A 288,358-nucleotide genomic window follows, 5' to 3' on the forward strand; every position below is an offset into this window, starting at 1 on the left:
ACTTTCTCATGTTGAAACCCCTAATCTGTTCCTGTCTAGCTGGACCTGCACGTGGAACTGGTAGCAATTATGAAAATACTACCTTTGAGGTCCTGGACCTTAACTTTCTACCTAGTAACTTAAATATTTTCTCCAGGACCACATGACTACATTTCCCTATGTCATTGATTCCAGTATTCACCATGACTGCTGACTCCTCTCCAGCACTATTTAGCAATCTATCTAGACAGCACATGATGTCTGCAACCTTTGCAGCAGGCAGGCAAGTCACCATGCAGACAAAGGTTCTTTCTCAGACCCTGCCCTTTATATTCCTAATAAATCACCCTCCACCAAAGGCCCACTTTCACCCAACCTCAGAGAGTATCTTTGGCACTATAGGATATTGGTCTGTCATCTGAGGAAAGGGTTCTGTATAAGAAATCTCCTCAGCCTGACATCCTCCAACCTTGAGACCTTCAATCTCTATGACAGCGCATGACTGTTCTAATGGGTCCCTGAAGGTCTTGTCTTCATACTGTCTCTCTCTCCCTCATTTTCTCCAGGTTGACATCCCTAGCCTCAAGGAAAGAGACCTGTTCTCTGAGATCCAAGAGCCCCATGCATCGAGTACACACCCACAATTTCTGCCCAATGGATATGTGCAAATCACGAGATAGCCCTCATTCCCCTAGCAGCTTTCTACCATCATAACCGGTTTGACAGTTTAAAGACATTTTAGGGTTGAAATGGGGTGCTTGCCTGAATCTGTGGAAATGTCCATAGCAAATGTCAGGCTATGGGTGACAGGATATGGTAAACAGATCTCTGTACCATTGCAACAAGAAGTCCAAGCTCTTGGTTAAATGGTTTTATTCAGAAATCCAATCATTTCCATATATATGTCCATAGAATTACTCAGAAGCAGTACACATTCCCTTGACAGGAATAGAAACTTGAAGAAAGTACATCTCTAAATACACAATCATTTCCCCCCTCCCACTTAGACCACAGGTTTGTGTGGGAAATGGTCTGGGAATTTCTTTCAGGGTTTATACATCAGCCTAGACAGGACAAAAGGCATAAGATTAAACTGTAACATTTCAGACAGTGCAAGGTTGCTTCTGGGAGCTTCAAAGGAAGGAGATAAGACAGCTGTGTTCTCAGGATGCTTGAGAAATGAAAGTGATGGTTAGAGCATTTGCAAAATGACATTAAGATACAGCATTAACAATGGTTCACCCCATAGAACAATGACATGGATGTAGGGGTACAGACATTACAGCAGGAAGGAAACTGTAGCACACAACCCTCATGCTGATGTGGAGCTTGTATGGCCTTACTTTGGGAATTCAGACCACAGGAGTTCTCTCCTGCTCCCTCTCGACCTCCCTCGCTGAAGTGACCAGTTAAGCCTTGTTTGGAAACAAGTCCCAGGTTGCAAGCCCTTAGGAGACCTGTGTGCCTCTTACAGAACCAGACCTCTTATGAACTCTGCTTTGCAGATGTGGACTGTAGAGTTAGACAATAGCAGGCATCTGACTAGCCTCTTTCAACGGAAGGACCATGTGATTCTGGAGGACTCACCAAAAGCTAGAAGGAGATTGCAAGATAGATATACCTCAAAAAGCTCAACAACCACACAACCTGAAGCAGACAGTACACACCCCTTTTTGCTTCTTACAAAGAAAGCACCTTTTTCATTGATAGTAATGTACAAATAGATTTTGGGTTAATGTACCTATGAATTTGTGCTATATAATTCGACAATCTAAGAATCACCTACAAATGATTCACCTAACCCTCCCCTGGTAGTCTCATCCCAGGAAAACTGGCAAAGTGCTGAGTGAACCAAGAACCCTTGTGTGGTGCATAATATGCAAGAACTTGCAGGGGGATACCTCACTTACCACTGTATCACCGCCCTGTACCATCTCCTCTTTCCATCCTCCTGGCAGCCCCTAAGTCACCTTTCCCTGTTTCATTCTCTCCTTCCCACCCACCAACATCTTTTATCTTCTCCTCATCTTCAGCTATATTTATAATTTATTTACTTCTTTTTATATTATGCCTTTCTTCATAATGGGGACCAAAGCAGATTACATCATCCTTCTCTCCATTTTAGCTTCACAACAACCCTGTTAGGTAGGTTAGGCTGAGAGAGAGAGTGTCTGCCCCCCCCTCCAAATTAAAAATTGTCATCTGTAAAAACCTGGAAGTAATGTCATACCTCTATAGAAATAAATGGAAATTCTATAGTACCATATTGGTGATTCCTAGAGAGGACTGAAGTGGTGCTGGCCCTCTGTATGAATCACCATAGTGATTCCTGGAGAGGCATTATGTCACATCTGGTTTTCCTGGAAGTGGTGTCATACCGTTGCTGGTAGTCAACCCTCTCTAGCAGGTACCTCACTTAATCTGTATCACCTACCCATGCCATTTCTTCTTTCCTTCCGGCTGGCAGCCTCTGTATCCTCACCTTTCATTGCTTCCTTTTCTCATTCCCTCCCTCCCTCCCACCCACCATGTTTTATATGCTCCTCATTGTCAGCTACATTTTAAATTTATTTACTTTATTTACACGCTTCCTTTCCCTACAATGGTGACTCAAAGCAACTAATATCATCCTCTCCCCCTTCATTTTATTCTTAAAACAGCCATGTGAAGTAAATTAGGCTGAGAATGCGTAACTGCCCAAAGATCACTCTGTGATCTCCCAGGGGAGCGTGGGGATTTGAACCTGGGTCTCCCAGATCCTGGTCTGAAACTCAAACCACTAGACTACATTGGCTTTCATGGGGCAATTGCTTTTGAACAATAGCAAACAGTCAAGCCTAGGTGAGTCAAGCAAGTTGGATGGTAGCAAGTCACTTGTTGGTGGATGGTGGATCTAGCAATGAGTCCTTCCTCAAAGGCCCCAACAGTTTTTGAAAGGGCCCTGCACCTCCCCCTTTCCTGACATAAACCGAGGCTTGAATGCTGGGAATACAGTTGTAGTTGCCTAGCAATGGCCACAAAGGGCATAGGTTTCTTAAAGCTACATGCACTGCTTCTTTTATTTGTGGGGGTTTCAACCCCCTTTTTTTAAAAGTAGTTTTTTCTAAAAAAAACCTAGGATTTTTCTTAGGCATGTAGCAGTATTTGTCTTTTCTATTCATGGCTCCAGTTTCCACTGGTATATATACTATATAGCAGACATATTTACTGAGTATCTGTTAAATATCTTATTTGGACAATCTTTGCTGTTTTGATTCATTCTGTCATTTTTCACACACTATCTGTAATGAAATAGTTTGGACTTCATTTTATTCTCTGTGATTTTCTAATTCCAGCCCCTTGAATCTGAAAACTTCAGATTAAATGGATTTCCTATTATTTACTCCAGAGCTTTTCTTGGTCATGACATAGTTCTTCTAGTGGAGGGTGCTGTGTTTTTTCTCTTACTTGATGTGTTCTGTATGTTGGTGGTAGTATCCTGATGTCAGCATTATTGTGTGCTAGTTGATTGTTTCTAACTGCCTGTCACAAGAGAGTAACTGTTGCATTGTTCTGTGATTGGTGGGTTGTGATGAGTTTGCTATGCACTCTGGTGCAAGGGCATAGACTTTCCAAATTGGGGGAGGGCGAGGCTGGGCTAGGCCAAAGGTGTTGCTATGCTAGGTCTATAAATGACATCGTAGGGAGGGGCCAGTGACATCACAAGAAGTGGTCTCCATTGCTACTATATATGGGGGTGGGGCATGGAAGATTCAGGGAGGGGCTCCCCAGAAATTTGGGAGGCCTGGGCATACTTGGGCATCCCTAACAATGCTCCTGTGCTGGGCCAAACTTAGGAAAAGGTGGGAGTTGGCCAGTGGTTATAGCTGTGTCCTTTTTTTGATATTCACTTTTAGGATAGTCACTTTAAGATCTGCAAATAAATATACCATGTGCATAGGACAAACTAATGGTCACAGATTTAACACTAAGAAAGGCAACACAGAAAAGCCTGCAGGGGAACATTTAATTTTTCCTGGATGTTCATTTACAGGAGTCTTGTTTCTGCCTTATTCAAAAGGGTGACTTAGTACTGATATTTACTAAATTATGGCATCACAGATGCCTTCATTTGGTAAATTCACGGTTGAAGTCTCTGAGCTAGGGCAGAATACAAAACAGTTGTGCGCTCAATTTCTGAGCAATGTACAGAGTTCAGAGTAGTAGCAATTTTCTTTTCACTGCGAACTCATATCTGATAAGTGAGTACAAGCACATTTTCAAATTATATATATATAGTGTGTGTGTGTATATACAAATTATATATTTATTTTTATTTATTTATTTTTTATTTATATTCTGCCCTCCCCACATTTCCAGCAGGCTCAGGGTGGATTACAGATACATAGAGGTTAAAATATATAAAACAATTATTATAAATTAGCAACCATAAAAACATCCAAATTTACACAATTTAAAATACATATAAACATCAACATAGCAGAACAAAGTCCCAACTGACCAAACCTAAATAATCTCCAGAGCATCTTCGCAGTAAAAAGATTTTTAAGCGGGGGTATTGGTGGTAGGGAGGGCCTAATCCACCATCATCTCACCAGGGGAGATGCGCCTAGCACTGCCCATAGGCCTGCTGGAACAGCTCTGTCTTGCAGGCCTGGCGAAAAGATAACAAATCTTGCTTGGCCTTGGTCTCATTAGACAGAGCATTCCACCAGGCTGGGCCAGGGCCTTCTGGTCAATGCCAGGCAGGTCTCCCTGCCTTTAGCAGATGTTTCTCACTGGAGCGGAGAGTCCTCTGGGGTTCATATGGGGACAATCTCGCAGAAACACCAGTCCAAGTCCGCATAAGGCTTTAGAGGTTAATATCAAAACCTTGAACCTGATTCAATACTCCACCGGTAGCCAGTGCACCTGATGCAGTGCCGGCGTTATATGCTCACGCATCGGCGATCCTGTGATGACACACGCCACTGCATTCTGCACCAGCTGTAACTGCCGGATCAGGTTCAGGGGAAGCCCTGCATAGAGCATGTTACAGTAACCTAGAGGTGACTATTGCCTGGACCACTGTAGTCAAGTTGCAGGACGAAAGATAGGGGACGAGCTGCCTGGCCTGTCAAAGATAGAAAAATGAGGACCTGGCAACTGCCGTGATCTGGGCCTCCATTGTCAAGGAGGCATCCAAGATCACCCCCAGGCTCCTGACTCCCCAAATCCGCCCCATCGAGCGCAGGAAACCAGGGTCCCAAATCCATGTTTCCGCGACTCAAGTACAGAATCTCCATTTTCATAGTGTTTAATTTCAGTTGACTTTGGCAGATTCCACACGGCTTACCTGAAGCCGGGACGTTGCGCTACGTTGCGGATCATGCCGGGAAAAACGCGAAATATCGCAAAACTCACGCAAGAAAACACGATATTTCGCATTTTTCCCGGCATGATCCGCAACGTAGCGCAATGTCCCGGCTTCAGGTAAGCCGTGTGGAATCGGCCTTGGTCTCAATCATCCAACCACGGCTTCAAAAGCATACTCCAGGACATCTGGAGCAGATCCAGGCTGGCCGTCCATCAACAGATATAGCTGGGTGTCATCCACATATTAGTGGCACCCAAGCCCAAAACTCTGCACCAACTGGGCGAGGGGGTGCATATAGATGTTAAACAGTAGTGAGGAGAGTATCGCCCCCTGCAGCACACCACATACTAGTGGCTGACGGGACGATAACTTATCTCCTAGCGCCACCCTCTGTCTCCGACCATGAAGAAAGGAGACAAACCACTGTAGTGCTGTCCCTCGAATTCCCACATCGGCGAGGCGGTGGGTCAAAAGATCATAATCGACCATATCGAACTTCACTGAAAGGTATAATAAAATCAGCACCGCTGCTCCACCTCAGTCCAGGTGTCTGCAAAGATTGTCTGTGAGGGCAACCAGCAATGTCTCCACCTCGTGTCCAGGGCGAAACCCAGACTGGAAGGGATCTAGGGCCGAGATTTCCTTCAGGAAATTCTGCAGTTGGTTCTCCGCTGCCCCCTCAATCACCTTACCCAGAAATGGGAGGTTTGAGACCGGGTGGTAAATGAGTGGGTTGGCTGGATCCAACGATTGTTTCTTTTAAAGAGGCCTCACCACAGCCTCCTAAAGTGCTCTGGGAAAAACCCCAGAGCTCAGGGACAAGTTGACAATGGCCTCCAAAGAATCCCATAATCCGTCAACACTGGCTTTCACCAGCCATGACGGACACGGGTCCAGGAGGCATGTGGTAGGCCTCGTTCCCTGCAGAATCCTGTCCACCTCTTCCCCAGAAAGAGGGCTGAAGTGATCAAATATTGCCCCCAAAGATGGCCAAGGGGCCTCTAATTCACATACTGTGTCAACTGTGGCCAGTAAATCATGGTGGAGAGACAAAATTTTATCAGCAAAAAAGCTTGCAAAAGTCTCACAGCTTATGGCCAAATTCAAATTTTGGTGGTCTCTACCTGGAAGGGATACCAATGAACAAACCACATTAAACAATTTAGCCGGGCATGAGCTAGCTGATGCAATGGAGGCTGCATAAAATTCCTTCTTCGCAGCCTTCACTGCCATCTCATAGGATTTCATAAGCAATCGATAAGATGTTCTTGTTTCCTAGTCGTGAGATCGCCGCCACATGTGCTCAAGTCGTCTTAGTTCCCGCTTTCGTTGCCTTAGCTCCTCTGTATACCAGGGAGCTTGGCAGTTACAGGGGCAAAGAGGACGACGGGAAGCAATTTCATCGATGGCTGCGGAGAGCCGGTGCTGCCAGTCCTCCACCAGCTCATCCAATGAAGCGCCATGGAGCATTGGTTCCCACAGAGCATTCTGGAAACCAATTGGATCCATAAGTCTCTGCGGGCGAGTATAAATTTGCTCACCGCCCTTGCAGGGGGGGGGGCATGCTCAGCCGAGCCTCCAGAACCGTGTGGTCTGACCATGGCACAGATTCTACTTTATTCAGAACCACCTCCAATCCCATCCCAAAGATCAGATCTAGCGTGTGGCCTGCTTTGTGTATGGGGGCCAATACAAACTGGGAGAGTCCCAGTGTTGCCATGGCTGACACCAGGTCCGTCACCTGTGCAGATGTGGCATCATCAGCGTGGATGTTTAAGTCCCCCAGTACTATCAACCTGGGGTACTCCAAGGCCCACCCTGCAACCACCTCCAGCAGGCGTGGCAGGGTGCTGGTGCGCTGGGCGGTCAGTACACCAGGCAGACAGCCAAACTTTCCTCAGCACTCCACACCAGTCCCACACAATCAATGGCAGAGATCTCCGGAATGGGAAGTGGCCTGAAGGAGAAATCCTCTCGGATAAGGATTGCCATCCCTCCCCTGACACCCCATTCGTGACTGATGAAGGACCGAGTATCCTGGGGTGGTCAGCTCACCCAAGGTGACTGTCTCATCATCCCTCATCCAGGTCTCGGTCACACATACCAGGTCCATATTAGCTACTGCAAAAGTATCTTGCAGAATTCTGGTCTTATTATTTGTGGACCTGGCATTGCACAACATTAGTGTCAGAAAGTTCCTAGCTTCAACACCAATATATATAAAATTTGTATATATACTCACACTATATTATTTTATTTTGAAATAAATATGCTTATTTTATTTTAAAATAAAATAAAAAAGAATCTTGGACGTAGTCTGAATATTCTGGACTGCACACATTAGATGTTATATTTACGTCCTTGGCAAATATGTGCAAATGTCTGCTGCTGAGACAGGTGTGCCTGGGTTTTGCAGGCAGGGTGTAATCCCTGCAGCTTCTTAACTTTTTGTAATAGCATTTCAAATGTGCGAAAGTGTTTTATAGGTTTTTATCCAAACTACCACCACACAAGTAAGCCACAGTGCAATAATACTATATATGCTTGAAACCAGTTCATGTTAGCTTTAGCTGCCTAGGTGGAAAACAGTTGTCAATACACACCTACTGGCTACTTGATCAACTCTTTAGAGTGTAGACATTTTAAAAAGAATGCTTAACAGGCTTGCTGGGACATTTAATTTACTTTAAAAAGGAACTGGTTCAGCATCCACTTCAGCAAACCTAGAAAATCACAGGCTTGAAGAAGACACAAAATACCTATCTACCAAAAGAATCCCCAAATCCTATAGCAATTCGATAGCTGTAGTTTTGAAAGTACTACTCAACTGTGCTTTTCAATTTCTTCTTTAGTTGGTTGCCCCTTTGAAACTGTACCAGAGCATTTTAGGTAACAGCAAAATGAAGAGCATGAACATGTACAGAGTGCACATTTCTTGCTAATGTTCTCTCTGGGCTGCACACAGGTCAAGAGGAAATTTTCAAAAGGCCTCTGATCTGCATCCCCCCCTTTTGTTAATGCAGATGGGTTTTCTCATCGCTTCAGAGAGACAGCACCCTGGCTGCCATTTCAGGAATTGTCCTTTTCTTCAATAGATACCACCTCACCATTTAAAAATGAAATGGAAATTTAAAACAGAGCTTAGGAGTAGGTGAAGCAACCCCACCTCCCTACCATGGGAAAAAAAAACCTGTTCTCAATCAAGGATATATAGATCCATCCCACACCAAGCAAAAAATAACAGCCTCATCAACAAGCAAGCAAGCAAACAAAGCTATTTCAACAAGGCAAAACAGACCCAGCATTCCATTCTCAGAATATGATGCAATGATAACGTAACTGCAAATTAAAATACTTACTTTCCCCCTATTAAAAGGAACAGAAACTGGCCCTTAACAGAGTACCATCAATTGCAGAGAAAATGTGATGGGTGGTTGTAGAGTGCTGGCTGGTGGGTAAGAGAGAAAATAACAAACTTACACTTGCCTTAGGTTTAGAAAAGAAGTAAGAGTTCTTATACGAATTCCATACTTTGATAGGAAAGTGCAGATATAGATTCCTATTTACCTATCTGATCTAAAGATGGATATGAATGGCAGGTCAAGTCCTGCACCCATGGTGCAAGGAGAGAAAAGATAGTTGTGTGACAAAGGGAGAAAGAGCTGGATGTCACAGGGAGAAAATCCTAATGTTAGCAATCTACACATCAAAGGACAGTAACAGTAAACAGATACCCTAACCTGTTTCTCTTTCTAACTCTCTAGTTCGTCCCCTCTGAAACCTGACGGAAGGAACAGAGTCAAGTTCTCTTCTTCTAACATTCCCCAAATGTAAATCAAAGCCAAACAATATGTTGGGCCCAACAGAGGCACTGCAGTCTGACTGTTGAAAGTGGGTGGAGCCAGCCAGAGCTTTAAGGACTAAGCTACTTTATGTGGGCCATAGCCACAGGTATTTTAAGACAGATGCCAGTCACAGCAGCTAGCAAAACATCAGGAACTACAATGCCAAGACCACAGCCATACAGCCCGGAGAATCTACTACAACTAACGTTCTCCGGCCGTGAAAGCCTTCAACAATATATTCGACAATATAACTACTAACTATTTGTGATCTGCAAAGGTTTTTGGTTGTATCTTTGCACTTTCTAGATTAATAACTTGGGTTTTTGATACCCAGCACATATCAGTCCTTGAATATGTTTGGTGTCTCTTAGAAAAGACAGTATAGTCTCTAGTATTCAGATTTTTGATCCTCCAAGCATCTTCCAATTGTAACATTTACATATAATTAAACACATTTGGAGGAATTGTCGAAGGCTTTCACGGCCGGAGAACGATGGTTGTTGTGGGTTTTCCGGGCTGTATTGCCATGGTCTTGGCATTGTAGTTCCTGACGTTTCGCCAGCAGCTGTGGCTGGCATCTTCAGAGGTGTAGCACCAAAAGACAGAGATCTCTCAGTGTCACAGTGTGGAAAAGATGTTGGCAGGTCATTTGTATCTACTCAGGAGGGGTGGGGTTGAGGAATTACTGATCAGATGGGAAAGCTTATGAAAAAGCATAACCTTCAAGCAGTGTTCAGACCCACTCGAAAAATACAACAGATGCTACGATCAGCAAAAGACAGTAGAGACCCCCTCACCTGTGCAGGAGTATACCGTATATCCTGCAGCTGTGGACAAGTTTACATCGGGACCACAAAGCGTAGCATCCAGACAAGAATAAAAGAACATGAAAGACACTGCAGACTTGGACAACCTGAAAAATCAGCAGTGGCTGAACATAGCCTAACTCAAACAGGGCACAGTATCTTATTCCAGGACACCAAAAGACTGGACAACACTTCCAACTACTTTGTCAGACTGCACAGGGAAGCCATTGAAATTCACAAGCATAAGCAAAACTTCAACAGGAAAGAAGAAACCTTAAGAATGAACAGAGCATGGTTTCCAGTTCTGAAAAACACCAGGCTAGCAAAACTCTCTATACTCAACAATAGCCCTGCAGAGAAGATTAGCACATCAAGCCCCAATCCATATGCAAAAGAACCTCCTCAGGATACAGTGAAGCCTCCCGCCATTAGCATTCCACACCCTGGGAAACTCTTACAGGATGACTCAGCTCAACCCCACCCCTCCTGAGTAGATACAAATGACCTGCCAACATCTTTTCCACACTGTGACACTGAGAGATCTCTGTCTTTTGGTGCTACACCTCTGAAGATGCCAGCCACAGCTGCTGGCGAAACGTCAGGAACTACAATGCCAAGACCACAGCAATACAGCCTGGAAAACCCACAACAACCAACATTTGGAGGAAGTTTGCCTTCGTTGGTTTTTTCCTCCACCTATCTTTTTAAAGATCCATTACTCCATTTATGTCTCTGGGGTTCATTGTCTCTTCTTCTTGAAAATCTAAACTGGACTGGAAAACATTTTCACAAAACTTTTCTCTTGCATTGTTTGGGGTAAATATTGTTGCTAGTGTGTAAATCTTGCCTTCCAGGAGCTTGATTTTCAAAATCGTGTATGTTCCTTCAGAATCTCTTAATTGTTCTGTAACATTTTTTTGTAAATTGTTAATATAAACCGTGATTCCTTTTTTATTATACATTCTTTAAAAACACACAAATACATACTAAGAAACAGGAACAAAGCTGCAAAGAATCATCAAAATTGTAATTTGATTCAACGGGAAGGGTGGGCAGTCCTGTGCTTCAGCTGCCATTGTATAACTGAGTCCCTCATGTGTCCCTGGTTGCCAAGGGGGGGCTAGGCCCCCCCTGGCCAAATCTGGGGGGGGCTTGAGCCCCTCAGCCCCCTCCCCCAAGTTTACACCTATGCTCTGGTCAATTGCTATACTCTCTGCATGTTATAGCATTCTCTTTTCTTTCTCCTCTCTCTGCTGAGCAAGTATAGGATACTTTTAGCACCAGTAAGGCACTGCCATTACTGTCCTGAGGTTTTGGGATAGGGCTTTAATTTTAGGAAGTAAATAGGGCCCAGCTTGACCAGGTCAAAGTACCATCTGTTTTAGCATCTTATTTCCTAGTGTGTGCCTAGCTAGTGTGTGCCTGTAAGTTAATTTTGCGTTGTATAAAGACGTGCCTTCTTTAGTCTGTCCTGAATCTACTGCTAACTGATTTCATTCTTTGACTGTAAATTCTAGTGTTATGAGAGAAGGGGAGGAGGGAGGAGGAGAGAGAGAGAGAGAGAGAGAGAGAGAGAGAGAGAGAGAGAGATTCTTAACCATGTTTGGAGAACAGATGCAAAGTTGTATTGTCGAAGGCTTTCACGGCCGGAGAACGATGGTTGTTGTGGGTTTTCCGGGCTGTATTGCCGTGGTCTTGGCATTGTAGTTCCTGACGTTTCGCCAGCAGCTGTGGCTGGCATCTTCAGAGGTGTAGCACCAAAAGACAGAGATCTCTCAGTGTCACAGAGAGATCACAGAGAGATCACAAAAGACAGAGATCTCTCTGTGACACGGAGAGATCTCTGTCTTTTGGTGCTACACCTCTGAAGATGCCAGCCACAGCTGCTGGCGAAACGTCAGGAACTACAATGCCAAGACCACGGCAATACAGCCCGGAAAACCCACAACAACCATAGATGCAAAGTTGTTTAAAGATGACAATGACTACGTGGATTCAGTTTTCACACAGCAACTTTGCCAACTCCATGATGTATTACAAGTCAAATAAAATATAGTTTCTTTCCAAAATCCCCAGTGGACCTATGGAAAACTGCATCTTTTATTGTTCATTTTACTACTTACCCATAAATGTCAAAATTCTCTACAATTCCATTAGGGCTTGTACAACATTACAAAGGTTGAATTTGGCTTTAAATATTTTATCATTTATCAGAAATAAGTGTGTGTTTTAGAAGTTTGCTGCTTGCATCAGTTCAAGAGAAGCTTGTTCCTTGAAATCCCACACTACAGAACCATAACCTGGAAACACACTTCCCTATGATAATTTCATAATATTGTGCTAATTGTTCTTCCTAAAATAATTTGGTCTTTCCTGAATGCCAATGATCTTGTTTCCTTTTGACATTCCAACAGGTTCCTAGAGGTTGCTGTCTTCTTATCCATTTGTATTCCTTTTTTGTAGTTTCCCATCAGTATGATGATCATTTCAGATGGTCCCCACAATTTAATCACTGGAATTTCTTTCGACTTTTCCAGTATTATAGAATATATAAAATGACTAGAAATCATCATTTATTTTGTGACGAGTTTAACTGCGACCTGCGGTTCATTTGAGACGTTTGCTATGTATGGTATCTAATTAACATTCCAGTCATTCCTTTTGATACTCCAATAACTTCCTTAGTTTCATTTGAAGTTTTTTAAATTGAGAATGTAATAGAACTGAATCCCACCGAAAGCAGCTGATAACCTCTCCTGTGTGTATTTTATTTCTTCTGTTCCTTAATTTCGCCTGACCATTTTATCCTTACACGTCAGTAGTTCACCTCCGCCCCCCCCCCCCGTTCGCCTAAAGGCGTTATTTTCTATTCTACCACAATCGTTGTATTCACCGCTTCCTTCGTATTTGCTGGAGCTCTCTAACTCATTAATCTCTCTCTCTCTCCATCTCTATTTCGATAGTGCGCGAAAAAAACTCTGGAGAAGTTGAGGGCAGTTCTTGTCACTGCAGAAATGCGATCTGACTGTTTCTGCCAGGAAACTGTCATATGCGAGAACTCCAGCGCTAAATCTGGTGGGGAAAGTCCCAATTCTCCGGAACCCGTGAAAGCGGCCAGGCTCGTCCTCTCTTTCCTCTGTGACCCTGAGATGAGTGGAGTAAGCTCTTGATCTGCTCCATAGTCGGGATGAGCGTAGCCACTAGACCCTCTCCTCCTCCTATCAGTATCCAATGGCATGTTCTTATCAAAGCGTTGCAAGCCGCCACCAGTCAGCCAGGGAGGGAGGGAGGCAAGCGCGTCTTGTGGAGGAATGATCACCACCTACTTTCTCCGCCTCCCTTGGCTCTTACGCACTTACACCTCTTCCCTGGCGCAGTCGCTCGCCAGAGGGGAAAAAAACCTTCTCTCGCCGCCTTCGAAGACTCTGGGCAAAACCATCCCCTCGAGAAGGGGGCGGTGGTGCCAGAAACATGTTTGCAGGGCGGGGGGAAAGTTTCCAAAGGAGCCGCTCTCCTGCCTGCCTCCCACTCCCTCCATCCCATCTACACAGCCTATAAGCACCGCTGGCTTAGTCGGGTGTCGGTCTTTAAGCGCACCATGTGGCCGAGGCTGTGAGGGAAGGCACGCGCCCCGCCACCCGACCGGCCGCTGCGTGAGACGCGAGGGGTTTGCGCCTGCCCGACCCTCGGGCAAGCCGCTCGCTCTACATGTCTGCGTGTCTCTCGGAGGAAGGGAGGGAGGAAAAGCAGGCAGGCGCAGGCGCAACGCCCGCCTGTCTGCTTGCTTGCCTGCCTGCAGCCCGGGTTTTCTCAGTGCAGTTGCCGGGGAGTTGATGGCAGCGCCAGAGCGCGCCCTGAGCAGCGCGCCACGGGAACTCGAGCCCAAAATGTGCGGCCAGGAGGGAGGCAGCGGCTGCAGCAGCTCCGGGCGGTCGACACGGGACAGGGACGGGCGTCCTTCGGGGGCCAGTCAGCTCTCCTGACCTGCCTGCCGTCCTCTTCCCCACCCGGCGCTCCCCCCAGAGAATGTCAGCCAAGTCCAAGGGGACCACCTCCTCCTCCGCCACCTCCTCCTCAGGGTCCTCGCCAGCCGAAGGGCCGCCGGCCGCCTCCAAAGCCAAGGTGAAGGAGCAGATCAAGATCATCGTGGACGATCTGGAATTAGTCCTGGGGGACCTGAAGGACGTGGCCAAAGAACTGAAGGAGGTGAGGCAGGGGGATGGCGGGGCGGAGCGGAGCGCGAGGGAGGCAGGAGGGACAGGGCACAGTCCGAGCCGCTCGCGCTCTTCCCGGCCGAGCAACTCTCGAGGATGAAGGAGAGCCGGACTGGACCGGGCAGCCCCAGACTTGTTACACTTTCGACTCTTGCTCGGCCGCCAGAAATCAACTAGTGTCTCCCCTCCTTGGGAGCGCGGGCTGGAGAGACCTGGGCAGCCGCCGCCTTTGCCTCGGAGCGGCGGGCTTTGGGCGCTGCTTGGCTTGCGCTCGCAGCGCTGCTTGGTTTCAGTCCCCCGGGGAGGATGTGAGGGAGACGCAGCGGCGCAGTCGGGGGGTTTCTTTCGCGTGACTAATAACTGAGGAGTCCCACGCCCCAAGCGCCAGGAGGGGTGGCTTGCGTGTCGCGACGGTCGCATCCTGCGTTCCCCATGGCCGCCCACTCCGGAGTTCGGGGGGAGGAGGAGGAGGAGTTGTGGCTTTCTGTCTCTTCGCGTCAAGGACTGTGTGGGCATTTCTCTCTCCTCCATGCAATCTCTTGGCATCCGGATCTAGCATTTAGTCATTGCGTGAGCTAACGGGATGCTTCCTTCTCTGGCAGCAAAGACGCCGCTTCACGACTTGGTTTCTTCCCCCAGTGTGGTTATTTCCAGTCTTTCTTCTGCAGATGTTATTTTTAGGAAGGGGTGAGGTCGCCTATTCGAGACGTCAAACTCACTAAAGTTCCCGTGTTGAACAAGAGAGGGATGTTGCTTGCCGAAAGTGTGTGTGTGTGTGGGGGGGGGGGGGGTTGTGATTGATAAAATTCTACTGGGTAATGAGACCTTTTCGATGCCCCCCTTCCCACTTACTCTATCTAAAGATCTGATCATAAACCACTATGATTCTCAGTCGCTTCCAGACAACACACATGAGTCAGAATCATATTGGGTACAATGCATGGCAGAGTTCATGGCTGACCTGATGCTTTCATCAGCACTGTTATCCATAAACATTTGTCTTTGCTCTTTGATCGAATAGATTGTTACACCATATTTTTTTTTTAAGTCTTGCAGAAGTTCTACATGTAGGATGTAATCTTTGTAGGGTTCTGGAGTCTAGCCTTTTTCTTTTCTTCAAATGGTTTTTACTAGACTGTGTTGTTGTTGCAGCATAATCTTTTGCTAGTTCATTTGGAATTAAACCTCAGAATTTGCTTTGAACCCTGCTCTTGATAATTATGGTAGTGACAGACTATTTGTAGCATTTTTGCAGATGAAGAAATATCTGTTCAGTTTTGTTTACTTTATCTCCTGCTGTAAGGGTTCAACAGTGTCCTATTTTTCTTTGGCTAGCATGCAGTTTTTACTGAACTTGGACCTGGATAACTCCATCAGTAGGGAACTGGGGGCGGGGTGGGGGGAGAAGTAGAGAACTATGAGCCATTCTTTCTTCTTCAGATTAAGTTTGCCGTTAGAACCTTAACATATAACTTGGAGCTTCTGTCTGGATTGGATGGTCTTGAATGGCAAGAGTGAGTCAAGGAGCTTTTCCAGGTATAACTCAATTGCTCAAACAACTAGAGGCATATTGTACAAACGCTACAATCCTAAACACTGTCTCTGGGAAGCAACTCTTTGGGATTTTTTCTGAGTAAACCACATATACATTTGGGTTACAAAGGTATTGGGGATGGGGAATGCAGAAGTAAAACCACAACAGATGGTTCTCACATTTGGAAATATCACTGCTGGGGGAAAAGGGCCCTGGATTTTCTTTATCAGGTTAGAATCATGGAATGAATGTAATACAAAATGTTTGCTTGTTTTGGAAACTAATTTAATATTTCTTTAGCTTGTGGTGTCTGATCTTATAGTTTAACGTGAAAACAGAATGTAATTTCTGTGAAGATTTTCTGAAATATCAAAAATGTTTCTATTCAAATAAGGCAACTTGTCTGTCCAGTAAAATCTTCCTTGATTTTTTTTGTGTGCAGCACAAATGGTGGACAGATGGTTGGATTATGCATTGACATTCCAGTATAAAACATGTGTGCATTGCTTTATAATCTGTGTTATAATACTCCTACCCCTAAACATGTATTTCTCAATTTGACAGATATTGAGCAAGGTTTTTCTTTCTAAGAGACTTAAAAAACAGTTCTTCATGGAGAAAATTGTGTTAACCAAGCTAATAAGTATATCTCAGTGTTTTCACTGTACTTTGTCTTGAAAATATATCAGTAGCTTAATGCACACATTCTTCTGTCTCCAAGTGTTTTTGCTTGATATTTTCCTTTGAATGCTTTTAGTAATCATCAAAGTTGAAATAGGCATTCACTTCTACAACAGTGTATATATTATTTAGAGAGCAGAAAGCGTATCTTATTATGTATCCCATGAATGTGATTTATGTAGTTTCTCTAGGAAGCAAACAGGATTTCTGTAAGTGTAAGTTAAGTTTTGTTATCATTTATTATAACTTGGTTCTGGATAAGCAAACTTTTCCAGGCTGCACCACTGAGACTCTAAAACAACCAGTTGGCTGTATTGGTTTGTGTCTAACTGTGACTAGCTTTCAGTAAAGAAATGAAGCTATAGTGTAAAATCTAGTCAGGATAAGCTGCAGCTTGTAATGACAACATTGAGGATATAAAATAGACATGAAATATAAATAATTGTCTGTTAATATACAGCTTATGCCTTAAGTTACTTGTGAATAATGGTTCTTTCTTTAAATCCTGAAGTCACTGATTTATTAAATAACTCTGCTGTGCTAGCTTGGTCACTATCTTCTTACAGGAAGGGCATGATAGGTGGATTTAACAATCACATTGCTTCAAAAAGTTGGCTCTGGAAGTAAAGAATCACAACCTGCACTATTTATGTCTTTAGTTTCTGTTTTAAAAGATTAGACCAAATATATTCTTATATTTACAGTAACTTTATACTTTATAGTATCTTCATATATTGGCTCTATTATTTACAATTCACCTTCAGAGATTTTCTGGGGGAAGAAAACTCACAGTGTAAACGCCCATGATTAAAAAATGTTCTGTAGATGCTTATGAAATGCTTGTGATGCTTCTGGAATGCCTATATCTAAATAAATATTTTTACTATTTTAGTCTTTGAACAATACCTAACTCTTAATTGTTGATGTGGACATGTAAACTAATGAATGTAAGAAAGATGTTTTCTGTTTGTATTTGATTTGAACGTGATGTTAATCTGGAAAACTGTTTTATTTGTTTTTATTTCATAGAATAATGAAGTTAAGTTTGGTCAAAGCCAAATAGGTGATCAAGTAATCTTTTTGAGACAGCTGTAGAAATAAGTTGGCTTTTTAAAATCAGCTTTTAAATAGTTTACGTATATATGCACTGGTTTTTATATATGATCTTGAAGACGGTTCACTGTAAGTTGCGGACGCTTCTTATTATTTCTGGTCTAATAGACATCAAGAACCTGTGGCTACCCAATTGAGGGTGTGGCCTGAGGGCACATAATACACCAACCTTGTTGAAACTAAGGAGGCATGAGTGTGGTCATTGCATAAGTGTGGTCATTGCCTGGAGGGGAGCCTTCCTAGGTTAGTACCTAATGTAATCTACCTTCAATTCAATCATGGAAGAAAAGCAGAACTGGAAAGAAATATACGGATGCATTTCCATCTATCTTGTGCATACTTATTCCAGCTCAGTGCATTTTTGTATTTCCGTACCAGGTCATCTTTTCTATTGCCTTCCAAATATTACCTTGGTCTATTTTGAGTCCTGCTATTTTGAGCCATCTGCCATGGCTTCAAAAAGATCTGTCATCTCCCATCATGTTGAGACATAGAAGTTTTAAATAGAAAGTTTTTATCAGGAACAGTGTTACTTCTATATTTTGTGGTACATGGTATGCAGTTGGTGCTAAATAAATTTGAAGTAATAATATGATAAGGATTTTATTTATTGCAGTGAAATATGATCATACATTTTCTTAAGATAAAAGAAACAGAAAAAGATAGAAAAGAAACACAAGCAAGTTATACAGAATCATCATAGATTATTGGACTGGGACCTGGGAGAGACAGATCTGAGTTCCTCTCTCTGCCATGGAAGGTCACTGGATAGCCTTAGAGCAGTCACTTTCTTTCAGCTGAACCTACCACACATGGTTGTTGTTGAGAGGTGGCAATAGAGGAGGAAAAACATTGTAAGCTCTTTGGGGAGAAAGTGGTAGCTGGGGAGAAAGTTTATCTAAATAAACACAGTAATGTGTCAAAAAGTTTTGGGTCAGTAGCAGAAAAACTGTTACCTATTGTGTGAGTTTGCTATGATGACAATGGTGGTGGAGAGTGCCCTCAAGTCATAGCAGACTTATGGTGACCCCTAGTGGGGTTTTCATGGCAAGAGACTAACAGGTGGTTTGCCATTGCCTGCCTCTGCAGCCCTGGTCTTTCTTGGAGGTCTCCCATCCAATTACTAACCAAGGCCAACCCTGCTTTGCTTCCAAGATCTGAGGAGATCAGGCTCACCTGGGCTATTCAGGTCAGGGCACTATGATGATAAATAGTCTATCAGACATTCTGATTAGGAAATGAAGTTATCAGTAGTGTGAGCTTTTGGGAAAAAATAATTTGAAACCTTTCCAGAAAAATTTCAGGGTGATCCGATTTTATCTTCTATTTAGTAAACAAAACTGTAGAAGTATTCTATGTTAATGTATGTCTAACAGCAACAAAGATTTGAATTGAAATATTTGATTATGAAAAAAATGAATGTGGTTTAAATGTTATTGTCAAACAAATTAAATTTTATGTGGAATTAAAAATGACAGTGCTTTTAAAAATTAAATATAGTATTCACAGTATGGCAAGTACATCCCTTACATTATTTAAATTTAAGTGGGAACCTGCAAGGATTTATTGGGGGTGAGGACATGGTGCCCTCGTCCACCATATCCTCTTTCCCTTCCCTGTCCCCCATAGCCTTTCCACCTTCTCCTGATTATTTCTTCTTCCCACCCACCTTTGTCTGCCCCCTTGTCCTCACCTTTCCCTCTTACCTCCACAGCCTCTCCCCTATGCCTAGTTATGTGGTGCTGGCTGAGTTGGGTCCAGTTACATGGTGAGGAACCTGTAAGGACTTGAAGGAGGTCGTTCACTTTCCCCTGTATCCCCTTCCTCACACTATTTTCTCTTTCCTTCCTTCTGGTAGTCTCTATATGATCACTTTTTCCTATGTCCTTCTCTCCTTCGAACCTGCGAAACAATTTACTGTTTATCTTCCCCCATCTTCACCTATATTTCTTAATTTACTTTGTTTATATACTGCCTTTCTTCACAATGGGGTTCTAAAGCAGCTTACATTATTCTTCTTACCTCCACATGATCCTCGCAACAACCCTGAGAAGTAGGTTAAGCTGAGAGTGTGTGACTGGGAAAAAGTCACCCTATGAACTTCCATCGCAGAGTAGTGATTTGAACATGGGTCTGACATTACTCTGAAACTCTAACTGCTACACTATGCTGGCTTTTGTGAGGGGATGCTGCTATTGAACAGTTACAAGCAGCCAGGACTGGGTCAGTCAGGCAAGTTATGTGATATCAATTCACCTGGTGGTTGTTTCTGGGTCTTGCTCCAATAAATCCTCCCCTGAAGCCCAAAACAGCCCTGGAAAAGGCTCTGCCCCACCTCACCTTTTATTGACAGAAACCAAGACTGGAATACTGGTTAAATTGCTATGGTTGTCTAGCAACAGCAGCTGAGGGCATCTGGTTAAAGCTACAGATGATCCTTTTATAATCTTTTTTTTTTAAATTCCTCAATGTAGTTTTTTAGATTTCAGAATTTTCTGTAAACCTTGAGCATTTTTCAGGTGTATTGGAAGATATATTTTGTCTGTTCTTGGCTCCAGTCTCTACATTTAAGAATCCTCAGATCAGGGCCACTTGGCTATTAGTATATAAGATACATTGAAGGCCCTGAAAACAGTTAACACATTAATTTTAGCATAGTCAAAAATCTATGAATGATATGCTATGGACATAGTTGTCCACAAGTGAGTTTCAACATAATTTGTCTGTTTAAAAAATATTTTATATTTATATCAGATAGTAAACTCAAACATACACGGAGCATAACTATATCATATGATCATCCAAATCTTAGCTCTACAGTTATCCACTACTTTTATCATCAATAATCATCTGATTCATATATGAATCTAAACACAATACCTAAATCATATTATGTTTCTTTCTATAAATAAACTGCTATCAAGTAAATCAAATTGTCATTAATTATATAGAACTCGCCTATCTATATATTCCTAATTTCCTGTGTGTGTGTTATGTGCTGTCAAATCGCCTCTGATCTATGGTGACTCTATGAAGGAAAGACCTCCAAAATGTCCTATCATTAACAGACTTGCTCAGATCCTGCAAACTGGAGGGCATGGCTTCTTTTATTTAGTCAAACCATCTCATTTCTATTTAAATATTTTTCCATTTATCATCATATTTAATAATAGCTGTTCTTAATTATTCTTAGTTTTCAGCTACATAATTAAAATATTTTCCATTTTTCCTGGAATTATCAGATTGGCCTGTTTTGTATATAAGATATTAATTTTTCCATTGATGCATATTCATATAGCTTGTTCTTCAATTGTGTAAGATCTGGACATTTTTTTGCTTTCCATTTTGCTGCAAATACTACTCTTGCTGTGGTCATCACATATTTAAATAATTTGCTATATATTTTTGTAATATTACTTGGTAAAATATTTAATAACATATTTTGGGGTTCATCAGAAACTTAAATATCTTTTACGTTTCTTGATGTATTTCTGTCCAATAGTTACTTGCTTTCTTACATGTCTACCACATATTATAAAATGTAGCATCCATGTTTTGGCATTTCCAGCACTTTCCATTGTAATCCTTGTTAGCTTTTGCAATGTCCTTAGGAGTAATATGCCATCTAACGAACATTTTATACCAATCTCTTTTAATATTTGGCATTCTGTAGATTTGATTTCTTTGGTTCATAAATTTTCCCACTGGCTCTATACATATCTTTTCTCCATAGTTTTACATTCATTTTTACTTGCTCTGATTCTAGATCATATTGTAGTAGAATTTTATATACTTTTCCTAGTAGGTGTCTTGAATCTCCAATGATTAGTTGTTCGAAAATAGTTTTCTCTCTTAACTGGCCTCCTTCTTTGACTAGTTGATCTTTAAGTTTAGAGACCATTTGATAGTACAGCAACCATGAAATGTTTTTTTCTTTCAGCATTAATTTCTTGCCATGTTTTTATTTTTACTTGTTTGTCATATATTCATAATTTGTATAAGCAGTTTTATTTCTCATAATAATTGTCACAATAGCATTGGTTGGGGATGTTGGTGGTGATGTTTTTGTGGACTTAATCTATTTTTACATGGAAACCATGTTCTTAATAGTCTGTCCCTCAAAATATGAGTGCCATCTTGTCTTTGAATAGTTTTTAATGATTTCTTAATCCATAAATAATTATGAAATCTTTCTTTAGTATCAATTATCTCTAATTATATGTTTCTCCTAGTTAACTCTTTCAGAGAGGTTAATGGGGCACCTCCATTTTATTGTCACTGTCAGTAACATCACTTGTTAGTTCCATTAGTGATTACAGTATCCTTTCCACCACGTAACAGGAGATAGTAAGAATTTTAGCACTGGTTTTGATTTGATTTTCTTAGCCAATTGGATGATTTCAGAACTTGATTTTTTCATTTGGCTTATATATATTTGTGGTTTTATTCCTCCTTCTCCATGTTTAAAAATCAGTAAACATACATGTACCCTTTCACAAAATTCCTTGGAATAAACATTTGAAAATGCCATGCCTGATATTGTATTGGTAACGGCATCCATTCATTGTTACTAATTTTATGAAACAATGAATCTTTAGAAATGGAAAATTTTCTATGGTAAAAATTAAGTAAAATTCCCCTGCCCTGTTATCAGTAATAGAATATTAATATTGTGGCTTTTATGAGGTTCAGTTTCAAAAAAGGTTTGTTAAAAAACATGGGTAAAGTACATCTATGGCATGAGCTGACTTGGAAGAGCTCCGGGAACTAGGGAAGCTTAAAAAAGAGTCATAGTAGGTACTGCTTTTAGAAGGATGGACTCTTAGATATGTGTAAGTAGATAAGGTTAAAAGCATGGGCAAGAAAATAAAGATGAGCTGAGACAAAAGCCACTCTCCCCAGATATGTATTTGAACATTCAAAAGAGGCTTCAAATACAGGAAGTGGAGAGGAAGATCACTATGCCCAATCTATTTTAAATGACCAGCTGAATCTAATATGCATAAGGTTGCCAGGTCCCCCTGGCAACCAGCTAGGGTTGGGAGGTGGCAGAAATGAATGAGTGGGGGGAGGCACGATCCTCATTTCCATGTGATGACATCACTTCTGTCATGATCCAGAAGTGATGGTGTTGTACCAGGGCCAGTTTTTAGCTGTTCCAGGCTAATCCCCTATTTTTGAAAAAAATGGAAATTTGGGAGGGAAATGAATTATATGCAATACTTACTTTTCTATCAAAAATAAACTTCTTTTACTGATTTAACAGCATTTTAACGTATCTTTTATAACAGCAAATAAAGGTGTACTATCTGGCATATTGATGGAATATCTTTCTTTGTTTTCTATAAGAAAAATTACAAGTACACCCAATATTTGAGAGAGATTAGCAAACCATCACACACTACTGTAGCATATGTATCTTAATTTTTGTCATCTGAGAGGTAGAAACAATAAGAACTGAAGGTAGAAAATAATTTATGTAAAAATCAAAATAACGTGCACATCACTAAAAACTATTACGTTGGGGAGAGTAAATGGGACTCCTACTTCCTAAGGCATTATTTTTTAAATATTTAGTGTTAAGGAAAAATTTCTTAAAGGTACTCTGCGTTCAGATTATGTTTCCCAATAGCCATCACCATGAGTAATCAAGACACTAAAAATTGTGATCCATAAAGAATGAGTTTTATTGACATAAAACCCAGATGCAGTGCCATGTTCCAATACATGCATAAACATCAGCCATAGCAAAGAATCTTATATACTCTCCAAAGTTAATTGTTTACAGAAAAGAGATAAAATTGTTATACAAAACTAGATACAAACAATTCTTCAGAATCAAATTCTTCAGGAGACATGGCACCAATACAGGCCTGATTGACAAGATAATAAACTCTCTCTGTAATATAAACATGCTACATGTCTGGTGCCACAAAAGAGTCTTCCCGAGAGGGAGCTTAAAAAGTCGAAACGAGAGATACTGTCCTTGCAATAGGGCTCTCTAACCCAGTGTCAGGAGGAATCTGCTTACATAGGAATAACTTGCCTTCTGTGTGAATAGTCAACTCCAATAAATGCTCTTACATAGGTCTTTTAGAATAGGGGTCATAGAAATTCCCTAACATTTAGTATAATTAAGATTTTAAAATGTATGTGTATGCAAGAACAGTCTGTTATGTAAGCAGTCACCTGCATTTTGAAGTGATGAGACACCAGTTTGAGCATAATTTCACAGTAGGGTTGCCAGCTGCCTGGAGAAAAGGTTTTCTTTAATAGAGGTTTATCTAATGAAGTTATCAATACTTTGGTCACATTATGAGAAGACAAGACTCACAGGACAAGACAATAATGCTAGGAAAGGTGGAAGGCAGTAGGAAAAGAGGAAGACCCAACATGAGATGGACTGACTCAGTAAAGGAAGCCATGGCCTTTGCAAGACATGAACAAGGCTGTCAAACATAGTATGTTTTGGAGAGCATTCATTCAAAGGGTCACTCTAAGTCAGAAATGACTTGGTGGTGTATAACACACACACAAAGGTTAATAGGATGTCATCTACCAGGTGATGCTATTTATTTCCATGCCATGTAAGCTTCAGCAGTCCATTTCCACACAATACGCCTCTGTTAAAGGGGCAAGACATTTTTCTTCATATAGTTGGCATCCCCTCCTCATAAATCTTACATAGGAAGTCCTCACACTGGGGTGGAGAACAAACAGTAGTTAGATTCCACAAAGGGGAATGTATATTTAAGATTATAATTCCTACTGAAATTAAGGTTGCAGTACTGCACACACTTCTGATAATATGCTCCATTGGACTTATTTCTGAGTAAGTATGTACTGGAACATGTTGCATGCCTAATTTCATGCAGTTGAGTGTACATTATCCTTTTTGATGTTTTCTCCATCTTCTACACCTGTTTAAGATTTCAGTCTTCTGATGGCAGTGACCAGTTTTATTGCTTTTGTGTACACTGAGTAATTAAATGGGTCTCTGTGTGATTTCTATCATTTTTTAAATTTTTATTTTACATAATTTTTACCCTACCTTTCTCCCTTACTTCATTTTTACCCTACTGTTCTCCCTAACAGATACATTGGGTATCTGAAGAAGTGAACTGTGACTCTCAAAAGCTTATACCCTACCACAAATTTTGTTAGTCTTATAGGTACTACTGGACTCTCACTCTGTTCTGCTGCTACAGACAGACTAACATGGCTACCAATCTTGATCTCCCTCTCCCCAACAGGTACCAACAGGCAGCCTACATCATTGTCCTATCCTCCATTTGATCCTCATGGCAGCCCTGTGAGGTAGGTTAGGCTGAAATAATGTGACTGGCCCAAGGTCATGCAGTGAGCTTCCATGGCAGAGTAGGGGTTTGGATCTAAGTCTCTCAGAGCCTAGTATGGCATATTTTTTAGTATTCTTGCTCCAGGCTGATCTTGGACATGTCCAGTTTTGGCCTATAAATTTGGGGGAGGGTGGTAAGATGATTTCATGAGGATGCCACATATCAAAATTGGGCCTTATGTAAAATAAATGCCGTCCCTTTATTCGAACTCTGGTATTGGGAAACCAACGGAAAAGAGAGTGAGCAAAGTCCCTTGAATCTACACTGTACTGCTTGGACCTCAGCTCAGGAGAAAATTGGTGCTTCTATTTGTATTGTATGTCTTCTTTAAACGTACATAGTACATGTGAGATGGTTTGATGAGATTGTTAGTGGGAACTGCTTGGCCAGTGGTTTAGCATTCTACATTCTGCCTAGGAACATTATCAGTCTATTACTTAGAACAAAGTTAGGTGTGAAAGTGGGGTAAATACCCAGTTTTTATTCATGTCTTTGTCCCTTCAAATGGAAAATGAATGTGGGGTGTATTTTTTATGTAGGACAAAAGTATGTGGCTGTCATCTCACCATGCTTCTTTGTTTCAAACTTTTTTTCACCCCGTCAGGCTCTGATTCCAGAACTGAACTAAGCTGGCATAAAAACACTTAAAGTAATAGAAAGCAGTGAGTTGGGGAGCAGGTAATCTTAAATTTTTCTCACCCACACATGCTCTGTTTTCTGAAGAAAAATTACCTACTCTCTGAACCCTGATTTCCATTTCGGTAAGGAGACACTTGAATGTCATGTCAAGTTTTGCCCTCAGTTTCAAAGAAATGTTGGTTATAGTGGCTTTGATACTTGGCAAAATTGTACTTCAGATATGCAAGCTTGAGGTTAAAAGGGAATAAAGTGTTAAGAAGTATCAGAGTTCAGGCTTTGTTTCCATTTCTAATACAGAAATTTTCAAGGCTTTTTTCATCAAGAATTTGCCGATAAATGTTATGCATAGTAGAGTTTTGCAGGTGATTGCACTAGAGAATTTTCTGGTTATCGTTATTGCATTGTAAATGCTTTTGTCGGTATCAAATTATTAAAAGTTATTTGAGAAATATTTACATAACTTTAAATAGGCAAAAATGAATGTTCTTCAATTATTATCAAAAGGAAGTGGATACGGTAGCTACTGCCAATAGTTTGTAGAAATCAATCCAAAATGGAGGCTATCTATATTGTATTGTATGCTGGGAAAATAATGGCTAGTACACATAATTATTTTGACTTCCTGCAAGTGTTGCCTACACTGGTAATTTTTTCAGTTGACTGCCTGCCATTAAACTTGTGGTTTCTATGCATCGCTGAATTTTCCATTTCTACCTCAAACTTGCTATATTTTGATTGATTTAGTGAATAATTTTCTATGTCAATCTAGGCTCACTATTCCACTTGAATAAAGATTTTAAATGGGAAATACAGGTGTCAACTGAAGTTGAGGAACAGATAATATGCTGAGTCTCATACGAGAAAACCAGGATATGCAGTTCAGGAGTGTGATCTTATGTGTGCCCCAGTGAATGCACTAGAAAAATAAAAACCTGGGGGAAGACAGCACAGAAAAGGCAGAGTAAGATCCGTCTTCAGTATAAGAGTGAAGAAGTGGGGGGGGGGGGCACAGATTGTTAATTCTCTGCATTTGTAGTTCCAGCTGTTGGTGGAACTCCAGGTTTGTAGATCACACCAGCAATGCAGGGGTATAACTCTGCTTTATTTTAGCTGCACACAAAGCATCAACCAGGCATCTGTTTTGGAAAAAGACCAAATAATGCCCACCTTGCTCTGAAGCAGATAGAGAGCCCTGTGGTGCAGAGTGGTAAGCTGCAGTACTGCAGCCCAAGGTCTGCTCACAAGTCACGACCTGAGTTCAATCCCGGCAGAAGCTGGGTTCAGGTAGCCGGCTCAAGGTTGACTCAGCCTTCCATCCTTCCGAGGTCGGTAAAATGAGTACCCAGTTTCCTGGGGGTAAAGTGTAGATGACTGGGGAAGGCAATGGCAAACCACCCCGTAACAAAAGTCTGCCAAGAAAATGTGGTGGTGCGACGTCCCCCCATGGGTCAGTAATGACTCAGTGCTTGCACAGGGGACTACCTTTACCTTTTTAACCTGCTCTGAAGCATCCCTTGTTTGACTGCCATGTGGCCAATAGGTGCTTAGGCATGTGATTGACTAAAAATTATCAAGATACATTGTAACATGTTGCCTTGTACTATAAACATGTTCTTTTGAACTTAATTGGCAGTATTTGAATTTTGAGCCTAAAATAGGCTGTGCTTTTGCTAATAGAGAAGATATTCCAGGACAGGCATTGGCTAATGTTTAATATAGGTAGAGAAAACAGTTGGAAATGTAAAAACATCATATTATGTTACTTTTGCTGCTATTTCTGTAGTGTGTTCTATTGTACAAAGTACTTTCAGAGATCTTTTGCTTAAACAGATCATAAGCCTGTGCTGCCTCAGTGTGTCAATTTTTGGGTTTTGTTTTGTTGGCGAAAAGTTTTTGTGGGTTAAAGATTCAGCAACCTAGCTTGAGCCTGCAGGCCATACATTGTTTATTTTCAACGTATATGATGCTGGTATTAATGTATGATGTTGTGAATCAGGGCATCTAAGTGATTCTGGAACCCTGGGCAAAAATCCAGGCTGGGGCCCCAGAATCAATGCCACCCAGCTGCTAATCTCCTTGCCAAAAGCCAGCTGCTTGAGGTCCACATTGGGTAGCACAAATAGCAGTAGGGGCCTGCTCTTCTTCTTGTTTTCCTTCTAAAGGATGGGGCCATGAATGGTTGGTCTCCCCTTGTGTGGAGCCTGGAGCGGATACGCACGTTGCCCATTAGCTAAGACTGCCCCTGTTGTGGATATATACGTTAATGTAGGCCTGAGACAGCAACAAGTAATCCAAAGTATATAAACCAAGAGTTGAAACCTAATATTATATACAATATGGTTAGTACTGCAATTACACTTACATGCTACATAGTAAAGCTTTATGGCTTTTAAGATTGCGTGGGCAATTTGATGAGGTTTGCAAAATTCCAAGAATAAGTGCATTTTCAATGTCCATTTTATTTCTTTATATTTGGCTTGAAATTGTGACTTTAGCTGAAATGAAACAATATGAATTACAGTTATAGGGTACATTCTGTATTATTTTCTGAATTGAGTCTTTCAAATGAATTCTGTAATGAATCTTGATTAATTCCAATTAGGAGTTTGCTTGCCATTAGCCTAGTTGTTTGAAATCTACCAGTGAATTGTACGTGCTTGAACAAAATGCTACTAATGAGGTATTTTTGTGTGACCCCGGTAAGCTGTCTTTATTCTCTTAGTCCATCAGTTACAGAGACAGCTTTTGATTCGTTCTGGCCTCTGACCGGTCTCTGAGTTTGGAGATGTTCCTTTCCTCCTTATGTTGAATTTGGGCAGTATTAAAGCTATTCAGTGCTTTACATTATTACAGCTTGCTAGACCTTAAGTCTGTTCCTGGACATTCTATACGTTCTACATTTTTGATAGATGCCCTTTTAGAGATCATTTCAGAATAAAATCATTTATATTCTTTGGTTTATCTGAATTTACACGGTGTGAATACCTTTACTGGCTGTCTAAGGCTATTGAGTAGCGTATCTCTTTGTGGGGGGAGCATTCCCTTTAAAATAGACACATGGAAACTAAGAGTGTCTTTGTCCATTTCAAATCAACACTCTAAGCACTAAACCATGTGGTAGTGAGTGCCCTCACGTCATAGCTGACTTATGGAGACCCCTGGTGTGGTTTTCGTGGCAAGAGACTAACAGAGGTGGTTTGCCATTGCCTGCCTCTGCAACCTTCATCTTTGTTGGAGTTCTCTCATCCAATTACTACCCAAGGCTGACACTGCTTAGCTACTGAGATGTGATGAGATCAGGCCCATCTGGGCTATCCTGGATGGGGCTAAGCATTAAACCATAGAGCTGTATTAAAAGGGCTGTTTTCTTCTTCAGCTTCCTTCTTACAGGCTAACAGCTTTCTGACTGAAGAGAGGTCAGAAGTTTATTTATTTTCCAGGTATCAAGTGAAAACCATGTGTCCTAGTCAATAATCACTCAGTGTTGTCTTTTAATACATTTATTTAAAACCAATCTAATCAATCTTGAAATAGTCAAATATACAAAGATCACAAACATAAAAAGTTCCATATATCAAAGCAGATATGCATACATGTCATCATTTATTATTTTATCTATCTTCTGTTTAAAAGATAAAATACAATTTTAAGAATTTCACAATAGTACTTTCAGAAAGATTGGATAGTCTCATGCAACCCAAGTCTTAGAGATTCAGGGATCTTTTGGGTGTGGCTATCTAATATAGGCTCCATTACCTGGAACAAATTTCTATATCAAATTCCTCTTATTTGTCACTTCCCAATGATATGTCATGAGTTTCTGAGCTATAGAAGAGTTTCTTATGAAATAAATGTAGCAAACTGCACTTTTTCAGAATGAACCTTTTACAGAGTTTGGTGTAGTGGTTAAGAGCAGCAGGACTCTAATCTGAAGAACCTGGTTTGATTCCTTCCTCCTCTGCCTGAAGCCAGCTGAGTGACCTTGGGTCAGTCCCAGCTCCTTCAGAGCTCTCTCAGCCCCACCAACTTCACAGGGTGATTGTTGTGAAGATAATAACACACTTTGTAAACTGCTGTGTGTGGGTGTTAAGTTGTCCCGAAAGACGGTATATAAATTGAATGTTGTTGTTGTTACATTATTCTGAAGATCCAACCATTGTAACTTACCTCTTTCCAAGAATGCAACATCAGGGATGTATCTGTGAAAAACATGTTTTACAAATATGAAAATAAAGCAATTGTCAGACTTGCTTATCTTGTTCAATCAATTTCTGCAACAAGGTCAGTGTCATAGGTAAAATAAACTATCCAAATGTATAGAAATATAAGGTGAGAAGTAAAAAAGATTAGGTGCAGCCCTTTAGCTTTTCATTCCAGATGGTCAGGAACATATTTTTAATAATAGCAACAACAATAACAACAGTATGCTTATATACCTGCTGTTTACCCACTCAGAGAGGTAAACAGTATTATTATTATCCCCACAATACAGCTGGGGAGCTGGTGCTGAAAGGAGTGGTTTACTCAAGGCCACCTGCTGAGCTCATGACAATAGAGGGATTCAAACCAGCAGAGTACTGACTTGTAGCCAACCACTTAACCACTATGCTACTGCAGCTCCTGAAGTTGACAGGAGAATAATGCTTTATCCTCCATTCCACATTGGGGCTATCTGGCCCACTTAGTCCTTTTTTGACAAAGAGCAACCAGTTTGGGTCAGATTCACCTTTTGCGATGGCAGTGCAGAGCCATTAAAATGGCGGGGCCATCATGAAATAATTGTCCGATTGATAGCAATAGTCTCTGACATTAGAGATGGAGCTGTGCTTGGGATTGGTTAGATTTACTAATCTGTCTCACTGAATATACTGTCTTAGGTCAGACTCTATTGCCAAAATATCTGGGAGCTCTGGAGTTTTCTTTGTCCCCCCGTGGAATATCTGTAGATCCCAAGACCAGTGGGATAGTGTGCTTTCCCCTGTATTTTGTCCTCCTTCCTATCCCTTTTGAATCTACCCCCCCTTCCCCTTTTTTTCTAAAATAAACCTTTCTATAAAGGCATTTTTGGCTTCCTTAGTACAATACATTTCTCTGGGACATTTCTCTGAATCTCTGCTGTACGTGCTATCTAGTTTGCTATAGGATATTTTTCAAGGGTTCCACTTTTTTACTTTGTTATTTTGTTAGGACTGAGCTGGAAGGGCCCCTTTTCAGTAGAGCAGTTGAGGTGTTCTCAGGAGGAACCTGAGTGATGGCAAATGATTTCCAGGATGCTTTCCAGGGGAAGCTTGGTCTAAGGTTGCTCCTAGCAAGGAAAGCCACTCTCCCCCCTTTCCTAACCATAACAATTTGATGATAGGTGATGATCAGGAACATATTTTTACTAGTACAAATCTGGGTTAAATCATTTTATCTTTAATATACACTAAACTGTCAGAACTTTAATTTCAGATTAATACTTGGTTGGAAAGAAAGACGAGCATATATGTTTGGTGTGGTTCATGAGCATCATGTAAACTGACAGAATGGTGCACACTGTCACATTTGGGCTAGCTATTTTCTTTTTTAAATATTTGTGTCAGCTGTAGTCAACCTTTTTCGTGCAATACTAGACTACCACAGAGTAAAATATAATGTACAACGGTGAACTAATTAGAGCATGTACAAATTTGATTTTCGAACAATGTAATACTGTGTTGGGAAGAGAACCTCTTAAACTGCATTCATAGAGTGTGGCAGCTGCCAGCATTGAAGCAAAACATGAACAGTAGCATAGTATAAGTATGCTTGGTTCCCTTAGAGCTTGTTGAAAGTTCTGCTTAAGCTCTAAACCTTATTGATGAATAAATAATATGTTCTTGCCAGAGAACCTGATTGAAGATACCTGATTGATCCAGTAACACAAATGTACTTAGGATATGTGAGGTTCATGGCTTTAAGACATAGGCCAGTGCCTCAGCCCTCATGTGGCACAAGGCCTGATTGGTGGGATTAAGTAGGTCAGCCAATCAAAGAGGAGATTTCTCTTGCTACCCCCTTCCTTCAGGCATTCGTTGTGGCAGTCAACCCTCCCTCCCAGAGGGCATCATGGGACTAGGTTGTTTCCTGTTGGGGCTGAACAGGAATTTTGGGGGTCTCAACAAATTGGCAGAAGTGAAACCGGTTTTTCACTTGCTCTGTGATGTCTTTGGTAAAAGGACTTAATTAAATAGGCATGGTTTAAAACACTGGTTAGGCCACAACTAGTTTGGCAAGAATAGGATGAGTTTTTCAGGATATGTTGTGCTAATCGACAAACACTCCTAGGTACCCTGATGATGTGGTATGTGTCCAGAAGAGACCATCACATGCCATGCAGCTAGGTGGCACTGTGAAGAGCACTCAGGTGCTGAATGGCATCTCTTGAACCTGGTAGGTGCCTTGTGGCCCATCAGGTGAGGTGGATGAAGCCGGGCACACAGGAGGGCTGTGCAGGTGATGATAAACAAGGTGGATGAAACTGCCTGCCAAGTTTGGAGTCAGAGTGGTCTTGCCCAGTGGATACCCAAGGAGAATGCCTAGTGGAGCCCTCCCTCAAATAGTAAGCTTATTGTTGACAGAACGTTGACAGAGATCAGCTGTTTAAAGTTACATGTTTAAATAAAGAAACAAACTAGTTGATCCCACATAACTTGTATCTGTGTATTTATTGCCTTGCATCATATTTGGAGTGCTGGGGCAAGGGGGTAATGTAAATGAAAAGATTATATGTGCCTACACACTTTTGCACAGGAGAGGCTTGTGAGAACTATCTCCGAAGCAATGCTTTCCAGGGGTGGGGCATGTGACAGGCTGCATGTTTTAAGGAAGCCTGGAAGGGCTGGTTACACACTCTTTTGCAGGACTGTTAAGAGTTAATCCCTTTAGGAATCAGAATATTGTGAGTAGCATGCTGCTCCAGGGCCTCTGATTGAGTAGCTGAGCTGAGAGAGGAGGATTTTGAGTCCTGGCAGAGAGAGCGATCAGAGTCCTCAGGGAAAGCAGTTCGTGGTCGTTCTTCTGTGCAGTCCATCCTTGGAAAGAGATTCTATAGCTCCATAACTATAGGGGGTGCTCCAATCACCCAGTGCGCATGCGTGGAACCTTCCCGCCGAAATCGCGCTGTCGACCAGTGTGCCCCCCAATGCAGATTTAAAAATTAAGAGGAAATCTTTTTTATGGAAGGGTTGGACAGATAAATGATTTTTACTTTAGATCAATTGATAGACTATGATGATGAGTTGTTATCATTTTCTTTAGTGAGGTCTAGAGATGATTTGCTAGCTGAATGGCAATATTTACAATTGCAATATTTGTTGGTATTAAAATATGGCCCCAAAGCTTTGAATGCTTCAGAATCTCCTCCACATTTGGAAACTCTTGAATCAACACAGAAAACAAAAAACGACACTATTTGTTTATGAATATTTGATATCTGTCAATATGACATGCAGAGTCTCAGAGATGAATGGAATAGTGAGCTAGATCGTACAATTCTGCCCAAGCAATGGGACATGGATTTAAGGCTTATATCTGTTGCATCTATGAATCTTAAGCTGCAACTTATTCAACAAAAATTATGTTTATATATTGGACACCACGGCACCTTTTTAGTAAAAGGTTAAGTTCAGTGTCCAGTTGTTGGCATTGTAACTTACAAGATGCATCTCTTAAGCATATACTTTGGACATGTCCAGTTATTTAACCCTTTTGGTAGGAAGTTATTACTCATATTAACTATATATTAAAATATTCATTTTAGAGGATGTTTATGCACTTTTAAAGTATTTGCCTGTCTCATGGAACCTAACTGATGGTTAATGGAAATGGACTTTACGTGCACATACAGTTACTAAAAGACTTATACTAAAGCATTGGAAAGACAAAAAACCACTCCCCATAACTAATTGGATTGAGGACCCTATAAATTTACCAGCACTTGAACATATTGCATATAGACTACAATTGTGTATAGACTTATTTTTAAATATTTGGAGACCCTTTATAGAAGCTTATGTATAGATTTGCCAGTGTTGTGTTGTCTTCCTTCCTTCCTTCCTTCCTTCCTTCCTTCCTTCCTTCCTTCCTTCCTTCCTTCCTTCCTTCCTTCCTTCCTTCCTTTCACAAATAAATAAAAAATAAAAAATGTAAAGCTGCCACTCTGAGTCAGGCTATTGGCCCATCTATCTCAGTATTGACTTTTCTGACTGGCAGTAGCTCTCAGGCAAAAAAAAAAAAAACGGTATTTCCCAGTACCTGGTATCTGAATGTGTTGGTTATGAGAAGTTGTAAACAGCTGTTCTGGCCTGCACAAAATCTAGAAAAAGAGGGGGGGGGGGAAACTATGTAAAATCATGTAATATATTTTATTGAAGCCATCCCAATATACAGAACCCTTCATTAGGCAGATGTTGCAAAAATGTAAAATACTGAAGTGAGGAAAAAGCAACATTTCCGGGTCCAGATCTTAAGATCTAGTCATAACTGTAGGTGTTAGATTATAGCACTTGCATTTGGGGGAGAAGAACCAAGCAACACAGGGTCATCCTGTTTAAAAAGAGTCCAGCAAGATCCAACTATCACCCCAAACCCAAGCTACAATAACAGTTCTTTACAGGCTGAAACCAGATTTATTGTGGCCAATCCTTCATCTGTCACCTTTCAGATAGTGCCATTACTTTTTGTCTCTAGTGATAAGACCAGCGGCAGCGGGGGACCACCTTGCTCTTAGGCCCCTGCGCTGAGAAGGAGCTATGCCCTGTTAAGGCCCTCAGGGAATATGTCATACTTCGTGGGGATGCCCAAGGGGTCTTATTCCGCCACGAAGATCAAGCCCCTTTGACTAAATATCAATTTTGGGCTGTGACTGAGAGGGCTCTTAAGAAGATGGGCTTGTCAGGGGTCAAATTCGGAACCCACTCCTTCCGGATTGGGGCGGCCTCCACAGCAGCTGCTTTGGGATACCCTCCGCAGGCGATCCAGAGAGTGGGCAGGTCGCGGTCAAGGGCGTTTCGGTCCTATATCCGGCCCCTGTAACAGTTTTAAATGGCGAACTAATTGCTCTTTCCTCAGGTGCCGTGTCGGGCCATGCGAGGAAGAGGATATTGATTTGTGGCCACAGCATGGTGTGGCCACAGCATGGGCAGCTTACCAGGCCAGGAGAACACCGCATGGATCCCAGCTTGGTTTGAGCGCTGTGGCCACAGTGGAGTGGCAGGGCCGACGGGGCCTCAGATGGCCCGGCCTGCTGCCCCTCTTGTTCCAGGACCGAAAGGGTCCTCCACCGCACATTGTGGTCATTCACCTGGGTGGGAATGACCTTGGTTTGATGCAGGGCAAAGCTCTGTCATTGCAGGTAGCTGAGGACCTGAAATTTATAAGCAGCCGATGGTCGGGCGTGCTTATAATGTGGTCAGAGACGCTACAGAGACGGGTTTGGCGGGAAGCCTTAGATCCCAGGGCGATAGAGAGGGCCCGACGTAAGGCTAACCACGCCGTTAAGAGGTCTTTGGGGCAAGGCTTGGGCATTTACCTGCCACACCCCAAAATTAGGGCCGAATTTGCCCACCTCTACAGAGGAGATGGCGTACATATGTCACTGGAGGGCAATGAATTATTCATAGACGACCTGCGGCACGGGCTCCAGTTGGCTTTAGGCCACCTGTGGGGCGCGAGGGTCTAAGCCGAGGCTTGGCCCTTGCGTTGGCAGGAGATTTTGGGAATAGGGTGCGGGATGGTGACCTCAGCCCAGCAGTGGAGCATCCCAGAGAGCGAGATGACCTCAGCCCAGCAGTGGAGCATCCCAGAGAGGAAGAGGACACCCCAGCAGAGGAGGAACACAAGTTAAAGAAACCCAAGACTTTAAACCAAAAACCACAGAAGAGTGAGAAGTGGACTTAACTGGAACTACAGAGACAATAAAACATTCCCTAAGCTGGAGAAAGCTGCACACAACTCTTCTTGAAAAGACAAGAACTCGTTATAAAAGACCTCCCTAGGCACCTTCTTGGCCGCCCGGCCCGGGCGTGCCTGGGTTGCTACTGAACTGAGCCCCCGTTCCCTCTCTAACACTGCTATGCGCTCCATGAGCTCCCTTCTGGTAGGACCGCTGTCCTCATCATCTGAAGACGAAATCACTGGGGTTGGCCTCTTAGGTGCACGCCGTTTAGCCGGATGCTTCCCTTTAGATGGGCCGCCACCCTTCATAGTGGGCCTCCTAACCCACTATGTTATAACAACCAAGGACTGGGTGCAAAGCTTAGACTGCAGTACTGCAGCTTACCACTCCGCACCGCAGGGCACTGCTGTAGCAGTCCCGGCTAGCTCCTGCAGCAACCCAAGCAAGTCACCAGATGGCGCTTATAATCTAATACACCCTGCAAAGCCACAGAGCCGCCACTAGATGGCGCCAATACAGAAAAGTGGCCTCCCGAAAGCCAATCTAAAATGGCCACCTAGAGGAGGCCAAGCAGGGCCCTATCTGGCAGTTTAAGCGCTTTGGGACTTATAGGGGGAAGATGAAAATAACCCCTTGAGTATCCCACTCTACACCCCCCTGTCACACTCTGCACCCCGCCTAAGGCGGATAAAGGCCGCTGCCAACTGGCCAGGGGCTACCTGGAGGGGGGGAAAGGGGGAGAAGCAAAAGAGGGGGAGGAAACTGTGGCCCACCAACCCTCTAGCTACCCCTGCCCCTCGCCTCCCCCAATATCGTGTGTGTGTGTCTTATTTAACAACTACGCCTCTACCAAAGGCGCAGTGGAAAAGCGGCCGCCAACCCAGACGACCGCTTTAAAAGCGGCCCTCCAAAGTGGCCGCTGCAGCCCCGAGCGGCGGCCTTCCCAAAATGGCTGCGGGGCTGCGGCCGTCTTAAAACACAGCCGCCGAAGTCAGAGGTGGCCAGAAGATGCCGCTCCAGGAAAGCGCGGCAGCAAGCAGACCGCTGTCGCCGAGCCCCGCTGCTCAAAGCAGCGCTACCACCGAGCTCCACTGCACAAAGCAGCACGCTGCTGGGCCCGACCAGAAGACGCGGGGAGGAGCAGAGGAGTAAAAACGCTGCTGCTGCCTCCCAGAAAGCGTCCCAATTGCGGCTGGGGAAAAGCGGAGCTGCCAGAAAACGGCTCCTGGCTCCGCCCCCCGGCCAAAGCCCCGTATGCCCGGGAGGAGGGGAGCCTGCCTCCTTCCTCCGGCAGGGCTACAAAGAATGCAAGCAGCCACAGGGTGAGTCATACTGTCACCTTTCAGATAGTGCCATTACTTTTTGTCTCTAGTGATGAGGACAAGATAGACTCCTATGAGTGAAATGTTTATGTAAGATGATTAATGACTCTGAAATGATCAGATGTCCAGATGTAATTGGTTAATTTGGCTTGGTAACATTATTTGAGAATTTCACGCGATCTTACATACGATATTTTGGAAATAGACCACATTATTCTTAATGTAAACTGTAGGCTCTCAGTATTTTATTGGGTACCTTGGGTCTGCTAATGAGATAAAATGTCGGTGTTCCTACATGCCAACTTCTGGCAGTTGCACAGCTGCTAATTATTTTTAATAGAACCAAGAGAAGAGGCCTTTCCCCTCAACATTTATAAATAATTGTTACAGTTTTTTTTCTCAAAAGCTTCTTTAAAACGGTGGGTGAAATTTCAAAAGACTCAAAAGGCCTTTTTATAGAAAAAAAAATCCAAATGTATAGAAATTATGAAATAAATTGGTCCTTATTGCCTCAGGCTACTTTTATGCTTAACAAAGATATATTTCCAATTCTTTAAATAAAAGTGCCTTGTTGCTACAAATAACTTTGTTTTATCAAATTGTCTTGAAATGTGACTGTTAATTTTAGTTACTAGCTTCAGATTTTTTTTTCTCATGGACTATGTTGGTTTTTATATAGTTGAAAAAAGGTTTTACATACATGAAAGAATCATAAATGCAAAGACCTGCAATATGGCATGTTGCACATTCTTTGGCAATTTTGGCAGCCACAATGTCAATCAAGTCCCTGGTGGATTTGAGATTGCCAGAGACTGTGGCAATTTGGGGGCTGGTAAAAGTTATTTGGAACCTGCTGCTGAACCCCTCCCAAAAGTTTCTAGTGGCGTCTCTGTTATGATAGCGGTGAGGAGGGGACTGAATGTCTCCCTCCAGATACGGGTGTATGCCAACCCCAGCCCCCTGCCTTAAATGCTACTTTCCTGGTGTTCAGGGTTGGTCATGGGAAGTATTGAACCAAGGGTTGCCAGATCCCCTAACCCTCCAGGTGGCAGGTTAGATGTCTTTGCTCTTGGGTTGCATGATGACATGACTTCCAGGAAATGATGTCATCGTGCAGGGGCTTGTTCTGCCCCTGGGAGTGCTCCCATGCTCTGCAGCGGGTCGATTTTGGCCTGTTTGGGGCCTAAATTGGCCCGCTGTGAAGCTCTCCTGGGCTCTTGTAGCAGCACTCCCGCATTCCGTAGTGGCCCGAATCAGGCCCGTTTTGGGCCAAAATTGGCCCACTTTGTGACAAGTGACTCCTAGGAGGTGGAAACCTGTTGCAAAAGTTACAGGTTTGGAGGATTTTATAATAGGCTAATTTCTGAATATTATCCAAAGGAAAAAAATGAAAGAACTTTTATCAAACTATAATTCATAGGAAAGAGCAAGAAATCAAATTGGTCACATTTATTTCCAAGATTTATTAAAACGTTTTGTGACCCAATTTGAAAGAAATCTCCTCTGAAAGACTCTGTTGTCAGCAGCTGAACACTAAAGCATCTGGAGGGAAAAAACTACAGCTAAAGCAAAATCTCCTAAAAGCTGAATGCATACATTTCAGAAATATATAAGAAATGACAGTTAACACTTAAATGATTTTTAAAAGTCACAAGTTGTAAATTGTGCAAAATGCATCTTTTGAACCAAATATGCTATTCATTAACATTTTGTGCCTACCTAGGGAAATCCTTTGCTGTTGAATCCTTTAGGATATATACTGTTTTTTTGCATGGGAAATAGGATGAGTACAGTATCTGTAATAGGCATGATACAGACCAATATGCAAATTATCAGAATGTGGGGAATTAGTTAACAAAATGTTATTCAGTGCAATGTGTTTGTCTTGAGGCCTATTATATAATATTTTTCATTTTATTTAAATAGTAAAGAGCCCAGTAGAACCAACTTTATTGTCGCATAAGCTTTCGAGAGCCACAGCTCTCTTTCTCAGATGTATGGAGGGTATGAAGAAACTGGCCAGAGATATATAGGTGATGAGGGGAGCAGGGAGAGGGTGCAGGGAGTGAGGGTCATGTAAATGTAAATGTAAATAAATTATAAGAAGTCATGAAAGAGGTGGAATGCACAATCTAGGCTGGGTGTGACCCCTCCCTTCCGTGGCAGAATCTGAATAGAGTGCCTGAAGGCAGTTACTTTTGATAATGAGATAACCATTCATAGTCTCTGTTCAATCTAAGTCTGACTGAGTCAAATTTACATATAAATTCCAATTCAGCGGCTTCCTGTTGGATTTTGGTTTTGAAATGTTTCTGTTGAACTATGGTGACCTTTAAGTCCTTGATAGAATGTCCTGGTAGATTGAAGTGTTCTCCCACTGGTTTCTGGATGTTGCCATTTTTAATGTCAGATTTGTGTCGATTTATTCTTTTGCGCAGAGGTTGGCTGGTTTGTCCAATGTACAGAGCAGATGGACATTGTTGGCACATGAGGGCATATATCAGATTGGAGGATGAGCAGCTGTAAGAGCCAGAGATAGTGTAGCTGGGTCCTGTAATCGTATTTACTGGGTAGATATGAGGGCAGAGTTGGCAATGGCATCTGGGTCTGTTGCAGGGTCTGGTTCCTGTGTTGGTGACTCTGTTAGCTGGTTCAGTGTTGTTGATTTAGCTTGGTAACTGCTGTTTCATGAGATCAAAGTGTGAGTTATATGTTTGTAGTTATTTATGGATAGACGTGGTGAAATCTAGCAAAACTTTGGGGTGCCACTGCACTTGAGCCTCCTGTTTCATAAACAGGTGGCAGCAATGGCCAGGACAGCTTTTCATCAACTTTGGCTGGTGACTCGGATGCAACCTTTTCTGGGTGTGAAAGATCTTGCTACTGTGGTGCATACCCTAGATTAGTTCACTGCAGTGCTCTCTATATGGTGCTGCCCTTGAAGACTGTTATGAAGCTACAGTTGGTACAGAATGCTGCAGCCAGAGTTTTGAGTGGAATAGATCATAGGGAACATATTGTTCCATCTACAGTAGCTGCCAAATTGCTTTAGGGCCCAATTAGACCTTTATAAAGCCCTATCCAGCCTGGGGTCAGAATAATTGAAGATCTGCCTTCTCCCATATGAACCTACTCATACAGTCTGAAGTCAGCTTTGGAGGTCCTGCTTCAAGTGCCCCTGTCATCTGAGGCCTGATGGGCGGCAAACTGAGAAAGGTCTTTTAGAAGAACCACTATTTTCCAACTCATGTCAAATGTATTTATAACCAGTTCTGACCTCTGCCCAATTTTTAGTGGGTAACAGTGCTGTCATAAACAGAGTTGTATCCTTCTAAATCGATGGGCTTAGAAGGGTATAACTCTGTTTAAGAGTCTATTGTAGATGTTTCCCTGTCCTTGTTCTGAGCAGTATTAATTGCTTATAAAAAAGGGCCTTGTTCTCTTATGTTTTGGCAATTTGGTGGGGATGACCCTTTTGAAGAGATGTGCAGTTCCTGAACATTTTATCCTAATTGAAAGTTAGAGCTAGAAATATGTTAATATATAAAATGTTAAGTTTTATTCGATCTCTTAAATTTAGCAAGCTGAATCGAGTGGGTGGGAGATGGGGGTTGTGACAGAACCCTAAGGTTCTATATGGCTCAAGGGTCCCACCTAAAGCATTCAGGTTGTTGGACCCATGGGGCTTATGTGAGAATAATGCTTTATACTCCATTCCACATTAGGGTTACCTGGCCAACTTAATCCTTTTTTGATAAAGGGCGACTGGTTTGGGCCAGATACTCTTTTTGACATGTTAGTGCAGAGCCATTAAAATGGCAGGACCATCCTGTAATAATGCTCTGTTTGGTGGAAACAGTCTCTGACATCAGAAATAGAGCTTTGCTTGGGATTGATTAGATTTGCTAATCAATCTCATCAATGAGATTGGCTTAGGTCTAGGTCAGATTCCATTGCCCATAAATAGACATGGGCACGAACAGCATTATGAACAGAAAAAACCCACGAACAGCCCAATCTGCTGTTCGCGAGCAAGCTGTTCATGAGGCCCCATCTTAAACGAACAGGTGGTCATTAAAAGCCTTGTCCGTTACCTTCAGCAGCCATTCGGCAAGCCAGACAGTCTGGCGCCTGCTGCAATCAATCCCCTTGGCAACCGGAGGGAGGGAGGGACTGAACTCTGTTTGAACTCCTTCTGGCTTTCCTTTTGGCTTTAACCCTTCAGAGTACTTCTAGCAAAGAGTCCAGTTTTTGCCACTGTGAAGAGAAAATGACAGCCAACAGGGGAGACCCGTGGATCATGCCTTTCCCGGGGTGCAATTTCTCTGAAACTTGGGGGGTCTTCAGAGGACCGTGAGGACTATGTCCCCTGCAAATTTGGTGGGTATTGAACATTGGGAAGGTCAGTTTGTGGGATGTTTAAAGGGCCCTGCTCCTTGCACGTGGCAGGAAAGGGCCCTTTAAAGTATCAGCTGGCAGGCGGCGGGGGGGAATTCCCCCTGCCGTCTGTCAGCTGATAGTTCAAAGGGATCTTTAAAGGGCCAGGTAAGTGGGTTTGAGGGGAGGGGGGGCTAAGTGGGGTTTTTTGGGGGGGTGGGGGTGGTTCTGGCCTCCACAAACAACAAGCAATGAACATGTCCAGGAACAGTCCATGTTTGTCCATGTTTGTTGTTCGTTGTTCGTGGATGGCACTGAACGACGAACAGGGTGTTCGGGTTTTTCCCCCATTCGTGCCCATGTCTACGCATAAATATCTAGGAACTCTGGACTTTTCTTTTTCCCCACTTTGGAACATCTGGAGTCCCCAAGACCAGTGGGCCAGGGGTTAAGGACACCTGCACTATCTTGGTTCTACAGTGAACTCTATATATGCTCTGAGGAACCTTCTGCAACTTCAAAAAAGTGTGCTTAGTTGAGTTAGCTTAACATTATTGTTTTATTTGGTAGACTGTGTGCTGTGTGATAGTGTGCTTTCCCCTGGATTTTGGATTTTGTTCTCCTTCCTACCCCTTTTCAATCCACCCACCCTTTCTCCTTTTTTTCTTATAATAATTCTTCTTTCTATAAAGGCATTTTTGGCTCCCTTGGTACAATCCATTTCTCTGGGATATTTCTTTGACTCTCTTCCCTATGTGCCGGACAATTTGGGCACTACCCAGTTTGCTATAAGAGGTATAAACCCTTTTACTTTGTTATTTTGCTAGGCCTGAGCTGAAAGGGCTGCTTCCCAGCACTTTCCCAGATCAATCTAGCTGTTCTCAGGAGGTACCTGAGTGGTGGCAAGCGACAACCCAGTGGTTTTCCAGGGAAACCTTGGCCTAAGGTTGTTCCCAGCAAGAAAAGCCACTCCCCACCTTTCCTAACTGTAACAGGGGTACAGTCCCTGTTAATTGCTTCTTGAGTGGTAAATAAAAATATTACATTTTGAATTGTTTTCCTTCAAAACTTATACATAATAAAGAAGACAAATAAATATATAATAATGGCAATAATAAAGAGTAAAATTAAGAAAATAAACTGCATACGAATAAAAATTTGGTACATCTCCCTAGTGGATTGATTTAAGAAATTTACACTTCATGAAATAAACCCATAGTTACAGATGAAACATCTTGGCTTGTTTCCATGACCTGGATTTAAAAGTGTCCTTCCACATCCAGAGGTTGTCCTTCTTTCCTGGTAGAGTTGTTTTTGCCATTATGTGAGATGTTCTTCACTTGCCATTATGTGAGATGTTCTTCACTTGAAAGCACATAAAAGTCTCAGAGAGAACTAGAAGCATGTAGGCCTCTGGTATATTCCAGTGAACATTAGTAGGTCAGAGTGGAGCTTGCTGCCATAATTCTGCTCACTCATACACATTCATTCTCCAATTTTAGGCTCTGGTAACTTAACCAAATCAACTTGGGTCTCTGTAAAAAATGCAGGTTTTTAAAGAGTTGGGAACCAGACCCAACTCGGGTTGCTGCAGCCATACAGCAGTAAAAAGTAAATAGTTGTTAAAAAATAAAGGATAGCCCAAGCAGCCTCATAATATCTTGGTGTGGGGAGGAGGGGCTCCTCCCTTCCCCTTCAAGCCATGTCCCTGTGTCACAATAGAATGGGTTTTTTTCCTCTTTGTTTTTACTGCTCCATGTGCACAGAATACTCCATGTGGAGCAGAAAAAAGGGAAAAAAACCCCTCCCCCCTGCTATTTTGACATGGGGAAACAGCTTGATGGAGAAGGAGCCCCTCCTTCCTCTGCAAAGACGTTCTGAGGCCGTTCGGCTCTCCCTTATTTTTTAACAGCCATTCACTGCTTGTGGCTGCAGGGAATTTGAGTTGGGTCTGGGGAATCCAGACCCAAGTCTTTGAAAACATGCATATTTAGCTTGGCCCCTAGTATCATGGATATATTCGGATTTGAACCCAATCCCTTGGTATCCATTCTCTATCTATACTGGCTTTACTACAGTGATACATACATGTCATGTACCTTTCATTCCGCTCTTAAATTAAGATATGCTGAACCTCTAATGGTTCTGTTAAGAAGTGTTCTATGTAAACATTGTACTTAACTTTTTTATTTACATTGTGTGAAATTCTTTGGCAATCTTGCCAATTGACATTCCAAATATTTGGGTCGGGGTTTTTTGTGTGTGCAAAGGACAGAATTGTGTTCTTAATAATAAAAGGCTGTGAGTGGTTTATCTGTATGATGTACACAGTCTGATGTGTCTTAACACAACACAATTTTTCTTGTCAGAAAAAAAGAAGGAAACAAAAAGCAGAATTATGGAAGGTAAGTGCTGAGGAAAAAAATTCTAAACAGAACCAACATGCAGTTTTAAAAATAGCCTCTCTTTGGCCTATGTTTTGGCCTAAGCATGGAAAAAGCTAGATACTAACTGCTTTGCAGTTAATAAATGCTTACCATAGTTTTTTTTCTCCCTACCACCATGGAAATAGAAACTGCAGATTACGTGGTTGAAGCTCATATCTTTCATTTATTTTAAATAAGCAAATTCTGGACCCCAGCTTGATCTCCTGAGCCACCAACTGCCATCTCCTACTGTACTGGCATAATTCTTGCATTCCCCCCTCCATATTCCCCCCCTCCTATGTTCCCTCAACATAGCCTTTGAACTGAAGGGCTACTTTTATGCTGTTCAGACACATTATGAAAACCTAAGAATATATTATACATGAATGCATTAAACCAAGCCCTCATAGCTATATTTAATTTCAGTTGTTGTTGTTGTAACCTGAAAGGATAATATTTGCCCATATAGGACCTGGGAAAGCATACCAAGGCTTATATAGATAGAGAAAACACAATATATTGGGGAAATTACAAGACCATTACCTTGTTTATGTATACATAGAATATGAATGCTAGTTTATTTAAGAGAAGGAGTTAAAAGTCTGGGAAAGCAGATCCAGAGAAGTTAGCTGTGTTAGTCTGTAGTTGCAAAATAGTAAAAAGTCTAGTAGCACATTTAAGACTAACCAACTATATTGAGGCTTAAGCTTTTGAGAACCACAGCTTTCTTCGTCAGATGCATCTTGCATCTGACAAAGAGAGCTGTGGTTCTCAAAAGCTTATCCCTCAATAAAGTTGATTAGTTTTAAGGGTGCGACTAGACTTTTTACTATTTGGGAAAGCAGAGGATCATTTTCTGATGCTTATTCCTTAGGACTTGAAACACAGAAGCTATTCCAAGTCATTGGCCGTGGTTTTCCTGCTTGTTTCTTTCAACTAAGGATCAAGCTTGATATGAAGGTTTTTAAAAACTTGGGACTGGTTTCCCCAGGTCAGTTCTCCACAGCCCCATAACAGCTGGCTGTTAAAAAATAAAAGAGAGTCCAAATGGTCTTGGAATGCCACTGCAGGGGAAGGAAGAACTCCTGCCTTCTTCTCCAAGCTGTTTCCCCATCTCAAAATAGCATGGGGAGGAAGGGTATTTCCCTGTTTTTACTGCCCCATGTGCACAGAATACTCCATGTGGAGCAGCAGAAACAGAGACCCCTCCCCTCTCTCTATTTTGAAAAATGGCTTGAGGAGAGAGGCAGGAGCCCTTCCTCCTCCTGCGGTAGTATTCTGAGGCCATTTGGGTTCTCCTTTATTTTTTTACAGCCATTCCCCACAGTTGCAGTAGAGCTTCAGGGAACCCAAGCTAGGTCTGGGGAGTCTGGGCCGAACTCTTTAAAAACCTGTGCATCTAGCTTGACTCTAAGATGGTGGGTTTTGAAATGTCTTAATGAACATTGAAATGCTTGAGTTTTCAAATTCAACAACTTTTAAACAACATTTTCATTGGGAAGTAGATTGTATATATACAGGATTGTTTGTAGGAAATGCTCATGCATTGGATTCCGATTCCTGACAGTTTCAGCATTTATTTTTATTGAAAGAAGCAAGATTTTAGTTTTGATGGCTGTCAGTAAATATTTGGAAATGAGCAGAAACATTCATCCTTACAGCAGTTATCTCCTTTTTGTTGTGTGTAAGGAGTAGAGGTGAGCATGAACAGCAGTACGGACGAAAAAAACCCACGAACAGCCCAATTGGCTGTTCGCGAACAAGCCGTTCATGAGGCGCCATTGTAAATGAACAAGTGGTTGTCGCAAGCCTAGTTCGTTGCGTTCATCCACTGTTCGGGAAGCCAGACAGTCAGGCACCTTCAATCAATTCCATTGGCAACGGAGGCAGGGACTGCCTGAACTCTGTCTGCACTCCTCCTGTTGCCCTGGAAACCCCAATCAAAGCCCAACTTAGCTTGATAAGCAGGTCGTCCTTCCAAGTGTGGAACTCCAAATTGGTTACAATTGGTTACATGGGAGCAGAGACCAGGAGGGGGGAGGGGGTGTTTTGTAGCCATGGGCACTCTAATCTCATCCCTGCAAACCCTGTTAGGCAATTCTGACTGCCAACCACGGACCTCCTGCTTTTCTCTGTGGGACCTCTGGTTATAAAAGGAAGCGCGCTCCAAGCTCTGGCTTTCAGTTTCAGCAAGCAGTGGAGTGGGAGAGAGCTTCCTTGGTGGGCTCTGGGACTCTGGGAGTCCTGGCAGGTGGGCACATGGGGGGTGCTGCCTCCAAGCGGCCAAATCCCCCACCCCCTAGAGGGGAGACGGCCTGCCACCCCCTCCCTGAACCTGCCAGGGCTGGCAGCTGCTGACCTGACCCACCTAACTTCTGTCCAGAAAGTAGCCTCTGGGAGGCCTGGTGGGCAGCCCAACCCCCCGCCCTCTAGAGGTGAGGCAGCCTGCTACTGCCTCACCAAGCCAGCCAGGTCTGGCGGCCGCCGATGCGACCCACCTTACTTCTGTCTGGAAAGTAGCCTCTGGGAGGCCTGGTGGGCGGGCACATGGGAGGGTGCCACCAGCAAGCATCCAACCCCCCCACCGCCACCCTGAGACTGCCAGGCCCGGCAGCTGCCGATGTAACCCACCTTATTTCTCTCCAGAAAGTAGCCTCTGGGAAGCCTGGGAGGGTGGGCACATATGGGTGCCGCCAGCGAGTGGCTAACCCCCCTGCCCTCTAGAGGAGAAGTGGCCTGCCACCACCTCCCCGAGCCTGCCAGGCCCGGCAGCCGCCGACCTGACCCACCTTCCATCTGAAAAGTAGCCTCTGGGAGGCCTGGTGGGCAGGCACATGGGGGTTGCTGCTGGCCAGCAGCCAACCCCCCACTCCCTAGAGGGGAGGCAGCCCGACACCGCCTCTCCAAGCCTGCCAGGCCTGGTGGCCGCTGATGTAACCCACCTTACTTCCGTACGGAAAGTAGCCTCTGGGAGGCCTGTCGGGTGGGCACATGGGGGGTGCCACCTGCGAGCGGCCAACCCCCCACCCCCTAGAGGGGAGGTGGCCTGCCACCACTTCCCTGAACTCATCAGGCCTGGCGGCCGCCTACACAACCCACATTCCATTCAGAAAGTAGTCTCTGGGAGGCCTGGCAGGTGGGCACATGGGGAGTACCATCAGTGAGCGTCCAAACACCCTGCCCCGTAGAGGGGAGGTGGCCCCCACTGCCTCCCCAAGCCCTGTAGGCCTGGCGACCACCGATGCAACCCACCTTTCTTCCATCCGGAAAGTAGCCTCTGGGAGGCCTGGTGGGCGGGTACATGGGGGTGCTGCCAGTGAGCGGCCAACCCCCCTGCCCCCTAGAGGAGAGGCCCGCCACTGCCTCCCCGAGCCCGCCTGATCCGGTGGCCGCCAACCTGACCCTCCTTACTTCTGTCCAGAAAGTAGCCTCTGGGAGGCCTGGCGGGTGGGCACATGGGGGTTGCCACCGGTGAGCGGCCAACCCCCTCACCCCCTAGAGGGGAGGTGGCTCACCTTCAAGTCCACCGCTTGTACATGAGGCCAAAGTCAACTGGTGGCTCCAATTGTATCGAATGGGAGTTTCCTGGGGTCGTCAGATTTGGGAATGCATAACTCCAAGATCCGTATTGCAATCTTGACCAAACTTGATCGATGGCTGGAGGAGAGCCTGCTGAACACTACCTGTGAAAATTGGTTCTCTAAGTCTGAAAGGGGCCATTCTGGCCCCCACGAACAACGAACACCAAACATGTCCTTTAACGGGGCATGTTCATTACTGTTCCTCTTTCGTTGATGGCAACGAACAACATGTTCCGTTTTTTTGTTTCCCATTTGTGCCCATGTCTAGTAAGGAGCTGCCAAGCAGGTGCAGCTTTAAATTGCCTTTATGACATAGGGTGGAACCTACAGAACTTTTCTGCTGATTAGGGATGTAAAACAAGAAATGTTTGTATTAATGTATATATTATATTAATGTTTATATTAATATAAGGCTTTATTTAGCATTTATATATTGCTACCATTAGCTGAAACAAAATCATTTGTACAGTTTTGTCTATGACAATGTCAATAATCCAAAAAGAAAGGTTTACAGGGCATGGAGATCTCATTCACCTGCCAAGAGGATCCACAAAAACTGCTTACCCTGGTAGTAACAGCCAACATGTTGAGTTATTTGAACTGGTTTCCCTGACATAACTGAAATGGGTAGACAAAGTTTTCATGTTTAGTCATAATAAGCAAGTTCATGAGTATGCATTGTTAGCAAAGGGCAGTCAATGAATAACTCTCACATGGTGGTTTACAGAAACCATTCAGATGGTTCAGCATGATGCCAGCCAAATGAACTGCATTGGGGTGGAAGGATTAAGGGAATATGTGTTGAATAAAGTGATAGATCTCACAGAAAGCAAATGTTTTAGTTGCTTCTTTAGAAAATATGGAGCCTATAAATGCAGTGTTCTGAGAAGATGAAATTACTTGGGGAAAAGTGCCACTTAATTCAATCATGTTCTGATTTATACTTTGAAACACTGGCAAAGAATCATTCCTATAATAAAGTTATAGAATGACAGATGTGATAAATTTTCATTAATGTTGCTTCCTATTAAATGAAAATAAGTTTTCTAGAGTAGTGAACACTGAGTGACTTAAAAATGAAAATCTGGCAAATATCCTAAATTATAAATCTATTTTTGTAATTAACACCTCAGGCTGAGACTAACCATAGTGGTGAAGACAAATGTGATAATTCATTACAGTTATTCATCTCCAGCCAAATTTCTTTAAAGAATCTTCTAAAAATATGGCTGACTGGCTTGTTAGCTGGAAATCATTGTTGGTAAAGGGAGACATGTTTCAGTGTGTCATTAAACTGGTCTGACATTGCTAATCAGATCTCTTAGTAAAAAATGCTATATATTTACTTTGCTTTATCTGTTTTAAGGAAGAAGCTGGAATAAATGAAATAGGGTTTCGTAGCAAAAAAAAAATGGTATCATTCAGATCCAGATACCAGGAGTTCTATAAATATTTGGTATTCCTGAAATCTGGAGTGAGATTCTCTATTCTGATCTGATTTTATTAGAGCATTGTAAACATATTTGGCCATTGTTCCTTATGAGAGAAACTATCTGGGGCAAGGGGGCATTTTTCAAGCAAACTCCATCAAATTTGCAAGGAACCTAGTCCTTCCTGTCCGCTAAAGATCCCTCAAATTTCGGGAAAATTGGATCCTGGAGTCTAATTCTGTGCACCCCTGAACAACCTGCCCACAGCTCCTCTCCAGAAATTTTAATGGGACTTCATTACAGGGACTGTATTATATCAGATTTTTAATGGTTGGCTCTGTTCTATGGACAGTTTTAATGCTGCATGTATAATGGCTTGTTTTTCTTTTTAAAAAAGGCTTGTTTTTTATATTGTAGTTTTTAATTGGAAGCCACTTCAAACAGGACTCCGAAGAGGTGGCATAGAACTATCTATATATATAAAGACAAGAGTCCTAACGGACTCATCAACACCCAGCCCAAACCCCTGGACCTAGAAATGTGAAATTTGGCGAGAACGTTCCTTTCATGATATAGAGGCTCACTAAGAAGGGATTTTAAGAAATTCACCCCCTAAGGCGGTAAAAGGGGAAAAATGTATTTTCCCATAGAGATACAGCTTCCCTGTGTGGCTGGGAGGCTGCTCATCCCCCTCCCCCTCCTACTGCCAACTCAGACACTCTGCCTTCAGGTCATTTACATATGTGGCCTGATTGGTGGAACTCTGTGTTCTGAGGTAAAAATCAGTAAAGGAAACTGCAGACAGTTGAAGAAAGACAGTAAAAGACTCCTGAATAGGGATTTTATATAAAAGTATGGCAGCTGAGTTTTTAAATGTTCATGGGGAGATGGTACATGACCTTTCTAGGAGCCATTTCAATGCGAACCTCTCACGTGAACCTGCCGAAGTGCCCATCACACCACCCCTCCGTCAGTCCAACTCCACCTCACACCTCTTGCAGCAATCACCTCTCACTATTGGCAAGAAGCCTTCTGGCAGACGTCGTGCAAGATACACTGACGCTAAAAAGAGTAAGGAATAGGGGTGTGCACCCCAAAATCTGAAGCAGCGTGCTGCTTTGGATTCGGGTTTCTAAGTTGCTTCGGTATGATCCATAAAGATGTGGTGCATACTGAAGTGACAGAGGAGGGGGAGGCCCACCCCCACCCTTTAACCCCATCCCCTCACCCCCCATCCCACTTACCTAGTCAGGCAGAAGGATGGAAGCAACACTGAGTCCAAGGGAAAGGTGACCATCCCTGGAGGCCTGGACACAGTAGTGATGACACTAGCAGACCTAACAGCCACGATATACCCAGATATCATAACTATCACGGAGAAGTCCATGGACTGGCTGTGTAAACGTGCCATTCTGACCCCCAAGAACAACAAGGCTGCCGTCATTAATGAAACACAACTCACTCAAAATGGAATACAGATCTGTGGACTCAGTGGTGCAAATGTATGATGCGGTCCACTACCCTGTGGAGTTCCTCAACCCTCCTGGCTTACAAGCCCACAAGCTTCTCCTCAAAGTGGGGGCTCCAGTGATGCTGCTCCAGATCCTCAGCCCACCCAAACTCTGCAATGGCACCAGGCTACGAGTGAAAGCCTCCACAGGAACATCACCTAGGCCACATTATTCACCGGCAGTGCTCTGTGGGGGGCGGGGGAGGAGTCAGTGTTCATACCATGCATACCACTCATACCATCAAAAAACCCCTTCAAATTCAAGAGACTGCAGCTCCCCCTCAAGGTCTGCTTTGCTATGACAATTCACAAGTCCCAGGGGCAGACACTGAAGGTGGCAAGAATTGACTTGAGGGTGGACTGCTTCTCAGATGGGCAGTTCTACATGGCCTGCTTCAGAGTGAGCGCACCCAGCAGCCTGGTGATCCTAGCACCTCAAGGGGAAACCACCAATGAAGTCTACAAGAGGTCCTTCAGTAGAAAAAAAAAAGGTTGTACATATTTTTTACTTTATTTTTTGTACTACAATCTTTTCCTTTTAAATCTCTTCAATAAATGTTACATTTCAAAATTCACTTCATCAGTTTCAGCTTCGCTTTATTCAAACACCTTTCTGAAGCTTGGCTACTATGGTATTATACTACAAAACCAACCCCCCCCAACCAAAAATGTTACATACACTTAAATATTATAACTGGATTTAAAGTAGTTAAATACCATAGCGAAGCATGGGCATCAAGCTAGTTCTAAATAAATAAACAAAAAAACAAACTAGTGAGGCAGGTGCTGCCCTGTATAAATCAGCCTTATTCTTCTTCTTGACTGCAGGGCAGTTCACAAGTACCAGGAATGCTATAAGTCAGGAATTCCTCTTAGCAACCGAGGCAAACCACTGGAAGGTGGATGAGGACAGAGGAAGAGATGTTGAGAGAACAGTTTCAAGAGAGTTTTAAAGGAAAGCAAGTTCACTGACTTACTGGCGGACAAAGTTGCAGCTAGGAGTGAGACTTGGAAGGAGGCAAAGAGCCAGGCTGGGGCACAGAGGGAGGAGTGCAGGTATGGGTGAACACCTCCCCTGCAGCCCACAAGACCACCGCCTTTGTCATAGCAGCAGCAATGAGTCGCAATTGGCATAAGGACGCCAATTGAGACTCATTGTAACTATATGGAAATTGACTATCTTAAATGATGCGATTCAATACGTTTAATTTATTTATTATATTAGCTTTTTAGTCTGCCCTCCCCACTAGGCAGGCTTAGGGCGGAGTACAACATTTCAAATGACATAAATACAGTTTAAAACAGATCAAACAGAATACAGATAACATTAAAACAACTTTGCTTGATTATCATTCATGGTGCCCTTGAGGACGTGGCAAACACGAAACAGCGGAACCAAGCCAGCACTGTTGGGTGTCGTGGGCTACATTCGTTGCAGCCCTCTGGATACAGTTCCACCTAGAAGAAAGGAACAGCGTCTTTGACTCTCTTTTTTTTTTTGTAAAATTTTTATTGGGTTAGAACATTAATATTTTTACATTACATTGCATTCAATTATCCCCTAATTTTTCGTTTCTAACCCCCTCCCTTTCCCCCCCTTTTGTTGACTTCCAACAGCTTTCCCACCCTCTGTCCCTTTTCCCTTACTTCTATTAATTTCCTCTATCTAAAACAAATATATATTCTCCATTATATTAAGCAGTACATCTTTAACTCTTTTACTTACTAAACATCCAAACTATACTTCTTTAGATAAACAATTTATCCCATTTTCCAGTTTTGAATATTTCTGTATGTCATAAACCATAAAAATTTCCCACATTTAAATCAAACAATTTGATTTGTTCTCTCTATATTAATCATTTCTTCTTTTTATAGTATTTCTATATAACTCATCACATAGTCAGTCATTTTAACTCTTCTATACATTCAGTTTGGTGCATATAAGTCTTATCAAGTAAAAAAAAATATTGTTAATTACTCAATCCTCATGTTTAAACCGTTAATTATTCTCTATCAATATTCTATCAATTAACCTTTACATATCTATATATATCTCAATCAATTAATTAATCTAACTGCTTATAAATTCACAGTTCTCTTCCTCCCCCGGTAAAGTCACCCCTCTCTTTTATACTTTTATTGTACTTCAGTAGTTCTCAAACTGCCACAGTTTTCCTCCCACCTCCCACTTCTTCTCCAGATATTGTTTCAGCTTCTCCCAGTCTGTGTTAAACTGCCCTGAGTCCAGATCTCTCAGTTTTCTTGTCATCTTGTCCATTTCAGCCATATACAGCAATTTGTAGATCCAATCTTCAATAGTTGGCACTTCTTGTACTTTCCATTTCTGCGCATACAAAAGTCTAGCTGCTGCAGTCATATAAAATATCAACGTCCTATGGTGGGCTGGGATTCCCTCCATTCCCAAGTTTAGCAGCAGGAGTTCTGGGTTCTTATTTATTTGAAACTGTAAAATTTCACTCATTTCTCTTATTATTTCCCCCCAGAACTGCCTAGCTACCTCACACGACCACCACATATGATAGAGGGAGCCCTCATGCTTTCTACATTTCCAGCATTTATTAGAAGTGTTCAAGTTTCCTAGCGCAATCTTCTTTGGTGTCATGTACCAACGATAGATCATTTTGAAAATGTTCTCTTTAATATTAATACATGTCGTTGTCTTCATTGTAGTTTTCCACAAGTATTCCCATGCCTCCATTGTTATTTCTTTATTAAAATTTATAGCCCATTTCACCATTTGTGTTTTAACTGTCTCATCCTCGGTATACCATTTCAACAGTACTTGGTATACCTTGGATATTCTTTTCTTGTCCTCTTTAAAAAGGGTCTGCTCTAGTTCCGAATTCTCTGTTCGTATACCTCCCTTTACAGAGTCCGAGTTATACAAATCTCTGATCTGTCTATACTGGAACCAATCGTAGTTCGGTGATAGTTCCTCTTGCGTCTTTATTCTAAGTTTAGACACTTCAGTTTTAGTTATTTCTTTGTACGTTAAACATTGTTGTTCATTATCAACAGCTCTCGGATCTATCACCTCGTATGGAACCACCCACAAAGGGGTTCCTTCTTGTAGGTAAATTCTGTACTTCTTCCAGATTGTATATAAACTTCTCCTTACAAAATGATGCAGGAACATCGAGTTGACCTTTACTTTGTCATGCCATAGGTATGCGTGCCATCCAAAAATTTTTTTATATCCCTCTAGGGCTAATAGTTTCTTATTCTTTAATGTCATCCACTCTTTTAACCAAACTAGGCAGATTGCATCATGGTAAAGTCTCAGGTTGGGCAGTTGCATTCCGCCTCTTTCCTTTGCATCTTGTAGAACTTTTACTTTCACTCGAGGCTTCTTGCCTGCCCAAACAAAATCTGATATTTTCCTCTGCCATTTTTCAAATTGTTTAGAGTCTCTGATGATTGGTATTGTCTGTAGCAAAAACATTACTCTTGGTAACACATTCATCTTAACTGCTGCAATCCTGCCCAACCATGACAAATTCAGTCTATTCCATTTGATCAAGTCTCTCTCTATCTGAGTCCATAATTTTTCATAATTATTCTTGAACAAATCTATATTTTTTGCAGTCAGCTCAACTCCCAAATATTTCACCTTACTAGTTACTTCACAGTCCGTTGTTTCCATTAACAATTGTTGTTTCTGCTTAGTCATGTTTTTACATAATATCTTTGACTTCTTTTTGTTAATGAAGAAACCTGCCAAGTCACCAAACTCCTTGATCTTGTCTATCACTTTTGGCATGTTCTCCAATGGATCTTCTACAATTAACATTATGTCATCTGCAAATGCTCTAACCTTGTATGAATAGTCCTTTATTTTTATTCCTCGTATTTCCTCGTCTTGTCGTATTTGTATCATCAGAATCTCCAATACTAAAATGAACAACAATGGAGATAACGGGCAACCTTGTCTTGTTCCTTTACTAATCGTCAATTTCTTGGTCAGTTCATCATTCACTACAATTGCTGCAGTCTGGTCTCTATAAATTTCTTTAATTGCTCTGATGAATCTTTCTCCCAATTGTAGCTTTTCCATAGTGGCAAACAAAAAATCCCAGTTTAAATTGTCAAACGCTTTTTCAGCGTCTACAAAGAAGAAACCAACCTCTTTGTCACAACGCTTATCATAATATTCAATAGCATTGATCACTGTCCTTAAATTGTCTCTTATTTGTCTGTCTGGCAAAAAGCCTGCTTGTTCCTCCTCTATGACTTCCGAGAGCCACCCCTTCAGTCTCTCCGCCAATATCTTCGTAAAAATTTTATAATCATTGTTAAGTAGTGATATAGGTCTGTAATTTTTCACGTTAGTCAAATCTTGGCCCTCTTTTGGGATCAATGATATATTCGCTTCGCTCCAAGTGTCTGGAATTCTTTGATCCCTAAAAACTCCGTTCATCACCTCTTTTAGGAATGGTGCCAGTTCGTTGGCCATTGTCTTATAAAATTTAGCCGTAAGTCCATCTGGCCCTGGCGCCTTTCCTAGATTTGCAGATTGTATTGCCTTACTTATTTCCTCATCAGTTACTTCACTATTCAACTTATTTCTCCAAGCTTCCGAGATCTCTGGAAGTTTGGTTTTCTCCAAATATGATGCTATTGATTCTTTGGTTACTTCTTTTTTATTATACAGCTTAGCATAAAATTTATAAAAGGCTCTACTAATGGTAGTCTGCTCCAGGTACGTTTTATTTTCTTCACAGATTTTATTTATTATTTTCTTTTCCCTTTTCTTCTTCAATTGCCATGCCAAATATTTCCCAGGTTTATTAGCACCCTCAAAAGCTTTTTGATTCAGTCTTTTAAGGTTCCACTCCAATTCTTTATTACTCATTGCTGTTAACTGTTCTTGAAGAATTTTAATTTCCTGATGTATTTTCTTTTTCCCTGGTCTCTTTTTTAACTGTATTTCTTTGGCCTTTATTTTCTCCTCAATCTCTTGTCTTTTCTCCTCTTTCTTTTTCCTTGCTCTGCCATTTAAGTCCATTAGTATGCCCCTTACAACCGCCTTGTACGCGTCCCAAACTTTACTGGTTGGTACTTCTTTATTCACGTTATATTGTATAAAAAACTTTGTCTCTCTTCTCAATATTTCCATATTTTCACTTTCCTGTAGCAAGTCCTCATTTATTCTCCAGGCTTTCCTTTTTCTCCTTTTTCCAAATTTCCACATAATTGGATTGTGATCTGAGCCTACCATCGGCATTATTTCTACCTCCTTAGTCCATAACGCTAAGTCCTTTGAGGCCCAGATCATATCAATTCTTGATAATGTAAGATGCCTTGCAGAATAAAAAGTAAACTGTTTGGTTTTAGGATATTCTCTCCTCCATACATCTTCGAGAGTCTCTTGTTGAATCAACTCAAAAAAAAGCTTTGGCAATAGTCCTCTTTTCTTTTGTGCTGTTGTAGTCTTTTTATCTAGTTCCAAATCTGTCACTCCATTAAAATCTCCAGCAAGAATTATCTGGTCATATACAAGATCGTCTAAATGCTTCCTTAAATCCTCAAAGAAGCTTTCCTTTGCACCGTTAGGTGCATAAAGTCCGACTACCAACACTCTCTTTAAATTCCAATTACATTCCACCGCTACAAATCTAGCTTCCACATCTCTCATAACAAATTTTGGCTGCAGCTCCTCTTTTATGTACAACACCACTCCTCTTTTTTCTTGTTAGAGGCCGCTACAAATTCTTTGCCCAATTTTCCAGATTTTAAATATTTTACATCCTGTTTTCTAATATGGGTCTCTTGCAAACAAACAATATCACATTTTTGTTTTAGTAGCCAATGAAAAATATTTTTCCTCTTATTCGGTGAGTTTAGTCCATTTACATTCCAAGATAATACATTACACTCCATATTCATGGTTTTGTTGGTAAGTCTTTTTCATTGTCCTTGATAAATCTCTCCATCTCCCGCTCAGATCTGATGCGTTTTTTTGCCCCTCCAAACTCAAAGGACACTCCTTCCGGTAACTCCCATCTGTATCTGATATTCATGTCCTTCAAAGTTTGAATTAGCACTCTATATTTTTTCCTGTCCAGTAACACTGATCTGGGCAGTTCCTTCATTATGATAATCGTCTTGCCATCAATCTCCAATGGATCTTGAAATTGTTTTGTCACAATCCTCTCTTTCATGTTTCTAGTTGTAAACTGCACAATCACATCCCTTGGTAGTTTCCTCTGGGTTGCAATTCTCGAGTTCACACGGTACGCCACATCTAGGATAGCCACAATTTCCTCCTCCTCCTTCCCCAGGTAATCAGCCAACACCTCAGTCATCTGTTCTTGCGCTGACTTCCCTTCCACTTCTGGCAGACCACGAAAACGAAGCTGCTTCTCCATGTGTTTAGTTTCTGCAACTGACATCCTCCCCTTCACCAGTCTCATCTCTGTTTGTTGCGTTTCTATTAAATTCTCCATCGCGTCTTCTACTGTTTTAACTCTCTGCTGCGTTCCTTGTAATTCACTACTAATCGTTTCCACGCCTTTTTTCACTTCTGACAGCTCCGACTTTACTGTCTGTGTAACTTCTTTGACCTCTTTAATAAGCTCCAATTTCGTGTCCTTAAATTCTTTCATCATGTCTATAAGCTTTTTGTCCAAATTTTCTATTGCCGATTGCCACTCTTTTTTCGACATCGTGGGGCTTGCTTTAGCTCGCTCCCACGAATCTGCTCTCTTCCTTAGCTCCGTGGCGTATGTTTAAACGTTTTCCTTTTTTTCAAATGTCCCAATCTTTGCCAAAATTAATTTTTTGTATCCAAAATGTCGGGCGTCTTTTCTCTATGGTTTCTCTATGTTATTGTAATCCAAGATGGCCTACTTCCTCTTCCGCTGAAGCCGCGACCCTTCCCTTTTCAAAAATGGCGATTCCCTACTTCCTGTCCGTCGGCAAGGGCCGCTTCCCTCCAGCCACTCTATTGTTGTTACGCACTTCCTGTCTCCCGTCTTCCCACAGCAGGTCTCGCGATGGTGTCTTTTTCCCACAGCTCCAAAACCACAGGTATTCAAAACAATAGTCCGATTTTTGCAATAACTTCTTTAAATTTAGTCTCTTTTAAAATACAACTCCTGCCGAGTCTTCACCTCCTTTTCACTAGTCTGTTGCAGTTTAAAAATCTACTTTCTTTCCTCTCTGTTTTTATCAATCTGTCCCGTTTCAAGAGATAGCGATCTTTACCTTCTCTTCAACTTTCTCGGGTTGTAATCGCTGTTTCGATCTTAAATTCTCCTCTCGACTTCCCTCCCCGATCGAAGCTTGGGTATGTAGGTCTTATGCCAGCCGAATTGGCCCCAGAACTGCCGCAGAGATTATAGCCGACCCGTCGCAAGGTGGGACCTCAAGGATTGGGGGGGAGACTCCTTGAGTAGAGCCCCCCCTCATCCGAGATCTAGCTCACCCTAGGGTCTTGAGCGTTCTTTGCCTGCTCCCCGCCTGAGAGCAGTCGGCCGCGGGTTATTTTCACCCCTCCGGCCGGTTAAAACGGCAGTCCGGTCAGCTCCGCAAATGGAGCTGCGTTAGACCTCCATGAATCCCAAACCGGAAGTCAGCGTCTTTGACTCTCTTGATTATTCCTAGCAACTACGAACTTCTCGTACTTACCTTTTAGACGTCTTCCTCTTTGAACTTTATGTTCTGTTTGTACAGTGTACAGGTGCCCATGGTTTCACTGGTATTGTGCACCAGGTTTTGTATTTATATTTGACTCTTACTTGACTCTTGTTGATTTTTTTTATTGTACCTGGAAAGTTTATACTCCATTATATTATTTTTGATACACCTCGTGATACAATTTGTGTCTGATTTTTCCTACTCATGTGTTCTCACCTTGTTTGTTATAGCAGCAGCAGAGGCATCAGATTGACTGCTTTTCATAAGTAGCCAGGGTGGTATCTGGCCATCTGCAGGTGCTGGGGTGGGCATCTGAACAGAGGCCAGTTGCCTGGGTGGCCTTCAAGACGTTCAGCAACTTCTTGGAGTGGATACAGTAGCTGCAGCTCCCCCCCGTCACACATTACTTGGATGATTTTCTGTTTGTAAGGCCAGCAGTGAGCACTCTGTGCGCCAATAAGTTATGGGCATTTCAGGAAATTACTGGGGATGTGGGGGTGCATTTGGCACCTGAGAAAACAAAATTGACGTAGCCCATAGGAGCCAAAAAGGGCATTTTGAAGGAGTTTCACTCCTTGCTGGGCCATTTGAACACATTCAGGGTAGTCACCGCTGGGAGAGCTTTCTGAGCCTGCTTGGTCAGGCAACTGCTGAGGCTGTGCCCCCCACCACTACGTTTGGATTACCAAAGGGATGAAGGCAGACATATGGGTGTGGCATGGTTTCCTGACCGACTTCAATGGCACCTCTTTGTAGCGAGAAAGGCAGTGGCTGCCTTTCAGGTGTGCTTCAGTGCTTCAGGAGGCATCGAGTTTGGAGTGTACCTGAACGGGAGGTGGTGTTCCCAGTGATGGCCAGCTTCACAGCAGGGCACTGGGATCAACAGGGATCTTACGTTCTTGATGTTCTTCCCAGTTTGGTTGCAGTAGTTCTATGGCAGGACTTGTTCCAGAACAAGAAGTTACAGTTTTGGTGTGACAACTGAGCTGTGGTGTGGATAGTGAACTGGCAATTGTGATCTGAGAGGGTCATCCGCCTTGTCCGGAGATACGTCTTGGTCTGCTTCAGTGCTAACATTGTGGTTGCAGCTCGTTATATTGCAAGGGGAGGTAACAACAACATGAATGCCTTGTCTCATTTCCTGGAGGAGAGATTCTGGACTTTGGCACCTGGAGCTGGGAGTTACCCTGATGCTTTCCCAGAGAAGCTGCGGGAGTTTGGGATCATGCAGGGAGTATTGAACTCAATGGTTCCATCCACCAGATAAATGGATTTGGTGGCAGTCTCATCATTCATGGTGTTTCTCAGCAGGTCAAAGGGGAGCAAAGCCTCACCAGGTTTAGAGAAAGCAGTGTTGGAGTATCTGGCCTGTCCTCACAGAAAACGGTGTGCGATCCAGCAGAGTGCTGACAGTGAGTGATATGACAGAGGTAGGGGCTCCAGGCTTGAGTTAGGTGCTCAAAAAACTGGACAGCTGGGGTGGGGGCCTTGGTCTGGCCGTACTGTACGGCCAGGGGGCATCCTGTCCAGAAGAAGCAATATTGGCCTTCCTACCTATCTGCCCGCGCACCCCAGGCCCATTGCTCGTGCACCCTGATGGAGCATCTCTTACCAGGTTCCAATTCATCTCTGAAATGAGGGTGAGGTTGAAGGCTGCTGGATTCCCCTCAAGGCAGTTCCTTTAGGAGCAGAGCAGCCATCTGTGTGGAAGCAGCCATTTGTGGGGAAGAAGCAGGGTTGCCTGCATCTTGCATACAATCCATCAGGTGCTGGACCTCAAGAGTGTACAAAGGATACATACGGAGCAGGTCCGGTACTAGTGCTTCTTTGCCTAGTTGCAGGCAAGGTAGTTTTCAGTGGCAGACTGGCTGGCAAGCAGATACAGTTGCGGAGGGGGAAATATGTCTGGAGGATTGGGAATGCATTGCTTGCATGTGGAGCACTGCCCTAGGTGGTTGCAGCTTGATTGCCCACGGCTACTTGTGCCGGTTGCCCTGAAAGGGGCCAGGATGGCGTTTTTCCTTATAGGGTCAGATTGGTCAGGGTCCCTGGGGATTTTTTTACCTTTCTCTGGGTATCAGGGCTAGGGGACCACCTGTAGCCCAAATTAGTTGCACCTGTTGAAGGATTGGCAGGAGTTGAGCCCCGTGGGCCTCTTCTTGTGGTGGTTTTGAGGCATTGGGCTGGATCCACTGGGGTGAGTGGTGTGGAACAGGATGCTCACCCCACCTATTTTGGTCCCCTGAAAGAGTACATGCCTTGGTTGGTTATTGCAGGCTTTGCCCTGGGTGGCAGGGGCTGTGTGACCATGCCAGGATGGTTGTACATCACCTGCTATCCTGCGGTGCCCAGCAGACATGCTGAGGAAGGTAGCATCGAATGACAAAGGGCCACTCAGTGCAGTGGATCCATTGCCATATGCCTTGCCAGTGCTTCAGTGGCTGTAATCAATCAAGTTGTGGCTCATTAAATCCAATTATGCTGTGTGTGGTGTATTCTTTGCTGGGACACCAGCCTCACCTTTGTCCATACATGCAAATAGATTTACATGTTAAAGGAAACATTGAAACCTGTTGTCGTTAATCTTCATATTGTTTTCTGGTGTTCTATGTATTTATGCTACTCAAAAGGACAGAAAGTTGGTATAGTAGAAGGTGACTCTCTCAGATTTTCAAGTGGTGCTAAATCTGCCATCTTATTATATGTCTTGTTTTGTTCCATTAAAGAACCAAGAGGAAAGTGAAAAAATATCTGTGCTTGAACTTCATTCCCATACATTCATTACAGCTTGTATTTAGTAAAATAGCCAACTGAGCTGATAGAAAAACTATTGAAGATTATATATTGTTGTTTGTATGGCTTTTTGTCAGCAGGAAAAGAGAAAGAAAAATTTAAAGAGTCAGAATTTCTGGTCTTACTAGGCAATTGTCCAAGTTTTCCACATTGGATGAATGCTCAGACATGGACTCATTCACATTGCTTAATTTCCTTGGCTTGGATCATAATAACACAGAAAAATAGAGATGAAAGGAAATTTTATCTTTTCACTGTCCAGAGAAAGATGTCTGAATAAAACTAGGCACATAATTACCACTACTTGTGAGAACTTCCAATGAAGAACAGAGATTCTCTTGCAGATTTAAGCAATGTTTTTGCATCTTATGCTCTTTAGCCCATGTTTTAGCAGGGATGGATTGGCCACTTTATTGCACAAAATCCTGGTGATGGCCTGGATTGCTCCTCCCCCCTTCTCTGTGATGCCCAGCTTTGCCCTGTGTCAGCCTACATATGATGCAGCTGGAAAGGAGCACAGGAGTACCTCCTCTGCCTCCAGTCCACTCTTGCCCTTCATCAGGAGATGGAGACAGGAGGGTGTGTGATGGTGGGAAGGGCAGGGCCCTTTTCCAGGCCTGTTTTGTCCTTCCAGCCTGCTAATGTGTGTGAGTTTGCATGAATAATAATTTCTATGTCTGTAATTCTTCAGTCTGCTTATGACAGTAAGATGTGGAGTGCCTTCTGCTAGGAACTGATCTGTAACGTGCCATTCCCACAGTGCAGTGCCATGTGACAGAGTCCATAGTCCCCTTTATGCCTTCCTATCATAGTCCCCTTTATTCCTTCCTATCCTTCCTTTTGCTTGTAGTAGTTTATGTGTGGGGCACTTGGAGGAATATAATACTCCTGGATAGAGATGGGCACGATCCAAAAAATTTTAACGATCCAGCGGATTGTGGATTGGCGCAGACGATAATCCCGAATTAACGATCCGCGCCGATCATCTCCCGTTCCTGAGCCGTGGATCATGGATTGTGGATCGTGGAGGCAAAAGCGGAGGGGCGCCCCACTGTTCCCAGCGATACAGGAACGGTGGGTGATGCCGGCGGCATCTGTGTTTGTGTTTGGCCATCTGTGTTTGGCCATCAGAGCTGCCTATCAGGGTTTGCAGGGATGAGATTGGAGTGCCCATAGCTACCCCCTCCCTCCCCTGCTTAAGATGTTTATAATGCAGTGTTTCATGAACTTTTAAAAATGTCTTGATTAAACAATTATAAGTATTTTCATTGTAATGAAACACAGCATCAGGAGGCTGCTGTTGTTCAGCAAATGAGAAGTGGGGAGGTTAACCCATTACTTTCCAGCTGTTACTCTGATCAAAGTTTTCCTGAAGCTTCTTTTGTCCCCTGCAGGAGAAAAGACAGGAGTCGCCATACATTTTTCCTATAGAAAGAAAGCAGTTCATGCAGTAGTGTTGTCAACTTCCAGGTGGGACCTGGAGATCTCTCAGAACTACTGTCATCTCCAAATGACAGAGATCCATCCCCTGGAGAAAATAGTAGCTTTGGAGGGTGAACTCTATGGCATTAATACTCCCCTGAAATCCCTCCCGCCCCCTTCCCCCTCCCTCCCCTGGGTGTCTTCTCCCAACTTGTGACTGCTTTGCTGCTCCATGGTTGGAAGGAAGCCCTGCTGATCAAGGAAAGCTGGGCTTCCATTCGGGTTTCCAGGGCGACAGAAGGAGGGCAAACAGAGCTCAGGCTTTCCCCTGGCTCCGTTTCCAGGAGAATAGGTTGCTGGCGCCTGAGTGTCCGGATCCCCAATCCGAGCCCGAACACAATGATCCAGGCCTCTCCTGATCGCTGGATCATTGGCCGTGGCCGATCACAATCTGCCGGGTCACGATTGCGCGATCGCCATTATCGTGGGTTTTTTTCGATCGTAATGTGGATCGTGCCCATCTCTACTCCTGGATATTATTGATAAAGTGCAGGAGAACCTTGAGCTTATGTGACTGGCCTGCCATCTTGTGTCGTAGTGTGCCTGACACACTAGTGCCAGGGAAAATTAAACTGCCCAGTAATGTCTTCTCCAGGAAATATATAGTACTCTAAATCTTTGTGGTGTTTTTTCAGGCTGGTACAGACCTTGATGAAAAGTCATGTTTTACTTCTAAGTCTTGCATATTTACCAATAGAATTTGGTAAATAAGTGATCTTCCCCCTTTTTTCCTTTGGTGAAAATTGTGCTTGTACGCAAGCATCCCTAAGCAGCTTGATTTAAGCTGCTTAGGGTATACCTTGATATTATAAACATTTCACATATCATCTAGATATGTGCTATAGTTGCAGAAGGTGAATTAAGTGATACCGTATTACTTTGTAATTAACAGGATTGCAATAAATGTTCATGTTAATAGTTTACACAGTGTATGGCTGTTAAAACTTTCATATTCTTTATTTTGTACCTGCCAGTATATTTCTTTCACATTCAACTTGATCTTAGTATTCAAAAGAATAATTGTTGAACCATTCATCTTCATGCTTGCTTTGGTTGTTGTAAAATAAAAAAAATAAACCAACAAACTTGTATGACAGAATTTTTAAAAATATTATCCTCATTGTGAGTGAATGACAGAAGATTACTGTCATCCTGTCTAAAGATGAAATAGATTAGAGGAAAAAATATTCATACATGAAATTCTTTATGTCTCAGCAAAGTCAAGGCAGGAGAATGTATAAAGCCACCCTTTCAAGTGACAGAGCTTAGAACTAAGTTGGAAATTCTAGACTTGGAACTTGAAGTGTTAGTCAATGCTGAGAGTGAAGAGAGAGATATTTTCTAAAATACATTCATTCCCTACCAGAATGTATGTTTTCAAGTTTCAGAATACTCACACTTGGGCTGCTTCTACATGGATGTTTTCCATTTTTCTTTAGGATCTACGTATTGTTTCCCCCTAACCTACACTTGTGTTTTCCCCATGTTTTGCGTGATCTTTCCCAAATGTGGTTGGGTACTATCTTTCTGGAAATACTTTAGTCAAAATGTGTTTGTATGTTGTGTAGATAGGAAGATGTTCATTTTTTGAGGTCTTGCTCACATCGGCATAGTTTTCCTTACCTCAGTCCCTCAGCAGCCACCATCCCCAGGATTTTTTAAAAAATCAGCAAATGATATATCGCTATGGTGTTATGTGGTATTATATGGTCTTATGATATCTCTACTAGCCCCTGTAGCCAGCTTTCATGTTTTTTAAAAAAGCAAGTTGCCTTTACAGAAATATGTCTTTCTCTCCTAAAGTTGCCAAGGTCTCAGAGACCAAACTGGGTGGTGGGTGGTGGCAAGGGCCTATAGGCAGGGAGCTGTGGCATACTTCATTTTCCTGCTTGATGCAGGACCTGCAGGTTGCTCTGATACCAGATTAATTAAAAATCACTTGTTTGAAGGAAATTTTTAATGTATCTGGCTTCAGTACTATCCGTAGCTTCCCCATTATGCTGGAAAATTACGTCATTTTCAGTGTGACTGAAGACAGATTCATTAAAAATCCTGTTTGGAGGTGATTTTTAATTAATCTAGCTTTTTTTGGCAGGCAAGTCTGCAGGCGGGTGTTTATGAGAGAGAAGTCATTTAGTATAGTTAGTCATTGGTCAGTGAAAGTGTTTCATTTGCTTTTACTCTTTGTTTTGTTTTTGTTACTTATTTGTCTAAATTCTTAATGAGGACATAAAGCTGCTATATGTGAAGATGGCTGGTGGCAGATAGTGAAGCCTTGTACATTGTGTTGTAGTTTTATTTTTTATTTTTATTTTTACTCAGTTTTTAGTTTATTTTAATTTGGAGAGTTTTTAAAAGAAATTAACATTAATTGGAATCAATTAGGCACATCAATTGTTAATTAATTAGTTACCAGTATATCTATCAGGAGGACTTTGTATCATTCCTGTGCCGCACCCTAGAGTATGAGAGACCTCTACTGGCATTTGCTTTGGCTTGGTTTGAACCTCTCAGGCCGCTAAGCATAAGATGTGATATTGATTTCATGAAAGAAGTAGCAGATATTCAGAGGTGGATATCTGATAAAGAAAACAGGCAGAAGGAAGACATATGGCTGAAAAAAGCCTTTCCATATGTGATATTCAATTAATAAAGTCACATACTACTCTTGTGCCAATTAAACATTTACTGCTTTTTGAGCTTAAACAATTAGCAAGTAGAATGCATTTGTAATCTTGACAAGCAATTTGCATATTAAGATATTGTGCTTTTTGTATAATTCCCTCTTAAACAATGTTTAAAATGTTTGGAATATTGTTCATAAGAAGTTAAACATTCATTTTTAATTAAAAAAATAAAGCTATTCTTGATGAATTTCTATATTCAACTACCAGGCACAACAGCTTTTGAATATGCAAGAGAATCCATGGGTTTGAATTCAATAATTAAAAGCAGCATTTTAATCTAGTTGTCAGTAACATCTTTGTTTTGGGGCCTTGACAGTTCAGTCTGCAGCCTTGTATCTTGACGCATTTGTTAGCTTTAATTTAGACTTAGTTGTCACTGAGGTAGTAAACTCATGTTCTAATTTTGCCTTTTCAAACTGAAGGTGGGTTTCAGATTCCTGCATGCTGTCCTGTGCAAAAACAAAACAAACTACCAGTCTTCATAGAAACAGCGTTTCTATGCTACTTTCCTCCTGAAGAAGGAATATTGAAGGAATTTACTGAGTACAAAGCAGGCCTTTATGCATCCCCATCTGCAGTTTGAAGTATACAGTCCAGTAACAATTTGCCATTCAGTGAGAGACAAGCTATATCCATGTACTGATGGTCCCAGTCTTTTTAAAACTTTTAATAGCTGCAGGGCTCCCAAACTGGACTAGAGCAATGGTGTCTAACGAAGGGGCTTAACTCTACTTTATTATACTGTCTCAGTCATTGTTCTCATGATCCTAACAAACTGTTTGCTGTATAGGGAGAGATCATACAGGGGTCCACAGAACAACTAAAACTGTTGGGTTGCTGATAAAAATATATGAAAATATTACTGTAGAGGATAGTTATGTCCTGTTCCATGTGTCATAGCCCAATCCAACCACCACCCCATGTTTGCTATTTGATGCTTCAAAATACCGGTTCATGGATCTCCTGTCATCAAGTTTAGCCTGACCCTGTACACTGAGCTTAGAGTAAGATTTTTAGACTGTGTTCAATTGATTTTGACCAGAGTGATAAAGTATAAAGTATGAAAAATAGAAATCACAAATGTAGTAGTATATGGTAGAAAACTTATTTATCTTTATTTCAGATAATTCAATGACCCAATGATGTTGGAGTGGTCAGAGTATTAGGGCCTGTCAATTCATTTAGATATTGAGTTAATAGCAACCTAGAACAATTTCTTCATTGATGGATTGACTTACACACGATATGATATTGTCCGGTAATTGTGGACAATTAGTTGCATTTAAACATTAAACATATCTTTGAAAATGTGTATATAGACTCCCTATCTGCTGCTCAAAGGAGCTTGAAAGGAAAAGGTAAAAAGAAAAAAATGTATATGTATACAGCAGTTTGAATACAGAATATAGACCTGCATGCCTCATGTTTGGGCTCCTGAACACCTGTGCAGACCTGACTCACTAAGACAGATCTATACTTAAAACTACTACAGCTGCACTTTCAATTTTGATGCTTCCCTGTAGGCAGATGCTAATTCCTCCAGCCAGATTCTCTAAGATAAATAACAGAACCCATTATGGGCTTTAAAATGGGTTTAGACCTCTTTAAAACATGCAACTTGAATATGATAATGTGGTTTAAAAGAGAAACAATATCAATTGTTCATCTGTGGTCTTCCTGTGCAGTCCCACTCAGAACCACTAGGGGGCGCCCCTGCCTCCTAACGCGCATGCGCGACCATCTTTCCCGCTGAAAAACAGCTCCTAAGAGGCGGGGCGCCCCTGACGTACCCTCAGTTCCTCTTTTGCTGCTGACTTGAGAGGTTCTTGGCTAGCTCTGCTCTTCGAAATAGCATTCGTCGTGTTTCTGGAAGATGTCAGAAAGCTTTATTCAAGCGATGTTCGATGTGTGATCGAAAAATGACAAAATCGGATGGTCATTCTCAATGCCTATACTGTTTGGGCGAGACCCACAACCCACAGGCTTGTAAGTACTGCTGCACCTTCACACCGAAGGCCAGGGCAGAAAGATCGGGTACACTTCAAGCTTATCTATGGCGGTGTGCGATGGCGGTAACAGATCCACCTGCGTTGGGCAAATCTCCCGTGCCAGAAAAATCCGCCACTCCGACTTCAAAATCTGCGGAGAAATCGCTGCATTTCCATAAGTCTCCTGCTCATACCGACCTGAGACCGCCGACCTCAGTTGTCATGGACTGACCACCCAAGCAGGGTGGTTCAAGTCCAAACCTTAAGGCCAAAGTCAAAGGGGAGTTCCAAGAGCGAAAGCCAAGTCAAACCGGTGGTCAGAGCACGAGATAAAGCCAGGAGTGAGTCCAGAGTCCAAGAGCGAGGTCAAGCACAGTCTGAGGTCAGTCACCGATAGTGTCAGGTCCAAAAGCAGGCACGGGCAAGGTTCACAGAACATGGAGTGGTTGCAGGCAATAGACATGGTGCTTCCACACCCGGCAGTTCCTCCAGACTGGCTCTTATAGCCAGGCGTGGTGTTCAGCCAGCTGCTGGGGCTCCATCCTGACGCAACTCATCGTCACTCTCCAGCAGCTGGCGTTGGCTCAAGAGGCGAGCACTGCGCCGTCTCTCCTGCAGTTCCAGTCTCTGGCGCTGCCTGTGGCGTTCCTTGGGCGTGGGTGAACCTGGGGGGGTGGAGGCTCTTGGCTGCGCTGCACCTGTAGAAGTCCCTGGCTGAGCTTCCCCTGTGGTATTGGAGCTAGAGGGTGCTGGTGTCTCAGCTGCTGGCTGCAAGCTCTGATCAGCCAGCAGGTGTTGCTCCTGATTGCTGGCTTCTGCTGAATCAGGGCTAGGGCTGGCTACACAGGGCTCCTCTTCTCCTGAGGAGTCCTGGCTGGCTACATGAGGCTCCTCTCCTCCAGAGGAGACCTCACTCTCAGACTGGGCCATGACGCCGGCCGTGTTGGCGTGTAGTTCCTCAGATCCGATCGCCACCACCTCATCAGATCCGATCTCGAGGTCGAGGACTGCGTCGGAACCGTCAGGCTCCAGGTCAGGAGATCGACCTGGGAGGGAGGCTTCTGTAACCCATTCGGAGCCAAAACCCCCCCGGAGCAGTTCACAGTCAGACCAACAAAGCGTGTCGCAAAGATCTTCGGATCCGAGGCCCTCAGATCCGCCGGGAATGACTCTGGAGAAGAAAAAGAAAAAGAAGAAGCACCGTTCCTCGAATTCGGACAAGCAGGTACTCGAGAGTGTCATCACTCCCCAACGAGATGCTTCGGAGGCAGGACCGCCTGCTAAAGATTATTGAGGCTCGGGAGATGCAGCCTTCCCGAGGAGAACCCTGGCGTCTGAGAGGTCCCGGGAATCGGATGTAATTATGGTAGAAAAACCCCCGACTCCATCAGGTGTACCTCGCTCACCCTCTCGAGATTCGTGGTCCTCGCGCTCCTCTCAAACGGACAGAGGTCAATCAAGATGGCGCCATTCAGACAGATACAGCCCATACTCTGCTAGACACCGTTACTATGAAGAGAGATCTTAGGTTCCGATCATGGTTCCAGGAGACGATCTCGCTCGCCTTCGATGCGTGCCTTTTCCCCAGGGGGATCCAGGCGGACTCCTGTTTTCTCAGATACCGAGTTTGATGCTTATACTCCCTTTGAGAGGTCTTATGGTTCTCCTCCCTCGGATTCACCAGAGGGAGTTATTGGCCCTTCGGAGGAAGCTTCCCCGACGGAAGATGTTCGCGCCTACAACGAGCTTCTCCAAAGGATGGCAAGTGCGCTGGAAATTGAGGTAGCTTCTTCGGAGCCACGATCCAAAGATAAGATTCTGAAGCATATGTATTCCGGATCGACTCCGACAATTGCCTTCCTTATGATCGAAGGGTTTGTGGAGCTCCTGTCAGGGTTAAACCTGAAACCTGCCTCTACTCCTGCTACAAACAAAAAGATTGAAAATCTTTATAGAGTCAAGGATGAACAATGTCCATTCTTACCCCTTCATCCGCCTCCCTCCTCTCTTGTCACGGAGGACATGCAGTCGAAACCCAAGCAAGGATCCCTTTTGGTTCCGGTGGATAAAGATAGTAGGAAGATTGACTCTTTAGCAAGAAAGGTCTATGCCTTGACAGCATTTGGTATAAAAATTGCTAACTATGCGGCGATGATGGCCGCTTACCAGTTGTTGTTATGGACAAAAGTAGCAACGTTTGTCCCCCAGCTTCCTGAGGACCAAAGAGTCTTCCTTAGAGTCATCCAGGAAGAGGTTGTGCGTTTGTCCCGCCATCAGATTACTGTTAGTAGAAATATGGCCGATTCATCTGCCAGAGCACTTCTATCTGCACTCGTGCTCTGTAGGTTTGCTTGGTTGAGAACCACTGCTCTACCTGTAGACTCGAGGGCCAAAGTAGAAGACCTTCCCTTCGAGGGACAGAACCTGTTCTCTGACAGAACGGATGAATATCTTTCCAAGAAATGGAAAGACAGGTTGACGGCTCGATCCTATGTTGTTCTACATCAACATCAGCCTAATCGCGCTCAATATAGATCGTATACTAAGAATAGTCAGCAGCGCTATCACCCTTACTATGGGTATGGGTTCCAATCTCAATGCTGCTACCAAAGCCCGCAATCTACCTTCCAGAGGAGGAGGCAGGGCAACAAGAGTAGACAGGGTAATCAAAGCCAATCCAAGGAACCGGGACATTCCCAAAAACAGCTCTGACAATTACAGGGACCTGATCCCTATTTTGGGGACAGGCTCTCTCTTTTCTTTTCAGAATGGAATACCATTACTTCAGATGTGTGCGTGTTACAGTTGGTTAAAGTTGGTTATAAAATTGAGTTTGTTCAGTGGCCTGGTCTCCGGCTCCCTGTTTTTTCCTCTCATACACCTCAGTCTGGGGTAGTTTCTGAGTTGTCAGCCTTACTAAGTAAAGGGGCTATTGAAGAGGTGACCCCTTCTGCTTCCCCCCTTGGTTTCTACTCGAACCTTTTTGTGGTAGACAAGAAGGATGGGGGTCTACGCCCTATCCTGGATCTCAGGGGGTTGAATAAGTTTATAAAGACCCAAAAGTTCAAGATGACTACCTTGCAGACAGTCTTGAATTTATTACCTTTTGACTCCTGGTTTGGAGTTTTAGATCTTAAAGACGCATATTTCCACGTTTCTATTTTTCCTGAACATAGGAAATTTCTGCGTTTTACCTATGGTACTAGGATCTTTCAGTACCGTGTGCTCCCATTTGGGTTATCTACTGCTCCTAGGGTGTTTACCAAGTGTGTGGCAGTAGTGATTGCCTTCCTTAGAACTCAGGGGTGTTGCATTTTTCCCTATCTTGATGACTGGTTGATTGTTGGCCAATCAGAGGAGGATGTCACTAATCAGGTGTCTATTACCTTGGATACCTGTCTGAAATTGGGGTTATTCGTGAACCAAAAGAAATCTAAACTTGTTCCCTCTAAAGTGATTCAGTTCATTGGGGCCGTTATTGATGGGTCCCTAAATATGGGTTTCTTGCCCTCGGATAGGCTTGCAAGATTAAGGCTCTTATTAAAAAATTTAAGAGATGCAGGTTCCAACCAGTTAAGCTTATTCAGATTCTTCTGGGTTATATGGCTGCCACTACGGCTGTGATCGCCCTAGCTAGGCTTAGGATGAGACCTTTACAATTTTGGTTTTCTAGAGCCTTTTTCCCTGAAAAAGATTCCCAAGGAAAGAAATTGAGCATCCCTCGCAGGGTCATCTTATCCTTGGATTGGTGGTTACTGGACTCCAACCTGTTTGGGGGGATTGGCTTTGTTTATAGACAACCAAATGTTTCGGTTACTACGGATGCATCTACCCTGGGATGTGGGGCCCATTGTGAGGGCTTGTATGCCCACGGAATGTGGAAGGAGTCGGAATGCACCCAACACATTAACCTCCTTGAGTTACGGGCAGTTTATTATGCCTTGATTTCCTTTTCTGATCTAGTACAGAATAAAACAGTCCAAGTCCTTACAGATAACACCACCACAATGTTTTATTTGAATAAGCAAGGGGGTACTATGTCTCCAGCCTTATGCGAGGAGACGATGAAGATCTGGAAGTGGGCCATTGATCATGCGGTTTGGCTAGTGGCGGTCCATATACCGGGTGTTGATAATGTAACAGCTGACCACCTTAGTAGATTGGGGGGCGATACCCATGAATGGTCTCTTCACGATAAGTATTTAAATCCTGTCTTTTCAGAATGGGGGACCCCAGACTTAGACCTTTTCGCCACAGAGGAAAACTGCAAGATTCCCGACTACTGCTCCAGAGGAGGCGTCGGCCTCGAGTCACTTGGGGAAGCATTTCAGTTAACCTGGTTTGGTCGTCTTCATTACATGTTTCCCCCGTTTCCCCTGTTAGCCAGTATACTCTCCAAGATCCAGATGGACAAAACTTCAGCCATTTTGATAACCCCTTACTGGCCGAGACAGCCGTGGTTCCATGCTCTTCTGAGACTCCACTGTCGGATGCACCAGTTCCTGGAACAACCAGATCTTCTGTCCTTTTGTGGGATGCTCCATCACAGAGTGCATACACTCAGACTGACGGCATGGCTGATTCTGCAGGACGGGCCTTCTCTGAGGGAGTAATGCATGTGCTTCAGAATGCACGTTCCTTATCCACACAGCAGTCGTATTCCTTGAAATGGAACAAATTTTCAGAATGGTGTGAGGGTAGGGGGCTAGACCCGTTGACTTCCCCTCTCTCCGAGGTTTTGGACTTTTTATGGTGATTAAAACAATCTGGGTTGTTGAACGCCTCTGTTAAGGTTTACTTAGCTGCAGTTTCTGCTTTCCACTTCTCAGTGGATCGGAAGACAGTTTTTTCTCACTACACGTCTAAATTGTTTTTGAAGGGGCTAAACAATTTATTTGCCCCAGTAAGGGTGTTGGTACCTCAATGGTCTCTTCCCCTAGTGTTGACCAAACTTATGTCCAAACCTTTTGAACCCTTAGCTACCTGCCCCTTGAATTTCCTTTCATTTGGTTGCCGTCACATCTGCCAGGAGGGTAGGTGAATTAGCGGCTCTGTCGTGTGATCCCCCCTATTTGAGTATCCACCCTGATAAAGTGGTCCTCAGGACAAAGGTAGAATTTTTACCTAAAGTGGTGTCCAAATTTCATTTATCGCAAGACATTTCTTTACCTGTATTTTTCAAGGATCATTCATCAGATGCTGAAAGGTCCCTTCATGCCTTAGATGTTCGTAGGGCTCTCTTGTTTTATCTGGATAGGGTGAAGCCCTTTAGGAAGGATTCTCACCTGTTTGCTTTGCGGGCCCAAAAAAGGGGATGGGAGCCAATCCTCAGACTGTGGCTCGGTGGGTGGTGCAAGCTATTTTGTTAAGTTACAAATTTGCGAACTTACCTTGTCCATTGGAGATACATGCTCACGCCACTAGGTCACAAGCAGCTTCAGCAGCACTCCTGAGAGGTGTCCCTCTACAAGACATCTGTAAGGCGGCGACCTGGGCGTCTGCGGATACTTTTGTTAGGCACTATGCCCTAGATGTGCTGGACAGGAAGGAGACGAGGAGGCATGGCGGTCCTACAATCAATCTTCCTGCGATGAGACATTTATACTTACCACCCAGGTATTTAGCTATGTAATCTCCCATGTGGGACTGCATGGGAAGACCGCAGATGAAAAACAGTGTTTCATACCTGTAACTGTTGTTCATCTGGGTCTTCTGTGCAGGCACACATACCCTCCCTCCTTCCCCGCTAAATCTCTTGGTACTTACCTTGCAGTCGGCGGTGAAAGAGGACTGAGGGTATGTCGGGGGTGTCCCACCTCTTAGGAGTCGTTTTTCGGCGGGAAAGACGGCCGCGCATGCGCGTTAGGAGGCAGGGGTGCCCCCTAGTGGTTCTGAGCTGTAAAAATCTCCGAAGTCGGCAGGCCTGCACGTGCGCAGTCCCATGTGTGCCTGCACGGAAGACCTAGATGAACAACAGTTACAGGTATGAAACACTGTTTTTTCTCTTTATATCTCTTTTTCAGACCGTTTTCTTTTTTCCTAAATAGGATTTGTGATGGGCATTTCTCATCTGTTCTATTTTTTTTGGATTTGGCAACAATATATGCAGCAACATACATTTTGTTGTTAATATTTATAAGTCATCTGGACAGAAAACATCATCTGTATGGTTTCTTGTCACAAAGGGTAACCATTCTTAGGTCTGTAGTTAAAAGGGAAGTCTTCTTAATTAATATAAATAGAGTGTACTGTTTCACTAACCAGTTGTCATACTATATTTTTAGAAAAGTGTAATGTGTGTCCTAAAATAAATATAACTGTGGGAGGTGTAGTTGTTTTTTTTAAAAAAATTGGTGTGGGTAGGTGTAGAGACAAAATCCAGAGACACTGGATGTGTGTCAGAAGAATGTGAAACAAATGGCGCTGGAAGGTTCAAAATAGATCTCTGAGATGAAAGGATAAGACAGAGGATGACTTGTAATCTGTCAACTGAAATAATAAGAACAAAATCTATGTGCTCTTACTAACTCAAATGGTCAGAAAAGCCAAACTTTAATGTGAGAGATATCTCAGTATGTGGTCTTTTAAGCTAGGTAAGAAATGTGGACATTCTATAATTTCCTTCGGTTTTTCCTTCCAGGTGGTACTGAGTCATTACAAATTAAATGAGAATATATTTTTTAAAAATCTAATTTCTTTGAAAGATATTAAATCTTGTTTCTTTCAGTGTATCTTAGAGAAGAACCTAAATTTTCCATTTTGCAATTTATGGAGTTAATTGCTTGCGTGATTTGATAATCAATTAAATAATTTTTGAAATGTTACCATTACGTTGCAATATACCCACTAGTAAACTATCTAATCAACCATATTGTGTGAGTCATAAACTGTTAGAGTTGAAGGGACTTTGAAAAGCATCTATTCCAACTTCATTTTCATGTGTGAATATGTACTGGAGCATTTCTGACAGACGGCCATCCAAGCAAGGCCTCCAATGAAGGAAACATAACCACCCGCCATGACATTCTGTTCTGCTATTGATCATCTCTTACAGTTCATCTTTTAACATTTTATGTAAATCTACTTGTCATTTCAGTACAATACTTCTGTCTTTTGGAGCAAGAGAGATCAACTATGTTCCATCTTCTAGGTTACTGCCGTCATGTATTTCATAAAAGCATAGAATCATAGAATTAGAAGGGATCTTACAGACCATCTAGTCCAACCCACTGCCCAATGCAGGAACAGCCTAAAGCATCACCAGCAAGTATTTGTCCAGCCACTCCTTGAAGAGTACCAGTAAGGGGGACCCCACCACATCCCTAGACAGCCGATTTCACTGCTGAATTACTTTGAACATGAAGAAGTTTTTCCTAACGTCCAGCTGGTACCTTTGTTCCTGTAGTTTAAATCCATTGTTTCGAATCCTGTCTTCTGTTGCCAACAGGAACAGCTCCCTTCCCTCCTCTAAGTGACAGCCTTTTAAATGTTTAAAGAGAATAATGATGTCTCCCCTCAACCTCCTCTTCTCCAAATTGAACATTCCTAGGTCCCTCAGTCTTTATTCACAGGACTTGGTCTCCAGCCCCCAATCATCCTAGTTGCTCTCCTCTGCACCCGTTACAGTTTTTTCAGGTGAAGCCTCCAGGACTGCACACAATACTCCAGGTGGGACCTGACCAACTCGGTATATAATGGGATAATATCTTGTGACCAAGGTTTTGCCTTTGTTAATACACCCCAAGATTGTGTTTGTTTTTTGCTGCTGCATCACATTGAGAGCTCATATTTAGCTTCCTATTCACCCATATCTCAAGATCTTGAGATCATACACACTGCTTCCCAGAAGTGCATCCCTCATCCAGTATGCATGCTTTCTATTTTTGTTACACAAGTGGAGAATCTGGCACTTACCCATGTTAAATTGTATGTTATTCTAATCTGTCCACTTTTCCAGTGTGGTCACGATCTTGTTGAACTCTATCCCTGTTTTGAAGGGTGTTAGCTACTCCTTCCTGTTTGGTGTCATCTGCAAATTTAATGAGTAATCCCTTCACACCCTCATTCAGATAATTTATAAAAATATTGAAAAGCACTGGGCCCAGGACCGAGCCCTGTGGCACTCCACTGGACGCCTCCCTCCAATCAGATGTGATTTGAAGCAAGCAATCACATTTCCCCTTAATATTCTCTTCTTTAAGCTAAACATGCATAACACTTTCAACTTTTCTCCATAGGTTTTGGTTTGCAGACCACTCATCATAATTGATTTTTATTTTTTCTCAGTCTCAGATCATATGTTCTTCCAGTCCTTTTGAGGTACACCCTTTTTCTTGTCAACACTCCCTCATTCTGATAGCTCAGGCTGTTGGCCAAGAAACCCAAGCCTTCCCAATAACACCATCTGTGTAGCAGCTATTCTTCTCTATTATTTTGCTTTCTTTTCCAACGCTGTGAACTTCAACAGGAAGGAGTAGTGGAAACATCCCTTGTGTGTCTCCAAATTCTTCACTACCCAACCCAGAGCCTAATAAGCCCTCTGTACATGACCCACCCACATTGACTGTATGGAGAGCTGGAGTGAAATGGCCCCTCCCCATCGTCATGTGATCACTAGCACTTACACATGGAGGAAGTGTTCGGGCATACACTCATTCCCATGTTTTAGTGTTTGCAAAGAAGCACCCTCAATCATGGGAAGGGAATGTATGCATTGACACTTTCTTCCTGCATAGATGCCGTACTCACGAGCTAGCAGTCACACAATGGTGATGGAATGGGTCAGAGTATGTTTCTCTCTGTTTTCTCTCTGTAGACATTCAGTTAACATGCAGAGGGTTATGTGCAGAGGCAGCTGACTTCTTCAGATATCCATTCAGTTCTTCTGGATGTGGCATTTGTTCCCTCATTGATCTGTAGCAGCAGATAAAGGTCAAAGGATTCATTGAATTACTATCATACCTGAAATGCAGCCTTCATGAAGACAACCCATCTCCCTAGATAGCTCGTCTGGTCAGTACACAGCTTTTTCCATTCCTCTCAGTAGCGTATCATCGACTCCCCCTCCCCAAACACCCCGTCCATTCTTGAGGGGGGATGAAACTGAGCAATACTCAGTGGTGTTTGCATCTCATTTCTTCTTTAGAGAATCCTATTGCATGGAAAGATCCTGGTATCAGTTGCATGGTTTCAGTGAGACAGTCTCCTGATTTTCCTGCTTCTGCTTGTTACATTCTCTTCCTACTGTGTTGGCTGTTCTTTCATGAATTTGTCTTGCTGCACATTTGAAAACCTTTAATCTTCCATTATTAGCTGGAGTGTAGACAGATATTCCTTGAGTCCTTTCACCTGTTCAAGCAGAGACATGAACTTGCATTGGCTGCAGGTACAATTTATGTTGTCTTCAGGCAGTAAAACAAACATGGCATATTTCCTGTCTGGTACAATTTCTGATGCCTAGAAGCCTAAAAAATTAGATTTGGGTGTCTCTGTTTAATTCTATGTCAGTTCAGCTAAGAGTTGGTTGTAAAAAAATACAAAACACTTTGTGTGCCACTTTGGGTTGTTTCCCCTAGTAGAAGCAGGCAGAATGTTAAATTCTTAATGAGAGAGAACCACAATTTTCTCCACAGTGACCAAGCAATGAAGGGAAAAGGGCAGAAATACTTCTGTAATATATTCCCTACAATCTGCTCCATAAGGCTAGGGTAAATAGGATTATGGTTTAAAGAATATTTGCCTATGCTGTCTTGTGGGATAAGAAGTTATGGGATAGAAAAAATTCAGGCAATGAGGAAAGGTTTATTCCAAACTACCAAGCTCATACAACCATTTGTACAATAGCACTGCACTAGATGGAAGAATCTCTGTTCAGCACTATCAGAATGCTGTTCTGCTGGCAGAGACTGAAGACAACCATGGACTGTCTAGTGGTGCCTTATCCCACTCCCCTGTGGTAAATCTAATGGTATCTCTCACTGAATACCAGAAAATAGATGGCATTCTCTCTACTCTGTCTTCACTCCCTTCCCTTTAATAAGTAGATGGCTGTAATATTGTCTCCCTCAACAATATAACAGTGTGATTCCATCCAAAACAAATACATTCTTTTCTAGACTTCTAGTCTTGGTGTTATTTGGATTTAGCTTCCATCTGTTGTCCCTCATTCATATACTGAGATGTACATATATTGGAATGCCAATATTTATTTTATTTAAACAATATTTATTGTTTATGGCTTAGTTTCCTTGGCATGAATAATTAAGGTAATATTTAAAATGTATTAGACTGTTGATGGTTTGCATAAGGGTCTTAATGCAAGCATGAGCATCTTTTAAAACACGTAAGGAAAAGTAGACCAGTGGATTGAATTCTACCAGTTCCTTGTTCTGGGATCAAGGAATCCTAAGGTCAAAGGCACTTAGCACTCTGGAATGGAATGTGATTCTTGCTGTTATTTTGAAGAAAACTGTGCTTTTCACACCTGAAAATAAAGGAGATTTCTGACCTGCACTCTTGCTGTGACTGCTTTGTCTGATCTAAAATTAATTTAACCCTAGAAGTCTACTTACTGTCCAATGATGGTAAGTTACATAGGTCAATTCTTAGGCTGGCTAGCACAGGTTTAATGAAGCAGATAACTGCTGATTACCAATATTTCTTCATTATGTTATTCTTTGTGATAGTATCATTCACTATGGCATGTTAAATAATCATCAAGCAATATATTTCAGATTAGTATCACTTTTTTGTTGTGTTTAAAACATCACCTCTAAGGTCTTTGCTCTCTCCATCACTTTACTGTTCAGTATGGTGAGTTCCAGTAGTTTTGCTTATTTTTCTCAGTAGGCTACGATAGGAATTTAAGTATGTGCCCTTTCACAGCATGATGCTACATCCGAACTGTGAGGCTTCTCCCTCACTGCCACCCCCACCTGATGGCCTGCCATCCTACCAGCTCTCCAGGCAGGTGTCCTCTGGCCTCAGACAGGCAGGGAAGGGGGTTGCACCACCTTGTCCTTCTCTTGCCCTGGGAATAACAGCACATTCCAGCTTCCTCTCCCTACAAAATCCTCCTCAGCCTTCACAGGAACTTGAATGTAAAGGCCTCCCCTTGCCCCACCTCCTTCGCTCTGCTTCCAATCTCCACCCAGTCTCCCTGACTGGCCCTGCTTCTAGCCTATCTGATAGGAGGGCTGGGCAGACCCTGCAGTCTCCTGGTCCCACCCACTTCATCCCAGCCAAGGGCAGGGCATTTGGTCTGCTCTCTGCTTGGCTTTCCCTTGCTGCTTCTGAACCCTCCCCAGTGACTCCCCTGGCAGCTTGGGGCCTGTGCCTGTCTGGCTGGTGCTGATGGCAATCTCCTGCAGGCCTGGATGAGGGGGAGCTGTCTGGGCAACTGCAGGAGAAGGGTGAATCTGGAGTGGCTGCAGGCTGTTCCCCAGAGTTGAGCCTGGGCATTGGCTGTGACTGGCCTAAGGGTGAGGGAGGCCTGGGGGACTGTAGAGGCTACTGCAGCTGAGGTACTGCCAGAGGCTGCACTGCAGGGCCTGAAGATGGGCTCTACTGCTGCAGGGCTGGTGGGAGGGGTAGACAGAAGGAGAGCAGCGCCAGACACTAACTAGCTCTTTGATCTTGAGTTTATTTATTTAGGTCATTCTTATCCTTTCCTTTGTCCAAGGAGCTCACATTTAAACAGTGTATATTATTTATCATTTAAATTTGGGTTGTGGCTGTTAATTATACCAAGAATTAATGACAACTATAATAGAGTGTCCAGGGCTGCTGCTTATTAAAAGAGGATTCTTTTTTGGGATTCTGTATGTAATTTCTCAGGGCACAGATAAAGCTCATTGGGTTATAGAAGAGAGGCAACTGTTACCCAGTAGGGCTGGTAGGTCAGAGAACAGCAAACAGTTGGCTGAGCCAGAACAAATTGATTTTGTCCCCAGCCTTCTCTTTAAGAACTATAAAAATACTCAAGTGCAATGATCAGTTTCTTAACAGATAACATGCAAACGAACTCAAGAATTGTCTCTTACCTTGACTCAATAGGCTCGTGTGCTGTCTAGACATGGGCACGAATTGAAATACAAATCAAATTTCGTGACAAATCAGGCCAATTTGTGTAACATGAAAACACGTTTTGTGGGGCCACGCTTTTCACGTTTTGTGGGGCCGATTCGTGAATGCTTCGTGATGTCAGACAGGCTAGCGCTGATCCATTGATTCCCTAGGCAACATAGGTCCTGAATGTCTGCATACCTTTTATTGCTGCGGAATCCCCAATCTTAGCCCACATAACCTTGATAGGCAGCTCTCCCTGCCAGTCAGAGATCTCCTATTCTGTTCTATGAGAGCAACAAGCAAGGGGGAGATGGGCCTTCTGTAGCTGTGAGAACACCAATCTCATCCTTCCAAACCCTGTTAGGTCTGTCTGCCAAGCAGAGAGCTCCTGTTTTGCTCTATGTGAGCGTTTCTATATAAGGCACAGCTCTGTGCCTCCTGCTTTCAGTTCCAGTAGACAGAGGGAGAGGGAAGAGCTGTTACAAGGATTTGGAGAGAGAGTAGATTTGGGAGCTTTTGGATTTGCTGCTGCTTCCAAAGAGACTGAAAAGACTCTCTTATTTTCTGCTCTTGTCCATTCTGGGAAGGTTGTTGGGTGAGGGTGCCTTTGAAGTCTTCCTGCCAGTTTAGCATCTCTGCATATGAACAAGGCTCTTGTAGGGCCTTGGGATCTGACAAATCACAAACCTAACAAATTGTTGTGTGATACAGGACAATTTCGTGAAAGTTCATGGTTTGTGGAACATGGAACGTGTTGCACCACGAAATTCAGGGTTCATTTTTTCTCCATTTCATGCCCATCTCTAGTGCTGTCATACTTGATTCTCTTATGGGGAAAATGGTGCGACTTCCATCACTCCTTCCAACAAGCTTATTCTCAGTTGAGATTATTCCAGAGAAAGAGCAGACCTAGGGATAGACTAGCAACATGGGCACATATCTAGATTCTACATGCTCCACCAGCTCTCATCTGTGAGCACAGAAAAGTAGATGTGGCCAATGTTTTTTTTAAAACTGGAGATTTTTTTTTAAATTTATTAAAATACTTCACATTAAAATTATGCAATATAGATGGGTTACAAACAAATATACCTGTTCATATATTTGTATGTGCCCTGACCTGGTTAGCCCACGCAAGTCTGCTCTTCACAGAATCACAGAGTTGGAAGGGAACATATATACCTTCTAGTCCAATCCCCTGCCCAATGCAGGATGAGCCTAAAGCATCCTTGACAAATATTCATCTAGCCTCTTCTTGAAAACTGCCAGTGAAGGGGAGCTCACCACCTCCCTAGGCAGCTGATTCCACCTTTGAACTACTCTGACCATGAAAAAGTTTTTCCTAATATCCAGCTGGTACCTTTCTGCATGTAATTTAAGCTTGTTGCTTCAAGTCCTATCCTCTGCTGCCAAACTGGAACAGCTCCGTGCCCTCCTCCAAATGACAGCCTTTCAAATATTTAAAGAGAGCAATCATGTCCCCCCCTCAATCTTCTCTAAACTAAACATTCCCAAGGCCCTCAGCCTTTCCTCATAGGGCTCAGTCTCCAGACCCCTGATCATTCTCGTCACTCTCTTCGACACCCTCTCAATTTTGTCCACATCCTTTTTGAAGTGAGGCCTCCAGAACTGCGCACAGTACTCCAGGTGCAGCCTGACCAAGGCAGTATAGAGAGGGACTATGACCTCCTGTGATTTCAATGCAATGGCCCTTTTGATATAGCCCAAGATTGAGTTTGCCTTCTTTGCCACCGCATCACACTGACTGCTCATATTTAGTTTACAGTCCACTCTTCAAGATCTCTTTCGCATACACTACTACTCAGAAGTGTATCCCCCATGCTGTATTTGTGCTTCACATTTTTGTTTCCCATATGTAATACTGTGCACTTACCTATGTTGAATTGCATCCTGTTCACAACCGCCCACTTCTCCAGAATATTCAGGTATTGTTGAATTTTAACTCCCTCTTCTTGGATGTTTGCCTCTCCTCCCAATTTGGTATCATCAGCAAATGTAATGAGTAGCCCGTTTGCTCCTTCATCCAGATCATTGGATCTGATTGGATCATGATCTGAGATCTTGTCAGATCTCAGAAGCTAAGAAGGGTTAGCCTTGGTTAGTAATTGGATGGGAGACCTCCAACAAAGACAAGGGTTGCAGAGCTAGGCAATGGTAAACCACCTCTGTTAATCTCTTGCCATGAAAATTCACCAGCAGTTGTAGTCAGCTATGATTTGATAACACTCTCCACCACCAACATATTAGTTTGTAACCCATTTAAATTGCATAATTTTATTGTGAAGATATAAAAAACATCCCCCTTTTTAAAAACAAAAATTCAAACATCAATATAAGAAAGATTACTATCAAATAGAAGAACCTAGCCAAATGAAATGATGTTGATGGACGGCTCTCTATTCTGTGTTTTGGGATGTGGACTGATGACTTCTCCTCCTGTCTTCTTTTTTCCTTCTTAACTATCTCATGTAGGTGAAGTTAGTCCAACATGCTTTCTGATTTTCAAACAGTTTGATTGTCTAACAATTAAAATATAGAATTTCTATGGATGACATTGCCAACACATTGAGTCTGTCTTTGGACGTAATGTTTCTCAAGAAAATGTTTATTCTTTTCAGAGCAGAGAGTAGTCACTGGAGTGGTCACTGTGATTCTCAATAACTTCACTTGTTTCTGCAAAACATGTTTTTAGGTTCTTGTCCAGAAGTGTGTTTAGGAATCCTGAAGAATCCTTGATGTGGTGGAATGCTTGCCTCTTGCATGAGATGGAAAGCCCTGTCTTTGGCTTGTCTTTCTTTAACATTAGGTAGGCCTCTGTGGTTTCCTCCTGGGCTCATCCTGGGAACTTCTAATTATGTTCTTTGAACATGCTACTGTGTAACACTATTGCACTTTCCAGATGTTCAATGAATTCAAATAGCTCTTTGGCCTGTGAAATTATGATATCATAAACTTCTACTGGAAGTTGATTTAGGGGTTTCTTTCTTTTGCTTCTAGGTAGCTGAGATTTTTCACGTAGCTCAGAGAATGAGACTTGAATAGAATCTCTGACTGCGTTGATACTTCTAACAAAATTAGAGACAGCTGCCCTAATTGCTACAGAATCTTTGGCTCTTCTCTGAAGTTCACTATAGAGAATATCCATGATTGGCATTCTGTGGAACGGGGGGAGGGGAGTAAAGGAATTCCCCATCTTCTTTCAAGAGTTGAATGAATCACTTGGCCTCACAGACAGCACTCTGATCAAATTTCCAGGTTATTTCCTTAAGTAATTCTTTGAATTCCTGTTTCATCGGAGATACCACATTCACTGTTCGTATTTCCAGCATGTCTGAGATTACTTTGGGAGTTGTCTCTTCACAAGAGCTTCCAGAACTTCAGAGTTTTTTACTGAATGGGCAAAGAATGTTGGAAACCCAGAAATGTCTGCAAAGAACACCCTCACATCCTTGATTTGGGATGCCTTTTGTTGCATCATCAAATTCAACTGGTGAACATCAAATTCAACAATGAGCATAGTGGTCTTTTGGATAGATGTCCTGGTTCCTCTTTTGGACTCCTCCATGCTGTCCACATATCACACTTGTTCCATCATAACTCTGAGTGATGAATTTCTGCTTGTCAACAGAGAATGCTTCCTCCATATGATGACATAAAATGGTGGCAATTGTCTCAGCACAAGAATCTGTCAACTGGATCAATGCATAGAAGCATCCCACTGTTGAGCCTTCCTCACTGATTAGTGGAAAATCAATACAGACTGATAGTGCATTGACACATCTGTGGTATTTGTCTTCAGCTTCAATGGCCATGAATTGTGTACTTTTCAACTCCTGTCTAATATAATTCCTGAACATGGTAAGCGTGCAGTCAAGCAGTTCATTCTGAATTGTTTCTGAAAGACCTTTAAATAGTGTGGCACTGTGCAAGTGAAGTTCCATGGCAGGATCTGTTGAACAAACAGATTCACCAGGGTTCTGAATATTTTTGGATTTATTAAATCTTCAGTCTCATCATGGCCACAGGGCACCAGTTTAAATGCACCGCAGAATCTTTCGCAACCTATTCTTTTTGAAAGTATGTACCTGTTCTTCTTTAGCTTCTGGTTATGCTTTCTGACATGTATGTGATAGCCTGTGTCCATTTGTTCAGAAAGTTAATATTGCCTAACATTGCCACTTCAGACAACTGCCCATAAGAACCGCACATTCCTCTTTTGGGGGGGGGGGGGTCTTTTCAATCAGATGCTTCATGTCACTCTTTCTAGTCTTGCCCCTTCTCAGCCATGTCTTCCCAAATAGAGACAGCCAGAACAATAAATTTTTGAGGTACATACACAAATACTGGTAGGAGCAGCATCTTTGAAAATGAGGGGAAAGAAGCCCTTTTTTCTTGCTGTCTTTGTTCGCTTCAGCATATTATATGTAACTTGATGGGAATTTTTCTAAAGGTTTGTTTTTCTAGGTTACCTGAAAATTTTGAGTTTATATTTCAGCCAAGCTAATGGAAAGTTGGCCCTGACCTGGATAATCTAGGTGAGCCTGATCTAGTCAGATCTCAGAAGCTAAGCAGGGTTGGCCTTGGTTAGTAATTGGATGGGAGACCTCCAAAGAAGACCAGGGTTGCAGAGTCAGGCAATGGTAAACCACTTATGTTAGTTTCTTGTCATGAAAACCCCAGCAGGGGTTGCTATAGTAAGTCAACTCTGACTGAGGGCGCTCTCCACTACTAATAGAAAGTTGATTTAAAACAGGAATTCTGATTGTGTCTTACTTCAGTGTCCCTAGACGGGGAGAAATTATTATGATTTTGTGCACTGCAGTGTTTTAGAAAAATACTTTGTTTTCAACAGGTCTATGGAATTAGTGTACTTTACATGTCTGTGATGCCTCTGTTAATGAAAAAAGGTTGCTGTAAACCAGTATCACTCATTCTGTGTCTTGTGGAGAGCCACATTTGCAATAACCATCAATCAAAAGAGCCACATGTCTACTGTATGCCCAGGCACCACTCCACCAAACACGCAGTATGAGGAATATTAAATATACAGCTGTAACCCGTTAAATTACCAAATTATTTCTGGACATGTAGGGTTGTCTCTCCCCATCACGGTTGAATCGTAGCCAGCTCTTGTGTATCTGGAGTGAGGGAAATGGCTTTCCTTTCTACTTTCCTGCTCTTTCCTCAGCATGAAACATAGCAGGTCAGATGAAATAATAATGTTGCTATGGTGTCCATAATCTTACCCAGCCCTGCCCCAAAAGTTATATATATTATGTTAAAAATGAAAATAAATTCTATAGCAACTGAGTTACAAATTTAGATGTTTAGGTACACTAGATTATTACAGATGAAAAATGGACCTAGGTTAAGCCAGCTTTTTTTTTAAAGTGAAATATATTAGTTTAAAAAAATGCATTTTAATAGAGGTTTGTCTTTCTCTGTATATCACATTTTTAATCCTGGTTTTCCTCCAGAAGGTTGAGGTGGCATACATGATTCTCTTCTACCTCATTTTGTCCTTATTATCGCTTTAAGGTAGGTTGGTGACTGGCCCATAGTGAACATCGAATCACCCTGGTGCGCAGGGTGATTTGAAGTTCCCAATTCAGATTTGATGTTCCCAATTCAGTTTACCTGAATCAGGAAAAAGATTCAGAATAAAGAGAATTCCAAAGTGGCAAGATGCTGTGGAATTACCGAATCGGTATGATTCAGGTATGCTGCAGAAAGATTCGGCCATTATTTTCAATAGGGAACATGCTCCCAACTTTCTGGGAGCCTGAGGGGGGGCATTTTCAAACCAAACTTGGTGGGGACCTTCTCCTAACTCTCCTATAATGATCCCCTAAGTTTCAGAGCAATTGGACTTTAGGGGCCCATGTTATGCCCCCTCAAAAGGTGACTCTAACCTCCTCCATTCTCCATTATTCCCTATGGGGAAAACAAGGGGGATTTCTAGGTCACTTGGGGTGGCATATTGCAAGCAAAATGCACCCAGTTTTCAGGGGACCTGATCCTACCTGTCCTCCTACCCTCTTTCAAATTTCAAGGAGATTGCACTTAGGGGGGACATTTTATAGCCTCCTAAAGAAGGTGCCCCCATCCTCCTCCACTCTCCATTATTCTCTAGGGGGAAAAACAAGGGGGCTTTCTAGGTGGCTTGGGGTGGCATTTTGCAAGCACATTGCACCCAATTTTCAGGGGACCTGCTCCTACCTGTCCACCCACCCTCCTCCAAGTTTCAGGGAGATTTCATTGGGGGGGGTATTTTATGGCCTCCCAAATGTGGTTCTCCCACACAGCAGACTCCCACACATCAGAAACACATGGATTGTGGCTGCCAATGATCACAGCAGCCACAGTCTGGCTATACCACACACCCCAAACAGCCTATCAGACCATACTCCCCCCCCCCCAAAAACTAACCACCCCTGCAGTAACTGGCCATCCACTCTCCATTGTTCCCTATGATGGGAAATTTTAAACTGTCTTTCCCAGGGTTAATTATCCACAGGCCAGGGGTGCCACAGTGGAGGGCACACTCCTGAGTGCAAGCTCGCACCTGGGAAAGCACACCTGAACCACAGACACACACCCCTAAATTCCTCACCACCCCCATTGCTGGCTGGCCAGCCACTCTCCATTGTTCCCTATGGTGGGATCTTACCTTCACACCAGAGAATAACACACACACACACACTGAATTAAGTTCAATTTTTTTTATTTTGTAGCTTTTAGTTACAGCATTAAAGGCACATGATGACACTAGTATCACATCACAAAGTCTCCTAGACAGTACCACAGCTATCCTCACACCAGAGAATCACAAAGACACACACATTGAATCACTTGCAAAAACATTTTATTTCTTGGCTTTAAGTTACACAGCATGGAAGGCACATCACAACACATCACAATAGTCTCCTAGACAGTACCACAGCTACCCTCACACCAGAGAATCACAAACACACACAGTTGCTTACAAAAACATTTTGTTTCTTGGAGTTTCTGGCCTGAAGGTGGGAGACATTTGATTTCTTGGCTTTAAGTTACACAGCATGGAAGGCACATCACAACAGTTAGGAGAAGGTCCCCACCAAGTTTGGTGTGATTTGGAAAAAAAATGCACCCCCCCCCCCCAGGCTACTGGAAAGTCAGGAGCATGTTCCCTCTGTTTTCCCAACCTCTAACTGCTTCACTCCCCTTGTAAATCTTGAAGAGGATACTAATTGTGTGCTTGAGAGGGGAGATATCTGTGCTTGCTAACAACAGAAGCCACAATATGAGACTGATAGACTCCATGCAACTAACAGCAAAAACTGTGGAATCTATTTTTGAAAGATTACTACTATTGGAAGATAAAATTGATCAACTTACACAACACACTCAGAAGCTGCTGCCATTAATCAAAACTAACACAGATTTGGTCGGGGCCATTACTGGAGAACGGCCTCCTCCCCACACAAAAGGGAGTCCCTTAAAATACAAAAAGCCTCAGCATTTTCAAATCGAGAAGGCTCCATTTCAGTTAAAGCTGCAGCCCTGTAAAGTCTGCCTAACTGCTTGCAATTACAAAGGCCAGACATTATCTTGGCATTAAGTAAGACAGGCCAGTTTTCATTTAAGGGCTCTTCTACATGAGAGTTAACTAGCAATAAATTTAATATTGGTTGAGCCACTTAACAATCCATACCAGGCTCAAAGAGTTCTTCTCGCATTTGGCAGCCCCCGAATTCCAAGCCTACTGCTTCGCTGGAAGGAATTTTTGCACACTAAAAGGATTTTCCATGCTAGGGTTTTCAATAACTTGATCATAAACTCTCCGCTACCATGCTGGCAAAAAGATCACTCCCAGATGGAGGCTGAGAGCTTTACTCCAGATCCAGTGTCAGACATCGTGCAGAGTGACTCTTCCTCACACCTGAGAATGGCCCCAGCCCATTCCTCTCTTGAGAATTAAATTGAAGAAGAATTACTCAATTTGTTCTTGGCCCATCCGCCTTCTGAACAGCTGGCGATCACCACCAGATTGGGAGTGTTAAGAGACAAGCTTCTCAGAACCAAACCAATACAGCAAGAGCAAAAGCCCTCTCCAGCGGCCAATGAGCCCAATGTGCTTGAAAACTGCTTAGAGATGGCAACTCTCCTGGCTCCCCTCATGCCAATAGTGGTGGATCTACAGAATCCAGACAGCTTCTCTATAATTTCTCGACAAGAAAATCCTGTAAAGAACAATGCCGGTGTCCACAAGAATTCTAATGTGGGGGAGCAGTCTACTCTGGAGAAATTTCCAACATGTAACAATAACTGTGTTCTTCTGGACACTGCTGGGGAGCTAAATAATATCACAGCTGCTGATTGACAATTAAAGCTCCTATCTTGGAACTTGGGGGGCTGGTGCAATAAGTTATATGACCCAGATTTTAAAACTTTTTTACATTATTTTTTTTACATTATTTACCGACCAGTTTCCAACCTTCCGTTTTTGGGGAAGGTGATTGAGCGGGCGGCAGAGAAGCAACTGCAGAATTTCCTGAAGGAGACCTCAGCCCTAGACCCCTTCCAGTCTGGTTTCCGCCCGGGACATGGGGTCGAGACATTGTTGGTCGCCCTCACAGACGATCTCCGCAGACATCTGGATCAGGGCGGATCAGCACTGCTGATTTTGCTGGATCTGTCAGCAGCGTTTGATACGGTCGATCATGAGCTTTTGACCCACCGCCTTGCCGATGTGGGGATTCAGGGGACAGCACTGCAGTGGCTGGTCTCCTTTCTCCACGATCGGGGACAGAGGGTGGCGCTCGGGGAGAGGGTGTCATCTCGTAGGCCACTGGTTTGTGGTGTGCCACAGGGAGCGATACTCTCTCCATTATTATTTAATATCTATATGCGCCCCCCTCGCCCAGCTGGTGCGGAGTTTCGGGCTTGGGTGTCACCAATACGCGGATGACACCCAGCTTTATCTGTTGTTGGACGGGCAGCCTGGATCGGCCCCTGATGCCCTGGAGCGTGCTTTTGAGGCTGTGGCTGGTTGGTTGAGACAAAGTCGGCTGAAATTGAATCCCACGAAGACGGAGGTCCTGTATGTGGGTCGTGGGGAGATGGCTTTGGGACCCCAGCTTCCTACACTTGATGGGGCAGCACTTACACTGGCCCCGAGGGTTAGGAGCCTGGGGGTGATTCTGGATTCCTCCTTGAAGATGGAGGACCAGATCACTGCAGTTGCCAGGTCTTCCTTTTATTATCTTCGGCAGGCCAGGCAGCTTGCCCCTTATTTGTCTCCCCGTGACATGACTACAGTGGTCCAAGCAATGGTCACCTCTAGGTTGGATTACTGTAACGCGCTCTACGCTGGGCTTCCCATGGGCCTGATCCGGCGGTTACAGCTGGTACAGAATGCAGCAGCGCGGGTCATTGCTGGAGCACCGGTGTGGGAGCATATTACACCGGTGCTACGCCAGCTGCATTGGCTGCCAGTGGAGTACCGAATCAGGTTCAAGGTTTTGGTGTTAACCTACAAAGCCCTACGCGGACTGGGACCGACGTATCTGAGGGACCGTCTCTCACCATATGAGCCCCGGAGGACTCTCCGCTCTGGCGGAAAACATCTTTTAAGTGTCCCTGGCCCTAGGGAGGCCCGCCTGGCGTCGACCAGGGCCAGGGCCTTTTCAGTCCTGGCCCCGACCTGGTGGAATGCTCTGTCTTGCGAGACAAGGGCCCGGCAAGATTTGCTTGGATTTTGCCGGGCCTGTAAGACAGAGCTATTCCGCCAGGCATATGGCTAACGCCGGGCAGTGCCGCCCCCCTCGTGAAGGGGGGGTTAAACCATCACCCCTATGCAAACACAGAGGCATGTATGAACCACTGGGCAGCATGAATTGTTATATTTAATGTTTTTAAATGTTTTTAAATGTATTATTTAATGTTTTTAAATGTTTTTAAACATGTTTGTATTTGTTATCCGCCCTGAGCCTGCGAAAGCGGGGAGGGCGGAATATAAATATAATAAATTAAATTAAATTAAATTATCATGGCATTCTTTGTCTGCAGGAAACCTGGATCCAGAATTCTGATCTCCCCATTGTGCAGGGCTACAGGGTCTATTCTGTGCCTGCAATTAAAGTACACTGAAAGGGACGGGGAAGTGGGGGTTTGGCTATTTTGATCTCTGTGGACCTAAACACGCCTTCTCTCCCCTCCCCTCTCCTAAGAAAGTGCAGGAAGCTTGATTTCCCTTCAGAACTTTGCTGGCTATTTGCAAATGCAAATGCAAACAGCCAGCAAAGGGCTGCTGCTGGCTGTCCTGAAGCTTTCTGAAGCGACCCGAATCTCTTCGGAAAGCTTTGCTTCAGTATTTCTGAATCAGGGCCAGCATGCAGGCCCCAATTCAGAAATTCCGAATCTTTCCGAATCGAGCCCAATTTGGGTTAAAAACCCAAATCAGATTCCTGAAGCGCACATCCCTATAGTGAACTTCATGATGGATTGCATTGTCTCTCCAGTCCCTGATACTTTAACCACTACACATATCAGGAATTGCTCACAGCACGTCATTATTTAACACAAAGTTGCAGCCCACAGATTTCCACACAATGCCGCTTCTGCAGGATTAGGGATCACATGATCCCAGAACACATGGCACCCGAAGATAGGGGCATACAGTCCCCCTCCCTCACAGCTGTTTTTGCTGCCAAGAACGGCATAGGAAGGAAGGCCTTCTTTTCTCCTCACAGTGTTTCGAGCAGTACAGAGTGACTGAGCTGTTTTTTGAAATGAGTCCCCATGTGTACATGTGACTGTTCCTCAACTCATAACACACATATAGTATTGTTTGGACCTGAGTCTGTTGAAATCAAGATTGTTTAGGTTTATACTGTGAATCATGGTTTCCCCATGTATTGTATCATTTGGCCCTTAGCTGCTACTCCCATGTGCTGTAATCTTACTAGAAACATTTGGTGGCACCAGGATATGGTATAGAATTCAAAGATGTTGAGATAAGATTTTTCTTTAAAAAAAAAAATCTGTACAGAACATTTTAACAGAAGACATGTTTATTTGCAACTGTTGTAAAACATAGGATTGAAAGCTGCTTATAGCACTTGTAATTTATTTTAACTGTATTTTTCAGAAGTTGAGTAGTAAACATTCCATAGAAGGATTACATAAAGTAATCTTGCGTACTTTACTTTGTAAGCAGAACATTAAAAATACCATCTCCATCTTCTAGCCAAAAATCCTCTGTGTCATATTTTATAGGAAGTGCAAAGACCTTAACCAGTTTTCCAGCACAGAAAGTCTAATGACTCCAGAAATAAAAACAATTCAGTTTGGACTGAAGGGCATCCCCCAAACAACTTCATATAATCCATTTATCCTTTTGCTGAATATGCAGTAATTGCTAAAGGCACATTTCTGGGTAAAAAAATCTATTAAGCTTTCATTACTGCATAAGCTAAGGGGAAGATGGTTTCTCTGGGATATCTTGCATAATATGAAAAACTTGGACTGTTGAAAGGATTGCACTTTGTAATGAAAGTACATTTTAGCAAAAATATTACTCTAACACAGTGGTAAAGCAGAAGCCATCTCGAGTACCTGCAAGGTAGAAAAATGGCTAATAAATATTTTAAATAAATAAATACCCACTCTGCAGCTCACAGAAAGCCACAGGAAGAAAATTGATTCATTTGAAATGTGGTGCTCGAGGAGAGTTTTGCAGATACCAATGGACAGCCAAAAAGACAAATAAGTGGGTACTAGATCAAATCAAGCATGAATTCTCCCTAAAAGCTAAAATGACAAAACCGAGGCTATCGTACTTTGGTCCCATTACGAGAAGACAAGATTTTCTGGAAAAGTCAATAACGTTAGGAAAAGTGGAAAGCAGTAGGAAAAGAAGGAGACCTAAAATGAGATGGCTTGGCTCAGTAAAAGAATCCACATCCTCCAGTTTGCAGGATCTCAGCAAGTCTGTTAAGGACATTTTGGAAGTCTTTCATTCATAGGGTCGTCATTGGTCAGAGGTGACTTGACGGCACATAACACACACACACTAGCAGATAGAACATGAATTTGGTTTTGTTTTTCTGGTGGTATAGCCATTCTTAGTATTCATGCCATGGTGCTCTAGGGAAGGATGATGAAACCATATACAATTTTCTTTTGAAGATTTGTAGAAATAGCAGTACTTGAAAATGGAAGTGGTTAATATCCAGTACTGCATATTTTATTGCTTCTGTTGACTGTCCTTGTGGGTTGGAATGCTTTCTTTGGAAAGAAGACAACAGCTCCGCAGCAGGACTACATAATAAGTATTGCATTTTAAGTGATATCGCTGTCTACGACAAAGCAGGGGTGTTGTTGTTCTTCAGTTTTTAAAAGCATCCATCTCGGTTTTATAATACACGTGAATAGATTTGCATGTGTAGATGGTATATGTTATAAAGTAATACAGATGAGGTGTTATAAGGTAATACTGAAACATTCTTGCCTGCATATATACATGTTATCATTATCTGGTTATTAATACAGATATATTGATTCCTATATACTGTTCCTATATACTGTTTTCACTAGCTTCTATGACCTATAATCATTCATATCTACATTTAATTGCTATCTGGCTCTTTTATGTTGAGGGTAACTAATAATTTATTATCAAATATCCTAGTCCTGCTCAAATATGAGATATAGCAGAGATGAATTGTTCCATTTGTTTGAAAAATTTTCTGTAGTATACAATCAGAAAATGATAATAGTGCTTGTAATGAAATTCACTTATTCAATTCATTTCTTTTTGAGTTAAAACATCTTGGTTTATGGTTTAGGCTTTTTAGACTTTTTCCCTTTTAGGAGATTGGGCTGGTTGGTCCAGTCTATTCCAGCCAGATGAGAGGCCTTGAGCCACAGGTGCAAACTTGAAACAGATCTCAAGGACAAAGCTTCACAGAGACTGATACCTGCATCCTAGCTTGTTAGCACACAGCCTTATGTGGGTGGGGTGATGAGTTCTTCCCCCCTCCCTTACCTGTGAGGACGGGCCACAGCTTTGTCTGTTGACAGATACTTTTTTGGCCCTTCTGATTGGCCAAGAGTTTATGCCAGGTGCAGGCAGTTGGTCTTGAAAAGAGTTCTTTCTTCAGTCTCTTAGTATCAGGGAAGAACCAGGGAACAAGCAGGGAAGAGGGAAAAGAAGGGCACCTGTTCCTGCTGTTGCTCCTGTTCCTGAATGCTACATAACTAGTGGATCCCAGTGTTAACTACCTTAGTGCTTTGGACTTCTGGACTTAAGAGCTAAAGCTCCCTTTTGGAATTTGAAACATGCTGAAGGTAACATCTGGAACAAGTTCAGGGACTTCTAGTGAATATAGCTTAACATAAATAATCTAGTAGCACCTTTAAGACTAACCAACTTTATTGTAGCATAAGCTTTCGAGAATCACAGTTCTCCCATTGGTCCAGGAGTGGGTCAGTCAGACTCGTGGGAAGTAGCTCCTCCTCTGGTGCAGGGTCGGATTGGCTTTGCAATTCCAGGTAGGAGGGGCTCTTCCCTGGACCTCCAGTTTTTTCCGGCCCTGCTCTTGCAGGGTTGTGTTTTGGCTTGCTTGTATAGAGCACAGCAATTTCAAAAAAAAGAAGAAGAAGAAGAAGACAACGACGACATAGGGGACGGGGGGGGCAAGGGAAAAGGGAAGGGAATTTCCCTCCTAACTTGCGCTCTCCCCCCCCCCCGGATCGAGCCGCAGGGAGCGGCTAGAAAACGGCACCAAAAGCGGCGCGCGAAGAAAGCCGCGGGCGCATGGACGCTGCAGAAGGCCGGGGAAACTGCAAGCGGCCGCGGCGACGGTGTAGACCAGTGCGTCCAGCAGCGTTTTTTGCTGGCTCGGCCCGGAAAGCAACCTTGGGTCTCCAGGTGCACGGGCAGCAGCGCTGACAGAGGCACTCCCAGGACTTCGGCAAAGGTAGGGAGCTACGTGCCTGGTGGGGGCCGGAGCGGAATAAGGCGCAACCAGCGTGGCTATAGCCCCTGGAGCCTGCCTAGAGAAGGTGAAACGGGGGTGCTAGGTGGTCTCCCCCCGTCTTCTTTTTGGGTTTTTTTCTCTTCTCTAAGGGCTAGCCCCCCCCTCCTTCCCCCGTGACCTTGATTGATCTCCCTCTCATCAGCCGCCATTTTGTGTTCTCCCCTAGGCGGTAAGATTTTGGCGGGAATGGCCACCAAGGCAGGGCAGAGCGAAGAGGGGACAGCAGAGGGACCCTTAAGCAGCCTGGAGTCTCCTAGCTCACCCTTTTCCCCTCAATCAGAGCAAGGTCCCAGTGGAATGAACCAGGAGAGCAATGTGGATCTAAAAGACCAGGAGACGAAAGCAAGTATGCTAACCTGGATGAGGGGTGAAATGAGAAAGGAACTCAGAGCAGTAGTGCAGGAGTTCAGGGCTCAGCACGTCTCAAAAGGGACGTCAAAAGGGAGCCAGAGGCTCCCTTAGTCATCAAAAGGGAGCCAGAGGCACTCTTCACACAAGGGCAAGAGACATGCGAAACCCGCTTCCCTTCACAGGTCCAAGAGGAGGAGGAAGGAGAAGGAATGGGCAGAGGAATCATCCAGCCAGTCTGGAGACATTGATTCAGACTCTGAAGCATCGGGTCTAGAAACAAACTCCGATGAAGAACTATCAGAGGAAGAGGAAGACTCTGTGACCTCGACACAGCTCAGGCTGTTCCCACAGGATCTATACTCTAGATTATTGCCAAAGGTCCTGAGGACGCTGGAAATCGCCCAGAAGGAAGTGGGGAAAGAGGATGCAGACCAATCCTACCCACAGGGCAGTGAAAAGGTTCTCCCCAAAGTAGGACAGTCGCAGACGGGGGTGCCATTGCCAGCTATGTTTCACAGCATCCTTAAGGCAGAATGGGATAACCCCGCTAAACCAAAGGCCTTACAGTCAGTGTTCAATAAATTCTATAGACTGGGACCAGATGCAACAAGAAAGAGCAAGTTACCTGCAGTGGACGACCCAATTTCCAGCCTGGCCACCACATCAGTACTACCTATGGATGCAGAGGGCATGCCTAAAGATCCATCCGATAAAAAGATTGAGCAGGCACTACGCAGGAACTTCGAAGCGTCTGCAGCATCATTGAGAGCCTCCGCCACGGGTTCACTGTTTGCCAGAGCAGCGTTCACTTGGGCGTCAGAACTAGCGGATGCAGGCAAGGAGATACCACGGAAATTCAGGAATGTGGTCAAGAAATTAGCTCTGTCCACGGCCTTCATGGCAGATTCCTCAATGGACTCTTTCCAGATGATCTCGAGGGCCATGGGCTTCAACGTGACAGCAAGACGCAACACGTGGCTCAGGAACTGGGACGTGGACCCACCGGCACGCAACAAGGTGGCGGCAATACCCTTCTCAGGGACAAAGTTGTTTGGAGAGACACTGGATAAATTTATATATTTGTATATATTTATATATGTAAATTTGACTCAGTCAAGCTGGGATTGAATAGAGACTATGAATGGTTATCTCATTATCAGAAGTAACTGACTTCCCTAACAGAAGCAAACTGATCACCATATCGGAAGCTCCTGTTTGCATCTACTCCGCCCTCCCCTCTCCACCTATATATCTGACCAGTTTCTTCTTGCCCTCCATGCATCTGACGAAGAGAACTGTGATTCTCGAAAGCTTATGCTACAATAAAGTTGGTTAGTCTTAAAGGTGCTACTGGACTCTTTTTGATTTTGCTACTACAGACTAACACGGCTAACTCCTCTGCATAAATAGTCTGTTGTTGTTTTGTGCTTCTCTACATAATTTACGGTTTATTTTGTTTGCTTTTGCAGTTTTTTTTTAAAATCCATTTCTTAATTTGGTGTGGAGTTATTAAGAGGTGTGGCTTCAATCCAAATCTAGTTTGTCACATGCTACCCTGTTAGTTTTTTTCTGGACTCAACCTGCCAAGTGCCTACCTTGCAGAGCTGACTTCCTGTTTAAAACCTGGTAGTATTGTGACCTTGCCTCTCAGTTTCACAGCTGAAGGTTTAGTTAAGAGAGGCTGGTGGTGGCTTTCTACCCTGGTAGTGAGGCTTCACTTGCCAGTCCTTTTGGAATGTTGCCTTTTGACCCCAGCAGGTGACCAGCAGTCCCCCTGGGGACCCAGGCAGATGTGCCAGAAACCGCTACAGTAGTTTAGGATATGTGAAGAATGCTGGTAATAGCAATCTGGTTCCCAGCCTGGAAATACATTAAACAAGATCTGAAAACAATCCAAATAATAATTAAGAGTTTAATAACACCTCTGATATAGTTAAACATATATTGTATGTTTTTGCATACAGTGACCTATTTCAAAATTTTGTGTCCTGTTTTCGCAGCTCTTTTTTTAAAAAGATAGGATAAGCTTCCATTGTCTTTTGTTAATTATAAAAATGCCATATCAACACAAGACCATTTACTCTGTTTCTTGTCAGAATTCTATTGTGAGAATTTAGCAGTACAGTTTCCTGCTATTATTGGCACAAAGTAAGTAGATGGGAAGATTTTTTGATTTCCTGCACAATTATATAGAGGTTTTAAAAAAAATCGTTTAGCCAGTCTATTTAACTATCTGCTTGGAATTTGCAGTTGCTGCCTCTTGAATTTTCTCATCATTTTACTGTTTGCAGATTACATATATCCTTCCCTAATTTCAACTTTATGAGGACGTTTAGAAGTCAGGCTGCTGATGACAGCAGCAGTATCCAAAACTGAAGCAATGCAGGAAATATTTCATAGAAGATTTTGGGGATTCGCTGCTAAACATTGCCCTAGGGAAGCTACAATGGAGAAAGCAAACCAGATGAAATATCCATCTCCTTCCTCTTCTGTCCATCGTGTGTCTGCTGATACAAACAATTCCATTGGTACAGTAGTAATGCCTGCATTGTTCTCTCCTCTCACTGCAACCTCCTCTCCGCAGACCATGTGGCTTTTTGTCAATACAAGTGCACCAACTCCAACATCAGTATTTAACATTTGGGGGAATTCTAGGGGTTCATTGGGTAGGGTGGAGGCAAAAACACATGGAGTACTTGTAATCCAAGCCAATGTTTTGTTGCAGTGATACCCGTTGAGCTGAACTTGATTGTATGTGTTGACTGCCAATTGACTGGAAGCATGAGACTTCTACCTTCTTACTGTGTTGTGTTATGTGCAGTTGACTAAATACCCTAATCTATGGTTTTGGGGTGATGTCTTGGCTAGAGCTACCTGCTTACCTTCAAATCTGAACAGAGTTTTAATGTGGGTCTCATTTATTCTAACGCAACACCAGGCCTGGTCTATCACACTGGATACTTTCAGAATCACAATAAACCATAATTTGTTAAAATGTGATTTGTGCAACAGTCTTATTAGTCTACTAGATACAAATCATGATTTGTGTATAACCCCCAGATTATCTGTTTCTTGCCTCTCATCAGGGAGGGGAGCTTCCTATACTGCTGGTTCTTAGCTAAGTAGCTTCTGGGGGCAGTAGTACTCAACAAACCAATTTATGAACCCAGAAATCTTAGCACACCACAATTCACAGCAGATGCAGGTTACATCACCCCCCTCCTTGCTGTTGTCATCCTGCTCTTTTTTTAAAAAATGGTGTTCCAGTGTGATCATCTACAATGAAAAGGCTAATTGGCTTCCTACTGCTTAGGTGAAAGGGAGAGAGTGCTTTAGGAACTTTTTAAATGCTTATTGAGAAAGCAACATTGGCTGCTTGTATTATTGTAATATAGGGCCAGACTAGACATTTTGGCATCCACAGGTTTGATCTGTGAGTGTTGCTGCCATTTTAGAGGTGATTGGGCCATTTATAAATGCTATGAGGGCCTGATTGGGCCCACAGCACAGCAGGATAAGGCACTCTTGACCCCATCCTGCACCATTTCAAGTTCTGAAACATTCTGTTTCTAACCTGTTAACGTCATAACATCTAGTTTGTCCCATGGTAACAGTGCAAAAATGTTGCCACAAACAATCTCAATTATGTTGGTGTCAGCAATGACACCAAGGTATTTCACTGTGAAAATGAAGAGGTGGGGCAAGAAATAAGTTTTCCCTTTAGTTCATACATAAGGTGTATCTTCCCTTTGGGACATGTGAAAAAGATCATCCCAAAAATGCCATGCCAGGGAAAAAAAATGTTTTTCATTTTTTAAAAAGAGTTTTTAGCAGGGAAAAATGAGCTGGTCATAGTTTGTGCAGGAATGAAAGATGTCATGTGAAAACAACCAAAAAAGTTTATGACTGGATGTATTGTCGAAGGCTTTCACGGCCGGAGAACGATGGTTGTTGTGGGTTTTCCGGGCTGTATTGCCGTGGTCTTGGCATTGTAGTTCCTGACGTTTTGCCAGCAGCTGTGGCTGGCATCTTCAGAGGTGTAGCACCAAAAGACAGAGATCTCTCAGTGTCACAGTGTGGAAAAGATGTTGGCAGGTCATTTGAAAAAGATGTTGGCAGGTCATTTGGAAAACACCAGGCTAACAAAACACTCTATACTCAACAATAGCCCTGCAGAGAAGATTAGCACATCAAGCCCCAATCCATATGCAAAAGAACCTCCTCAGGATACAGTGAAGCCTCCCGCCATTAGCATTCCACACCCTGGGAAACTCTTACAGGATGACTCAGCTCAACCCCACCCCTCCTGAGTAGACACAAATGACCTGCCAACTTCTTTTCCACACTGTGACACTGAGAGATCTCTGTCTTTTGGTGCTACACCTCTGAAGATGCCAGCCACAGCTGCTGGCGAAACGTCAGGAACTACAATGCCAAGACCACGGCAATACAGCCCGGAAAACCCAGAACAACCATTTATGACTGGAGTTGGTAAAATGGAAAAAACCTCGATGCTGTTAATTAATATACAAGAAATAGTGTAACTCGGTGGTTGTTGATTTATATAGACCTTTTTTCCCCTGTAACATTACTACTCTGCTCAATACAGCATAAAAAGTCACTATGCATTAATCTTAGTATCAAAATTACATATTTCATTTTCAAGAAGAGACTTTTTTAACAAAGAAAGTAGGATGGGTCACAGACATTATCGGCAGTCAGATTGATAGTATAAATCACAGCCTTTAATTATTAAAATAAAAATTAAAAAAGCAAAAAAGAATGTAAGAAATTCCAAAGTAGAAAAGTTGATACTTGCCATGTTGGTCCATAGCAAAGTCCAAAAACAAAAGCTATGAAATATGTCTTATTAATCTCCATAGCAGTTTTGTCCAAAAATACTGTATCCATTCAGATCATCCAACATTGTACAAAGCACACAGATAAGGGATTGGATCCAGTGGTAATTTCTTCTGGTGGAAGTGCATTTCTGCAAGAGGAATGGGACTTTCCTACTACAATCTGAAATATTCCTTGAAATGCTTCTCTTGCAGAACAGGGGATCCTTTAAAAATTATGATGGGCAAATTGGGGATTTGCAATGGAAGGGAGAATTTGGGGAAAGATCCCCCCTTTTTTAGTAGAAAAGTACCACAAGTAGAAAATAACCAGCCTAAGATCATGGCTGGACAGTTTTTCTCTTCCTCTTGATTTTTATGTTTTAACACCTAGCCTGTGTTTTAAGACCTAGCCAGAATTCTGGAGGACTCAAAAGTTTGCAAAATGTCTTATTGTAGTTGATCTTAATAAAATGTATTGCATAAGTTGGAGACAGTTTTTTTATGTCTAGGTGGAGTGGCCTCCTAGACTAGAATCCTAGAGAAGGAAGACAAGAGGAGGGACTGTACATCCTTTTCTACTGTTAAACTAAAAAAAAGCTTAAGAAAGTCTTCCCATTCTCCCCATCCAACTTTCTCCTTGGCTTTTGCTGAATTACCTGGTTTTATTTTGTTTTTTGCAGTATGGTGCCAATAATGTGTTAGCAATTTGTTGCCTTTCCATCCAGATTGGTTCATATTGCTGTGCATATGCCACAGTGTGTATATTATTTTTCTTCCAGTTTATTGACATGCACCAGTGCATATGCACAATGATTAAATGACTAAAAAGAATATTGATGTGGTTGCAGAAAAAAAATCAAGATGGATTTTTGTGCTGTGATTTAATTGGTGAGGAAATCTGTGCATGCTCAAATTCAGAGTCATTATTAAATATTTTCCAAATTAATCCAGAATATAGATGGACTGGAATGTGGGACAGAATGTAACAAAAGCAAAATGGAGAATGTCCCTGCATTCTTATTCTTCATATGTTACATATTTCCTTATTGGTAACAGAAACCAAGCTCTGCTCCGCTCATGCATTCATCACATTATATCCCACCATTACTTCTAAGAACTCAGAGTTGGTCACATGACGGGCAGAGGAGATTATTTTTTTTCATAACAGTCCTGTTAGGTAGTCTTAGCTGAAAGGCAGTGACTGGCCTAAGGTCCTCCAATGTACTTCATGGCATAATGCAGAATTGAGTTTAGGGCTGCTTTCACACAGAGGTGAGGAACGTCATCCTACTGTGCAAACAGTAGCAAGTGGGATTGAGGCTCACAGGGATATAGGGTTGTCAGGTCCCCTTATCCTCCTGGTGGGACCGGGTAGTCACCTCCCAAACATCCTTGTGCATGCAAAATGTGTGTGCACTCCAAACACAGTGCAATGACATCACTTCTGGGAATGATGTCATCGTGCAAGCCCTGGGAGCACTTCTGTGCTTTGCACTGGGCCAATTTTTAAAGAACTGGCCTGTTTGGGCCAAAAAACCAGATCGCTCTTGAAGCCTGTACAATGATGTCACTCCTGGAAGTGATGGTGTTCCCCTGCCGGCCTGTTTCCCTGCCTTTTCCCCTTGCCGGCCAGATGAGTGGTAGTGATGTACAGAGGCTGGGAACAGAGGATCAAGCAGATTGATGGCTTTTTTGTTTAGAAGTACTGCTAATCCCTGACTGCCTCATGACTGATTAACTCAAGTTTGTGGTGAAGTGTGAAAGATATTGAAGCAGACACAGAAAGTAAGAGAGGGTTTTGGGGGAAAACAAGGTTCAGGAATTGCTGAACACAAAATGTTCCAAGTTTGGCAGCCTGTCTAGTCCATATGGAAGATGAGCATGAAATACATTTTGTAAACACTGATTTAAGATTACTTGAAGAAGCAGTGCTTGGTATAATATTTATTATCCATAAAACATGTTTGTTTTCCATACTTCTTAATATTCCCATTTTTCTTCCTTATTTACTATCCTGTCACACTGTTTGCTTCTGTCACACAGCGATTAAATATAGATTCCTTAGTTAACAGCCATTCCACTTATAATGGGACCTCTTTCTACAGTATGTATTTTAGTTCTGTTAATATTTGTCCCAGTCTACAAATATTTGGTTTCCTCAAATTGCAGTCTTTCTTGAATACAGAAGTGTTTCTTAAAATACGCTAACAAAATGAAGTCTAGATCTGGGAAGCTTTGGTTCGGATTGGTACAACAGACTCTTTGGAAAAGAGTGTGGAAAAGAGGGAAAGAAATTTAAGAAGAGAAGGAAATGTTTTATTTTAATACAGCATGTTTTAAAAGATCTGGCTGGGAAGACTAAACTAGGGAGCTGGGTGGAATGAAAGACGAGGAAAATGATAGAATGCTGAAATCAGTGATCTTCCTAGCAGGCTGCATCCTAGCCAAACCAAATGGGGCAACTCCGGAAACAGAAACCTAAGCACACAAATTACTCCGGAGAAATACTACAATTCTTATAATAAATTTTAAAGAATTTTTTATGAATTTTAAAGTGCAAGGTGCAAAGTGCTAATAGTGTGCAAGCTCAAGTATTTACAAAAATAGTAGTAAGTCACTTTTGATTCCAAAATATCAATAAGCCAGCATAGTCAATAAATACAGCACAGTCAATAAATACAATTAATAAGCCATAGTATAAGAGTCTAACTGGTGAAGAGTCATATAAAAGTAAATATTCCTTCAATTTAACAGCAGATGTTATTTTCATAGAAGCGGCCATCAATCAGATTGAGAAGAATAGAGCTGAATGTTTCTTCAAACAGTCAGCCGACGGACTTTTGCCAGCATTGGTTGTTGTGGATTTTCCGGGCTGTATTGCTGTGGTCTTGGCATTGTAGTTCCTGACGTTTCGCTAGCAGCTGTGACTGGCATCTTCAGAGGTGTAGCACCAAAAGACAGGGATCTCTCAGTGTTTTGGCATAGCTGTACTTCAATTTTTTTTTACTAATAATGAAGGGGAAGAGGACAAAAAGATGGAGATAGCAAGACGGGACTGAGGTGCAGGGAAGACAGAAGTTGGGTGGTGGAAGGGAGTAGAAAGGAAAAGCATGGACAGACAGTAGAGGACTTGAAGAAACAATGGAGCGGCCTGGCAGCTGAGGAGGAAGCCATTCTTCTTTCCAAACAGATCCCTCTTTCCTGACATGATGCTTTATTAGACCCGGCTTTTAGTCCAGCCTTTAGTTTGCTTCTGTGTTCAGTATCACTGTTACAGTAGGATGTGATGAAGCCTGCACTATTGTTTACTGAAATGTAATAATTGAGGATGTTGGAGGATAGAAAACAGTCATAGCTCTAGGGATGTGGTCTAAAGCGCAATCTCTGCTTAGTAGACTTTGCAAGCCTGAAAAAATGTGTCATAAAAACTGTGATCTTTCTGAAGTAACAGAAATGTGGGTTCGTAGCCAAATAAATTAGTTACAAACTGTGCTTCCTAATCATGTCTCACGGCTATTGCTCCCTGCTTGTGTCTGTACAGGATAGTGATATATATTAAGCACTGATCTGTAAACAGTACATTTGGGCTACAGTTGTATTTCTTGGTTAAAACTCAGCAGGCAAATGATAACCAGTTAATATAGAGATTAACATTCTGAGCACCCTATCAACTCTACTAATTGCACTATTGATGATGAGGAAAGCTTGAAGATCAGAAATGGAAAAGGACAGCAAATGCTTTGAACACATGCACTGCGCCTTTCCTCCCAATTGATCGAGTAACTAAATGTTTTAGTAGATGCAGTTACCATAACCAGAAGCACCTATGTGGTAAGCCTATGAAATCCTTTTATCAACGTACATATATTATGGATGTGAAAATAACTCTGTGTGTGTGTGTGTGTGTGTGTGTGTGTGTGTGTGTGATTTTTCAGGAATCACACTCTTCCCCTCTTCCACAAAGGTAAACTTTGTTGATACCACATTGCATCGTTAGCAGAAAAAGGGGGCAGATTAATTTCTGCTAAATCTCATTCCACAGTTCAGCCTCCCCTGCCAATCTACATAGCTTCATGTTCTATAGGGTTACATGACCAGCAGTGGCATTTTGGGGGAGGCTCAGGAGGCTACTGGGGTAGTAGGAAGTTGATGACAATAGCTGCCTTCAATATTGCTATGTTGACATTAATTTTGGTCTTACTCATATATTTGTATTTTGTGCACTTTTTGAATTGTCATCTTAAATTTAGTTCCCTCTTACCTCTGTTCTAAGCAGTAATTGCTAAGAAACACAACATTATTAGCCAAATCATATTTACTATCTTCTGCTCATAAATTAAGCTTCAGGAAATTGATTGCTGACCCATGCATACCAGGCCAAAACAAAAACTCACAGCAGAGAGTAACTGTCCTCCAAACTAATCTTATGCATTTTTACTGATCTAATCATACCTGACATCTTTGTGTCCGTAAATAAAAGACTATTTCTCAAATAATGAAAAGGGTAACTAAAATAAAAACGGAGACAACATTTTTTAAAAATGAGATAATCAGGTTCCATGGCAGTATAAAGGCACAATGCAAATCCCATCTATTCAAATACCATTTTATTCAATGAGGTGTACTCCCAGAAGAATGGTTTTAGGATTGCTGCCTTAGAAAGCAGTCCTAAGCAGTGTTATACCTTACTATGCCCATTGAAATCAACTTTGCTTGGGGCTGAAGTGTTAGTCATGTTAACCCCCATGGGTCAGTAATGACTGGGTGCTTGCACAGGGGACCGACTACCTTTACCTAATCACTTAACATGACTAACTGCTGTTTCCACCGAGGATTGCTATTCTTCTGTTGCTAATGTGAAGTTCCTATTTTACTTTTCATTGATGAAGCTGTTCTCCTATCAAGAACAACTTCAGGACTGTCCTCTCTGACAAAAGGCGTTTGTCTCTTATTGTCTAGAAGAAAGCCTGATAACTATCAAAAAGTCTTTGGTAAAATATTTCAGGCACACCATAAGTGGCAAATTCATGGTAACAACATCGGAGAGGCAACAAATATCATCTGTCATTTCTTGTATACATCTGGGTCTCAATATATTCTAGCTATTGTTAAACTCTTCAACACCACAAAGGTGGCCACACAAAGTTTATATGAGGCGGGTATTTGGATTGATAAAATAGGGGAGTCCTTTGATTCAGTTCTCCTTAAATTCCTACGTTCCATCTCTGGAATTCCAAATTGTGTAGCAGAGGTGGACTTCTGAGCTGAACTGGAACAATAAGCTCTTGACGCTCAGACTTGAAGGTTAAAATCATACACTCTGACTTCCAAGAGAGCTACCTCAGCTTGATTAGAGAGGACTCTTTGTTTCCCATTGGGATACGTTTGTAGAGCAATGACTTCAGCTCCTTAATCATTCCTTGGGCTCCCTCCATTCAGTCATGAAACAGGAAGCCATGAGCCTGATTAAGAACTGTTTATTTAGGTGTGACTATAACAGCATAATTTATAGAACAGGACGTTTTCTCTACTGAGTTTGTTGATACTCTTCCACCTGGTCAGCTTCCTGACTATTGCTCATATTTGACTGTTCCTCGGTTTTGCAAGAATGGTATCATAGGGTACCATATTCTGTGAGAGTATGCAGCTGTGATATAGTGTGGATACTATATCATGAGGCCAGGAATCATTTAATTTTATCTTTGCTCCAAAATATAGATCATATAGAGTATTAGAAGATAATGGTAGACCCATCACTCTTTTCATTGCAAAATTGTATGAACTTGTGATTGATTTTTGCAGCCATTTAAATATGGGCTAGTTTTTATATTTTAGTGATATATTAAAACTAATAAGTTATAAAGCAGTATGAGGTATAGAGAGAGACTTAATCACTTAATTGTTAAAAGGGTTGCCAGGTCCCTCTAGGATCCCAGCAGAAAGTGGGGGGCCTGGCACCTACCTGCTCTGTTATCCTTGACCCCGGGCCCGCGCGATGGCATCACTTGATCCTGGAAGTTATCAAAATGTGATAAATTTTAGAATATAACTTGATCAGTAATATGTTTTTGCACACATCAGTTAAAGTAAACAATTTATTCTGCTGTAGGATCAGAGTCCAGTGGCACCCTAGAGACCAAAAAGATTTTCAATATAAGCTTTCAACAGTCAAGGCTCCCTTCTTCAGATATCATATCATTAACCTTTCTCCTAATGTGCCCTGAGTACAAGACATGCTGCTTGGCTAGGCAGAATGGATTCCAAACCAACTGGAGTCGTAAAATTACTGGAATGTGAGTCATAGGTAATCCCAATGGGAAACAAGAGTCTTCTCTAATCTAGCTGAAGTAGCCCTCTAGGAAGTCAGAGTGTATGATTTTAACATTAATGGAAAAAATCTTCATTCTGGGAAGTGACATCATGCGAGCTGCGGCAGCCATGGGAGCGCTCCTGCGCTCTGCAGGCGGGGCAAATTCAGCCTGATCCAGCCCAAACTGTGCTCTGCAGCAGCCTGATCTGGGCTGATTCGGGCCTGAATCAGTCCAGAACAAGCTGCTGCAGAGCGCGAGAGCACTCCCCTGCTCTGCAGGGGCCCAATCCAGCCTGATTCAGGCCTGGATCAAGCCGGATCAGGCCCGTGGTAGTGCACCATGCCACCCAGGAGTGCACCCCTGAGAGGCCCATGCCTTCCCCGCCGGCCAGGTAAGTGGGGGTAGAGGGTAGGAGTGGGGGATCTCCCACCCCAAGCAGGGGACTGGCAACCCTAATTGTTAACTGTTATAATGAAAACATATCCCTTTGTTGTATTGTCGAAGGCTTTCACGGCCGGAGAACGATGGTTGTTGTGGGTTTTCCGGGCTGTATTGCCGTGGTCTTGGCATTGTAGTTCCTGACGTTTCGCCAGCAGCTGTGGCTGGCATCTTCAGAGGTGTAGCACCAAAAGACAGAGATCTCTCAGTGTCACAGTGTGGAAAAGATGTTGGCAGGTCATTTATATCTACTCAGGAGGGGTGGGGTTGAGCTGAGTCATCCTGTAAGAGTTTCCCAGGGTGTGGAATGCTAATGGCGGGAGGCTTCACTGTATCCTGAGGAGGTTCTTTTGCATATGGATTGGTGCTTGATGTGCTAATCTTCTCTGCAGGGCTATTGTCGGGTGTAGAGTGTTTTGTTAGCCTGGTGTTTTTCAGAACTGGAAACCATGCTCCAGTTTCGCCAGCTGCTGGCGAAACGTCAGGAACTACAATGCCAAGACCACGGCAATACAGCCCGGAAAATCCACAACAACCATATCCCTTTGTTCTTTCAGGTAAGTAAATTTATCAGTCCAGCTGAATGATAGTGCTATATCGGCTGTTAAGAGTCCAATGTTATAATGCTTGCTTGCTTGAACCGCAGAGTATCCCAATTAACACATTCTTAAGCTACCTAAAATTTGTTGTGGAATGAAAATATGATTGTAAATTGCCTAGATTACTTACTGGTAAGACAAGATATAAGCTGAATAACTTATTGCAAGTATCACATTGTATATTGCAAGTAATAATATTTCTACTCTATGTTCAGAGCTGCTGGCACTAATTCAGGCTCAAGGACAAAAGATTTCCCTGCACCGCCCAGACCAAATCCAAATATCATCTGAAAACCAGCTGCATGGCTTGCTGTGAGCCCTCAAAATGTTGTCACCCTAGATCTCTCTGTCAGCAGACCTCTATGCATTTTTCTGAGAAGTCATTGATGGAAAAAATGTTTTTAAAGGTTTTTAAAAATTTATTTTATTTGGATTTCTATTCCGCCCTCCCCACGAAGGGCTCAGGGCGGATTACAACATATTAAAACACATCAATTTATACAATTAAAAACCTCGAATAGATTGATAAAAAACATAGTATATTATAACATATTTCACATATAAAAATATAAAAATATATATTCGTATATATATTTAGATAGCGGCAATCGATAGCAGCAGATACAACTTGACATGATATGGGACAGAGGAAATCCAGAGATATCTTAATCATTGTAAAATTTTGAAGTTTATGATAAATGTTGTGACAGAGAGCACTGAAAATCAACATTTAATTTGATTATTTGTTTGAACAGTTGATAGAAAGTTTCTTGCTTCTTACATTAACTATGCAGTTGATTTAATATGTATTAGGATCAGGACAATCTGTTCTTCTTAAAATGCTTTGTGAACATTAACATCTGACACTTGAATATGAGCTTTACAGACCATGAGAAAAACTATACTAAATACAAGTCTAAGGAGGATCTTTCCTTTCAACAGAAATGAATACTAAATAAGATTAATGCTAGTCAAAGTTATTAATATGTTTTCTAATTTCAGTATTGCTTTCCCTTTTATAGAAGACTTCTCTTTGAGAATTCTCTATGAGAATTTTTTTCCTCTGATGTGTAAGTGGAATAAACATTTAGGAGCAAACATCACCAAATTATTTCTCAAAAGGATCATGGAGAGGAGGAAGCAGGTCATTGGTCCTGTAAGTTATTCATTCCCAAATGAGATCCCTCCACTTTATCAGGAGGACTGCTAACTGCTGCAGTGTTCTTCTGGCAGGAGATCGATATTTGAAAGAATCACATCCACACCTCAGCTCTCCATCTGGACTCTCAAAAGAATTATGAATACAATATGTAGAAGTTGCCAAGCTACTAGTTTTTCTAAAGAACTATGCAATAAAATCAGAGGAGAAAAGTTCATGTCTTAAGATGAAGGTAGTCGTTATTAGACATGGGCATTTACAGCATTATGAAAAGAAAAAAAACCACGAACAACCCATTCATCTGTTCACGAACAAGCCGTTCGTGAGGTCCCATTCTAAATGAACAAGTGGTCGTTGCAAACCTTGTTCGTTGCCTTCATCAGCCGTTCGTCAAACCAGACAGTCTGGCACTTGCAATCAATTCCCTTGGCAACCGGAGGCAGGGACTGAACTCTGTCTGAACTCCTTCTGGCTTTCCTTCTGGCTTTAACCCTTCAAAGTACTTCCAGCAGAGAGTCCCGTTTTTGCCACTGTGAAGAGAAAATGACAGCAAAGGGGGGGGACCAATGCATCATACTTTTCCTGGGGTGCAATCTCTCTGAAGCTTGGGGGGTCTTTGGAGGACAATGAGGACTGTGTCCCCTGCAAATTTGGTGGGTATTGAACATTGGGAAGGTCAGTTTATGGGGTGTTTAAAGGGCCCCGCCCCTTGCACGTGGCAGGAAAGGGCCCTTTAAACTATCAGCTGGCCGGTGGCGGAGGGGGATCCCCCCTGCCACCTGTCAGCTGATAGTTTAAAGGGATCTTTAAAGGGCCACAAACAACTAAAATGTTTGTGAACAGGGTCATGTTCGTTACTGTTCGTTGTTCGTGGATGGCAACGAACAACGAACAGCTTGTTCTGGGTTTTTTTCCCATTTGTGCCCATGTCTAGTCATTATCCTGTTAGTCTACCTGTGAATATTTGCCATCGTCAGAGTTCTAGCTTAGGATTTTTATTTTATTTTTTATTTACATTATTTGTAGTCTGCCTTTCTCACTGAGACTCAAGGGAAATTACACAGTGTTAATATCATCCATGGCTGGAACATTAAACAATAAATAATGTATTGATCATAGAACTGAAAAACCAGAAATTCAAATACAGGACTAAAACAATGCTGAAACAAAGCTTAAACAATCTGACATGACGTATTAAACAATCTAGAAACTACCCTGTAGGAGCATACCTACAGCAACAGACAGCACGCAGTAGTATAGTCTATAGTCCCTATCTCTTTAACTGATTATTTCGCTGAACTGTTTCATTACAGGATAGCCCTATTGTCTGTGTAAAAAAGCTTTCCTGAGTAATTCAGTTTTGCATGATTTACGGAAAGTTAGGAGAGTGGGAGCCTTCTTCAGGCAGGCCATCCACAACAAAGAATGCACATGTACAGGCAGATGTTTATTTTGCCGATTTGCAAGGTGGCATCTACAGAAGGCCCTGTTTAGATTATCAAAGCTGCTGTGGCAGAGCATAGGGAGAGAGGTGATTCTGTAGATAAGAGCAACCAAGGCCATCAAGAGCTTTGTATGAAGAAAATGTGTATGAAGAAAATGAAAAGAAAATGTATATCTTCCTAATGGAAATGAAAGAAAATGATGGGGTGGAGAAATGTAAAAGACTATGGATACAGAATTTAGGTAATGATATTGACCAAGTACAGTGGAATAAGATATGGAAAGTAAATGTTAAAATAACTAAATCTGCTGTGTTTAAAGAGAATTTATATAAGATGTTCCATAGATGGTATCTAACGCCAGTTAGACTGGCTAAAATGTTTAAAAATATGTCAAATAAGTGTTGGAAATGTAAAGAAGGTATAGGGACATTTTTCCACATGTGGTGGTCCTACAAAGAAGTGCATAGATATTGGATAATGGTACATAAGTTATTACAAAATATCTTACAGATAACAATTCCTTTGAAACCAGAATTTTTTCTATTAAACTGTATGTCGGATATAAAGAGAGAGCAAGAACACTTAGTGATCCATATAGTAACAGCGGCTAGAATCTTATTAGCAACCTATTGGAAACAACAAAGAATCCCCCAGCAAGAAGAATTAATAACAAAGGTAATGGAGACGGCGGAAATGGATAAATTAACATTGTTAATGAAAGGGCAAATGGAAGAAGTCTTCTCTGTACCATGGGATCCCTTCTACAAATGGATGACGATTAACTATAATTGGTAAACATAAATATGATACTAATATTAACTGTATAATGACATAATAGAACTCACAATTGATGTAATAAGATGGAATATAAGAGAAAGAAATAGATAATAGATATCGACAAGTAAAATGATAACTTTATCATGTTTGTATATATATGTGTTGGAAAACAATAAAAAATATTATTTAAAAAAAGAGCTTTGTATGTAATAGCCAAAACCTTGAATTGAGTCCCGTAACTGATGGGTAGCCAGTGGAGTGACTGCAGAATGGGAGTAACATGAATTCTACACCTAGCTACATCTAGCTCCTAATAATAATAAGCTGCTAGTATGCTTCTACTTGATAAATTGTGGGCAGCTAGTCAGCCATGCCTATGACTAACATTCCAGTAATTTTCCGAATCCAGTCGGGTTGGAATCCATTCTGCCTACCGAGACAGCATGTCTTGTGCTCAGGGAACATTAGGAGAAGGGTTTATGATATAATATTGGAAGAAGGGAGCCTGGACTGTTGAAAGCTTATACCCTGAAAATCTTATTGGTCTCTAAAGTGCCACTGGATGCTGATCTTACAGCAGAATAAATTGTTTACTTTAATTGATGCATGCAAAAAGTCCAGGGTCTACAGCCCAGCCCCCGGACTAACCTGGAGAGGAGGACAGGAGACCCCCCGGGAGACAGTGGCCCAGCTGCCTCAGCAGACAGCCAGAACCAGATCCAGCTGGCCACAGGGGGGAAGGGAAGAGACACCCAAGCCTCAGAAGGTAAGAAGGGGCAGGTGGAGGCCAGCCAACCCCACCCTTCAGTGGGAGTCCAGGGGACCAGGTAGGGAGACTGGGGGGCAACCCAGAGGGGGCTAGAGCAGAAGGAGAGGGCCAAGACAGTGGGAACAGGCAGCCACCAGCGGGCCAAGCTGAAGCCTTACCAGACAGGGAAGAGAAGCAGCCTCAGCAGATCAGAGCCATGCCCCAGCCTGCAGCCCAGCTGGAAAGCAGTAACCTAGCCCAGGGGATGCTAGAAGCTAAGCAGCTCCAGGTGGGGCTGCCTGAGGCATTCTGTGGGAGGAGATGGAGAGCCCACCAGGGAGGCTCAGCTGTGCCTACCTTCAGCTGTCAGCTCAGCCAGGGAGTCTGGGCAGCCCGCCAACAAGGCACAGGTGGACTGGCCCAGTGCTTCCAGCCAAACGAGCACAGGTGCAGCTGCCTAGGCCAGCTAGGGCCATGAGTGGAAGGCAGCAGGAAGGCGTGGTTGGCAGGTGGAGCCTGGCTAGGCTGAAGGGATAAAAGGGAAGCCCACCCACAGGGCAGGATGGGTTGAGTAGGAGCAATGGAGTGGAGTTGGAGCGGAGGCAAGGAGGAGAGTCAATGAAGGAGGAGATGGTGGAGATCAAAGGAGGTAACTGGCACAGGTTGAGCAGGCCAGCAAGTGGACTGAGAGGGAGTCTGGGTGAGGTATACCACCCTTCCTTCCACAGAGCAGGGTCCTGCAGCATCCCTGGCCCCACTTTGATGTCAGGGCCGGTCAGACGGGTGCCCTGCCCAGCGGCGGCCACCACAAGCCCTGACACAAAAACATATTACTGATCAAGTTGTGTTCTAAAATTTATCACATTTTGATAACTCCCAGGACCAAGTCTTACATGTTATTCCTTTATCTTTGAATATTTTGAATTGCAAATTGTTGTGAGAGAGATGGTATAAATGCAAAATCAGGCACAGTCCAACCAATGTTGAGCATTCGTAAAATCCATTGATTTCATTCAAAGAATATTGGAGCATATACTTCATTTTGCATTGAAATTAATGGAATGAACTTTCCCAGGAATGAGCACACAGTTACCAATGTATGCTGCCTGTTTAATACGCCAGCTTCATTCTGAGCACTGCTAAGGGTTTCTTATTCTGTAAGAAGTCTGGGCTTGGAGAATGGCAGTTCCAGTGTTCTTTTTGTCATTAGTAAGACTTTCAGTCATTTGTCATAGTTGGTGGCATTATTGTATTTCATTCTTCATGAATACTTCTGTCAAATACCAATTGAATTTTTGTCATCTTATCTGCGTAATTAATTGCCTTGGCTGCTGTTATGGATCCTTTGCTCTTATCCATTTCAAAGCTAATAGTTCACTTCGGGTTTGACCTGCAAATGTGAGTGCTCATTTTGTTTTAATCTTCCCTTTCCCCTTTGCTCTGATAGCTGTCTTGACATTCAGGGATGTATGGAGAGGCAGAATGAGAGCTAGATCTCTAGAGAGATGATTAGCTTTACCTTTTGTTTCTGTGATATTAATTCATGCTTCTCAGGTAGAACAGTTAGGTTAAAGTCATTCATCTGCAAAGTTTTCCAGCAAGAAGGAGCACAGCTGTTTTCAGGCATACAAGAGCTTCCCTTCAATATTTTCAAAGCAGTGTTACTACTTCAGCTGGAAGCACAACTTGAAAGCTGGGCTTTTAATGAACAAATCTCTGTGAGTGGTTGACAGAATTAAACTTAGCTCTGTTAGTCTTTTGTATCCTGCTTGATTTTGGACACCTGGAACCTTCTTAAAGAAACATCGCTGTGTTGCTTTGGTACGGATCTACTTAATTCCTGATGCTACATAATTTGAATAGTTCTGTTTTGTTCATCCCCAAACAGTTTGGGGAGAACAAGTGTGATGTAGTGCTTAGACTAGTATCTGGTAGTCCCAGGTTTGAGTCCTTGCTCTGCCATGGAGGCTTGCTGGGTGACTTTGAGCCAGTCACACACACTCAGCCTAACCTACCTCACAGGGTTGTTGTGATGATAAAATGGAGGTGAAGAGAATGGTTTAAGCTGCTTTGGGTCTTCATTGGAGAGAAAAGTAAGGTATAAATGAATGAATAAATAAACTAACACTTGGAATAGGTACTTTCAGTAATGTGTGTTCTGACCTTGAGAGTTCACTTGAGTTCCTGACAGAAGCACATACTGTCAGTGTTTTGAACACAGTGACATATGATACAGAATGAGATTGTAAAAGAAATGCTAAAAAAATAGTCATAATACAAAGCAACTTACAATCTTCTCCTCCTCCTCGGTTTTATCCTCACAACACCACTGAGGTGATACTGAGAGAGAGAGTGACTGGCTAAAGTCACCCTTGAGCTTCTGTAAGGTGATTTGAACTCAGTTTTTCTAGATCCTAATATGACACTCTAATCATTACATCAGACTTACTAAATAATCATAATCTATTTATATACCTCCCTTCAGGACAACTTAATGCCACACTCAGAGCGATTTACAAAGTGTGCTATTATTATCCTCATAAAAATCACCCTGTGAGGAGGGTGAGGCTGAGAGAGCTCTGAGAGAGCTGCGACTGATCCAAGGTCACCCAGCTGGCTTCAGTGGAGCAGTGGGAAATCAAACCCCGTTCTCCAAATTAGATTCCTGCTGCTCTTAACCACTATACAAAACTGGCTCCCTGTTAAAGCAAATGTGTGAGGGATGGGTGGGTGGTGGGTCGGCAGAACACTTTTTAAAATAATAACTTTTTTAAAAAAGGGAGCAAATAAACACTTCTCCAAAAAACATGCCAACCCAAAAATGTAAAATTATTTTAAGAATGTTTCACTCCTTCCAACACCCACCTTCCCCCAGAAGCTTGGCTTCTACCTGGAATCCCTGTTGTAATTTACCAATGTCTGGCTTTGTACCTCCATGGGAAAAAAGGCAACGGGAAGGGGAAGTGCAGGACGTACATCACTGGAAGCCTTATCTAGAGCAGGAAGCCTTATCTAGGGAAGCCTTATCTCACCAGCTATCTGGTGAGATTGCTGCCAGTGACCTTCTTTCTACAGCTGATGCTGACAGAACTCTCAATTTTACATGTGGCTGTTCCATGCACTTCACTTCCAAAGCCACACAGCGGGAATGACATTGCACCAAACCATGAGTCATTTTAGAACCCTATGGGATATAAAAGGTCAGGGATCCCCAGTCCTACTTTTATCTAAAGAAAGGAGCTTTGACTCTCAAAAACTTATACCCTGGAAGTCTTATTGGTCTCTAAGGTGCTACTGGACTTGAATCTTGCTGTGCTACTGTAGACCAACACAGCTACCCACCTGAAACTTTGAGAAAAGAACAATCTTATTCAGAGTGTTCATGAAGGCAGCTTGTAATCAGTGATTCAAGAGGGGTTAACCCATTACTGTTCCTGAGGCATTTTCATTGGACACCCCTTCTGCAATTGGCCGCTGTGCTGGGAATAGAATATGGAGTATTTGCCAATTGGCCGCTGTGCGGATGAAACTGTGGAGTCCTGGCTAATTAGTAACATTTGTGTAGTGCTTTAGAGCATTCATAGCACTTCATGCTCATCATTGCAGTAGTTCTTTTCACCATGTAAAGTAGATCAGTATTTTTATCCCCTTGTTGTACATGTGAGAGTGTCAGAGGAGTAAAGACTGAGAGAAGTAGTTGTAGTGGTTTCTATTGTATTTGTGGTGAAGATGAGATAGAACTTTTGGGAGTTCACCTCATTCACTATACTACTCCAGTACTCTACTTTAGGAAGAGTGGAGGAGATGCAGTCCCATCATTGATGCATTTACCTGCTCAATTTCTCTCTCTTTTTTTTTTAATGAAATTTTTATTGGAATTAGAATCATTTAATTTCACATTACAATCATTTCCCGTTTCCCAATTTCTAACCCCCTCCCTTTCCCCCCTTTTTTGTAGACTTCCAACAGTTTTCCAACCCTTTGTCCCTTTTCCCTTACTCATTTTAAATTCATCTATCTAACAAACATATATTTTCCCTTTAATCTAAGCAATAATTCTTTAACTATTTTTGACACTCTGTACCCTGTCTTTAAGTCCCTTCTTCCGTATTAGACAAACAATTTGTCCCTTTTTTCATAATTTCATAATTTCCTGGTTTCAAATATTTCTATAAACCATATATCATATAGACCATATAATCCATACATTCATATAAGTCAACCAATTTAACTTATATTCTGTATATTACTTTTTCTATATATCTTGTCTTCATTCTACTTTAGTTATATTTAATTATATTATTAATTCCCTCTTTCATTAATTATACATCTATATAACTATCATCAAAAGTTATCAATCAATTTGATACATATATTTCTTCAGGTAGACTTATTCAGTTTAACATGTTAGACGTTTATACCAAAACCAACATTAATTAGTCGGTCCTTATAGTTAGTTATTTTCTATCCATATTCTATATATTTTTCTATATAACAATCTAACAAGATAACTGCTTAGACATTTTCATTTCTCTCTCTACCCTCCGGTAAAGTCACCCCCCTCTACATTTTGTCATGTTTCAATAGTTCTCAAACTGCCACAGTTCTCCTCCCACCTCCCATTTCTTCAACACATATTGCTTCAGCTTCTCCCAATCTGTGTTAAACTGTCCTGAGTCCAGATTTCTCAGTTTTCTTGTCATTTTGTCCATTTCAGCCATATACAGCAATTTGTAAGTCCAGTCCTCAATAGTTGGCACTTCTTGTACTTTCCATTTTTGCGCATACAAAAGTCTGGCCGCTGCTGTCATGTAAAATAGCAATGTTCTATATTGAGCTGGAATGTTCTCCATTCCCAGGTTCAGTAGCAGGAGTTCTGGATTCTTATTGATTTGAAATTGTAGAATCTCACTTATTACTTTTATTATTTCTCCCCAGTACTGCCTAGCTACCTCACACGTCCACCACATATGGTACAGAGAGCCCTCATGTTTTTTACATTTCCAGCATTTATTAGAAATGTTCGAATTCCCTAGCGCAATCTTCTTTGGTGTCATGTACCAACGATAGATCATTTTGTAAATGTTCTCTTTAATATTAGTACACGTTGTAGTCTTCATTGTGTTTTTCCACAAGTGTTCCCATGCCTCCATTGTTATTTCTTTGTTAAAATTTATGGCCCACTTCACCATTTGTACTTTGACTATTTCATCTTCAGTATACCATTTCAACAGTACTTGATATACCTTGGAAATTTCCTTCTTATCCTCTTTTAAAAGTGTCTGCTCTAGTTCCGAGTTCTCTGTTCTTATGCCTCCCTTTGCACAGTCTGAATTGTAAAGATCTCTGATCTGCCTATACTGAAACCAATCATAGTTAGGTGATAACTCGTCCTGTGTCTTTATTTTAAGTTTGGAAGATTCTATTCGGGTTATCTCCTTATATGTTAAACACTGTTGCTCAGTATCGACAGCTCTCGGATCTATTACTTCATATGGAACCACCCACATGGGGGTTCCTTCTTGTAGAAAGTCTCTGTACTTCTTCCAAGTTGCAAATAGGCTTTTCCGTATGTAATGATGTAAGAACATAGAGTTCACTTTTACTTTATCGTACCATAGGTATGCATGCCATCCAAATATTTTTTTATATCCCTCTAGGGCCAATAATTTCTTATTCTTCAGCATCATCCAGTCTTTCAGCCACACTAGGCAGATTGCATCATAGTAAAGTCTTAGATTGGGCAGTTGCATTCCGCCTCTTTCCTTTGCATCTTGTAAAACTTTCATTTTCACTCGAGGCTTCTTGCCTGCCCAAACAAAGTCTGATATTTTCCTCTGCCATTTTTCAAACTGCTTAGAGTCTCGGATAATTGGTATTGTCTGTAACAAAAACATTACTCTTGGTAACACGTTCATCTTAACTGCTGCAATCCTTCCCAGCCATGACAAATTCAATCTATTCCATTTGATCAAATCTTGCTCAATCTGAGTCCATAATTTTTCATAGTTGTTTTTGAATAGATCTATATTCTTTGCAGTCAGTTCAACTCCCAAATATTTCACCTTAGTTGTTACTTCACAGTCCGTTATTTCCATTAACAGTTGTTGTTTTTGCTTAGTCATATTTTTACATAATATCTTTGACTTCTTTTTATTAATATAAAACCCTGCCAAATCTCCGAACTCCTTGATCTTCTCTATCACTTTTGGCATATTCTCCATTGGGTCTTCCACAATTAACATTATATCATCCGCAAATGCTCTGACCTTATAAGAAAAGTCTTTTATTTTTATTCCACGGATTTCTTCATCTTGTCGTATTTGTATCATCAGTATCTCCAATACCAAAATGAATAACAGCGGAGACAACGGGCAACCTTGTCTTGTTCCTTTACTTATAGTCAATTTCTTAGTAGTCTCATCATTCACCACAATTGCTGCATTCTGGTCTCTGTAGATTTCTTTAACTGCTCTTATGAATCTTTCTCCCATTTGTAGCTTTTCCATAGTGGCAAACATAAAGTCCCAGTTCAAATTGTCAAAAGCTTTTTCAGCATCAACAAAGAAGAAACCAACCTCTTTATCACAACGCTTATCATAATACTCAATAGCATTGATCACTGTCCTTAAATTATCTCTGATTTGTCTACCAGGTAAAAAACCTGCTTGTTCCTCCTCAATGACTTCCGAAAGCCATCCCTTCACTCTCTCTGCCAGTATCTTCGCAAAAATTTTATAGTCATTGTTAAGTAAGGATATGGGTCTGTAATTTTTCACATTAGTCAGATCTTGGCCCTCTTTGGGGATCAATGAAATGTTAGCTTCCTTCCAGGTATCTGGAATCCGTTGATCCTTTAATACTCCATTGATCACTTCTTTTAGGAATGGTACCAGTTCATTGGCCATTGTCTTATAAAATTTAGCTGTAAGTCCGTCTGGCCCTGGCGCCTTTCCCAAATTTGTTGATTGTATTGCCATTTTTATTTCCTCATCCGTTACTTCGTTGTTCAATCTGTCTCTCCACGCTTCCGAGATTGCTGGGAGCTTCATTTTCTCCAAATATGTCGCTATTGATTCTTTATTCACCTCTTTCTTATTGTACAATTTAGCATAAAATTTATAAAAGGCTCTACTAATGGATGTCTGTTCCAAATACGTTTTGTTATCTTCACATATTTTATTTATTGTTTTCTTCTCCTTTCTCTTTTTCAATTGCCATGCCAAATATTTCGCAGGTTTATTTGCCCCTTCAAACCCTTTTTGGTTCAGTCTTTTAAGATTCCACTCCAATTCTTTATTATTCATTGCTGTCAGCTGTTCTTGTAATATTTTAATATCCTGATAAATTTTCTTTTTCCCTGGTCTTTTCTTTAACTGTATTTCTTTGGCTTTTATTTTCTCCATAATCTCCTGTCTCTTCTCCTCTTTCTTTTTTCTGACTCTTCCATTTAAGTCCATTAGTATGCCCCTAATTACCACCTTGTAAGTGTCCCAAACCTTATTGGTTGGTACTTCTTTATTCATGTTGTATTGTATGAAGAACTTTGTCTCTCTTCTCAGCATCTCCATATTCTCTCCCTCTTGAAGTAAGTCCTCATTTATTCTCCATCCTTTCCTTTTGCTCTTTCTCCCCAATTTCCACATAATTGGATTATGATCCGAGCCTACCATCGGCATTATTTCCACTTCCTTAGTCCATAACGCTAAGTCTTTTGTGGCCCAGATCATATCAATTCTCGATAGTGTAAAGTGTCTTGCGGAGTAGAACGTAAATTGTCTGCTTTTCGGGTTTTGTTTTCTCCATACGTCTTCTAAGGTTTCCTGTTGTATCAATTCAAAAAACAGCTTTGGTAACAGTCCTCTCTTCTTTTGTGCAGTTGATGATTTTTTGTCTAATTCCAAATTTGTCACTCCATTGAAGTCTCCAGCAAGTATTATCTGATCATATGAAAGTTCATCTAGTTGCTTCCTTAAATCCTCAAAAAAGCTTTCTTTTGCTCCATTAGGTGCATAAATTCCAACTACCAGCACTCTCTTTAAATTCCATACGCATTCCACTGCTATAAATCTGGCTTCCACATCTTTCATTACAAACTTTGGCTGCAGCTCCTCTTTAATATAAAGCACTACTCCTCTTTTTTTCTTATTAGAGGCCGCTGCAAAATCATTGCCCAATTTTTTTGATTTTAAATACTTTACATCTTGTTTTCGAATATGGGTCTCTTGCAAACATACAATATCACATTTTTGTTTTAATAGCCAGTGAAAAATGCTTTTTCTCTTATTCGGTGAATTAAGTCCATTTACATTCCAAGATAAAACTTTACACTCCATAATCATATTCTTGTTGCTGGTAAGTCCTTTTCATTGTCTCTTATAAATCGCTCCATCTCTCGTTCAGATCTGATGCGTTTTTTGGCCCCTCCAAATTCAAAGGACACTCCTTCTGGTAATTCCCATCTGTATCTGATTTTCATGTCCTTCAAAATCTGGATTAGCGCCTTATATTTTTTCCGGTCCAATAACACCGATCTGGGTAATTCCTTCATAATGATAATCGTCTTGCCATCAATCTCCAATGGATCTTGAAACTGTTTAGTCACAATCTTCTCTTTCATATTTCGGGTCGTAAATTGCACAATCACATCTCTTGGTAATTTCCTCTGGGTTGCAATTCTTGAATTTACACGATATACCACGTCCAGGATAGCCACAACTTCCTCCTCCTCCTTCCCCAGGTATTCAGCTAACACCTCAGTCATCTGTTCTTGCGCTGTCTTTCCTTCCACTTCCGGCAAGCCGCGAAATCTTAGCTGCTTCTCCATGTGTTTACTTTCCGCAACCGCCATTCTCCCCCTCATCAGCCTCATCTCTGTTTGTTGCGTGTCAGCCAAATTCTCCACCGCGCCTTCTACTGCTTTAACTCTCTGCTGCGTTCCTTGCAGTTCATTTTGCATTGTTTCCATACCTTTCTTTACTTCTGACAGCTCACTTTTCACTGTCTGTTTAACCTCTTTAATCAGCTCCGGTTTCATGTCCTTAAGTTCTTTAATCACTTCTAAAAGTTTTTTGTCTAAGTTCTCTATTGCCGATTGCCACTCTTTTTTCGACATCGTGGGGCTTGCCTTAGCTCGCTCCCACGAGTCCGCCCTCTTCCTTAACTCCGTGGCGTAAAGTTTAGTGTCTTTTTGATTTTTAATTTAAATGTCTCAGTCTTTTTGCAAAGAAAAAACTTTTAAAAAGTCCAAAATGTCGGGCGACTTTTCTCTATGGTTCCTCTATGGTTTTTGTAATCCAAAATGGCTTACTTCCTCTTCCGCTGAAGCCGCGGCTTTTCCCCTTTCAAAAATGGCGATTCCCTTCTTCCTGCCCTCCGGCAGGGGCCGCTTCTCTCCAGCAACTCTATTGTTATTACGTACTTCCTGTCTCCCGACTTCCCACAGTACCTCTCGCGATGGTAAAATTTTCTCACAGCTCCATAACCGCAAGTATTCAAAACAATAGTCCAGATTCTTTAATAACTTCTTTAAACTTAGTCTTTTTTCTATTTCGACTCTTGCCGAGTCTTCTCCTCCTTATAATTAGCCTGTTGCAGTTTTAAAATCTACTTTTAATCTTCTTTACTTTTAACAATCTGTCCCGTATCAGAAGATAGTGATCTTTACCTTCCCATTCACTTTCCGTGGGTTGTAATCGCTGTTTCAATCTTCGTTTCTCCTCCACTCCTCTTTCCCCTGTTGAAGCTTGGGTACGTAGGTCTTATGCCAACCGCATTGGCCCCGATACTGCCGCAGAGATCACAGCCGACCTGTCACAGGGTGGGACCTCAAGGGTCGTGAGGGGGCCCGTCGCGTAGAGCCCCCCCTCGCCCGAGATCAACGCGCCCTGAGGTCTTGAGCGTTCTTTGCCTGCTCTCCGCCTGAGAGCAGTCGGCCGCGGGCTATTTTGCCCCCGCCGGCCGCTTAAAACGGCAGTCCGGTCAGCTCCGCAGTTGGAGCTGCGTCAGACCTCCATAAATCCCAAACCGGAAGTCCTACCTGCTCAATTTCTCTATGTGATCTGATTAGACCTTCAGGTATACAAAGCAAGCTGCTCTCTTCTCTTGCAACCCCAGCCGGAAGAAAGAGACAGACACAGGCTTGGAATAAAGGGCCATTTATTAAATTGACCATAAGATAAAGCACGGCAAGAGCTAACTAAGTAGTACAGGTCAAGCCCTGGGGTCAGCTCCCTGACCACCGCCTTGCCTGTCTGGGTGAGCCCCAATGCCCCGGGTGTAGGCCATCTCACGAATAACTGCAACTCGGCCATCTAGGCCATGGGATCCCCACTCAAGCACCTGTTGTGCCCCAGCCGTCTAGCATGAGGTTAGGCCTTGTGCCAGGGGATCCCCTCAGGCGTCTGCCCCCCCGACGGTAGCCGCCACAAGCATACCGCCCTAATGGCAAACCCTGTTACCCAACCTTGGGGAATGCCACAGGGGCTCACCGGCCCGCACCCTATTCCCAAAATCTCCTGCCACTGCAAGGGTCAAGCCTCTGTTTAGACCCTCGCGCCCCACAAGTGGCCTAGAGCCACCAGAAGCCCTTGCCGCAGGTCATCTAGGAATATATCATTGCCCTCAGGTGACAGATGGACACCATCTCCTCTGTAGAGGTGGGCAAATTCGGCCCTAATCTTGGGGTGTGGCAGATAAATTCCCAAGCCTTGCCCCGAAGACCTCTTAATGGCGTGGTTGGCCTTGCGTCGGGCCCTCTCTATTGCCCTGGGATCTAAGGCCTCCCGCCAAACCTGTCGTTGTACCGTCTCAGACCATACTATAAGCACGCCCGGCCATCAGCTGCTTACATATCTCAGGTCCTCAGCTACCTGCATCGACAGGGCCTTGCCCTGTACCAGCCCAAGGTCATTACCACCCAGGTGAATGACCGCAATGTGCGGGGGATGCTCCGTCTGTCCCCTAAACAGGAGGGACAGCAGGCCAGGCCATCTGAGGCCACGCCAGCCCTGCCACTCCATCGTGGCCACAGCGCTCAAACCCAGCTTGCTCTTGGCTCTTGGCTTGTTTGGCCGCCCAGAATACCATGCTGTAGCCACAAATCAGGATTCTCTTCCTCGCTTGGCCCGTCATGGCACCTGAGGAAAGAGCAATTAGTTCGCCATTTAAAACTGATGCAGGGGCCGAACATAGGACCGAAACGCCCTTGACCGCCACCTGCCCACTCTCTGAATCGCCTGCTGAGGGTACCCCATAGCAGCTGCTGTGGAGGCCGCACCAATCCGGAAGGAGTGGGTTCCGAATTTGACCCCCGACAAGCCCATTGACTTAAGCGCCCTCTCTGTCACAGCCCAAAATTGATATTTAGTCAAAGGGGCTTGATCTTCGTGGCGAAATAAGACCCCCTGGTCATCCCCACGAAGCGTGACATACTCCCTGGGGGCCTTAACAGGGCACAGCTCCTGCTCAGCACAGGGGCCGAAAAGCAAGGTGGCCCCCCGCTGTCGCTGGTCTGTCTTGGACCTTCTAATCCCAATGGAGACTTTGTCCCCGACAAATTTAATGTCTTGGGTGGTTAAGGCCTGGCCAGACGCGTCCGTATGCGATGAGGCCACCAGCTCACTGACTCGCAGGCCCCCAAAAATGCTGCTAAGGCAGCAGCGTGAAAAAGCTTCCGTTCAAACACGGACGAGCAGACTTCTGTCCACGTGGACCCCAGCCCCCTCAGCACTGATGGGGAGATGGACTGCCTCGGGTCACTTGGCGTTTTAATTTCCCTGGCCCAGTCTTCCAGCACCTTTCGAATCCTGAAGACACCTGTGAACTCAGGTAAGCCACGTGCTTTGCTGGCAAAGGCTAAAGCGGCCAGCTGACCCCTGATGGACTTCACAGCAAGGCCCCGCCCCCGCTGCACTACACAAAAGTGCATCAGATGCTCAGGCAGGATGGGCCACGACTGCTGAAGCCCCGCCAATGCCCTAAACTGGTAAAGCTGCCCTACCATACGGTCATAGGCCCTGCGTGTACTGGGGGCAATGGACAGCTGGATTGCTCTATTTCTGCCGTCCAAGTTCCCATAGCTCCTGGGGCATCCTCGCTGGTTGCCTGTCGGCCCAGGGGGGCAAGCTGCCAGAATCGTTCCATCTGTTGGCGAGACAAAGCATCTGCCACACCATTATTAACACCTGGAACGTGTCTGGCCCTAAACAAAATGTTCATCTGCAAACATTTCAATGTAAAGGCCCTTACCAGCCTCATTACCCTGGGGGATCTAGATGCCATGGTGTTGACCACATGCACTACAGCCAAGTTGTCGCACCAAAAGTGGACAGCTTAGTTTGCCAAATGTGATCCCCAAGGCCACACGGCCACTAACAAGGGAAAGAACTCCAAAAACGTAAGGTCTCTGGACAATCCCTGGGCTACCCAATCTGCAGGCCATTGGTCAGCACACCAATGCCCCCTGAAAAAGACTCCAAAGCCAGTAGACCCGGAGGCATCCGAGGTGACCTGGAGTTCTGCTTCTAACAGCAGATCCTCCCTCCAGAAGGTCACCCCATTAAAGGAGGCATGGAATTCCTTCCACACTAATAAATCCTCCCGCATACCTTTGGTAATTCGCAAGCGATGATGGGGCAACCGCAAGTTCCCCATAGCATCACACAGCCACCTGAGGTAAGCCCTCCCATGTGCAACTGCCTTACAGGCAAAGTTTAAATGGCCTACTAATTGCTGCAACTCAAGGAGAGATACCTTGTCTCTGCTCAAGCAGTCCTCCAACCTGGCTCTAACACCTTCTCCAGTGGCAACCTCAAGGTCTGTTGAACCATGTCCAGTTCAATGCCTAAAAACGTCAGGCCCGGCACTGGTCTCTCAGTCTTCTCATGAGCCAGGGGAACCCCTAGTTCCTCAGCGAGCTCCATGAAGCCTGCCAGTAGCCTGGCACACTGCCCAGTGCCAGCAGGCCCAGACACCATGAAGTCATCGGTGTCCGGGCAGGCACAGTGGCAACGCAGCTCCCATTCCAAAAAGGAACTGAAGCGCTTGAAAGCAGAGCAAGATATGGAACACCCCATGGGAAGGGCCCTGTCCATATAAAACTTGCCCTCAAATGCAAAACCCAGAAGATCAAAGTCTTCTCGGTGAACAGGGAGCAGGCGAAAGGCGGACTTGATATCGCACTTTGCCATTTCAGCTCCCACCCCACACCAGCGCACCACCTTGACCGCTTGGTCAAAGGAAGTGTAGTGCACCGTCAGGGATGACATCTTTCACCGATCCCCCTTTGGGGAAAGACAGGTGGTGAATGAGGCAAAACTCTCCCAGCGCCTTTTTTGGCACCACCCCCAAAGGAGAGACCCTCAGGGACGGGACAGGAGGGGCATCAAAGGGGCCTAAGACCCTGCCTTCAGCACACTCCTTTAAAATCTTGTGGCGGACCACATCTTCCATGTCAGCCACTGACCTAAGGTTGGCTGCCATGAAAGGTGTCCTGGGACCCTGAAAAGGGATCCTAAAAGCAAACTTAAAACCTAAACGCAAATACTCAGTGTCCACGCGCCTTGGGTATGCTTGAAGCAACCGCTCAAGTACCCTCAACCTTACCGGACTGGGCCCCTTTACCAGGCCCCTGCTGCTGACCCCCGCCACCCCCAAAACGCTTTCCACCCTGACCTCCCTGTCATCCCCTGGGACAGGCAGAATGTGCTTGTGGTCCAGTGCAGTTAGGGCACTCGTGCCTAAATTTGCACGCCCTTCTATTGCACACACCCCTGGATGTAAAGTCCCAACAGAGCAGCCATGATTGAACCTGCTGCCCCGCGGGGGTGCGGGAACCTGAACCCTGAGTGGGCCGAATAATCGTATGACCGCTATCAGTCCTGTCCCCAATGGTGGACTTAGAGGGGGCCATAATCTGTACCCAAAGTTGGATAAGTATTTGGTCCCAGGGGAGGCCCCGGGTCAAAGCCTCACACATGCGGAACTCTTCATCATAACGAAGCCAAGCCAGCCCCTCAAAATCAGTATACCACCTATATATTATGTTCATGTATTGAAAAAGGGGGGGCCCTGTGTGGCTGTGCCCTGGCCAGGACCCCAGCATAAACCAAGAACCCAGGCAACCAATGAACCCAGGTCCTGTCAATCCACCGGCGGCGTATCTTTTCCTTGTCCCTATCATCAAGATCGTCCTTATCCTTCTTCTCCAGTTCCCTGAAGAGAAGGGTAAAGACGTCCACGTACTCGCCACTTATTATTTTCTCCCGAGTGGCCTGCGTCAGATGATTGCCTAATGGCAAAGCAGTATCCCCAGGGGGCAATGCCCTGTAAGGGACCATGCCATATCCCTGGGCTGCGTAAGGGGCTAACCCAGGCTGATTAACATACCCTAAGGCCATCCGGCCACCCCAAGCAGGAAAGATTGCCCGTCCCAACCGGCTGCACTGCCCGCAGAAGGCAGGACTGAAGCCTGCTGCTGGTGCAATGTGCCACCGGCTTGGTTATGCCACACCAATGGGCCTGCAGCAGGCCAACCCTGCAATGGGTAAGCGTTCACAACGGAAGGGGCAGAAACACCAGAGGCAGCAACTTGCCCCCAGGGCCAAGCGGTGCTCTGCTGGGGCAGGGGATCCTTACCCTCGGGTATAGGTGGTTCCACCACGATGGCGACTTGCCTACTGTCAGCCTGCCAGTCCTGTCCACCATCAGCTGCGCCCTCCATCGAGGTCAGATGTTCCAGAGCTCCACCACCATCGCCTGCCGTCACACCCAATATTTGCTCGAGGGCAGAAAGGCGAGAAGCAAAATCCTTGTTAAAACCCACCTTAGCAACCCGCGTGGCTCCCCTGCGCGGCTAAGTGGGCGCCATGGCAGACACTGTGCCCCCTTTTGCCCTCTCGAGATCCAGAAGGCGCTCCATAAGTTCCTGCATGCTTGGGCCTTCATCCTCATCCGAGGACGACAAAGCTGGAGATGGGTTCCTTGGTGCTGGCCTTTTAGCAGGCTGCTTTCCCTTGGACGGATCCCCTCCCTTCTAGGGCGGCATAATTGTTATCCACGCATAGCCCACCGTTAATACGTAATAATATAGGAGACTGTTCACCGCCTAACCACTCTATCAGGCACAACACCCACCCTGCAAGGTAGGACAGCCCAATGAAATTGTAAAATAGCCTGATCAGGAACAGTACTCCAAATCCCCCACTAGATGGCCCCCAGGTCCCTTACCAACAAGGCCCAGCAGGCACAATAATGCGATGGCTCCACTAGGTGGCAGTAGACTCCCCAAAGAAGCCACTAGGCTTCACAAAATGGCCACCAGGCTACCCCAAAATGGCTCACATGCAGCCACCAAATGGCCCCAAAGCTAGCCCAATGTAGGCTCTTGGCCCCCAACCCTTTGATCACGAATGGCCCTGTGGGAACCAGGAGCAGGGCAAACAACCAAGGCCAGGCCACCGCAGGCTAAATTGGAAGGAGGGGGGGGCAGTTGTCCTATGGGGGAGGGGATAACAAGATGACAACCCAGGCAACCAATGCGAATGGGGGGGCAACTCCCCCAACTCCCCTGGGCCTCCCCCAGCCACTCCCCAACCCTCAAGAGTAGTCTTGCTTTAACAGTGCAGCAGGAAAAAGCGCAGACGCGCGCTGCTGGCAAAATGGCCCTGACGGCTGCCAAACTCTGCTGAGGCAGCAGCGAGGGCCGGGGATACGCACCCACAAAAGGCGGCTCCCGAAGCAGGCCGCTTCCGCAGCTGCCAAAAATGGCCCTGCCAACGTCCTCGGGCCGACCGCCGGTCCAGTACTGTCAGCTGTGGCCGAGGCGGAGGCCCACCAGGCTCCTTCTCCGATGCTCGGAAGAGGCACAGGAGAAACCCTCCAGCCTCTCCGAGCATTCTTCACAACTGTGGCTGGGATAGCGGAGCCGATGCACAACGGCTTCCAGCTCCGCCCCCAGCTAAGCCCCGGATGCCCGGGAAGGGAGCCTGTCTCCCTCACCGGGCGGGGCTGCAAAGAGGCGGCTCCCAGTCTGAGCGGCGTTCTGCCGCGGCTGGGAGAGCCGTCTTCTCTCTTCTCCCCTCCCCTCCTCTCCACCAGTCTAATGAAGCTAGAAGCCAAAGCTAGTCCTTATTTTTTCTGTATGTTTCTGCATTGGGCTTTCCTCTAGTTTGGGATGCACATATGTATTCAGTGCGACACTGTACACTGTATACTATAAGTACAGAGGATCAACCACTGGATAAGACAATCTATGTAGTGATCAAGTGTTATCATGTTAAGTCTTGTATGACATTTTGCTGCCTTTTTCAGGGTTTTCTTTGCTGCTGTTTGAGAGCTACCTTTATCAGTTAGAAATTTACCAGAGAGCACTGGGTTTGTTTGTTTTTAAAGCATAAACAATTTATAAGATGAAACCTTAATTAGAATAGTGATTATAACGAGAAAAATGATTAACAGTGTGTAAAAACTACACACACAATTTCACAGCTGTTATATAAATCTTTTATGGAATTAGTATCATCATTAAATTTATGAAACATACTTTAAATCAAGATTTCAATTCTACCTTGATTGGATCAGTCTGAAATAAATATTCTTAAGGACTGCATCACAGTTATGCACATTTATGCACACTTGTGTAAGAGCCATTTGCAGTGCTGTTTCTCGGGGAGATGAACGGTGTAATGCAGTGAGCACATTGTTAAACCCATTGATTTCAATGGGTTTAGACTGAAGTAACTATGCAGAGCTTAGATGTTCTCTACCCAAACAGAGACAGAGTTAGCAGTAGGTGTTCTCTACTCTATCCAATATAAAGGCCAGCTGTGTTCATGGACTTTCCACAAGTGGGAGGAGGGGTTGCACATTTTTTTATTTTACCCTGGTTAAATTACACTTATGAATGCCAGGTCCAGGTTGGGAAATTCCTGGAAATTTGGGGGGGGGGTTGGGGGAGAGGAGTATAATGCCATAGAGTTCACCCTTCAAAGCAGCCATTTTCTCCAGGGGAGACTGGAGAATGGGAGTAAGATAAATGCTGCCTGGAGATCAGTTGTAATTCCGAGAGATCTCCAGCTACCACCTTGAGGCTGGCATCCCTAAATGCAGTCTGAATTGATACTTTCATTGAGTAAACTCCACAACTCCAATATCTCCTTCTTGGGCTAACATCCATTAATTCAAACCAATTGTTTATGTACATTTGGTACTTTTACTCTCTGCTTCAAAGTGTTAAATGGTTACTAACACACAAGAGGACTTGTTCAGATATACCAGGACTGCTAAGGTCTGGGGAAGGGTTTTGTCAAACACTTCTTGGAAATATATAATATTTATTGGCTCACCCTTACCCACATCCTTGCTTGTATTCTTGACGAACTCTTTGTCTGTCTCTCTTTCATTAGTTTGAGATTTAACATTTTATTTACTTTATGCTGTTTCATCAAGAAATATAAGGCCTAACATTAAATAGTCTTTTGCATGAAACAGTTGTGATTATTGAGTCATTCGACCAAGAATGAAGAGGAAGAAACAAGGTTTAAAACTGATTCAATTGTATTTGTAGTTTATTGAATAAAGTTGTATTGATGACAAAATCTTATTGATGCCCTTAATTGTATTTCTATCTTTGTAAGCATGCTAACCATAGTTGCTCACTAATAGATGTTGATGTAATTGTTTATGTTTCTTTTATAACATCATAATCTAAGATGTTCATTTTCTCTGTTCTTTGAAGAACATATTGCATAGCTTTGAAGCTCTGTGATACAGCAAATAATTGAGACCTCAGTTTTCAAAGCATGGTAATGCAAATAAACATGAAGTTTTCAAAAGCCTAGATTGCCTTTATGCTTGTACTTTATGTATTTGAATGCTGATTATGCATGGGACTGAGCAATAGGTAACATGTAATGTCCTCTTTAATATCACTTGCATGGTTACTTAGGTCCATCATAGTGATGGACCCAGGAAACTATGAATGCTGATGTCTTGAATAGTACTGTTAGTTGCAAGTAAGTATATTCAGATCTTTATTAATTCATCTAGTTCTGGGCAACAGTGAAAAGCGTTATGAAAAAAAATTAATTTTCTTCTGTTAATGCAAGCCAAGGAAGTGATTCTTGCTGTTCTGAAGCTCACCTAGTTGTAAATGCCATAGACAAATAGTTGTAACATACTTTTACTGCTTTTAAAAGCAGTAGGCATAATTTTAAAATATGTGCTTGTTGGAGTTTTACTGCCAAAAATTGTATGGTACAAAAGGTAATATTCAAAACCATAAAGAGAAAAACAGTAGTGGGGGAAGGGGGAATTATATTGAAGTTTAATTAAATGGGTGTGTGTGTTTTATTCACTGTTTTAATTAAACCTTTGCTGAAATCAAAGGCAGAGCAGCACAAATGGAACCCTCGAGGTCTGTCAAGCTAGGCTCTTGTCTTTGAGTTAATGAACAATCAGATTTCACTTGTTAAGTCATTAAATGGTGCTCTTTAAATGTCCTCTGGACTCAACACTGGTACTATTTTATTTATTTTTGTGGTGAATGGAATGTATTTGTTCATTCAACTTGAAGCAAGATATATTTCCTTATTTTCTTCTCTCACCTCGTTGAGTGCCCCAAATAAAAGGAAGAAATGTACGGACTGAAACAATACAACTCTTTGTGGAGGAGGGAGTCAAATAATTTCCCAATCTTAGTCTTTCATCAGAAAGCAAGTGGGCAATACATTCATTATAAACCATGTAAGATTCCCCCAAATTATGTGCTGAGTGAATTAGCATAACTCTATTCTACAGCAAAGGCAGGCTCAAGTCTTAGATGAGAAATGTATTCTTCTTCATTTTGGTGCTCTGGTACCTTAAGCTTATTTCTTGTTTTTTCCCCTTTAAAAATAGCATCTCGTTCTTCCTAAAAAGGACACAAAACATCATTTATCTCCCTCAGCCTTTCAGCAAACACCCTGAGAGGTGGTTTAGTATAAGAGACTGTGACAGGTCCAATGAGGTTCCATGGCAGAGTGGGAATTTAAACTCAGTTGTCCCTCCCAAATTCTAGCTCAACACTTTCACCATTATACCATGTTGGCTCTTAAGCTGATACAACTGATACTGAAATTCATTGTGCTGGTGTTAAAAATGAAATGATATCTTTAGACTATGGCAAGCATTTAAACCAACTGTTATTTCCTTTATGTCTGGTCTTTAATTGAGGTTCTTCCCACTGGCATAAATTTTCTAGGTCTGTGCCAGAGGAAACCTGGGTGTTTAGTTCCCTTTTGTAACAAACATATACCTGCAACCCATACAGAGGAAAGCAGCTGCTAGAGAGACTTGCAAAAGAAAAGTAATGGGCAAAAAGCTTAAACAACTATGGACTGCTTCTCTAACATAGATATTTTAGTGCGGATACTGTACTTCAGTGGCTATATTTTTACTTTACTGGCCGCTTCCAGAAGGTGGGGGGGGGGACTGCTGCTTAGCACCATGGCATTTCTGCTATAGGGTGCTGCAGGGTTCTGTCTTGTCCTCCATGCTGTTCAACAGCTCCATGCTATTTAGCAGCTACTGCTGGGAAAGATCATCGGGTTGGAGCAAAGTGCCACCTATATGTGGATGACACCCATCTGTATTTCTTTTTAATAGCAGAGTTGGATGGGTCTGTAGAAGTCCTGAAAAGGTTCCTAGAGATGGTAATGAGGTATAGAAGGGTCAACAAACTGAAGTTGAATCTAGCTTGAGATGCTGTTGGTCAGTGGAGAAACTGCTTGAGGAATGAGGAGTCAGCCTGTCCTAGAGGGGGTTCATAGTTTAGGGGTACTTCTGGAACCTTGCCTACAGTTTGAGGCACAGATGTTCTCAGTGGCGCATAGTGCCTTTTATCAGCTTTGGCTAATATGCCAGCCATTTCTCAAAAAGTGAGATTGGCCATAATGATTGATTGATTGATTTGATTTTTAGCCCGCCCTCCCTGCAAGCGGGCTCAGGGTAGATTACAGTAATATAAATGGTACAAAAATAAAACATTTAAATACATTTACAACCAGAACAGCAATACAAATATAATTCCCCCCTCCATTCATCCCAACCACAGTATAATTGAGAGGGGAGTGGGGGGCACAGCTGATGTCTGTCAGACTATGGAATCCCAGTTATCTAGAGTTCGTCTCCCCCCTTCTGCAAGAACCACAAGGTCTCTTGGTTTCAAAAGGTTTATTGGAAGATTATGCTCAGGATACAGGGGTCCATGATCCAAGGACTTGAGGCCCTTAGCTGAACCAAAGCTTTGTTGAGAATGACACATAAAATGAAAGTAACAACACTTCAAACACCCCTTCCCAGCCTCCCCCCTTAGTCCTGTCTAGAAGGCCTGGGAAGGCGAGGACATCAAGGTCGGCCAGGCTGATAAGAATTCTTCGTTCCCATGGATATAGGCGGCCTGGGTAGCACCTGGGCCTGGAGGGAGAGAGCTAAATAACTACAGATTATAACAGGAGAACATGGCGTAGCTGTGGCTTGAGAACTGACATTCACACAATGTCCTCATTGTAACTTCACATGTAAGGGGGGGCAGATGGTTTTATACCCCCCCCCTGGTGGGAGACCAGTATGGAGGAATTTCTAAACAGCTTAAGACTGGCCTCAGTCGTATGCCTGGTGGACTATGTCTTCTAGGCCCGCCAAAAGGATATAAGGTCTTAGCGGGCCTGGGTGTTCTCCGACAGAGTTCCACCAGGTTGGGGCCAGGGCTGAAAAAGCCCTGGTCCTGGTCAAGGCCAGCCAAGCCTCCCTGGGGCCAGGGACTGCCAGTAGATTTTTATTTGCCAATCTCAGTGCTCATGTTCTGTTTACATCCAGATTGGATTACTGTAATGCCCTTTACATGGGGCTGCTCTTGAAAATAGTCTGGAAACATCAACTCATCCAAAATCTAGCAGCCCAGCTACGGTTGCCAGTCCTCTGCTGGGTGCAGGGGAATCCCCTTCTCCCATCCTCCACTTCCCACTCCAGTTTACCTGGTTGGCGGGGGAAAAGGCGGGGAAATGCTGCTCCTAGGCGGCACGGCATGCTCCTACACACTGCAGTGGGCCGATTTCTGAATGAAACAGGCCCACTTCAGCCTGAAATGGGCCAAAATCAGCCCTCTGCAGGGCACAGGAGCACTATAGGACCTGTTATTCTTCCCTGGCAGCACTTCCGCAGCCTGCTGCAGAGCATGGGAGCCCTCCAAGGGGCTGCACATGGTCTCTGCGATGATGTCACTGCCTAGAAGTGATATTATCGTGTAGCCCTGGGAACACATGCGTGAGGTTGTCTGTTCGATGGATGCCAGGTCTCCCACCTCCTGCTTGGAGGGTAAATGGACCTAGCAATCCTAAGCCCGGCTATTGTCATGCCATTATACAGGGATTGTATCATGCTAATACTGAAAGATCTGCCTTTGCTGCCTATTTCCAGTCCCCATTTGAAATTCTGGTTCTTACCTTTAAAGCCCTAAATGGCTTGGGGCCAGGGTATCTGAAGGACTGCATGCATCCTCTCATACTCTGCACATCCCCCCTCCCAGTTAAAATCTGCCTCACAAACCCTGTTCTTTGTGCCTCTGTATCCAGAGGTGAAGCAAAAAAAGACAGCTTTTTCAATTGTGCTACCTTGTCTGTGGTATGCCCTGAAAAGACAGCATGAAATGTTTCTAAATAAATAAATAATAATTTCCCTCAATCACAATGCTGCTTCACTTAAAAGAAAAGTCACATTTCATGTTAGATAAAAACAAAATTTTCTGTATATCATTTTTGCTAACAATATAGGACAATGGATTGGATCCAGCAGAAAATTTCCATTTTTGCTTGAGTTCTCATTAGAGATGGACACAAACTACATTACGAACCTCAAAAGCCCACAAAAATGGTGATCGCACGATCGTGACCCGGCGGTTCGTGCTTGTCCACGGCCAACGAACCAGCGGTCGGGAGAGGTCTGGTTCTTTGCATTAGGGCGCAGTTCGGGAATCCAGACACGCAGGGACCAGCAATCTATTCCCCTGGCAATGGAGCCAGGGGAATGCCTGAGCTGTCTGCCCTCCTTCTGTCACCCTGGAAACCCGAATGGAAGCCCAGCTTTCCTTGATCAGCAGGGCTTCCTTCAAACCATGGAGCTGCAAAGCAGTTACAAGTTGGGAGAAGACACCCAGGGGAGGAAGGGGGAAGGGGGTGTTCTGTAGCCATGGGCACACAAATCTCATTCCTGCAAACCCTGATAGGCAGCTCTGACGGCCAAACACAGACCTCCTGCGTTGCTGAATAGGTTTCACTTTTTGCGAGCAGTGGAGTGGGACAGAGCTCTTGCTTGCCACTTGCTAGCCTTTGGGGAGAGAGACTGAGAGTACAATTGAGCTTGGCTTTGGTGGATAGGGATCTATCTCCTCTGGTTCCAGGGCTGCTGCCATGCCCTGGGGCCAAGCTCAGTGGGCACCTCAACTGAGGGCTCACACAGTGTTATTAGTTCCTGTTCTGTTCAGATCTGTGGGCGTGGTGGGCTAGTGCTCTAGTCCCTCCTTCCCTCTGGTGCCAGGGCTGCTGCCAGGCCCTGGGGCCAAGCTCGGTGGGTACCTTGGCTGAGGGCTCACATTATTATTAATCAGTGCCTGATCTGTTCAGGTTGTCAGGGCTTGCCACAGCTGCCGCTGGGCTTGGCACTGGGCAGTCTGCCCCTGACGTCACAGGGGGGCCAGGGATTCTGCAGGACCCTACTCTGTGTAAGGAGGGGCGGTATACCTCACCCTGACTCCCTCTCAATCCACTCGCTGGCCTGCTCAACCTGGCCTGCTTACCCCCTGCCTCTTCCACCATCTCTTCCTCCCAAGACTCTCCTTTGAACCTCCACTCTCCTTCTTGCCTTTTCCTTGGCTTCTCTCCACTCTGCTCCATCACTCCTACTCAAACCCACCACCTCAGGGCTCTTCACAGCCACCCTTTATAGGGTTTCCTTTCTCCACCCCGCCCTCCTTCCAGGCTTGTTCCCTCTCCTGACTGGGCCCAGCTGTGCATTCCTCCAGGTGTTTCCCTCCAACCACTAATCCCTCCTGGGCTCTTTTGCCTTGCTGGCAGGGTGGGGTTGAGTGCGAGCCATCCCCAGCTGAGGGCTCCTTGGCCTTGCTCACGAGGAGCTGCCCCAGCCAGCCCCTGTGCTATTGAGCTTGCCTGGCCTTGCTCATGAGGAGCTGCCCCAGCCAGCCTCTGTGCTATTGGGTTTGCCTGGCCTTGCTCACAAGGAGCTGCCCCAGCCAGCCTCTGAGCTACTGAGCTTGCCTGGCCCTGCTCACGAGGAGCTGCCTTAGCCAGCTTCTGCGCTGCCTGCTCAGCAATGCTGGGCGGGGTTACCCATCTCCTCCCCCAGAATGCCTGTGGCAGCCCCCCCTGGAGAGGCTTGGCTTCTAGCAACTCCTGAGCCAGGCTGCTGTCTTCTAGCCATGGTGTGACTCTGGGCTGCAGCGGCGGCGGCCTCTCCCTGCCAGGTAAGGGCTCTGCTTGGGTTGCTGCTGCTTCTGCTGGACCCACCTTCTCCCTGCTGTGGCCCTTTCCCTCCGGCCTGCTTAGCCCCCTCTCTTCCCCCTGGAGGGTGAGGCTGGCTGGTTTCTCCTTGCCCCCTCCACCCCTCTGAGGTACTGGCCTTTTGCCCCTTCCCCATGGAGTAGGTAGGTTCTGGCCCTGGTTGCCGGCTTGGGGGGTGGAGTTGCTGCCACCCTTTTGTCCCCTGCTGTTCCCTCTTGTCAAGTCTGGGGGCTGGGGCTCAGACCCTGGACACAGGTCTGTGGGAGTGGTGGGCTAGGGCTCTAGTCCCTCCCTCCCTCTGGTGCCAGGGCTGCTGCCAGGCCCTGTGGCCAGCCTTGGTGGGTACCTCGGCTGAGGGCTCACACTACCATTAATGAGTGCCTGATCTGGTCATGTCTGTGGGAGCGGTGGGCTAGGGCTCTAGTCCCTCCATCCCTCTGGTACCAGGGCTGCTGCCAGGCCCTGTAGCCAAGCCCGGTGAGTACCTCGGCGAAGGGCTTACATTATTATTAATCAGTGCTTGATCTGGTCAGGTCTGTGGGAGTGGTGGGCTAGAGCTCTAGTCCCTCCCTCCCTCTGGTGCCAGGGCTGCTGCCAGGCCCTGGGGCCTAGCTAGGTGGGCACCTGGGCTGAGGGCTCACCAAATGATTCGTATTATTATCACAATCCTATTCATTTTAATTATGATTCTTATTATTACTATTATTATTCTTAGTCACTGTACCTGTTCTGCCCAGGCATCTTGGTGTGCTGGGCTATGGCTGTAGCCCCAGCCTCTGGTTCCAGTGTTGCTGCCAGGCCCTGGGGCCAAGTTCAGTGGGCACCTCAACTGAGGGCTCACACAGTGTTATTAGTGCCTGTTCTGTTCAGATCTGTGGGCGTGGTGGGCTAGTGCTCTAGTCCCTCCTTCCCTCTGGTGCCAGGGCTGCTGCCAGGCCCTGTTGCCAAGCTTGGTGGGCACCTTGGCTGAAGGCTCACATTGATTATTATCAATCAGTGCCTGATCGGGTCAGGTCTGTGGGAGTGGTGGGCTAGGGCTCTAGTCCCTCTTTCCCTCTGGTGCCAGGGATGCTGCCAGGCCCTGTTGCCAAGCTTGGTGTGCACCTCGGCTGAGGGCTCACATTAATGATTATTAATCAGTGCCTGATTCAGGTCTGTGGGAGTGGTGGGCTAGGGCTTTAGTTTCTCCCTCCCTCTGGTGCCAGGGCTGGTGCCAGGGCTGCTGCCAGGCCCTGGGGCCAAGCTCGGTGGGTACCTCGGCTGAGGGCTCACATTATTATTAATCAGTGCCTGATTTGTTCAGGTCTGTGGGACTGGTGGGCTAGGGCTCTAGTCCCTCCCTCCATCTGGTGCCAGGGCTGCTACCAGGCCCTGGGGCCAAGCACAGTGGGCACCGTGGCGGAGGGCACAAAAAGTCATCTCCTTTCCTGTCCTCCTTCATTCTAGTTTGGTGGCACAATGAGTCTTCCTCTTGTGTTGGCTGCCAAGGGTGGTTGTGGGGTGAAGTGCGATGGCAGTCCTCCTGGTTCACTTGTGGAAAGCAGTTTTGGGTGTGGCTCGGGGGCAGCAGGGGGTCCTCCCTCTCCCCCCAATTCACCCATGTGGGCTGTGGAGGCCTAAGAGGTCTTTGTGCAGGGGGGAGAGAATCTCTCTCAACATTTTGAGGAGGGGTGGGTGGGTGATGGATCCCTGGAGGAACGGTATGTGTGTTATGAAAGATCCCTCCCGTCCCCATCCCAAACTCTCGATGGTGTCCCCTCCCGCAGTCCACCCCTCACCCCGTCCATGTCCAGCCCTGCAGCGCAGCCTGTAACCGTTCGTCCTCCTTCCCCTGGGACAGTTAGCGGTCGGTGTTACAACGCCTCCGTATGGAGGCACTTTCAGGCCCTTCCTGATGACCCCTGTGTGGTGCGGTGCCATGCCCGTGATGTCCTGGTGCGCAGGGGCAAAAACCCAAAGCACCTGTCTTCGACGGCCCTGACTCGGCACCTGAAGAGGCAACACCCGAGCCTGTCTCCCTCCTCACCCAGTGAAACATCCATTGGGGGGAGAAAGGGGGCCATCCGCCCTTCTGAGCAGGGTCAGGGCGAGGATCACTTTGCCCTGAGGGTGATGCTGGTGAGAGGAGAGCACTCCGGCAGGCCACGCTGGCGGAGGTTTTACCCTCAGGGTCTGGGACAGCGCCGCTTACAACCTCGAGGCTGATGGCTCAGGAGGTGGCTGCCACTGCACTGTTCCTCGGGAAACTTCGGGTGAGGATCCGCGGTGGCTGGGGGATCAGTCCCCCAGTCCGAATGACACGTCCTCTCCCTCTCATGCCTGGAATGCCAGCACGCTCCTCTTTGGCCTGGCAGTGGCAGGGGGATCTTCCTACTTACCCCCCCCCCACATGACAGGTCCTCTCCCTCCCATCCTTTCCTGCAAGGCAGGAAGGTGGGTGATGCTGCTAATGGAAGCCTTCTTTGGGCACTTGTGCAGCAGCTCAGGAACTGTTGCACATATAGTTCAGCCGCATGGTGCCCCCATCCATCGCAAACGCAGAGCCCTCTGAGCAGGGGGGAATGGGTCGCTTGCCTGATGTCCTTCCTGCAAAGGCAGGAAGGTGGCTGATGTCAGCTGCTGCCGCTGCTGTCCCATTTCTGTCTCCCACTCTCAGGACCCACTCTGACCCGTCCAAACAATGCCTCCTGTCCTGCCCATCCCCTACTTTCTGCAAAGGCAGGACGGCGGATCAGGTCACCCTCTGCTTCACTGCTCCCTCCTTGGTTACACAGCTTGATTGCGCTCGCACAGCCGATTGTATTGTGTACGGATACAGTCGGTTGACAATGTGGCAGCACTCCTGTCAATGGGACTGACGGTACCTCTTTCAGCTGGGTGCATATGTGTCCCGCAACTCCTGTCCTTTCCTTCAAGGCAAGAAGGTGGGTACTGTCGGCTGACTCCGTCGCACTGTTCCTCAGTGGGACCCTCGCGTGAGGACCCGCGGATGTTTGGGGATATTCCCTCTCCCTCTCCTCATGATGACATGTTCTCTCCCTCCCATCTTTTCCGGCAAGGCAGGAAGGTGTGAACTGTTGGCTGCCTCCACCACACTGTTCCTTGGTGGGACCCTCGGGTGAGGACCTGCGGATGCTGGGGGATATTCCCCCTCCTCTTCTTCATGATGACAAGTCCTCTCCCATCCACTCCGGGAATACCGGTGCACTCCTTTTCGGCCTGGCGGGTGGGCACATGGGTGGTGCCGCCAGCGAGCGGCCAGACCCCCTGCCCCCTGAGCGGAGGCAGCTCTTCGCTGTCTCCCTGTGCCCGCCAGGCCCGGTGGCCGCCCCCAGTACACACCTTCCGGCCTGTACCAGGAATACCAGCGTGCTCCTTTTCAGCCTGATGGGCGGGCACATGGGGGGTGCCGCTGGTGAGCATATAATTAGGTGGTGGTGGCCTTATTGAAGGTATTGGGAATCAGAGGAAGAACGGAAAGCCCCCCCCCATCTATAACACTGTGTATGTACCAAATCAAGATTAAATTTAGAAATCATATAAGGTAAATTGGAGGATGAGGTAGAACAGAAAATGGGAAAACTAGTACATGGGATAACAACAGCAGGGAAACACCAGTTTATACTATTTTCAGTTTATTGACTAATAATGTCTACATGCCTGAATATTTCCTGATAAAGGGAAAACAGCTATCAATGGAGGGGGTTAATAAAATATTTATAGAAAATATAAATACTCATGCCACCCATCTTCCCGCCCACTCCCTGTAATAGCTCAAGAAAAAAGAAAACCTTTACTCCTAGCATTGTAGTTAAGTAAAGGTTCTTAGTGCCTAAACCCAGGAAAGAATGTTAAGAATTTCATTGCAGAGAACCTTAATATGTTTTTTGTTTAAATTCAGGTTGTGGAAGCTAGATTATGTATACTTGAATATATTTTAATGTGCAAAATAAGTAGCTATGCATTGCATCTGCATATTAAAGTACAGAATTGTTTATTTATTTAAAACATTTATTAGCTGCCTTTCTAACTTACAGTACTCAAGATGGCTTGCAACACATCATATATAAAATGTATTAAAAATCATAATTTAAAATTACAATTTAAGACTAGTCAGGCCCCACCGTGAGTATTGTTTGCAGTTCTGGAGACCTCACTTAAAAAAGGATGTGAACAAATTGGGACGAGTGCAGAGGAGAACAACCAGGATGATGAGGGACCTGGAGTCCAAGCCCTGTGAGCAAAGACTGAGGGACCTAGGAATGTTCCGTTTGGAGAAGAGGAGGCTGAGGGGAGACATGATTGCTTTCTTTAAGTATTTAAAAGGCTGTCACTTAGAGGAGAGAAGGGAGTTGTTCCTGTTGGCAAAAGAGGATAGAACTTGAAACAATGGGTTTAAACTACCAGAGGGAAAGTACTGGCTGGATGTTAGGAAAAACTTCTCTACGTTAGGAGTAATTCAGCAATGGAATCAGCTGCCTAGGGCTTTGGTGGATATCCCCTCATTGGCAGTCTTCAAGGAGTGGCTGGATGCTTTAGGCTGTTCCTGCATTGGGCAGGGTGTCGGACTAGATGATCTGTTAGGTCCCTTCCAACTCTATAACTCAATGATTCTGTGACAGGCAATTGAACGTACATCTATTAAGAAATAACATATATTATCAAAGTGAATGAGCTATCCTCTTTCTTTTATTGTCCGAAACCTTTATCACAGTTTGCATTTGGTTTTCATGCAGGTGGTTGACCAGATTGATACACTAACTTCTGACCTACAGTTGGAGGATGAGATGACTGACAGTTCCAAAACTGACACATTGAACAGCAGCTCAAGTAGCACAACAGCATCGAGTTTGGAAAAAGTCAAGGTGCGAACCAATGCACCTCTCATCAAACCCCCAACCCATCAATCTGCCATTCTGACAGTATTAAGGAAGCCCAATCCACCACCACCTCCTCCACGGTTGACTCCTGTGAAGTGTGAAGACCCTCAAAAGCCAGTTATCCCTGCCAATCCTGTAAAAACTAATGGGACTCTACTGCGAAATGGAGGTTTACCAGGAGGACCAAATAAAATTCCAAATGGAGATGTATGTTGTATACCTAATAGTAACTTGGACAAAGTTTCAATGCAACCTCTGATGCATAGACCTGAAAAAGACAGGTGTCCTCAGTCTGGAACAAGGGAACGAGTACGATTTAATGAAAAGGTGCAGTACCATGGCTATTGTGCTGACTGTGATGTTCGGTATAATATTAAAAACAGGGAGGTTCACTTGCACAGTGAATCTGTTCATATGCTGGGAAAGCTTCCTCACCAATGTCCTCCTTTACCACCACCACCTCCCCCAATTCCTCCTTTTCCACTAGAAAATGGAGGAATGGGAATAAGCCCCAGTAGTAGCTTTCCCCCTCTCAGACCGGCAACTGTGCCTCCACAAACTGCACCAAAACCCCAGAAGACCATCTTGAGGAAATCGACCACTACAACAGTGTGATGTATTCCACTTGGAAAACTGTTTGTTTTTCTTATGTATAACCATAAAAAGGTAATGAGCACTTTCTACTCGAGCAATAAAAAGCCCAATATGTTACACCTTTTCTTCTGCAAAGTGGCATAAATATGACATGGTAAGTACAAAGAGAATTGTTCATTCATGTTTGGTGCATATACTACATAATTTCATTGTTGAAAACTCATGTAATGGCTCTGTTGCAGGTCATCAATCATATAAATTACTAGAGTGAAACATCTTTATTTATAGTTTAAAAAATCACCTTGAAAACTGTATATGTGTAATAGCAATTAATGGTGAAGTTAAATCTTGTTTGGAGAATATGTTAACTTGTACTGCAGAATTACTTTTTATAGTAGATGAATCTCTTAAGATTCATTTTCTAGGAGTTAAATATGAGATTTATGTAGAACAATTTGAAACTAGAAAGGTCATGTACTTTAGGAAGATAAGGAATCATGGAGAAATGTATCCGTCATCTTTGCCAGGTCCTTCCCTCCTAGGCAAGCTTCACAGCAGACTATAAAGAGACGTGCAGGGCTTTCTCCTCAGTAGCAGCTCAGACAAACTGTGAGGGAGGCAAAGTCATCTCCTCATAGCATGCCTAAGTACTTACTGAGGGGGAAGCAAGCTAGCAGAGATGGTAGGCTCTTTATTCCCTTCCCTAGCATCTCTCTCTCATCCATCCTGGCACATTACAATGAGAAGGGCTGACAAAAAAGAAGAGGGTGAGCATAAAACAGCCCCCTCTTCCCTACAGCATATATGAGGCCAACATACTGCAAATACTAATAATTACTTTTTGTGTGTGAAGGGGGTCATCTTCCTTTCAAGTAAAAATGAGAAGTTATTCCATTTTGTTTATCTGGTTTCAGTGATAACAGTGACATTATCCTAGGACATAAAAGGCAAACGGTGTTCCCGATGACTCACTTCTTATCCCCACGCATGCGCAGTACACGAGGATAAGAAGAGAGCCGGGATGCAAAACGGTTTGCCTCCCCTCTGCCTCCTCGGGGCTTCCAGAGGCCTGGAAAGGCCCAGCACAGCTGTGAGAAGGCCAGGCTCCATGGTGGCAGATCTTCCTGCTGTCTCAGGGCTTTCAGAGGCCCAGGAAGACCCGGGCCAGCAACAGGAAGACCCAGTGCCACGACACTGAACCTTCCCGCAGCCAAGGAGCCTGCCGACAACAACCCTGCCGCCGAGGAGCCTACTGTGGCATGGGGCTGCCTGGCCTACTGTGGTGCGGGGCAATGCTGCCCAGCAGCCCGCTATGGGGCCCACTGCCCGGTTTGCTGCGATACCAGGCTGTCCAGTCCAGCGGCCTGCGGCAATGCGGGGCTACACGGACCACTGTAGTGCGGGACTGCCCAGCCTGTTGTGGCACGGGGTTGCCTGGCGGCCTGCTGTGGCTCAGGGCTGCCCAGCTCGCTGCGGTGCCAGGAAGCCCGTTGCAGTGCAGCCCGGCCCGGCCCATTGCAGCCTGGCCTGGCCTGGCCCAGCGGCAAGCTGCAATGCAGGGCTGCCCAGCCCATTGCGGCACTGGGCAGCCCAGCCTGTTACAGTGTGGTGTGGCCCAGCCCATTGCAGTGCAAGCCAGCCCATTGTTGTGCAGCCCGGCCTGTTGCAGCACTGCTTGGCCTGTTGCGGTGCACTGGAATGCACAGCTGCCCAGACCACACCATCCCATTGTGGTACAGCCTGGCCTGTAGCGGCATGGCCCCAGCCCATTACGGTGCGGTCCAACCTGGCCCAGCCTGGCAACACAGGTTTGGCTCGGCCTGGCACCTGCTGCTAAACCCATTGTATTACGTTCCAATGGGCTCTTGTGCTAGTTACTGAAATAAATGTGGACTTTGAAATTGCTGCACACTGTATTTTGTCATGTGTATTATAGATAGTGCAACCAAGGCAGAGTTACACCTTCCTCTGCTCATTAACATTTTGTACTTGGCCACACCTCCACCCTTTTGTAGTGGTGTTCACTAACCTTTCTTGAAACTGCCTTGGTACCTGTAGACTCCAAAATCTTGTGGCCCCAGAATTAGAGGATAATTGCATTTCCACTGAGAGAGATGGTGTAGGAGCTGCTATGTCAGCCCCTTCTGAAAAGTGTCACAAAATTATTTATTTGGCAATTATAGGATCATCTGTTACGTCTTCAGTGTTTTAATTTCTCTTTGTACAAAGTGATACTGTGTGTTGACAGCCTTAAGTATTTTTCAGAGGACATGGGTTAGTTGCTTAAATTCTTGAAAAGAGCTTTGGAGATTGAAAACATTGTTTAGAAACAAAATGTTAGGAAAAAATTCTCCCCTCCCTTCCTTTTGGGAAGCGAGGTATCTTGCATTTAAAAGCAGATGCAATGTTTGTTTAAACTATGATGTTTATAAGGATGAGTGATCAATCATTCAAGAAAGTGTTTTTATTATATATTTTTGTTTATAGTGTGCTCGCAATTTTTAAGGACCTATGCAAATTATTTTGAAATTGTTAAATATATTTTAGCTCCATTATAAAAGAAACAACCATAGGTTCATCTGTGAACTTCAGTGCAGTCCCACATTGAGACCGTGCTTGTGCAGGCCAGCCGCTTGTAACAGGATTCTGTAGCTTTAAGGTTTTTGAGAGGGCGACCCTTCCTCTTTGGATCACAGGCTGGCCCAGCTTCCTGCCAAAATGGTCACATGATCCAGAGGAGTTGCTCCCTTTTTCTCGGTTCGTTTTTCACCACTCCAAAGAGCAGACATCTCTGTAGCACTTCTGTTTGTTGCTCCTTTGATAAATTTCTTACCTCATTAAAAAAAATGCTTTTTGTTTTCTTTTTTCTTTTTTTTCTAGCTCTCACTCACATTGGAGGAGGGCTGTGTATTCCCCCCCCCTTAATTTTCTTATTGTTTGGGAGAACTTTCTGTCTTGTTTTTTTCCTGTCTTTGGCATTAAATAGGGTCAGCAAGGTTTTATTTAAGAAATGCAAGGAGTGTGGCATGGAAATGACAAAGACTGATGGCCACGCCATGTGTTTTCTGAGTCTCAGAGAGGGGCAAGTCATTGAAGGATGTAAGCACTGCCATGTGTTTACACCTAAAGTGAGAAGAGATTGAGCCACGCACCTTAAGGCAATGTTAAGAGAAAAGGCTATGTTTAGCACCACAAATTCAGCAGTAAAGAAATCTGCCCTGGCAGAGTGCTGAGCCTCAGTGGCCTGGTCATCTTTGGATCTGGCTTTATCAAAATTGGATCCAACATCTGCTAAACAGTCTTCGGACTCAATGGCCTCCTCATGGAGCCAACTATGGCACCATTCCCAATCTTGAGAATCTTCACTTCCACTCTGAGCCTCTTTGGACCTGGCAGCTGCCAAAAAAGCTCCATTGGCCTTGAGGATCTGGAATTTGGCTTCCCAGTTCTGTGAGCGGCATGGGAGAGTTCTTCGGATCCTCCCCTGCAAAGGACAAGAACAAAATAAAGCATTCAAGAGGGGAGGATTGATCTATAACTGTTGAACTTGCCAAGCCATTGGATTCAACTCAACTTTAGGATCCGATTGTAGTCCTGGATGCTACTCCTCTATCCACCAAACATTCCTCTTTCCCTTCTTCAGAGTCAGGAGATGAGGTGGCCCTTGCACCAGTGAAGGCATGTACTCACCATTCTTGCTATTTCAATCTAATGCAGCATTATCGACACTTGGATCTGATGCTTTTGGTATTCTACACTATGATTTTACCCTCACTACAGATGCTTATTTAGAAGGATGAGGGGGTGCATTGTAATGAAGTTGTTGCTAATGGTCTATGGTCTTTGGAGAACAAATCTTAACATATCAGTGTTTTGGAGTTATGCGCAGTATGTTACTCCCTTAACTCTTTGTCAGATATGTTGCCCAACAAACAGGTTAAGATGCTGACAGACAATAATAGTGCTGCCTATTATGTAAACAAACAAGGTGGCACAGCTTCCAAAACCCTCTGTATGGAGGCTGTTCATATTCAGGAATGGGCCATCACTCACAGTATCACTGTACATACTCTACATATTGCTAGTTCCAACAATTTGAAGGCTGACTAGCTCAGCAGATTGGGCAGTTCTCATCATGAGTGGTCCATTACAGAAAAATATATTCAACAAATTTTCATCCAGTGGATTTTTCCAGACATAGATCTCTTTGCCACTCACAACACTAAAGAACCTCTATTCTACTCATGGGGGAAACAGACGAGGGCTCAATAGGGGATGCTTTTCAGATACCTTTGACAGCATGGTTGCTTCAGCATAAGGGCTAGAATTTTCAGAGGAAGTAGCGCATCCTCCTTCATGCTCTGAGACCTTCTGCTAGATAGCCCTATGCCTTGAAGTGGGGTAAATTTGTACATTGGGCAAGCACAAAGGGCATTTCCCTAGGCACTTATTCGTTAGCTACTAGTTTTGATTATTTGGTGTGTTTGCAAATCTCAGGGTTGGCCTCCTCTTCTGCTGCTATTACAGTGTTTCATACTGAGATAGTTGGAAAATATATTTTTCTCACTACTTGTTCCAATTGTTTTGCAGGGATTGTATAACTTGTATCCACCTAGAGTTCCTATTGTGCCGCAGTGGTCCCTCTCCCTTGTCTTAGCACAGCTAAGATTAAACCCATTTGAGTCCATGGTTTTCCAACATTGTTGTCTGCTAAAATGGCCTTCCTGATAGTGATCACATCTGCTAGGAGGGAGAGTAATGTATAGACCTTAAATATAGAAGCCCCTTTTCTGAAACTTTACCCTGAAAAGGTAGTGATACGTACAAGTTTTCAGCTCCTGCATAAGGTTGTGTCTAGATTCCATGTCTCCCAAGACCAAAACCAGTGGGGTTTTTTATCCAACCCCTCTTCACCATGAGAACAAACTCTGTGCAGACTGGATGTGAGAAGAGCTATTTTGTTTCATTTGGACAGAATAAAACCGTTTAGGAAAGATACTGCATTCTTTGTTTGTTATGCTGGTCCTAATAAGGGCAAAGCTGCCTCTTCTTAGACCATTTCTAGATAGATTGTCACTGCCATTAAAGCTTCGTATGCTTCCACTGATGTCCCTTGTCCATTTGATATCCATGCTCACTCCTCAAGGGCTCGAGCTGCTTGCTCTTCTTTCGTACAAGGTGCCCCGTTGTCGACATTTGTCATGCAGCAACTTGGTCTTCAGCTGACACCTTTGTCAAGCATTACGCAGTTAATGACAATGCTAGAAAAGAAGCTGCAGTTGTGCAAACTGTACTTCAGTCTCTCTTTGCATGAGAGCATCACCTCACCACCATGGTGAGTAGCTTGCTAGTCTCCCTATGTGAGACTGCACTGAAGACCACAGATGAAAACAGGGTTGCACTTACCCATAACTGTTGTTCATTGAGTGGTCTTCTGTGCAGGCACACCTTCCTTCCTTCCTGCCCCATTGTGAGTTCTCTTTTGCCCTTTTGGCTGGGGATTTTCAGCAGCTAAGAAGAACTTAGAGAAAGGGGGGTGAGTCCTCTGGATCGCTTGACCATTTTGGCAGGAAGCCAGGCCATCCTGTGATCCGATGGAGGAGGGGTCATCCCCTCAGAAGCCTTAAAGGTAAAGAATCCTGTTCCGAGTGGCCAGTCTCTGCAACCACAGTCACAATGTGTGCCTGCACAGAAGACCTAGATGAACAAGTAAGTGCAAGTTACAAGTGCAGTTACAAGTAAGTGCAATCCTGTTTTTTATTTGAAAGTGAAGTGTCTGGGGGGGGATATGTCCAGCCTTAAAAGATTAATTTTAAAAAGCGTAAATAATTTAATTGTGGCAGCAATGTTAAATAGGAAATATTATTGTAGTGAACACTTTAATGGCTTCATCATTAAATGTTCATTTTTTTCATAGTATATAGTAGCATTATTTTAGCACTAAAATAAAATTCAGACAAAATTACAGTTATGGTCAAAATAACTGAAGTTCCTATATTTTTCCAGTCTAGGCCAAACTGCAGGTTTGGGTGTGTGACTTTGATCAGGAAATTAACAAATCTTTGATGAAGGACATTGTTGCTATGTTTTTATATTAAAAGAAAATGTTGGACAATCCTGTCACAACATTGTCTTAAGCTAGTTTGGTGTAGTGGTTAAGAGCACAGGACTCTAATCTGGAGAACCAGGTTTGATTCCCCACTCCTCTACTTGAAGCCAGCTGGGTGACCTTGGGTCAGTCACAGCTTCTCAGAGCTCTCTCAGCCCCACCCACCTCACACGGTGATTGTTGTGGGGATAATGATAACATACTTTGTAAACCACTCTCAGTGGGTGTTACATCATCCTGAAGGGCAGTATATAAATTGAATGTTGTTTGTTGTTGTTGTTATTAAGGACTTTCAGTTGATAAGTCCAAGTTTTAAAAACAGCACAAATTGAAATCTGTTTTCACGGCCAAGATAGTACAGGGGGCGTATTTTTGGCAGATTGATGTAACACACCCTTATACATTGGAAACCAAGCCTCAGGTTGGTTTGTGATTGGGTTTTGAGAACCTGGGGAGATAATTAAGAGCTTGTTATGGAATAATTATCTAATTTGGTACATTTTTTCTATAGAGTTCAACAATAAATGAAGAGCATTGTGTGAATGCAGTCCTGGGTCTATTGCAATATTTGTATTTTATCACACAATAGTAGAGGTAAATTTTGATTTAGTATTTTACCTAAAATAATTCTAGCACTTAATAATAGATTATGGCCATTTCCACACGGCTTACCTTCTTCCAAAAACTTCTGAAAAACAGCGTCTTTGCGCGCGAAATCGCACCAGGAAGATGCTGTTATTGCGCAAAATCGCACAAGAAGACGCTGTTATTGTGGAACACCGCGTCTTTCATGATTGGTTTCTATATGTGTGGGTGTGTTTGATTATAAATTGTTTACAATTGTTTTAGCAAGTTTTAGCATATACATGTAGTCTGCCATTCAGGCCTTATGTTTTAAACTTGCTTTTAATCTACATTTGTGTACATTTATAATAAATACTTTCTAATATATATTTTTAGGTTGTCACTTAACCCCTCTATTTTGTTCCCCTGCTTGTTTGGGTTGAGTTTGTGGGTACTTTCCCCCACACCCCTTCTTTTCTTCCTTGTTGCTGTATATTGGGGGCTGCATTGGTTGAGTGCTCTTGTTACTGAATTTGAGATTATGGCACAACGAAAATTCAGTGTGTTCAGCTGTTCAGATGAACATATAGCTTCCTTACTGAACAAACCTAATTTTTAAAATTCTGTTAAGGACATGGGGAATTCTCATGCATGGGAAGATGTTAAAAAAATTTCCTTTAATAAAATGAAAATAGGAACCCATGCAGGAGCACTGAGGGATTATTGTAAAAACAAAATAATCCCAAAAGGATTACGTATGAATAAGGCTCTGGGAATGTTCCCTGAGAATGAGATATTTAGGGAAAAGTGGATTGCCATCCTAAATAAATGCTACATGGACTTAATAGTTCTCCTGACAGAAACAGCTGAGGTAGAAGTTGTGAAACTAGATAAAGATATTGCACAATTGAAGGAACAAATTAAAGTAGATTTGACTGAGAGGGAGGTTGAGGAATGTTTGCGATCCTTGGACAGTAGTATTAATAAACATTTTTTGGAACTTAAAGAGAATAAATTTAAGAAATTTCAGAGCAATCTTAGAGACTATGAAGAGGGAAGAGTTTATGATTGGCCATTGCGGAGAAAGTGTTTACAGGATAGGAAACCAGTCTCTTTTGATACCACCTTCAACTCTAGTTTGGATTTGGACAAAAGTAACCACTGTGGGAATGATGTAGGATCTACACGTAATTAACCCCCTCAAGACAATTTTAGACAGTCTACTATTAAAAGGGATGAGAATTTTTTAGGCCTGAACAGAGATTTAAGATCAGGCAAGGGGTACAAACCCCAGGAGTCCAGACTAAAATACCAGAAAAAAAACTTTGAGAACCCGCAGGTAGTTAACCTCTCCAAAGCACAATTCACAGAAGTGGAATTCCAGGTCTTGAGAAAAGGGCTGTCGTTTATTCCCAAACCCCCACGCAATTCTTTCCAACAATTAGTGGAGGTGCATAGTCTATTTAGGAAGATAAGGCTGGCTGACTTTTTAAAAGATAATACTGAGACTAGGAACGGGGATTTTGAGGCTGAAAATTTAAAACCTATATCTACATTTAATCCATCTACTAAGAACCCTAGGATACTAGTCTTTCAGGAGTTGGTGCTAGAGGAATTAAGTAAACTTGAACAAAAGGATATACCTGTGTGGCATAACTTAAATAAACTAGAAAGCCAGGCATTAAAGCAGCTTTGCCGAAGGAGAGATGTTTTCAAACCAGCAGATAAGGGAGGAGCAGTGGTAATTTGGAACAGAGAGGATTAGATTGTGGAGGCTTACAGACAGCTCAATAATACAGCTCGCTACATGAGGACTAGAAGGAACCCCACAGAACTGATTAAGAAAGAAATTTAAACATTTTGGAGGAGGGCCTTGCAGAAGGTTATATAGCTAAATCCACATATGACTACCTCCGGACATCAGAGGAGATAGTGCCACAATTTTATCTCTTACCTAAAATTCACAAAGGCACCCTTCCAGTCCCAGGACGACCAATAGTTTCAGGTTGTGGCTCTGTGTTGGAACCCCTGGCCCAATGTTTAGATATCTTTCTTAAACCCTTTATGCAGAACACAAGCTCATATTTAAAAGATACTATGGATTTTCTAAATCATATCAGTAACATACAATTATAGACAGAAGAGGTGTTTTTTGTTACCTTGGATGTGGTCTCTTTATATACTAATATTCCACAAGATGAGGCCCTGGATGTCTTCTGGGAGGTATTGGATAGGAGAAACCTGAGATCCAATCCTCCCACCTCCATTCCGTGTCATATAGCTGAGTTATGTTTGAAGAATAATTCCTGTCCAGTGCCTAGAAAGAGAGTTTTGGCTCTGTTGAAAAATGAGAACTGTGTTGAACTAATATCTGAAAACCTAAGTTTGAAAGGGGAACTCTTGTGAAAAAAACATTGTTACTGTAACCAAAGGAGTGAACAAAATATCTCACACTATCAAGGTCTAAGAATAAGAAACTAAGCTTAAAGAATTTATTTTACCTGCTGAGAGTTATTCTGTCTCTAGTGCCATTTCATATAAAGAAAAAGAGGGCTTCTGCTTCTCCCCTACCAAGTTTCTGGGCTGGGCTAAAAAGCCAAAAATATAACTGCTTCTCAGGGTGGGACAAACAGAACTTTAAACTGTAAACAGAGACATGCTACTTGAGGCTGCTTAGCCACAGCGAAAAAACTTTGATTTTGGCAGGAAAATCTGCCTCAGTGCAGGGGAGTGATGGGGAGTAGACATGTCACAAATCGAAATACGAATCAAATTTTGTGATGAATCCGGCCGATTCGTGTTTTGTGAAACGTGTTTTGTGGGCTCGCGGTTTTCATGAAATTCATGGATTTTGGGTCCAACTTGTGAACAATTCATGATGCCAGACAGGCTGGTGCCAATCCATTGATTCTCTAGGCAACATAGGCCCAAAATGTCTGCAGACCTTTTGTTGCCATTGGAAACCCCAATCTTAGCCCACATAACCTTGATAGGCAGTTTTCCTTGCCAACTGGAGAGCTTCCATTCTGCCCTATACAGCGAGGAGCACAGGATTAATCCCCTAGGCAACTGAGATGGGTCTTCTGTAGCCACGGGAACACCCATCTCATTTCTCCAAACCCTGTTAGGCATGTCTGTCTGCCAACCACTATTCTACTCTATGTGAGCATTTGTTATGTAAGATACCTCTCTCTGCCTTGTGCTTTTAGTTCCAGTAGACAGAGAGAGACAGAGAGGATCTGTTGCTGGGATTTGGAGCAAGAAGAGAGTGGAGTTGGGAGCTTTTGGCTGGATTTGTTGCTGCTTCAAAAGAGACTGAAAGGCCTCTTTCTTATTTTCCTCATTTGTCCTTGCTGGGAAGATCTTTGGGTGAGGGTGCCTTTTTTCCTCCACTCCACCCTAGTCTCAGGCATTTGCCTGGCTCTGGGGCCTAGCTTGATTGAGGCCTCTCTTATTTTTTCTTTGCTTTTCTTTGTTTCTTCTTAATTCTTTCTCTGCTCTTTTGAGGGCTCACACTCTTGTTGTTTTCTTTGGTTTTATTTTGTGCACCTCTCCAACTTGGGCAGGTGTCTGTGTGGTAGTTTTGGGGCCCTCCCCCCAAGCCCAGTCTCAGGACCACTGCCAGGCTCTGGGGCCCAGTTTTGTGGGTTTCTGTCAGCATTTTGCAATCTAGGCCAAGCTGGGAGGGTGGGTGGAAGAGAGCCTGCTGAAGTCTCCCTGCGAGTCTGGCATCGTTGGGTACGAAGAGGGGCATGAAGTGCCCCAGATTCTGATGAATCATGAAACTAACAAATCGCATCGCAAAATGTGACAATTTTGTGGAAATTCGTGTTTCATGATTCATGGAATGTGACGAAACATGAAACTCTCATTTTGGTTTTTTTTCCCATTTCATGCCTATCTCTAATGAGGAGTCTTTAATATCTTTGTCCCTAGTGTAGCATTTCTCTAAGATGTTTCTTATGTCATAGCCCTTTCATCTGGGTAGAAAGCCCTCCTAAATAATTCAGTTTTGCATAGTTCGCAGAAAGCGTGGGAGCTTTCCTGACCTCCTCAGCTTTCCTGACCTTCTCAGGCAGGCCATTCCATAGGGAGAGGGCCAGAGAAAGCACATGTGCGATCAGCTGTTGATTTTGCCCAACTGAATGGTGGTATCTGTAGAAGTCTCTGTTCAAATGAGTAAAGCTGCTGTGGTTGAACATAGGGAGAGAACAGTAGCACAGATATGAGGGGCCAAAGCCATGAAGGGCTTTGGATGTGATAGTCGTGACCTTAAAGTGAGCCAGGTAACTGATGGGAACTCAGTGGAGTGACTGCAAAATGGGAGTGATATGTATGCTCCATATAATTCCCAAGAATTATATGGAGCATACATTCTCTATGCATTCTGCACCAGCTGGAGTATCTGAATCGACTTGGAGAGGAGTCCTATATAGAAGGCATTACAATAATCTAGTCTTCATGTTACTATGGCATTAATCCAGGTGGCCAGTTCAACTGTGGAAAAGTAGGGCCCTATCTTCCAGGCAAGTATGAGTTGTGAATAGGCCTTTTTGGCAGCTGCATTTATTTGCTTCTCTAGCAGCAAAGCTGGGTTTAGTATAACCTCTAGGCTCTTAACTGAATCAGCCAGGGTCAACAGCTTAGTGTCCTTCAAGATCTCTGCTTTACCAACCAGCATCACTTCCATCTTGTCTGAGTTCAATTTCAATTCTTTTGCTTTTAGCCTATCAACGACTGCTGTCAAGGAGTGACTTGGTATCTCTACTGCATCACCAGGCAATTTGGATAATGAGATACAGATATAGTTTGGCCCTCAGCATTATATACATATGCACTGCAGCATAATTTTTAAAAATAGTTCTGTTCTTCCTCTTTGATGAAAAAGTTTCACAGTTGTGTGATGCATATAAAATTATAATGCCTTCTCTTACTTGACTTTATTAGGACGAGTCAAATTGACCCCAAACACTGTGTAAACGTTCAAGCCCACCATTGACAGAAGGAGAGAAAGCCATTGCAACCCCAGCTGGAAGGAAGAGACAGACACAGGCTTGGATTAAAAGGGCCGTTTATTAAAATGACCATAAACATAAAGCATGGCAAGAGCTAACTAAGTGGTACAGGTCAAGCCACGGGATCAGCCCACTGATCACTGCCACTGACCAGCGCGCGAAGTGACTGACGCCGGGGGAAAGCAGAGCCGCCCAAAAACGGCTCATGGCTCCACTCCCCCCAGCTAAGCCCCGGATGCCCGGGAAGGGAGCCTGCCTCCATTCCACCGGGCGGGGCAGCAAATGGCGGCTCCAAGCCAGAGCGGCTTTATGCCACAGCTGGGAGAGCCGAATTCTCTCAGGCCATGGTGTAAAGGTCTGATATTGCTGCCTTCCTCAGTTAGATGTCAGTATGCTATAAGCTTAATTTTTATTACTGATGTTTAGGGTTACAACTTATTCTTCAGGAAGCAGCATTCAGTCAATCTCGATTTTTTGTTCTTTCACTGAAATTCAGAAGCCACCCAAAGTCCATCCCAAATCCTCCTAAATCTCATTGTCTTATCTCTGCCTCACCTTTAAACCTATCTTGCTATTTTTTCATTGGTTTCCATGACAGAAAGCAAAAGGCACTGTGCTTGCTGAAGAGCTAATGAAAATCATTCCATGCATTGGAGAAAGGGGCATTTACCCAATACACTAATCTGATAAAAAGGGAATATGAGATGACAGATATATAGAGTGGAGACAAGTGCTTATTTTTTAAAATTTCAGTGCTTATTTTTTAAAATTCATGGCAGTAATATATATATATATATATATATATATATATATATATATATATATATACTAAAGATTTGATGTAAATATCATTTTTAACAATAAATATTGTATGCAGTCAAAACCAAGGGCACGAGCCAGTCACATTTATGGACCTTTAAATCCCATTAATTTAATGGGGGGAAACATAAGAGCTTATTTAAGTTATCCATTTGCATCAATATTGTTTAAGCAACTTTAAATTTGACCAAATTGTAAGGATTCATACTGAATCTGTCAAATTTACTTCCCCTCCAAAATTTTACATAAGCTCCTAAGTTTACCTAGCATCATCATCAAATTAAAGAATATTTTGTTTTAAATACAGTCAACTTAATATGGGTGGAATAATTACAGTATTGGCAACAACTTGAAGATATACAACAGGGTAGTAACATGAGGTTAAGTACATCATTTAGAACACATTAAATCTGAAAAAAATAATGTTTCTGTTTATGAAGTTGTTCATGAGCTGTGACCTACACTTATTATCTATTGGAGTTTTCAATTTTCAGAAGCAAATATACAATTTTATAATTTAATATAGGGACCACAGGGTTGTAGCTATGTAAGTGCACAATGATGTAGTTCATAAAAATTGCAGTAACATTTTTTTCATGGTGTATCAGAGAGTGATGGAGTGCCTTTAGGTTGATTCAGAGTTGGTTCACTGTTTACAAGCTGTCTCAGCAGGTGCTTGGAAAAAAGCTTGTCTGTCCCCTCAGTTCATAAATTTGCTCTGATTATGCGTGTTGCACATTACGAATCAGGTTTCTTCTACCAGCATCCATATAGTCCTGTGTAAGGATTTCGGGTCTGTTCAGAAGCAGCTATGGAATATTTCAGAGCTACAGGCAAGGAAGTGGCAGCCAAAACCACCAAGGTTAAAATCTATGTACATACCTTGTTAGAGGAGAAATTTTATGTATGTATGTATTTATTTATTTATTTTATTTAACTTCTATTCTGCCCTCCCCACAAGCAGGCTCAGGGTGGAGCACATCATTTAAACAAAATAAACATAGTTTCACAAAGTATCCATAAAATTTCATTTAAAAGTATTATAAATTCCCAATCAATTTATAACAATAAAAATAGGTTCCCATGATGTACACATAGAAATACACATATGAATTCCATTATTTATATGATGCGCTAGTTGGGACTTGTGTTTGATATGTTTAATGACACAGAAAAAATGATCATATTCCTCTTGATTATACTTTTAACAAAATGCTTCTGGAAATTTCAGACTTGGGAATTACATTGACAGACAAAGACTGACCTTTTCCTTCTGCAAACTTATTTGCATGGCAGCAGTCTTGAGAGCATGTTTGGCTAAACATACATGGAAGTTGCACCTTATATTTAGCAAGCTGCACCATTTCAAATGCCAAATGATTTTGGTTATATCCCAGTTGACGGATGTAATCTTGCACCAAGACTGACTTTTCTTGATTGAATGGAACTGACCATGTCTCCTAGCCTTTCTTCATTGACTGCTTTCCATTTCAAAATGATTTGCCATGTTTAACAGATTGCTATTAGTTAAAGAAAAAATAACCTAAATGCTAAAGCTCTTCTTACCACAACATAGGATACCAATACAATCAATATAAAAGTATATTTATATGCAAAATATTTTGAATTGTTCCATGTTTATTTTACCCTGTTAGAATCAGAGACTGTCCTTTTCAGAAGATAAACTTCTTGGCACAAAATAAAGTAATGCAAACAGATTCTTTGATTCCAAATATTTACATTTAAAATAGTTAGCAAAAAATGAGGTTGATGTTATTTTCAGAAGTATATGGTCTCATTAATCTCCATGGGACAAGCAAGAGAAGAGCTATACCTCACCATATAGAAATATCCAGAAGGGATTAGTGGATTTCAGTAACTTAGATTTGTGCACTTTTTGGCTCTAAAACTTGGTCCATGGCTTTAGAAAGGCTTTTATAAATGCCACAGCAACTAATTGGAGCCCAAAAGTATTTCTGTGCTATCAGAAGCATTCCTGTCCAATCTCATATCTCAGAAGTGTACACTTCTGGGCTCTGTGAAGCGATTCAGACACTTACAGAACTACTTTTATGTGGCAGAATTGAATCTCAGACTCAAACTTGTTTGGTCTCCTCATGGAAAGTCCCTTGGAATGAGATTAAATACAATAAGCAGTCTGAGCAAATGGGAACTGATATTTGACAGATTGTGAAATCTGATCTAATTAGATTTTGTAATAGTCCCTAGCTCTTAATGGAATTAGATTCTTTTTTTTAAAACCTGGTATAAAAAGTCAGTGCTTACACTTAAAAGCTCTTAGAACTGAATTATGGCAATTTTTCAAACAAAGACTGTGTGACAAAAGTTTTAGATAATGTTTCCAGGCTGCATACATTTACCAAAAATCAATAGACTTAAATTATTAGTTAGTATGCACGTTTATCCAGGATATATATGAATTGCAAAATGGAAAACTTGAATAAAATTAATATTTCAATCATTTATATCAGCTTGTGTAAATCAATTACATTAAGTATACTGCTACTTTTGTAATATATGAAACTGTTTCTGAAACTGTTAAACCAAAAGACAGAATACTGTGATACTGTAAAGAAACTATGTATTATAATGCTTATTAACATTTTTCATTGACAGTAGTGTCTGTTAACAGATGTATAATTTTGATCAAAATGCTATGATAGGAGGGTTGAATACATTATATATAAATTTTGTAGTCATAGCATGTCAACAAATTCTAACTTCAATGTTGCAGAAAACAAGAAATGTTGGGAGGGGAAACCCAGACTTGTGTGTTTCTAGTTTGGTGTAATGGCTAAGAGTGATGGGACTCTAATCTGGAGAACCAGGTTTGATTCTCCACTCTTCCACTTGAAGCCAACTGGGTGACCTTGGGTCAGTAACAGCTCTCCCAGAGCTCTCTCAGCTCCACCCACCTTGCAGGCTGATTGTTGTGGGAATAATAATAATAACATACTCTGTATACCGCTGAGTGTGAATTAAGTTGTCCTGAAGGGTGATATATAAATTGAATGTGGTTGTTGTTACTATTATTGCCCTTTAATGGAAATATAAATGTGGACACACATCTAAACATGGATGTTATTTGTTCTATTACATAGAAACCCTGTTCAGATAACTGAAATACATACACTGAATGCTGGAGGTAGGGTGAACAGGATTGTAATAGCAAGGTCCCATGTTTAACCCATATAAATTCATTAGACTGTTTGCTTTGTTTATGTATGTGTATAAAGTCTAGAGCCCTGAAAAACACATAATCAGAAAAAATGGGGAAAAGCAGGGGATTGTATCCAGACAAAATTTTCCACAACTGTCTTCAGAGTGAGACTTATCTTGCGGAGGCCCATAGGGTGCAATCTTATCCTCCTTGTTATTCAACCTTTGTGTAAAGCCTTTAGAAGAAATATTTTGTAGCTATAGAATAGGATGTCATCAATATGTGGATGACACCCAGCACTATATATCTCTATTCAAGTCTCTCGGTGATTCAGTCTTAATTTTTTCAAGGTTTTAAATCGCTGCCTGACAGCTGTCGTCAATTGGCTGAAAGCAAATAAATTGAAACTTAACCCAGTTACCGGGCTCAAGCCAAGATTTTGACTATCGCGTACAATGCCCTTCATGGCCTTGGTCATTCATATCTATGGCACCACTTGTCTCCCTATGCTCTACTACGATAGCTTTGAACAGGGCTTTCTTCATTTGCCACTCTGCAAATGGGCAAAAGCAGCAGCTGCTCATACATGCACTTTCTTTGTGGCGGATCCAACATTGTGGAATAGCCTCCAGAGGATGTCAGGAAAGCTCCCACTCTCCTGACTCTGCAAACTGCAAACCTGAATTATTCAGGAGGGCTTTCCTACACAGGTAAGAGCATTGTGCTGTAAGAAAATGGTTCAAACTGTAAACTGTACTACTGTGGTTGGTGTGGATTTTCCGGGCTGTATAGCCGTGGTCTTGGCATTGTAGTTCTGGACATTTCACCAGCAGCTGTGACTGGCATCTTCAGAGGTGTAGCACCAAAAGACAGAGATCTCTCACTGTCACAGTGTGGAGAAGATGTTGGCAGGTAATTTATATCTACTCAGGAAGGTGGGTTTGAGCTGAGTCATCCTGTAAGAGTTTCCCAGGGTGTAGAATGCTAATGCAGGGAGGCTTCATTGTATCCTGAGGAGGTTCTTTTGCATATGGATTGGTGCTTGATATGCTAATCTTCTCTGCAGGGCTATTGTCGGGTATAGAGTATTTTGTTAGCCTGGTGTTTTTCAGGACTGGAAACCATGCTCTAGTCATTCTTAAAGTCTCTTCTTTCCTGTTGAAATTGTGCTTATGCTTATGAATTTCAATGGCTTCCCTGTGCAATCTGACAAAGTAGTTGGAAGTGTCCAGTATTTTAGTGTCCTGGAATAGGATACTGTGTCCTGTTTGAGTTAGGCTATGTTCAGCCACTGCTGATTTTTCAGGATGGCCAAGTCTGCAGTGTCTTTCATGTTCTTTTATTCTTGTCTGGATGCTACGCTGTGTGGTCCCGATGTAAACTTGTCCACAGCTGCAGGGTATGCAGTATACTCCTGCAGAGGTGAGGGGGTCTCTACTGTCTTTTGCTGAACGTAGCATCTGTTGTATTTTTCTGGTGGGTCTGAATACTGTTTGTAAGTTGTGCTTTTTCATAAGCTTTCCCATCTGATCAGTGATTCCTTTGATATATGGCAAAAACACTTTTCCTGTAGGAGACTGTTTTTCCTTAGTTGTTTGATTTATCCTTGGTTTAATCGCTCTTCTGATTTCATTTCTGGAGTAGCCGTTTGCTTGAAGTGCATGGTTTAGTTGATTAGTTTCCTCGTTGTGTACTACTGTGCACTGTTACTGAAAGGATGTCAAATTGCTTATATTTGTTTCAACTCTGTATCAGATTTCTGAAATCTATACTCTTGTATTGTTTTTTGAATGTCCAGGCTGTTGATTGTTTTGAATTATATTTTATTTTATCTTATTACACTTACGTGTTCATAGGAACCAGTAGTCACTGATATATCTATAGTTCTGTTCTATATTGAACTTATTTTTTTATTTATTGCAGTATTTATAGTCCACCTTTCTCCATGAGATTCAAGGTGGATTACACAGTGTAAGTTAATATGATCAACTGCTGGGTCATTCAGTAAACAATACAATAGAGTAAGGATTTCTGAAATTTGAAAAGAAGCAGAAGTCCGATACAGACATCAAAGCCATGTTTAGTGAAATGTGAATGCAATCATTGCTGTCAACAATTTGAGCAATTACAAACTGTGATTAGAATTTTCTGTCCAGCCTAGCAAGCTGCTCAAATTTTCTCTGGGCATCTTAACATAGCCACAGAGTTTATTAAAGCAGCTATTTAAATCCACAAATGAATTTGATCTCACCCTGATATTTCCATATATGAATGAGTGATAATTTCTTACTTTCAGTGGCTGGGGAAAAACGAGGAAGAAAAATAGCATGATTAAAACTCCTACCTCTCCTTTAGGTAAAAATAGGAAAATGTTATGAATGTCAGAATTTGCTCCAGTGTAAGCTATGCCACTTATTTCCAGAGAGAAAAACTGAGAAAAGTGAATAGCAAATGGAAATGTATGGGGGAAAATAACTTTTAAAAACTTTAAAAGCAAACTTTTTATTTATAGGACAGGCACAAACATAACCATTCATCTAGTTCCCTAAAACTTTTCCTGGCTGTGTATGTCAGAAGTGGACTGGGAAGTTAAAGCACATCATACTCATGCTCCACTTCAGACCAGTGAAGCAAGGTGAATCAGCTAAGTAGCATTAACAATGAGCATTAGCTTGCCTGTTGCTTTGTCCTAAAAACAGATGGGATGCATCAGTTAGTGAGATGACATTATCACTGCTGCTGAAAGATTGAGCCAAGTGGCCGCTAAGGTGCTGGTAAGTTACTAGGGCTTTGCTGTGCTTACTTCTGGCTTCAGTGGCCCTTGGAGCAGTTGCCCACTGGTAAATATCCAGTGGGATAAATGGCCAGTATGCCCATGGTGTATGTTATTGAATTGTGGTAGTTAAAGCACATTGAACTTCAGTTACAGAGCCTACCTAAGACACTACATGATTTTGAACATGGCATCCATCCTGACAACTCCAATTCAGTATGTCCCGGTCAGGTGTTTCATCCATCTCTTCTCCTTAAGCAGTAACAAGCTGCCTTGTCCATTTGTATGAGCATGCATGCTTTTTTCAGTCCAGTTGATTGTACTTTAGGAAAATTCATGCATCAAGAGAGCTGATGTGGAAGGAAAAATAAGACATGTTGAAGGAAGGAAGATGCATGGAAGACTAACAATTTGATTTCAATGGGCTTAGATTGAAGTAAGTCTTCTTAGGACTGCACTGTAAGAGTTGCTGGCTGAGATTACTGTGGCTAAATGGAAAAGTATTGATGAGCTAGAGCAAGGCTTGGAGGTTTTGTGTTAAACGTGCCCTTTTCATTCTGGTGGTTTCCATACATTGAGCTTTTGAATACTTTGATTGCTTATATTGATTATTTATTTGTTCCTCTATGTGTTTTTAAACAATGCATACATAGAATGTATCAGTGCAATCTTAAAACCACTTTCCTTGAAGTAAGCCCCATTTATTTTATATTGATTTACTTACTTATATTTATAGACCGCCTTTCTTACTAAGACTAAAAGTAGATTGCACAGTATAAGTCAATACAATCAATATGATGCTCCCGTTCTTCCCCAGCCCAAACTGAGTCCCGTCCGTCAGACCCGACCACCCCGGTTCGGAGTTCTTCAGAACCAACTACACTTAACTCATCGGATCTGATCCCTTCAGACTCGAGACCGATGTCTGAACCACCTGTGACCACATCGCATCCTCCTCAATCCAGACAGGATGGTTCCGCTACATCAAAGATGTTGAAACCAAGGACTCCTCAGAGTGGAGCTGCATCAGATCATTGGAGTCGACATAGTGAGTCGTCAACCCAAAGACCTTTGGTCCCGAAAGAGTCCTCAGAACCATCTGACTCTAAGCTGGAGAAGAAAAAGAAGCGTCAATCCTCCAAAAATGATAAACAGGTTTTGGAGAGAGTTATATCCCCGCAACAATCAGTGGAACAGCGGATCGAAGCTGTATCTGAGCCACCCGAAAAGAGGCATCGTGGCTCTGGGGATCAAGTGTCTTCTCGTAGCACTCCCCAATCTAAAGGTCCTATGGAGGAGGACATTATACTGGTTGAAAAGCCCCTGACACCGTCGGGGAAATCCAGATCACCCTTCCATGACTCTTGGTTTTCCCGTTCTTCCCATCACGAGAGGGGCCGCTCAAGGAAGAGAGGGAGCCCGCATTATCAGGAGAGAGAGCACCCTTACTCCAGTCCCCAGAGGGCTCTACCTCAAGGCGATATTACAGAAGAGGTTCTTATTTCTGTGATCGCAGAACCAGAGGTCGCTGGTTCAGTGTGTGCTTCAGTGTGTGCTTACTCTTATGCTGGGTCCAGAAGGACCCCTGGGTTTTCTGATACTGAGTATGATGAGTGCCCCTGTTATGAGAGGTCTTACAAATCCCCACCTTCAGATACACCTGACGGCGCAATCGGACCTTCGGGGGAAGCACCCCCAACAGACAATTTCCGCGTTTACAACAAGCTACTTCAGCGTATGGCAAAGGCGCTTGAGATTGACATGGCATCCTCGGAACCACACTCAAATGACAAGATACTGAAACACATATACTTGGGTTCGACCCCCACTGTTGCCTTTCTGGTAATTGAAGGCTTTGTGGAGGTGTTGACAGGCTTAAACCTTAAGCCAGCTTCCACCCCTGCCACCAATAAGAAAGTGGAGCATCTCTATAGAGTCAAAGATGACTTGTGCCCTTTCCTGTCTCTACATCTTCCCCCATCCTCCCTAGTGACAGAGGACATGCAGGCGAAACCAAAACAGGGATCCCTGTCAGTTCCCTCAGACAAGGAGAGCAGGAAAATTGATTCTATGGGCAGGAAGGTTTATGCTTCTGGGGCTTTTAGTATCAAAATTGCCAATTATGCAGCGATGATGGCTGCTTATCAGTTACTGCTGTGGAAGAAAGTAGCAACGTTTGTTCCACAATTGCCTGAAGACCAGAGGATATTTCTTTGGGTCATTCAAGAGGAAGCAGTCCGTTTATCCCGCCATCAGATCAGTGTGGGCAGGAATATGGCAGATACCTCAGCCAGGTCTCTACTTTCACCGCTTGTCATCCGCAGATCTGGTTGAGAACGACTGCTCTACCAGCAAACACCAGGAGCAAGGTTGAAGACCTCCCTTTTGATGGACAGACCCTTTTCTCGGAGAGGATGGATGACTACCTATCAAAGAAGCACATAGATAGACTTACTGCACGTTCATATGGCGTGCTTCAGCAACATCCAACTGCTAACCAGCCTCAATGCAGATCTTTCACTAGAGGCCGCCAGCACTGTTTTCACCCCTTTCATGGGTATGGTTACCAGCCTCAGAGGCAGTATCAAAGCCCACAATCATCCTTTTTGAGGAGGAGGCAGAGCAATAAGAATAAGCAGGGAGCTCACCAGCAGCAGACCAAAGAACTTGCACACTCTCAAAAGCAATTCTGACAATTACAGGAACCTGACCTGCTGTTTGGGGACAGGCTGTCTTCCTTTTTATCTGAGTGGTGCCGCATTACTTCTGATGTTTGGGTTTTGAAAATCATTAAAATCAGTTTTAAAGTTGATATTTTCCGGTGGCCTGGTCTCCGATTCCCTACTTTCTCCTCCCAGAGTACTCAACCTGGGGTGGTATCTGAGCTATCAGCTTTATTAGTGAAAGGGGCAATTGAGGAGACAATTTGTCCATTTCAGCCATCTCAAGTATTTTTTCGACCAGGTTTTCTTGTGTTGGGATAGTTGTCATTTTCCAAAGTCTCGCATATGCAATCCTAGCTGTTGTAATTGTATTCAACGTCAAATGCTTTTGCTCTTTATTGACCAGGACCGATATGTGGTTTAATAAAAAAAGTTCTGGTTTCAAAGGTAGTGGAGTCTTGAGTATCTGTTGTAACATTGTATGTACCATCTTCCAAAGCTCCACTGCTTTTTTACATGTCCACCACATATGATAGTAGGATCCTGGTGTCTTCTCACACTTCCAGCAGTTATTTGACATATTTAAGCAGGATTTAGCTAACCTAATTGGGGTTAAGTGCCACCTATAAAACATTTTATATACATTTTCTTTCAGTGAGGCTGATTTTGTCATCTTTAAATTACTTTTCCACATTTGTGACCATTGCTCTAAATCTATTGTATGTCCCACATTCTCAGCCCATTTTATCATAGTATCCTTGACCTCTTCCCCCTGTAATTTTGCCTTTATAAGTATAGCATATATTTTATCATTTTAACATTAGTACCACATAGTATCACATCAATATTTTCATCCTTTTCGTAAAAACCCACTGTTTTATCTTTTTTATATCTGGATTCCAGTTGTGCCTGGCCCCACCATCCCAACTCAATGTCTAGCTCTGCCATTTCTTTTGGATTTTTTAATAGCCTAGCTGGTTTCAGTAAGATTTTGTAGGTAGGAATTTTTCCCTCTTTTTTCAATGAAGGATATGTAAAAGCTTCAGTTGTGGAAACCCACAAAGGAATTTTCTCATAAAAGGTAGATCTTATTCTTTCCCAGACCAGCATTAGTGCTTTCCTTATCCAGTGATTTTTAAAATATTTATGATTTTCCCATTTTTTTTTATACCAGAAAAACGCATGCCAGCTCATCAATAGGTCATGTCCTTCCAGGTTTAAAAGTCTTTCATTTTCCAAAGTGATCCACTCTCTCAGCCAGGTCAACACACAAGACTTATAATATAGAAGCCAATCTGGTAGGGCAAAGCCTGCTTTTTCCTTAGAATCTTGTAGGGCTTTCAGCTTGATTCGTGGTTTTTTGTTCTGCCAAATAAAAGATTGTACAGCCCAGTTAAGGTCTTTAAAGAATACTTGGGGTATTCCTAATGGAATATTTTGAAACAAAAATAGAACTCTTTGGAGAACATTCATTTTTATCGCTGCTATTCTTCCCGTCAATGATACCTGAAGATCTTTCCATCTTTCCAGGTCTTTTTTGATTGTTTTTATCAGTATCCCATAATTATCTTCATATAAGGAGCCACATCTGTTAGTTATCCAAATTCCTAAATATTTTATCTTCTTTTCAATTACTAGTTGCGATTTTTGAGTTAATTCTTCCATCTGGATGTTTTTAGTAATCAACTTCATCTTTTGAATATTTATTTTTAATCCTGCCAAACCTCCATACTCCTTGATTTCCTGCAAGAGCTTCTGTATTGATGTTAAAAGGTCTTCTAAAATAAAAACTAAGTCGTCTGCAAATGCTTGTACTTTGTATTCTTGCTTCTTAATTTTGGCTCCTCTGATTTCGTCTGAGTTTCGGATCTTGTCCATAAGTGGTTCCAGTGTCAGTATAAACAAGAGAGGAGATAATAGACAACCTTGTCTTGTTCCTTTTTCAATTTCTATTGATTCTGTTAGTTGGCCATTAATTGAGATTCTAGTCCTTTGTTTATCATAAATTCCTTGAATTATTCTGAGAAAATTTTCTCCACACTGCATCTCGTCTAGTTGTTTAAACATAAATTGCCAATTGAGATTGTCAAACGCCTTCTCTGCATCAAGGAACATCAGAGCCATTTGTTTTTTCTGGATGAGCCTTGTAATACTCCAAAATGTTTAGTATTTTTCTTATGTTATGGCTAATCTGTCATCCTGTTAAAAAGCCAGCCTGATCTTGGTGGATCATCTGGTCCATTAGTTTCCTCATTCTCCTTAATAATATAGTTGCAAAGATTTTACAGTCTACATTCAGTACAGAGATTGGTCTATAGTTTTTAATTTCTTTCAAATCTGTTCCATCCTTTGGTATTAAGGATATTGTAGCTTCTTTCCACGTTTCTGGTATGGATTCTGTATCCCATATTTCTTCCATCAGCTTCTTAAAGGGAGGAATTAAGGTTTCTTCAAAGCATTGATAATATTCAGCTGGTATGCCATCTGGGCCTGGAGATTTCCCCTTGTTTTGCTTTTTAAAGGCCTGTATTATTTCATTCATAGTGATTGGGTCATTTAGAATTTTTCTCTGTTCCTCACAAAATTTCTTCCATCTCATTTTTTTCAGATAGTCATCTTGTTGCTCTGGCTGGGCAGTCATTTTCCCATAGAGCTTCTTGTAGTAGAATTCAACGACCTTCTTTATTTCTTCCTGAAGAACTTCCTCCTCTCCTTTTTCATCATTCAGTGACATTATTTGTCTTTTGGTATTTTCTTTCCTTAGCTTATATGCTAGCCATCTTGTAGGCTTGTTTGCATTTTCAAAGTAGTTTAGTCTGGCATATTTAATTTTCTTCTCCATCTCCTCCGTTAACATCAAATTAAGTTTATGTTGAAGTATCTTTATCTTCATTTTTGATGTACTGTTTTCAAGAGCATTTTTTAAGTTATCTTCTTCTTTTTTTAGGTTTGTTTCCAAATTTTGATATTCTTTGTTTCTCTCTTTTTACTTGCCACATATCTAATTGCCATTCCTCTGAAAAAAGCCTTACTTGCATCCCACACTATGTCTATAGTAGTTTCATTATCTAAGTTTTGTTTAAAATACCATTCCATTTCTTTGGAGATTGTTTCTTTAAATTTTTTATCTTTTAATAAACTTGTATTTAGTCTCCACCTAAATTGTCTTTTTTCCTCTTTTATCTTTATTACCAGAGGGTTGTGGTCTCCAATCACTTGTGGCAAAATGTCTCTTTCTTCCATATCCGCCACTAACAACATTGAGGCCCAACATATATCTATTCATGACCAAGATTTGTGTCTGTCAGAGTATAAAGTATAATTAGTTGAATTCAAATATCGTGTTCTCCATAAGTCTACAAGGACCATTTCTTCAGCCATTTCAAAGAATTTTTTAGGAAGCACTTCCCCCCCTTTTTTCCCATTCTTCACATTTCCTATCCAACTTTTTATCCACTACTGCATTGTAGTCTCCCACAATGCATATGTCCTTATATTTCAATTTGGATATTTGCTCTGAAAGTCTTTGAAAGAATTTTTTTTGTTGCTCACTTGGGGCATAAATATTCACTACCAAACTTTTTCTTTGGCCTTTCTGGAGTTCAGTCATTAGAATTCTTCCCTGGTCACAGGCATAAATCAATTTTGGGTTCAATCTTCCCTATATATATGTTACTAAACCTCTCCTTAACTTTGTCTGCTGCAATGATTGGGTGTCCCAGGTTCTTACAGTTCAGGAGCCTTTCCTCTTTATCACTGATACGGGTTTCTTGAAGACATAATCTCTGCTTTAATTTTTTTCAGATATGTAAATGTTCTTTTTTGAGGGGAATTCAATCCATTAACATTCATTGAGAGTATTTCTAGAGAGTTACTGGTCATTACTTCTTGCCTCTCTTACTACCTTGTTTATTTTCTTCTCTGGTTTGCTTCCTGGTCTGTACTCCTCTTGCTCCATCTTCTATTTCTGGTTCTGATTCAGACTGTGGGCTTACATTTTCTTCTTCTCCTTTGCCTTCCTTGGATTTCTGGCCTGCCATCAAATTCTTTTGAACAAATGCTTGTGCTTTAGGAATTGAGTTGATGTTGAACCTTTGTCCGTTGAAGTTAAAAAGTAGTCCCTCCGTTATCAGCCATCTGTATTGTATTCCATCTGAGCATAGTAAATCCGTCAAAAATCCATATTCCCACCACTTCATCCGCACCTCCCATGGGATATTTCATAGGACTATCACTTCTTCATCTTGGCACTTCAAGGTAGTCTCTCATGTTGCTTTAAGAATGTCATCTCTGATTCTGCGTCTGATAAATCTTACATGGATTTCCCGTGGTTTTTTGTTCTTTTTTGCATAGGATGAACTTATCCTATAGGCCGTGTCTATCTCTATGGTTGTTGTGGATTTTCCGGGCTGTATAGCCGTGGACTTGGCATTGTAGTTCCTGACGTTTCGCCAGCAGCTGTGGCTGGCATCTTCAGAGGTGTAGCACCAAAAGACAGAGATCTCTCAGTGTTACAGTGTGGAAAAGATGTTGGCAGGTAATTTATATCTACTCAGGAGGGGTGGGGTTGAGCTGAGTCATCCTGTAAGAGTTTCCCAGGGTGTGGAATGCTAATGGAGGGAGGCTTCACTGTATCCTGAGGAGGTTCTTTTGCATCTGGATTAGTGCTTGATGTGCTAATCTTCTCTGCAGGGCTATTGTCGGGTATAGAGTGTTTTGTTAGCCTGGTGTTTTTCAGAACTGGAAACCATGCTCTATTCATTCGTAAAGTCTCTTCTTTCCTGTTGAAAGTGTGCTTATGCTTATGAATTTCAATGGCTTCCCTGTGCAATCTGACAAAATAGTTGGAAGTGTTGTCCAGTATTTTAGTGTCCTGGAATAGGATACTGTGTCCTGTTTGAGTTAGGCTATGTTCAGCCACTGCTGATTTTTCAGGATGGCCAAGTCTGCAGTGCCTTTCATGTTCTTTTATTCTTGTCTGGATGCTACGCTTTGTGGTCCCGATGTAAACTTGTCCACAGCTGCAGGGTATACGGTATACTCCTGCAGAGGTGAGGGGGTCTCTACTGTCTTTTGCTGAACGTAGCATCTGTTGTATTTTTCTGGTGGGTCTGAATACTGTTTGTAAGTTGTGCTTTTTCATAAGCTTTCCCATCTGATCAGTGATTCCTTTGATATATGGCAAAAACACTTTTCCTGCAGGAGACTGTTTTTCCTTAGTTGTTTGATTTAACCTTGGTTTACTCACTCTTCTGATTTCGTTTCTGGAGTAGCCATTTGCTTGAAGTGCATGGTTTAGATGATTAATTTCCTCGTTGAAAAATTGCGGTTTACAGGATGACTCAGCCCAACCCCACCACTCCTGAGTAGATATAAATGACCTGCCAACATCTTTTCCACACTGTGACACTGAGAGATCTCTGTCTTTTGGTGCTACCCCTCTGAGATGCAGCCACAGCTGCTGGCGAAACATCAGGAGCTACAATGCCTAGACCACGGCTGTACAGCCCGGAAAATCCACAACAACCATTGTTCTCCAGCCGTGAAAGCCTTTGACAATATATCGTGTCTATCTCTGTTTCCATTTCTTCTGGTTGAATGTTTAGTGCTATTGCCAATAGCCCTGATGCCACATTTAAGGTATTTTCTCCTTCTTCCTCCTTCACATTCTGCAGATGCAGCATCAATGCTGCTTTCTCCATCTGTAAAGTTATCAGTTTAGTTTCCATCATCAACTGGCTTTTAGATACTTTCTCAATCTTATCTTCATTCTGTTGAATCTTCTCCACTTTTCGCACCTTAGATGTTAGTTTGGCTGCCTCCTTTTTGGTTTCTCTCATCTCATTCTGGAACTCTTCAAACTCTTCAATCATTCATAGTTTTCATTTGGTCCAGCAACTGGGCTATGCTAGCCTGTATTGTCTGAATTGATGCCTGTGCGGATGTAGGTGTCTGTGCCATAGCTGATGTCACAGATTTGAGGCTTCCAGGGGATGGTTTTTGGCTTTTTTCTTTTTCTTTACCTGACAACATCTTTAAATATCTCCACTCTATTATTTTTACTATCTATCTTCAGCTCAGTAACTTCAAGTACTCAGGCCCTGTTTACCCCACTCCCTCCTTCTACCCACTTAAGAGAGAAGAAAATTATTTTGTTTCATAAACCACAATGTTCCCAAACAGTTCCCTTCCCAGCAAGACAGTATTGAAATATCTTTCTAGGAGAAAAAACACAACATTCTCTCTTGCTAAACCAATTTATGCCCTGGAAAATACAGTCTTGGGAGATCTTCTTCTTCCTGAAGCTTCAAGAGATGGGAGAGGCACTACGCTGATTCAATTACTTTGTACTCCATTTTGGGAGCCCCCCCCCAAAAAGACAAGAAATAAAAAATAATGAAGATCCAACCAAATAGAGGTCCAGTCAAACTTCAGCAATAAATAATCATCCAGAATCCACCATTAAGAAAAGGGAAGAAGGAAAAAGAACAAAAAACACAAAATAATATATTTATATCCTGGAATGAGAGAGAGAAAAAAATATAGGAACCCAAATCACAGAAGGAAAAAGGGAAACAAAAAAAAAGGTGAGCAAAAATCACACTGTAATCCAGAGAGTCTTGATCAGTAACTCAGAGGTCTTTTCTCTTTTTCTGCCAATCCCAAAACCTTTCTAAAAATTGTCAACATAGATCATATGTTGATGTTACTAAATATCAATTGCTGGCCATATAGAAGTCTATTGAGCCTCTTCTCTTATTTTAAATGTAGTCTTAATTTCTCACTTAGTATAAAATAAGCAAAAGTCTGTCCTTATGGTACCTTGGATCTTAAGCAATTAGTTTCTTCTCCCCACCCCCACCCCCGGTGATTCAAACAGGGTAAAAAAAGAAGCACAAAAGGAGAAGGGGGGAATACTTGAAATTTCTCTAGGTTGGTGGCTGCTTCAGTTAAGTTGAAAAGAAAAAAGATTATATCTCACCCATACATTCGGAACATATTAAAAACGTTTGGTGCTGCAGATTCGTGGTGCTTGTCATTTTCACTCGCTCTAGGTTATACAGAGTTCGGGATTCCCAGCTCGCGAGCCACAAGGCTTCCTCTTCACCCTTCGCCAAATGAGCAGGCTGGGGGTTGCAAGCCGAGCCGCTGCTCCGCCTGGTGCCCCCCGCCACACTCCAGCTTTACCCCCCTCTCCGGGGGGGGACTTTAGAAGCTCGAAAGCTGAGCCTCAAAAAGAGTGTGAGGATCGGGTTTCTGAGCTGAAGCTCAGCAAGCCCGACCACGCTGTGCCATTTCCCGGAAGTCCTCTGGGGTTTTATTCTAATCTGTTTGTGGTGGGAAAGAAGGATGGGGGTCTCCGCTCTATATTGGATCTTCGTGAACTGAATAAGTTTGTACAAACCCGTAAATTTAAGATGACCATCTTACAAACAGTACTGGCCTTGTTGCTCCCTCAGTGCTGGTTTGGGATTTTAGACCTCAAAGATTCATATTTTCATATTTCAATTTTTCCAGACCATAAGAAGTTTCTCCATTTCACCTACGGTACTCATATCTTCCAGTACCACTGCACCCAGGGTTTTTACTAAATGCATGGCAGTGGTTATTGCCTTTCTTAGAATGCGAGGTTGTTGTATTTTTCCTTACCTTGATGACTGGTTGATAGTTGGACAGTCAGTGGTGGATGTGGAGAGGCAGATTTCCCTTACCCTGTCCACTTGTTTACAATTGGAATTGTTTGTCAATCGGAAGAAATCTACACTTTCACCTTCTAGAGTCACTCAAGTTTATAGGGGCTGTCATTGACGGAATAAGGGATGCAGGGTTTTTACCCATGGACAGGGCGCAAAAAATTAGAATGCTGATTAAGAAATTCAAGAGATGCAGATTTCAGTCAGCTAAACTTATTCAGATTTTATTAGGCTACATGGCTTCTACTACGACTGTGATCCCCCTGACTAGGCTTCTGATACATTCACTTTAACTTTGGTTTATCTCCACTTTCTACCTAGAGAGGGACTTCCAGAATAGAAAGTTTAGTATTCCTCAGAGAGTCCTTCTATCTTTAGACTGGTGGATGGAGGACTTGAACCTTTATGAGGGTTTTAGATTTGGATACAGGCAACTCGAGGTTTCAGTTACAACAGATGCTTCCACACTAGGCTGGGGCGCTCATTGTGAGGGGTTGTATGCCCATGGTTTATAGGATGAATCGGAATCTGAAGAGCACATTAATCTTCTGGACTTAGGAGCTGTGTTCTATGACCTGGTATCCTTCTCAGATACTGTTCAGAATAAGACAGTCCAAATTTTGACTGATAACTACCACGATGTTTTACATTAATAAACAGGGGGGTACGATGTCTGGAGGCAGTAAAAATTTGGAATTGGGCTATTGACCACTCTGCGTGGCTTTTAGTGGTCCATATTCCAGGCGTGGATAACACTGTGGCAGATCATCTTAGTAGGTTACTGGGGGACATTCATGAGTGGTCCCTTCAAGATGTGTATCTGCGTCCTGTCTTTGCAGAATGGGGCTTTCCCGACTTAGACCTTTTTGCATTGGAAGACAACCACAAGACTCCCCGTTATTGCTCCAGAGGAGGAGTTGGCCTTGAGTCTCTTGGGGACGCATTTCAACTAGAATGGTCCAACCGTCTCTACTGTCTGTTCCCTCCGTTCCCACTGTTAGCCAGGGTCCTCGGCAAGATTCAGGCGGACAAGACGTCAGCCATTCTGGCCGCAACAGCTGTGGTTCCACACACTCCTGAGCCTGCACAAGCGGATGCATTGTTTCCCGATTCGTCCAGATCTGCTGTCATGGAAAGGGGTGTTCCACCACAGAGTACACACACTCAAGCTGACAGCCTGGCTAATCCTCCAAGACGGGCTTTCTCTGAGGGAGTAATGCATGTACTAAAAAATGCCCAACACTTGTCTACTCGACAATCCTACTCCCTAAAATGGAACAGGTTTACGGACTGGTGTCAGGGAAGGGAGTTGGACCCTTTGGCCTCTTCCCTTTCTGAAATTCTTGACTTTTTGTGGGGACTCAAACAAACGGGTTTATCCAACTCGTCTATTAAAATCTATTTGGCTGCTATCTCTGCTTTTCACCCCCCAGTGGATCGCAGGACAGTATTCTCTCACTACACTTCAAAGTTATTTCTGAAAGAATTGAATAATCTATTCCCCCCCTGTCAGGGTTTTAGTTCCCCAGTGGTCTTTACCTTTGGTTTTGACTAGACTCATATCTAAGCCCTTTGAGCCTTTGGCCACTTGTCCTCTGAACTTCCTGACTTTTAAGGTGGCATTCCTGGTTGCTGTTACATCAGCTAGGAGGGTGGGGAAGTTAGCAACTTTGTCCTGTGAACCCCCTTATCTGAATATCCATCCAGAAAAGGTAGTCCTTAGGACCAAGGTGGATTTTCTACCTAAAGTGGTGTCTAAATTCCATATGTCTCAGGAGATCTCCTTACCTGTATTTTTCAGAGATCACTCTTCAGAGGCAGAGAGGGCCCTTTACACCTTGGATGTTCGCAGAGCTCTTCTTTTCTATCTGGACCATGTAAAACCATTTAGAATAGATTCCAACCTATTTATTTGTTTTATGGGGCCAAATAAAAGGAAGAAAGCTAGCTCTCAGTCATTGGCTTGCTGGGTAGTCTAGGCTATTTTGTTATGTTACAAGACTACTAACTTACCTTGTCCGTTGGAAGTACATGCTCATTCCACCAGGTCTCAAGGATCGTCAGCAGCTCTTCTGAGAGGTGTCCTGCTCCAGGACATCTGTAAAGCTGCAACTTGGACCTCGGCGGACACATTTGTCAGGCACTACGCCCTGGATGTCCTAGACAGGAAGGAGATGATAGTGGGTACAGCTGTCCTACAATCAATCTTCCTGTGATGATCCTTCATTACCTCCACCCAGATATTTAAGCTTTGTAACCTCCCATATGGGACTGCACAGGAAGACTGTAGATGAAAAACAGTGTTGCTTATCTGTAACTGTTGTTCATCTAGGTCTTCCGTGCAGGCACACATACCCTCCCTCCTTCCCCCCTAATTCTCTTGGTACTTACCTTGTAGTGCGGCGGCAAAAGAGGACTGAGGGTACATCGGGGGCGCCCCGCCTCTTAGAGGCCTTTTTCGGCAGGAAAGATGGCTGCACATGCGCACTGAGAGGCGAGGATGCCCCCTAGTGGTTTTGAGCTTTAAAAATCTCCGAAGTTGGCAGGCCTGCACATGTGCAGTCCCATGTGTGCCTGCATGGAAGACCTAGATGAACAACAGTTAAAGGTAAGCAACGCTGGGTTTTTGTAGTCAGTGCTGAGGGAAAGGTTTTCAGTCAGCCTTCTATATTTCAGAGAGAGATTATTCTGACTACATCAAGCAAACTGTGTGGAAGCCTGATTTATGAACTGTGTGGAAGCCTGACAGCATAATTCTGTCTAAGTCAGGAGAATTGTGTTTGCACCTAGGTCAATCTGCGTATATCTGAGGCTAAATGAAGTTGGAAGAAAGCATTTTTTGAAGCTACATTAGCTTGCTTCTTTATCAGTAATGTTGGGTCCAGTAAATCCTTAGCCTTTTAAGTTAACCCAAGTCATCAAGGGTCAGCTGAAGCCTACTAAAAGTGGGAAGTAACAATGTCTTTCAATGTCTCAGTCTTTTCAAACAACTTTATTTCTGTTTTGTCAGTTCCACTTTGTTCACTCTTAGCCATTTGACCACAGCACTCAGCAGTGGCACAACACCTCTGTTGAATCATCAGGAGATTTGGATAGACCTGAGCAGAATTCTATCTGCTTAGGATTGCTCTCACAGTAAATTATTACTTTGATGCATGAATAATGTTGAAAAATAAATACATTATTTTTCAAGGATTCACAAGAAGTAAAATTAAAATAGTGATATTTGAATTCAGCCAGCAAAGTTATCAAATTTGATAGCATTCTTTATCTGAGTGTGTGAAAAAAGGGAGCATCTCTGTATCAGATGTTGGGAAACTGTTACAACGACAGAGTGGGGAAGATATTTTAGGAACCTTTTTCTTTTTCAACAACTGTGCTAACCCATTGGGCTCAAGTGATACAGTTACAAAAAGAAAATAATTGAAGGAAAATAATATTAACAACAACATTCAATTTATATACCACCTTTCAGAACAACTTAATGCCCACTCAGAGCAGTTTACAAAGTGTGTTATGATTATCCTCACGACCATCACCCCGTGAGGTAGGTGGGGCTGAGAGAGCTCTGAGAAGCTGTGATGGCTTCAAGCACAGGAGTGGGGAACCAAACTCGGTTCTCCAGCTTAGAATCCTGTTGCTCTTAACCACTACACCAAACTGTCTCTCTATTATATATAATTGTGAGGTACTACTGGGTCCGGTGTGAGACATGAATGTACTGCTTCTACAGAAATGCCTTTACAGGATTTAATTAATACCTCATATGTGGCCTGTTAGCTCTGCAATGCAAAACACAAAAGAAGCAAAGACACAGCATCTTTGTTTTCCTCCTTTGTGTGAAGAAAGTATGTAACATGACCTGCATTTTTGAATACTGAACATCTTTCAAAAGTGCGTATCTTTCTGATCATTGCCAGCAATGCTGAATTTGAGCCAAATAGTCAGCAACAGGATCTTGGTTCTATAAAATGGTACAAGTTAGCAAACATTCAAAATATTGTTCACAACCTGTTGTATCTTGCAAGAACGGAGAGATTATTCTTCACTGCTCTTTTTAGGTTGGGATTCCAGTTGTGCGCTAAACTAGAGGTGGGCACGAACAGCAATATGAACAAAAAAACCCCCCACAAACAGCCTGATCAGCTGTTCATGAGCAAGCTCTTTGTGAGGCCCCATTTCCAACGAACATGTGTTCATTCCAAGCCCTGTTCGTGGTGTTCATTAGCCGTTCGTCAATCCAGACAGTCTGGCACCTTTCAATCAATTCCCTTGGCAACAGTAGGCACTGACTTTCTGAACTCTGACTGAACTCCTGTTGCCCTGGAAACCCCAATCTAAGCCCAGAGGCACTTCACCCCCAACTCAGCCACTTGTCAGGGAAAACTCTGACAAGGGCTGATTGCAGCCTGCCGGGGTTTAAATTTCGTTCTCCCTGCTGCTGTGCAGCGCAGGAAGAGGAACATTTAAATCCCCCACTCAGCTGCTTGTCAGATAAACTCCTGACAAGTGGCTGAGTGCAGCCTGCCGGGGTGAAATGCCCCTCTCCTTGCTGCTGCACAGTAGCAGGGAAAGGGGCACTTCACCCCTGACTCAACTGCTTGTCAGGGGTTTCCTGACAAAGTCTCCCCCCTCCCTCCAGTTGGCTGGAAGGAGGGAGACTTTGAAGGGAAGGAGGTTCCCCACACCGTTTGCAAATGTCATGGGGAACCTTCTTCCCTTCAGAGTCTCCCTGCTTCCCTCTAGCCAGCTGAAAGGAGGGAGACTTTGAAGGGAAGGAGGTTCCCCACACTGTTTGCAAACGACACAGGGAACTTTCTTCCCTTCCAAGTCTCCCCCCCCACCAGCTGGCTGGAAGGAGGGAGACTTTGAAGAGAAGGAGGTTCCCCACGCCTTTTGCAAACGGCATGGGGAACCTTCTTCCCATCGAGTCTCCCCTCCCTCGCTCCAGCTGGCTGGAAGGAGGGCGACTTTGAAGGGAACGAGGTTCTCCATGCCATTTGCAAACGGCGCAGGAACTTTCTTACCTTCCAAGTCTCCCCCCTCCCTCCTACGAACAGCCAACCACGAACATGTTTGTGAACAGGGTCATGTTTGTGGTTGTTCGTGATTCCCTGTTCGTGGATAACAACAAACATCGTGTTCGGTTTTTTTTCCTGTTCGTGCCCACCTCTAGTCTAAACATATATTTATAGTTCTTGCTTTGTTAAAAATTGTAGAACAATTCATATTGGGAATCCCATGATCAAATATCATGACATTTAATGTTAAAAAGTAGTCATGGGTAGACATGGGCACGAACCAAAAAAAAATTAATGAACCAGCGAATCGTGGTTTGGTGCAGACCACGATCCCGAATTCCCGAAATGCAACGAACATCTCCTGTTGCCGAACCAAACCAGATCGTGGTTCTTGGAGGCCAAAGTGGTAAGCAAGAGCTCTGTCCCACTCCACTGCTCGCAGAAAGTGAAACCCAGCCTGGGAAACCATGGCTATTTATAAGCATGGGACCCATTCAGCAACACAGGAGGTCTGTGTTCGGCCATCAGAGCTGCCTATCAGGGTTTGCAGGGATGAGATTGGAATGCCCATGGCTACAGGTCACCCCCTCACCCCTCCCTCCCCTGGGTGTCTTCTCCCAACTTGTAACTGCTTTGCAGCTCCGTGGTTGGAAGGAAGCCTTACTGATCAAGGAAAGCTGGGCTTCCATTCAGGTTTCCAGGGTGACAGAAGGAGGGCAGACAGAGTTCAGGCATTCTCCTGGCTCCATTGCCAGGGGAATAGATTGCTGGCGCCCGAGTGTTTGGCTTCCCGAACCTCGCCCGAACGCAACGAACCAGGCCTCTCCCGACTGCTGGTTCGTTGGCCGTGACCGATCACGATCCACCAGGTCACGATCACGTGATCGCCATTTTCATGGGTTTTTGAGGTTCGTAATGCAGTTCGTGCCCATCTCTAGTCATGGGATACTGTTTTGTATTGGAACTGTGGCAATGGGTGATGATTTTAACCTCTTCACCCCAGATCATGTTCCCAATTAAAATCTTCATTACCACCACCACTCCCAACAGCTAAAGAGAATTATCATAGGCATCCAGACAAAATATTCCTTCTACTTCACTTGCACCACTAAGACTCATCCCGAACATCATATGAAAGCAAATTGCATGACTTGTTTGGCTTCATAGGCTTCTATAATTTAACCTTCTAGTCCCCTCTCTCAGAACACTTGGGGTTATTAGCCTCAGAAAGGAAAAGTGACAGGTATGATACTGGAACTCTGTTGTGTTCATGTGTGTGTTGTCATTTTTTATTAGGTATGCAGTGGGACAAGTTCAACTTCCTATCGCCAAGTGCCATAACTCCAATACAGAACTCCCCATGTCTGCTTTTTTAGATAAACATTAGTTCTGTACACATGAGCCCTTCACACATTGGTTGAGCACAAAGAAAGGGATAGCAGGCATGAATGTGCTGGTCCTGCCCCCACCTCTGCATAATCTCCAGGTTGTCTGCACAGTATGATCTCACAGAGAAAGAGTCTGATCAGATATGCTGCTTTCCTAATATTGCAGATCATGGTGAGAACACATCATCTGTACATAGACATTGTGCTTATGAGCCAGCAATTGCATGGAAGTGAGGGTGGGACATGTTGAGTTAATGTGCAAAGCTACTGAGAAATCTGATCACAGATATTTCCTTTTTATTGTAAGCGGGCCCTGATTTTAACTTAAACGTATCAGATTTTACAAAATACTAAGTTTTAGTCGATGTGCTTGGTTGGTAAATATGGCTTTGTGATTTATTGAATAACTTGTTGTCTTACAAAGTATAAAAGTTTAGTATGAACATTAGTATAAAAGTTTTAGAAACTATTTTTTGAATCTCAAGCAGCAGGAAGGGATGTGTGAACTTACTACGCGTTTATTTTGGGTGTGTATGCAGCCATTAGATACCCACTACATTTTCATTACTGAAAATATCTTGAGACAGCATGCATCATTGATAACAAATTCTTACAGAGTTGCACTGCTGTGGATATAAAAGCTGCCATGTGTGCCTATTTATTAGAGCATAGGATTGCTTGCTGCTTTAATGCACTTCTTATTTCCCCAGAGAATGAAAACAGGTCGCTGCATTAATTTAAAAAAGGAAGCATAATTGTATACTTACAGAAGAGAAAGTATAGTTGTGCCTGGGAAACTTCCTAACATGTAATACATGCAGTTTACAGGAAAAAACAGTGGTTTTGGATGGCTGTGCATTGTGGAAGTAAACATTAAAATAGGTAGTTTTATGTTAAATGGCCATTATGAGGTGCTCCTTTTGAAGATAAATTCACCTTGATTTATCCCTTCAGAAATCATCATTAAACACGCTACCAGCATTATGCATCATTATCATCATCATCAAACTTCACAGGAAGTGATCATATCTCACCTGCTGTGTATGGAAAAGTTCCTAGGTTCAGTTTGAGAAATTACTGGGAAAAACCTCTCTTTACCTGAAATCCTGAAAAACTGCTATTGTTCACAGTAGACTGTCCTGAGGTAGATGGCCCAACAGTTTGACTTGGTATGATACAATATTATATGTTCACTCTGCCATTTTACTTTGAGTTTTAATATTATTAACATGATTTTACGTCACCATGGATGATGCGTACCCCAGATTGTAATAACTGAAACTGATGTCAGCTGTATTGTCGAAGGCTTTCACGGCCGGAGAACGATGGTGGTTGTGGGTTTTCCGGGCTGTATTGCCGTGGTCTTGGCATTGTAGTTCCTGACGTTTCGCCAGCAGCTGTGGCTGGCATCTTCAGAGGTGAAGATGCCAGCCACAGCTGCTGGCGAAACGTCAGGAACTACAATGCCAAGACCATGGCAATACAGCCCGGAAAATCCACAACCACCATGATGTCAGATGGCTTAAGAGCACTAAGAGAGGCATAACATTAAATATTGTGAAGTCTCAAAAGTGAAAAACCAGGATATAAGAAAGATCATAGATGTAAACTGACTCAAACTGCCATTTGTGTTACAAGCATCAGAGTGCACAAGTAATCTCTGGAACATACATGCTCGTATTTAAACTTTAATAGTTCTCTCCATTTTCCAGTACTTTCTCACTGAGAAATATCACAACCAGCAAGTAGCTAACAGAATCAACATAGAAACAACGCTGGCAAAGGATGACATATCATTAAATCAAGTATTTGAGCATACTAGGCAGAGTGAAGTAAATGGTGGATCAGACTGGAGTATGAAATTAAGTCTGGTGAGGTAGTGGAAGGGTTTTAAGGTCAGTTGGAAATGGTCCTCAACATGGCAATAACAGAACACCTGATGGGGGAAGGGAGTTACAGCCTAGGATTGATGTAGGGGTAGTACATAAACACCTAGTTTCTTTAAATAAAACTAAGTCTTCAGGGCCAGATGAATTGCATTCAAGGGTACTAAAAGAACTCACAGATCTAATTTCTGAGCCTCTCTCTATTATTTTTGAGAATTCTTGGAGAATAGGTGAGGTACCATAAGATTGGAGGCAGGCAAATGTTGTCCTCATCTTCAAGAAGGGGGGAAAGGAGGATTCAAGTAACTACTGACCCATTAGCTTGACATCTATACCTGGAAAACTGTTAGAACAAATGATCGAACAGTCAGTCCTTGAGCATTTAGAAAGGATGGCTATGATTACTAAGAGCCAGCTTGGGTTTCTTAAGAACAAGTCATGTGAGACTAACCTTATCTCTTTTTTTGAGAAAGTTACTACCTTGCTGGATCAGGGAAATATTTCAGTAAGGCTTTTGATAAGGCTGCACATAATATCCTTGTTGACAAGTTGGTAAAATGTGGTTTGGATCCTCTTACTGTTAAATTATTGTAATTGGTTGACAGATCATACTCAATGGTTTCTCATCTTCTTGGAGAAGAGTGACAAGTAGAGTGCCTCAGGGATCGGTCCTGGGACCTGTTCTGTTCAACATTTTTATAAATGATTTGGATGAAGGAATAGAGGGAATGCTTATTAAATTTGCAAATGATTCTAAATTGGGAGGAGTAGCAAATATGATAGAAGACAGTGTCAGGATATAGAATGATCTTGACAGGCTGGAAAACTGGACTAAAACAACATGAATTTCAACAGAGATAAATGCAAAGTTCTGCATTTAGGTAGGAAAACTCAAATGCATAATTATAGGATGGGGGAGACTTGTCTTGGCGGTAGTATGTGCAAAAAGGATCTAGGGGTCTCAGTAGACCATACACTGAACATGAGTCAGCAATGTGATGTGGTAGCTAAAAAAGTAAATGTGATTTTGGGCTGTATCAACAGAAGCATAGTGTCCAGATCATGTGAAGTGATGGTATTGCTTTACTCTTCTCTTGTTAGACCTCACCTAGAGTATTGTGTTCAGTTTGGGGTACCACAATTTCAGAAGGTTATAGACAAGCTGGAACGTGTCCAGAAGAGGCCAACAAAGATGGTGAGAGGTCTGGAGACCAAGTCCTATGAGGAAAAGTTGAAGGAGCTCAGTATGTTTAGCTTGGAGAGGAGACAACTGAGAGGGTATCTTCAAGTACTTGAAGGGCTGTCATATAGAAAATGGCACGGAGTTGTTTTTTTGCTGCCCCAGAAGGTCGGACCAGACCCAGTAGATTGAAATTAAATCAAAAGAGTTCTCGGCTAAACATTAGGAAGAACTTCCTGACAGAGTGATCCCTCTGTGGAACAGGCTTCCTCGGGAGGTGGTGGGCTCTCCTTCTTTGGAAGTTTTTAAGCAGAGACTAGATGGCCATCTGACAGCAATTCTCATTCTGTGAACCTAAGCAAATCATTAGAGGCAGAGCAGGAAGGGTTACATCAGTACTTAGTTCCTGCGGCCCCTTCTTACATGCCTAGGGTAAGGTCAATCACCACCTTGGGGTCAGGTAGCAATTTTCCCCAGGCCAGTTGGCTAGGGATCATGACGGTGTTTTGCCATCTTCTGGGTATGCAGTAAGGGTCACTGAATGTGTGTGTGTGGGGGGGCAGGTAACTGTGAATTTCCTGCATTTTGCAGGGGTTGGACTAGATGACCCTATAAGACCCTTCCAACACTATGATTCTATGCTTATGAAGTTTAGGATCCATGAAAGAGAAGTCAAAGTCTGGGTAGAGGCATGGTTAAAGTCAGGCAAGAGGCAAGAGTCTATAGCAGATGGGTGGCATGAGATCAAGAACCAGGATCAACAGACTTGGCATAGTCTTCACAATATCTGTGAGTTGCTCAGACTGAAGGGCCTAGCCTGGAGCAGCAGGTTTACAACTCCAGTCTAGGGCCGTTTCCACACAGCTTACCTTTTGCCAGAACACAGCATCTTCATGCGTGAAATCGCACCAGGAAGATGCTGTTATCGCGTGATTTTTTTGTGAGAACACGCTGTGTTCCGGCAAAAGGTAAGCCATGTGGAAATGACCTAGATCTTATTGGACCTTTCAATCAGCTGATTCCTACAGCTCACATTGATTCCCTCCACACAGGGTGTGTTTTGACCATCTTGAGGAGGGTGCTGTGGTGCAAAGGAGATTTGTTAAACAGCTTTTCCTGAAAGCAAACAAGTACCTCAGCTGGCATATGAAGCAAGGTTTTGAAGCTACTGGCTGCCAGTTCTAGGTCTGATGCCACTGATACCTGAAGGTGAAAGATATTCCTTGAACTGTCCCAATAGTTCATTTAAATATCTTATTTAGTAAACATCTGTAAAATTCTAAAAATGTTTAAATACAGTTACTAATATAATCAACATGTAAATGTTGTCATAGTTCCTAGAATGTTACATTTATTAAATGGTTCTTTGTGAAAAAAACACATTGTATTCTGAACATTTGAGAGCAATATATCTTTATATATTACCTAAGTAGTTTGGAAAATTGTTTTCCAACCAAGTGAAGATGCATCTGTATTTCCCAAATACAATGTTTTTGAATATACTTTTTTTCTTTATTGAGGTACTCGTGCAAGGCTGAAATCAAGTGAGGTTTAATTCATTAGAAACACTTCTTGGATGCATTGGCTTGGGTCCATGACTTTTCCATGGGTGCTGAGGAGCATAACTTCCTTGTCATCCTTGCCACCTCTGCTGCAGCCCCAATTGTTCCCTTAAACACTTTTCCTGGGATAACCTGTCCTCCAGGAGCTACATTTCAGGGGGCATTTGGTGCTGCGCAGAAAAGGAGAGGTGAGAAAGTCATGCTTCATGGACAGAAATCCTCTTGTGCACAGGGATATTCTGGTGGATCCAAGCCATTGGCATTGCAGTTGTTGTGAGGTGTCTGTATTTGGTTTGTTAAATTAGTTTTATATTTGTATGATGTTTTAATGTATATTTTTTGTTGTAAGCCACCTTGAGCCTATTCACAGGGAGGGCGGGGTATAAATTAAATAAATAAGTAAGTAAATAAATAAATAAAAGGGTCAGATGTGGACTCAGCACACAGCTGAGTTTTGATATAACACAAATCAAACTTTGGGGAGAGTTATTTCACAATGATGAAGTACACATTTCTCAGATGCAATACCCTGTTACTGTTCAGTATTATGGAAAAAACATGTTTGTTTATTTCAGGGTGTGGACCACATGTTTGAGGGTGCAGCTTTTCCATGAACCCAGATGTTCTTGAGTAACTTCATTAACCTGGCACCAAAGCTCCCTTTTAATATTTCATTATTGCTTCTTATTTGTTTATCACAAAAATCTTAATCTGTTGTTTTCAATGAAGTTCCTTAACAACAACAAAAACCACCATTTCATTCCTGCTCATTATTCAGTCCCACCATTGCAGCCTCCTCCAGGCAAGCCGAAAATGGTCAATATTCTGATGCAGGTTCCTACTAGATATGGGCACGAACCAAAAAAATTTAACAAACCAGCGGTTCGTGGTTCGGTGCGAACAACGAACCCGAACCAGTGAACCACAACGAACATTTCCTGCTGATGAACCAGTTCAAGGTTTGTGGTTTGTGGGCATCAGAATGGCCCCCGTCGGACTTAGAGAGCCCATATTCCCAGGAAGTGTTTAGCAGGCTCTCCTCCAGCCAGCACACAAGTTTGGTCAAGATTGCAATAGGGATCTGGGAGTTATACCCTCTCCAATCTGAGGCCCCCAGGAAACGTCCATTCGATACAATTAGAGCCACCAGTTGACGTTGGCCCAGTGCACAAGGGGTTGGCCATCAGAACTGCCTATCAGGGTTTGCAGGGATGAGATTGGAGTGCCCATGGCTACAGAACACCCCCCTTCCCCCTCCCTCCCCCCTGGGTGTCTTCTCCCATGTAACCAATTGTAGCCAATTTGCAGCTCCATGGTTGAAAGGAAGACCTGCCGATCAAGGTAAGCTGGGCTTTGATTCGGGTTTCCAGGGCAACAGAAGGAGTGCAGACAGAGTTCAGGCATTCCCCCAGCTCCGTTTCCAAGGGAATTGATTGATGGTGCCTCACTGTCTGGCTTCACAAACTGCAGAAGAACACAACGAACCAGGCTTCCAACGAATGCTGGTTCGATGGTTGTTGTGGGTTTTCCGGGCTGTATTGCCGTGGTCTTGGCATTGTAGTTCCTGACGTTTCGCCAGCAGCTGTGGCTGGCATCTTCAGAGGTGTAGCACCAAAAGACAGAAATCTCTCAGTGCACAGTGTGGAAAAGATGTTTGCAGGTCATTTATATCTACTCAGGAGGGGTGGGGTTGAGCTGAGTCATCCTGTAAGAGTTTCCCAGGGTGTGGAATGCTAATGGCGGGAGGCTTCACTGTATCCTGAGGAGGTTCTTTTGCATATGGATTGGGGCTTGATGTGCTAATCTTCTCTGCAGGGCTATTGTCGGGTATAGAGTGTTTTGTTAGCCTGGTGTTTTTCAGAACTGGAAACCATGCTCTGTTCATTCTTAAGGTTTCTTCTTTCCTGTTGAAGTTTTGCTTATGCTTGTGAATTTCAATGGCTTCCCTGTGCAGTCTGACAAAGTAGTTGGAAGTGTTGTCCAGTCTTTTGGTGTCCTGGAATAAGATACTGTGCCCTGTTTGAGTTAGGCTGTGTTCAGCCACTGCTGATTTTTCAGGTTGTCCAAGTCTGCAGTGTCTTTCATGTTCTTTTATTCTTGTCTGGATGCTACGCTTTGTGGTCCCGATGTAAACTTGTCCACAGCTGCAGGGTATACGGTATACTCCTGCACAGGTGAGGGGGTCTCTACTGTCTTTTGCTGATCGTAGCATCTGTTGTATTTTTCGGGTGGGTCTGAATACTGCTTGAAGGTTATGCTTTTTCATAAGCTTTCCCATCTGATCAGTAATTCCTTTGATATATGGCAAAAACACTTTTCCTGTAGGAGACTGTTTTTCCTTGGTTGTTTGATTCATCCTGGGTTTGATTGCTCTTCGGATTTCATTTCTGGAGTAGCCATTTGCCTGAAGTGCGTGGTTTAAATGATTAATTTCCTCATTGAGAAAGTGCGGCTCACATATCCTGGTTGCTGGTTCGTTGGCCATGGACCCTCACAAACCGCCGGTTCGCAAACAATCAGGCGGTTCGTGGGTTTTTTTGGTTTGTAACTTGGTTCGTCCCCATGTCTAGTTCCTACTTGTCACACAGTAATTGTAGTTTTCACTTGAATATGTAAGCTACTACAAGGGATCATTTCATCATTATTGTGAGCAATGCTGAGGCAATAGGAAACAAGGTGTGAGATGGGAATCCTATTACATCTTTACTTTTTCTTAATCTGATGATGTGAACTTAGTCTAACCTGTGGCTTACTCTGCTAAATTTCAGTTGAATGAAATTTCTTTGTAGCTTTTTACGTTTTGCTTTTTAGTAGGATATGTGTTATAATGGGACATGAAAAAAAAAACTGGTATCCAGAAAGACTAATGAAAATAAGTAATGTTCAGCTTACAAGTTGTGTGTATATAATGAATCTAAAATCAGCACTTGCTGCTCTAGCTTCAGGTAACTGGTATTCTTTAATTCTAGTTAAAAATGGAAAATAGCCAATTTCTGTTTTTAGGCTACTTAGCATATTGAAAACAACATACAGTTGTTAAATTTGTACTAATACAGTTTTATTTATGCATTTTTTGTACTGCATCCAAGCAACGCTAAATATATCATATTTGTTTTAATTTTTGTTTAAGCCAGTTATTCTATAATAGAATATAGTAGAAAAGTATGTTTGCTTTCTTATGTGTCGTGGTTAAGTAGGGGTTGTAATAATCAAAATTTACATAAATGAAAAATGTGAGCATGTGGCATTGGGGTCGGGATGTATTGACAAATAAATTTCCAACATACATGTTGAAAACAAACAAGAATTCAATAATGGCAGGACTCTAATCTGGAAAACCGGGTTTGATTCCCCACCCCCCTACTTGAAGCCAGCTGAGTAATCTTGGGACAGTCACAGCTGTTCCAAAACTCTTTCAGCCCTACCCACTTCACAGGTTTAGTGTTGTGGGGTAATAATAACATACTTTGTAAACTGCTCAGAGGGGGAGTTAAGTTGTTCTGAAGGGCAGTATATAAATTGAATGTTGTTGTTGTTGTTGTTGTTGTTGTTGTTGTTGTTGTTGTTTTAGCCTCCCTTAAAGGCTAAAACAGCCCTATAAGGGACCCTGGCTTTTACTATTAGAAATAAAGGCTTGAAGGTTGGCAGTACTGTTGTAGTTGCCTAGCGAGAGCCACTGAAGGCATTTGTTTCTTAAAGCTACAGGTGCTACTGTTATTATTTTGGGTATTTTTACCCTTCCCGTTTTTTTTTAAACATTCCAATTTGCCCCCCCCCCCAAGTTGGAAGAAAGAGACAGACACGAGGCTTTGGAATAAAGGGTCGCTTTATTAAATACAACATAATATTAAACTGCGGCAAAGGCTAACTGGCGGTACAGATCAAGCCACGGGGTCACTTCCAGATCTCTGCCTTGACCTGTCTGGGTGAGCCCCACTGCCCTGGGCGTTAGCCATTCATGGAATGGCCTCGGCCCAGCCGGACAGGCAAAGGGTTCCCCCCCCATCAAGCTCCTAAAGCCTCAGCCATACAGCATGAGGGAAGGACTTGCACCTGGGGTTCCCTGTTGGCAGTCTGCACAGGTGGTGGTAGCCATGAAGCATCCCATCCCTCCTGAGAGACCCCATTTCCCCACCTATGGGGAATTGCCAAAGGGGTGCTCACCATCCCACTCCCTATTCCCAATCTGTCTCCTGATCTAGGGAACCTGAAGGCACCACCCTTAACAAACACCTCAAAATGCCTGCTTCAGTACAAGGTAGGCAGAAAACCTGTTCCCCTCCTTGCCAATCGAGGAAACAGGAAAAAATTCCTACCTGGCCCAAACAAAAGCGACTGGCTAATCCTGCACTGAAACAGGGAGAGGAGGGTGGGCCGATCGCATGGAGCAACTGCACCTTCTGGGGCAGAAACGCCGATACAGGCACTGTCTCCGCCCCCACAAGGAAAGAGCCTAGATGCCCAGGAAGGCGTCAGTCTCCTCCTCCTGCCGAGGAGGCAAACTTCAGCCCTACGGCAAATGCCGCTGCGTGGCTGCCGTGCATGGCCATATTTTTTCTGCAAACCTGGAGGGTTTTTTCCATTTCATAGAAAGATTTGTCTTATCTTTTCATGGCTCAATTTCTTGGCTAACTTATTATCTCATGACTTCATACACCAAGCAAAGTTATCCATATTTAAAACATCTTCTTGAAATGTATAACAATGGTTAGTTCGTTTTTGCTACTTTTTGTGTTGCCACCTAGGGGCTATGTCGGACTGCGTTGCAGCTGAGTAAACACACCAGACACTTGTGTGGGTTAGAAATGGCCACAACTTTATTGATTACAGCAATGTATGGAGCATTGGCCTGGCTTCTGGGCTGAATCCCCGTTGGCATCGTAGGCCTCACTGCCGAACCGACGCATCACCCGCCAGCCTCCCACTGGCCACCACGGCATGTGCTGTTCCATCGCCATCCCTGCCTGGCGACCCGTGCCTCCAGATCCGTTGGGGTGAGCAGCTCGCAGGCCCGCTCACCCTGTTGGGATCCAGCCCAACGCCTCAAAAACCGACAACCCATAAAGTTGTGACAGAGCCCCCTCAAAAGCTCTGAAAATGCGGAGGGTGGGAGGGTGCATGTTGATCCTGCAGATGCTCGGGCAGCAATGGCGCTGACCATGCGGTTGGCTTCTCGCGGGATGGACGCTCCGCCTCCGTTGTTCATCCCGCCTCCACTTCGTCCGGCCCCAGGTGGCAACCCGGCTTGCTGGTGAGTCAGCCGCTTCCTTTTGCCACCTAGGGGCTATGTCGGACTGTGTTGCAGCTGAGTAAACACACCAGACACTTGTGTGGGTTAGAAATGGCCACAACTTTATTGATGACAGCAATGTATGGAGCATTGGCCTGGCATCTGGGCTGAATCCCCGTTGGCATCGTAGGCCTCACTGCCGAACCGATGCATCACCCAGCAGCCTCCCGCTGGCCACCACGGCATGTGCTGTTCCGTCACCGTCCCTGCCTGGTGACCCGTGCCTCCAGATCCGACGGGGTGAGCAGCTCGCAGGCCTGCTCACCCTGTTGGGATCCAGCCCAATGCCTCAAAAACTGCCACTGGAGGCAGGCCAAGGGCCTGCCTCCCCGCCAACACTTCAGCTGCTGTAACCACAAAGGTGGAGCCACCCCATACCCCCGGGGCCCCCCGGCTTTGATGACCAGAGGGAGGCGAAAACCCCAAGTGGCCTCGGCCAATCTGGCCCCTTGTGGGAAAAATTCCTCCCTGGCCCCCGAAGGCGACCGGCACAAACAGCCCTGGTGATCTCCGCCAGGGCCCTCCAGGGAGCCCACTCTCGTCCCTCCGCCTGCGCTGCTCTCGCTGTTACTCCAGCCGTCCAGCATTCGTGCAGCCTCTCCGCGGCAGGGGTACCGTGCCTGCAACCTTGCCTGCAACTGAAACACATAACATTAGTATTCTCCTCCCTGGCATCACCCAGATTGGATCTGGATGTCCACCTGGCCACCCGCCTTGCCATGCCAGCAGCCAGGCCCACCCCCACTGCTGCCGTTGCCTCTCCGATGCAGAATGACTGGGACCCGCATGCCCTAGGCAGGAAGCCCACCGCTCGAAGGCTGACTTGCCTGCCAGCTGCGAATTGGTGGTGACTGGCCGGCTGGCCTGCGCTGGCCGGGTGCCTGTCCCTGTATCCTTGACTGCCCGCCTGGGCACGAGGCCACCACCCTACCGCACGGGGCCGCTCCGTTGCTCCGTGGTGACTGGCCAGCTGGCCTGTGCTGGCCGGGCACCTGTCCCTGTATCCCTGACTGCCCACCCAGGCAAGAGGCCCCCGCCCTACCGCGTGGGGCCACTCCATTGCTCCATGACGGAGCCACACCGCCGCTCCGTGCCCCCGCGAATCGGTCTAGTACTGGGCCCGCCTACTCGCGAACCCCCTTGCTCGCAACGTCTGCCGGCACCACGCCCTGTTTTACTGATCCCCGGCTGCGGCCACCACACCTTCCTACTGCGGCAGGCCCCCTGCAGCACGCGAGGCTGGAGGCCGCCTCGAACACCATACCTTCTCAAGGTGAATGGCGCATCCCATCAGGTGCCTAGCCATAGCACCAGCGAATTCAGCCCTCCCTGCTCTATCCCGTGGTCCCCAGCTTTGGAAGCTCCTCCAGGAAGGGATCTGTGTGCTGCCTTGCGTCAGGTGCTGCCCCCGAACCTGTCCCCTGCAAGCGAGGAAAGGCGTCCGCTATGTGCTGTCCACTCCGGGCATGCGCTGAGCCTTGGTTGCTGCCACCACTGAGAACTTCCTTGTCGCTCTGTACACTCCCTGTCATTTACTGGCTTTGGGCGCCGACCCGTCCTTATCTTGCTGGCCCTTCCACTACTCCGAGGGACGGCCTGCAGGCTCCTAGCCCCAAGTCTATTCCTTTCCCCCACATAGGACGAACCAGTAGTAGGGCCCTCGATTTTCTAGAGCCAGCGGGGGGCCTTGCTCCCTGGCCAACCCTGAACCACCCCGGAAGCCCCTGGCAATGAGCAATGACTGAGGGGGGCGTGGAATGCGCTGAAGGTCTCGCTGCATGGCCTGTGCATGGCCTTGCCCGCCTACCATTTTGCCACGGAATCGAAGGTCTCACTGTGTGGCCTGTGCATGGCCTCGTCCACCTACCCAGTCGATGATGAGTAGCATGCTGTGCCGAGCACTGCCGGTACTGCTTCATTCTCTGATGCTCCTTCCGGATGCAACAGGTGGTGAATCCGCCGGAATTCACCCAGCATCTTATCCTGGACCACCCCAGTGAGGACAGCCCTCTGACTGTTCCCGGGGGGTATGCCAGCTGACCCGCCACGTATCCCACCTGCTCCTCCATTCCACTCCTGGCCGCCACCCCCCTTGGCCTGTCACGCGTGTACTTGGGATTGGGTGTGTCTGCCCGGCCGTTGCAGTGTGAACCTTGCTCCTGTGCCTGGCAAGGTTCCCACTCGCCGGGGTTTGAGGCCTGCCCCACCCCTGCGAACTAGCAGCACCCCGGTACCCACTTAATAACTGCGCTCGACTGACCTCGCTCTGTTGTGATGCCTTGTATCCTTGGACATCTCCTGACCCCCGCCGGCTCCCGAGCTTGGCGACGGTTGAGATTTACGTCCATTGAGGACTGTAGGCTTAGAAGGCTGTAACTGTGTTTTAGGATTGCCTGCAATTGGCCAGGTGGCCACTTCTCCGCCCTCATGACCTGAGCCCGGCTTGAAATTCCATCCTTGCGGATGCCCTTCTGTTCATCCTTCCGTGATCTTCTCCAGCCAGTGCCCCCTCTACGGAAGCCCCTCTTCCATGAAACTGTGAGCCTACCAACGGCGGGGTGCCCGAATCCACATTTGGAGTCTGACAGACGGCCGCTAGCTATCTGTGTGATACTGGGACTCGATTTGAATGCTCACCCCCCTTTCTGCTCCGTTCTGCTCCGAAAGAGGTCTGGGAACGAAGCCATCTGTGTGAGTTGGTCTGACATTCTCCAGACATTTCCTGGTATTCGTCTGTAAAATGTGCTTCCTTTCTCTTGCATTTCTTTTCTTGTGTACCGGCTCAATGGCCAAAACTTAAAGGTGGTCTCCAGGAACCTTGTTGTGGTTTGCCTACCATGCTCTCCGCATGGTAGGCAAACCTTGTGTGTTTGCCTGTGGTGACAATCACTTACTACCGGAGTCCTTTTGTTCCGCCTGGCTGCTGGAAGCAGTCCCTGAAATGGCTCCATGGTTGAAACACTCCGTGTCTGGCTGCGGCTACTTCTTGCCTCTCAGAGCCAACTGCGGAATCCTCGTGGCCCTATGGAACTAATACAACTAGCTGCCGGGTATGTCGCACCTGTGCAAGATGATGAAAAAACCCCACCCTGCGAGGTGGTCTGACGGCCCACCCCGCAGTGGTAGGGGGGGCGACATGTGTCTGTGCAAGATGACTAAAAACTCAGCCCTGCGAGGGAGTCTGACGGCACACCCTGCAGTGGTGGTGGGGGGGACTTGTGCCACGAGGTCCTGCAGCCACAACTGCGGCGAACCTTGTGGCAACAGGCTCTCCGGGGATGCCTTGAATACTGCTGACTGTAAGCAAAGGAGTAGGGAGAAAATGGGAGGTCCTGCACACGCCGTCGGAGGGCAAGAGAGGTGGGCCTGTCCGATACTCCAGTGCCACCACGCTGAAGGCAAGAGAGGCATTGATGTCGTGCCGTGGCATGCCCGGCTTCCCCCAAGACCATGAGGCTTTGGCCAAGATTCGGTGCCTGCACCCGTGCAAACCTCTTGCTGAGCTAGTAACTAGAAGTCCAGTTTGCTTAACTGCCAGGTCCAGTTTGGGTATATGCGTGGTTCAGCCATCCGTGCGGCAGCGGCTGCTTCTGGCAGCGGCCGCTCAGGTAGCAGCCGTGCAGCCCGCCCTGCGCCTCTGACATGGAAGGCCCCGAGGCGTCCATGCCAGCTGCTCTGGCCCGTGCCAGACCCCTCAGATGGTGGCCGGGTGGCCTGCCCCAAGCTGCCCCTGGAAAAGACCCCTGAGGGTGCTGCCGTCGTAGCTGTGCGGTGCGGCTGTGCGTGGGCATGCCAGGCCCGGTCAGGCAACGGCCGGGCGCCCCCCGTGCCGCCGCTGGTAAAGCTGCCCCACCGTCGGAGCCAGCAGGCCCACCTCCGCCGCGCATCCCACCCAGGGGGTGGCTGGGCAGCCTGCGCGGCGGCCGGATGGCCTGCGCCATGCCGCCATCCCAGAAGGAAGCCGTGTTGCGAGCTGTCCACGGTGGCCTGCTCGGGGGGAGCAGAAAGCTGTGTCACATGCCGGCCGTGGCTGGCCGCCCAGGCGGAGGTCGGGAAACCCGCCCCCGCACCACCGCCCCAGAAGGCCCCGGGGCCAAAAGCTGAGTCGTGGGCTGGTTCGCTGGCGGCCTGGCAGCCTGCCCTAGCACCGGTGCTCCAGAAGGCCCCCCCTGGGGGGGCGAAGGTTGAGATGTTAGCCGGCAGCACCGCGGCGGCCCGCCCAGGTGGCAGATGGGCAACCCGCCGTGGCCACTGCCATTTCGGGCCGAGATCTGAGGCGCGGGCCGTCCGCCGCCCCTCCTGTTCATGCAACAGCTGGGCAACCCGCCATGTACTGCCACCATTGAAGGCCCCCGGAGGGCCGATAACAGCATTGTGTGCCGTCCGCCGCCGCGGCGGCCCGCTCAGGCGGCAGCTGGGCAGCCCACCCTGGGCCGCCGCTAGGAAGGCCCCCGCGCGGGCCAGGCATGGCCGCGGCGGTCTGCTCGGGCAGCAGCCGGGCAGCCCGCCCCAGAAGTCCCCCAGAGGGCCAATGACTACGTTGCGGGCCGTCCGCTGCTGCTGCAGCGCACTCAGGCGGCGGCCATGCAGCCCCCTTCGGCGACTACCAGGAAGGCCCCCGGAGGCCGGAGGCCCCGTGTGGTGCCCCGCTCGGGCAGCGGCCGGGCAGCCCGCCCATGTGGCGCTGCCCCGGAAGGCCCCCCGCGGCCGAGGGCTGAGTCACGGGTCGTCCGCTGCCGCGGCAGCCCGTTTAGTCGGCGTCGGGGGCAGCCCGCCCTATGTCACTGCCAGGAAGGCCCCCAGAGGCCCCTGCCCACCCACACTCCGCCTCCCGAGGCCCAGTCGCAGGCCGGCTGCAACCCTGGCCGCCCGCCCGGGCAGCAGCTCTTCGTGCCTTAGCCGCTGGCGCGCAGTTCCCCCCCCCAGGGAGGGGGGGCAAGCCTGCACCCGAGTCCCACGGGGGGCCAGGAGGGCGCACGGGGCAAGCATGGGGAGGGCAGTAGCGAGGGCCGCCCCTCCCCACTTCCACGCCCCCACCCCTGAGAGGGAAGGGTCCCTCTCCTGTATCAGGGGTGGTGGGGGACCCCGGGCACACACCCCACCCCCACCCGGGTGATGGGACATGGGCCATCCCACCCAAGCATCACCCTTACTTGCATGTTGATCCTGCAGATGCTCGGGCAGCAATGGCGCTGACCATGCGGTTGGCTTCTTGCGGGATGGATGCTCCGCCTCCGTTCTTCCTCCCACCTCCACTCCGTCCATCCCCAGGTGGCAACCCGGCTTGCTGGTGAGTCAGCCGCTTCCTTTTAACAAAGTCTATGTAGAATTAGTGATTACAAGTTTCTTACACATTGAAATATCTTTTGGTTCTCCACCATTACAACTATCCTCAAATAATATTGCCAGCGTTTAGGAAATTAAACGTTTCCTGCCATTCTCAGTTACTTCCTGCATCTGGGCCTTGGCACATTATAGTGATGCAAGTTAGATAGCCCTTCTAATCTACATATGGTAGTACAACTGTGTAACTCTATTGTTTTATGCCCCCCTCAAAGGCTGTTAGATTCTGGCCTCTAGACTGCTTTTGTGGCATATCTAATTATGGGGCCAGGCTACCCATATTTTTGTATGCATAGGTGTCTTGAATAACTTTCTTAGTCATATCCAGCAATTGTTCCCTTATAGTTCTAGACATATCCATGACAAGAGCATTTTCACCTAACCAAGAATTCTGTTTTGTATTAAAGAATGTTTATGAATGGTATCAGATATGGAAAATAATGTCATATTATGTGTCTTGAAACTTGAGTATTTGCAGTTAATTCCAATCTCATTTAAGATACATATTAATTATGTGTAATTATATGAACAGAGATTATTTACTACAGTTACAAGAAGAGTGCAGTGAAACAACCTGTTGAATAAGGTCACCAATGAATACACTAAATAGATCTGTTTCATTTCCATAGGTACATGTGTAGCCAATAAATTTCTGAATCACGTTTGGCTTGCTACACTAATTGTGGGACAGATTATATTGAAAACTGGTGAGTTGGACTTCATTTTTGCTTAACATGTCATATGCAAATTTCATTTATGAATTCTTAACCTAAAAGTCCAACATAAGGATAAAACCACCTTAGCAATCAGTCTTTGTTCCTACCTTAACCAAAAATATTTGGTGGATATAAAGCTGAATGTTAACCAGGCTACCTGATGAGCAAGTTAGTGGAAAATAAAGTCCTGGAAATATTTGTTTGACCATTTTTTCACAGAAAGTGAATTCCTGATGATGAATTGGACAGCAGCATATATTGATAGTAGTTTGTATCCTCAGCATATGCCGTAAGGAGAGGTATTTTGGGGAGAAAACCATTGTTTGGAAGATGGAAACTCCTGAAAATATTCAGCTTGTTTGTATGTGTTTCTTTTTATGTTGTTGCTCTACTCTTGCAAAGTCTGAGTTCAGTGTGGGTTTGTGACAGAGAATATAACAATGGAAGCCAAGATGAATGCCTTATTCATGGTAGTTTAGACTGATGAGCAAAGCAGTTATTTCTCCATTTGAGAAATTTTCTGTTACAAGTTATTTTATTTCAACATTTGCATTTGACAGGTTGATACAAGTTTTGAATCTCTACCTATACTACTATTACTAACTATACACCATTAATTTGATGTATAATTGCATCACTGAAAATAAAATAGCCTTGTATTATGCAAGTGACATTAGTAATTGCTATGAAAATATGAGATCTATCATTTGTTTTGCAGCTGGGGAAATTAAATAAAATTGCATTTTGTTCTTAAAGTTCATTCTCAGAATCCTATAGGCAACTTAACATTCCACAGGGTTTTAAAGAATGCGTTTAACTAACTACATACATGTAGCTGAACTTCACAGTCAGTCATGATAACAGGTTTTGAAGGATATGCTGGGGAAAAACCTGTAGTTTCCAAAAGTTCCTAGAGCTACCTTATGTCACTTCTATGTTTTCCCTGGAAGTGACATAGCAGTGGGCACACTGTCTGAAACTTTACTATACAAAAGGAGGCTTTCTAATAGACCCAGCACTGAAAATATACTTGAGCAAGGCTATTCCTCAACTCCTTTACGGTGTAGAGGTTTGGGGTTGGAAAGATTGTTTAATTACAGCTTTGGAATCTATCCAAAACCATTTCCTAAGGAGAATTTTAGCTTTACCAAAAGGTACTCCTGCAGCTCTTATGCGAGCAGAGCTTGGCCTGCCCTCAATCAGAGCCCGTGTACTTCTAACCCTGCTCAGATTCTGGAGGAAGGAGTGTAACGACAATACCGATCTATTGCACAGGTTATGCTATGAAAGTATGCGTTAAAATGAGGCTGTACAACTAGCCAGCTATAATAACATCCTTCAAAGTTACTCCATCTGTGACGACTCCCAGGGTGTCCCGGCTGCTGGCTTTAACATTCGAAAATGGGTGTTCCACTATGACGCCGTAATGGATAGGCAGGCAATCTTCTATTCCAAATTCTCCCCATGGTTTAAACTTTTCAAGAAGGACCATGTTAGAGCGCCCTATCTGGTCAACATCCTCCCTCACAACCTCAGAACAGCCTTTACCTCAATTCGGTTCCAAACTATGCCCACAGTGCTGCTAGCTGGGCGCTATGCCAAAACACCTCAAGTCCTCCGCTACTGTATTTGTGGTGACCCCGTTGTGGAGGATTTACCACATTACCTACCAGCGCTGGATCTAGGGTTGCCCACGCCCGGGGCAACCCTTGGCCGGCCACCTCGTGCACACAGCGCGCGCGCACTCCCCGCACTGCATGATTATGTCACTTCGGTGATGTCATCACGCAGGGTGGAATGGAGGCAGCATGCGGGGCTGGGAAGCCGCCCTCCCCATTCGCCTCCCCGCAGGCGAATGGCGCAGGCGGCCTCGCAGACCCCCGCGCTGCTTTCGCCTGCCCCGCAGGACAGGGGGCAGCCGGCTTGCCGGGCACCCCCTGCCCTCCAAGGCAGGCAAAAGGCAGCGTGGGGGGCTGTGAGGCTGCCTGCGCCATTCGCCTCCCTGCAGGACAGGGGGCGGCCGGCTTGCAATGCACTCCCTGCCCTGCAGGGCAGGCAAAAGGCAGCGCGGCCACCCGTGCCATTCGCCTGCCCTGCAGGACAGGGTGCGGCTGGCTTCCCCCTGTCCTGCAGGACAGGCGAATGGCGCAGGCGGCCCCGCAGCCCCCCGCATTACCTTTTGCCTGCCCTGCAGGACAGGGGGTGCGCGGCAAGCCGGCCGCCCCCTGTCCTGCGGGGCAGGCGAAAGGCAGCGCAGGGGGCTGCGAGGCTGCCCGCGCTGCTGCCTGCACCCTTTGGCAGCTGGCAGCTGCTCCCGGCGGCCCCTCCCTGGGGGCTCTGGGGGCAGACTACCCCCCCTGCCCCCCTCGATCCGGCCCTGTTACCTACTATCCTGCTCACTTTATGTAGAGCCAAGGAATAAATTCCTAGAAGAGTTTTTAATTTGTTTAAACTCCTCTTCAGACTCTGAGAAATTGTTTTTTCTCCTATCTGACTCTGCTGCATTTGTTTCTTACAGAGTCTCTCTGTTTGCCTTAGCAGCCAAGAAAATCCAGGCTAGAGTTGTTCCCAGAGACAACAATGGTTTTATCTGACTGGTATTTTCTGCCTAGATCATTTTAATCTTTTAATGTTTGTACATATGTTTACATACTAGTGTGTTTTATGTGTTTTATTTGTATGGATTGTAATGTTCTTTGGCCACAAACAATAAACTTTCCTTACTGACACACACCCGATGTCCCTGCTCCCAACCTCCTGCCAGTTGCTAGGCTTTCCCTAGCATTAAAGGGAGTAGCTCTGCTTAGGATGACACTGCAAGACTTTCACTTTCACTATCTTTTATTTTCTTGGTTTATGTCACTGCTCTGCTTAAAGGTATCTGACTTTTTAAAATTAGTAATAGAATCCAGTAATTCACTACAATCACTGAAACCCACCTGTATAGCAGAGCTCTCCTGAATAATTAGTTTTGCATAGTTTGCAGAAAGCCGAGATGATTGCTTAATGCAGAAAATACATTAAAAATTAGAGGAGGGAGAGAAAATATGTTGATAGCACAGTATTCCTGTTTATAATGATGTACAAGCAGGGAAGAGTGGAGATTCACAAGGAAAGGAAAATCCTACCCCTCATTGTCCTTCCCTGCACTTTGTTTCCCCTTGCTGGTTTCTGCTTTTCCCACTCTTCTCTCTGCAGTCCCAGCCATTTTACTCCCCTTCCTGCTGCCACCCACTTTCCATCTCCCTGTTCCCTTCGGTTTTTCACTTCTCCCACTTCACTCTCACTGATTGCCATTATTTATTTGTTTGTTTATGTAAACATTTATACCCCATCTTTTCATTTGGCTCATGGCATCAACTCTGACGTGAAAGCACTCTACCTCCACATCTTACAATAAACAGATAAAACGTTACAAATTTGCTTGATAATAGTAGGCCTGTCTTTCAATGTATTGCTGCCAGTCCTCCACTTCTAGATTAAATTCCCCAATTTTTCCAGACAAAGCCATGCTTAGAATCTCACTTCATTGCACTCTGTGGTAGTGCAATAAATCACTGTACTCACAGGAGCTGCTGAATGTAATACTGCTTTATTCTCTCAACTAACAATGTACTAACACATTAAAGGAAAGTAAGCTACGGACATTTGAGGAGCAGCGAGGCCCTTTTTGGCCTCCTCTGTCACCCTGTGGGCCCGCACAACAGTGGAGGAAGCCAAAACCATCTTCCTGCCCTTCAAATGGCTGCCATGGCAGCCATTTGAGGGGTGGGAAGGCCTTTTTGGCCTCCTCTGCCACTCTGCAAGCCCACGCAGCGGTGGAAGAGGCCAAAAACAGCCTTCCTGCCCCTCACAGGAGGAGGGGGAGGACACTGCAGGCCCACAGGGTGGCTGGGCAAGGTAAATGTGGGGCTGGGGACTGGGGCTTGGATCCCCCCTGCCTGCCAGCTTATAGTTTAAACAGACCTGCCGCTTGCAAGGCAGGAAAGGGCCCTTTAAACTGTCAAATGCCCCTTTCCCTGCCACTGCTAAGCGACCAGAAAGGGGCATTTAAACCCCATGAACCATGAACTGGTTCGTGAACTTGTCCCAGTTCATGCCAGTTCGTGGTTCCTGGTTCGTGAAAACCCATGAACCACAAACCTCATGGTTCGGTTTTTTTGTGGTTCATGCCCATCTCTACTAGAGATCACACTGCACATTTATGATGGATACAAAAACATAACAGAGAATTTCAGAAGGAAGTCAGTTTGTGTTTTATATATTACTTTTAACTGTGTGGATCATTAAAAGGTATGAATGTTTTTTTAAAAGATAGGTGTGTCAAAGCTTCTGATTGTTTTGATGTACCGCCTGCACTCTGGACAAGAAGCTACTGTTAGGGCAGAATATGGGAAACAGGATAGTTTCCAGTTGGTGAAGGAGTTAGACACAGGTGTCTATTATCTTCATTATCTGTTCAATCATTATGCAGAATGTATCATAGGAAAACTAGATTAGATTTAGATGAAGGTGGAATGAAAATTGATGGAAGGAACATTATCAATTTGAATTATGCAGATGATACCATGTTACTGGCAGAAAACAGTGAAGACTTGAAACGACTACTGATGAAGGTTAAAGGAGAAAGTGTCAAAGCAGGATTACAGCTGAACATCAAGAAGACATAAACAATGACTTCTGAGGAATTACTCTGACAATGAAGAAATGGAAATTGTTAAAGATTTTCTGTTCCTTGGCTCAATCCTCAATCAAAAGGAAGACTGCAATCAAGAACTGAGAAAGAGATTGAGACTTGGAAGGGCAGCCATGAAGGAATTAGAAAAGATCCTTGAGGATAAGAAAGTGTAACTGAAGACCAAGATCAAGATAATTTGTAGTAAGGTATGGATTTGACAGTGAAGAAAACTGATAGGGAAAAAATAATTAGTTGGAAATGTGGTGTTGTAGGAGAGTTTTATGGATACCATGGATAAAAGAAAAAACAAATAAGTGGGTTCAAGATAAAATCAAGCCTGAATTCTCCCTTGAAGCTAAAATAGCTAAACTAAAACTGTTGTTCTCTGGGCACATCATGAGAAGACAAGACTCACTGGAAAAGAAAATAATGCTAGGAAAAATTGAAGAAAATAAGAAAAGTGAAAGACCCAATGTGAGGTGGATTCAATAAATGAAACTGCAGCCTTCAGTTTGCAAGGCTGTCAATGATAGGATGTGTGTGTGGGGGGTTAATTCATAGAGTCAGCATAAGTGGGAAGCAACATGAAGGGACATAACACACATGCTGTGCAATTATCATAGTAGTCACAGCCATGTTAAATGTCTTAATAGTACATTTGGGTATTTTTATTCCTCCCTCCCCCCAATGATTGTAGCATTTAATGTATCATGGGAATCTGAACAAACATGGTTGCCTGTCTGAAAAGTGCACAATTTATTCTGCTGTATCAACTATTTGGACAAACTGGTGATTGTGGAACCTATTACATATACCACTTTGGACAACCCAGTCTTACATTTACTTGGTAATTGCAATATATATATATATATATATATATATATATATATATATATATATATATATATATATATATATATATATATATATTTATATTTATATTTATATATATATATATTGCTGTGAGAAAATACCTTGCTTTTTTAATCTGTCATCTTTGTGACAAGATTTTAGGAAATGTGACTTTAATTTGAGCCACTTGTGCCTTTAAGCTGCCACAGAAGTTTATACACATTGAGACAGTTTCATTGCAATATAAAAGAGAACAAAACCAATGAGAAGGTAGGGAGCAACAAAGTTCATGTTCACTCTTAAATTGCTAAAGAATAGAAAAATACTTAATTTGTATTATTCTGGTGAAATTAAGCACCTGTTCAAAAGTTACCTAATTGTGAATACTTCCACCATTGTAGGACATTTGCAGCACGACAGGATTTTTATCTGACTATGAGAAGTCCTATACTGATTAAACACTGGGTTTCTGTATCAAGAGGCTAATTAAAATCTGTATCAACTACTAACATATAATCTCATATAATGTAGTAGCAGATGGCCACCACTCTGAAGAAAATGCCCTATGTGACTGTAAAGGAATCGTAAGAAGTAACTTCCATTATAAAGAAACCTGGGAAACCTCAAATGAAGACCCCCTCCAGTTACATTTATGTACTCTTCCTGGTGTTTTATATCTCCTAGCATTTTGGGTGAGGAAATTTAAATTCTTGTTACTGCCTTAATAAAGTAAACTCAAGACATTGAAATTGTGTAGAAATTCTTAAAATTGTGCTGTTATGGTTTTGTCGAATTTCCTCAAACCAGAATTGAGCAAACGAGAGTTGAGGTGCTTTTATAAATCAACTTCCTACTGTTTTGGCTTACCTTGCTTGACCAGACCAAATTACAAACTGTGCTGAGATTTTCAAAAGAAAGAGAGAGAGAAGTCCTGGAACAGCAACTAAGGAGAAACACTTTTTTTAAAAAAGTCAAGCTGAAGTAGTAAATTCTTTGATACTTTAAAATCAAAATACAGTACAATTTTTTAAGGAAATGATAGCCTAAATTAAATTCAGGAAAAATGTATTCACAAGAATCTTAATCGTTTCAACACATATCCGGGGGGGGGGGGTTGACAATAATACTGATATTGGCTGAGATTCACCAGAACTTGAGCCAAAATGTTTAGTAAACTGTATTGACACACACTTGCACAAGTCAGATACATTCTCTGTCTGAATATAAACTTGCAATTTCAGTCCTAATACAACATATCTTGTAGCATAGTTTATCATTCATCATCAGTATACATTTGGTACACAATCTGGCTGTCCTTTGAGCAACTGAAATGCATAAATATCATTAGGTAGTCCAAATAATATAAAATGTTCAGGCTAACGTAAGTATATGGATTTTAATACTGGATGAGTAATAAGAGAGATGGATGAAGTGCTTTAGGAGAGTAGTAATGCAAATAGTTCAAAATTGCATAAAAGGTCCAGTTCTGTTGCTTCCCAAGATAAAATCTTTTTACTGTAATTTAAAATTAGATGAAATTTGGGATTCTTTACTACCAAACTCAAGCTGTCTTATAAGGATGGAAGAAGCTTTAACAGCTGATCTAAAAATCCATATAGACTAATTATGATGCTGGTGCTCATGCAAAGAATACACAATATGCAATTTTTGGATGAAAATAGGCCACAACTTTATTGATTACAGCCCTTGGAGCATTGGCACGGCATAGGGCACTGGATTCCTAGATCCAGAGGACTTTTGTTGCTCAGTGGAATACATTCTCCATCATACCTGATGGCACTGCAGGATGGCAAGGGGTATAGCTTCCATCCAGGTGTGACCCTCCCAACAGTCCTTGCCACTCAAGATGAATCTGGGAGTGAACCCTTTGGTTTCTCTCAGATCCCTTAAGGGGACCCCAAAAAGGGGGGGTTGAGCTGCCCAGTCAGCATAACTCATACCAGTGGATCCAGCCCTATGCCTCAAAACCACTGTCAAGTTGTGATGAGCAACAGCAGCTGCAGCTGGCACCAAGGTAAGGAGGGAAGGAAACTGTCAGCCTGCATCTGCTGCTCAAACAGGAATGGTGGTGCAGAATTCAAGGGGCTGATGGAGAGAAGCCAGGCCTCTCCTACATTCCTCCTTTGCTACTTCTAGCATGTGTCACCTCACCATGGACAAGTAGCCTGCCCTCTGCCCCAGCTTTGCCTCCTGGCTGCAACATCCCATCAGTGGGTCTGAGACCCCTTTTCACTTAAATCTTCTAAGAAATAGCACATTCTATTTGCTGTGCTTTACAGCATGCTAAAATAATCAAGGAAAACAGCTGCTATGAATGTAGGGTATGATATATTTTAGATATGACCCTGAGTCTGATTAAGGAGTGACTGAAGATAGTTTATTCAAGAATTACAACTTTGATAGAAACCAGAGAAATAGATTAGGTACTAAACTGGGAAAGAAGGACTTCCAGGAAGAAGGAGAAAGTAGCCAAACTCTGCAATCCTAAGGCCCCATCTGGTGCCTGTGGCCGTGCATCAGTATAAATGCAGCACAAGTCACCTGCCTCCTTAAGACTTTCACAGGAGAGTTGCGGCAGCCAGCCAAGCCCAGCAAGGTGTGGCCAGGAGTGAATGTGCCATCATTGCCCAGGCAACACCGCCAGGATCAACCAGTTGCAGGGCAGCAGCAGTTGACAGTGCCATGAGTGGCAGGGGAAGGTGTAGCCAGTCCTGGGCTTCATTTCCCATCCCCAGCAGCCATGCCTCTGCCCCCCAGAGAGACACCACCACAATTGGGTGTGCCGCAACCCAACAGAGATGCCTGCCCTGGGAGGAGCCCCGCCCGGGGAAAGACACTGATGGTGCAGATGGGGTGCTCAAGTGTCCAACCTCGTTCCCAACAAGGGGCAGGCTGTCGGCGTAAACACTGCTTGCAAACTCCACCACTGCCAGTGCTGCCTCAAGGAAGATGCACCCCTCCCTGAAAAGTGAGCTGAGAAAGGCGGCAGGACCCAGCAGGAGCCACACTTGCAGTTTGCAGCACTTGGGATCAGCCCCCAGGTCCCAAAGAGGCAGGTGGGGGGGGTAGGTTCAGGAAATACCCATTGGAAACCACATGAGAGGCCAGAAGTCCCATTGGAGGTGATGGGAATGAAAAATGCCCAGGGACTTGCGGCAGCATCATTTGAACACATCACTGCATTGCAAAGATGAGAGGAGAATGTGGATTGAACTGGAGCCATGCTTCAGTCCTGGGGTGGCGCCCCCCCCCACAGTGGACTGATGGCCTGCAGAACCAGAGAAACTGCTCTGGGGGCGATCATCCACCCCCTCCCCACATCAGATTTCCCAAGCCCATCCCTGCCTCCGCAAACAGCGAAAAGGAAGATGGTTCATCCTCCTGGAAGAGGAGCCCCAGAGATCCAAAGATGTTGCTCCACCTCCCAGCAGCAACTTCCCCCTTCGTCCGCATGCAGCAGTCATCTGCCTGGCTTATCAGATGCCAGCAGCTCTGTTAGAGAATGAAAGTCCTCAGTGGTGCCCCCCTGCCCCGCCAGTCATTCAAGGGCTGCACTTCAATTCCCATCCCACTGCCTGAAATTACTTTGAGGGTGGAAGGGGGCAGGGAAGCTGGACAGCCTCAAGGTACTACTTAACACCTGCTCCTTCTCGCAGCAGAGCCTACCTCATCCATCCCAGCCCTGAGCCAGGAAACATTTGCGGGGATGTGTAAAAAGACATATCTATGGGGAGTGGGGGGGGGGCTACTGCAAGGGAAACAGACATATGTGGCAAGAGACCCAGCATGGGCCAAGGCCCAGTCCAGTGTGCCACATTCTGGGACAGTGTCCATGGTTGGGAGCATGCAGCAGTCATCTGCCTGGCTTATCAGATGCCAGCAGCTCTGTTAGAGAATGAAAGTCCTCAGTGGTGCCCCCCTGCCCCGCCAGTCATTCAAGGGCCGCACTTCAATTCCCATCCCACTGCCTGAATTTACTTTGAGGGGGGAAGGGGGCAGGGAAGCTGGACAGCCTCAAGGTACCACTTAACACCTGCTCCTTCTTGCAGCAGAGCCTACCTCATCCATCCCAGCCCTGAGCCAGGAAACATTTGCGGGGATGTGTAAAAAGACATATCTATGGGGAGTGGGGGGGGGCTACTGCAAGGGAAACAGACATATGTGGCAAGAGACCCAGCATGGGCCAAGGCCCAGTCCAGTGTGCCACATTCTGGGACAGTGTCCATGGTTGGGAGCAGTGGTGGTGGGGCAGCTCCCATGTCACAGGTGCAGCCCACAGCCAGATGATGCACAACCCTCTGGTGAGAAACTGCTCTGCACCGGAATGGTCTTATCCTGTGAGGGAGAAAGTCAAGGGGCTGAGCACCTTCCATCAACAGGGAGTTAACCCACCACCAGCGAGCCTCACATACATAGGCTAGCAGTCGGGAGAGTTCAGGTGAGGGAGGCAGCTATCACAAATCTGCGAGCCAGGGGAGCCACTGCCCCAGCTCCTTCTTACCTGTCAGTGCTCCCTCACCCCTTCCTGAGCCAGGACTCCAGAGTCAGATAACCTGCAAGAGGACCTGGGGTGGTGGTGGTTAGTTAGACATTCTGGACTTTGCTCTTCTCTTGAGCGAGTGTAAAGTGCTCTGTATTTTCTGCTAACTCCCCCCAATGCACTTGTGGCCTGCCATCATGAGCACCCACTCTCCCACCTTGCCTTCTAAGTCCCTGCGGCAGGGGGCTGTTGGGCAGAGCCTCTGGCTGCCTCGCTACTTACCTGGGTTCATGGGTAACACAGCTAGAGGTTATGTAGGGTACCTGGGGAGCTGATTGGTCGCAGGGAGAGGGGCTCACCCACCACAGGGGCACATACTGATTGGTTGCCATATTAGTTGCCATCCTATACCCTGTTTGGGCCACATGGGTGAGGAGGAGTGCTGGGAGGGGGGCCTGAGTTTTCCCGGTTAATGGGTGCCTATGGGCTACACCACCTTTTTCGTGGTGTAACTTTCTACCACTACAGGAGGTGTTCCCAGGCCTGGGGCAACTTTGCAAGCTGACCAACTCATGGCCCACCCCCGCCTTGCCCCCTCCAGCGCCAATGCATGGACATGCGCCAGGCTTACACCTCCACCCAGCCGCCAAGCATGCTCGCTGGCAGTGACCCATCTGTACTAGTGCACTGCGGACATCATGTTCCCCAAGTCCACCCCAAAAGACTCCTCATGCTGCCCTCCTCCAGCTGCTGGGTCTCAACAGCTGGAAGAGGGGGAGCCTCAGCAGCAGACTCCCACCCAGTGCAAGCACCTGGCTCAGACACCTGGGTTGGGAGTGGTGCTCCAGCAGCTGCCTCAGCAAAGAGAGCCTTGCAAACCCTTTTTCTGTCACCAGAAGCCAGGCTGGTGAATGTCAGCAGAGCTGGGAAGGGTCTTCTCTGCTCAAGTATGGAGAGAGCCGCAGCACCCCTCCCCCTTCCTTCCACCCCTCTACTCTTATCCCTCACCTTTCCCCCATGGTTCCTCTCTTGTTTCCTAGCACTCATTCTTCTGCCCCCTGGAACCTACACTAACTACCAGTCAGTAACCTTTTTAAACAGACCCACCCCAAAGCACCTAGCCAAAAGATGGAGTTTGTTTACTTTTAAAACCAACCAACCTACTCTAAAACCTTGCTTTTTGTGTCTCTGATCTTGGAGATGAACATAGGAATCTTTTTTAAAAGGCCCTATTTAGTTTTGTGATGGCACTACACTAGCAAATAGCTGAATTTCTCTTCAGGAATCAAACTGGCCCTAAACCCCAATATACAGGTAAGCCTATAACAAAAAATGTGCCTGGCCTGGCTTCAAGGGTGCCAGAAGTAGGCAAGAAAACCCCAGTTAAATTACTAGTAATGGGCAGCCTATTTATGAATAGAATTTGAAAAGAACCTAAACTCTTACTAATTCCTTTCCTATACGAACCTATTAAACAGGGGGAAGTAGCCTTTGGTTCCTAATAGCTAACAATTTAGTTTACAGGGCAAATGTACAGTGAGACAGACCTACAACTAGCCTAGCTTAAAAAAACATTTTTTAGAACTAAGAACATGCTCGGAAACCCAAAGTACACAACCCAAACACCACTATGCCTACAAACACCATGCCCCAACCAACAAAAAACAACAGTTAAAAACTTACTGTTTTTGCTGTTTGCAAAGAGCAAAAAAAATGCTTTGCTTCGGTATTTCTGAATTGGCTCAGCAGTGCTGGGGCGAATTTGTAAATACCAAATCTTTTCAAATCGAGCCCGATTTGGATATTTAACCTGAATCCTGAACCCAAAACAGACATCCCTAATGAGGAGTTGTCATTAAGCTTGAACTTTCTAAGAGAGCCTGCCTAAACAGAAGATCTAAGTTAAGCATGTATAAAAGGAGGGACAGAAGAATTGTATTTTTACCCATTTATTTTTTAGTTCCCTTGGTTGCTCTGGTGCTGTGCTTAAAAGTGCGAGTGTGAACATATTTGGTCAGTTTGGAGCTCAAATCCGCTCGCTGAGAAGCACAGAAGCGCTCTCAGGGGCAGCACGATAATATCACTCCCAGAAGTGACATTGTCACACTGTCCTGAGAGCATGCCCGGGAGGCCCATTCCCCCACCTTTCCTCCCCCACTGGCCAGGTGAGTAGAGGCAGGGGCGGAGGATGGGAGTGGGGGAATGGCATCCCTAGGCTCAATGCCTGAACAACTCTAGTAGACTTCAAATCAGCGTCTCCAGTTTCTGTCTTCCTGCTCTGGGTGGTGGTAGAGAGTGCCCTCAAGTCAGAGTTGATTTATGGCGACCCCTGGTGGGGATTTCATGGCAAGAGACTAACAGAGGTGGTTTGTTGCCTCTGCAACCCTGGTCTTCATTGGAGGTCTCCCATCCAATTACTACCCTGCTTAGCTTCTGAGATCTCACCTGGGCCATTCTGCTCTGGGTATCTTCACGTTTTGTTTATTTAAACGTGCTGCTTGGATTGACCGATTAAGCATTATTCCTGATCACAAATTGTTTCATACTGATGATGCCAACTGACTATCTGTTTCTGATTCTGGATTAGAGGCCATGATTGCTAGTTGGCTTCTTTGTATTGAGTGGTGATTTTTACTTTTTTCATTTATTTTCTTGTTATATTCTGAAAGATCTTACTCAAGGCTTTATCAAATATGTGAGTTGTCCTATTGAAATCTTGTTGAAGCCACAAACCTATCTGTTACTTCCTATAATTCTTAGTTAGTATAGCAAAAATAAACCACTGCTGGATGCAAAGACATGTAATAAAATAAAGCACTATCAATCAATAGAACTGAATCAATGTAAGAGTTTTCTCTATGCTACTACATTGATTTTTTTCTATCTAACTTTTAAAAAATAAAATCTTGAAGAACACCATCTGTGGTTCAGTTTGAAGGATCAAATATATTTATGGTGAGCTCTGCTACCTTGCATGAGTTTCATTCCTTTTAATTTGGTCCCTTTAAGCAGGAGGCCTCTACTATATTACCCGAATAGCTACCCAGGTTTGTTCCCTGGCCTCAGGTGTCCCTCTGAGCACATCCAAAGTGCAAATACATCACCACCAGGCTAACACTTATACCTGGACTTTTCTTGTGGATACTGGGGTCCAGTAAAAAGGCTATCCCTGGTTGTTGAAGGTAAAACACCATAACTCAAGTTGTGATTCTTTTATTGGGGAATTAACATTAGAGGTGTGAAATAAGTTTGAAATTTGAATTAAAATACTGAATCAAGGTATTCCAAGTCCAAAACAGATATTCCGTATTTTTACCTGACACTCACCTTCTCTTCACTTTTTGCGTGTTCATGAGAAGTGATGTTATCGCACAGGCACAGGATGCATACGTGCTTCTCAGTGGGCCGATTTGGACCCGAAACGGGCCCGAGTGACCTCATCGCACTGCCCCAGGAGTGGTCCCAAGGGGCTCGTTCCTCCACTTTCCTTCCCACCGGCCAGGTGAGTAGGGGGGTGGAAGGTGAGAGCAAGGATTTCCTGCCCCCACAGGAGGACCTGGGATCTCTAATCTGAACTGTCAGTATATCTCCAGGATGATTTTCAAGTTTCTCTATAAATGGAACTTCCATCTGCAATATGCAGCTAGTAATTGGAAGTGAAATATATCTTCTTAAACTTCTTCACCTTGGGGTGTGTTTTTTTTTGGTATAAATTTTCTTTATTTAAATGGTAAACAGGAAATATTAAAGGTATAAACAATAAACCTAAAAGATAAAGAACACAATATTCTAATGACACACAAACAATACCTATAAACATACAATAACAAACTAGACAAATAACTAATAATAATAAAGGAAAAAACAGTTTTAAAAGATAGGGGAAGGAAAAGGCAAACTAAACTACAAATTGAGTTCTGATTTTCTCCGCAACAAATATATATTGTTTTCAAAGTCTCACTTATTCTATGTTAAACATAAGAGCCCTCTTTTTTCTATTCATGTTTCTTAATCCATAAATCCAGATATCATCAAGTCATTATTATTTATTTCATGTAAAAAGTCTGTAAACGGTTTCCATTCAGCCACAAATGTAGCTAATGCCTTTTCTCTAATCAGTGAAGTAAGTTTTGCCATTGACACAAACTCCAAAACTTTTATCCTCCATTCCTCCATTGTAGGCAATGTTGGAGTTTTCCATTTTTGTGCATACTGTACTCTTGCTGCCATGATCAAATATAGCAACAGAGTTCCAAAAGTTCTTTCCAACTGGCTATCCATCATTCCCAGCAGAAAAGTCTCTGGTTTCAACTAGATTTTGATCTTTAAAATCTTCTGAATCGATTATTGTATCTGCAACTAGAAACTCTTTGCTTTCTTACATGTCTGCCACATATGTATGATAAAACATCCCTTCTTGTTTAGTACATTTCCAACATACATTTGAGGCATCCTTGTACATTCTAGCCAATTTTTCAGAGGTCATATACCAACGATACATCATCTTATAGAAATTCTCCTTAATGCTAACACTTAATGTAAATTTCAACCCCTTTGTCCACATATTTTCCCATTGCTCCTTTACTATCACTTCCACAGTTTTTGCCCATTTAATCCTACATTCTTTTACTTGCTCTTCTTCTGTTTCAAATATCAAGACCAAGTGCCAAGACCACAGCAATACAGCCCGGAAAACCCACAACAACCATCGTTCTCCGGCCGTGAAAGCCTTCGACAATGCATCGAACACCTCTACGGGGAGGAAACATTCCATGCCAAGACCACGGCAATACAGCCCGGAAAACCCACAACAACCAACCTTGTGTGTCCATAGGTTCCACCCTGGCTACAATCCTGACTTGAAAACTATGGTTCTTCTTACTTGACTTATCTATGGTTTTTAATTATAGAAGGAAACAGTTCAGAGAACCTTTTTGGTACACTCAAGGCATTGTAAAGCAACCTTGATAGCCCCCCCCCAGCCCCTGCAGCTCTTATATTCTTAGGTTTCAGAAATGGCTTGTCCTGAAGTATAACTGCTAATTTTTGAATTCAATTTATATGCAGGGAGAGTGTCATGCAAAATTAATCATATTCCTCAACTGCTAAAATAGTCCTGGAAAGGGCTCTACCCCTGCCCCTTCTTCCTGTCTTTTACTAACAGGAACCAAGGCTTTTGTTGACAGAAACCAGTGCTGGCAATACTGTTGTGGTTGCTTAGCAATGACTACAATGGCAACGGAGGTTCTTAAACCTGCAGGCACTGTGTTTATTATTGGGGGGGGTGTTATCCTCCAGTGCAAACCTGGGGGGAGGGGGTCAGGTTTGTAAAAAACTCTGTCTTGTCTATCTGTGGTTCCGGTCTCTAGATTTAAGTAGTCACATATTTGGCCATGTTGGGAACTAGATACATATAACAAGTAGGAGACCACAAAGACTTGCCCTCCTCCATTTTTTCTTCTTTCCCTTTCCTGAAAGCCCCCATGGCCCCTCTTCCTGACTCTTTCTCTCCTTTCTACCCACCAGCCAAACTACCATTATCTGCCCTCCAACTTCAACTTTCCCACCTTCCCTTTCTCTGGAAACCTCTGTACAGAAAAATGTGGCCTGGTTATTTGGTGGCCACCAGGCTGGTCCCAGTATTGTGGTGAAGGCTGCTGGGCTAGACCCAGTTGCATGGTGGGAAACCTGCAGGGACTTGTAAATGGTGCCTCACAACCCCCTGTATTTCCCTCCCTACCCTACTTTCTTTTCCTCCTGGCAACTTTTCCCTGCATCCTTCTCTCCTTCCCACTTACCAACCAACCTATCCCTTATCTATCCCCCCATTTTCAGCTATATTTATTATTTATTCATTTATACCTTGCCTTTCTCCATGGAGCAAAGGGGTGTCTACAGCAGCTTATATAATTCTCCTCTCCTCCATTTTATCCTCACAACAACTCTTGTGATTAGGCTTATCAGGTATCCTCCACTTGCAGGCAAACCCTTGGCTGGCAATTACTAGCTAGAAGCAGGTAGAAGCAGGCTTTGTGGAGGTCGCCTGCTATCAGCAAATAGATGTGCATACACTCCTGTACGTACACATGTGCGAACACTCCTGCGCCCCATGCATTGACATCACCTCCAGTTATACTGGAAGAGACAGCATTGCACAAGGGCTAGTTCTTTAAGAATCAGCCCAAAATGCTAGATTTTGGACTGATTCTTAAAGTATTGGTCCTGGTACAGTGACATTGCTTCTGATATAACCAGAAGCTATGTCATCACTCGGGGCATGAAAGCACATGCACAGATGCATTCAAGACCAAAGTAAGTACTTCTGCACCTCCATACCCTCCTGACCTTTCGTTGTTTGGCAGGGGGACCCTGCCACCATACCTGTGAGGTAAGTTAGGCTGAGAGTGACTGGCCCAAATTAATACAGTGAGCTTACATGGTAAAGAGAGTCCTAAGTCCTAATCTGAAACCTGAGTGTCCCAGGTCCTCATCTGAAATTCTAACCACTATACTACACTGGCTTTCATAAGGTGGCTGCTGAACAGTAGGAAGCAGCTTGGCCCAACAAGTTACCTGGTGGTTGTTGCCAGGCCTGACATAATCAGTCTTCCTTCAAATACCAAAATAGCCCTGGAAAAGACCCTGCTCCCCCGCCCCCGGCCGCCTTTTTCTGACAGAAACCAAATCTAGAAGGCTGGCAATATCATGTTTGCCTAGCAACAGCCACTGAAAGCATTTGTTTCTTAAAGCTACAGGTTCTGCTTCTAATGTTTTGGGGGAGGGGTTAATTCCCCGATGTATTTTTGTAGATTTATTTTTTTTCTGCAAACCTGGGCATTATTCACATTTTTAGAAAGATCTGTCTTATCTTTCCATGGCTTTAGTGTCTGGATTTAAGCATCCACAGATTTGGCCAAGCTGAGAATTAGATATATAGATGTTAAAGGTAGAACAGCAAACAGTCTGAAAGTGTTCCTAAATATATCTTAATATTTGCCAGCAGGGAAAATATAAGTTTATGAACTAGACTTTAAAAATCTCCTTTCTGTTCCGTCTGTATTATTCAGAAAGGTTTATTTTGAAAAAGGTAATAGAATAAATATCCTTATAACTAAGACTAACAATAGTGGTTAGAAGAGTTCAAAGTGCTTTGAGGAAACATTGCCTCCTGTGGCATGTACAAAATCCCCTATTGTTACCTAGCATATTAGAAACTCTCACAATTTGTTCTTTAAAATAAGTATTAGAAGGGATCTTGAAGGAATAAAGGGCAGATGAACAATGGCCACTATCTATCTACACATTCCAAAGATCTGAGGATACTTAAATGTTCTCAAGAGGGGACAGAATAGCCTTTTTAAATATAATAAATGACAAAATGAAAAGAGACAAATGTTTTTTTTCAGAGCTGACTTTTTCACTCATATATATATGTGTGTGCAAAATGATGCAGGTAAAGATCTGCCAGGTCATTGATATTTCATTCTGACTAGCTCTAAGCTGAATAAACTGCAAGTTTTACCTCATCAGCTGAGATACAAACTTCAAGGAGAAGAATTTCAAATATTTGGGCGTCACTTTAAAATATGTAAATTTGTATAAAATTTGTATAAAAATATTGGTATTTGTATAAAAATGTATAAAAATGTAGCTATTGTTGAAAAATGAAACTTTATTTTTCACTTATTCTTACATATTTGTGGATAAGTTTTCAACTTGCTCATAGCTTAAAAGCTGTCTATATAACAGTATGTTCTAAAGGGGAAGGATAAAATGTATTGATTGAAATCAGAGATAGGGAATAAATGTTAGGCTCTGATGTAAACGACATTTGTGGGCCTCTATTTGTCATGTGTCTTTACTGGCAGATTGCCATTGGTAGATGAAAAAAGAGGCTAAATATGTGTTTCTTTGTTGTCAATACAATACAAACTATTTGTCTTAAGATTTCTAGAAGGCAAGATGCCTCTTAAATTCAATGCACAGCTGTAGCTTGTAAATTAAATAGCTGTCAAAAAAAATTATGTGATATAGTGGCTTTGTACTGAAAAAAAAGGGGTCTAAACCATGCTCTGTTCTGAAGTTCATTGAAGCAAGTCACCAACACTCAGCCTAATCTACCATACAGGGACATTGTGTATTGCCCCGAGTTACTTACTATGTACGGTTACCAGCCAGCAGATGGAAACTTGCAGGAATCTTGTGGGGGCTGGCTGGAAGTGACATCTCACATCTCTAGGAATTGCTGGAAAGTCTGTAATAAAACCATAGAGTTTCCAGTGATTCCTAAAGTCAACTCACATCACTTCCAGGTTTCTCCAGACTGACATCACAATGTCACCCAACATCATCATTATTTTATTATTATTAACATTATATTATCATTTGTATCTTGCCAGCAGTAGGATCAAAAACAAGAGATGGCAGATGGGGGCAAGGGATCTCCTGCCCCAGCAGGAAAATGTCCCCAGCAGCACCATGGGAGGGGGCTTGCAAAGATGTGGGGAGGCAGGGAAATCCTACTCTCTGAGCTTGACTCCTCTTGTAGTACATAGGATTCAACTCACAAAAATTATATGGCAATTGTGTGAGTTTAGGGTTAGATACAATTGGTCTCTTCCATTAAGTGAGGGTTTTTTCTAGAGATGGGCACAAACAGCAATATGAACAAAAAAAAAGCCACAAACAGCCCTATCTGCTGTTCGCAAACAAGCTGTTTGTGAGGCCCCATTCTAAACGAACAGGTGGCCATTGCAAGCCTCATTCACTGCTGTTTGTTGCTGTTCCTCAAGCCAGACAGTCTGGCACCTGCAATCAATTCCCTTGGCAACTTAGGCAGGGATTGTCTGAACTCTGTCTGAACTACTGTTGCCCTGGAAACCCCAGTCTAAGCCCAATTTAGCTTGATAGGCAAGTCTTCCTTTCAAGTGTGGAGCTCCAAATTTGTTACAAGGGAGCAAAGAGCAGTGGGGAGGGGGGGCTCCCAGCTCTGGCTTAGTTTGCAGACAGTGGAGAGGGAGAGAGTTGCTATTGGCATTTTGATAGAGAGAGTGCATTGAGTCTTGAATTTTCTGTGTGTGTGGTGGGATAGGGATCTACCCCTTCAAGTTCCAGGGCTGCTGCCAGGCTCTGGGCCAAGCTATTATTTATTATTGGTACCTTTCCTGCTACCTGCTTAGCTCAGGTTTCTGGAAGTGGTGCAGTAGGGATCTTGACTTTGATGATGGCTGGAGGAGAGCCTGCTGACCCCCACGAACAGCCAACCATGAACATGTTTGTGAACAGGGCCATGTTCATGCTTGTTCGTGAGTCTCTGTTCATGGATGGCAATGAACAATGAACATTATGTTCATTTTTTTTTCTGTTCATGCCCATCTCTAGTTTTTTCTGACCTTGGTACTAAGTTCTCTTCACAGTACAAATTAACAATTGGATTCGGCCCTCTGAATTTGAATTGAAGTGGAGGCAGTTTGGAGATGGATGAGGGCTAACAAGCTGAAGGTCTGGCCCAGGAACTGGGATATCTCCTGTTCTGGATGGGGATGTACTGTGCCTAAAGGAGAAGATTTTTGCTCAGAGGTATAGCTGGACCTGGGCCTCCTTTTGGATGAACAGGTGGCAGCATTTGGACAGGTGCATGTTTCACCAGCTTTGGCTGGTGAGCCAGCTGTGGCCCTTCCTGGGCAGAACTATCTTGTCACTGTGGTGCACGCCCATGTAACATTTAGCTGCCTCTGAAGGCTGTCCAGAAGCTACAATTGGTACAGCATGCAGTGCCCAGAATGTAGAATGGAGTGGGTCATAAGGACCATATCACTCCAGTCTTGTTCCAACCACACTGTCTTCCAGTTTGCTTCTGGCCAATTCATTGTGCTGATACTGATCTTTAAAGTCCCTTAAACCCCTATATGGCTTGAGGCCTAAGGACTGCCTACTCCCCTATGAACTTGCTTGACCTCTCTGGTGATCTTCAGAGGGTCTGCTTTGGGTGCCCTCACCATCTAAGACTAGACAGGTGTCAACCTGAGAAAGAGTATTGGTTGTGGCATCAAAACTTCGAAACTCTCTCCTCAGGGAATTCCTCCATCTTCCTCTATTGTTGCTTTCTGCCAGTGGATGAAGACCTTTTTGTTTGATTTGGTATTGCCCCACTAATTTTTATTAGCTCTCATCTCTGTTTCTGTGATTATTTGAAATGCATTAATGGTTTTTGACATTTTACTGTTTGCTGCTTTGGGGACCTTGAGTTAGGTCTAAAGGCAACACAGAAATACTTTAAATAAATATAAATATATAAATAAGTTTATTAGGAGAAAGAATACTACTATCAAAAGAAGGACGTAAAGTGATATGGTTCATCCCACACAGGTTGCTACAAAGCAAATAGTCATTTATCTTCCTATAAATGTGTAGCCTGAAAAGTTGGATAAACAACCTGGCATAGCATGACCAATGTTAATCCTTGTCTCTTGCCTATCTTAGCTTATCATACCTAACCAAAGGAGATAGATTGAGTACAGGGAGCAGGGAATATTTAGTTAAGGAAAGGGCAGAGGTGAATTGGCCATGAGAGCTGTACCAGAACTCCAATGGCTGGCGGGGGGGGGGGGGGCAGCTCTATCCAATGTGGGTGGGAGCCACTGCAACTGTGAGCTGGCAGCCCCCATGAGAGAAGCAGAAGATCCCAAACAATTCAAGTAGGAACAAGGTAGAGTGGAGCCACTGCAAGCTGTTGGCCCACGCCTTACAAGAGCCAGCAGCCCCATTCCTGTACAAGGCAGGCAGCCACTAGCCTATGGCTCCTGCCCTACACAATGGGTAGAAGTCGCTGTGAGCCTGCTCCTGCCTTTCTCCCTTCCAGAAGCGGCAGGGTAGGCCAGGGCATGGTGCTCCTTCCAGGGCTGTTTTTACATCCCAGTCTGCCCATAAAGAAGGGACATTTCCTTTCCTCTTAAAGCAGATAATCATCTTGAGAATTCCAGAGTGATAGCCATGTTAGTCTATTGTAGCAAACTAAAACAGAACTCTGGTGGCACCTTAATGTCTAAAAAGACTAGCATTTATTCCAGCATAAGCTTTCATGAGTCAGTGTAGAAAATGTTGTTAATCTTGAAGGAGTCACTGGACTTCTGTTTTATTTCATCATCATGAGGCCCCTACTGAAAAAGCCTTCCTGAATCCAGAAGATCTGCTATCTGCTGGTAGCAACTCTGCCATTCTTGGCTAAATTGTTCCAGTAGGTAATAGCTGCACAAATCCAGCCTTTCTTAAATGCACAGTATTTGGTTAAAAACAGAATGCAAAACCAATGTTTGAATGGAAAAATAGGCATCTTGTGTTTCAGTCGGAAAAGGAAAATTATCAGAAATCTTGAGAAGTTGGATTTTTTTAATCATTTTTGTATGTATAGCCATTGATTAGATTAAGCAGATTAAATTAACTGCATATCACACAAAAAGTGGGAATTGTGTGGCACTGGAAGAAATAGTCATTCAAGAATGTATTTATGAAATGACTTCCTACAGACAACATTACTGCTGTATCATATTGAATTAATTAACAGCCTTTTTAGTGTAATAAGTATTAGTTGTACCCACCAGTTTAACAGTTAAGTGTAGTATCCAGTTATAGTATCATAGTTAATAACACCCTCATTTTATTCCCCTTATACCAATTTTTTTAAGCTAAAGAGAAAAAAAAAGATCAACAATTACTTTCTTCATCATTCTGAAAATTCCATTCTATACTGAGAGTCCAAGCTCCATGTTTTGTTGAAAGAAAAGTTTGCTACCTTTTTAATGCCTCTGGTAGAAACAAAGAAGCAATATAGCTGCAGGGGAGTGCTATGGATTCTCTCTTGGCTCCCTGCATCAACAGAATTTTTAACTAAGATCCAATTACAGAATATTCATTATTGATGATAATAAGTGAGCTGTAACAAATGCACATTTACTTTCTGATCCCAAGCAGCCAGAAGTTCTAGCAACCTTTTAAAACTTGCAGAGTCAGAAGTTTTGAATACAACTAGATAGCATCCAGGATTCCTGGCTTTTTTAAGATGACAAGAGTATCAAAAGTGTGATGTTTATTTCATCTACTCACCCACCCTTTCTCCAAGCGGCTTAGGGAATTTATACATTGATCTTAAATTGGTGATGGTAGTCAATCCTAAGGTTTCTGAAAACCTAAATGTAAAGGCAGACTCTGCTGCCTCGGCAAATCAAGGTTGTTGAGTTTTATAACATATAAAGCAGAAAACAACACTGAAACACAAAGTGAAAGAGTGAACTACAATAATACATCATTTAATATATATATATATATATATATATATATATATATATATATATATATATATATATATATATATATAAAACAAAGCTTCTAGTTGAGTTGAGTTGAATCTTGTAAAATATCTCCTCCCCCCTCCCACCACCCAATCTCTGTCTCTGCCTGAGTGGCAGTGAGGCGTAAGAGAAGGCTTTGGCCTGCCTCCAGCTCTTCCCTCTTCATTCTGGCTACCACAACTCAAGCTCTGCCCTTCCTTTCTCTACCGGTGGCTTGAGGTAAAGATAGGGGCTATGTGCATATGAATGTGTGTTAACTGCCTCGTACACATCATCCTCAGGCAATTTAATGGTCTTTACTTCAGTCACAAGTAGAGACGGGCATGAACCAAAATATAAACCAAAGTTCGCCATGGACCAGGCCAGTTCATGGTTCACGAACCGGCGGTTCATGGGAGCTCATTTCTCACAAACTGTGACAAATTTTAGACTGGTTTGTTTGGTTCATATTTTGGTTCATCACTGCAGACAGTCTGGCGTTGATCAATCAGTTCCTAGGTAATGGGGGAACGGGCTCTCTGCAGACTTTCTGCTGACCCGGAAGTGATGTTTTCACAAACTGAATGAACCAATTTGGAAACCGGGGCAAGTTCGTGAAAGTTCATGGTTTGTGAAACACAACAAACTGCACATTTCGGAATTTTCCTGGTTCGTGCCCATCTCTAGTTAGGAGTTTCTGGTCTATGTGTAAAATGAGCAGTCAGGCACCCTAGGTGAGACTTTGATCACAGTCTGCGATCCTTAAAAGGAAAAGATCTTTATTTATTGGAAATATTTAGAAAGGAGAACGTGCAGACTTCAATTATAGGCTGCAATTCTAAAGACACTTCCTTACGAGTAAGACTATTGAATAACATGGGACTTACATCTGAGTAGACTGTTTTAGGGGTGCATCTTGGTTTGTTCTTGGGCACTGCCTAGGCACTGGTCTGTCTCCCCCACCACCTTTGGGGCACTTTGACAGTTGCTATGAGGAAAAGTGCTATGGGGCACGGGTGCAAGCGGTCTGACCAGTCAGTTAAACTGGAAGACTTCAAACATAGGCTGCAGTTCTAAAGACACTTTCCTGGGAGAATGCACTATCGAATAACATGAGACTTACATCTGAGTAGACTTGTTTAGGATTGCCTTCCTCCCCCTCATCCTGTGAGCCATTTGCCTACTCTGCCCTTTAGAAAACAATCCTACCTACCCCCACCACCCTGCTATCCCTTTGCCTGCAAGTTTCCCACCATAGTGTGTACCCACTGAGGGTCAATTGTGTGTATGTATGTGTAGTGTAACTGAGGAAAACCTCAATGATCAATGGTTTACAGGGAGAACTATGTTCTATGTAATTTTGGTGCCATTGAGTGCAAAAGCTGACCCAAAGAGCCTGAAACTTAGCCTTAATTACAAAGAACAAGTCTGAAATCCATGATAACAAAAAAATCAAACAGATTGGATACAAGCTATCAATGCCCCATCTGGAAAAACCAATAACAGTACGTAGTTCTTTCAGAAACCCTGGATCTGAAACTGATAGAATTTTTTTTCAGTGCATACCCCCTAAAGGCCATCTATCTTGTCCCCTCCTAGCAGGTGGGCAAATCATCATTTCTTGCCTGTTTGTTTCCATAAAGCAAAACTCATCTCCTCTCAGCTTGAAATCTGAGTGTACTGCTTCATTCCCTGGAAAGATTTTTTCCTCTGAGAGCAGGGCCTCCCTGAATATTAATCAAGGTATCTTGCATTCCGTTTTCATAACAGACCTCATTTGACTCGCCAGATGTTCTGTGTAGCACTAAAGTATGGCATTTTTCAAACAATGTTGGATTGATTTTAAATTTCAGGACTGTTTCAATGCCTGAAAATAATAGATTTTTTTAAAATTATAATTTTTTATTTAAAAAGAAATCGAAATGACAATAGAAAGTGCATAGAAATGTTTAAAGAATACAAAGCATTACATTTGAGTTACATTTAAGCTACAACAGAAAAGTATATTCAAAATTAGACATGGGCACGAACAGCATTACGAACAGAAAAAACCCACAAACAGCCTAATCCGCTGTTCTCTAACAAGCTGTTTGTGAGGCCCCATCCTAAACGAACAGGTGGTCATTAAAAGCCTCGTTTGTTGTCTTCGGCAGCCATTTGGCAAGCCAGACAGCCTGGCACCTGCTGCAATCAATCCCCTTGGCAACCGGAGGCAAGGAGGGACTGAACTCTGTCTGAACTCCTTCTGGCTTTCCTTCTGGCTTTAACCCTTCAAAGTACTTCCAGCAGAGAGTCCAGTTTTCGCCACTGTGAAGAGAAAATTACAGCCAATGAGGAGACCCATGGATCATGCCTTTCCCGGGGTGCAATCTCTCTGAAACTTGGGGGGGGGGGTCTTCAGAGGACAATGAGGACTGTGTCCCCTGCAAATTTGGTGGGGTCAGTTTGTGGGGTGTTTAAAGGGCCCTGTCCCTTACACGTGGCAGAAAAGGACCCTTTAAACTATCAGGTGGCAGGGGGGAATCCTCCCCTGCCGCCTGCCACCTGATAGTTTAAAGGGATCTTTAAAGGGTCAGGTAAGTGGGTTTGAGGGGAGGGGGCCCCCACAAACAACGAACATGTCCGGGTACAGTTCATGTTCGTCCATGTTCATTGTTCGTGGATGGCACCGAATGACGAACAGGGTGTTTGGGGATTTTTTTACGTTCGTGCCCATGTCTATTCAAAATATGTGACAACGCAACTAGCTTATTTTATTTTATTTTAATTTGTTTTGATTTCTGTTCCGCCCTCCCCACATTGGCAGGCTCAGGACGGATTACATTTATATAATAGTTCTCTTCTGCTCTCCTTGATTGCTTATATCTAAACTTTAATGTCAATAGTTTTTAATCAGTCATCTCTTCCATATTTCATATTCAACATTTTTAAGGTTTCAATTTACGATTACTCTGTTTCTGTTTCTGTATTAACAAGTTTTTCTTAGCTTTGAGCTAGGTGATCTGTCCACTTTTTCTAAAATTCCAATATTGGTCTGTTATGCACATAGGAAGTTAATTTAGCCATTGATGCATATTCATACAGTTTGTCTATACATTCAGGCATATCAGGGCAAGAGTCTGTCTTCCATTTTGCTGCATATAAATACTCTCACAGCTGTCACTATATACTTGAAGAGTTATCTCTGTTCTTTTTTAATATTACTTGGTAGAATGTTTAATAGCATATTTTTTGGATTCATCTCAAACCTTTAATATCTTCTGCATCTCTTCATATATTTTTATCCAATATCTTTGTGCTTTCTTGCATATCTACCACATGTGATAAAATGTCGCATCCATGCGTTGGCATTTCCAGCACTGTCCACTGTTGTCCTTATCTTTAGGCATGATATACCATCTAAAGAGCAATTTATACCAGTTCTCTCTTAACAGTTGGCAAACTTTAAATTTGATAACTTGGGTTCATAAATTTTCCCATTGATTCATCATGGAAATGGTTTCTCCAAAATTTTTCATCCATTTTAACATATAGTTTTTAACTTGTTCTGTTTCTGTGTGGTATTGCAGTAAAATTTTGTAGATTTTTCCTAATAAATGCTTCAGGTCTCCACTTAATAATTCAAACTCTGTTTTCTCTCTTGGTCTTGCCACCTTTTTTGAGAGTTTCTTCTTTAAGTTTAGATACCATTTGATGAAACATCAACCATGGAATATTTTTACCTTGAGCTTGAATTTCTTGCCAAGTTTTCATGTTACCTTGCTTATCTGTCATAAATTCGTCGCTGAACTGGTCAATTCTGTTTCTAGTGGTGGCATCATAATAAGTGTTTATTGGTGATATCAGTGGTGAAATTGGTGGAGTCAATCTATTTCTGTATTGAAACCATATTTTAAGTAGCCCATCTCTTAGTATATGAACACTGTCTTGCTTTTGAATGGATTTTAGTGATTTCTTAACACATAAATAGCTATGAATTCCCTCTTTGACATCAGTTGTCTCCAATTTAATGTGTCTTGTGCTCAGATTTATGATCCAGTCAGTTATCCAAACTAATGCTGCAGCCTGACGGTACAATTTAATACTCAACACTGCCAATTCTCCTAGGGTTTTTTTTCATCCTGTAATACTTTAAATCTTATTCTTGGTTTCTTCCATTTTCATATGAAATTATTTATCACTTTCTGCCACTTATTTAAATAAGTGCCTGAAGATGGTATTGAAATAGTAATTGTCAATGTTATGTTAGAGCTCATCGATAAGACATCCTGAAATGGGTAGACCAGCTGAGGACAACAGAAATAGATTGCAAGAGCTGTTACAGTATCAGGGAAAAGCTGAAATATGAATCCCAACTCTTTAAAAACATAACCAGAAATGATAATCATTGATATAATGGTTCAGAAAAAAAAGTCAGATTATGCTAGCTGTTAGGGGGAAAGTTCTAAGAATTATCCTGTGGAATCAGCAGCAACATCTTATAAGTATACTCCTGAGTTATATCATTTGTTGATGGGGCCAGTTCGGGAATCCCAAATATTTACAGATCGGGCCTGATCTGGGTTAAATTCCCGAATCAAACCCAAAGTACACATCACTAGTTTTAAAGGTAATACCCAGCACTTTGAATTGTGCTGGAAACATTCAGTAACCAGTGAAGCTACCAAAGCACAGATACAGGATGATCATCCCAGTATAACCTGGTCAATAATGTAGCAGTAGCATTCTGTACCAGCTGGTGTTTCCGAACAGGTTTCAAGGGCAATTCCACTTATAATACATTTCAATAAGATTACAGTGGCCTGGTTCACATGCTGTTGTCAAGGGATGAGAAAAACTTCTGGCTTTTTCGGAATCTTTCTGATTGCAGCCTATTTACTTTCTCAGCAGGTGGCAGAAAACCACCTCTCCCTTATAGAGTTGTCAGAATCTTAAACTTTGATTTGTGAGGCATTGCCAAGTGATGTCACAATGACTACCAGTGATAATGGTAGATACAAGGAATTGTATCATACAGTGTCAGTGATTGAAACACAAGATGCCTATTTTTCCAATGAATGTGCATAAGTATATGGTTTACAAAAAAATGTACAATATACGCTAAATGTAAAATATTATTAAACTCACATGTGCAGTAGTTACTACAAGCCAATATACAGAGACCTCCTAAAGGAGCCACCAAATGTGTGGGCTTTCTGATTGCCCTAAGATATCAACCTGCCACCCAGTGAATAAGCCCCAGAGTCTGAGTCACTGGTTCCCTCACAACTGTATCACAGATTCAAGCCTACTTTTTCATAGCCTCTTCCCTCTTGCCACACCTGGTTCTTAAGGTTTGTTTTTCAGAGGGAGGGGGAGTAAGAGAAGTATATTTCTCCATACAATGTGGGAGAAGCTTTTAGAATGGAAGGGAGATGCATTAAGTCCCTTTAGTGGGTAGGATTCTCTCTGGGACAGAAAATGAAATTTTATGGATATTGTGTGTCTTGCGGGGAGGGCAGAATAGTAGTTTAATAAATAGATAAATAAATGAATAAATAAATAGGTGTAAATGGTTATTTAGGAGTAATATAAAGGAATATACCAGGACCATTGGAGTAAATCCTACAGCTGGCCTCAGGCTTTGTTCCATCTTAATGGTGCCTAAAGTCACAGACCATTTACTTTTTTCTCATGGAACTCAATGGTGTCAGTGAGAAACAAGTAAACTATTTAAATTCATCAGAATCTTGAAAATTGGCAAATCTTACCCATATGAGCACCATTTTTATAAAGAGATGAAACTGTAAATAATTTCATGGGAATATATTCATGTTACAACATTTTCTCTCTCTTTTTCTTTTGCAGCTCCTTCAGGCTGGAAGGAATGTCAGCATTTGGAGGCATATTAATCAATTTCTCCCATGACAGATTCAGTGTTACAATTTTTTATAGGCCAGATTTGATTATAACAACTAGGACCTCCTTAGAACATGGAAATCTTTGAGCCAGAGCACAACGTATCACTGATATTATCTGCATTAAACCACCAGCCTCATATCCAACAGCTATGAGCTAAGACCTGATAAAAGCCACAGCCTTAAGTACATTCTAACTGCAAGAAGAAGATGGAGGAGTTCATATCTTGCCTGCCACGAAAACAACCATCTCTCTAAGCCTCTTACTAAAGGAATTCAGTTCTAAGAAATCAAGAATAGCAAACAGTAATCCTGTGGTCCAGCCAGTGTTCCAAAAGTATTCAAATATATGTAGCTAAATTAATATGAATTACAAAGCACTTAAGTAACTGCATAAAAATAAATGCATTAGCTCCCAACAAAAGATTATCATCCCGGGCGGAAAGAGAAGACCTCTGTTATCCCTTGTGTAAATTCAAAGCCATAGAAGGAGAGGACCAATGATGCTGAAATGCTTGAAAGTATATTCCCTGTCCTCCACCCAAACGATTCAGCTGTTACAGATTGCATCTGACTGCACTTCTAATATTTGCACTGTCACTTCCATTCAGGGGACTGATGTAGGTCATCATTTGCACAGATGGCCACATAAAATTTTAGCCCACAGCAAGTTGTACTTAGAGGGGCTACTAGAGAAAATAAAAGAAAATCTATCTTCAGAACATTTAATGCCCATCTCTCCCTCCATAGCTGGAATCTTTCTCACAAGGCAAATTGTCCCTCCTTAAGACTGAGATGATTAAAAAGCATCAAGAAGAAGACACGGATTTTACAATGGATCTAGTTTTTAATACATTTTGTATCATTGTAACAACCAAGAAATTGACTTATATCTCTTGCATGTTCCTAATGAACATGGACAGTATACTCCCAATTAATACAAAGGAAAAGAGCATTTGTAAAACGTACTTGACACATAACAATTTTATAGCCAGTTATCTGTCCTTCATGGGAAAATGTACCAACTAAACAGGCATTTTCAATTTATTTTTCTAAATAAATGTGGTATTTGTATCATTTGCAATCACTTATTTTTGCTGATGTTTATTACTCACCCATGTTTTGTGTCCTCCAACCACCAAAAAGGGAGATTTATAGACAAGAACCAAAACACTTGTTTTGCCATGTTAAATCATAATGATTTGCAGACTGAAAGCTTTAACATAAAGGTTATTTGTAGAATTATAAAGTATATTTCTACTGGAAAATATATATGGAAATACCAGAAAGGCTGTATTTTAATTTTTTTATTTCAATACATAGGTTATTTTAATATTCCCAAGGAAGTATTCAGTTATAGTTTGGCTGAAAGTTGTAGTGGAACATATTGTAATAGAATATGCTGATCCAGAAATGGATAACAGTTTTCAAGAAGGAGAAGCACATCAAAAACTATTGCAGGCCTAAATGTACATAACATAGGGTATGATCCAGCCTCTAGCTTCTTCATGTACAAAAGCCCCCCCCCAAAGTCAGATAAATAATGATACTAGCACCACCAAGCAGCCCTAAGAAGCAGTGCATATATGTAATGTTCTGCTTCTTATTCTAGAGATGTATCAGGGTGGCAGCCATTCTGTCATGGTATACACCCCCATGCCTTCCAGAAGGGCATCCTTTCATCTTGGCCAGCACTTGTGAGCCAGATTCCCCTTTCTAGACCACATCCTGGGAGCTGAGATGGATCTGGAATGCAATAAGTAGTTTGTTTTTGCAGCGGTTCCTAGGTTCCATAGCTGCATGCTGGTTACAGCATCTAGTTTGTAAGAGTGTACCATTGTGCTTGGCTGCCAGGCAAAGTATGCCAGACAAAGTATGAAATAAAAGCTGCAGCATGGCCTGCTCCTTTCCCAAATAGCTGGGACTAACTCAGGGCCAGGATACAGCTGCAAATCTGTATTTCCAGCCTCCCAAGCAGACTGGATCATCCTCATTTTCATGAATGGAATAATTGCCAATTCATAACTGGTGGATATGTTTTAGTTACTATTGTTAGTCTCGATTTGTTGCAAAAAGAATGATTTGGCCATATAATGATTTCTATAGGCATGAGGCACTTTTACAAGTGACACCTTTCTGTATCTAACATGTCAAATCTAATTGTTAACAATGTAGTTCAGAAAGTATGAAGGAGCATTTATAAATCAAATAATTCTGGGTCAGTGTTGTCCTTTCACTCACTGCATAGATATATGAAGTTCCAATACCAATTTCAGAGTCACATACAATCTTCCTTAGAACTTAGAAAACAAAGATTCTTCTTACGTGTATTTTATTCCTTTAATACATGTATTTTGAGATTTTAATAATTTAATAACAATGAGGGCTAAACGCTTACTTTTTTTAAACATGGGATCTCAGGATTCTAATTGGTCAGGCATTGCAAAAACACAAGGTGGGCTGTATGCAGCCCAATGACTACATTTGTTCATCCCCAGTCTGCATCTTCCCTCCACCAAAAGAACCTCTCAGTGTGGTCCAATTCATAAATTTCGTATCACTACAGTATAATCTCCAGTGACTCATGTATAATAGGGGTTTCTTTTCAAACTATAACATGGTGCTGTTAAAGATGCCATTGCTGGATCTAATACAATTTGGGGAATTGAAGGTTGTAGAACTGTTCAATAATTTCATCCATAATCTGCGAACAGGAAGAATCACTGTATCCATCCAATGCAGTATTTTGTTTTTATCAAGTCATAGATTTCTTTGATGCTAGAGGTGTTTTGAATAAAAATATATATTTTCCTTTTTACAGAGTTCTCTAGCCTGTGTATATTTTTCTAAAAGAAAAAGAGATATTGAAAGTGGTTTTGGTCATCAGTTAATGTAACTTCACAAAGCTAAAGGGAAATTCAAAAGAGTATGTAATATAGTCATTTTTGGATTGTACATTGTGGTAATTCACATTTCAAAAATTGTCCTTGTGAAAAATAAATTTGGGAAGATTATCAGGAGTAGACTAAATTAACAATTTTCTTCCTGACATGTCTGCTTTCTATATGCATGGAATATTTTTATGAAGAGTAGCATTCCACCATGTAGTTTACTATCTAAATTAGGAGTACAGTATAGAATACATTATTGTAGAACTCAAACAACATTACAACATTACTCATTTAAGCAATTTCTCTCTTTTAGCTGTCACAGGAACCTTTTAGCTGCCGCCTATAACATTACATTCCCCACCAAACAAATCTACCTCTAAACATCTACCGTTTATTTCCCACATGCCTTAAAAAAATTCAAGGCAACTAGCAATGAAGCAATAAAATACAATAAAATTATATATATATATAATTATATATTTTTATATAAATATATATATAATATACAAATATATATAAATATATACTTACATATTTTATATAATTATATATATAATATATAAAGTTATATGTCTGTCTGTCTGTCTGTCTAAAATTACAAAGAAATAATAGTGGACATTAAAAATCATGTCTCAACATCCACAAGAAATTCATGATTAGAACAGAACCCTCATTCCTCTTCTGTACAGATGAGGTTTTTCAGAAAGACCTTTCAGAGACAGAATTGGATCACAGCAGCCAGTTTGGTGTAGTGGTTAAGAGCGTGGGACTCTAATCTGGAGAACCGGGTTTGATTCTCCACTCCTCTACTTGAAGCCAGCTGGGTGATCTTGGGTCAGCCACAGCTCTCCGGAGCTCTCTCAGCCCCACCCACCTCACAGGGTGATTGTTGTGGGAATAATAATAACATATTTTGTAAACTGCTCTGAGTGGGCATTAAGTTGTCCTGAAGGGCAGTATATAAATTGAATGTTATTGTTATTATTATTTCTGTCTCTTGGATTTCTTCATTAGCCCTGGCTTTCTGTTATTTCCAAAGAATTGGGTTGGATACAAAGTCTTCTTCCCCCAAGCACAAGGGAGGGTGATTTTAATATATTATTCCCAAGGGTCCTCCATCCTCCAAAAGCTACATTTTAGAGAGTGTAAAAGGGAAGTAAGAGGATCTTTTCTATTAGAAGACTTTCACAGTTCTTTGGATCAAACCACTAAATTAGTTATTATTTTAAGTGTGTCCCCATGGGCATATTTTGAACAATATATTCTATATTCTATTTTTTAAAACATTTTTACATTTAACTGAATTTAGTACAGGGGAATTCTTGAGTTGGTCTATATAAGGATTTAATAACCTCAAACATGACTGTAATGGCATATATATTGTATAATAAGAATACTTAATGAAACCAATAATAGTTATTTGTAATAATTTAGGTCAATATGGTGTTCTATAAATTATTCATGTGGGATAACGGTTTAATACAGAAAAATTTTACTGCCTCGATTTAAGCCTTTACTGCCAAATAATATATACTGTTTTTTGTAATTAACTTTATACCTGTTAATATATGATGCAGAGGAAAACCTAGGTTTAGCTACACCTTGCTGTTAAGCATATAGTTGGTAATCAGAGCTCCTTTTAGGTGTACAGTACTCATGTTTAGAAAGGAGAGATAGTTAAGTGTTAAAGTTAAATTTAGTCTAGAATAAATATCAGCTTTTGATTGCTTCAAATGGAAAATTGGTATATATTCTACTATTTAGATATTCCTTCTCTTTCTTATTTTATTTCATTAGATTTTCGGGGGGGGGATCAATCTCTGTGGTTTTTAATTTGCAGTTTTTTCCTCTTTCTTTTTTTCTTTCTTTTATTCTCTTGTTTTTAATTTTTTTCTTTTTTGTATACATCCACTTAGTTCTTTTCTTTTTTTAACTGTGTTTTATAATTATGTTGAAATTTTGAATAAAAATTATTTTAAAAAATAAAAACATAATGTGAGAAGTAGCCCTAAGAAAAGGATGTGGACAGTGAACGCACTGGGACCTACAAGTACTTAACTTTGTTAAGATGGTGTTTCTCATGAGATTAGTTACATTTTCACCATTTGAAAATAGCCTGAAAGGTCAACACACACACACACACACTTTTCATTAGTGAAAGTAATATTTTTTAAAGTTACTGTCTTAAAGTAAGCAGTGCTTCCTAGTTCTTTTACTAAAATGATAATTGAAGCAATAATTGTCAGCATCCTATTTTATATTGGTAGTAAATACTGCAGATTAGTACAAAATGACTATTAGTTTCTGCTAAAAATGACTCTAAATGCATTATCATTTTGTTGTCTTCTCCTAGATAATCATAACATTATACTGCAGCTCAAACCTCATCTTTCCTCACTGATTGCATACATAGAACATAAAGGTCATCTTTTTCAGGTACAGAGATAATGGAACTGAGAAATTGTCAGTTACTCTAAGTAAACATAAATGAAATTTTCCTTGCTGAAAAAGTATTGCCTGCCTGCTGGCGTTTTTCCTCTGCCACTGAATGGGATGAATTTATAAAGAAGGTTCAGTGGACACTGGGTCAAGCAGAATTACTCCGGCAAAGATTTCAGAAGTAAAATGAAATAGTATTTTAATCCACAGAGATTGGTTTCGCTAAACCAGGGATTATGGTTGAAACAGATTTGTTCAGGATATGATTGATTTTATTGGAATCTCTCTGTTAAGTGCTTTGAAGGCATTTGTGGCTATTGTCCAGATAGCGTATATATGTTGATCTTTAATAATGTGTAGTGATTAAAATTTAAAAATAAGCACTAATGCCATGTCAAATGCCTGAATCCAACAACAGTGAAAAAACTAAGGAGGGATGTACTAACAAAAGGAGATCTTTTCCAGCATCACTCCTAATTACACCATTGCTTCCATTATAAGAGTTGGTCAACAATGTATAAACAGCGATACTTCAGTAGTTTCTGTGTGCCAGTCATAGCATATTACTGTCATATGAATCATAGGAATCTGTGACTTCTACCAAAAATGGCTGCTCCATGTCAAGTTCACCATTTGGCCAATCCATGACTTGTTCCTAAAAGTTTACTATATAAAATGTAAAAAAAAAAGAACACACATCCAAAAATCAAAAATAGTTATCACTTGCCAGCACTCAAAAATCTTGTGAAATTTTTAGAAAGCTATTCTTTTTACATCAGAATCACTGGATGTTTGATCATGAAAGAAAAGACCACCCATTCTGCTCCATTTCTTCTCTGATTCTCCTTCTTTCTGTAGCCACTCCCATGTTGTTTTTGTCCATTTGGTTCTCAGAGCCAAACTACAAGTGACGTCTTACACAGGTTGGACACTAGTCGGCTTCCCTCAAGTTTTGATGGGAAATGTAGGCATCCTGGTCTTGCAGCTGTAATGGAGAGCCAAGCTGTAAAACCAGGGCGCCTACATTTCCCATCAAAACTTTAGGGAAGCCGACTAGTGTCCAACCTGTGTAAGACGTCACTTGTAGTTTGGCTCTCAGTCTCTGGCATAGCCTTAACAGTGATCAAAAGGACCTTCCCTCCCCTAACAGTCACCAGTGGAGAAGCTGGTAGGATACAGCCCAAGTATTTCTAGAACTGAATAGAGAGTCCTATTATGGTTTGAAAACACAAGGTACATATTTGTAAAGTAAAGAACCTGAGACAATTCATTTCCCAAAGCCAGAGCAGGAGCTTGGAAGGCTGGCTTCCAGCTTCTATTACGTTTGAGCATTTGTTTAATAGTAAAATTCTAAAACTCAGAAGGAAACTAGGAACAGATTCTTATGGATGTCTCCTTATCGTTTCTCTTTGGAAGACTTGAGGTATGCTACACAAGAATTTCTATTAGAGGCTCTCTTGCTTTCAGGCCTGGCTGATGGTTCATACTCTCTTTAATATCTGCTTTTAGGGTGTTAAAAAGGAATTTATATAAGATGTCTGACTCCATTATTAAATAATTTTCTTAACAACCATGTCATCATTTTGTCAGCACTACTTCATTTAGTTGGGATATTAACAGCAATAGTTAATTATTACTATGGCTGCATAATCATATTGTTCTTGGAGCTGGTTTTTTTATTTGCCAACTTTAGGGCAATTGTGATGAAAAAGTCACAGTTAAACCTGTTTTCAAGTGCATATTTCTCTTACAGTGTAAACAGCAAAAAGTTAGAAAACAGACATTTTCCTTAACATTTTCAGGCCCACTAGCAAGTGGCAAATGTCAACGGAGAATAATTTCCTGTACTTCAAGAACTACTAATTGCCTAGGGCTGTTGCCCCAGTTGGCTCTCACTTTCTCCAAACTATTTACAATTATCACAACACACCAGGCTAGTTCACAGAATGTGCCAATAAGCCTAATGAAAGATGCAGTGCAAAGGTTTTCACTCAGTAAGTGAATGAGTGAGCCTCCATAATCCCGAGTCTTCTCTACACTTTCTCTCAAATTAACCACATTGTGTCTGAAGATATGAAGAAAGAGAGGGGTCCTAAGGACAATATTTTCATGGGAGCCAGTGAGTCAGTCACTCAAAACACTAAACTTTAAGGAATCCTATGGGCTTTAGTCAATTAATTAACTTTTAAAAGCAAATACTTATAAAATAGTGGCTTATTCCACATTCACTGACATAGCAAAGATGCTTCTTTTAAAATGTTTCTGCTACAAACCAGTTGCAGCATAATCCAAGACCGGCATTTTTTCCTTTTCAGAACTGTTGTATTTTTCCAATGTGCAAATGGATGGCCTCACGTTTCCATGTATTTGGCAACAGGAGTGTGCATTCTGAAATTCCGGAGCTGAAAATATACACAAAAGTTGCTGTTATAGAGTCAGAGCCACAGAGTTTTTACCTGGGAGTTCTGCAGCTGAGGCATGGCTTTTTATTTAATTTTTTCTGTTTATTTCATCAATATACCTAATTCTCATTATTGGGGCCATGGTGAGAAAAGGGAGGTTTTCCTCAAGAGGGGGTGGCAGAATGATCTGAAACCTTATAGAAAAGGAGGGGATAAAAACATCACAAATAGAGGAACACATACAATGTAAATTTACAGAGAAAGGAGGAGGGAAAGAAGAAGCGGGAACTGCCACTGTTCTTCCTCCCCACTGAGGCGACTGAAGCCAGCCCTGAAACCACTGTTGTTCCAGCCGGTGATGCTGCAGGACTTGCAGTAATGAATTTAAAATACAGGAGGGAAGATACTAACTGGATATTTTTTAAAAAACTTCATGCTAAGATTAATTCAGCAGTGGAATTGGCTGCCTAGGGATGTGGTGTCCCCCCCTCATTGGTAGACTTCAAGGAGCAGCTGGACAAATACTTAGGCTATTCCTGTATGCTCTATAAGGCCCCTTCCAACTGTATGATTCTATACCATAATGCCTTTTCTCCCCATCCCAAAAATGTAGATTAGATGAGTATTTAGCTAGACTTTAAATCAACATTAGATTGCAGGTTTATAGGGATCTTCTTGGGAATTAAACTAGGAACCAGTGTAGAGTTATTTAATACTAAATAACTAAATGCTAAATAACTAAATACTAAATAAGTACTAAAAAAATCAGTGGCAGGAAAGTTTGGAGCAGCTCTGGGGTACAGTTTAAGAAAGGTGCAAATAGCAGCTGGGCTGCAGGGTATGGTTCACAGGTCTCTATACCCTTCCTTGTGGAAAGGGGGGGGGACACGGGACTTACCTGATTTACAGTGAAATTCTGAGAAGAGTTACTCCAGTCTAAGCCCACTGAAGTCAATGGGCTTAAACTGGAGTAACTCTGCTTAGGATTGCGCTTAGTCTCCTCACACATGCACTTTGTACACGCATGCTCCCGGAGAGGCAGCAACTGCAGGATCAGGGGGACCTGTCTTTGGGGGGGGGGATATTTGGGGATGAGACTGAATTGAATCTTGAGATCACTCCAGGGACACAAAGGCTGCTAGAAGAGTGGGAGGAAGGGTTTGGGGCCTGTTCACAAAGGCCTTCAGTCAAGCAATCCTGAGGTAAGAATGGAATGGAATAATGGTTGTGTGGAAGATGAAAATATGGAGGTGCTCCTTGTAGAACTGCCATCTCAATCCTTTCCCCTTGCATCTCTTCCTGCTCCTGCCAGAGACAGTATGTCTGTCCCAAGCCCCTCACCGGAAGTGCTCCAGAAGTATCTAGTCTACCAACAGTGAGGTTGCCATGCAACATCTGTGGTCTGGAATTTCTTCCAGAAAATGGAGGAAACACATTATGTGCAGTGCCAGCTGTGCACAGCAAAGGTCAGCCAGGGGAGAGAACTTGCTGATATCTCCACTTCTGGGCTGAGGAGCCATTTGAAGAAGTAATACCAGGCAGTGCTTCTTCAAGGGAAGAGAAGTGCTGGTGAGGTGGCTACTCAGGCACCAGCCACATAAGTTGCTCCGCAACCCCTACTTCCAGTGCTCTTTCCTCAGGGCTCCCTTACTCATGGACAAGGGATGCCAGATATCTCTGACAGATGTTTGGTGCTTCTCTGCTTGTCACTGTGAGATGAGAAGAAGAACATAGTAAAATTATAGTTATTACTATAATTATTTTAACATTCTGTTCTCCACAGTAAACCAGGCTGGCTCATTGTAGACAGTACAGTGCTACTTATTAACCTTGTAGCCAACCCTTCCTTACAGAGATGTTGTTAGGAAAAAATAGAGGGAGATAAGAATTAGTTTTATCCAAGTAGATGCTCTTAAGGTGGAAAGGAAAGGAACAGATCCTATGAAACAACAGACCCTTGTAGCCATCATGAGCTTTCTGAAGAATGAAATGTGATGTTGTATAAAAACATAGCTAGTAATTTGGAAGATATATAAGACTGTTACAAAATAAAGGCAAAGCATCTGTCAATGAAATATGTTAGCCTTTGTAACAGGAACCAGTGTGGTATGAAATCACAGAGAAGGGTTGCTTACATTTGTGCAAAGGGCAGGGTAAAATAATTGTATCCTGAGGTACACCAGGCAGCCCCTCCACCCAATAATTTCATTAAGGTGAAGGGAACATTCCTCCTAACATTAACCTTCTTGGATTTACCTTTTAGAACATAAGACTAAGGTAGTGTGGTAAGCGTCATTTATAAATAGTGGCTGTTTTCACATGGCCAGGTACCTTGAAAATCACGTGAAACACCATAAAAGCATCTTCCTAGCGCAATTTCTCAGCACAATCCCATTTAATGGCCCTTTAAAGGGGGCCATTAAAGGGGGTTGTGCTGGGAGATCGTGCTAGGAAGACACTTCTTGCTGTGAGTTTGTGCATTCTCCTGGGGCACGTGTGAAAATGGCCAGTGGTGGGCCATCGTCATTGCATGGCACAAGGCAGAGAGATGTAAGCATGCCTTGTGTTTTCACTGGATGAAAAAGAACAGGAAAGCACTGTAAACTCTCAGCACAGCCTGCTGCACCTGCTGCATTGCCTCTACCGCCATCTCTTGAGGCATATCTTCTGGCTGTGCTAAGGAGAAAAGACAGTGGTTAGCACAAAAAGCAGTAGAGTAGAAGACTAATGCAGTCCCTCACTAATTAATTGCACTTGTCCAATGCCACAAACCAACAGAGTTCACAGAGAACTCTTTAACTCAGCCATTTAGCAGCCCTCAACAACTCATCCTTAGCTTTCAGGGATGTTGTGGGAATACTTTTAAGAAAACATAAGACAGGTATATATTCCCTCCACCACCATATTTGCTTTATCAGGAAGGTTGGGGATTGGGAAAAATCTTAAATATACTAGAGAGAATGAAGAGGGGCTGAAGCCTTCGTTTACCCACAAGTCTCTAATGTGGTGCCTATGGGCACCATAGCACCTACTGACACATTTACTGGCACTTGCAAAGTGTTTTTAGAAAGTGGGTGGGGCAAGGCTTTGCACAGCAGGGCTTCTGATTGGCTGTGCTGATTTTTTAAAAGTTGTTTCAGCAACAGCTGCCACCACAGCACAATGATCTTCACTGCATTTTAATGTGTGTATACAAGAAAATATTTTAAACAATATGTTCATATTAAAAGACATCCTCTTAAACAGAGCTTCTGCCTGAAATGCTGAAGATTTTCTATTAGAATTATGTATAACCTCAATGCCTGACATTCAGCCACTTTGCAGTTGTGCCCACCATCCTGTGTCAGAATTCCAAAGGTGCCCACAGGCTCAAAAACAATGGGGGGCCCTGCCTTACCCTACGTAACAGAAAAGTGTTCTCAGAGCAGTAAATCTTAGCATTACCTACAGTGAAGAGTAGATAGGGTAATATGGCCCCCTCACCTCTCGCAATATGACAGTAAAGATTTTTTAGCTTACAAGTGCAGATGAGGAATGAGTCCTCATGCATTGTCCACATAGCCTCCTGGCCTAGTGGGATGAGAGAGTCCAAGAAAGTGTTGTGCCTGCCTGGATGCAGCGGCTCCAGGGGAAAGTTTGCAAAGCCTGTGAAGGAGCTTGAGTCAGACTCCCTCAACCCAGCTACTGCTGCCTCTTCCTCCTCCTCCTCACCTGGAGAATTGTGTAGGCAGGAGATACCAGCAAGACGGCAGCTGCTACAATACAGCAGCATGGTAACTATACAGCAGTTATCCATAGGAAAGGTTAAAAAATGTATAATAGTCACTGTAAGAGACTGTACTTAAGAAACTGGATGCATTATAGACAGGATTAAAAAAAACAAAAACACTGGCTGCATGTGCTCTCCTGCCAGGCCATGGCCACTTCTCCCCACAGGAATCAGTGAAAAGAAGTGTGCCTGCTCTGAGAGGCACCTATCTCAGGAACCTGTAAAATCAACCCCTGTTGTTCATTCTGCCTGAAATTTAAAGAGTCTTTAGATTAGAGGGAGGACTATGTTCTATACAAATTTGGTGCTGTTATCATTAAAAACAACTGCCTCAGACCCTCAAATTTGTTCCTCATTGAAAATAATGGTCCTGTAGTACCAGAACCAGAAAAAAGCAAACAGATTTGAACCTCAAACTAGTAATGAGCTATCAAAAAATCAGGAATCACTGTAAAGCCTCCCATCCCTTATCTGAACTTATAACATTTTTTTTCCTCAGGGCATGGACTTTATTAGTAACATTCAAACATAAGAAGAACCCTGCTGGATCAGACCAGTGGTTCACCTAGTCCAGCATCCTGTCTCACACAGTGGCCAACCATTTATTCTGGAGAGCTAACTACACTTCATAGAGGGCAAGGTCTTCCTCTGATATTGCCTCCTGGCCCTGGCATTCAGAGTTTTACTTCTTCTGAATGTAAAAGTTCTCTTTAGTTACCATGGCTAGTAGCCACTGATAGACCTATCCTCCATGAATCTGTCGAATCCCCTTTTAAAGCTGTCAATGGCCGATTCCAGACGACTAAGCAGAAGGCGCTGCATGCCGCCATGTTCCGGATCATGACGGGGAAAACGCGAAATATCGCGTTTTCCCCATCGTGATCCGGAACATGGCGGCATGCAGCGCCTTCTGCTTAGTCGTCTGGAATCGGCCAATGCCTGTGGCCATGACTACATTATCTGGCAGCAAATTCCACATTTTAATCACTCATGTAAAGACTTACAATTTTTTTCCTTTTGTCTGGAAGTACAGCTCTTTTAAGACCTGCTAAAGTTTTGTCTCATACATCAGTTGTAAAGGTGCAGAAACTCCATCAACTGAAATACCATGTTCTAATCAAATAATATTCTTCCTCTTTTTTTGTTACACTTTGATGGGGTTGATCTCTCAACAAATGGTCAAAAGGAAGAAGCAGTATATACCCACCTATCAGATGAGAGGTTCCTAATGAGTTTAGGTAATTAGCTTGAATATACATCATAATCTCAAAGGTTTTTCATTATTATGCAGCAGCCAGTCAAATCTAGCATATGAATCCAACTGCTAAGTTAAAACTCTACTTACATTTTCTAGCACATCTCTGAAATGTGATTCATCATTTGCTGCATAAAGTACAGTACCAATAAACCACATTTTACTTGCCCTTACTATCTTTTCTCTACCCACTGTATGAAGCCCAGAAAATATTTCTTACCATCTTCAAGACAAAGGCTGACAGCTACCAGATAGAGGGCAGGATCAAGTATAAACCTGTAATTGCATCATTCTGTCAAGGAACAATAGCAGCCTCTGAAAGAACTCAGCTGTCTTTATCTAGCCCTCAGACAATTAATAAGGATATCTTGGTAATTAATCAAGAGTACTTTAGCACAAAGGATCTGTCCTCCTTACCTTTCAAACCTTAGAAAGAAGCAAAGCTCAAACTAGCATTTTCCTCCAAAAAGCCTAGACTGATCTCATTGGGGCCTGGTTAGAATTTCCTGACTCAAATTGTAGCTCCATAGAGAATCCAAGATTGTTTTCAATACAGTCCAGTCCTTATTTGGAAATATTCCCAGTACCCTAGAAGCAATGTCCTCCTCACCTTAAGCCAATCATGGAATGTAATGGTTAGCTCACCTGATTGCCTCCCATATTCCTAGCTAAAGGGATGGCTGGGGGTGGGGCGGTAAAACTCCAGCCCCATAAATAGAATCATTCTGGCTTCAACTTTCTCTATTGCTATGGAGATTTCCCAGTTCTAGACCACTGTCTTGTTTGCTGCTTCTCAGCCTTCTTTGGAACTACAACAAGGCTTGGCTTCTCCCACTTTCCCTTTGAATTTATCCTTTGATTTTTGGTTGTCTAGAAATTTGGGACCTCAGAACAGCATTTGGAACCTGCACTGATAGATAGCTATTTCTTTTGCTTTGGTCTTCTGCAATCAATTTTTGAGTGATATACATTGCACAGTGAGTGTGGGGACTTGGAATATTTGTGTCTTTGTGTGGGCATTCAAATGGCAAGTATTATTTCTATATCCTTTATTGGTGCTTGAGTGTCCTTATTATTCCCCTCAATATCTGATTTCACTACAACATGTTTTCCAAGCTTGCACTAAGTGTCTCACCACTTTCTTAGTGATCCCTTTTCTTATTTGTGTGCATCACTTCCCTGACTAGGTGCATTCTTATAGCTGGGTGTAAAATCTTAGCCAGCAGCTCCTTTAGACTATCCGTGAGAGCTGGCTTCCTTCAGGTAGCATCCTTTAGGCTACCCTAGTGTGAATCTGGGCCAGCCTGAAATCACTGATATGAGCAATGTACATCTGTCCATACAGGGTTGAAAAAAAATGGGTTGGATCCAGCCAGCTTTTCCACTGGAGAAAAATTGAGTAGAAAGTCACCTTTGACCACCAAAAGGCTATGCTGGGAATCATGAGACCTGCATGGACAAAAGCCATGTATGATGAGGGGTATAATAAGAAAGGGAATTGAGTGAGATTTTCCTGGGGGGGGGGGCGGTAACTGGATCCAACCTAGAAGCTCATAGGATTCAGGCTGCTGCAATGATTCTGGAGTAATACTGTCTTTGGGCAACAATGTCCCCCATTGCTAGAGCTTCTGCTTGAAATCTGCTACCTATTTCGATGGAATCCCCAAACCACTGAGACAAATGATTGTATTGGCTTACAACTTTAGAGAAGAAAAATATTGCCTTTTAATTTCGAAGGACTTTCTGAAAGGCCAGAAAGCATAATGAGAAAGAAGACAGAGTAATACTGGTGCTCTGTTGTTCACAGGGATTCAAGTTAGATCCAGTATTATCTAACATTTTCATTAATTCACTGCAAGAGGGAATAAACTAGATTTTAATGAAACTTAGAGATTTGAGAGGATTTTTGCAAATTCCTACCAGGATAGAAGTAATCACTGGGGGATTAGTTACACAGCAGTAATAACAAAAAAGCAAAACTCAATTTTATGTACCTGCTCTGTATTACAGATTCAGTGTAAACTGGGTGCAAAGCTGCAGGGGCAGCACTGGCTTGTGTCGTTTGAAAAGTGCAGGCTTGATGCGTAAAGCCAAAATAATTTATGAGGAAGAAGAAAGAATGGTTCATAAAGTAGCACCTTTAGCAATGGCAGCTACTTACATCTTCCCAAATGCAAGAACATGAAGGCTGGCTAATGGGGTCACACAGATGTATAAGGCTGGTTGGAAGAACAAGCAAATAGTTCCCTAGACAATGTGTGGATGGATGTGTGAAATACTCTAGGAGACCTCTAGGCAACTGTGTTCAGGAAAAGAAATCTGAGGGGTTGTTTCCCATCATATGTTTACAGAAAGAGAGCATGGTTCAGGCCTCCTGAGGCAGAAGTATATATTTGTATAGTCACACAGAGACTATAAACACTTCCAGCCTCTGTAATAGTGTGGCAAGTGAGTTACATGTTCCACTGCCCCCCTTTAAAAAAAAAACATTTAATGTGACAGAAATCTAATCCTGAGGCACCAAATGAGCTTGTTATAATAAAGAGGCAGAACACATGAAATGTCAGCATTGACTGTCCCTGCATCTGTATTAGGGTGGGGTCCCAAAGCTGTCCAAAGGCAAGACGATCACATTGGTCCTAAGACTGTTATAGCAAAGACTCACATAGTCCTTTTTAGAATAGTAACGTGATTGTGGAGGTGCCATCTCTGTATTTGCTTCATTCTACATGATGACACTGTGTGTGGGCGGTGGAGGGGAAGAGAATTCTAGCAGTATGTAGATGCTGGATGTGGATGGTTATTAATAATAACTGTGCTTATAACAACTGTGCTTCTGGACAGATTAGTGCCCCACTCAGAGCAATGAACAAAGTCAGTGTTGTTACAACTGGGGCCAGGGCCTGAGAGAAGTGGCTTACCCAAGGCTGAGCTCAGCAGTAGTGGGATTCGAACCAGCAGAGTGCTGATTTAAAACCCAATCACTTACAGCAGCTGTCATTGCTTCCTCCTCTCTCTTTCTTTAAGACGAGCCGCTTCTTTTAATATAGATGTAAAAAAAACGAAAGTTACTTCCTTATGCTCAGGCTGTTTTTGTGAGGATCTGAGATTAAGAGAAAAGTGGGTCACATTTATGCTGAGATATGTTTAATATACATATGATGACTCCCTGACCACACTTGGTAACACACCTGTTTATGCTGGGACAGAAACCTATCTTTGGAAATGATATGGCAAAAGCTGAATAGGCAGTATGATTTGAAATGGGGAAACAGTGGCCATGGGAAGGGTTAAGGATGCCCCATTTCTCCTGTCCTGACTGGAGAATGCCACATGAATCTTCATGTAATGTCTGATGAGGCTGCAAAGTCAGGATGATACCATAAAAAGAGGGCTCATAGCACTACAAGCCAGAAACATAACTGAAGTGCCCGATAAATATACCAGTTCATCCATCTTGATATTCTGCACCTACTCACTCTCTCACTCCCTCATTATTGTCATCTCCTCCTCCTCCAGCTAGGGAAACTAAACAAATATTCCTGATTTGGGTGCCTGAGACGGGTGGGGGTTGTGCCACTTCCATCTTAGATACCTAGCTCAGAGATGCTTTATTGGCTTTCTCCAGCTGCAGCAGAAAAAGGAAGCAGCAATAGCAACTAAGGGAGTGTGGAGGGAGGGGTAAGACTGTCAGCTGTCTTGACATAGTTTAGCTGTGGAGGTGGGCACAGATGTGATAAAGACGATGTCACACTTTGTATTCCCTGAGCTTCAGAGGTTTGTAATGCTCATCTTCAATAGTTAATGCATTACAGCAGTAAGTATTCTTTCAGCCTCCATATTCTGTAGTTTTCAGAATAATAAAATAAATAAATAAAAAGTTTAAATAAAAGACAAGGAAAGTTTCTGGTACGTGGAAGCTGCCTGTTGTTGTCCAAGAATTAAACAGATTCACATTGTGGGATAAGTTCTAGTTGACTTATTTTGTGTGAGGAGAAAATAAATGATTTTGTGTTCAGGGTGAGTTAGAAGCCCGATCATCATAACAGAAAATCCAACATTACTAATCCTGTAACTGAGAATTAACTTTACTTAATAAAGGGGAAAAAAGAGTATAAACAGATACACAGATTTGTGGGACCTTTGCTTAATCTCCTGAAATCAGGTCCAACATTTCTCTAACATCCATCTTTTTGACAGAGGCACAAGCTGTTCCTGGTGGCTGTTAACAGACAGATGAAATCCCCTTTGCTGCTCCACAGCATGTGAAACATGTTGCAAAAAATGAGAGGTTATGAACTGACCAGCTTCTCAGTATATTATGCTTCTGATAACTCAGAGAAGCATTAACACAGTGGGCTCAGTCCTCTAAGCACCACTGCAGCCAAACACCATTCGTTCCAAAGGGGCTTATATAGACAAATGGTTTGAGATCTACTCCTGTGGTGAACGATTTTGCTTAGCAGGAGGCAGGTTCAAGCTGGCTTGCAATTTGGACTTTCACATGAAGAACTCAAAGGCAATGCCACAACAAAAGTATGATAAAAATTTAATATGAATTTATCTTTCTTTTCCCATCAGAACCATGCTGTAAAAACCTGCAACATGTTTATAGAAAGGGAGCCCATTCCCCTGTTGCACTAGAACGAGGTGATATGTAACTGACTTTAAAACATTCCCAAAGAAATTTATCAAAATTTATTAGGGATTTTTATAGCATGCATTTGACCAAAAAAAAAAAAAACCTCAGGAAAACACATATTAATTTTTAATTGCACCTTTTTGCCTTTATTATCTTCTCCGCTGTTTAGTATGGATTTCTTTCCTGTGTTGATTTAGGATTTTCAGCAACCTGGATTCTTTAATACATACAAACATATTCAAAACTTTTCTAAAACGTAGTGCTAGAAAGAACAAAAGGAAAACAATGATATTAATCCAATAACTATATTAAGAGTTACAACTCGGGCCCCTGCAAGAATGGTGGGGTTGAGATTTTTCCACCCAGTCCATCCGATTCGTTTGTCGCTGCCCCTGAGATGGCAGTGGCATGCCTCCCCCCCACCATCTTGGTTGAATGCATCTTTGCTGCTATAACAGTGGCAGTGGAGGTCCTGTGCACCTTTTGCTCATTCAGCTGGAATGGTTGCCTCCTCGGTTCTGGTGGCCAAGGGAATTCCATGTTCTTCACGTCAATGAAGCGATGGCAGTGGTGTTCTCCTCCAGATCCTCCTGAGCTCAGCAGCAGCTTTTCTCCTGGCTGCAGCATCTTCCAGAGGAGGAGGTAATTATCTGTGCATGAGCAGATGGTGCCATTTGTTTGGTGGTTTAAACCCCCTATGTTACCCTAAATGAGGGAGGGGGGTTCCTTGTGAGTTGGGGCAATTAGCATTCAAGGAGACACAGCGAGAGGGGGTAACTGCAGGATCTCCACCAGTATATACTAGGTGGGTGTTCAACAGGAAAGGTTTCTTTAATAATGGAGCAAAAAAGAGCAAACATAAAGAGAACACACACAGCATAGATACAGAACTAACTAGAAAACGGGTGGAATGGAAATAGTAAATGGAATGGGGTGATATAGGGTGAGCACTTTTCTCACCTATAGTTCCTCCCAGATATACGCGGTTAAGTTGTTTCCAATTCATGGTCCACCTCCGGAGACAGCTATTAAGTTATTGTTCTTTTTTTTTTTTAAGATTTTTTATTTTTTTTATTAGCTACATTGACTAACAATACAGAGGGAAAGAAAGGGGCCAGGGGAAGGAAAGAAAAAAAAACAGCAACATATAACGACACTACACTACACATAATGCTTTCCCTTCATACTGCCATTATTAAAGAATTAAAACTTTGTATGATATTGATGGAGTGGTTGACCTTGCAAAATACAAATTACAATTCAAATTAAGTCTCCCCCCCCCCGGGCCTCGGATGCAATTCTCTCTGAGCAACTGCAGCCGCAGTGCTCGTTCCCTCCCCCCCCCCTTCAGACTTCGCCTTTTCTTCTTGCTTGGTGTCTTGCTGAAATTCTTGATTTTTGTCCTCAAAATCCCTTAGTTGATCTTCTGATGTTATCTTGTAAGCTTGATCTTTGTAACTGAACCAGATACCTTCCGGAAATAGCCATTTGTACTTTATTCCACGTTCCCTCAGAAGAGCTGCGAGCTTTTTATACTTAAATCTTCTTTTCCGAACTAAAAATGGGACGTCCTTCAGTATCTTGACTTTATTACCCAGAAACTCCAGATCCGCATTGTATGAGTTGTATAGGATAGTGTCTCGGATCCTTTTAGATGAAAAATCGATGATGATCTCGCGAGGCAGCTGACGCTTCGTTGCATATTTTGAAGAAGCCCGACGGACTTCCAAAATGGCACTTTTTACCTCTTCTTTAGTTGCCTTCGAGGGTGTCGCCAATAGCTAAGAGGCCAGACCCCATAAATCCTCTTTTTCCTCCTCTTTCACGTTCTGGAGGCGCAAAATTGTCTGTGTTCGTTCCACTTGTAACCCGATCAGCTGGTTCTCCACCAGCTTTAACTCTTTATTCGTTGCCCTCACGAGTGACGCATTTTCCCGGGCAGACTTCTCTGCCCCCCCCCCCGCTGCTTCCTTAATGGTTTTCACTTCGCTCTCAATTAAGCCCACCCTTTGATCTGTTTCATTCAGCTTGTCAACAAAGGGCTTTATGGCTTCGATAACCGACCTCTTCACCAAGTCCTCGAGCAACTCTCCTTTCCCCTGCAGGGCAGCCGAAATTAACTTGCCCAAAGCGGGACTCTGCTTTTTTGCTGCCATTTTAGGGGGGGGGACCGCCAACCAAATTCTGAAACTCAGCGAGGGGGAAGAACGAGCCTTCTTAGCTTCAGATCCCACCACTCCTTCACGTGCGCTTGTAATAACAGAAGGGATTCGCTTACTTACAGGCTTCCGCCTAGTTCTGCTCTTTGCCGTTTTCCATGGCCCGGCAGCACTCGAGGTGCCGCGCACGTCTGCCGGCCTCCATAGGGACAAATGGGCAATTTACTCCCTGCATCGATTTCAGGGGGCTCTTCCCGCCGGGTCCCGGACCCTGCCTCCCTCACTGGGAGTCCTGGGGGCTAATCTTCGCAGCTCAGCCGCCCGGTCAGGCTGCTCGGGCGCTTACTCCCGGACCTGCGGAGAGGAGCGTCCGACATGGCCGAGAACCTGAAACCGAAAGCTATTAAGTTATTGTTCTTTGGGGCAAGATGTCAGTTTTGCCCCAGGACATGCTTTGCCCTATAACTGGGCTGCTCAGCAGAACTGTTCCCCTTTTAGACTTCCCCATGCAAAGACTTCACCATGTGTTCATTTTTCATCTTTTTAAAAAATTCAGCCCTTATATCGATGTAATGTTATAAGCATGTGCACATTTTTTTAAAAGGAATTGTGTCTTATGATGTCGTCTATGATGTCATCGATGACACCAGCACCCTCACTTGAAAATCCTGATTATTTAGGGTACATGCAAAACAAAATAAACCAACACCACATTTGTAAAATGCAAAGGGAGAGGACTGAAGAACCATATCCAAACCGATTCCAGTGCTTGGGGAATCAACTACTAAGAAAATCAGAAATAAGTTGAATGTGTGGGAAAGCCCACTATTGCTTTCATATGATATATTAATCATTTGGGGTTCTATTCATTCTAAAAATACAGGAATAAAGCAGTTTTGGTAAAGCTCGTATCACAATCCCCTTTCTATTGTGTAGTTAATTTTGGTGCCTTAAACCCTCTTCTAGGGGTGTGCAGTTCGGGTTTTGGAAAACCCGAAAAAACCCAAATCACCCCGATTCAGGTTGATTCGGAGAAACCCGAATCGATTTGGGTTTTCCGAATCGCCATAACCCGAATCGATTCGGGTTGATTCGGGTTGATTCAGGTTAGCTTTTTCAAAGGGAAAAAGCCAGGCTTCTCTGAAGCCTGGGGGTGGCATTTTCCCATCGAATTGACCCAAAATTGGTGGGGACCTTCCTCTAACTCCCCTCTAACAACCCCCCAAGTTTCAGAACGATTGTACTTTGGGGGGACATGTTATGGCCCCCCAAACCAGGTCCCCCTATCCTCGCCTATAAAAGGGCATAGCATTAGGTTGCTGCTGCTAATCTCCTATTTTGTGCTTGCTGCTGCTGATCTCCATTATTTCCTATGGGGCAAAAATGAAGAGGCAGGCTTCCTTTGCCAAGGGTGGCATTTTGCATGCAAAATGCCCCCCAACCCTCAGGGGCCCTTCTCCCACCTTTCCTCCCACCCCCACCAAGGTGCAGCCAGCTCCCACTTGGGGGGCATTTCATGGCCTCCCAAAGTAGGTGCTCTCAGCCCCCAAAGTCCACCCCCTACAGCCCTACACATACCCAATACCCCCCAGCTGCCACACAGACCCAAATTCCCACATTAGCCCCTCACAGACCCAAATCCACCCCCAGTAGCCCCACACCCATAACCCCAGGAACAGGCTTGCCAGCCCTCTCCCTTTGTTCCCTATGCTGGGAACTTCTAAACTCTCTTTCCCAGGGCAATTCTGCACAGCCCAGGGGTGCCACAATGGTGGGCACACTTCTGAGTGCCAACTTGTCCCTGGGAAAGAGCACCTGAACCACAAACACCCTCCCTCAAATTCCCCCACCACCTACAGAGATGGCTGGCCAGCCAGCCCCATTGTTCCCTATGATGGGAACCAACTGCACAACAAAGAATAAAACACAAACAACACAAAATAAAGTTTTTAAAAAATTATTTTCTCCCTTTCAAAGTACAAGTAGGCAAAGCATTATGACACATTACACCAGCAGTCCCCCACACAGAAAAATAACACAACTCTCACTTAACATCAGAGAATCACAAAAGCACAATTCCTGTCAAAAACACTTTATTTCTTGAACTGCTTTAGGTTACACAGTAGGAGGGCACAACAGGGCATGATAGCAGTGTACTACACAAAATAATACAACCCACTTAACCGTTTTTGACAGCAATTGTGTTTGGGTGATTCTCTCATGTGAAGTGAGTTGTGTTATTTTTGTGAGGTGGAATGCTGGAATGCCCTTTGGTGTGCCCCCCTGCTGTGTAACCTAAAGCTGTTCAAGAAATAAAGTGATTTTGACAGGAATTGTGTTTTTGTGATTCTCTGATGTTAAGTGAGTTGTGTTATTTTTGTGAGGTGGAATGCTGGAATGCCCTTTGGTGTGCCCCCCTGCTGTGTAACCTAAAGCTGTTCAAGAAATAAAGTGTTTTTGACAGGAATTGTGCTTTTGTGATTCTCTGATGTTAAGTGAGTTGTGTTATTTTTCTGTGTGGGGGACTGCTGGTGTAATGTGTCATAATGCTTTGCCTACTTGTACTTTGAAAGGGAGAAAATAATTTTTTAAAAACTTTATTTTGTGTTGTTTGTGTTTTATTCTTTGTTGTGCAGTTGGTTCCCATCATAGGGAACAATGGGGCTGGCTGGCCAGCCATCTCTGTAGGTGGTGGGGGAATTTGAGGGAGGGTGTCTGTAGTTCAGGTGCTCTTTCACAGGGACCAGCTGGCACTCAGAAGTGTGCCCACCATTGTGGCACCCCTGGGCTGTGCAGAATTGCCCAGGGAAAGAGAGTTTAGAAGTTCCCAGCATAGGGAACAAAGGGAGAGGGCTGGCCTTTGCCAGCCTGTTCCTGGGGTTATGGGTGTGGGGCTGCTGGGGGTGGATTTGGGTCTGTGAGGGGCTAATGTGGGGATTTGGGTCTGTGTGTGGCAGCTGGGGGGGAATTGGGCTTGTGTGGGGCTGTAAGGGGTGGACTTTGGGGGCTGAGAGCACCTACTTTGGGAGGCCATGAAATGCCCCCCCCAAGTGGGAGCAGGCTGAGCCTTGGTGGGGGGTGGGAGGAAAGGTGGGAGAAGGGCCCCTGAGGGTTGGGGGCATTTTGCATGCAAAATGCCACCCCTGGCAAGACAAGCCTCCCCAGCTGTAAGTGGTAGAGAAAAGAGCACCTACTTGGCGAGGCCATGAAATGCCCTCCCCCCAAGTGGGAGCAGGCTGAGCCTTGGTGGGGGTGGGAGGAAAGGTGGGAGAAGGGCCCCTGGTAGGGGGGCATTTTGCATGCGAAATGCCACCCCTGGCAAAGGAAGCCTTCCTCTTCATTTTTCCCCCATAGGAAAAAATGAATGAAGATGAGCAGCAGCAACCTAAAGCTATGCCCTTTTATAGGCGAGGATAGGGGGACCTGGTTTGGGGGGCCATAACATGGCCCCCCAAAGTCCAATCGTTCTGAACCTTGGGGGGTTGTTAGAGGGGAGTTAGAAGAAGGCCCCCACCAAATTTGGGGTGATTCGGTTGGAAAATGCCTCCCCCAGGCTTCAAAGAAGCCTGGGGGAGGCTTTTTCCCATTGAAAAAAAACCCGAATCAACCCGAATCAATCCGAATTGGTAAACCCGAATCGCCCAGTTTGAAATTGAATTCCTGGTGGCAGCATTATCTACCCATAGGGTGAAATAACAAGAGGGTAGGGGTGTGCAAAGGCACCCTGATTAGCAGAAACCCGAATCGCCCAGCCGATTCGGGTTTCTGCTAATCAGGGTGCCTTTGTACACCCCTACCCGCTTGTTATTTCACCCTATGGGTAGATAATGCTGCCACCAGGAATTCAATTCCAAACTAGTTAATTTAATTTTTCCCTGAATACTGTGTCCAAGCATTAGGCTCCTTCATGGGACTATGTGGCCTTGAGGATAAGACTGAGATAAATAGAAATCACACATACTCTGGGGTGAACAAAAAAACAAAATAAAACTTTATTAGTACATGAAGCATATTGGTTTCACACTATTTCTTAAGCTTGGTGGTTCCAAAGATAGTTATCTGTTCTTAAATTTTTTTTCCGTTGATTCTGTCACATTAAGTAGTTTTCTATACAGGTCTTTAAAGAATAAACCACACAGACTTAGATTTCCACACAGTTTGCCTGATTTAGACAGAATAGATTAATCTCTCACTCAGATATACACAGGCTTTCTTTCTCAGGTGTACACACAGTTTGCCTGACTTAGACAGAATTTATCTGAATACCCCACAAATACCCACAGTTTCATTGAACTTGGCAGAATAAATTCCTCTTAGGAACACACAGACACTGTCAGGCTGCACACAGCTTGCTTGTTTTTGCCAGAATGAATATTTTCTCTCAGAAACACAAAGTTCAGGCTTCCACACAGATTGCCTGACTGAACTAGAATGAGAACCCTTTAAGGCTTCCACACAGGTTGCCTGCTTTGCCCAGAATGAACACTTTTCTCCCTGCTCAGTAATTTAAAAAAACTGTACTTCACTCCATCCCTAGAGTATGTGGCTATCCCAGCAGCAGCATAGCTGCTTGAGCTGGGAGCTGTTTGTTGCAGCCCAGCCTGGAGGAAAGGAGACAGGCTCCCTTTCTGGGCATCCGGGGCTTTGGCCGGGGGTGGAGCCACGAGCCTTTTGTAGGTGGCTCCACTTCCCCCCAGCCGCAGTTGCTAAACGCGCTCGGCCCACCCACCTCTCCCTGTTTTTAGTGCAGGATTAGCCAGCTGCTGTGGCAGAGCCAGGTAGGATTTTTTTTACCTTTTTTCCGTGATTGGCTATGGGGAAATGGATTTTTTCACCTACCTTGCACTAACAGCAGTGGTGAGGCGTTTGAGTGGTGGTGCTGTTTGGTTCTGTCACTGGCAGGAGAGTTTTGGGAATAGGGTGTGGGCCAGTGAGCATCCAGTGGTGCTTCCCCAGGGGTGGAGAACAGGGTCTGCCATTAGTGCGGTATGCTGGTGGCAGCTACCATAGCAGAGGCAGGTGCCTGCGGGGATCCACAGGCACAAGGCCTTCCCTCATGCTGTACGGCTGGGGCATTAGATGCTTGATGGGGGGGGATCCCTTGCCTGGCTGGCCAGGTTGCAGCCATTCAAGGGATGGCCTACACCCGGGGCTTTGGGGCTCGCCCAGGCAGATCAAGGCAGAGGTCCAGAGTTGACCCCGTAGCTTGACCTGTACTGCTTAGTTGGCCCTTGCCTTGTTTATGTTAATGGTCATTTTAATAAACAGCTCTTTAATTCCAAGCCTGTGTCTGTCTCTTCATTCCAGCTGGGGTTGCAACTGCTACTGTCCAATCAGATTTCACTCCACTCATCCTTCTCAACTCCACCTATACTCTCAGTCATCAACAATCATCTCACTCACTCATCCTTCTCTTTCACCCCATTCTTCTTCTGTAGCACACCAAGCATTTAAAGAAGCACGCATACACTTACAATAATTATAGCTTGTATTGAGGATGGGAGGGGGGAATCTAGAAAGATGATGTGTGAATACATCAAAAATGCTTATTCTGGAAGTCAAGGAGGAGAAAAAACTTTGTGTAGAGGCATCAATTGACAAAGCAATATCATCTACCTATAAACCAATTTCATCACTGTGGACCATTTTCAAAATGATTATTTTTGAAATATATAAATATTGTAAATCAATGTTTGGGTACTGTTAATATGGAAGAGAATTTGGAAAAAAAACAACAGCCAACATAGGTATTATATTCACAGCAGCATTACATTATTACAAAATCACTGCAAACCTCATATGTGAAAATAATTTTAGAGGTAGAATTATCATGCAGTGCACATTATTTATAAAGTATTCTGAATAATAGTGTGATGGATAAGATTTTAACTGTTAATACAGAGCATATTAGTTACTCTATAAGGGGTTGTGAGTGACCCACCAGAAGGTCAAAACCCAGTGTATGGATATGAATTTCATAAAATATTAAATATTCAGAGATCAGTGAGATGCAAGATTTGTAAAACCAGTTATCAGTCATTAACAGTGCTAATAAGTTTTCAGTGACTAATCAGCTGGAAGTCCACCAGTTTGCTGGTTTTTGGAGGCCAACGGATTAAATTAAACTACTAGCTTCAGATTAATTACTTGTTGTACATATGGATATGAAATGTCTTCTGAAAGGAAGCCACCACTAGGAGCAGCTTTGAAATAAAAGTGTGTGTGTGTGTGTGTGTGTGTGTGAGAGAGATAGAGAGAGAGAGAGAGAGAGAGAGAGAGTAAAAGTGCTGTGGTCATATGCAGTTTGACATGGCTGGTCATCTTTCATTAATCAAAGGATCTTTGTAAATAAAAAGGTGAAAGCAAAAATTTATCACGACAAATGTGGAAACAGCTGACTGCAAGGACAATAGTGCAACTGTCTCAGAACAAATTAACATGCAGATACACCAACAGCACTGACATGTTTAGATAAGGTGTCAAAATCCACATAGCAAGCGTAGCAATTTTCATTCACGATAGATTATTCAAAGCAACAGGGCAAATGCTGGTTGCCAGTTAGATTTGATTTGAACATCACTGTTGGGAAGCATCCAATTAGAAACAGCAGCTTGGAAAATGCTAGAGACAGAAAAAGAGACAGTTAGTTAAAGGCTGTGTTGATTTTGTCATGTTGTATAAAATCTATTTCATTTAGCAAACATAATCTATGTTTGCAATGTTCACAAACAGATTGATTCCATCAGTCCGTTTACATTTGACACAAATTTACTTTCTGGATGGTTTCTACATCCCTCAAAGTAAACTAAATAAAGCACCCCCGTATTATGGCAGCAATTTGTAGTTCATGATTGTTCATGCTCCCAGAAAACGAAACTGAAGAAGCTGATAGTATGCTGAAGTTGGAGTTGCAAAGTAGCACCCATTCAATTACTTACCCCTGAAAAGAAAGATTGGAAATGCAGCAGGAAGTGGTTGGATAATCAATATCAAGGTTTCTTTTCAAGCAGGATCTAAAGTTAACACATCATGACTTTAGTTTAGAAAGTGAAAAGAGGAAAATTCCTCTCACGCACACAACATTAAAACTCACATTGCCCAATGAATGGTGACTTGTAGATAAAGAAAACATTTCTTCAACCAATACATAACTGATTTGTAGAACTCTCTGCCACAGGACATGATAGCCACTAGCTTGAACCAGGTATTAGTCAAATTCATCCATAGCTAGTAGCTATGGTGTCTGAACAGGCCCACCATGTCTGGAACGGTATGAATGCCAGTTGCTGGCAGCATTAATTGGGGAAGGTAAAGGTTTTTGTGCCCCTTCTGTGCTGCCTCTGGAAAACCTGATTTGCTGCAGTTGAACACGGAATGCTGGACTGCATGAGCCATTGCTCATATGTTAAACAAATACAAATACGGAAAATAACGGTATTTAGTAATATTCAGTCTGCCCTGACCTGGATAGCCCAGGCAAACCTGATCTCATCAAATCTTAGAAGCTAAGCATAGTTGGCTTTGGTTAGTAATTGGATGGGAGACCTCCAGGGTCTCTTTGCAGAGGTAGGAAATAGCAAACCACCTCTTCTGCACTGAAAACCCCAGCAGGGCTCGACATAAGTCAGATATGACATGACTGAATTTTCCACGAGCACTATTTGGTCCACCTCCTGTCCATACACCTGAGCATCATTTCTGCCTTGGTGAGGAGAGCAGGGAAGAAAGGAAGACGATGCTGGTCATTTCTTCCCAGCTCTGGCTGTCTTCCCAGCCAGGTGACCTTAGAGCAAATTTGCTAGCCCAGCCTCCCAAGAGCTGGCTGGGGTGGGAGGGGGTCATTGGACCTGGATGGGTAGGTATTGGCTGGGGAATATCAGACAAGATGTGCAGGGGTGGGACCTTAGAATGACTATAAGAGGGCCTCCCTTAAGGGGTTCTAGGAAGATGCAGTGCACATCAGCCAACCTTGGGATGATACAATGGTCACATTCTGAGAAGGGTGGTGATGGGGAGGAATAGCGGTTTCCTCCACATTTGCCAGAATACCAGCCCTCACCCCTTGGTTATCCCAGCTGGTGGGTTGAGAAGGTTCTGCTGGCAGTTGGGCTGTTGATTGTGTCTATCGGAGATGCTAATAGCAGTTGGGCTGTTAACTGAGATCATCATCTTCAACCATGCTGCACCAAGACCCATGGGCCTGTAATCAGTTGGGCCTGATTCTCCCCAGCACAGTGTATTTGTGTCATTTTTTCCCTCCCGAGGCATAATTTGCCCCCCCCATCGGAATAAGAGGCAGACACAAGGCTTGGGTAATAAAGGGCCACTTTTATTTAGGCAACAACATGAACTGCAACAACTAAAAAACCCTGGCAAGGGCCTAACTAGCGGTAGAGGTCAAGCCCTGGGGTCATTCCCCTGGACCCTGCCTTGACCTGTCTGGGTGAGACCCGCTGCTCCGGATGCAAGCCATTCATATGCATGGCTGGGATCCGGCCGGCCTGGCAAATGATTTCCCCCTTAAAGCTCCAAGCACCTCTGCCGTGGAGCATGAGGGAAGGTCTTGTCCAGGAGATCCCACCAGGCAGCCTGCCCTCTCAACTGGCCGCCACCAAGCATGCCAGCCAATCCTGACAGGCACATTTCAACTGTACTGCAGACTTACTTGTGTGTGGCATAGAGTGATTTAATTTGCTATAGCGTGAAAGAATGTTGCCATTTAGCTGGTGGTTTGGGGGAGTGTGTCCTAAGGATGTGCAGTTGGGAAGTTACTAATCAAGATGCCTCCAAATAAGATGTCCCAGCTGGTGGGTCTGTGCATAATGTTGCTGCTTTCTCCCAAACATTGCACTTTATCCTTGATTTTGGAAGTATTTTGTATCATATATAAGCACCTATCTTGTCTTAGTATCAGCTATCTAGGGCTGTACCTAGCTGAAAAACAAATTTTTCTTCTTCAGGCAGGAAAGATAGTGAGGGCATCAAGGTACAGACTATATCTATCCCCACAACAGGATGCTTATCTGTAGACTCCAAGAGAAAGTAGTTAAGGATATTACTCTGTGATAAGCTCTAAGCAGGGCCGGATCGAGGGGGGGCAGCGGGGTAGCCTGCCCCTGGCACCGCCAAAGAGGGGGCACTGGGCGTAGCTGCCAGCTGCCCGGGAGGCTAAGCGCAGGGTTGGGAGACCCTCGCCAGCCCTGCCAATGGGGCGGCTGGCTGGCTTGCCACATGCGCAGGACCTCCCAGCCCTGTGCTCAGCCACCAGTGTGGCAAGCCAGCTGCCCCAGCGTACGCCCTCGCCGCTGCCAGCTCCGCGGCTCACTGTGCACTGGGGCAGCCGGCTTGAGTCTCAGTGAGAAAGGTGAACTATAAATGATATAAATAAATACAAAGTAATATATATATTACATATTAGAAGATGTTTCAAATATGGATAACTTCATCTCGTATTTGAAGTTATCAGATAATTAGTTAGTCAAGAATGTGAGTCCATTCAAAGTGGACAGACAGCTATTGTGAGGAGATGGATCTGAAACCCTATAAATATGACAAGCTGAATTGATTGGGAGCTTCCTCTTAGAAGGGGTTTCTTCTTCTCTTTGGATAAGATATGTTTTTGGATTCATGTAATCACTTTCCTTTTTTAAAAAAAATTATTGGGTGAGTATAATATAAATGTTTACATTTCCCAAATCTGCCCATTCTTAATCTATTCTCCCACCCTTTCCCTCCCCCCTTTCTACTATAGACTTCCAACAGCTTTCCAACCCAATATCTAACTACTCTGCTTAATATTATTTGGCTATTTAGCAAATAAATTGTTCTCTTACCTCAGTTACTATTTCACATCATTGTCCATATTTCCCCCTTGTAATGATCACTAACTCCTCCCTTAATCAAAAACTAAAAATTATCTAATGCCCACATCTCCCCTTTTATGTCCCACTTTTTTTCTATATACTGTTTCAATTTCCCCCAGTCCTTAAAAAATTCTTCTGGATTTTGTTCTCTTAGCTTCCTTGTTAATTTGTCCATTTCAGCCATATGTAGTAATTTTTGTATCCAATTCTCTACAGATGGCACTTCTTGTGTCTTCCACACTTGAGCATACAATATTCTTGCTGCCGTTGTCATACTAATGTTCTGTCTTGTGGAATAATTCCGTCTAAGTTCAAGTCCAGCAAAAGCAGTTCTGGATTTTTATTTATTTGGATTTGTAGAATTTGAGACATAGCTTCTATAATATTCTTCCAGAACTGCCTTGCAACATCACAAGTCCACCACATATGATAAAATGAACCTTCATGTTTCTTACATTTCCAACATTTATCAGACATTTGATTATTTCCGTATGCTATTTTCTTCAGTGTTAAGTACCATCTGTACATCATTTTATATACATTTTCTTTAATATTGGTGCATGTTGATATCTTTAAGGTGTTCTTCCACAAGTGTTCCCACGCCTCCATTGTTATGTCTCTGTTACAATTTATGGCCCATTTCACCATTTGCACTTTAACTGTTTCATCTTCTGTGTACCATCTTAACAGGACCTTATAAACTTTAGATATCTTTTTTCCCCATCTTGCAGTATGCTTTCTTCCAATTCAGAGTTTTTCAGTTTAAATCCAAATTTCAAATGATCCAAATCATATAAGTCTTTGATCTGTCTATATTGAAACCAATATAGTAGCCCCCCTGCTGTGTAACCTAAAGCTGTTCAAGAAATAAAGTGTTTTTGACAGGAATTGTGCTTTTGTGATTCTCTGATGTTGTGAGTTGTGTTATTTTTCTGTGTGGGGGACTGCTGGTGTAATGTGTCATAATGCTTTGCCTACTTGTACTTTGAAAGGGAGAAAATAATTTTTTAAAAACTTTATTTTGTGTTGTTTGTGTTTTATTCTTTGTTGTGCAGTTGGTTCCCATCATAGGGAACAATGGGGCTGGCTGGCCAGCCATCTCTGTAGGTGGTGGGGGAATTTGAGGGAGGGTGTCTGTGGTTCAAGTGTTCTTTCCCAGGGACAAGCTGGCACTCAGAAGTGTGCCCACCATTGTGGCACCCCTGGGCTGTGCAGAATTGCCCAGGGAAAGAGAGTTTAGAAGTTCCCAGCATAGGGAACAAAGGGGGAGGGCTGGCCAGCCTGTTCCTGGGGTTATGGGTGTGGGGCTACTGGGGGTGGATTTGGGTCTGTGAGGGGGTAATGTGGGGATTTGGGTCTGTGTGTGGCAGCTGGGGGGGAATTGGGTATGTGTGGGGCTGTAGGGGGTGGACTTTGGGGGCTGAGAGCACCTACTTTGGGAGGCCATGAAATGCCCCCCCAAGTGGGAGCTGGCTGAGCCTTGGTGGGGGGGTGGGAGGAAAGGTGGGAGAAGGGCCCCTGAGGGTTGGGGGCATTTTGCATGCAAAATGCCACCCTTGGCAAAGGAAGCCTGCCTCTTCATTTTTTCCCCATAGGAAATAATGAAGATCAGCAGCAGCAAGCACAAAATAAGAGATTAGCAGCAGCAAGCGAAAACCTTTCCCTTTTTAGGCGAGAATAGGAGGACCTGGTTTGGGGGGCCATAACATGGCCCCCCAAAGTCCAATCTGTCTGAAACTTGGGGGTTGTTAGAAAGGAGTTACAGGAAGGTCCCCACCACGTTTGGCTTGATTCGGTGGGAAAATGCCTCCCCCAGGCTTCAGGGAAGCCTGGGGGAGGCTTTTCCCCTTTGAAATGCATTACCGAAACAAGCCGAAATACCGAAACAATTACCGACTCACGAATACCGAAACAGCTTGCCGTTTCGGTATTAGCGATTACCGAAACGGTTTCTTGTTTCGGTAATAACCGAAACAAGAATACCGAAATGGTGTGCCTTTGCACACCCCTACTGTGCACCAGGACATCACAGGCATGGCACCACACCGCACAGAGGTCATCAGGAAGGGGCCGGAAGTGCCTCCATATGGAGGCGTTGTAATGTCGACTGCTAATTGTCCCAGGGGAAGAAGGATGAATGGTTACAGGCTGCGCTGCGGGGCTGGACCTGGATGACAGGGTGAGGGGTGGACTGCAGGAAGGGACACCACCAAGAGTTTCGGATGGGGATGGGAAGGATCTTTCATAACACACATACCATTCCTCCAGTGATCCATCGCCCACTCACCCCTCCTCAAAATGTTGAGAGAGATTCTCTTCCACCTGCACAAAGACCTCTTGGGCCTCCTCCACAGCCCACATAGGCAAATTGGAGGGAGCGGGAGGACTCTCTGTGGCCCCTGGGCCACACCCAATACTGCTTTTCACAACTGAACCAGGAGGACTGCCATTGCACTTCACCCCACAACCACCCTTGGCAGCCAACACAAGAGGAAGACTCATTGTGCCACCAAACTAAAATTAAGGAGGGAAGGAAAGGAGATGATTCTGTGTGTCCTCCGCTGCAATGCCCACTGAGCTTGGCCCCAGGGACTAGAGATGTAGCCCACCACTCCCACAGATCAGGCACTAATAACACTGTGTGAGCCCTCAGCCAAGGTGCCCACTGAGCTTGGCCCCAGGGCCTGGCAGCAACACTGGAACCAGAGGCTGGGGCTACAGCCATAGCCCAGCACACCAAGATGCCTGGGCAGAACAAGCACAGAGACTAAGAATAATAATAGTAATAATAAGAATCATAAGTAAAATGATTAGGATTGTGCTAATAATAAGAAATATTCGGTGAGCCCTCAGCCCAGATGCCCACCAAGCTCGGCCCCAGGGCCTGGCAGCAGCCCTGGCACCAGAGGGAGGGAGGGACTACAGCCATAGCCCACCACTCCCACAGACCTGAACAGATCAGGCACTGATTAATAATAATCAATGTGAGCCCTCAGCCAAGGTACCCACTGAGCTTGGCTCCAGGGCCTTGCAGCAGCCCTACTCTTAACCAGAAGGAGGGAGGGACTACAGCCCTAGCCCACCACTCCCACAGACCTGACCCGATCAGGCACTGATCAATAATCAATCTGAGCCCTCAGCCGAGGTGCCCACTGAGCTTGGCCCCAGAGCCAGGCAGCAGCCCTGGAACCAGAGGAGATAGATCCCTATCCCCCAAAGCCAAGCTGAATTAGTGTCTCTCCCCAAAGGCTAGCAAATGGTAAGCAAGAGCTCTGTCCCACTCACTGCTCACTGAAAGTGAAACCCAGCCTGGGAGCCCATGGCTATTTATAAGCACAGGTCCCATTGAGCAATGCAGGAGGTCTGTGTTTGGCCGTCAGAGCTGCCTATCAGGGTTTGCAGGGATGAGATTGGAGTGCCCGTGGCTACAGGACAGCCCCTCCCCCCTCCATCCCCTGGGTGTCTTCTCCCAACTTGTAATCACTTTGCAGCTCAGTGGTTGGAAGGAAGACCTGCCGATCAAGGTAAGCTGGGCTTCCATTCAGGTTTCCAGGGCGACAGAAGGAGTGCAGACAGAGTTCAGGCATTCCCTCAGCTCTGTTGCCAGGGGAATAGATTGCTGGTGCCTGAGTGTCTGGCTTCCCGAACTGCGGCTGAACGCACAAAACCAGGCTTTTACCAACCGCTGGTTCATTGGCCATGGCCGATAACGAACCACCGGATCACAATTGCGTGATCGCCATTTTTGTGGGTTTTTGAAGTTCGTAATGCGGTTTGTGCCCATCTCTACTCTTAACCACTACACCAAACTGGCTCACAAATTTGTAGGGTCACAAATAAAGAATGCTTTAAGTAACACAAAGCTTACACACTACCAACCAGTTAGATAAAGCTGGTGTCTTTCTTGTTATTGATTGTGGATGGCTGAGGTGAGCTTAAATAAAGGTTTGGTTTAGATTTTGTTTGGTTCATTTGATTTTTAGCTCTCCCTCCCCGCGAACGGGCTCAGGGCGGGTTACAACACTAATAGAAATATAGAAAAAAGGAATGAAATCACAAATCACAAAAAACAAGTGTGGGATTTGGTCAGCCATAAGTCCAAAAGGCTTTTACCTCAGTCTGTCTCATCTCCCTTCCCCCATCCTATCCTGGTTGCTGCCTCAAGCCCTTACTGTGCTGGAGATCCATGCAGCTATCAGCAGATGGGTGAATGGAGGACACTGAGCATGGGAAGGAATAGTGAAGAGAAGGGGGAGGCCATCTCTAGTGGAAAATGTAAAAAAAAACCCTCTTTGTAATGAGCTGTATTAATAATGAGTGGATTAAACTTGATTGCAGATCTTACAATGAAAAGGAAATGAAAAAATATATCTCTAGGAACATTGTTAATCCTTTCAAAATTAATATGAAGTGGGTCAAACTATACACTATTGGATCTGTCATCATTATCATTGGCAGGAGGCTGATTCATTGAGGATAGGCCTATCAGGGGCCACTAGTTAAAGGGTATCAGTGCCAGGAGAAACGTCAGGGGAAGGCCTCAGTCTCTATGCCCTGCTGCTGGTCCTCCAGTGTAAATGGTTGGCCACTGTTTGTGACACGATACTGAACTAGATGGACTACTGGTCTGATCCATCAGGGCTCTTCTTGTGTTCTTATAGTGACTCAAAAAGCTCAACACAGGTTATGTATTGTGACTGCCAAGTACTAAACACTGATCTTGTCATCTCAGGAAGAAAGCAAAAGCAGGTTTCTCAAGTCCTAGGTGGCTGTTGTACATGGGTGGTGGGCAGCATTTGAGTTGGTGAGTTGAAAGTCATGCAAGACTGATATGAGGCAACAAACCTAAGATGCACCAAAATGACATTAAAGGAATCTATTTTGGGTCTGAAAACCAGTGGCTAGTTAAAAGACCATTATTCAAATGTGGAAAATGGGCTGTAAACCAGACAGACGAAGCCTCTTGGTGATCAAATCAATAATTCCATATTATTGTCCTAGCACCACATACATCTGTGCTGTGTTTGCAGGAGTTGTGCATTCTTACAAGAAATAAGGCAAACATACATGAGATAAATAGGGCATTGGCATCATGTTTTTAAGGTGCATCAAGTTTACATTGAAAAGATGCATAAAGTTTACACAAAAACAACTATGTCCTAACTACTGAAGAAATATGTGCAGGAAAAAAAGAGATCGAACTTCTGGAAAATTATCATTCCAATCAATGTGATTTTTCATCTGTGTTGGGAATAGATGAGTAAGAACTGTGAATGGCAACAGGGCAATGAGAAGAATTGATATAAGAAAAGTGTTCATATTTATGAAGCTTACAAGCCTACATAAAGAATGGCAGATGCTTCCATCTGTCCAAATATTTAGGGTTTTGTTTCATTTCCCTAATTATTTTTTCCAATCAGTAAGTATGCAAATATGTAGACACTGAATACTTCCTTATTTGCAGGTGAACTTATATCCAACAATCACTGTGCGATGGCAGAAATGTAACACAGTCTGCCAGTTAATTTTGAAAGCAAAGAAGCTCAGAAATATCTCATGGGTCTCTAAAAGGTACTGAACAGCAATATTAATGTAAAAAACATTCATTTTAAAGAGGTGGAGGTACAATAAAAGTTTCCTGTATAATGAAAGCCTGTTCATCAGCATTAGACATAGTAGCACAGATCATAGCTTGGATTGCCACCACTGATGCAGGATCCAAAGCCTAGCAAATGTAGCACAGCAGGAAAAATGGTCCAACAGAAAATACGTTCTCTCCTGTTGGTCCTCAAAGAACTTTGTGGTTCTGTAATTGCAGACTGACTCTTATGACTAGGCAGTAAGTTCTTAATAACTCTTTTTCTAAAAACATGGATCAGTGATCAAAATGAGAGAGTTCATGGCTAAATTGGGGTTGGCATACAGGTCAAATATTGTCAAATGTTTCTGCAAGCCAAGAACACTACGACAATGTATATGGCAGTTTTCTTTTTAATTTCATTATAGATTATTTCCCCCTAGCCCCATAGCTGTCAAGCAGGCTGAGTAATCTAGCAAAGCTTCTCCTAATGGCCATCTGCAATAATTGTAGGCATCTACAAAAAGAGTGTCTGAGAGAGAGAGAGAGAGAGAGAGAGAGAGAGAGAGAGAGAGAGAGATGGTTTAATTTAATTATTTTAATTTCATTTTTGTGAAAACAAAATAAAAAATAACAAAATAAAACTGTGGGCTAGTCCAATGTTCCAGGATAAAAGCAAAAGAGAAGTATACCAACAACATGTATAGAACCCTTGATTATTTAAAGTTGATTTAATGTTTTAAAATTTAATTCTATTGTTTTTCAATAAACACATCTGTTTGTAATTGGCATAAGCATCAGACCCATGGTTAATAAAAGTGTCTTTTTCTCTTCTCATATTAATGTTTTAAGTACACTTTTGACAATATTTGACTGATCAGCTAGCCAGTCCTAGATAAAATGGGGCTACACAGAGGGAGATCAGAAATTCTGAATAGCTAATATTGCATTAAAATATATGAATGTTGTCATAACAATTGAAATTTTTGACTGAGAATATTTCATGTGTACAGATTGGGATGTGTGAATAATTTGACAAAGAAGAAAAAAATTAAAGAAGCATATAAGGTTTACTTGATTTCTACACATATTTATTTTGTCTAGTTCTATTGCTACTGAGCAATTAACTCTTATGAATACTAAACAGAATTTATCATGCAGGTACATTTAATTTAGGCTGCAGTCTTTTACCCACCTACCTGGGAGTAAGCCCCAATCAAAACAAGGGGCTGTGCAAGTAAGATGAATGATTGGCCTGTTCATACAACATTTATGTTGTGATTCTTTCCACCCACCAAAGCACCAGGCACCAAATATGGATTGTTAGGTTTTAATATCTAAATAACCTCATCAAACCATTCCAATCCCTTTTAGTGTGGTTTAGTAGTATTTGGGAAGCCCCAAGCTTCCCAAGTTTCCAAACTTGAAGGGTTACTTAGTGGCTCCATGTTTATTTAAACTGCATACTAAAAATGAGCCTACAGATACTGACCATTAGCAGCCTTCTCCAATGCCGCTAGGCCTGTGGTTTGGGGCACCTATTTCCAACAATGAAAGAGTTGACTCCCCTCTTAAGCCACAGTGTCTGACTTGGTTATTTCATCAGTAGATATCTTGGTGCGCTTGCAGATCTTTGAAACACCAGACTGACACACCAACAGTGCAGTCCTAAGAAGAGTTATTCCAGTTTAAGCCCATTGAAATCAATAGTCTTAGACTGGAGTAATTCTGCTTTGGATTGCACTATAACTTTGCCAACCCCTATTTAAGGCTTAACCAGTACACCCAAGGAAAAGGTCTATATCTCCCCATACACTTGCAGTATGAAGCTGATGAAAAAAGACCCTTCTCCTACCCAATTTTAGAAGACTCTCTCAATCCTGCTTGAATGAGAAAGGGATGGAGGGTGGGAAAGCTTTGACAGCAAAAGGCTGACCAGAAGGATATGAAGGCTTTAAATATTCAGCCCACCTTATTTGCTAAGATACAGACAGGCAGGGCTCATTTTGAGAGGGAATGTGCAGGAATGCAGTTCCGGCAGTTCCCCAAAGAGGTCACATGTCAGATGGCCCCGCCCACCTGACTCTTGGCCATTTGGGGCCCAATTTCAGCCCTGAATGGCCAGGATTGGGTCCCAAACAGCCAGGATAGGTGATGTCAGGGGGTGTGGCATATGCAAATCAGTTATGCTAATGACACACAGCCGGTGATGGCAAGGGATGTGGCATATGTGAATAAGTTATGCTAATGAGTTCCTCCAGCCCTTTTTCTACGAAATGACCCCTGCTATCTCTCATCCAAAATGCAGGGATTGCTCTTCTTTGAGTAAGATAATGCCAATCTTCCTTCAAGATGAAGCTGTATTTATATCATGGTTCCACTTATCATCTATAGAGTCTCCTCTTGGTCATGCCATTTGTCAACTGAATGCTCTGGTGGAAGCTGCATAATAGAATTGGCACAAGTTAAAACTTACAGCATTTATTCTGTTTTCTAACTCATGACAATTTTGCTTATAATTATGTACAAGAGGAATCTTTGATTTTCTCATATGAACTCTCCCAAAATTGTTGATATATCATAATTTTGTAGTCCATCATCAATTTGTGCACTTAGCACACACACAAAATTCAAAAATATTAATGAAGTTTATTTTCCCCTTTTGTCATCCTTTATTTCTGATACTGATAACACTGGTGATTAGAAATGGGCATGGAACGAAAAAAACCCGAACCACTCGGTTCATGCTTCGTCAATTTCTACAGAACACGGAACACAAACTTAATGAACTCGCCTGATTTCCAAACCGGTTCAAGGTTTGGGGTTTGGGGAGGCCCAGGACAGCCCCCTTCATGCTCAGAGAGCCCAAACTTGCAAGGAGTTTTCAGTAGGCTCTCCTCCAACCATCCTCCAAGTTTCATGAAGATTGCAATACGGATCTCCAAGTTATAGAGCCCCAAAGCTCTATAAGTAAAGGGTACTAAAGGGGTGTTCAGAAAAAGGGAAAACTGCACTACACCACACAAATGCACACAGAGAGCTAACAGAAAAGTCAGGCTCCCTTGGGCGGGGGGACCCACAAAACAAACCAGAAGTGAGACCCTCCAATAAGCAGAGAGAGAAATAAAAACAAATAAAAGTGAAACTCCCGGGTGGGGGGCAAACTCCCAGAAACCAAACCAGAAGAGAAAGCCTCCAAAAAGCAGAGAAGGAGAAAAATAAAAGCAAATAAAAATCTTGGTCAAGCAAGAAGACCACAGTTGTACTAAAAGGCCTAAGACTAGGCCAGTGGGGGGAGCTAAGACTAGGATGGTGGGGAGGGAAAAAGCACCCTTTTCCCAAACACCTCCCCAGTCCCCAGTAAGAAAGGCAGCAAAAGAAAAGACGCTTTTCAGCCCCTTTTCCAGCAACCAGAAGTGCAGGCCGAAGATCCCTCCCAAGTTCCCAATACTACAGCCAGCAAGCTCTCCGTCCTTGCCCTCTCCCACTCTGGAGAAACTGAAACTAGGAATCACACACCTTCCCCTATTTATAGAAAAAGCCAAGAAGATTGAACAACACAGGAGCACTTTGGTTGGCAGAAAAACCTACCTCACATGGTTTGGCAAGGAAGAGATTGGTGTTACCATGGTGCTGAAGGCCCATCGCTTCAGTTGCCTTGGTGATTCTAACCCTCCTCTCCCTTTTCCTGGCTAGATAGGCCAGAAGGGGAGCTCTCTAGTTGGCAGGGACAGCTGCAAATCAAGCCTGGAGGCCTCAGATTGGGGGCAAGCTAAAGACTGCCAGCGTTGCCTGGGCGAAGGAGTGTTTGGCGCCAAAAGTGTCCGAACCAGCAAAAGTTCATTTGGTTCAGAAAAACGCGGTCCCATGGAACGCGTGGTTCTTTGATTATGAACCGGCCATTCCGTACGGAATTTTGTTCCGTAGTTCGTTTTGTGCCCATCTCTACTGGTGATGTTGAAGGCATGCTTATATTTCAGACTGAAAGTACATTGTGTACCACTGGAAAGTACAGATTAATTAAAATAAAGGGATATAGAAAAACATAAAGGAAAGAGATCCTTGGCAGAAACAGGCACATTTCTGGAAATCTCATAAATGAAATGGCAACAAGTAATCAATGTGGTCAAATAATTTGGACAGAACAAAATCTCATCAGGACATCTGTTACATACTGCTAAGCACATACTTTGATTTAAACGGTGTAGAATTTCTGCTTTTGCATTGCTTGACATATCATGTCAGATGCTTTTTTGCACTATAAATAATCTTTGAAATACTAGTTACAATGCATTGCTTACTACTGCTGTTGTGCTATTTAATTACATTGTTTTACACTGTGTAATCTGTCTTCAATCTCAGTGAGAAAGGTGAACTATAAATAAAGTAAATAAATAAATGCAATATCTCAGATATTGGAGTGATAGTCTACTGCAATCAGTTAGTCTAAAAATTCCTTACTTTGCTTGGATTGTGCTGAATGCTTTGCATTATTTTGATCACTGAATGGTGAGTTGGTGGATACAATAAGGGGAAGGGGAATGTACTTCAGTGCAATAGACATGTAGAGTTGGAGAAGAAGAGATGCTGCTCCAAAGAGATTATATAGTCTATACAATCTCTCACCAATAGTTCAGTTTTGCACTAAAGTTGGAGGTAGGTGACTGTCTTAGCTCATAGTGGTTTATAGTGGTAATATAACCCAAATATAATGAAAATTAGATTTAAAAAATTCTTTTCTTTCCCCATAGATTGCTTCCTGCATCTTTGCTCAAGGAGAGAAGAATGATATTACTATGAGTACTAAATTACTGTTTTGTTTCTATTCTTCTCTTAATTGGATAGACTGGATCTCTTCTTCCGCTAATTCCTGTGATACTTTTTTATTGTTTGGGGTACAAATAAGCAATGAACAGCATATGCGTTACCAAGACAGGATAGTTGCACCTCCATGCCCCCACTAAACATATGATGGAGTATGTTTCTCTTCCATATAGATTTTTTAATCAGTACATCAAGACTAAGTTTCCAAAAACAAGGACAGTGGAAAGAGTTCCACACTATCCCAATCAACTTGATATTTTGGCAATAGTTCAGGTGTGGTCCATTGCAATATACTTTTTTTAAAAAATAGATTATATTTGGGAAGCAAACTATAATGAAATTACACAATACACCTTCTTATGTTTATGGGCAATGTCATTTAATTATGTGGATATTCTCTATGTGTACTGTACTGTAGTTCAGAACAGTGTGGAAGTGAATATTGATTTCTCTAGTGTCTGCTGAGAGGTGATTCACATTAAGTGGCAATGAGTCAGCTTCTTTCCCTCTAGAGTGGAGCCAATATCTGGGTCAGGATGAATTGCTTCAAGATAATGAAAGATTTCTTTGGAGAATCTTGTTAGCTACTTGGTGGCTCTAATTCTTGAAAGATGTGTGAGTCAGTTTAGGTTGTCCTTCCTTCTCTGCCGGCTAGCTACTTCTGTGTGACTTTCGATGCTTATACTTTAAATAATAAAATGCTTGTTAGAATTTTGGTTATCAGGCTCAGGAGAAATGGATACATGACAGTATGGAATTCCTTTTGATCATATGAACATTTGCATTCATTTTCCTGACAGCCATAAAGTAAGCATTATAAATATAGTGTTTTCCTTTGATCACCTATACGCAGTGAAGCTTTTCTATTTGTTTAATAATACTGTGGCAAGAGTATAATTTTATTATGGTAGATTCTTTAATACAGATTTTTCTTTATGTGGATGTAGAGACAGTGAGTTAAGAAAAGTTCCCAGTTCAGATCTTGCTAAAGTAATCTAGGTTTAACAAAGATTTTGAATTGTGCCAGATTAAGGGATATGATTTTCCCTCTGTTGAATTTTTTTCAGAAATGGTCTTTCTTTTCTCTGTATTAAGGAGGCTGAGCCAACTCCTACCATCCCACTTTAAAGTCCAATACAGACTAAAGGAAAGCCCCTTGGCCCAACCCCTATGCCTTACAGCTAGCAAAAGAGTGGTGAAACCACTGACAGCAACATGGGACCCTCAGTTAAGAGCTGACATGATGCATAAGCACCCAAGTCCTCCAGCTCCTTCCCCTCAGATACAAGACATTTCTGCCTTAAGCTGGATTTCAATCGGTAGTTTTGCATTTGCTAGTATTTTAACATGAGGAAGAGGAGTGGGGTAAACTTTGAAGCTCTTTAGACCACACTCATATGTGAATTCTCTTCATAGACTCCTTGTTCTAACAGGAGAGTGCCTTGAAGCTCCTTCCTCTTCAACCCCCTTTTTTCACTGCATTTGAGATGTGGCTTTTTAAATACATCCACTTCCTGCTTTCCTTGTACTGATCATGAGTAGACATGGGCACGAACAGCAATACGAACAAAAAAAAAGCCATGAATAGCCCAATCTGCTGTTCTCGAACAAGCTGTTTGTGAGCCCCATTCTAAATGAACAGGTGGTCGTTGCAAGCCTCATTCATTGCTGTTTGTCAAGCCAGACAGTCTGGCACCTGCAATCAATTCCCTTGGAAGGGATTGTCTGAACTCCTGAGGTTGCCCTGGAAACCCCAATTTAAGCCCAATTTAGCTTGATAGGCAGGTCTTCCTTTCAAGTGTGGAGCTCCAAATTTGTTACAAGGGAGCAAAAAGCAGGGGGGAGGGGGGCTCTTAGTTCTGGCTTTGCAGACAGTGGAGAGGGAGAGACAGTTGCTGTTGGCATTTTGATAGAGAGAGTGCATTGGAGCTTGAATTTTCTTTGTGTGTGGTGGGATAGGGATCTACCCCTTCATGTTCCAGGGCTGCTGCCAGGCTCTGGGCCAAGCTATTATTTATTATTGGTACCTTTCCTGCTGCCTGCTCAGGTAAGGTTTCTGGGAGTGGTGCGGTAGGGATCTACCCCTTCAAGTTCCAGGGCTGCTGCCAGGCTCTGGGGCTAAGCTATTATTTATTATTGGTAGCTTTCCTGGTGCCTGCTCAGGTCAGGTTTCTGGGAGTGGTGCAATAGGGATCTTGACTTGGATGATAGCTGGAGGAGAGCCTGCTGGCCCCCACGAACAGCCAACCATGAACATGTTTGTGAACAGGGCCATGTTCGTGGTTGTTCGTGAGTCCCTGTTCCTGGATGGCAACAAACAACGAACATCATGTTTGGGTTTTTTTCTGTTCATGCCCATCTCTAATCATGAGACAAGTCTTCCTATTGCTCCAGGAACTGACTGCTGGAGAAGTCCGCTGCTTCTTTGGTGGTCTCCTTCCTGCTCTGCTTTTCATTTTCTGTCTCCTGTAATTGGGGCACCTGAATATAAACTACTATTTATGCACTAAAATAAACCCTGTCACTGAGACTCCACCTCTCAGTTACAGTCCTTACCTATAAAATGGGCAGTAGAATATTGATCTCTTTAACAGGGGGATACTAAGATGATGTATGTGAGGTACGTTGTTTGAAGTCCCATGTTATTTGATGGGGCCTAGTCCTAGGATATTGTCATTAGGATTGCAACGTAAGAGGCCCCATTCCTTGAAACAAGACAGACTCCTTTGGCTTGCTTCAAGAGGTATAAATGCATGTTTCAACAATAAGGAACTTTTCATGTTCACCCAATGCATTGTATGACAATTTGATTGATGGCTACCACAGTACTACTCTAGTATTAAAATGTTTGGAGACGAAATCATAGGAGCTGCAAGTTGCTTCTTTCTTCATCTTTATTCACTGCTTTATTCATGACTTTATTCACTGCTGCAGGAATGGGAATTGGGATGGTACATTCAACAAAGGTAATGTTAAAGTTGGGTTTCAGTTTGGTTCAACTTGAACTGCCCCTGCCTGATATAATTGTCATGTACCTTTATCAACCGAAGAGAGCTATTCAGCATTAATGGCTTCTGTAATGATGGGTGGGTGAAGAATGCTCTCAAGTCATAGTTGACTTATGGCGGCCTGTGGGGTTTTTTTTTGGCAAGATACTAACAGAGGTGGTTTCGATTTTGCCTGCCTCTGCAACCCTGGCTTTCATTGGAGGTCTCCCATCCAATTAGTAACCAATGCCAACCCTGCTTAGCTTCTGAGAGCTAAGCTACAAGTGATGAATGATACTTGCCTGGCAAGTAAACAGACTCATGTGAATTCCTCCCTGTTCACTTGCCATTCACTTGCACTCCACTGCACTCATTCATCACTTGTAGCTTGGCTCTGAGATCTGACGAGATCAGGCTCACTTGGGCTACCCAGGTCAGGTCATAATGATGGGACCATAATGGTAATGATTATGCCTACTGTTAGAATAACAGGTAAATGACCAGAGATGATTTTGATCTAAGGCTCAACATCTTATATTCAGTGCCAGGGCACAGACAAAACACATATGTGTCTTTAAAATGTATACCTTGACTTTCATGTACCTCAAGGTGGCTTGCGCAAACAATCATTGAACAGTTTAAAAAAATTAAAAACCACAGTTGGAAGGCAATGAAAAAATACAACAGTAAGGAATGCAAATATTCTAGAAATATAATTGTCAAGATTAAAACAAATAACTTAGCTGCAACTGAAAAAAAACCCAACTCAAAAAGAGGAGTTTTCAATTATCTCAGTCCTGGTGGGTTCGGGAGAAGCTGCACAGCGTATCGCTCTAGTATTGCAACATTGATCATTTTGCCAGATTCCCAAAGATCAGTGTGTTGCTATTCATCCAGTGTTCTTGCCTGGATCAAATAACAACAATAATGATAATAATAATAATGACAACTTAATGCCCACTTAGAGTGGTTTACAAAGTATGTTGTTATTATTCTCACATCAAACATCTTGTGAGGTGGGTGGGGCTGAGAGAGCTCTGGAAGAGCTGTGACTAGCCCAAGGTCACCCAGCTGGTTTCAAGTGGAGGAGTGGGGAATCAAACCCGGGTTTTCCAGATTAGAGTCCTGCACTCTTAACCACTACACTAAACTGGCTACTTCGTGCATTTTCACATTAATTTGGAAACAACAGCTTAATGTAGTAAGTTCTGAGCATATGTTAAAACAATGAATGACTCTAACGGAAGAATGCTTCCAACTGTAGGTGCAAAAGCAGCACATGTACTTTAAAAAGAGCACTTGAGAGAACACAAGCTTAGAGTTAACAACATCCTGTTTTATTAGTATCTACAGGGTAACATAATTGGTATTCAGTCTTCTGCAACCTTTCAGTCAAGCAGTCTGTTGTTAGATTCCAACTACTGAATATGTAAAATTGTTTATCATTATGAGCTTCTCAGTGTTTGGCAGTATGCACACAGGAAAATGCTGAACCAGCTGATGAAGATGAAATGTGCCCCCAGATTAGTCCAAATTATATCTGTGATCATCCAAAAGCTGTTAAGGTTTTGGTTAGATATGTTGGATAATAGCCTAGAGATGCACAGATGACAATAATCTTTGACTCTAAGAACACAAATGAAAAAATGGCTTGGTGTTAATGCAAGTGTTTCATTGCTGCCTTGGGAGTTCTCCTTTCAGTTACTCTTTCTATATCCATAGACCTTTATGCATTTAAACCATAGCAAGAATATTTATGTATAAGCAACCACTAATGAAAAGCAGTTTACTCGATGAAAAATAATTAAGACTAAAATAAGTTTTTTACACTAATGAGTTCATATATCACTTATTTAAAGAGCTGTTAAAAAAATTAAAGACTTCTGCAAGAGACTCTGTAAGCTGCATGTCTCTTCATACCCATATACAACTATAATACAAAAAGATACCTTCCAAGCACATTTTTCTGTACTTATTTTCTGCTAGCTAAATTTTATTGTGTACTCGGTTGATGAAGGATAAGCATTTCCCATAGAAATATGACATTTATTAATAAAGGAATGTCGGACTCAAGTCAGTCTTTCACCTTACAAATTTCTTATAGACCCTAATTTGGATGTCATTGTGTAGGATTGCCCACCTCCAGGTGGGCCTAGCGAGCTCCTGGAACTGCAACTGATCTCCAAACCACAAAGACCAGTTCACCTGAGGAAACTGGATGCTTTGGGGGATGAACTCCATGGCATTATATTTGTGGAGGTCATTCCCTTCCCCAAACCCATCCTTCCCTAGGATCCACCTAGAAATCACTAGGAATTTCTCAACCTGGAGCTGGTGTTATGAGGACATGCAGGGCTTTTTATATATGTGTGTGCGTGTGTGTAAAGCAATCAAAGATTCAGTTTCTCCTGCCGTATGAACTGGTGCAGTCCAAGGAAAGATTTGTCAATTGATTTTATTGATTTAATGGTTCAAATTAGCCCTCAAAAATGTTGCAGAAAGTTAGATCAATGATGCTTAAATATAACAATATAAAATACAACATTTTCTTAAGGTCCTGAGACTTGTAAACTTCCAATATATAATGGTCAGGCAGTGATTAAGATCTAGAAGACCTGGGTTCAAAGCTGCACTATGTTCTGAAGCTTGCTGGGTGTCTTTGCACCCGCCCATCTTTCTCACTATGACCTACTTCAGAGCTATGACCTACCCTGAACTCCTTAGGAGAAGAGTAGGATAAAAATGTACTAAATACATTCATGTTGCCATTATTTTCTGCATGTGCTATTCTATGTATGAGTTTGTATTGCTATTCTAATGGCACATCCGCACCTTCTGTATGCACAATGTCTGTGTAAAAAGTAGAATGTGTGTAGAAACAGATACATAGAAACAGATTTTTTTAATGCCTTAAAGAAAACATCTTGCCAAACCACTCTAAGTGCTACATGATTTTATGAAATTATTTTGTTTTATTTAATCACAGCAAATTTTGTGTTTGTTACTGTGTGCACTTTATAAGCTAACGTGGGCATCCAGCTGGGGATATGTGAATGTTATAAATAAATACACATTGTATTCATGGATTATTTCTTCAGGTTTGTTTTCCCAGTAACCATCAACACAGTTCCCAGGGCTTTTTTTCTGGGAAAAGAGGTGGTGGAACTCACTGGTACCATACGCGCACTGGCGAAGTGCGCGTGTGCTCCTGGAACCACGTGATGACGTCACTTCTGGGAAATGACATCATCGTGCAGGGTACAGCCACCCCCCAGAGGATATAAAAACAAAACATAAGGAGGCTAGGCTTAGCTCTAAAGAATTAGAAGCAAGCTGGCTAGGTTTAAATGCTCCTGTAAGGATCCTACCAAGGAATTACAAAAGACTCCACTGGTTGGTTTTTTGATGCTTTATTGTAAGTCCTAGTGTCATGATATTATGAAGGCTTTGTTAGGAATAAGGCACATAAAAAAACAGTCACACATATACTTCAGAGATAACTAGTTTCCCCCCTTTTGGGGGGTTGGGCATTCATGCTTAGAGAACTCAAGGCCAATCAGTCAGCTGCACAACCTTGAAAGAGAAACCCAGCTGTACCATCCCCCACCCTTGGGACAGATGGCAGGTGCCAACATCCTGACATCTTCTGGCACCCCAAAAATCAATTCCCCCCAGGTTTCTGAGGACATTTTTTAATGAAAGTCTTTTAAGAGCCTAGGTGCTTGAATGTCTGTGGCTCTAACCCATTCAGCTTGACTCTTAGGGAAGAACTTCCATTGGACCAAATAATACAGTACCCCCCTTTTCAGCTTAGAGCCAGTTTGGTGTAGTCGTTAAGAGCACAGGACTCTAATCTGGAGAACCGGGTTTGATTCCCCACTCCTCCACTTGAAGCCAGCTGGGTGACCTTGGGTCAGTCACAGCTTCTAGCTCTCTCAGCCCCGCCCCGCCCACCTCACAGGGTGTTTTGTTGTGGGGATAATAATGGCATACATTGTAAGCCTCTCTGAGTGGGTATTAAGTCATCCTGAAGGGCGGTATATAAATTTATCATCATCATCATCATCATAGTCCAAGATTAAGTCAATTTCATTATGCGGTTGTCCATCTATCATTAGAGGTGGGGGCTGGGCTGGCTCAGGGTGCCACTTGTCCTCTCATTCCCCTGGGCTCACTGAGTATAGTTTTCCTTTTGGAAGCTTTTCCCTCAGGATCAGTTCTATAGCACAGTCAGTGGCTCTATGGGGAGGGAGGAGTTCATCAGCTTCCTTTTCATCAAATACTTGGTTCAAGTCCCGGTATTCATGGGGAATTTGTTCTATATCTTCCCAAGTTAACAGGACGCTCTCAGGGAGGCAGGATGCGCCTGGGACCCACTCCAACTTTCAGATATAATCTTGGCATTCCCCCCCCCTGAAAAATATAGCACTCCTATTTTCCACTTCACAAACGGGTCATGGTCCCATCGCCACTGTATCCCCAACACCAAAGGGAACTTGGTGGTATCATTCACAACAAAAGTTCTGGGTTCGCAGTGGTTCCCCATCTCTACCAGGAGAAGTTAAGTTTCCACATTAGCTGGGACCCTTTCCATTCGAGACACATCCATCTACTCAGACATGATGGGATGGTATAATTTACGTATGTTCAGCCCCAACCTGGTGACTACAGCTGGAGCAATCAAGTCCCGAGTGCATCCAGAGTCAATTAATGCCCGCACTCAGATGTGGGTCGCTCTCCGGGGGTTAATTAAAGTCACTGGCATGTATAGTAAGGCCCCTTTTTGTCTCACATCTTGAGTTTCTGGTTCCTTCATGACCTGCCAGCAGGGCGTCCCTTTGACAGGTTGTTGGCATTTCCCACCAGTGGAGTGGGAGTCTCCTCCTCCTCCAATGGATCTCCGCTCGACCCCTCTGAACCCTCTGCCACCTGGAGCCCGGTTGCCACTTCACTTCTTTTCTTGGGGGCCTTTTTTGGCAGCTTGCCCGTCAGGGCTATGGCTTTTTTTTCACTCAGTTCCTCTCCACCGATTCTCTTCGCCCTCCCGGGCATTCGGCAGCAAAATGCCCTACTACCCCACAATGTAGGCATAGGCCTTTCTTCATTCGGATGGCCCGCTACATGTCTGGGAAGCGGAGACTGAGGCCTCTCCTCTCTTTCCCTCTTGCTCCAAAGGGGGGGGGGGTCTTGGTTGTCCCCTGGTGCTGCATCTTCAGTAGCTTTACTACTTGCTCCTGGTTCTCCACCTCACCGGTGAGCTGGATCCATCCCAGCAAGGTTCTGGGATCATCTTGCACCAAGGCCTTGGCCACTAGATCGGGGTTCAATCTGGCCTGGAAAAATGTGATTTTGATTCCTTCTGTCCAGTCATGCACTTTTGCTGTGTACTGCCTGAACGCAGCATGCTCATGCATGGGCCGACTTCCCTGCCGCATCCTTTTCAATTTGGTTCTTGCCCACTCCTCTTTGAACAGGTCCTCGAATTGAGCCCATAGTGCTCGTATGAAAGTATTCATATGTATGAAAGTTCTGCAATTCCAGGGCCCGGGCCTTGTATAGGGTGACATACCACTTAGCCACTGAGCCACACAGTCTGGACCCCAGGTGGTTTACTAGACTGTGCTCATTTGGAAAGGCATGGTTCCACTCTTGGAAGAACTCCAAAGCTTGCACAATGAAGAAGCCAAACTCTTCTGGGTCTCCCTCAAACTGTGCATCCAATTTGCGCCAGCTGTGGTGGAATAGTGGGAGGGACTCCTTGTGGGGCGACTGGGCCTGCAGCTTAGGCAGCTGCAGGGGCAGCTTGACTGGCACCCCTCCTTGTGGCTGCAGAGGTGGCTCAACCAGCACCCCTCCTTGCAGGTGGGGGACTGGGGGCCCCATAAGAAGTGGAGGGAGGGGTTGAAATCCTCATGGCCATACTGCTGTTCCTCGAGGTGGCAGGGTGCCTGGTCCTCCTTGTCGTAGAGGAACGATGGATGGTAGTCCCGTTGGCCTCGTAGGCCCTCCCTGTGGAGGAAGGGGGAGGGGACCATAGTGGCCTGACTGGTCCCCCCAACGAACCCCCCCCAGTCCATCCCCATTGGGCCCAGGACCCGTGGGCACATTAGCCATCGTCAGGAGGCTCACCACTTCTCATAATCCTTTCATCACTTGTGCCATCTCCCTCTTTGGATCGCCCCATCTCCCTCCATATGGCCGGTAGGTGCTCATAGTTCGTCTCTTGGGCTTCCTTCTCCCCCCCCCAGCTGGTATGGGGCCCCTTCATTCATCCTCAGGGTCACCCTATAACACCGGAGGTTTTACAAGGTCAAAGGTGGGCACTTTGTCTTTTGTCATGTCCAATCCGAAGAGCTCTTCAAGTTCGGGCATACTGTGGCTGAAAGCCATTACTTGCCGTCACATCTTCTCCACTCTGGTCGGTTGGCCCGCCATTCTTCGGGGCACCCACTCCTGTGGAGTAGTTACTAACCGGTTCCAATGAGTGGCCCCCTCCTTAGGGATCATCCCAAGCTCTCACTGAGCTGTGGCAGTGGCTCTGTCGAACAGTCTCCAGCTGCCTCATTCCCCACGCTCTGTTCCAGTTCCAGATTGATTAGTTGTCCCTCTGGTGACTCCAAAGTCCCCTGGTCTAACTCGTGTGGCATGGTGCCGGTAGTCTGTCATCAGGGCTTTGGGTCTAGGGGAAGTTAGGGACTTCTACCAAAATGTCAGTCCTTGACAGGTAGGATCTCCAAGTTCTCCACAGCAAACATGCAGGTGTATTGGTTGAAGTAACTTTATTAGAGATCCAGCAAGTTCAAGGTGCTCAGACAAGTGCATTGGCAGAAATGACATAACTGGGGCTGGTGATGTTAGTTATAGGGAACGTTCCCACTGTCAGGATAAGGGCTGTTAAAGTTTTTGGGCGTGAAAGAGCCAGGGGTGTGGTCAGGGAGAAGCTAGGTTTAGGCTAGACAGAACAAAGAATGAAATCATCTCAGTACCCAAGAAAGATACATTTTGAGCTGGCCGCAACCAGCCTTCAAGGACACTTCTGGAGGCAGCGGGGGAAGAGAAAGTAAATACTTGTGAGATAACCTACTGCCTTAACATCAATAAAAAACTTCTCATGCCCTCAGAGGACCAGTACATAACACAGCATACATTGATGGCAGGTATGAACACAGAATACATTCATGGCAGATATGCAGACAGGTATATATGACATGCACTCCCTGAATTCAGCTGCATATTCCCACATGGGCCACATCCCTTGTAGCAGGCATTTCATCTTCATCTTTGCTTTCTCACCCTCCAGGGGATCTTCATACTGCACTTGCAAAGCACGTAGAAAGCCCAGCACACTCCGTAACTCAGTGCTTGTGCGAAGTAGAGAGTTACATAGTACTTTGCCGCCTCTTCACCCAGCCTGGAACCCAAGTAGCTTACCCGGCTTTCTTCATCAGGGAAGGTTGCTCCCCACTGAGTTGTAAGCCGCCTATTCTAGGAAAAACTTGAGCTCCTCTAGGTCTCCTTCAAATCAGGCTTCTAATTTTCTCTGGCACCACAACTTCTGGGGTGGCTGCAGCGGTGGCACAGGGGGTCCCAGTGGTGCCTGCCCTCCTGGCAGCTGCGGAGGTGGCAATGGACCAGGGTGGACAGGCTATGCAGGCAGTCCCAATGGCGCCTGTCCACCCAGTGGAACTGTTCTGTCTGGACGTCTTGGGGCTTCCTGCCCATGGAGAGAGGGGCAGCTGCGGCTGGTCTTGGTTACACTAGCTGGCGGGCCACCTGTAACAATTCCTGCACATTCCTCATGAATGTGTGCATGTCCCTTCTCAGCTCATCCATTTCAGCCTGAAGTTGGTGCATGTCATCCTCAGCCTTCTCTCCCTCTCCCTCTCCCTCTTTTTCATCCACGTGGAGGCTGGGCATCACTCTCGTGATAGAACTTAGTCTATAGAGCTGAGCCCTCTGACAACCTTTCTAATCCAGCCCCCTCCCTGCAGATGTTACACGAAGGGCTCACTGCATTGGAATCCCTTCCATCAAGGCTCTGTAGTCGATAGGCTGCCAGGAAGCTCCTGTACGGAATCTCACTGTAGTTTCCAACATGTCTGCATTGGGTCCACACTCTTTGGTGGGGTCTTTAGGTCTCAACTCATCCTCTGGTAGTCCCCCATTCCCAACATACATTCCTCTTCCAGCCATCACACAGGCAGCAGGATTCAACAGGCTTTAGGGTTCATGTACACAGAGTTGGAGAAGGAAAAAGATGATTCCTAACAAACTGTAAGAATCTTGCCAAGGAATTACAAAAGATGCCACTGGTTGGGTTTTTGAAGCTTTATTGTACGTCTTAGTGTTATGATATTATGAAGGCTTTGTTAGGAATAAGGCACATAAAAAACAGGGCTGGGAGCAGGGAGAAAAAGAGGCAGAGAATGGGTAGGTGGGTTAAGAGGGAAAGAGTGTGACAGGAGGTGGAGGAAAGGGAGAAAGAGTGAAAGGGTGAAAGAAAGACAAGGAGGAAGGAGACAGAATTGATTGAGTAGAGGGAGGAAAAGAGGTGGAAAATGGGTGAGGGGGTGAAGAGGTAAAGAGTGAGAGGAGGTGGAGGAAAAGATGAAAGAGTGAAAGGGTGGAAGGAAGAGACAAGGGGGAAGTGACAGAATGGATTGAGAAGAGGGAGGAAAAGAGATGGAGAATGGGTGTGTGGATTAAAAATGGGAGGAGTGATTGGAAGGTAAGGGAACTTGGCAATGCTGCTGTTAGATATAGTAATAGAAACATTGTATTCTTGCAATAGTAGTTCCAGGCATGACAAATTAGTGTTGCCAGACTGACACAGTCACTTGTTTGTTGCTTATGGATTCATTATGAAGATCATAGAACAATAAGCTCTGTCATTGTGCCATGGGCACTGTGTCACCCACCAGTGGCTTTCCTGGCACCCATTTGCTTCTTCCCCAAAGTTAATAGACAATCTTGGCTTTCCTCCACCTCCATTTGAAGGAGCTGCTTCCATTGAACCCAGGATGTGTTGTCTTTTTGTCTGCCAGGAGACCCATTCAGAAAGAACGCCTTTTATAATTAGAAGCTGCTTGCCTTGCAACCTCCCAACATTTTGTCATTAGCTCCAGTACCTGAAGGGAGCCATTTTGTTATTGGCCCAAGCCCCCATGGGTGTCACTTTGTGGTGGTGCCCACTCCTTGTTTACAAAATTCCCAAACTGCCCACAATCTCAATGAAATTGGTAACAAAATCCACCAGCCAAATGATGAATCTGCCTTGTTGCATCCTTACTATATATTTGTGCTAAAAAGTATTCATCATACCTTATATTAAAATGGCATTATGTAATACTGGGATTCCAGCTAAAATAGTCCAGCTTACCTGATTTAGATATATTTACGAACTTGCGATGGTGCTTGGCGAAACAAGTCTATCTGAACTTTAGGACTTATTATGGTAAATAGATTGTTGTGGTTAGTTTAAATTATATTTATATTCATTGCAGTGAGTTGAATTGGAAAATTTAACATTTGTAAATTGAATAAAGCAAACAAACATTATCTAATGCAAATTTGTAAGTTATAATAATGCAATTGTAAATTGAATAAAGCAGACTTAAATGTTATCTAATGTAAACCTCAGAGAAGTTATTTATAGTGATAAATATAAATAAATAAATTTAATGATAAATTCCTTCCCTATTGTGTTCACAAATGTGAACACACGAGGGAATTTGCTCTTTGTTTTATTTGACCTTTGAGGCCATTTTACTGTAGGCTTAGCTTCTCCCCCCTTAATTTATTACCCCAATGTATTTGGTTATTATATATTAATTTTTTTCTTTGCGACATAATTACAACGTCTATAATTAGAGCTCCCTAAAGTTCTATGTTTTTGTTTTTAATCCATGTGAAATTGATGTCTTTTTTAAAATGATAATTTATTCAGGAGAACACCCTTCTCTGTCTTCTATGGTGAAGTTTTCATGACAATACACAGTATAGTCCTGTGCAGAGTTACTGGAGTTACTGCTGTCTAAGCATATTACAATCAATGGGTTTATTTTGGAGTAATTATGCATAGAACTGCACTGTTAATTTCACAAATTAAATATACTTAATTACTTCTCAAAGAATGATGAAATCTAAAGTTCTATAAGCTATTAAATATGACACGGCATGTGAAGATCATTCAGAAGAGAGCTCCATCACAGAAAAATGGCAGAGCGTCATGGTGGGAGAGCTCTAGGAATTACTGGAACTCTATGGTTTTACCATACAGTTTCCTCGAGCTATCTTACATCACTTCCACATTTCCCCCTGAAGTGACATTGTCCCTGCTCCCAACCCCAATACCAGTTGCCAGGAATGGCCTAGCAACCATAGTTGTTGCACTGGCTTGTTTTTAATGGTGTCAGCTTGCTTTTTATACATTTGGTTTTAATGGTTGTATTTTAATGGTTTTGTTTTATTATCTCAGTTGAAAGTTGTCTCTAGCAGGTCTTTGAAGAAGTGATATAAATTTCTAAATAAATAAATAATCTAAATAAATAGGAAGGGAAGATGCCAAGCAGATTTGTCTTTCACTGTTAAAGATTGCTTCACTGTTAACATGCCACTGCCCATTGATAAAGATCCCACATGTGTGTTCTCAGATCTTAGGGATCCAATACACTAGCCCTCACATATTTGTCCTTCATAATGACAGGCATTTTGCTAGTTCAGGAAATATATTTTAAGAATGGGCACCTAAATGGTAAAAAAGAAGTAAATTATAGTTATTATAAGTCTCATTTAAAAAGCCTTCAGCAGGTTTACCATTCTGCTTTTGTAGAGTTACAATAATTCTTTCTCCTGGCATGAATTGTAACTCACCACAAAAATTACAGCAGGCTGATTCAATATGATCTTACAATCTATTATCTGCAAAGACCAATATATATATTTTTAACGTATACTGACTTCAGGTAGCCTTAATTAATAATTTATAAATTATTTTCCATGCCACTGGACCTAGATGGCTTGTGTGCTTTGCTTTTTAATTTGTCTTTGATCAAGCTTTTATTAAAATACAATAGTAAAACATGGAATACTAGATAAAGGAAGCATACATTGGTTTAGCTGCTGGTAGAGGAAACCTATACATTACATTAATTAATAACATGCTTTGACAGACCTCTCCTTCACTCCTCCACTGTGAGGCAGACTTTCCCACCAAAATTCAGTTTGTCTTCTTTGGCTGAGCAGCCACAAGTAGTGTGTTAATTTGTGTAGTTTGAAATTCTGTTTGTCCCATCCTGACAGTCAAATATAATTTTGTTTTTTTAACCCAACCCAGGAACTTGATGGGGAGAAGCAGGAACCCTCTTCCTATCTGTTGGAAATGGCACTGGAGACTAAAATGTTTAAAAGGAAATAACTTTATTTAGCAGGCAGGAATTGAATATCAAGGAATGAAAGTGCTGGGGTAAAATTTTGTTGGTAGTACAGAATGCTCTTTGAGTAAAAGGCAAAATATTTTTCTTGAAACTTAGATTCTTATATTCTTGGCTCATAGCTGTGAGAGGTGTTTTTCTTAATACTTAGTTACAGCAACAATACTTCTTCACAGAGCTTCATATAACAGCTCAAGTTTCCTGGAGTTAGTGTAAAACTGTTATATGTTCACAACAAACCTGGAGTCCTCTTCAGAGCCAAACCCCTGTTAGAAACTGAGCAGGAATTAAACATCATCTCCTAAGAAGATATAACCATTTTTCTTTTGGCTTGAAAGGGAGTCTAACCTACTACACAATCACTCTTGTCAAAACACACTCCTAGTTCTATGGTGTGTGTGTCAAGTAGTCTTCAGCTTCTGCTGACACTTATACTAAGAATTCTTAAATAGAATTCTTCTTCAGGACAGTGATGTTACAGTTAAGGCAAAAGTTTCCTCTTCCCTCACTCCAGAGGGGAACTTGTCTGACCTTCCCTGTCAGTCTCACTCACAAATGCCCTCTCTGAACAATTCTGTCAGAAACTGTCAGCCCTTTAAGCTGGGTTCTAACTGACCAGTCAGAGCGGAGAGGGCAGCCTATCACTTAAATGCTCTATACCAATCAAGAATAGTGAATTTTCCAGGTTGCTGCATTTAGAAACCTGCTTGCAAGTGCTGTCTGTTACACAGGCTCTTAATGATGTATTTAATGCATGGCTAGTAAGGCAGGGTGGCTGATCTGCTTCTGTGATGCCAGCTATTCTCCAGTCTTCGTCTTTACTACTAAGTAAGGCTAGTACTTGATTGTGTTAACCTCTGTGCCATATAAAGAGGAGAACACCCTTATTGACTTCGGGAGGGAGAAGTCCTTGCACAACAGTTTCTGGTATTGGTTACCAGGACTATGCTTAGCTATAAGCACCCGTGTTTCGGTTATCTGCACTCTTTCTAAAAGACGTCAGTGAAGAAGATGATACATAAAGAAGAGAACCTGACTCTCCTGTAGAGTTGTCAAAATTCATGGAGATACGGATTTAAATCACCAAACAGTAGGAGAATGGCAGTATTGCACTTTAGGTTTGAACAGTACATTTGCAGTGTCATTCCAAGGATAAACCTATTTTACTGCTAACATAATGAAAGTTTGGCATATATATCAGTTATGGTACTGCCCATCAGTCTCACTAAATCAGCCTTAATATAATATGTTTTAACACAGCTGGTTTTTTGCTTCTGTCTCCATTTCTTGCTGGGCAGCTGCTTCATAAACTGACTAATGTCTGGCCATAGTTATGATGACAGCCCCTTTGTAACTCTCAGTGGGGCTTTTAAAGTGAAGCCAACTGGAAAAGTTGTCAATGGGCCAAAAGCTGCACGTGTCATAATTTCCACAGCAGTTAGAGGAAAAGGAAAGGAATTAGGTTAAGGATAGACACGATACTTCTGAATACTCATTAAAGTAGTATCTTTGAAATGCAACTGCCTAGTGCTTGGAAGGGTCTTGTACTCCAATATTTCCACATTGCTTTGGTCTCATTGTTAAATTTAAAGCTGTAAATAAATCAGTGGTCCACCTTCACAAAGATTTTTTTTGTTATAGAATAGCTATATAGAATCCTTCATTCCACTCTTTAAAGTAGTTCGCTGAGCAGACAAGATTTGCCTTCAAGTCAATGGCAGTGTAATTGCATTGGAAATCAGACAACTAGCCCTGAATCAGACAAGTAGCCTTGGAAATCAAACAACTAGCCCTAAAGTCACAGATTTAATGTATTCTTTAAAACTAGTCCAAAAATACCAACACATAAGTTATAAAAGAGGCTATAAAAACCATAACTGTCTTTCATCCTTATGTAAAGGCAACAGTAAATTGTGATGTAATTATTTATCAACAGAATAAAAATCTAGGTTTATGAAAAAGAGAATTAGAGCCAATTATGTTAATTATAACTAATTCAAATACTTTAGAGGTTTATAAGATAAGAGTGTATAGCTATTTAATTAATGATCTAATTTAAAAAAAAACTTTATTGCCTCTGATAGACTAATGCATATTTTGGGCAAATTGTATTCCCCCCCCAGATGTCTAGGGGTGGGGTTTACACTAATTTGTCATGTTTAAGTTGTGAAATTCATTAACATGATATGTCGTATTGCTCTGTCTTACAGTGCAATCCTATGAAGACTTACTCCAGTCTAAGCCCATTGACTTCAATGGGCTTAGACTGGAGTAACTCACCATAGGATTGCACTGTTAGTGTGTGTTTGAGGAATAGCAGTGTAGCTTTGTCAAAGTCCCTGTGATCTCCATTTGAGAACCTGGAATGAAGGATTCTCCACGACAAATAGTTTGAACTGAACAACATTGATTTAATCCATATTGATTTTCTTCCTTTACTTATTGGGTGATGGTGGAAGTGATAATTGAATTACAACTGTGAAGAATGAACCAATTTGTTGAGTTTGGCTTAAGGAGGGACGCATTCTGGATTCCAGTGCTATCTCTATCACAGACAGAGTGAATATCTATGGATCATTCATCTGTCAGTGCCAGTTGGTTAATGTTCATTGGTTAATGAACAATCATGAATTCAAAATGTTTCAAGCATTGCAATGATTGTAACCTTATTGTGGAAAATCATGCTGCTGTCCCCGTCCCCCCCCCCACAAACACAAATTTAAGGGGAGGGGAAGCTTTTTACTTTGCAACTATGTATGTAATCCCACCTATTTTATCTTCTTCTACAATGTGCTATTCCTTACTTATGAAGTTGGCTAGAAAGGTTTGCTGAAATTCTAACCACAATGGGGAAAGTAGGATCTTAAATCACAAGTATGCAAGATATTCAGCCAAGAAGATCACATAAACACACAAGCTAATAAAATATGATTTGTTTGAGTGAAAGGCTGTCTCATGTATGATAAAAAAATAAAAATAAAAATCAGATATGAACAGTCCATTGTTAATTTGTTATGGTTGTGATGGAGTACCCTGAATTTATTCAAATTGTATTTTTTTAATCACCTGTTGATGATACAGCATACAGCTCAACATTAACTGCACAAATTCACAGTAGACTCAAAACTAATGAGCTTAAGCATCAACAAAATATCTACAGAAAGCTGGTCTATATACAGTTGTTTGAAAAACTAAGGACACACTTCATATTTCTGAAAGCATCTTTGATTCCCAAAACCATATACTATGATACATTTGTTAGTGTTTAACATGCTACAAGACTCTATTATTTTGCTGCATAGGCTTACATGTCTACTCCTTTGGAATGAAACATAATATTACTGTCTTAAAGCGATGCGTAATTTTTTTTTCAAGTTGGTGCTAGCTATCTGAAGTTAATTATTATTTGCAATATAACCTATACGAAACCATCAGTGATCTCAAATAGGAGTGTGCATAATGGAAAAAATGAGCTGAAATTTCACACAGAACTCTGTGATTCAGCTCATTAAAGCAGCTTTTAGAATGCTGAACCAAATCTGGGAAATGAGGCTGTAACTACTCCCTTCTGCCGAAATGTTTCGGTGTTTTATTTCAGTATTTACCTTACAGAGGCTGCGCAGGCAGGTGAGGCAATCAGAGGCCATCTGGGGGTATCTTGTTTTCCTTAAAGGTAAGTCCATCTGCACTTATCATTGATATAAAGGTTAAAGAGCAGAGGGGCAAGGATGCAGTCCTGTTTCACGCCTCTGGTTACGGGGATACTATCAGTCACTGAGCCTGAGATGCCCACTCTTATTTTTGATGATGTGCTGGTGCGGAGTTCCCTTATTAGATGCAAGAGATGTCTGTCCATGTTGGTTCTTTCCAGTTTGGTCCACAGCCTTGCTCTATCGATTGAGTCAAAGGCTGCTGCTAAATCAACAAAGGCTGCATATAGGTGTTTGGTAGGACCCTTTGCGCCAATGGTAGCTAACTGGTATAAGATCTGGCAGTGGTTGATGGTACCTTGGCTTTTCCTGAAGCCGGCTTGTTCTGGGAGAATGACCTGGTTGTATGCTTCCCAGTCTTCCAGTTTCCTCAATAAAAATTTGCTATAAAGTTTAGAGGCACTGTCCAACAGGCTGATGGGTCGATAGTTGTGGGGATCCAGTTTGTTGCCCTTTTTGAATATGAACACTACAATGCTTTGTTTCCATCCAGCAGGAAGGAGCCCAGTTGAATTAATTTGAGTGAACACCTTTGCCAGTACAGGCGACCACCAATTGGGGAATTGCTTGAAAAGCTCTGGAGGGATCATATCTTTGCCTGGGGCCTTTCCATGTTTGAGGGAGTTTATAAGATTTCTGACCTCTTTAGTTGTAACTGGGGGCCATTGGGGAGCATCTTGGAAGCTGAATTGTTGATCAGGTGACTCATCAATATAGGGTTCGCTGGTGTAACTGCCGAAGATCTGACTAAAGTGAGAAAACCAGTCTTTGGTGCTGATTTGAGCATAAATCAGGGGCAATCTGGCTGTGACATCTGTCACCCCATTGATCGCCAGGGTTGATTCATCTGCACTCATCATGAAACCAATTGGCTCCAAAGAGGGGAGACTGAGACCTTAGCATTAACTCTGTTGGGGGGGGGAAGGATGTGCATGGCATGCATGAGTGCATTTTTTCTCAGCAGTTCTTGCACATTGGGGTTATGGTATTAGCACTGAGTGGCTCATAGAGATCAAAGGTTTGCTTTACACCAGGGAGGGGAGCAGCAGACAGCACAGTGCCATTTGCGCCAGTGTCATCCTCGCTATTGCCATCCCTTTCTGTGTGCTTTTATGAACAATGCAAGAAAAGGCCTGCCCAGCAACATCCATACAGGGGTGCACACACTTGTGGATTTGAGGAGGGAGGGGTCTTCTTTATCATCTATACACCTGGCTCATGTTATGCAAATTAGAGTGAACATTAGAAAGATAACGCTGTTATTAAAACGGAGCCAGGAGATCCCAGGTATGTTTGGTGTAGTGGTTAAGAACGTGGAACTGTAATCTGTAGAACTGGGTTTGATTACCCACTCCACCCTTTGAAACCAGCTGGGTGACTTCGGGTCAGTCACAGCTTCTAGGAGCTCTCTCAGCCCCATCCACCTCACAGGGTGTTTGCTGTTGCGGGGGTAATAATGACATACTTTGTAAACTGCTCTGAATGGGTGTTAAGTCATCCTAAAGGGTGGCATATAAATCAAATGTTGTTGTTGTTGTTATGATAATGATGATGATGATGCCCATTCACTGGCCTTCTGCAGTTGCTGCCCGTCACTCAAGTGCCAGGATGCCAGGACCACTCTGTTACTTAAGAAGTCCTCCAAAGAAGCATCAGGAGGAATTTCATCTGGCCCAGAAAATCTATTGTTTTTGGGACTTTTCTGATTAAAACTGTTAATCTAGCATTAAATGATGGGGAGGTAGCATGTGTGTGTGTGTGTGCATTGTATATTCACACTTGCACATACTCCCTAGTCTTTCCAGATCAGTATTCCACATGGAAGGACTAATCTGGGGGACTTGTTCAGTTCTGCCCACTACTTCTTCTTCAATTAACTCTGGATTAACGGGTTTAGTCAGAAAAGGAGGAAGCAACCTAGCATCCCAGGAGGAAGCATCCCACTTTTACTATCAAAAATAGGGAAAAAGAGGGCCATCCTCCCTCTACTTCCCTTCCTCTGAAGAAAAAACCCTAGCTATGGAGGAGGTTTTGCTGGAATAATCCCTCATCATGGAAATGAAACTAGAAGGCACAGGGAAACATGACATAACAGCACGACTCCAAGGTAAAATTTATTGGCTTTGTGACTAAAGCAGAATTTTTGTAAAAAAAAAAAAATTGCTGTGCTGTCCTGTTACTTGGCAATGTAACAATGTAGCAATGAGAGCCCGTTTGGTGTAGTGGTTAAGAGCATGGGGCTCTGGAGAGCCAGGTTTGATTCCCCACTCCTCCACTTGAAGCTAGCTGGGTGACCTTGGGCTAGTCACAGTTCTCTGACGCTTTCTCAGCCCCACCCACCTCAGAGGGTGTTTTGTTGTGGGGATAATAATAGCATACTTTGTAAACCACTCTGAGTGGGCATTAAGATATCCTGAAGGGCAGCATAAAAATCAAATGTTGTTATTATTATCATTATTAGCTCTCTTCTGCTTGCGTGCCGTGCTGGCACCACTTGTTTCCTACCATTGTGTGGTCCCAGGTAGACATAGGCATGAACCAAAAAAAATTAACGAATCAGCAGTTGTGGTTTGGTGCCGATACCACAACGAACATTTTCTGTTGCCGAAACAGTTTGCAGTTCGTGGGCGCCAGAATGGCCCCTGTTGCACTTACAGATCCCATATTCACAGGGAGTGTGTAGCAGACTCTCCTCCAGCCAGCAGCCAAGTTTGGTCAAGATTGCAATAGGGATCTTGGAGTTATACCCTCTCTAATCCGGGCCCCCAGGAAACCCCCATTCGATACAGTTAGAGCCACCAGTTGATGTTGGCCCAGAGGACAAGGGGTGAACTCGAAGGCGGGCCGCCTCCCCTCTAGGGGGCGATGGATAGGGCCACTCACTGGTGGCACCCCCCATGTGCCTGCCCGCCAGGCCTCAGAGGAGTGCACCTTTATTCCCAGCGCAGACCAGAAGGCAGGTGATGTCCCCTCTCTTTCTTTTTCTATCTCTATCGTTTTCTACATACAGTTCTCTAACTATGTAACATTCTCTAACTGTAAACATACATTCTCTAATGTATGTACACACATTCTAGTGTATGTTCATTATACTTATACATTCTCAAATGTTTGTTTTTCTCTGTTTTTGATTTTCAATCCTTTTATCTATGGATGTGTCGTGCTCTGTTCAATTCAATATCTCTTTGTTGCATTCACATTCTGTTTCTAGTTCTAGAACAGTTGACATCTGTGTGCCCCTTTCTATCTGTTTCTCTGTATCTCCCTCTCACTGTCTATTTGTAACTTTCTTTCACTCTCTGTTTCTTTCTATGTGTTTCCACCACTATCTATCTGAATCTATATCTTTCTATGTATATAGAAAGGATGGGCGGTATATAAATTGAATAAATAAATAAATAAATATATCTGCCATTTCTTATTTATTTCTACCTCTCGCTGTCTTTTTCTCTCTTTCTATAACTATATCATTTCCTACAAACCTTTCTCAATCCTCATCTATATGTATGCTTGTGTGTTGATCTTTTTCTAATGATTTTGTTTCTTTCCATCTATCTGCCTGACTCTTAATCTATCTGTAGCGTTTGCATGTCATTTGGAGGGGGAGTGGCAAGATCCCCCAGCAATCGTGGGGCCTCACCCGAGGGTCCCACTGAGGAATAATATGGCAGCAGCCAACAGCACCCACCTTCCTGCCTTCGCAGAAAGGACGGGAGGGAGAGGAGATGACATTTGATGGGGAAGTGGGAAGTGGGAAGATCCACCAACATCCGTAAGGCCTCCTCCGAAGCTCCCACTGAGGTATTCTGTGGCGGCAGCCAACAGCACCCACCTTCCTGCCTTTGCGGAAAGGATGGGCAGGAGAGGAGATGTCATTTGGAGGGGTCGGAGTGCTCCAGAGAGGGACAGGTCAAAAGATGGTCTGTGAAGTCGGAAGATCCCAACAGCTGTGAGGCATCTCCAAAGGATCCAACTGAGGAACTCTGTGGCAGCAGTCAACAGCACCCGCCTTCTTGCCTTTGTGGAAAGGATGGAATAGGACAGGACCGGAGAGCTCATTGGGAGGGGACTGAGTGTTCTGGAGAGGGTGAGGTGAGAAGAGGGACCGTGTACTTGTGTGGGAGAGGAGGGCTGAGCCCAAGGCTTCCTGGCCACATTGCGCAGCAGGACCAGGATGGAGGGACCCCACATCCACCCTGAAGGAGTGCACAGACTGCTGTGGCAGAGACTTGTTGGCTCCCTCTGTATCACAGTGGAGGCTGTCACCAGCATCACTCACCTTCCTGCCTTCACGGAAAGGACATGACTGGTCATGGTGGCATTACCCATTCCCCCCTGCCCAGAGGGGACAGCCGCTGCAGTTGTCAGGGGCCACTGTGACGTACAATTTTATGTGCAACAGCAGTTGATCTGTCCCTCATGCCCAAAAGCTGAAGCATCATACAGCACCCTTCTGGCCTTCATGGAAAGGGTGTGAGGGCGAGGGACCCATTCCCCCCTGCTCAGAGGGGGCAGCAGATGCCCATGGAAAGAGGGATACCATGTGGTGCCACACTAACAGGAACAACAGCAGCAGAGCTGTTCCTCGTGGCATAAAGCAGCATCAGCTGGCAGCACAACACCTTCCTGTCTTCACGGAAAGGACATGACTGGCCGTGGTGGCAATACTCATTCACCCCTGCCCAGAGGAGACAGCCACTGCTGTTGGCAGGGGCCACCATGACATACAATTTTATGTGCAACAGTAGTTGATCTGTCCCTCATGGCCAAAATCCAAAGCATCATACAGCACCCACCTTCCGGCCTTCACGGAATGGGTGTGAGGGCGAGGGACCCATTCCCCCCTGCTCAGTGGGGGAAGCAGGTGCCCATGGAAAGGGGAGGGTACCGTGCAGTGCCACACTAACACCAGCAACAGCTCCTGAGCTGCCCTTCATGCCCAAAAGCAGCAGCAGCAGACCTCAACCACCTTCCTCCCTTCACGGAGAGGACACGTGACTGGTTGTGGGACCCATTCCCCCCATGCACAGAGAGGACAGCAGGTGCGCATGGACAGGGGTGCACCATGCAGCTCAAACCTGTCAGCTCAGAAAATGCATGTGAGCTGCCCCTCGTGGTCCAAAGTGGCAGCAGCAGACAGCACCCACCTTCTTGCCCTCACGGAAAGGGTGGGAGGGACACATTCCCTCCTGCTCAGAGGGGACACCAGATGCCATAGAAGGGGGGTGCCGGGTGGTGCCACTCTAACATCATCAACAGCAGCAGAGCTGTTCCTCATGGCCAAAAGCAGCATCAGCTTGCAGTACCACACCTTTTTGCCTTCGTGGAAAGGATGGGATGGGAAAGACAGGAGAGTTTGGGAAGTATCTGAGCAGATGCAGAGAGGGAGAGGTGTGAAGAGGGAACGGGAACTTGACAGGGAGAGGACGACCAAGAGGCCTCAAACAGCCACCATGTCAAATTGCGCAGGCTACTGTGGCAGAGACTTGTCCGCCCCTTCTGATTCGCAGTGGAGTCTGTCATCAACATCACTCACCTCCCCGCCTTCATGGACAGGAGATGAGTCGAGGGGCTCATTCCCACCATGCTCAGAGTGGACAGCAGGAGCCTAGGATAGTGGGCTCTGTGCTGTGCAACCATATGTGCCACAGCTCCGGAGCTGCCCTATGTGCCCCAAACCCAGAAAACATCCACATCTCTGCGCACCATGTCTCGCACTGACTCGTAGGGGGCAGGCACGACTCGACACCCAACGGTGCGCTGTGATGGCATGGAGAACCATGGGGAAAAGTGCTGGAGCAGCAGTTGGAAGCCCACACCCTCCATGACCGATAGGGGGAAGCCTTGCAGGGCAATCGTCTGCACCAGCACACAAATGCCCGCCTCCTGAACCCTTGACCTCACCCTTTTCAGAGGCACCACCCCGACCCCAATGGAACAACTTCACCCAGGGCGGCCTGCCTGATCCTTCCACTCCCACCAGCAGCACCCTCAGGGCAAGGCTTCTTGCTCGGGGTGCATTCTGGAGACCCTCCCTCCAATCCCAGATCAGATGAGCTTGTGGCCCTCTGTCTCCCCCCAAAGGATGTTTCGCTGGCCGAGGATGGAGACCACAGGTTCGGGTGGTGCTTCTTCAGGTGCCAAATCAGGGCCATTGATGACAGGTGCTTCGGGTCATTGCCCCTGCGCACCAGGCCATCACACACACAGCACCATTCCTCCAAGGATCCCTCGGCCTCCTCTTCCCCCAAAATTTTCAGGAGTTCCTCTTCTGCTGGCGGCAGGAGCTCTTCGGCCTTCTCCACAGCCCCAACTGGTGATTTCTTGGGAGCAGGAGGCTCTGCTGCTCCAGAGCCCTGCACAGCACTGCTTCCCATGGTGCAACCGGGACAATCTCTGCACTTCCCCCCACAACCACTCTTGTCCCCCACGCGAAGCCTCATAGTGCCAGCAAACAGCAATTGAGGAGAGGAAAGGCGATGACACTGTGAGCCCTCAGCCGATGTGCCCACTGAGCTTGGCTCCAGGACCTGGCAGCAGCCCTGGAACCAGAGAAGATAGATGCCTATCCCCAAAATCCAAGCTCAATTAAACTCTCTCTGTCTCTCTCCCCAAAGGCTAGCAAGTAGCAAGCAACAGCTCTGTCTCACTCCACTGTTCTCTGAAAGTGAAACCAGAACTGGGAGCGCAGTGCTTTTTATAAGCTGAGGTCCCATAGAGCAACGCTGGAAATCTGTGTTTGGCCGTCAGACCTGTCTATAAGGGTTTGCAGGGATGAGATTGGAGTGCCCATGTGCACTTAAATTTTATGGTTAACGTACTGGCTAAGTGCTGTAATAATAATAAAGAAAGAAAGAGTGCCCATGGCTACAGAACACCTGACCTCCCCTCCAAACTCGCATTTTAGAGGAACTTCTGAGACTGCCTGTGACCACAAAGTACAAAGTAAGCGCTTTTGGGGAGTATGTGTGAATGCTGAGTTTTCAGAGTGACTCAGCAAAACACACACAATAAGATGGCCAATGGGAGGAAAGACTGGCTGTGTGGAAATGGCCAGCTTTGTGTCCCCCCTTTCTGGTTGCCTTGCCCTCCTTTTGTGGCTGCCCCAGATTTACACCATGGTGGTGCCCATGGCTTGTAGTGATTTTATAGTAGCCTGGTTTGATCAGTGCCGCCTGAATCCTTTTACCTGGATTAAGTGGTTTTAATGTTTTTATTGTATTTATTGAAATATATATGCAGGTAAGTGGCGTGGCGATGGGGTGCTCTGCGGCACCAAGCATCGCCAATTTATTTATGTCACACGTGAAGAAGGAGATTATCTTAAACAACCTTAGAAACCCGTTCCATGAGCATATAATCATGTACAATCGCTACATAGATGACCTCATTATCATTCTGGGAGATGGCAGCAAGGCTGAACCATTTGGTAATGGATTAATACACTCCATCCGAATATCCAGTTTACTTGTGAAGTTGGTCTGCAGCACATCAGTTACCTGGACGTCACTATATTCATTACATCAGAGGGTACACTAGGGGTCAGACATTATAGGAAGGCGACTGATCGTAACACCTATTTACAATATGAATCCCACCATCCTGTGAGACTAAAGAACAACATCCCTGCAGTTCCTGCGCATCAAACGTAACTCGTCAGATCCGCAGGACTACTTGAGAGAAAGTGCGATACTGGCTGAACAATTTAGAGAAAGGGGTTATCCACCTAGAATTATAGAGCAAGCAGATCTTATACAGCACTTCTTGCACTTTACCAGTTGGATGTTTACCATCAGCTGGTTGGAGTATAAAAAACAGTGATGTATAATGAAATTGTAAACTTGATATTTAAATTGTAAACTTGTAAAGAGTCATTATTGGTCTGTAAAGAGTTGTTGATTATATTGATTATATGCATTTAATTATATGCATTTGTATGAATTTATTTTTGGTATTGAAAAATTGGTTCATTGATTGAATTTGTGTTGTGATTTTATAGTAGCCTGGTTTGATCAGTGCCGCCTGAATCCTTTTATCTGGATTAAGTGGTTTTAATGTTTTTATTGTATTTATTGAAATATTTTTGGAAGCTGCCCTGGGCCCGCTTGCAGGAGGGGTGGGGTATAAGTTGAATCAATCAATCAATCAATCAATCAATCAATCAATCAATCAATCAATCAATCAATCAATCAATCAATCAATCAATCAATCAATCAATTATCTGTTTTAAGCTATGCAATGCTGATATAATTTTCACCTACTGTTTTCTTTGCTTTCTTTTTTAAAATTTATTTTTGTTTTTTTCACTTTAGTAAATGGTTAAAAGGAAAAGAAAAGGGCAAGGAAACAGGGAAGAAAGAGAGAAAACTGAGAAAAAGAGAAGAACACAGGAAAGTAAACGTATCTATTATGGCCCGCTTACAACCCTGCTCAGTATAGCTTTGAACAACACATTTAAGTCCTTTTACATTCTTGGCAAGTTCACGTCTTTATGCTTATTTGTAATCCAATTATCAAACGGTGTCCAAGGTCTGGCAAATTCGTCTTCCATTTTCCCTTTTAATATCATTGTCAGTTTATCTACTCCCGCTGTTATCTACTGTTTTCTATAGTGGAAGCTGCGAAGTGGACAGTGAGAATATTTCTATGGGAAAGTGGGTAAAGTGACCTCAAGACCAAAAGAAACAGGAACTTCAGTTTCAGTGATTCCAGAGAAAAGCCACAACAGTTTCAGGGTTCATGATGTCACCTCCCTGGGTGGCTGGTGAGTGAGTTAGAGAATGATAAGGAAGCCTCAGTGTAGATTGCCTTGATTCTCTAATGTGATTCTATAAACATAGCATTTGTATTCAAAACTCAACTGGCTGTTTTCCTTTGTCTACTGGAAGGGGGAATGTGTGCAGCCTGGGCAGTGACATTGTTTCCTTGCCAATTGGATCCTTGCAAAATCAGACGCTCCCCGCCTATCAACACTGGAAATGTTTGGAAGAGGGAATGTGCATCTTGGGGGGTTTTTTTGCGGGGGAGGGGGTTGAGCAACACTACCTGGGCACTGGTCTATCTCTCCTACCCCATCAGGGCACTTGGAAGGTTGGTCACTGAGAGAAAAAAGGGCCACTGGGCAGTTGTGCAAGAGATCTGTTCAATCAAACAAACGTGATAAGATGGAATGCAAGAACACATATACATCCTATTTTGCAGCAGAATGCTGAACATTCACCTTCTCAAAGCATTCTTTGGAGTCCATAAACACTGAACCCCATTGTTGTGCATGCTCGAACTCAGTGGGTTGATTGATTAGAAGGAAGACTGTGTTCTGTGCAATTTTGCTGCCATTAGCTGCAAAAACAGCTGCCGCAAAGAGCCTGGATGCCCTCTTTGCAAAGAATGGGTCTGAAAGATTTCCCCCTTATTGTGGGAATAAAACTACAAAGCGCAAGGAAAAATAGCAGCAATAGGCAACAATAGAATGCAAATATAATAAGTTATTGGCCCTATAGAAAAAGAAAAAAAGCATGAAGCAGGATTGTGGGTTAATGTTGCTGAACTGCACTCCTACTTGGGAGAGCCCCACTACCGCTTTCCCATCTGCCAACACTTACCTTCTACAGGTCTATTTGTGTGTGTGTGTTATTGTTCTTGAGTTAAAACTCAGTGAATCAATGATTTAGATTAGGAGGGGGACTAATGGTTGGTGCTGTTTTTGGTTAAGTGCAGAGCCTCGTTTCCCCACCCACTTGTAAAGAACAATGTGTATTTGCACATGTGTGGCCAATACATGTGCAATGGACCAAAACTCATGAAAATAAAATAAAATAAAAAAACACACAAGTGTATCAGTACTCCATGTTGTCTAATGTTAGTCCTAGAATTGATTATATTTTGATTATATTTTGCTCCAGTATTTTTTATACTCTGTCTTGGATCCTTGCTAATGCTATGTCTTTAAACTTGTATCTGTTTACCTTATAGTATTGTATTGAAATGTACTTGATACTGATTGTATTAACCTCATACTGTGTAATCTGCGAGTCTCAGTGAGAAAGGCAGGCTATAAATGATGTAAATAAATAAATACCCTCCATGCATCTGATGAAGAAAACTGTGATTCTTGAAAGCTTATGCTTCAGTAAAGTTGGTTAGTCTTAAAGGTGCTACTGGACTCTTTTCTATTTTGCTACTACAGACAAACACAGCTAACTCCACTGCATCTACTGCCTCTCAGGTACTTTTGGACAAGGAGGGGGGAGGGAAGTGGGTCATCACATCAGTTACTAATGATATATGAATGAAGACATGCAGCTGTGCCCTACAAATTGGATTTCTAAATCAGGATTTAATCCATCTATACATTCCAAGATTGGAGGGAGAAACTAACCCCAGCTGTCCTATGCGTCCACATTCACATGTTTCGGTAACCTGAGTTAGTTTTAAAACAAGATTTCTTTTTTGTCTTCTGCTCAAGAGGCAGATGTGGGTATGTTTGTGGGCATGGCACTAAACTGTGGTTTGATGTGATATCTGAATGCAGCCTAAGAAACCCCATCAGCAAGCCTCTAGAATGAAATAGTGAGGAACAAATATCTAAAAACTTTTTTCTCTAAGGGGCCATCTTTTGTTATGTCATACTTCTTTTTAACAATAAGAAAAAGAAATTATTTTCATGTACTGCCTGAATATGCCTCAGGTGTGTTAAAAAAGACATTCAAATATTAATACATTGAATTGATTGTATAGATGGCGCAATTAATAGATTCCCTACAGCATTTCATTGTTATTGTTATTGTTAGGTAAAACAAATAAGGAGTGATAATGAGAATACGTTCATATCTAATAGTACAATCCCAGGGAGAGTTACTGTAGTCTCAGAGCAGAACCACAAGTGACAAAAGGCACAGATTGGACGCTTGTCAGCTTCCCTCAAGTTTTGATGGGAAATGTAGGCAGCTTGGCGGAATGTTGGACAAGTGACAGTTGAAAAGTCCATTGGACAGCAGTCAGAGAGCCAAGCTGCGAGACCAGGATGCCTACATTTCCCATCAAAATTTGAGGGAAGCTGTCAAGTGTCCAATCTGTGCCTTTTGTCACTTGTGGTTCTGCTCTAAGTCCATTGATTAATGGGCTTAAACTGGAACAACTCTGCACAAGACTTCCCTGTAACAGTGCAGTTTTAAGCAACAGTTACACCTTGTAAGTCTATTGACTTCATCAGGCATGGAAGGGTTTTACTCTGTTTAGGATTACAGTGTCAGTCAACTACATTTAAAGAAAATATGGGTCTGTTTGTGTCTTTAAAAAAATACTGGATAAAAATAATTATCAAATAGCCATCCTGGGTCTCAGTGAGAAATGCAAACTATAAGTAAGCAAGCAAGCAAGCAAGCAAGTATCTAAAAGCAACATTGTAACACCTACAGATATGCTCGCCTTGAAGGAGTAACAATAAATCTAAAATAGGAAAGAAACTAATAAAGTTGTAAGTAAGCAAGATGCACGTTGAATCACATTTTAAGGCTACAGATCATTTATTTCTGATTATTAAAGGGAGCTATTTCCAATAAGTTACAAACTTCCCAAGTGTTTTCTATTCAGATAGATACAACCCAGGATGTATCTGTGGCGGATCGATGCTCTGTAGATTTAAGAATGTAACAGACTCTATGCAAAAGTTTTATTTCTATAACAAAGTACCAATCACAGGCCAAGTATTTGCAAACATATTAATGGAAACATTGCCAAATTAAACTTTTACATTAACGATTGTGTTAGCTAGGCTACAGATGGTGCAGACAATATACAAGGGTAATATACTGAATCATGTGCAGGTACGGTACTGCTTTCTTTACAGTGTTTCTGTCTTTTGTGTTCTGGTGGCCAGATATGTGTTTATGTGCTGTTAGCAAGCAGGGTCCCAGTATCAAGATGGCCATGAAAAGGACAAAAAAGAGGCAGCTAGCAACACCGTTATCAAGGTACAGATTTATACTTAACATGTCCTATTAGAGTTGTTCAGAACATCACATCTAGATTTGAAGTATATGGATCACTGTGTGCTGATTTATCTTGTTTGCCCACACAAAACTTCTCCACTATTAATCTCAAAAGTCTTTCAGTTCAAGCTTTAATATGGTTGTGTAAGTCTATAAGGCAATTTGACACATCATTCACTTCACCTGTACTCAAAGATGAGTTGACAGATTTTGTGTCTAAATGGGAAAGACTTAAAATCTTCCAGAAGAATACACATAGAAATTGGCATTAGAAGATTCTGACAGAGAAAACAAACATTGAAATGAAAGCATGCAATTGATTCATGAAGTACCCAGCTTCTGGTCTTAGAATTTTAGTTAAATACAATATTGGCAATATGTTTTCCTATGAAAACAGTTTCTCAATGCTTTTTAAAAAAAATCATATCACAAGACTGTTTAGAGACTTTTA

The 288,358-nt window shown here is 43.3% G+C and overlaps 1 protein-coding gene across 2 annotated transcripts; it reads left to right on the plus strand.

Annotated features, from left to right (window-relative positions):
- The first annotated feature begins 13,794 nt into the window (after positions 1 to 13,794).
- On the plus strand, positions 13,795 to 138,625 carry PRR16 (proline rich 16). Of its 2 annotated transcripts, none has more exons than XM_054987539.1 (2): positions 13,795 to 14,192; positions 137,771 to 138,625. In XM_054987539.1, the coding sequence occupies exons 1-2, from the start codon at positions 14,013 to 14,015 to the stop codon at positions 138,527 to 138,529; spliced, it is 939 nt and encodes a 312-aa protein (XP_054843514.1). In that variant the 5' UTR covers positions 13,795 to 14,012; the 3' UTR covers positions 138,530 to 138,625. The 2 variants fall into 2 exon arrangements, with proteins under 2 accessions (XP_054843514.1, XP_054843515.1); XM_054987540.1 differs by lacking the exon at positions 13,795 to 14,192 and adding an exon at positions 72,276 to 72,315.
- The last annotated feature ends 149,733 nt before the right edge of the window (positions 138,626 to 288,358 follow it).

This window comes from Eublepharis macularius, chromosome 8 (genome assembly GCF_028583425.1).
Source record: "Eublepharis macularius isolate TG4126 chromosome 8, MPM_Emac_v1.0, whole genome shotgun sequence".
NCBI classification, from domain to species: domain Eukaryota; kingdom Metazoa; phylum Chordata; class Lepidosauria; order Squamata; family Eublepharidae; genus Eublepharis; species Eublepharis macularius.

What these genes read in the sequence shown, in the direction of transcription:
- PRR16 (XM_054987539.1), top strand. Translation starts at nt 14,013, where the DNA reads ATGTCAGCCAAGTCCAAGGGGACCACCTCCTCCTCCGCCACCTCCTCC. An exon ending in TGGCCAAAGAACTGAAGGAG is followed by an intron (nt 14,193 to 137,770) that starts GTGAGGCAGGGG and finishes GTTTTCATGCAG; the next exon opens with GTGGTTGACCAGATTGATAC.